At 53.4% G+C, this 262,923-nt stretch overlaps 4 protein-coding genes across 4 annotated transcripts; 1 reads left to right on the forward strand and 3 right to left on the reverse strand.

Moving 5' to 3' along the window:
- Positions 1-9,621: 9,621 nt before the first annotated feature.
- On the forward strand, positions 9,622-229,081 carry INPP5A (inositol polyphosphate-5-phosphatase A). Its single transcript, XM_063102348.1, has 16 exons — positions 9,622-9,721; positions 71,560-71,601; positions 96,858-96,958; positions 105,291-105,378; positions 146,277-146,340; positions 157,024-157,127; positions 168,641-168,693; positions 170,534-170,653; positions 180,919-181,003; positions 201,714-201,809; positions 201,934-202,008; positions 212,853-212,926; positions 223,415-223,526; positions 226,527-226,595; positions 227,475-227,562; positions 227,652-229,081. Exons 1-15 carry the CDS (start codon positions 9,647-9,649, stop codon positions 227,553-227,555), a joined length of 1,239 nt encoding a protein of 412 aa, XP_062958418.1. The 5' UTR covers positions 9,622-9,646; the 3' UTR covers positions 227,556-227,562; positions 227,652-229,081.
- A 1,450-nt stretch (positions 229,082-230,531) lies between these two features.
- On the reverse strand, positions 230,532-231,536 carry NKX6-2 (NK6 homeobox 2). Its single transcript, XM_063101624.1, has 3 exons — positions 231,131-231,536; positions 230,885-231,060; positions 230,532-230,789 (listed from the first exon to the last, which is right to left on the reverse strand). The coding sequence occupies exons 1-3, from the start codon at positions 231,534-231,536 to the stop codon at positions 230,532-230,534; spliced, it is 840 nt and encodes a 279-aa protein (XP_062957694.1).
- Positions 231,537-232,676: 1,140 nt separating this feature from the next.
- On the reverse strand, positions 232,677-233,600 carry LOC134381824 (proline-rich protein 2-like). Its single transcript, XM_063101625.1, has one exon. It carries the CDS (start codon positions 233,598-233,600, stop codon positions 232,677-232,679), a length of 924 nt encoding a protein of 307 aa, XP_062957695.1.
- A 21,996-nt stretch (positions 233,601-255,596) lies between these two features.
- On the reverse strand, positions 255,597-257,688 carry LOC134382631 (uncharacterized). Its single transcript, XM_063103345.1, has 2 exons — positions 256,532-257,688; positions 255,597-256,398 (listed from the first exon to the last, which is right to left on the reverse strand). The coding sequence occupies exons 1-2, from the start codon at positions 257,416-257,418 to the stop codon at positions 256,287-256,289; spliced, it is 999 nt and encodes a 332-aa protein (XP_062959415.1). The 5' UTR covers positions 257,419-257,688; the 3' UTR covers positions 255,597-256,286.
- Between the last annotated feature and the right edge of the window lie 5,235 nt (positions 257,689-262,923).

Raw genomic sequence — 262,923 nt, forward strand, 5'->3', positions numbered from 1 at the left:
CCGGTGACTTGGACAGAGGGATAACCCGTCCGGGACGGAGCTGGAGCTGCCGTCAGCTGCAAGTAGATGGGGCATAGTAGGAATCTATTAATTGTCCTCAAGTGAATGAAGAATTTGTTCAGAGATCGTAGTGACCAACTCTTTGTTTTTCTTTCCTTTTTAATTCAGAAAAGGTAGCCTAAAATATAGTGCTGCGACTTTAGCTCGTACGCAGGAACAAACATTTTGGACGTCACCTGTTGCTAAACGCTGTAAACACGACACCCCGTTCCCCAGAGGATTCAGTGTCGACATGTGTTGTTCCACCCTGATCCGGTATGTTCGGTATGACCCACCCGGATCCTGAAGGGAATGGGTCCCTTTGGTGAGATGACAAGTCTGCCTGCCAAGACCACGAGGGTCTCTTGTTCCCCTTGCCCCCGGGACGTGGGACTGTGGCTGCTCTGGGACTGGACCCAGCACCACGGGTCTAAATCCCTCCCTCGCTCCCTTGTGCTTACTTTCAGCTGATGGCGAGTTCGCCTGTCCCCTTGCCAGCCGCACTGTCCCTGTCCCCCACTCGACAATGCCTTCACCTCCTATTTTTCCCAAGTGATTTCCACATGTTTCTTCCTCGTATCAAATTCCAGGAATGAAGAGCCTCCAGGCGTCATCACAGCTCCTGTCCCTACTTTCTCCTTCACCCTCTCGTGTTGCTAAAACTGCTCTCAACTACAAGAGAAAGTGACCATGGGTGGCCAAAGCTGGTGTCCGAAGCTCAGTCCTGCGCGACTGGGCTTCGTCGCAGCATTGGAAGCCGTTGGCCGTGACTGGCCACTGACCACCAGAGACCGTCATTCGCACCTCTCCTTAAAGACAAGGCAGCAGCATGGCCGAGGGTGAATCGTTCACCAGGATCCGCCACAGCAGACATGTTCTCGGTTGGCAAGAACAAGTCACTGAAAAACGAATTTAACAGACAAACGTATGTAATGTGTATGCATATTACATGTCATATGTAAATATATATACATTACATATTTTATATACATCAAATACATATTAATATGTAATATATATTAAAAATATATTACGAAAATATGTAAGATGTATGTATATGTGAGATTTACTTTTGAGCAGGCCACTACTCAAAATAATATAAAGATGTGATAGAACAGCATCTTCTCATTAAAACATTCCAACTCAGTGGGATCCTTTCTTCGTGTGTTTATTTGCTTCTTCATCTTTCAAGCACTGCCAGTTGGGGCTTGAGTCGTCAGACGTGTCCCGCGTGACGCTCAGTGTTCCGTATGTGCCAACACAGAAGCCCAGCACAGCGCACCCCGCCCGGACCCCAGAGGAGGGGAGACAATGCCCACACAACCACGTGGGTCAAGGCTTAGACACTTGTGTATTTTCCCTTTTAAAATAGTGCAAAGGTATTTCCCAAGACTTCTGAAGATCTGAACAATGGACAACAGAGATGAGTCTTTATAAAGCTGATTTATTAGATACAAAGTTGCAAAATAGAAAGTACAGCTGAGAATCCTTGAAGAATGATTGACACACTAGCAATGTTGATTGTTGGAGCCAGAGTGGCAGTTCTTTAAAACCTGGTTATCGAGAGAAAATAAGAACATTCTTACTTTCTCCTAAAATTAACTGACACAACACTAGAAGCTTTGACAACTTCAAAGAGCATCGCCAACTCAGAGACAGATTTTCTTTGTACATTTTCCTGACTTTGTTTTAGTTATTGTTTAGTTATCGTTTCCTAGTGATTTGAGAACCTATTTGTCCTTTTGGCCACAAAGGTTTAGCCCTTCACTGGGGCCATGTCCCTTGCAGGGGTGACGTCACCCTGCAGGTGTACTGCAAAGAGCCGTGTTGATGTGGTGAGCACTGCCCCCCGACTCACAGTTCGCACCCACACTTTCTGCCTGTGTAATTCTATGTAAATAACTGGGTCCCGTCAACAGTCTGTTTCTGCCAAAGGATAGGGATTAACTGCTTTACTAGAAAGAGCAGGCTGCCTGTGCACTCACATGTATCTGACTGGAGACGCAACCCTAAGACCTTTGCCATGAAGAATCAAAATTCACTACTGAATTTCCTTCAAAGTCAAGGCCTCTCTCCCAAGATGGTGGGAAAATTCCAGGCTCACACCGTGCTCTGAGCTTGCGTGGTCCGGGAGGTCCAGGTGGCAAGGCAGAGCCTGGGTGGGGTCTACCCAAAACCTGCTGGGAATGATTATTGGCACCATTGATTTTATAGAGCTGATTAAAAGCCAAGAGGACAACCTATTGAAGGGCGCATGAGAGCAGAATGGGCAATCTGAGAAGCTGAGCTCTCCAAGAGCTGTACTTTCTCACCGTTGAGGGTTTTAAAAATGTGTATAGAGATGCTAAGGCCCCAAATCCTGCTGAGTAGTGATTCACTTCCATGGAAGATTCTGCTTCATTTGGCAGAGCAAGGAGGCAAGACGCAAGCTGGGTGCTGCCACCACCCCTCTGCGCGCCGACTGATTCCTGGTGCCCAGGTCTGGCCTCTTCTGGAGTTGTGCCCCAGGTGGCACCCATTCCCCGGCCCCTTCCCTCAGCAGCCGATGACGTTGCGCTGTGAGCCTGCCATGTGCCTGGCACACCCCTGCCCCCAGGTGCCTACTGCTCTGTGGGTGGGTCCAGGGATGAAGATAAAACAAACGTCTCCGTGCTGCTAGGGAACCAGGGCAGAGGAGCAGCAGCCCCTTGCTGTCATGTTTCCAGAGTGTGACACTTGGAGTGCTTCTTCTAAAGAAGAGAATGTGCGGATCTGGATGTAGTCTGCATTCTGAGATATTGCTACAATTAAAGTGCCACAATCCCTTATCTGAAGCCCTTGGGACCAGATGTAATTTAGAATTCAGATTTTCTTCCCCTGGATTTTAGAACAATAGCCTGCATATCCTATGTATGACTTCACACAAGCAGCAGCGCCCATTTCCAGATACTTTGGTGTTCCAGAAACAACACGTGTGGATATATGCACAATGTACATGCACATGCAAAGACTCCATTTTTCCTCACTTCAGTTCAGGTCATGCCAAGAAATGAATTTAAGAACAATTTTTCATGTTTAGAGGATTTGATTTTATGTTATTGCACAAACATTATTATTAATTCATTTCCGTTTTCAAATGTTTTGTGATCAACCTTACTGAGGTGTGATTTTCATACCACAGAATGCACCTGTGTTAAGCAGACAGGTCCGCGAGTTTTGGCAAGTGTATACGCCCATGTATCCACTGCCACAATCAAGAAGCGGGGTATTGTCTTCCCTCCACAAAGCTCTCGGGGATTCTTTGCCCCCGCTCCTGCGACCCCAGCCCACAGCAGCCACTGATCCGCTTTCTGTCTCCCCACAACGCAGCTGCCTCACTCAGAAGGCCACACTGCGGGGCTTGCATAGGGTGCGCTCCCTGTGTCTGACTGCTCGGCCCAGCTACTCTTCTGAGGTTCGCCCACGTGGCTTCGGTGGCTGAGTTCTATCCCACCGCACCATAAGCCACACCTCCTTTCTGCTATTTGTTTAGCGGACACTGGGGGAAAGCTGTGCAGCTCTTGGTGTGCCTTTTCATTTATGGTAAGTTTTGAAGAGCACAATTTTAAAATTTTGATGAAGTGCAGTTTATGCATTTTATCTCTTATGGTTAGTGTTTTGGGTGTCCTCTCTAAGAAATCTTTTCCTGCCCCAAGGTCTCAAAAATATTCTGAGTTTCTAGAAATTTCTTAGCTTTGTGTTTGGGACCACGATCTACTTTAGTCGATTTTGGTACGGTATGTGTTAAGGTCAAGATTTATTTTGTTCCACATGGATATCCATTTGATTCCAGCACCATTTGTTAAAAGACTATTCTTTTCCCATAGAATTGGCATCTTTGTTGAAATCAGCTGGGCCTACTTTCCGATTCTCTATTCTGTTCTGTGTGCCTATCCTATGCCAACATGGTGCTACCTTGATTACTGCAGCTTTATGACAAGTCTTGAAATCAGGTAGTGTGAGTAGCCCAGCTTTGTTCTTTTCCAAAACTCTTTGGGCTATTCTAGGTAACTTGTATTAACACATGCACGCATTTTAGACTTAACCTGTCAATTTCTTTTCTTTTTTTTTTTTTTTTTAAAAAGAAGGTTGCTGAGATTATATTAAATCTATAGATTAATGGAGGAAAATTGACATCTTAACATCACTGAGTCTTCCAACCCATGAACATAGCACATCTCTCCATTTACTTATTCTTTATTTCATTCTACCGTGTTCTATAGTCTCCACTATATAAATCTTATGCTTCTTACATTACATTTATTCCCAGATATTTCAATTTTTATGCTGTTGTAAATACAAATTGTTTAAAACTTTATTTTCACTGCCCGTTTCTGCAGTATGATTGATCTTGGCATACTCTTGTGTTTCCCATGACCTTGCTAGATTCACTTATTTAGTAGTAGTTTTTGTGGATTCCTCAGGATTTCCTATGCAGATAATTTGAAAACAGATTTACTTTTTCCCTTCTAATCTGCATGCCTTTCATGTCTTATTCTCATTTCACTGCACAGACTGGACTTTTAGTATAATGTTGAATAAAGGGACGAGAGTGGACATCCTACTAGTTTCCAACCTTAGGGGACGGACCAGTGTTCAGTCTTCCAGCACTAGGTATGATGCTAGCTGTAAATTCTTCTTAGACACATTTTATCAGATTTAGGAAATTCTCTTCAGTTTGTGGAGGTTTTTGTGGTTGTTTTTGTTGTTTAAATTGCAAAGGGATGTTTAATTTTGTCAAATGCCTTTTTTGTATCTGTTGACCTGACCATATTATTTTTCTCCTTAATCTATTACTATGGTGAATTACATTGATTTTTGGATATTAATATAATCTTATATTCCTTGGATAAAACCCACTTGGGCATAAGATTTTATTCTTTTTACATATTGATTGGATTTAGTAATATTCTGCTGAGGATTTTCATTTCTGTATTCATGAGGGGTACTGGTTTATACATTTCTCTTTTGGTTTTGTCTTTATCTAGTCTTGCTATCAGGGAAATCTAGCCTCATAAGATGAGTTAGAAAATATTCCCTCCTCTTCAGTTTTATGCAAGAGTTTGTACAGAATTGCATTATTAGTTCCTTATTTGTTTGACATAATTCACCTGTGGAGCCATCTGGGCCTGGAGTTTTCTCTGTTAGAAGATATCAAATCATGGATTCAAATTTTTTATTAGATGTAGTGCTATCAGGTCAATCATTTCTTCTTGAGTAAACTTGGATAGTTTGTGTCTTTCAAGGAATTTGTCCATCTCATCTAAATGGTTGGTTTTACTGGCATAAATTCATGCATAGTATTCCCTTATTACCTTAAAAAGTGTGTAGGGTCTGTGGTAATATCTCCTTTCTCATTTCTTATATTGATAATTTATGTGTCTGTCTCAGTCTCTCTGTATCTCCACATAATAAATATTTATCGAGCTTTTTCTATGTGGCTGGCTCCATGAGACTGAAGAGGCCCTCCCCTCGGGCTGCTGACCACGTGGCAGGTGAGGGGAGGCCATCAACAGGCCAGCAGGAAGGGAGGGCATCATTCCATGTGAGGGGTCTATGAGACGGACTGCCTATGGGAGGGGGGAGTGTGGTCAGGGAAGGACTCACCAAGGAGGGGGCATTTGAGAGGCCCAAGAGCCAGAGAAAGCCAGTCAAGCAAACCGAGAAACACAGATGCCAAGGCCTGGGATGGCCACGGCCTGGAGTGTCATTGGCAGGTGTCTTGGAGTTTGAGCCAGGGGAGGAAAGGGGTGAATTTTGACTGTATTTCCACGTTGGGTGTGGGCTGGCCCTTCACAGTGCAGCAGCTGGGGAAGATGATGACATCGGAGGTGAGGGCCAGATGAGGTTGGCCAGGAGGAAGGGCACACAGAGAAGGATGGACCACGGACGGAGTCCTGGGACCCCGGAACTTCAGTGCAGCATGATGAGGAGCCATCAAAAGGGGGTGGGACTGGTCACTGCTGGGGGGACATGGGTAGGAACTTCACGGATGCCAGGACCAATCTTGTTTGCAGGAGGGAGCCAAAGGTCAACCATATTGGAAGGTCAGCTGAGGTCAGGAGGCCAGTGACATCTACGCAAGGATGGCCCCGGTGGGCTGTGGGCATGAGAAGTGCAATTTGAAGGCTTGGAAGGGAGCGGGCCATTGGCACGTGGGGCGGAGACCCTAGCAGACTTTTAGGTGAACGTTTGCAGCAAACGAGCAGAGAGAAGGGAGGAGAACGGAGGGACACAGGGCAAGTGGCGTTTTGATAAGATCCGAGACACCGTGGCACACTTGTGAGTTGGTGGCATGACCCAGAGGCGGGGCAGCCTTGAGTGGTGGTGGGCACCTCATTCTGTGTGGCAGGGCAGAGGCAGCACAGGGCGGCTGTCAAATGCTGTTGGGCCTGTGACTTGCTGAGAAGGTCCTGACTGCAAATTCTTCTTCACTGAAGGGCAAGGACATCTGCTAGGGTGGGTTCAGAGAGAGGGGGAGGGGTGAAGCGCCATATGTGAGCAATAAGGGCACACATGCGAGAGGCCAGGAGGTCTGTACTCAGTGTGGGCACCTTGAGATCCGAGGAATGCCAAGGTGTGGGGATGGGGCATTTTCTAGTTCAGCTTTCTCTAATTTAGGTAAATGCTCAGCGTAAGCGAGTAGCTCAGGTAATCAGTCAGGGGGCCAGCTGCCTTAGTGCTGGGGGAGCAGGGAGAGGTGAGGTAGCGGAGAGAAGCAGAGTAAGGCAAGCAGCAGAGGCGTGTGCATACGTGTTTGTACGTGTGCGTATATTTGTGCGTGCATGCACGTGTGCAGGTGTGCATGTATGCAGGCAAGTGCGTGTGTGTGCATTTCTCTGTGTTTCTGCATGAGTGTGTTGGGGGGGGTGACAGCTAATGAAGGAATGGGAGCAGCCATGGGTTGGAGGTTTGCAGGAGGTCCCACAGATGTGAACTTGAAGGACAGGCAGTTGTGGGGAGGGTGAGGTGCTTGGACTTGGACGTGGTATGTTATTGGTGATGAGAGGAAGGGCACCTCAAAGAAGGGCAGAGGCCAATGGCACGGCATGGCAGGAGCCGGGTTGTGCAGAAAGGAGAAGGAAGAATGTGTTGGTGATGGCACAGTGAAGCCAGGGGACAGTGCCTCACCTTAGCCAGGGAGTGCTGGGGTGTGGGGTGGGGGAGACAGCCTGTGGCAGGTGAAGAAGAGATACCACTTCTTCAGACACAGATTCCGGGCACCCACAATGCCCCTACATTTGGTTTCTAGTAAGGGTATCCTTGGCATGCACTGATTTTGTAAAAAAGGAAAACAAGAGTCCGTATTAGTCAGCTTGGGCTGATGAACAAAACACCACAGAGTGCGTGGCTTCAGTAGCAGAAATGTATTTCTTACAGCTCTGGAGGCTGGAGGTCCAAGATCAAGACACTGGCAGGGTCCGGTTTCTGGTGAGGGTCCTCTTGGAGTGTCAGGTGGCAGTCTTGTTGCTGTGCGCTCGTTTGTTTTTGTGTGTGTGCACAAATGGGGGGCACTCAACTCTCTGGGGTCTCTTATGAGGACACTAATTGTATTGGATCAGGGCACCATTCTTACGACCTCATTTAATCTTAATTACTGTAATCAGGTAATCCTGATAGGCCCTATCTCCAAATATATTCACACTGGGGGTTAGAACTTAAACCTATGAATTTTGGGGGGACACAATCCAGCCCATAGCAAACACCTATTGAATGAAGTAGACATTGGTGTATATGTCATATGGATTTTGGTGGAGTCAGGCTAAGTGGTCACGTTTAAGTAGCAACCTTGGACATCCTAACACAAGGCGGTGGTGCCTCGAGGGACAGCGTCCCAGGTCCCGCCCAGCTGTCCTCCCACCACGCTGACAGGTGGTGTGTGTTTGAACAGAACAGAACTGGCATCCCCTGATGTTACTGGGCACGGCCATTTACCCAGGAGCTGAAGGCTGGTCCCGCCGAGCCCACTGCGAGGGTGAGGACTGGTAAAGGGCTGCCCCTTCTCCATGGACACTTTCCACCCCTTACGCTGTGCCTGCGGTGGCCACGGGCCACACGGGCCATCGAGCACTAGAAAGGGCCCGTGCAAACCAAGAGGTGCCGCGAGCATCAGGAATACACTGCAAAGCCTCGGGGTAGACAACACGTCCTAATGCTGCAGAGACCAGTCACGCGCTGGGCGACATCTGGGTCTGCCGTGTCAAATAAAATGTATAATTAAAACTGATCCTGGCTGTTCCTTGTCACCTTCTAGAAAACGTAGCCACGAGAAAATCCACCGGCACAAACCTGCTTCCTACGACACGTCTCCAGGGCTTCCTGCTCGGGTCGCAGCGGCCTCCCGCAGCAAGGCACGGCGGCCTTGCGCCCGACCCCCGTCCCCGTCCCCGTCCCCGTCCCCGAGGCCGGCCGGTGCAGCGCGCGGGGCGCTGCGGGCGCTGCACGGGGCCGCGCTGCGGGAGGGGACGCTCGCTCCTGCCTCCCCCTGGCCCGCGACAGCCGGTCCGCCGCAGGTGCGGTCGGGCCCCGGCGCGAGCGTCGGCAGGTTAGAAACCCTCCGACGTCTGCGGGGCAGGCCGGGTGAGCGCGACCCGGAGAACGATCCGGCGCCGGGCTCGGCTGCCGGGGCCACGCTCCTGCCGAACTCCCGCGGGGCCCCGGTGCCCCGGTGGGAACGGCCCGGGAGGACACGGCTCCTTTAAGAGGGGCCGTGGAGATGGTCCGTCACGTCCTTTGCGTGCGTAGGGCGGAGCCCTGCGTAACCGGTGCGCCGGGGGCTGGGCGGGCCGGGGCGCGCGATGGCCTGCCTGACTGACAGGAGCGCGACCGAGCAGAGGGCCTCCCCATGCAGGCCCCGCCCTCCAAGCCCCGCCTCCGCCTCAGGCCCCGCCCCACCCGCGGGCTCGCTCCGCAAGTAGGTCCCGCCTCGGATCCCGTCTAGGCGAAGGCCACGCCCCGGCCTCACGCAGGCCCCGCCCCAAACCCCGTTTTAGCGCTGCCGCGCCCCATCCCACGCAGATCCCGCCCTTCCCCGCCCTCCCCGCCTCAGGTGCCGCTCCGGATCCGGGCTCGCCGCAGGCCCCGCCCCGCCCCACGCAGGCCGCGCCTTCCTAGCCCAGCCTCCGCCTCAGGCCCCCCCCATCTCGCCTAAGTGCGCCCCCGCCTCACTCCACGCAGGCCCCACCCTCTCCGCCTCAGGCCCCGCCCACCGCGCAGATCCCTCCCCCTTCCCCGCCCCCCCCGCCGGCTCGCGGGGCGGGGCCTACTTTCGGCGAGGCGGCGGCGGCGGCGGCGGCTCCTCGGCGGCTGCGGGAACTTTCCCGGCGGGCTAATGGCTGCGCGCGGGCCGCGGTGAGGTGCGGCGGCGGCGGCGGCGAGCGGGTGGCGCGGGGCCGTGGAGCAGCGAGCCAGCGAGCGAGCGAGCACGAGGCCGGAGCCCCGGCCAGGCCCGGCCGACCCGCCGAGTCCGCGATGCGCCCCGGGGCCGGCCCTCGGCGCGGCTGACGCCGCGGCCCCGCCGAGACCCCGGCCCGGCTGGCCGGGAGCCCCCGCAGCGCACGTCCCGCGCAGCGCCCGCCCGCCGGGCACGATGGCGGGGAGGGCGGCCGTCCCGGGCACCGCCGTGCTGCTGGTCACGGCCAACGTGGGCTCGCTTTTCGACGACGTGAGTGCCGCGCCCCCGACCCCCAACCCCCGGCTCCCGGGCCCGCGACTCCCGAGCCCGAGCCCCCTGATCCCCGAGCCCGCGACCCCCGACCCCGAGCCCCCGGAGCCTCGAGCCCGGACCCCCGACCCCGCGACCCCCGACCCCGAGCCCGCGGATTCCCGAGCCCACGACCCCCGAGCCCGGACCCCCGACCCCGCCACCCCAGAGTCCCCGGACCCCCGAGCTCCCGGATCCCCGAGCCCGCCACCCCGGGCTTTTGCCCTTATCCCAAGTCCGGAACGGAAGGCCCAGACCCCGGACCCCGGCCTCTAAACTCTGGCGCCGAACCCTGACCCTGGAACAGGGCCCTGAACCCCTGTCCCCAGAACCTGACCGCGAAGCTCCAGTCCTCGAACCCCAGTGCTAGCCCCTGTTCACGGTCCTCGTGGAACCCAGTCCCCAGAAACCGGTCTGTGGGCACCAGTCTCAGAACCTCCCTCAGCCCTGGTTTCCAAAGCCTGATCCCAGTACCTCAGACCTGATACCTGAAACCTGATCCCCAGAACCCAGGTCCTAGGATCCCCATCCCCAGTCCTGGCCCTGAACCCCAGAGCCATGGTCACTAGAACCATCTAGATCCAGAGTCCTGACCCTGGAACCCTGGATCCCAAACCTTGAATCCTAACCACAAATCCTAGCCCTGAAACTCCTGACTCTGAATCCTAGGCCCAAACCACTGTCCCTGGTCCCCAAACCCCACCTTCAAACTTTGGTCCCTTGCCCTCCAACCCAATCCAGCCCAATCCCAAACCCTGAATCTCAACCTCAAACCCCAACTCCTGGCTCTGAACCCTTGTCCTGGGCCCTTGAACCTGGAGTCCTGGCCCCAACCTTGAATTGTGAACCCTGCCTCCTAACTCTGGTCACTTGCTCCCATCTCTTAGATCCCCTCTTCCATACTCTGACCCCTGAATCCCAAACCTTAGCCCCCAGACCCAGGCTTTGAACCCTGGGCTCCTGGACTCCGTTCGCCAAACCCAACTCCTGGCTCCTAAACCCCAACCCCTGACTCCCCCCAACTCCTGTCCTCTGGTTCCTGGCCCTCTACCCTGGCCCTTGTCCCCTGGCCCCATTTGCCTGGCTGTCTTTCATTGACTGAACAGGGCCTGAGGTGTAGGCCCTCATTTTACCCCATAGCTTAGTATCCTTTTAATTCTCAAATAAGGATAGCCTGTTGAAATCCCTGGAGGACTTTATTGCATTTCTTGTTTATTAAAGAAAAAAGATTTGAGAAGCTCTTTAAGGCAGAAAAGGGATGCTGACTGCCTTAGGCCTTCACCTTCTCTAGGGTCGCTCTTACCCAATCCACAGTCCCACTCAGGAACCCGAGGTGGCCCCAGTCTCTGGAGAGATGGGGGAGCTGAGGCCCAGGGCGCACTGGGAGCTCCCAGAGGCAGGCAGAGGCTGACCTAGTTCGGTGTTTCAGCCTCGGTGCCACCCCGCTGTTGGTACTTACACCGCCAACCCAAATAAAGCAGAATGCGGCTCCAAGTGGCACAGATGGAGCCTGCGAGCTGCGTGCTTTCCCTCCCTCCCTTCCCTAGGTGAACAATTTGGTGCAGCGCCAGACTGATGATGTCTGTGGCACCACTGATACAAGCACGATTTAGATTTCAGGAGAAACGTCTTGTCTCTTTGCCCACAGCCAGCAATGGGTGTTTCATTAAGCTAAGTTCATGCACAGACTAGGTTGGTTTTTATTAATAAAAGGTAGGCGCTTTTTGTGTGTTTTTCTTATTTTAACTTCCAGGCACCTGTGTATTGTACTTAGCTGCTGGAGATGAACTGTTTTCCCTCAGACTTTGTTATGGACAACTTTATCTAGTGTTGTGTTTGATCATTTTCTACAAGAGTGGCTGGTCTGGGTGTGTGTTTGTATATTCAGCAATCTATTCTTGGCCTTCCAGTAACATGTCACTAGAACATGGTTCTGTCCAGATGATTCAGATCCGTTAGCTGTGGCTTCAGAGCCTCAGAATGTCAGGAAAATTGAGCATGGTGGGGCATTTTAGTCTCAAAGGGAAAAGAATTTTGCTGTGCAAACATTCTTTCCAGTAATCTTTGATTCTGAGTTCTAGCATTTTTGTTGTGTTTTAACTGTACACACATTTCTCTCTGTTGATATTAAAATGAGCAACTTAATTCACTTTTGTTAAGCAACGTGTTCTCTCTGAATTTTTATTTCTCTTAAAGGCTATGTAGAATTTTGCATTGTGTTTACATCTAGAAGGAACATTTGTTTTGGTAAATAGTACATAGGTTAATTCTGCAAGCTGTCTTGTGATTTAAGGGCTGAGTGGAAAAGCATCTGTCCGTAACCAACATGTTTCTTGATGTGTGGGGCTCATGTCCCCAGGGGCAGGGGCAGGGGCAGGAGCTGTCCCCCTTCGGGAGCCTGGGTGGAGCTGGGGCCCGGACAGAAACCACTCCCTCACTCACAGTCCTAGGCCTCCTTCCTTGGGTGAGGTTTGGGTTCTGGTGTTTGTGGGACAGAAGCCTGACCCATGGAAACAGCTCGTTCTTGAGTGAAGGAAATTTCAGCTCCTTGGTTCATGCTGGCCTTCAGAGGACCTGTGTGCTGACTGCCGTTGCATGACACGTCCCCCTGCTGACAAACATGCTTCTCGGATGGTGTTCAGCTTCCTCATGTGGAGGAATTCCTTCCTGCCCTGTTTCCTTGTCTTAGAAACCACGCTCCAGTGTGGGATCAGTGCGTTAGCTGCCTCCTGGGGGCCCGAGGGGGAAGGGTGTCTGACTTTGAAACAGACATGCTGGGCTGCAGAGGGCACTTTTTCTGTCATGCGTGAGCAATAGGTGATCTGCTTTTGCTTTTATGGTTTTGAAAGTCTCCCCTCAAAAGCTCTCTCCTCCTCCCTACCCAGAGGTAACACCAAGTATGGAAACCTCAATCGTGGCTTTGTCCTGGCGCCCTGGGCCCTGCAGAGCCCTTTGTGGTGGTCTGCTCTGTCCTCATCAGTGCTCCTGGCTTCGTGGTGTCCATGACTGGCAGTGCTGCTGTTCACTTAGCTGTCCGCACTTGGGGCCTTCAGGTCGCCTCTAGCCCTTTGACGTTGTGGACAGTGTCGCAGTGAATAGTCGGTCTTCAAACTGTTATCCCTTACATTCTTAGAACGAGTAGAGGGTCCGAGGAGTCCCTGTCTGCATAGACTGTAGCCCCCCATGGGTGCTGCCCGGGAAGTTGCGCCAGGAAGGCTCCAGCCTGCACACTACACCGCACCCCGTGGGCCTGCGCGCACCGGCCTCCGAGCACTGCAGACCTCTGGGACACTCTGCCTTCACCAGGAGAGGGCGAGAATGGAGATGCGCGTCATTTCATAGCATTGTGAAAATAGTTTTGACCTAGTCAACCTCTGAAAAAGTCTGAGGACCTCTGTCCTGGTTGGCAACCCTTCCGGACCATTATGAGCATCTTCCGGGCCACACAGCTGGGGGTGCCTGTGACTTTTCTTGGTTACAGCATCTGCCAGATCCCCCTCAGGGAGTCATATGGCTGTTTTTAATTCTCAAACTGGACTCCTGCTGTCACTACCCATTTCTCTGGAAAGGGGTGGGCAGGGGTATGCACCTAATTGTTTTGCTTGAGACGGCTGCTTTTTTGACAAGTGAGGCTTCTGGCTTTTGGTTCCTTACATTTTTATTAGAAGTGAACTGAGGAGGTGAACTCTTGCAGGCTGCGGCTTGAGAGCTCGGTCCCACCCTTACATGGTCAGGCTGTTTCTCGGGAAGGAGACTTAGTCCAGCAGTAGGATCCAGTTTGCTTTGGGTGTCTGCCTGTTGGCCCTTCGTCCCGCTACTCATTCCAGGCCAAGTGTCAGTTTCAACCTGGTTTCCCTGTCTTCTTAGTCGGCTCCTGAGCAGCCTTTCCCTTTACCTAGACCTGGGATTGCAGGACTTTTGTGAGTGGGCTCAGCAGGTTGTTGTTAGCAGGGACCCGCGGGCCCTCCAGTCAGCAGGTGTTCAGGAGTCTGTGGGACAGAGCAGAGATGAGGCAGTGCTCTGCGGGGCATGGGTTGGTGGTGGGTGGCTGCCGGCGTCCTCAGTGGTCTCTCTCCCTCCTGCAGCACCAGTGCTGCCCTCTCAGCTCCTTACTGTCAGCGTCAAGGTGCTGCTGTTTCTCCCACCTTGAAATGTTGAACTTTTGTCCCTCCTCCAGCTGCTGCTGGCATCCTTACCTCTTCCCCAGCAGTGCTACATGCAAGGTAGTTTCCCCTCTGCAGCCCTCTTCCCGGGCCTCTGCCCCAACATGCATTCTCAGTGGGACTTCCATGCCATCCAGTCTCGGTGGGCAGGTCCCAGCCGGCAGGTCACCGTTGGTCCTTCTTGATGGCTCTGTTGCTCCCGCGTCTTCTTCAAGGACTCTTTGTCTGGTAATGGCTTTACTGAAATAGAGCTCTCATGCCGTTCCCTTTGCCCATTTGAAGTGTACCATTCAGTGGTTTTCAATACCTTCTAAGGGTTGTGACTATCACCACAGTCAACCTTAGAACAAAAAGAAACTCTGTGCACTAGCAGTCACTCCCACCCCCTGGAAGCCCCAGTCTACCTTTTCTCTCTGTGGGTTGCCTGTTCTGGACATTCCATATAAATGCAGTCATACAACATGGGGTCTTTTCATCTAGCGTCTTCCCCTTTGCATCGTGTTTTCAGTTCATCCATGTTGTCGTGTGTGCCTGTGCTTCATTTCTTTTATGGCTGAGCAATCAATGTTCCACTGTACGAGCGTGCCACATTTTGTCTGTGCACATGTCAGTTGGTGGAGCTGTGCGCTGTTCCCACTTCTTGGCTGTTGTGGACGGTGCTGCTGTGAAAGTCTGTGTGTGGACGTGTGTTTTCATTGTGTACCCGGTCGTGGAATTGCCGGGTCATGTGCGAACTCTGTGTCTGGCGTCTTGAGAAACTGCCAGGCTGTCTGCTTGGAGGCTGCACCATGGGCTGTTCCCACCAGCACCGTCGGGGTCCTCCCCAGCACTGGTCTTTCTCCGAGACGTTTCCCGTGCTCCTGGACGCCTGTGTTTGGTTCTCTCCGGCCACTTCCCAGGGCCCGGGCTCCGGCCACGCTCACTTTCTGGGAGCTCATCTGATGCACGCCATGAGCACTGGCTCCGCACGGGTGCTGGAGTCACAGGGACCGGGCTCTGCCATCTGCCAGAGAAGCCTGTTCTCTCTGAAGGGAGGTTGGGGCTTCCTCGTTCAGAAGTGCTGTGCCTCCCTGTGTGCCAGGCGCAGAGGGTGGGGCTGCCCGAGCCCCAGCGCCCCTGCCCCTGCGTTCTGTGGCCATAGCCCTTGGCTGGAGGTGTTTCAGCATTCTTTTCTCTCCTTTTTCATTTTGCCATTTTGCCATTACTGTCTCTGATCTGAGGTCTCAGTACACGTTCTCTGTGAGAACTAGGGTCAGTTTGCCTGAGTTAGTAAGATGGGGGTCCTCTGTCTCCCGGGGCTGTGGGGTGGAAGAAGACAGTGGTCCCAGGCCCCGGGCTGCAGATGGCAGGTGCTCCTTCCTCTGCCACGGGAAGCCACACCTGATCCTGGAACACCTCCTCTCCCTTTCACAGGTGTTGTTCCCTGTCTGCCTTTGATTGTGTTTGGAGTTTCGAAGTAAACCTGGCAATTACCTATGTCCAAGCTATGTATGGCTCCCTCGCCCTCCTGCTCTGAAACTCAACAGGCTGCGCTCTTTGTATTGTTATTGATTCAGACTTGGAGATGGGCAACGTTCTCTCTGCTCACGAACTTTCATCCTCCGTGTATTTCCTGTTTTTATCAGTCTCTAGAGTTGCTGAGGGGAGAGTTTAGGTTACTGGGGGTGTGGGTGGGACTTCTTTGATAGTAAATATCAAATATTTCTGGTATTTTGAAGTAAGCCCCAAAGATAGATCTGTTGGAAAGTCCTGTGAGAATATTTAGGAGCGTGTGTCTGTTCTGATAGCTGTCACTAAGAAGCACCCATGTACCTGGAAGTTTGGGGCCTCCGTGTCCTCATCTGTAGTGGCAGCAGCTGGAGTGAGGGAGTAGGGCCGTGCTGCTCCCGGGGATGGTCTCTGCTTGCTGAGGGACATGTTTCGGGGCAAGGCCTGTGCTGGGGTGTCCCCATGGACTTGTTGGATCTGACTTGGAAGTCACAGAAATCCAGATCTAGGCTTTCCTCCCAGTGAAGGGCCCCCTCATTTTTTTTTTTTTTTTGAAAGAAAATAATTTGTACTATATTAAAATTAAGAACTTTTGCTCTGCAAATGATGCCGTTAAGAGAGACAACTCACAGGTGGAAGAAAATATTTGCAATCACATATCTGGTAAAGGACTCGTATCCAGAACATACAAAGAATTATTAAACTCAGCAGTAAGAAAACAAGCAGTCCAATCCTAAATGGGCAAAACATCTGAACAGACGCTCACCAGAGAAGACATATAGATGGCAAATAAGCACACAAAAATATGCGCAACATAATTTGTAATTAGGGAAATGCAAATCAAAACAAAAAGAAATCCCTACCCACATACTAGAAAGTCTGAGTTGGAAAACTGGCATCACCAGTGTGGGTGCGGATGCGGAGCAGCAGCAGCTCCCGTCTGTTGCTGGTGGCACAGCCTCCTCGGCGGGCCGTCGGGCAGTTCTGCGATGTTAAGCGTAGACTTGACATGTGGCCCAGCCACTGCACTCCTAGGCACTGACCCTGCTTTTCCCTACGGGAAAGCTTAAGTTTTCACGAAAGCCTGCATGCACAGGTTTATAGCAACTTTATTTTTAATTGCCAAAACCTGAGAGCAGCCCAGACGTCCTTCAATGGATAAACTATGGTACATCCACACTATGGAGTGCTCTTCAATGTTCAGAGTGAACGAGATATTAATTAACAAAACCACATGGATGAATGTTAAATTCTTATGCTAAGTGGAAGAAGCCAGTCTGAGGAAGGCTATACGATTCGATCTGTATGACATTATGGAAAACTAGTTGAGAAGTATTACATTCCATTTTATTCCAGGATTTGATACTTTAAATTTTTGATGGCTGTAAAAGACATTTTGCTGAGGTAATGTTTTTGTAGTCCCAAATGAAGCATCAGAGCTGAGGGATTTATTTGGTTTTGTTGTGTGGTTTCAGTCTGGACACTTAGAAATTAAGCTCGGCTTCAGATCCCCTGCAGTCAGAAATGTTCAGTCTTCTGTTCCGCGCTGGAGGACTCTGCATTCAGGCAGAGAGCAGGAAAGGAAGCGAGCAGGTGCAGTGACACGCTGGTTCCTTGCAATGCCTTTCAGAGCCCTCTGTCCAAGGGCTGGGGAGGGGGCGGTTGGAAGGCTTTGGCTGGATGGGGGGGAGGAGGAAAGCAGAAGGTGGTGGTGGCTGCTAAGGGGGAGGGAACAGGTGTCCCTGAGCTGCAGGGGTCCCTAAGTGACAGCCACAAGTAAAGGCTCCTTGAATGTTGGGAGGTGGATTCCCTCCAGGAGGGGAGTCCGGCAGGTGGGGAGGGTGAGTGCTGGATGGCTGGGGTGGGGGTGCTCAGGAAGGCTGCGGACTGGGCTGAGCCCTGTGGCTGCTGGGCGCCTATCTGTCCTTCCTGTGTGTCCACGTGCCTCCGAATGCAGCCCTGTGCCCGCTGGTATTTCCCCGCTGTTTACTGGGCTTGCCCTTCTGATGTGAATGCGCTCAAGTGAGATAATAACTGGGGGCCCTGGGGGAGGAGAGCTGGCAGAGATAAGGCAGGCCTGTCCCAAGGCGAACATGACAGTGACTTTTGAGTGCCTTCGGTTGCTCACTTCAGTTACTTGGGTCACTTGGGAATCTCTTGCAGTGTTGGGTGTTCCAGAGACCGGTGGGAACCAAGAGCAGAGCTCCGAGGCCGACTGCCGGCTGTGGCCAGGCCCCGGGGGGTGCTGCCAGTGGCACTGGGGAAGAGTGTCCACTTAGATCCTACTCGCAGTACCCTCATGGGAACAGGTGGGCGGGTGGGCCATCTGGAGGTCCCCTGTCTGCAGGACATTCAGGAATTGGCAGTACTGTCTATGGAAGCTGTGCTGTCAGGTGTGGCTGTGTGATGTGCTTACGTGACCTGGGATGATGTGGACAGGGGTTTGCGATGGGCGCCGGTTCTGGAGCAGCTTGGGGAGTGATGCACCCCAGCCCCCTGGCTGGTCTTGGCACTTGCACAGAAGGGGTTTCCCAGGTTGCTGATGTGCCCTGACTGTTGGGAAGGCTCACCCCAGGCTCAAAAAATGCTTCCTCTGGTCTTGTTTTTCTCTTTAGGGAATAAATTGTCCCCATCTCCAGAAGCCTGGCCTTGGAGCCAGTATGTTCTTTGAATCCTGACCTTGGGCCCGTTGCCTTCTTGGTCCTTCTCTCTGATGAGGACGTGAGACCCCTCTTCAAGGGTTGCCATGGTTGCAGGCTGCATGCCCTCCCCTCTTTCTCAGCAGGTGGGTGGTCGTTCAGCAGAGCTGCCATTGGGTGTGGGGGGTGGTTTCCCCAGCTGCTACCCTGACTTCCCCTCCCAGTACCCCTGGAGGTCTCTGAACTGTCCAGGAGGGCTCTGTGGGGGGGTTCCTGGCACAGCAGAGTCTGCACGGGCCCCGTCTCTTCATCTCCACTGGACCTTCCCACCAATGTCCTCCTGCCTTCTTCCTCTTGTGTTTCCACCTGAGCCTTCCTGGCTCCCCTTGCCTGACCCATCCTTTTGATCCTGCAAGCACCAGGACTGCACTCTGGATGGGTCAGGTGCCACTCGGCGGGGCAGCCTTGAGTCAGGCTCCCTGTCTCCTGCTTGACAGTCTTGTGCTTGACAGTCTCCTGCTTGGCAGTCTGAGCCAGCCCTCCTTTTTCATGTCCCTTCGTCTCAGTCCTCTGAATGACTGTCATTACAGGAACCAAAGGAGATTTAAAAGCAGAAGACATGGCTTTGGCCCCAATTTCGATAGAAGAGAATTCCACCTTCAGTGCCCAGTGTGAACCATGCTCCAGGTCCATGTGGACGCTGGTCGACTCTGCCTCTTATGACATGTGTGACCTTGGGCAGTATTTAGCCTGCTTGTGCATCAGCAAGTAGGAATCACACCTTGAAAGTGGCCAGGGAGGGTCTCAGAGGCATTGGGCAGTGGAGGTGTGCGTGTAGTCAGATATTTGTTCATGAAGGGTCCCACCTTCGTCCTCTTGCTCCCGGCACGGAGAGGTGGCTGCAGGCCTCTATGGGGCAGCAGCCTTTCCTGCACTTCTGTGCTCGGGGTGCCTGGTCCAGGGCTGGGCAGCGCACTTGGGCTGCTGGTTGATCACTGAACTGTTAATGAGCCTGTGCTCACGCGCCTGTGGGTAACCAGTCCTGCTGCGTGGCTTGATTGGTGTCACCGTGGAGAGGAGCCTCCTCCTCGCAGTGTGGCCGTCATGTCACTTCCTGCCAGCTTCCAGCTTGCTCTGCGCCCAGGGCTCCCGGAAAACTTGACGCCTGCACCTTCATAGTCATTGGGGCTTGTCTTCCTGAGTGCCTGTGGCCTGGACAGGAGAAGGGCTTCCACCTTGCCACCTTGCTCATCGTTCATGGCACAGCTCATGTGTCCCAGCTTTGAAGGCCTCTGCAAACCTCCTTGTCCCTTCCCCACCCGGTGCTGATGCCAAGCTCTGAGCTGTTGCTGCGTCATGCCCTGCTGATCACGGAGCACTTGTCACATGGTGTTACGTTCAGGGGTGCTGGCCTCTGACCAGCTATGGCTGGGGGTGAGGCCGCTGGGTCTTTGGGTTCTACTGGAGTGTTATAGGACGGGAGTGGATGTAGCTGGATGGGACTCATTGGAGCTGATGGTGGCTCCTGAGCCCTCGCTGTTTTCAGGGCCACAGACATCCTACCCTCGCACAGGTAACATTGGTGTTGGCCTGCCTGCACCTAGTGGGTGCCCTGGGGACAAGCACAGTCAGAGATGCTCTTAGTGGTTGGTGGGAAGGTCTGTGGTTCCTGGCCTCTTGTTTTTTTCTTTTCACTTTCAGCCATTTCATTGACATACAGTTTGCATGTCATGCAGCTCAAGCTGTGTGAGTGTGTTCTCCAGGGACTGGAACATGCTTACCGCTGTGCAGCTCTCACCACAATGTAGCTTTGAGACACTTCCTTCCGGGTCCCGGCCTCCCGCTGGTCTGCTTTCTGTCTCTAGAATTTTATCTCTACTGAGGATTCCATATTGTGGAATCACACGGTGTGTGGTTTTCGGGTGCTTGGGTTCTTTCCCTTGGCATGATACAGTGTCTTCAAGGCTCTTCTGCTTTTCCATGGTGTGAGCTGTGTCCTGTCGTGTGGACACACAGCTACTTCATCCGTGCGCCGGCCGGCGGACGCTGGGGCTGTTGTGTTTAGTGCCTCTGCGTGGTCCTCCATGATGGTGTGCATGTCTTTGTGTGTGCGTGTCTGTGTGCACGTGGTGCTCACTTCTCCTGGGCTGCTCCTGTGGTCAGTGTGAGGTTTTTTTTCGGGGAGCTGCCCAGTGCTTTCCACAGTAGCTGCACCATTTCACATCCCCCCCCCAGAAGCATGTAGGGTGTCCAGCTACTGTGTCCTGACAGCCCTTGGTGATGTCTTTATTTTTGATTGTCGTGGCACCCCCTTGTGGTTTTGATTTGCATCTCTTGCCTCTACTTTTAAATAACAGGCATCCCACAAAGTCGGTTACTTTGCCATACTGGAGAGTGCTTTTGGCAGACAGATGACAATGTGGACGGGGCAGCTTCATGGGACTGTGTCCTTTTGCTTGCCCCCTCCAGGACGGGCCGACAGGGGCAGGAGAAGCCCCCACTGGGAGGCTCCCCTTTGCCTGGACAGTGGGAAGGTGTGGTTGTGTCACATCTTAGAGCACAGTACAGTGGGGCAGGAACAAGGGCGGGTAAGTGTCCTGGAGCTCTGCATCTGGAGGAGCTTCCGAGAGGCGCTGGGGCCTGTGACCAGGCAGCCCAGGCCGTGCCTGGCTCCAGCTGCTTGATCTTCCTGGGGATGGAGTGTCTCTGTTATAGGAGCGGCGTGACTACTGAGTCACCATGCATCAGAGTGTGCGGGCAACTTTGAGGTATTAGCATTTATGGGGTAGGCCCAGAGAGAACGCAGGAGTCCATAGCGGCCTTGTCCTGCTGCTGTGGGTGTGGAACAACGGCAGGGTGGTCTGAGGTTAGCTCACTTCTCCCAGCCTCCGGGGTTGGGTGGGACCACTTCCAGGGACTGTCTTGGGATGTTGGCCTGTTGTCTCTGGCCTCTCCCATTCACCTCTCTCTCCTGGGTATCCAGGTGGTTGCATTTGTAAGTCCAGGTGCAGGTCCTGGAGGCACCTTTGGTGGTTCTGCGGACACATCTCCAGCGCCACAGACAGGACTGGTATTGTGTGGCATGCTTCACCCAGTGCAGCCTCTGCCGCAGGAGGGATGTGAGGCGCGCAGGCTGAGAATTCCCATGAAGCAGTAGCTGTGTTCCTTGATGCTGCATTGACAGCACCTGGCCGTAAGCCAGGAGGCTCACACCTTCCTCTCAGGCAAGTGGGCTGTCCTGGTCTGGGCTCACTGGCCGCAGGATGCCCACTGCAGGACAGCTGGGGGTGTTAGATGCCAGCGGCAGGGGGTGAGGGGGGTGGGCGCTGTCTAGCCCTTTCAGTATTAGAAGAACAAGAGGAGACACTGATTTGGTCCTCATCCTCCATTTAGGGGAAACTCTAGGCCTTGTCGGAGTTGATGGTGGTCAGGCGTCTCAGAGCTGGCTTGCTGGCCTCGCCTCCTGTTGTCTGCCAGACCCTCGCCACTGCAGGAGCTGTTGTCGTCAGACCTGATTGTGTCTCTCTGCCCACCCCCGTGGCAGCCAGCCTTCAGAGAGGTCTTTAGGTGTGTGGCCCTCCAGGCCGGGCCTGGCCATTCTTGGGTGAGGGTGGGCCATGTACTCGAGGACCCTGTAGCCCACCTGGGAGGGGCTACACTGGGGTCCTTTGGGGCCAGTGGCTTCCTAGCCACGTGCTGATTAGTCCCCAGGCCCTGTGTGGGATCCATAGAGCAGACGAGGGAGGACGGGCCCTGGGAACGAGCCTGGTGGCAGCTGCCCCTCCCCAGCCCCAGTCCCCTCCCTCTCTTGCCTTTTGGGCATTCGGGTGACTGTCCGCTGCCACCTGCTGGCTCCATGAGTTGTTAGAAGGGGAGTGGGGCCAGGGGCAGCACCCTCCCGGGGCCCGGGCGCTCTGACCCTGTGGGCGAGCCTGCATGCGTGAAGCTGAGAACCAGGGTGCATGGCTGTTGCTTTGAAAACCACCATGAGGTCTCCCCTGAAGGGCCTGGGAGCCACTGTGCTGAGGGACACTGAATGGATTAGTCAGTGGACAGACTCTCGTCTGCCCAAAGATTACCTCTTGGTGGAATCGAGCCGTGTGCAGATTTTGGGGGCATTGGCAGCACTGCTGGTGTCCACCCACCTCCTGAGCGCAGAGCTCACAGTTCCTGCGTGTAGCGGAAAGGTTGGGGCGGATGTCCGGAGAGGCTCGTTATGTCGAGAAGGCAATCCGTCTGAGCAGCAGCCAGTGTGCAGGACATGTGCTTTGTCTGCATCCCTTCTGTGGCCTCCCTGCCTGTGGCTCCCTCTTTGCGGTGATGGCCCTGGCGGGGCTACAGTCAGGCAGTGCAGGCTGTGTGCACTGTCCAGGTGCGGGTGCAGGCACTGGAAACTGGCCACCTAGGGAGACAGCGGCACTGCCCCAGGGTGACAGACCCGTGACCGTCTGTGCCCATCACCAGGGCTTCACGGGGTTTCCTCTGAATATGCGGCCCCAGAAGGAAACCTGGGTGCTCTTGGGGGGAGTTCTGGGGGCAGGAGCTCTGTGCTCCACTCAGCCAGCCCAGTGGTCACCCCCTTTCAGTGGTTCCAGGCTTCATGAGGTTTTGCTGTGTTCGAGTCTGCAGGTGCAGGGGTAAGGCCTGGGGACAGAGGAGCTTATGTCTGAGGACCGTGTCCCCTGCGGCCTTGGCTTTCCACTCACTGGGAAGTAGTTTGTGTCTCCTCAGAGCCAGACCCCCATGTAAGCCCCAGGTTCCCAGCAGCGCCCTGCCATGCTGGCCACAGCTTCCTGGGGCTTTCTCTGGGTGTGTGGCACAGTGGCTGGCAATGCTGGGGGTAGCCTCCACAAGGACCTAGGCACCCACGCTGGCCCCTTGGGCAGGTGAGGTCATGGGGTCCAGAGACTGAGAACTCAGGATCCTTGGGCTGAGGCTGTGAGAGTTGAGGAGGGTGAGGAGGGTCCTGGGCGGGGTGTGCTTGGGATGTGAAGAGAGGGGCTGTAGTGGCCCAGTGACGTCACCTCAGGTGTTCTGCATGTCCTCCCTTTCTTATCCTCATAGCTGTGCGGGGCCCGTCCTCTCACTAACAGGGCCTCACAGGGCCTCACCGGGCAGAGGGGTGCATGCACCTGGCAGCCTGGCTCCAGGCTCTGTTGCCTGAGCTGCCCCAGCCTCTGAGCACAAAGGATCGGCATGGTGACCTGAGGGCGGCTTAGGATATGCAGGGATGTTTTGGCCATGGTGGCTGGAGCTGGGTCCCAAATGCTTTGGAGCATCAGAGAAGTAAGGGAGGGGTGGCTGTTGTGGCCACTGAGAGGCAGGAGCATGGGCAGGAAACGGGGGACCTGAGCCTGCCTGGGGGCTGCATGACCCTTCTCGGCTGGTGGGTGTGGCCAGCAGCAGGACCCGACATTGTGGCCAAGAGGCGCATTTAGCTGACTATGCGTGCCCCCACCCCCCATTCCTTGACCCCCAGGGGTGCAGTGAGGGGCCGGGTGCTACAGCCTGCCTGCCCTGTTGTGGCCCTGGGCCGGGGCCTCCAGTCCAGCCCACAGCCATGCTGGGCTGGGGGCGTTGCCTGTGGCCAGTCCGGCTTTTTCCACCGCTGATAAGCGGCAGGTCTGGAAGGGAAGCAGGGGGGCTCGGGCTGTGGGGGGGCTGTGCTGGGAGGGCAAGGAGCTTCCAGTGACTCTGGACTCCTGCACTGTTGGTGGCTGACTGAGGAGCAGAGCCTCTGGATGATGGGATCATTATGGCACAGCTGTGAGAACCAGGATGACAAACTCAAAAATACCTATGCTGGGTGTTTCCATTTTATTTTGTAAATATAATAAAACTTCACTCAGGGAGAGTGTTTAAATTTATTCTGCTTCCTCGGAGAAAATTGATGCCTGTGAGCTTTGGCAACCTTGATCATTTTAGCTTTCTGTATGAAATGCAATGCAGACTTGCCCCAAAAGGCGCAGAACTGGATTGCTCAGTGGTGCTCTGCCTGGCACGTGAGTTGCCGTAGATATGCGTGTGTGGTGCGGACAGATGCGTGTGCAGTGCAGACAGACTGTGGAGTGATTCTGGCATCTTGTGATAACTGTTGCGTTGGGACTCTGTATGATGGATGATGAAAACAAACTTGTAACCTTTTCATAAGGGAATAGACACCCATTACCTACCAGAATCTAACTCGACCCCAGCAGCTTGATGCTTTTCGTGGACAGAGTTCCATGAAAACTTTGGGGGGAGCCCACTTGGAGTCTGCTGTGGAGGGCAGGGACCCCCAGCCAGCCCTTCCTGTTACAGACTCTGGACTGGCCCCTGCTGAAGTTGCAGAACACGTGGCCCTCCACACACGTGCCACGCCTGTGGCCTGCCGGCCTGCTTTCCCTGTAGCCACCATGAGGCCATGCGATGTTTTGACTGCATGGAATTCATTCTGCCCAGCAAACACACCAAAGTGTGCCATGGCTCCCCCCCCCCCACCCCGACACTACAACAGCTTCTCATTTCCGGCTGTCACGTGCACTGATGCGGCAAGCCCTCCCCACGTGCCTTCTCAGGCACCAGGCCAGAATTCCTGGGTACCTGTGGGGCTGTTGTGAGCTGCTGCCCAGCGTGCCTGGATAGGGTTTCTGTACACACGTGCACACAACATGCTCCCACGTGATACTGCACATCCCCTACAGCTCTTTGCATAGGCAGACTTCAAAATGTGGCTGGTCAGATGTGTACCTGTTACAATTTAATTTGCATTTCCCTGGTTTCTTGTAGTATTGAGTATCATTTTTGAGACTTTTTTCTTTTTTTTGGATTTTCTAGGATTTTAAGTTTAGAATGACGTAGCCCTTGCAAATCTTGTATTTAAATTAGTGATAAGTAATTTTGATAAGGAGGTGGTGGTAGGAGGTTACTTGTTCCTGATGCGGAGTTACTTAGGGTCATGTGATTTCTCAGGACTGTTTACAGATGTGGATGGAGAGGTCTGTCTGGATAGGACTCTTGAATTGAAATGTTCTTTTTTGTGTCTCATTTTGTGACTTTCTTGTTTCTTTTTCTTTCATTTGCTGTGATGCCCATTTGGAAGTCACTACACAGAGATCTGGTCGGTCTTCCCACCTAACAGCAGATTAACAGCCTAGATTTCCAGGATGGTGGTGTTCTCTTGCCCTCCCTGCTGGAATCAAAGGAGCGTTGTTCTGACTGAGCTTCTCACCTGATCGTCAACCTGCCTTGCAGACAGGTGTGCAGACTTGGGCAGCCGATGTGGTTGTGACTTGCCGATTAAGCCCGTGTCTGTGATTCTGGTTAGGTAGCTGGTTGATGTGCTTGGAGCTGGGGAAATTTTGGGACAGAGAGTGACTCCTGAGAGCAAACCCCTGCTTGCAGTGTGCTGTGAGGCTGGCCCTACCTGCCTCCAGCAGCCGCTTCTGGCAGCTCTGCTGCGCCATGGAGGGGAGGATTCCACTTTGCAAAGCAGAGTCGGAGAGCTTTCCATGATCTCCTTAATTCGAGTGAGAGACCTACACAGTAATTGGAAGAAAGCAGCCATTTCTGTCTTTGTGGACTAGCTACTCACTTTGCGCAGGGTCAAGGAGATTTTTTCTCTTGCCTCTTTTCTGAGTTGAGGTTGACACCTGAGAGCACAAGGGCCATCAAGTGCTGGCTCCACACCCTGCATGTGTCTCAGATGTAGTGACCACAGGTCACTTTGGTGGGTCAGACACGTTTAGATTAAGCAGGGAGCCCGCAGTGGGTCTGGTGGCAGGGTGGGTGAGGCCTCACTCCTCTGTCTGATATGTGTGAGCGTGTACAAGATCAGAGATAAATCATGCTTTTTACTCTGGGTCTCTGTCCAAAGTGTGGGAGTGGCTGTCTACAGCAGGAAAGACACTGAACTGGACAGAGCCTTGCCGGGGTGTCTGCTCTTCCTTGTAGTCCGTTACCCACGAGCCCACCTCCTACTTTGGAGAATTTTAGTCTCTGTCTTCCCAGTGAAACTGGGAGCCTGGCTGTTGTCATTATCACTGTTGAGAGTGAGCATGTCCTCACCCATGACAAGTTAGAAATGAAACTGTGATTGAACGTAAGTGTGGTGACTAAGACTTTACTTAGCTTATTGGGAAAGCAGTCTGACCGCCAGCTGTGGAGTTCCTGCAGGGCAGGCAAGAGAATTTGGAGGCACCTGGCGGGGAAGGAGCGCTCAGGGTCCCTGGGTAGCCTTCCCACCAGCCGCACGTGTGACAGGGTGGTGCCAGGGGCCACAGCAGAGCCTGTGCCTTCCTGAGACCACCCCCAGGAGAATTCTGGGACCACCAACTGAGCACATGTGGACACATGCTTACTGACACACATGGCTTTCCTGAGAGGCTGCTCACTCCAGGGCTAATCGGGGCTAACCCTTCATGATCTCCACTGGACTCTCGGATTTCCCTCCCCAGAGCCCGATGATCTGGACAGCATACACTTTGGCATTTCTGCCTTCTCAAGCCATGTCTTCACTGGGCTCCTTTGCAGTAAAGACTGGTGCCCCATTGGGCTTCCTCTCTGGAGAGTAGGGGGCTGTGTGTTGGAGCCTGCTCATCCCTCTGCTGTTGCATCTTGGGCGTGGGACAGAGCACTGCAGCTCCACAGTGAGGACCGCCATGCGAGGAACCCTTTTTTCTTTTTCTCTAAGGCTGGAGAAGGGACCCCCGTGGAGGGAAGGGAAGATTGTTGTGTGCACAGTGTTCACGTTGGTGCACTGTGTCTCAGTGCCTTTTCACAGGCTTTCGTTGCATTGGATACTCGGTTGACTGGCTTCTTGACCTCCTTTGCCCGAGCTCTTCAGAGTTGGCATGGGACCAAAATATCCCAGGTGGCCCTTGGAGCTGGAGTTGCCTTATGGTGGTGATTTCCAGGCAGACCTCCGAGGCCTGCCCAGTGCCTCCTGTATGCTCCGGGCTCCCCGACTTCCTGGATGCCCCGCAGGCCACAGACGTGTCGCTTGTGGGAACTGCGGTCCCCCAGTGTCGCTGAGTGGAACCCTCTGCTCTCTGTGTCCAGCCCTGGCCTAGCAGAGCCAAACCAAGTGTCCCTTCCTGGACCCACTCAGTGTGTTCTCCTCTGGGACCTCCTGAGCCCCGCCTGTAGCCCTTGCCCACTGAGTCTCACCTCTTGCTTGGCCTGGCTGGCTGCTCGAGGGTCCCTGAGGTCATTACACTGAACACTCACCATCTGGTGGTCATAACTGTGGAGATGTGCCGTGCTGGAGGGAAGTGTCGGCGCCTCTGGAGGAAGGACTGCTCACCATGCTGGCCGTCGGTAGTTTCAGAGCAGTGTGTTCTCGCCTGTGTACACACACATGTGGTCAGAACGGGCAGCTCCCCTAGGACCAGGGTTCTGCCTGGTCCTGGCCCTCCTGACTGAGACACACATGTTGTAAAAGTGACCCAGCAGTGGATGTTTCATTTGGGAAAGTCTATATTGGTTGCATTTATTGTTGTTATTATTACCTTTAAACTAAGACAGAGTCCAGATACCATAGAATTCACCCGTTTAGTATATACAGTTCAGCGTTTTAGTACAGTCACAGAGCTGTGAGCCATCACCACTAATTCCAGAATGTTTTCACGACCCTGAAAGAAACCCGGTACCCTTTTGCAGTCATTACATCTCCCCTCCCTGGCAGCCACTAATTTACTTTCTGTCTCTATGGATTCACCTATTCTGGAAGTTTCGTATAAATGGAGATAAACAATCTGTGCCCTTTTCTGTCTACTTTGACTCAGTGTAATGTTTTCATGGTTCATCCAAGTTGTAGCCTGTCAGCGCTTCGTTCCTTTTCATGACTGAACACTACTTCATCGCGTAGTTATACTGCATTTTACGTATCATTCATCTGCTGGTGCCATTTGAGTGTTACACATAATGCTGCTGTGAACATTCGTGTACAAGTTTCTCTTTGAGCATGTTTTCCATTTTTTTAGGTATGTGCCTAGTTGTGGATTTGCCAGGTTGTGCAATAACTGACTTTTTGAGCCAGACTTTTCTACAGAGGCTGCTCATTTTGCATTAGCATCATACGAGGGTTCCTGTTTTTCACACGCAATCCAGAACTTGTTATTACCCATCATTTAATTGTAACCATCCTGGTGGGGGTAAAGTGGTATCTCATTGTGGTTTCAATTTTCACTTTCATGTGCTTATTGGGTATTTGTATATCTGCTTTGAAGAAATGTTTATTCGAATCCATGGCACATTTTAAAATCTTTTGTTGTTGTTGTTGAGTTGTAGGAGTTCTTTATGTATTCTGGATTCTATTTTTTTTTTTAAAGGTGATCGGTAAGGGGATCTTAACTCTTGACTTGGTGTTGTCAGCACCACGCTCTCCCAAGTGAGCTAACCGGCCATCCCTATATGGGATCCGAACCCGGGGCCTTGGTGTTATCAGCACCACACTCTCCTGAGTGAGTCCTGGGCTGGCCCTGTATTCTGGATTCTAGACCCTTTTCAGACACATGGTTTGCAGGTATTTTCTCCCATTCTGTGTGTTGTGTTCACTTTCTTGAAACACAAGTGTTTTAGTTTTGATGAAGTCCAATTTATTTTTTCTTTGGTTGCTTGTGTTTCAGGTATCGTATTTGAGAAAACATTGCCTGATGCAAGGTCACAAAGGTTTGCATATGTTTTCTACTAAGACTTCTATAGTTTTAGCTCTCACATGCAGGTCTTTGATGCATTCTGAGTTCACTTTTGTACGTGGTGTGAGGGGTGGTCTCACCTCATCCCAGCACCGTTTGTAGGAAACACTGTTACTCTCCACTGAATCGTCTTGGCATCCGTGCTGAAAAGTGGTTGGCCATAAATACGTAGATTTATTTCTGGGCTCTCAGCTCTCCTTCGTTAGCGTATGTGACTGTCCGTATGCCAACACCACGCTGTCTCGATTACTGCAGCTTCATAGTGAGTTTTGAAATTGGGAAGTGTGAGTCTTCCAACTTGGTTGTCTTTTTTCTGATATTGTTTTGGCTATTCGGGGTCTCTTCCATTTCTATATGAATTTTAGGATTAGCTTGTCAATTTCCACAAAAAAAGCCCAGCTGGAATTTTGATAGGGACTGGACTGGCACTGAATCTTCAGGTCCTTTGGGGAGTATTGCCATCGCAACAGTGTTGTGTCCCAGACCACGGACGCGGATATCCTTCCTCAGGTCACCCTCTTCAATTTCTTGCAGTGATGTTTTGTAGTTTTCAGTAGGAGTCTTGTACTTTTTTTGTAAAATTTATTCCGAGTCCTTTTACTTGTTATAGGTCTGTTCAGATTTTCCATTTCTTCTGAGTCAGTTTTGGTGGCTTGTGTCTCTCTAGGAATCTGTCACTTCAGGTTGGCTGCTTTGTTGTTACACAGTTCTTCATGGTGTTGCCTTATAATCTTTTTCATTTCTATGAGGTTGGTGGTAGCGTCCTAGCTTTTATTCCTGATTTCAGTAATTTGAGTCTTCTGTCTTTTTCTTTGTTTGTCCAGCCATAGGTGTGTCAGTTGTGTTGGTTTTTCTCTGCTGTTTTTCTGCTCTCTGTGTTGGCTGCACTGCAAATGGGATCACACAGAGCCCGTCTGGAGAACCCGCATGCCGTGGGGCCTCCTTGTGAGAGGATTTTGTTGCTCTGCCTCGCCCCATCTTTCCTTGTCTTTGGCAGACACCAAACCATTCACCTGCTTGTTCCTGAGCAGGGAGGCTGAGTTTCCTGCTGCAAGCCGACATGGCCTGCCCTGTGGTAGGTGTCCTGGGCCCATGAGGTGTGGCTCTTTGATTCCTCCCTGCTGTATGAATGAGCTTTGGGGCCATTTTTCTCTGCGCACCCTGTGCACCTAGTGAGTTGGGTCCCTACTGGAGATTTGTCGACTTTGTTGATTGAATCAGTGGAAAACAGGCATGGTCAGTCTCCAACAAATGTTCCTCTGAGTGCCCTGGCGTCATCTGAGCTGAACTTCCTGCAGCAGTGTGCCAGCAGCTTCAGCTCCAAGAACGAGGGGATATGGTGGCCAGCACCCCAGAGCCTGGGGTGCCTATCATGGACTTTGCACACTCAAGTGGGCTCTCTTCTCTCTGTTGACCACTTGGGGCTGACGAGGAAAACAGCAGCAGGTACTTGAAATAGTCTTCAAAAGTAGAGCTGGAAGAAATGCCCTTTCCAACCTTTTTATTCAGCCACTGTTTGCTGAGCTGCCTCCTCATGGCCTCGAGCGCCCAGTGGTCACCTCGGTCCTCTAGCCACTGCCTGTTGGTTCGGAGGATCTGGAAACCTGGACTCAGCTCACAGCTTGAGCTGCGGTTTGTTCACCTGTACTGCTCTGGAGACTGACCCTGCAGTTGGCCCCAGTCCTTAGGGAACATGGACATTGACTGACTTGGGGCAGTTCACCACAGCCCTCTTAGCAAAGGGAGCCGCCGTCAGCCCTGGCCCCTGCTTCGTGTGCATGTGCTCCTGCGGTGCTGCCTTTACCGCCTGCACTGCCTGCGTCAGTGACCAAGGCAGGAACATTGCCAGCAGCGTGGCAGGTCTCGCACCTGCTTTTCCTGACCAGTTGTGAGTAAGAGCGTGACTTGAACTCAGCTGAAAATGCAGTGTTTTGTGGAAGACACTGGCCCAACAGTGTCCCCGAACTCTTTTTCCTATTAACACTGCTGGTCTGATGCGGGCTTGTTGGTGGCTCACAGTTGCCAACAGTTGGAGACCCTGAAGGTCAAGGTCATAGTTCCCAGGTGTGGAATACGTTTTGGGAGTGACTCGGGGCAGCCTCATCTCTGAGCTGACAGCTGTACCAGATGCAGCTGCTCCCACTGGTTCTTGGGGCTTGGCTGGAGGCAAGGGCTTGCTTTTTGCCTGCTCAACCCTGGCCTGGGCCCTGCCAATTTGTCAGGCTGGTCTCACGCTCATCACATTGAAGAATGTTTAGAAAAAGGCACATCTCATTCTTGTGGTTGGCACCTTGACTTCTTCCATGCTGTCTGCATGGCCAGTGGTTCCTTGTGAGCCTGTCCTGTGTGGTTCGATCCCACTATAGCGGCTGTCTCTGAAGTGGGAGCTATGGCTGTGGCCCTGCCTCAGGTGCCTTAGGAGATGTGCTCCCTTGAGTAGGAGGTTCTCACTTGATCGAGGTCCTTGTCGGGGAGCAGCTGGGCTTAGCCCTGACCGCAGAAGATAAAAGCATATCCGTATCATAACCCCCCCTAACGTGCTTGTCAGCCTGGGGGCTAGTGATGGTTGATGGAACTCACTCCTGCAGTTTAAGAAGGAATAGTTTAAAAACAAAACACCTCAGGGGGCTCCCAGGAAGGGCCGAGAGCCAGGCCGGGGCCCCAAGGAAGAAGTGGCCAAGTTCTCCGTTGCTGCCCCTGCTGCTGCAAGGACCTGCTTGGTGGCTTCTGAAAGCCAGCATCCCTCCACGTGCTCTGCTGCCCTTGCCCAGGTGTGGCCCCACACGACACTGGTGTCCAGGGCTGGGCTCTGGAGGAGGTGGGGGGTTGAGGCTGGAGCCTAGGAACTCGGGAGAGCACCCCGGCTCCTGCCTGGGGAGGTGCAGAGTCACAGCTGTCAGGAGGACAGGTGTCCTGCAGCTGTGAGCTCAGAGCTGTGCCAGTTCTTAAATCTTTGGTGCTCAGGGCGCTAGGATTTAGAGCACCTGGGGCTGGGAATGGTGGCTGGGGCTGGTCTGGGGGCCACGGTGCCATCCTCTGTGTTAGAACTGTCAATGCCACAGCGTTGGTCAGTGTTCCGGCTTTAGGAACTTGAGTATGACTCTTGGTCATGCTGGCTGGTTTTTATTAAAAGAGCAAATTGCAGATTTTATGTATTGTGACTCAGTTTCTCAGTTCAGTCTGCCAGAGTGTGTCCCTCGCTGGGTGTTCTTGTGAGAGCCATGCTGGCTCTGGCCAGTGGATGGTCTCCTCTTACCGGCCCTTGTGCCCGTGTGCACCGTCTCCCCTTCTGTGGAGCTGCTTCCCCTCCGACCCGTCTCCTGCTGCTCTTGTCTCTTCTGAAAGTGGGGGACAGACCGGGCAGTACAGTGGGGAGGTGGCGGACAGGCTCCCAGAGCAGGGCCTCGGGGTAGCCCCCATGAGGCGTGAGGGGTTCCTGTGGAGAACTCACTCCGGACAGCTGTGGGCTCTCAGTGAGGTGCGCACGTCTGTAGTGTAGGTTTCTGTGAAGGGCAGAGACCCCTTTGAGGATGTTGCTGCGAACGTGCTGGCTCCACAGCGCCTGAATGCTTGCGTGTTGCAGGTGTCAGTGCCTCCCTAGAATAGACTGGAATAGACGGAGCTGGTTTTCTCAATGGTGGAGATGAGCTCTCAGCTGGCTCTGCTGTCCCTCAGAGCCCACAAGGTCCTGAGTGGCAGCAAGGTGCTTCCAGGTAGTGTCTGCAGGGGGAGGCTGGGTGTGATTGGAAAGTCACCTTCCAGCTCACAGCTCTGACCCAGCAGTGCCTGCAGGGGTGGGCAGCTACAGCAGAATATGGAGCTCACCTGTGCTGTGCCCCTCGCGGGACAGCGCCCCATGAGATTGGCCTCTGTGAAGTCCCAGGCTTAGGGCGATGCTGCTGCCTTTCCCTGTTCAGACACCTCTGGGTTCCTGTCCTTTGTCCTCCTGTTGCTACCACTGGGGTGCTCAGCCCTGGCCGTGCTGGCCACTCTGGAGAACAGAACACGTCTCCAGTATCATCCACTGTGAGCTGGGTGTGGCCGGGAGCAAGATTTCCTCTGGGAGTCGATGCTCGAAGCGCTGCTTCCTGTCATCGACCCTGTCTGGCCACTGTCTGTAGTCCTTCTGCAGCCAGAGCTCTCGGTCCTGGAGCATGTTAGGTGCAGGTTTCTTCCCCAGCCTCACTCTCTGCTCTCCCCTGAACCTCTTTGGAGGAGTAGGTGGCTGGGACCCCCACATGCTGACCCCAGGTGGTTCTCAGCAGTGTGGGCACCTCCCAGAGCACTTCCTTCTGGCTGTGGGGCACTTGGCCCTGGCTTCTCCCCTGGCTGTCCAGCCCTCCTCCTCTTCCTGCTGACCTGTGGTGCCAGAGTGCACAGGGTATGTCCTACCAGGGCCACTTTTCTCTCTTTTACTCCTCAGGAGATCTGCGTTTCTTCGTGGCTTTAGATCCTGCCTGTGTCCCCATTAAGACATCTTCCCATGCTCTAGTTGAGCTTTCTGAGGGCCGGCTGGCAGCATGTCTGCACAGGGTGGTGTTTCCACAGTTCCCACCCGGTGGTCCCTGAGTGTGGGTCCCACGGCTGGCTCCGCGCAGGTCTTCAGGAGCCTCATTCCTGCCTACACTCCCAAGCCCTGTCCCGCCTCTCTGCTTCCTACTATAGCCTGGGCTGCCCTCTTCCTCACCTGTACCCACTCTGCGCATTGATCCCCTCCCCCAAGCATGAGGTGGAACCTTCTGGAAAGTTTTCATGAGGAGCAGTCCTCAGACTTGAACACTATGCTGTGCTTCAGGTTGTCTTTTGGTGGTATTGGCCAGCGCTGAACTGAGGCCTCTTCCAAGTGGGGATCGGGATAGTCCCCTGCCTTGCTGAGCATAGGCAGATGGGACTCAGTGACAGAGTTGCAGAGAGTGGCCAGAGCCCTGGAGGGAGGGCTGTAGGTATGAGGGTGCTGCTGGAAGGGGGCACCCTCTAAGCCAGACGCAGAAACAGGTAGCAAGAGGAGGTGCAGGAGGCAGGTGGAGGAGGGGCGGGGGGGGCAGGCCGTCGGTCAGGGCCTTGGGCCCTGTAGGGTGTAGGGAGAGCTTGGGGTGTGTTTAGCATGTGAGGGAGGTAGAGGAAGGACATAGGGGACTGGAAGATTTGGAGCAGGCCCATGAGGCTGGCCACTCCTGTTCACACCCTGTGGTGGGGAGGGGCTTCTCCAAGTTGGAGTCTTGCTGGCCCTGCCTTGATTGACTTGGGCCCTGTGGCCAGAGGGAGCAGCACATGACAGAGGCGTCACCGTCCTCGTCCTCCTCCTTCTCCTCCTCCCGGAGACCCGTGCTCCAGCTGCCCTGGGGGTAGGGCGGCATTCTTCCAGGCCAGGATGTCATGAGAAGGGGAGTGGATGCACACGCCCACTGGACCCTTTTCTTCTTGATAACCTGTTTTGATCACATGACCTATTTTCTTTTTGATGTATATGCCTTTCTTTTCTCTGAAATGTTTGCTAGAACCCGCTCTGGGTAAGAGAGTAGACCAGCAACAATGTAAATGGTCTGAACTTGGGAGTTGAGCAAGACTAGGAGGCTGATGTTTTGTTTGACCTGGGACTGTGAGGCCGGGGGGGCCCCAGGAGCACCCACACCTGGCACCTCCCGAGCCGACCACAGGGCCTGCCTAGTGCCAGGGTCGCCTCATGGCCCTCACAGCCTGCAGGGTATGGCTCTGGCATTGCTGTGGGCCCTGGACCATGTGCAAAGGGAGCCGAGTCACCCTGGGACACAGCCCTTCTTTGAGGGTGTGAGTAGCTCTGTGTCTGCTCTGTGCCGTGTGGGTCTTTTCCTTAATGGTTAGGTGTCTCAGCAGGTGCATGTTAGCTGTATATTTACACCAAGGAAGTTAAACACAAGCATATTCACAGTCATGGGTTTTACAAAAATGGTGATGTTTTACGTTTCATTGAGTGAAGGTCGTATGTACACGGGGTAGGAAAGCAAAAGGAAATAGCAGATGCGTTTCAAAAGATTGTAATTACGGGCTGCTGTACTGAGTGACTTTGAAATCAAAAGAAATTCTCTTTCCAGGACTGCTATTGAAAAATGAAGTGTGAGTGAGTGTCCCATAGAAAAGTTAATCCAGAAAAAAGAAAGAAAAGAAAGGAAAACAAACCCTAAATTCACCCCCAGCACGTGTGGTCACTGTCATTGGTTTTCGTATGGTGGCCGGCCAGGCAGGCCTGGTGGGGAATTTGAGTAACTGGTATTTGCCACTGTTGTAGTGGTGTACGCCCTGTGGTTCTGGCCAGTTGCCATGGAGGTGGGTTCACTTGCTAGGGTGGCTCCGTGTCCACTCTGCACTGAGTGGTGTGCACCTGGAGGTCAGGGCGGAGCCCAGCTGGTGGCTGAGGTCAGGGCGGGGGACGGAAAGTTGCCTTGGTTCATAATTGATCCAAGAGGCTGGACTGAGACCATGGTCTGCCAACTCACTGAGCTATTCCTGCCTCCAGCCATGGCTTGGACTGGACGAGACCTTTGTCAGTTAGGATGCTTCCAGCCACGAGTTCACGTGGCTCTGCTGTGATGTGGGTGCCGCAGGGCTTGGCTTTCTGGGGCACATCAGCTCCTCCTGGCATGGCTGCTGTTTTCTCTGCTCTTGGCTTCTTGCTTTGTGACTTTTCTTCCCATTTGTCACCACTGGCTCAGCATGTTTGGGGATATGTGGAGGCTCCTGGGTCTCTGGTGTGGCCGCCATCTTCAGCAGGAAGACCACGGCTGGCCCTGGAGTGGGGGACGATCATTGGGACCCTTACTAATCTTGTGAAAGAGCGGGCCTTTCTCGTCCATCCTAGTTCAGGCACTGCAGGTCTTGAAGAGTGTTTTGAACGAATCTTGATAGGCTTCGAGGCCCTGACCTGCTTGCATGGATGTGTGAACAACCATTTTCCAGGGTAGCCAGCATCCTCTTCTGCTCCTGCTGTTACTCACCCATTCAGTCCTCACACTCGTCCCTGGGGCCATGTGACCGAGAGTTGTTTCTGACAGCTCTAGTTTACCTGGAGTAGAAGTGTGTGTATCAAGAGTGCTCATGTGGTCTGACAGCTCTGGACATTTAGATGGCTACGTCTGGGGATCATTATTCATGTAGCTGATGTTTCTTGAGCTCTGCTGTACGCCTGACCCAATGCTGGATGTGGGATGTGGGCTGTGAGCTTTGCTTGCGGAGGCCACTTGGATATACCTAGTACGAGCCACTCAGCCGGGCCCCCCACGGGAGCAGTACAGATACCAGCAAGCATTATTTTACACCTCCTGTGCTGAGTAGAGAGTTTGAAATGTTGCTGCATATTTTATAGAGCTAAGGGGTGCATATTTGAAGAAACATTTTAATTTCAAACCTAAAATCTTAAGGAATAAGACTGAGACTCCTTCGAGGCACTTTTCATCCCATCACTTCTAGCCCTACAGCTTGTGGAAACGTATTTTCTGACGTGAGATACTTGGACATTTACAGGTCCATCTGAACACAGTCTTCCCAGATAGCTTTGCATTTGTGTGTAGACAGTGGAACAGATCCAGGCCGACATCTGAAATCAGCAGGACAGCAGCTTTCTCACTTGTGTGCGTATAGATGTCTCTTTCCTCCTGATTCAGAGTTGCTTCAAATTTGGGGCTTTCGTCATGGAGAGGATTTCAGCGGGGTCTTACAGGAAGGAAGGCACGTTTGCTCGATTTTGTAACGTGGAGCAGTAGTAGTGCTGCACAGCTCGGGAGGCAGGTGGCCCCGCCGTCCCTACTGTGGCCTTCACACAGGCTATGCAGAGCCAGTTGCTGGGCATGTCCTCTGGGTGTAACTCTTGCCTGGATACCTGCAGTGTTGTCCTTGGCTCTCCAAGGACACCTGACAAAATTAAAACAGTTTTAAGACATTAATTTGCTCATCTATGTTCAAATAGTTTTGAAAAAATTGACAAATGGATAATTTTATGGCAAAGTATAATGATCAAACTCACCCCAGAGAGAGAGAAGAACTCAATTGGCCACTTAGGGTTAGGGTTAGGGAAAAAAGAGATTGATTTGTCAAAGCCACGGCCCCACAGAAGCTCCAGGGGTACATGCTTTCTGGAGTGGATTCTCCCAGACTGAAAAGGAACACCCGACTCCAGTGTGTTTAAACCATCCCAAGTTAAGAGAAAGCAGGAAAATGTGGCGACACCAAAGCCACACTGAGGGAGCACCCGCAACAGCTGCAGGGCAGTCTTGCTTTTGCATGTTAGTGAGACGTTCTCAAATGCGACCCTAAGTAGGGTTCAACAGCAGGTAAAATAGATCAAATGTGCTTGACCTAGAAATGTAAGGGTGGTTGCGTATTTGGAAAGGCTGGGCAATATAATTGTATGTTTTCATAAGTTAGTAATTTATCAATGTAAATTATTTGATCACCTCTATTGATCACCTCTATTGATACTGAAAATGTTTGATAAAATCAATATCTCCTCTTGATTAAAAAATGATTATTTTTAACAGAATTGAGACAAGTAGATATTTCTGTAATATGACTTTAAAACACGGGAATCAAACATTTCTGTTAGATTTAGGGATGGGACAGAGATACATGATTGCTTGATATAGTTCCAGAGGCTCTAGCTAGTGCCATTAGCAATTAAACAAGAGAAAGAAGAGTATAAATATTGGAATATTAGAATGAAGACACAAAGTTATTTGCAGATATTACTGTGTATCTGGAAGACACAAGAGAATCTACTGAAAACCTATAATATACGATAAAAGAATTTAGTAATTACTAAAATTTAATTAGATTACATAATTTAATAATTAAATTACATAAAAGCCAATAGCATTCCTATATATCCAAACAGTAAACAGAAGGGATTCAATTTGTGAAAACAAGATATGTAGGTATAACCTTAAGAAATATGATCTCTACACGAAGATGATTTGATTTTAGTTCAGTGAGAGAGGACTTGAGAGAGAACTGGAATAAATGTAAGTAACGTACCTGTTTATGAGTGGAAAGACTCAAGAATTTATAGAGAAACAGTAACTGTTGCTAATCTTTAAATCTAATCTTCTAATCTCCCAAGAAACACACCTTATTTTTGTTATTTTTTTTGGCGCGGGGGGGGGGGGGGGGGGGGGTGGTGGTTTGGCGGGCAGCTGGCTGGGAAGGGGATCTGAACCTGTGACCTTGGTGTTACCAGCCCCACGCTGTCCCAAGTGAGCTAACCAGCCAACCCAGGCAACACACCTTGTCGGTCAGGATGCTATTGGTTGCAAGTAACAGAATCCCTTATGGGCATTGGCTTAAATAGCTGATGATCCTTTGTGCTGGCAGGTTCAGAGGAGGGGCTGCTGGGTGGCTGAGCAGCTCCCATCTTTGCGCTCTGCCACCCTCCATGTGTGGGTCACACCAGATTCTCACAATGCACTCTGCAAAAGCAGGAAGGAAACACATGGTGCGAGAGGGTATAGAAGACCCCAAATAATCCAAACAAAAGAACTGCGTCTCCGTTGGGCAGCTTTTAATACACTTTCTATTTCTGAATAATTTTAGGTTTGGTTCCTGTTTCCCCTAATATGAACATCTTAGATAACCGTGGTACGTTTGTCAAGGCTAAGACACTAACATTGGCACACTCCTGTTGACCAAACCACAGACTTTATTTCCTTTTCACCAGTTTTTCCACTAACGTCCCTTTCCTGCCCCAGGCTTCCGTCATGCACCATGCTGCATGTGGCTGCTGGTCTGTGGCAGTTTTTCATGTCCTTGACACTTGAGGAAGACTGGCCAGGTGTTTTGCGGTACATCCCTCAATTTGGGCTTACCTCGTGTCTTCCATGACTAGACTGGGGTCCCCCAGAGGGGAGGTGCTGGCTCAAATGTGATGGTGATCCCTGTGCTTGGTTAGGGTGGTGTCTGCCAGGCTCGCCACCGTCCAGTCACTGAGTCCATCCCCCACTCGGGAGGGTGTTAAGCTCCACCTCCGGGAGGAGCAGGATCTGTCTCCCCTTCCCCACTGATTTCCTCATGCAGCACTTGCTCCTGTCAGTGTGGATTTGTGGATGTCGTTTTATTCCTCAGACCACAGGATGTCATTTTATTCCTTGGTGACTGTTTTGGTGCCCAGTTGTCCTGGCCTCTGCCACTGCAGGCTTTCAGGTGGTGCTGTGGACCGTGCATCCTGCTCTTTTGCATACCACTTGCTTTCGGATGCCACAAGATTCTTCAGGCTCATCTGGTGTCTTCCCTACTCCAGCCCCGGAATTAGCCAGTCTCCAAGGAGCCTGGTTATTCTTGTTGGAGAATGAGATTGGAAGTGAGGCTCTGTGCACTGGGCATGCTCACTGCCCTGGGTTGTCATGTGCAGCTTTCATGCCAGGGAATGTCTTCCCAGGAGGTACTGCAGATTTCCTGAGTCTGGTCCCATGCTGAGTCTCCTGCCACCCCAAGTCAGACACGGGCTCAGATGACCTCAGTTCATCTCCTGGGCCAGGCACATCTGCATCTGCAGACATCTGGGCCCTGTCCCCCTGGGCCACCAGCAGTACTGTTTCCAAACTCAACAAGATCATGTTGGAACTTGACAGACGAATTTTAAAGTTTCCATGGGAAAACGAACAGGCAAGCAGCAGCCAGGCAGATTTGGGAAGGAGGGATCCTGAGCAGGGATGTCTGCAGCAGGCATTAAATTGCATTGTGAAGACATGGGGTCGGAGCAGCCGGACAGATGCACAGAGAGGGGGTCAGGGGACGCGTGGGACCTGGAAAGAGGCCTGGAAGCACATGGGAACTGAGCAGGGGTGAAGGCAGCACTTCCAGTTGGAGAAGATGGGTTGTTCAGCAAGTGTTTTTGGAACAGTTGGGTAGACCTGGTAAAATCAAAGCTGAATCCCCTCTTAGTCCTTACCGCAATGACTTCTAAATGGGTCACAGATTTACTGAATTTTATCAAATCTAGGAGATTGTCAGTTGTAAGACATACTATTATTTTCTGTGTTTCTCAGAAAGGAAAAGTAAAACCTCTGCCAAAATATAATTAAGAGGCCGTCTTTCGTAGGGCATATCTTGATTTCAGAAATATGGCAAATTTGCGTCTGAAATATGCAAACATAGTAAATGTAAAAAAGAAAAAATAAACTGAAAAAGTACCAAAAGGATTTAGAGAAAAATTTTGGCATAGAGAAGACCTTTCCTAGTAGGGCACACACACACAGCCCGTACGCACACACATGCACACACATACACACACATACATAGCATCCAAAGTTGTAACAGATCTATATATTCATCCTACAGATATTTGTGTGTCTGCTTTATCCCAGTCACCATTCTGGGCTCTGGGGAGATGCTGGTTAATAGGACAGAAAGAGTCTTTGCCTTCGAGCCACTAATACTCCAGCCAAATTTCTAAAGATGTCATTTTCAAGATGTTATAAGTTCTCCCATCTGCAAGTGTCAGTGGCGAAGACTCACAGTGCTGAGCAAGGCTTGGTGTGGTTTCCAGAGCTGCTTTTGCACTCCTGGCCAGAAATCCAATTGATTCCAGCTTTTCATTTCAATACCCAATTATTTAAAACATTATTTAACTCTCTCTAAATTCAAAATTTATTCAGAAAAGATTTAGCATGAATTATACACCTCCCTTTTTGAATGATCATATAACTTAGTGCTCAATTATCACATCTGGCAAACATTAGAAAAAAAATTGGCTGAAACATCAGACATTGTTCCTAATACTCATGTGGTACCATCTGTGCAAAATCCAGTTAAAGTTTCATGAGTGCTGATAGTAGAGTCTGCTGTAATATTTCAGAAGTTGTTCTAGCAGCTCCGTGAGATCAACGGAAGTACTAACCTGCCTTTAATTAAATCCTCAAGTTTTCTATTTCAAGTAAATTATTAAGAATTTTTGTGAAACAATTGAAGCTTAGTTAATAAGGACTGAAATTTTATTGCCAAAACCACATAGGTTCATTGCATATGTTTGCAGTGAGGCAGTAAATGTAGGTTGCAATGATATGATCTTATTGGTATTCTCTTTTTGAAATTCTTTTAAATATCGGACATCTGCCAATACCTGATTAATTCTAACCACACAGTAGATAGTGTTAACTTTCCATACTTTCTACCTTTTTTTTTTTGGATTCTCTTTGATTAAAAATAATAACAAAAATCACATCTCATGTGGTTTGTTCTGGGAGTTGGTATGATCTTATAAACATCTCCTCATTGGTGACTGTATGTTCTCTTTGAATGTGAACTTTTGCAGAACTCGTTGGCCATTTGGACTCACTGGGCACCTGTACTACCACTTTGAGGGTGTACCTGCGGGCATTTCTGTGTCCATCACTTTCAGCACTGGCCATGGTAAGGGCCAGAGTTCTGGTTGAGGTGGAGGGTTTTCTTTCCAGATGCTGTTCGTAGAGTCTTTCTGTTGTCCTGCTGTGGGAAGGGGAGAAGCGGGTAGGGGCAGGGGAGATGCTCTGGGTGTCACTGGGTCTCGTGCTGTTCCTGGTGGTTTCTGGAACCCCTGTTGACCTGGTGCCGATGCTGGTGCTTAGTCACATGTGAACTCATGAGGAACAGTTGGCGTCTTGGTCACTGTCTCTTCTTTTTGGGTGTTGCTTTTAATATTTCATTATAAATTCTTGTGTTTCTAAGTACCAACATACTTGCATATTTTTCCAAGAATTCCAGTGTACCAACAATAAAACCAAGGAACCAGCTAAACCATTTGACACAGTTATCACTTTGTGGTTTGGTGACTGCAGAACAGCAGGAGGTGGACATCCAATGATAGTGAGCTTGGCCTTGTTGATGTGAACAGAGGGTCGCTGTCCTGTGTGCTGTCGCTGCTGCAGGCTGGCTCACACTGGCGAGGCAGCGGATCAGTTTGCCGGATGCCTGTGCAGTTGTCCTGGTGAGGAGGGGTGGAGGAATGAATTGAGACCACCCTCCCCGCCACAGCCCACCAGGAGGGGTTCAGACCATTCTCCAATCTCCTGGCTGCCTGGTGAGGCCCAGCTCGGCGCAGTGCATGCCCGCCTGCTTGGCCCGCCTCTCCCTGCTATGAGCTCAGGCTTCTGGCCAGGCCTTGGGCCCTTCAGCACCTTCCCTGGTAAAATGGCAGGAGGCAGGCATGTTGGGGCTGGGGAGGTGAAGCACAAGAGGATAGCGGGGAGGCTGCACAGCACAGCATAGGCGGCGCAGCTCCTGCTGGAAAGAGTGGAAACCTGTGTGGAGGCGTGCAGGGGGCATGCTGTCTCTCACCATGCCTCCCCGGCCTGCCCACGGCCTCTGCCCACTCTTGGCCTTCTTGGTTCCCAATATCTGAGCACTGAGACCCAGGCCCTGGGGATGGCCCAGTGGCTCTGCCTCCCAACCAGTGCTGTGCATGTGGCTCTGAGAGCAGGATCGTCCGGGTTGTGTAGGACCATCTGTCATCAAAACCGCCAACTTTGGCCTAAACAGAGCTATAAAGGAGCTTAGCTAATTCGAGAAAGAATACAGCTGGCATTTAGCGTGTACTCTGTGGTGGGTACTGTTGTAGGACTTTGCGTATGTGAGGGTATCTACCTTTCCAGCAGCCCTGGGTGAATGCACTGCGGTCCCACTGTACAGATGAGAACATGGGCCCAGAGAGCCGATGGGCATCCGCAGTGCCAGAGATGGAGCAGCCCAGGTTCAAACCTGGCCCCTGGGGCTCCAGGGTCCCTGCTTCCCGATGGCCGGCTGAGGGCTGCAGGAAGAGCAGGGCTGCGCCCCGACCACCAGCCTCAGTCCTCCCTGTCACTGTGCCAGTGCTGACTTTGCTGGGATCCCCGGGGAGTGGTGCGATGGCCAGCCGCAGGGCTGATTTGCAGGGTCTTTTGGCACACTCTTTCCTCTCTCCCCCTGTGAGAAGAGCGCAAGAGCCTGGTGAACACAGTGTGGCGTCTGGGCAGTCGTCTGTGGACTCGCACTACGGATTTGAAGTCTCCCATTGGTGCCACAAATACAGTTGCGGAAAGACGTAACTCGCCCAATGAGCCAGGGCTGGGAGAGCCTGGGCCTGACCCAGTGCAGGGGCTGGGGGAGGAGGGCTGGCCCCGGCTCCTGGACCCCGAGGGGCTGTTCTGATGCGAGGTTGGAGGCTGAACCGGAGGCAGTTATGGTAGGGAACAGGCTCTCGGCCCAAGGACAGTTCCTTCAGAGGACTAATCAAAGTGGCTTTCTCTTGCTGGTAAGGTGTGCTTGGTGTGGGGTCGAAGGCTTTGTGAGGGTCCGCTGGCTTCTGGCTGGGCACTTTCCCTGAGGTCCTTTGGCAAAGACGAGTGGTCGGCATTGCTAGCCTCCCCGGAGGGACTGGGTCTCCGGGTGCTGTGGCTGGGCATGCGGCCCACTGCGGGGCATGCTGGTGCTGTCCCGGCCACTCCATTGTTGGGAGGTGGGTGCCAAGGGATGCAGGAGACTGTTTCTCACTTAAGTCTGTGGGCTTAAGAGACGTACAGGTTTGTGGGCCAGTCCTTGGCAGGCCACACTTGTGCGCTCACTTTGAGGTGTCTGGCTCTTAGGAAGTGTTCTTAATGCTGCTCGTTATTGTGCGCTGATCCTGTTAACAGGCTCAAGTGCCCGTTCTAGCCTTTCTTTGTAGCTTTTGTCACCTTGGACAAAACCCAGAGTGAGCACTGCCTGGGGTTTGTCACACAGGTTCCTTCTTGGCTCCGTCCTTGCCCCGGATGTTTGCGGGGCCTTGGAATGTTTCCTGTGCTGTGCTAACCACTGAGATGGCGAGACCCGGATCTCTCCAGAATTGGAACAAAAGCACCTTTTTAAAGTTTATTTCCAACGCGGCTCCTTTGTGCAGATATTGAGATTTTGTTGAAATGTTGTGGTGCATGTCTTGCGGGAGATCCTCTAGGGCAGGCCTCGTTTCTGTGTACTGACATCTCCTGCACAGGCATGGCGAACAAGGTCCTTGAGATGGTGCTTTTCATTTTAAAGGGTCTAGAATGGTGGTTTCTTTGAAGTCCTTCCTGCAGTTCTGGTGAGAGGGGCGTGGGACAGCTGGAGGCTGTGGCTTTCCAGTGGTGAGGAGCTGTCCCGGCTGGAAGCCCTACATCTTATGGACGATAGAAGTGCAGAGTGCCTCCCTAGTGGAGTGGGTGTCCAGGGTGTGGTGGAAATCAGCAATGCTAAGTCTAAGGCATGGCAGGTAGAGCATCTCTGGGGCATGTACCTGGTGATATTTCTGGTTCTTGGGATCTTAAAAGCATGTTAAGCAGTTTTAATGTTAACTTTAGGGCCAAAAAGTAGAGCTGGCATTCCAGGCTCATTGTCAGGCTGTCTGGACTTCGGCGTGTTATTTGGACGCTGTCCTTCCTCCCTCACAGTCTGGTGCTGGCAATCCCTGCAGGATCACCCCTTCCTGCCTGCCTGTGGCCTGGGGAAGGCTCCTGCTTTCTGCTGAGGGCGTTGGTCCGTTTTGCCTGACACGTGGCCCACCTGGACAGGCCTGCAGATGGCTGTCACGGAGAGGGCTGTGTGCCAGGCTCATCCCAGGGTTCCCACTGTCAAAGTGGTTGGAAGAAGGGGAGATGGGCCAAGGCACTGGCAGAGCCTGTACATCACTGTCACTGTCAATCTGGTTAAAAATCATAAAATCAGTAACTGAGCCGATGTAACCACATTCACGATCATTTGGAAACTAGTGAAAGGGAAAAGCCGAGGGCCGTCCCACTTCCCCAACCAGACCACAGGCATCATGTGTTTACTTCTGGGCTTTTCCCCCGTTGAAATCTATTTATTTGAAATTCTGTGAGCAGTGTTTATGTTGGCGCAGAGGAATCAAGCATGAACTTAAATAGCTAGCTTAGGGCACCTCCGTTGCCAGCTCTCGGAGCAGCCTGTGTGGCCATGCCGCCCGGAGCCTGGCTGGGAGCACAGGGAGGGCCCTGTGGTGCTGCCTGCCCTTTGTCGTGCGATTGCCTGCTTCCGACATGTGCTGCCAGAGGGCTTGTTTGGCACAATCCCCACGTGGCTCTTGTGAGGCGCTGAGCCATGTCTCCCGGCATTCCAGCACCATGCACCCTTTCCGGGGAAGGGTTTCAGCCATGCCTGCCACCCCACCGCCTCCCTCTTGGTGCGGCCTTTGGACTGCTGCACGCTCTTGCCGGCAGCGATTCTGCCCATCTTGCCCGGCAGGCTTTCGTGCTCAGGCTTTGAGCACCTGCCGCAGGTCAGGCCGACGAGAGCTTGGGGCTGTGCCGCATGTTCTCTGCTGTCCTCTCGCCAGAGGCTGCTGCCGCTGGGGGTGCAGCCCCCCCCCCCCCCCCCACTGCAGGACTGGCCCTTCCCTGTCAGCCCTCCCGAGGATCACAGCACAGCTCTGGTTTGTGGAGTTTTGGTTTTGCCTGCAGGGAGAAGGTTGGGTTCAGAACAAGACCATATACAGGTGCTGGTTTTCTTTTCTGGTGTGTGGCCACAGGCTGCAGGGGCTCTCAGCCCAGCCCTGGCCCTGGATGGAACAGGGAGAGAGTGCCCTGCCCCCTGTGTAGCGACTTCCGAGGCTGCCTCCCCACCCCCACCCTGCACGCGCCCTCTTTGGGGCCCAAATTGCACAGGAGGTCACTATTTACCTGTGTCATTCAACCTTCCAGCAGGATGCATGTGGCGTATTCTGGATTGCCTTGGAACACAGCCCGTGTGCTTTGTGTTAAGCATCCTCTGTCCTCTTGGGTGGATAGTCCTCACCTCACTTTACCGTCCAGACTGCACAGGTGCTGCCGGGTGCTCAGCGTCCTGCCTGTGGTGACTGAGCACAAGCTCTCAGGCAGTCCAGGTCACATCCGGAGAGCTAAGATGGAATGAGACCTGGCCGCTGGCTCTCCCAGCCACACCACCACCCTGAACCTGAGTTTCAGAACAAAGCCTGTTTCTCAAACATGACTCTCTTACCCCAGAATGCTGGCCACAACCCGCTGCATTGGCGTGAGCTGTGATGGGCTGACAGCTGCAGTTGGGAGCCCCGTTCTGAGTGACTTGGACACTTGATGTAGAGGATGTTGCTGTGGACTCTGGAAAACTTTGAGAGACCTTGGAAAGGTGGCAGGGGTGTGGGGCAAAGGTCTTGGCTGAGGCCCGGCAGGAGCAAAGGGACAGGCAGGGCCACCATGCCTGGAGAGAAGCTCAAAAGGCAGCACCACAGCTGCTGCTGTGACATAGCCTCAGGTGCCAGGTGTGGCGGTCTCGGTTCTGCACGCAGTGTGTACTGCCCCTGCACAGGTCTCTCAAGTGTCCCAAACAGCTTGGAACAGGACTGTTTGTCCTGACAGCTGGCTTGCATTGTTCCAGTCTGCATCTCTTGTGTTTGAGAGGTGTTGGTCTGGGGGCGGAGAGCCCCACGTACCCCTGGTGTCCTTTCCATGTTTGTGGTTTTGCTTGTCACATGTTCATCCCGGCTACCACACACCTGGCGCCGAGGCAGGGTGTGGGATGCGGCCAGGAGAGCACGCCAGCCCGCACTCTCCTGAGGTGCATGTGGTGGGGGGCCATGCCAGGGGGCTGACCCTGCTTGGGTGCAAGTGGGAAGTGGCACCTCCTGGAAGTGACATTTGAGCCAAGGAAGGGCGTGGGGGGGCCCAGGGGGCAGGGCTGGGGCAGAGGCCGGGGACAGCCACACGTGCCATCATTTCTGTCCCAGGCACTCAGTGTTGGCGGCAGGGCGGCTCGTGGTCTCCTGATGCCCTTCTCCTGCACACTGGACGGTGGCCTCTGTCCCCATGGGCACTGCTCTCTTTCGTCTCAGCCAAGTTTGTTCCTTGGCAGTGATCACACTCCCGATTTGAGGGAAAACGTGGGCTTCCTGTCTTTGAGGAACTTAGCTGCTGCTGTTTAGTGGTGTGCTCCCAGAAGCTGGCCGCCCAGCAGCTCTGACATTGACATTTCTCAGGTTACTTTAGTTGTGGGTGTGTTTGCTAAATGTCAGCAAATTGGCATCACTCAAAATTTGTTTTGAGACTAGGCTCAATATTGAACTCGCATTGGAAGAGGATAACCATGATTCTAAAAGTAAAATGTTAGAAAAAGAGTTGTTTAATCCTTGTAAATTATAATGCCCCCTATAAAAACTTGGATGCAACGCTGGTAAAAAAAAGAACCTACACTTTTTTGTGTCTGTTTTAAATCCTGTGCAACATAAACCTGGGCATGGAAGGAGACAAACCAAGGTCCTCTGCTCCCTCCCCATCGCTGTGTGGCCGCAGAGCGGTCTTTACATTTCTGTGGTGGATTCTGTAGCACGAATGGAACCCTCATAAAAGACCCACAAACGTGGAGCCCTTCAGCAGGTGGACCTGAGCCCAGGGCCTGTGTTTGGGGTGGGGGAGGATGGGTGGGAAGGAGAAGATGCAGAGGAGCCATCCTGCCCATGGGTGGGGCGGGGCAGGGGGGCTTCCCAGGATGGCCTGTCTGGCAGGTGGGAAGTGGTCGGGAAGCAGGCAGAGGGGCCTCGGCCGTGGCTGAGCAAGGGTCTGGTACGTGCTGCTGAGGAGCTGTGACCCGCCTCCCGCTGCAACACGGTGGCAAACTTGGGCCCAGTTTCCTCACCTGCATGGCGGGCTGGGCGCGGGGCCTGCCCACAGGTGGTGTGGAGCTGCACACCTGTGCAAGGGAGCGGGCCTTGGGAGTGGGCAGTGACGCAGATTCGTGTTGTCGAGGGGCTGCCTGCGAGACAGGCCAGGCCGGAGAGGGAGGAAGACCTGGAGCAGTGTGCGCAACGTGGGCGCGAAGCCCTGTAGTCTTGGGTCCTGAGGTTGCACGGGCCAGGAGGAGCGGTCTGCGTGGACGGCATGGACTGAGCCTGGCTGTGTGTCCTCGTGTGGCCCGTGTTATCTCTGCGGTGGGGCTGTTTAAACCAGGGAGCTGGACCAGAGGGTGTTGCGGCTCTGACCCCAGGGTCAGGACTTGCTGAGTTCTCTGTGTTCTGGGGTGGGGAAGACAGTGTTTGTGATTTTCATTGGTGTCTCTGTCCTTTAACCATTTGCCCCCAAGAGGTTTTGTTTATTCTTTTAAACCCACTGTTGTACCTGGTCCCACCAGCAGCTCTGAGTGTCGTCTCTGAGGTCTTCTGAACAGACCCAGTGCATCTGCGTGCGTGGGCGCGAGGTCGTCTGAGGTTTGTTTTGTTTTCTGGAAGTCCTTGTGTAGGTACTCAGAGTGTTTTGAAAATGTTTCATCGGGCTGTCAAAATCTTCTTGCTGGTTTCCTTCTGGTTCCTGTCTGTTTTGCTTAGATTCCAGTGGCGAGCACCTTACAGATGAACCTGAGACCCACACGCTGGGGAGAAGTGGGGGCCTTGCTGGAAGAGGAGGGCCAGGATCCATAAACTCAAAATTAGGGACGGTCCAGGTGAGGACGTGAGCGTTGGGTGTGGGAGCCATGTGGTCCGACTCAGGCCTCCAGACGGTCCAGCTGGCTGTGGGGTGGACAGGGTTACTTGAGGTCAGGAAGAAGCAGGGAGTCAGACGGGGTGAGACAGTGGCCTCACCAGCCAGTGGCCTGGGAGATGGTGGGCAAGTGGCAGATTCTGAGAGAGGGGGGTGTGAGCCAGCATGGGCCACCGTAACAGACATCATGGGCTGGGGCCAGGGCTTGAACTGCACCCACGTCGCACTGTCAGCTCTGGAGGCTGGACGTCTGAGGTCCAGGTGCTGGCAGGTTGGTTTCTCCTGAGGCCCCTCTCCCTGGCCTGCAGACAGGCACCTTCTTGCTGTGCCCTCACGTGGCCTTCCTGGTGTCTCTCCCTTCTCTTATAAGGACAGGAATCCTATAGCATTAGGACCTCACCTGTAGGACCTCATTTAACCTTAATTTCTTCCCTCATGGCCTTGTCCTTAAATAGTCACATTGGGGGCTAGGGCTTCAGCATAGGAATTTTGGGGCCCACAATTCAATCCTCAGCAGGAGGGAGTCTATAAAGGTGAGTGGTGAGGCTTTGGGCATGAGTGTCTGGAAGGAGGGTCTACTGCTCGCAGAGCCCGGGATGGTAGGGGAGAATGCAGTTTGGATGGGTTCAGTGTCTCTTGGGCATCTGGGGAGTGGTTGACAGGCATTTAGGGTCACCAGGGTATGGCACGGGCACAGGCCTTGCTGCAGGCAAGCTGGCTGCAGGTGCTGCCCCTCGCTACAGCGTGATGCCTGCATCCAGCCTGTGGGCCATGTCAGAATTGGAAGTGTACACAGGCACTCCTGCTGGGCCAGACCCTCCTTCTTACCTGCCCCTTGGCCTCGCAGGTGCCCATACAACGCAGAAGCATGTTTGCAACAGTTGTTGACATTCAGCATTTCTCTTGTTTACAAACGCCCCATCCTGCGTGGGCCTCTGCCTTCTCTGGGGAGGCCCTGGGGTGCCCTTTGCACTTAGGCTGATGCAGGTGCATATTCATAGACAGCATCTCTTCCCTCCTTCGCAGGGCACGTGATCAGGACTTGGGGTCTGCACTCGGCCCTGGGTCTCTTGGTCTCCCTCCTGCCTGCCCTGCCAAGGCATGCTGCTCAGTCCTGAAGCTGACAGCATTCATTTGTTGCCGTTGTTAGTGGCCCGCCCTTCGAGGAAGGGTTGGAGAGTTAGGCTTTTGAGCTGGGGCGACAGTCTCTGTGCTTGTATGCCACTGTCTGCGTGGGGAGGGCTTTGCACAGAGCTGCGCTGTCTCCCTCTGGTATCCCAGCCTCAGGTTCCCACTGCTTCACTGTCCCTTCCCCCTTTGTTTCCACTCCTGCATGTCAGCATCTTTGCTTGTGACACCCTACCCTTGGTGCCATGTTCTAGCTCAGCCGGAGCTTTGGGTGAGGTGGCAGAAGCTCTGACTCAAGCTCAAGGTGCAGTGTGTCGGCTGGGCCTCAGGCTGACATTCTTCACTGCGCTGTCACCATATCACCCAGGGTGGGGTGGGGGAGGTGGAGGCAGGGAGTTCTTGGCCGCAGAATTTCAGGGAAGGTGCTAAGTGCCATGTGATTGGGTGGCTTAGAGCCAGCCTGTGAGAGCCAATCACAGGGCCCAGGGTGGATGCCCCCAGCCAGGTTGGGAGGGAGGACTTGGGACAGCACCCTTGTCTCTGTGCCTGAGGTCCTCCAGCCCCTGGGGCAGCAAGAGCCCTGAGCTTGCACCCTCCTCTGCTGTCTCAGAATGTCGTCGAGGAGCTCCTCTTCCTTCCTGAATAGTTGTTGTGTGCCCCCTGTTCTGGGGCCAGGACTGTGCCTCATGTGTTCTGTGTATCCTCGTGGCAGGTGGGAGGGATGCAGGTGGCGTGTGGAGTTGACACAGGCTCTGTGCCGCGCTGCCTCACTGGCCCTGGCCCTGGTGGGCAGAGGTCTGCGGCTGATGCGGCCCCGCTTGCAGGAGGTGGCTCACATGGCACTCCTGCTTGTTCCCCTCGTCCGGGTCCTGGTGGCCAGCTGTCCAGGGTGTTGACTCCTTCTGAGCCTAATGTTGGACATCTATCACTCTGTGGGGCCTGCAAGCCTAGGCCCCGCAGCAGGCTCTGGGCTCCACATCTGCTCCTGGTGCTTGCCAGTTGTGCAATGGGGCTGTGCGGGCTACTCTGAGCATAGTGACATGGGCAGTCGTCCTTATCCCCGACCAGAAATGCCATGCAGATCAGGCAGCAGATGCACACGGAGGCTTGAGCGTGCCCTTTATGGCCTGAGGGGGGCCAGGTGTGCCGTTGCTTCATGAGTTTTACTGCATGCGCGCATCATAGGCCCCAAGAAGATTTGGGTAAAAAAGAGACAGGGCCTGTGGGGCATTTGGTGCGGAGCCTGCATGGAGTGAGCCTCAGCCGGTGCCAGGACCCACCAAAGATGGCTGTCTCCACTCCTGCCTTGCTGGGCCACTCCCTCGGCATGTATGTTGGCACTCCTTCCCAGCCATGTGCACACGTGCGCACCAGCTCCATGCACAGATGTGACGCCGTTCCCCTGCACTTTGTCAGCTGGTAGCTGGGCCCGCCGGAGACTGTTGGGTCGGGTGGGTGGGTGGTCCCTGGCTCCAGCTGTGAGTGGGTGGGTGGACAGGCTGTGTGGGGAGTGCTGGGTCTTGGGGAAGAGGAGACTGGCTCCCTGTGGGAGGAGGGCAGGTGGGGGACAGAGAGGGGTGGGGACAGTACTGGCTGGCTGCTTGGCCTCAGCCTTTGGGCAGCTGCACTCAGTGGAGCTGTGTTCTCCTCTCAGCCCACCTAGAGGACAGCAGGGGGTCTGCACTGCTGTAGTGCAAGGATCCCGTGGGAGGGGGACTCTGGGCACCCTGAATGGCCCTGGGTGAGGATTAAGTGGGCTGGTGCTGGCATTGGGCCTGAAGGCTGGGAGCTGAGTTTTGTCCTCGGGGGTGACACCAGCTATGTGCGAGGTGCTTTTGTGTTTGGTTCCAGCCTCTCCCCGCAGCTGTGGAGTCTTTGTCCCCAGCCGTTCTTTCCCGTCCCTCTCTTGTGGGGTGGGGGTGCCATGAGGCTTGGAGATGGTGACATGTCCGCCTCGTGCTGCTCAGGGCCTGGCTCCCGTGGAAGTAACGGTGTCAGGGAGAGGAGAGCTGGGAGGATTTAACAAGTGTTTGTTTTACAGGGGCCCTATTTTTAGACTGAAGTTATTCTAGACAGAATTCTAAGATTGTTGCAAGTCTTATGAGACTTACAGTTAGTCTGCCAGGTTGTCGCAGAGAGGGCCCTTGGGCCCTTGCAGCTCCTCCACCTGACTCTGGCTTCTCCCCCTTTCACAACCTGCAGCTGCCCAGGGCAGCCCAGAGGCTGCTCCTTCCACTCCTCAAGCGCCTGGAGAGACCCTGGGGCTGTCTCCACGCCATCCCTGCCTTGCTGCTGGTGGGAGTGATCTAGTTAGTTTGAGAACAGAATTCTGCAGCAGCTTGCAGGGGATTCTGTTTAAGGAGAAGAAAAGCAAAATCTGTTGTCTCCTGGAACTGGCCACACTTAGTGGAAAGTCATAGAAAGGGCTTGGAGACCATCAGCTTCAACCTTTTTAAAGTCTCCTCCAACATCCTTGTATTAGTCTGTTTCTGTCGCTTATAACAAAATACTTGAAACTGGGTGATTTATAAAGAAAATGAAATTTATTGCTCACAGTTTTTGAGGCTTGGAAATCTACAGTCCAAGGAACACATCTGTTGGTGGTGGCAGTGACTGCTCACATTGCAAGACGGTGGAAGCAGAGAGAGCAGAAAGAGAGAAAGACAGACTCTCCTCTCCTTTTAAAGCCCTCAGAACCACGCCCCTGACCACCATTTGTAATCCATTCACTCCTGCACGGTCCTACAATCCAGTCACCTCTTCAAAGCTCCACCTTTCAATGACCATAATAGGATTTCCCACCCTTTTAACAGTCACAGTGGGGGCCAAGTTTCTAATACATAAAACTTGGGGGACACAATTCAAGCTTTAATGAATTTGGGGGGACATTGAGTCTACTACAATCTTATTATAAAAATTTCAATATATGATGAGGTTGAAAGAATTTTATAATTAACATTTGTAGGAGGGGTCTTCAAAAAGTTCATGGAAAGATTAATGTTTTCTTTAATTCTGTTTTCCGTGAAGTTTTTGAAGTACCCACGAGTATCTGCCGCCTAAATTTTGTTGCTAATCTTTTACTACATCGCTTTAGCACACTGTGCTAAAAAATCTTTTAAGGAATAATTTGTCTATTTGATCAAAATCATCAAATTTGTTGGTATAATGTTAATGTATTCTCATACTGTTCTTTTAATGTCTGTAGTGATAACCCCTCTTTGATTCCTGATATTGGTAATTTGTGTCGTTTTACTCAATCACTTGACTTAGCAGTTTGTCTGTCTTACTGGTCTGTTTAAGAACCAGTTTTTGGTATTGTTAATTTTCTTTACTGCTATCTTTTTTCTCTTTTCCTGGTTGGTGGTGATGACGATTGCTTGGGGTGTGGCACATGGAGCAGGTGGTGGCTTCATCCTGCACTTGGGTTCTCAACCTGGATGGGGCTGAAGGTCACAAGTGCTGTTTCTGCTACAGGCAGAAATGGAGGGTCCCATTTTTAACTGGTTTCCAGTATAAAAGTCTGCTTGTTTAAAACAAAGTGAGCCAAGGCCCTGCAGCCGGGCATCTGCTGCCTACCCTGTGCATCGTTCCTGGGGCCCTTGGGCCTGAGCTGACCCTGCTTTCCGCCCGTGGGTGGCTCTCCTATAGGAAGATTGATGCTGTGTCCTCCTCCAGATGCTGTCTGTGCTTCTGCCCCAGTGTTGGCATCTGACTCCACTCTGTCCACGGGTACAGGGTAGGCAGGGAGGTGGCTCCACCCTCGTGTGTCCTGGGTGCTTGCCTGGGTTGTGTCTCTGACATGCCTGGGGTGAGTCTCTCCTTTGGTCCCTTTTTCAAGACCTTCACACAACTATGCTGCTCTCCACGACTCTGCATTTATGTAGTTTTCCCTGCTTGGAATTCTCTTCTCCTGCCGTGTAGTTGGTCATCTTCCACCAACACCCAGCTTCAGTTTTGCCCATTCTCTGAGACATCTTTTCCCAGTCCGTGAGGCGGAAGCAGCACTGCCAGTGCTAGGGCTTCCCTTTGGGTCACAGTAGGGCAGGCTGACCTGCCTGGAACCCCAGAAGGACTGCCTAGGGACCTCACCACATGTCCCTGACACCCAGATGGCGCTGTCCCTGGATGAGCGATTGTCTGATATTATGGACAGACCTGTCCTGCAAGGAATGCACGTGCCACTTAAGGCACAGGCACAGGCTGGCCTCGCCAGGGCAAGGTGGACACACCCTGTGTATCCCAGTGTGGTCACCTCCTGCAACTTCGGGGGGTGGCCCTCCATCAGGGGAAGCAGGATTTCTGTTCCTGGCCCTCCCAGCCTCTGCCATCTCAGCTGAATGGAAGCACGCACCCTCCAGGAGGGGAGACTGGGCAGGTGTCTGGCTTCTTACAAGGAGAGCTGGGGTTCTCGGGGTCCCTGGCAGGGCTACCTCCTGAGGGACACAGTGTGGTGGGTGCAGCCTCCTGGTGAGCTTGTCTCCTTTGCTCACACAGCACTGTGGGGGTGGGGAGTGGGCGGGCCAGATGCTGTTCCCCAGAAATCCACTTGACTTGAAACAGCAGTGTGCCCAGCTCTGCAGTGTCCCTTGTCACCAGGGGGTCAGAGGCCACCTGACTCCAGCCACCATAGACGGCCTGTAGGAAGGGTAGCCGGTGGGTGGTGGGCTACTGTGTGTTCATTAACGGGGGAGGGGGTGGGGTATGGCGACGATGTAGCTTCATAACCTGGAGTGAAACGGGTGGATGACAGAGACTCAAGCCAGAGCCTCAGGGCCATGGCATTGTCAGCAGCTCTGATTTTCTTTCTGTGCTTCCCTTTTGCTGAGTTTCCCAAAATTCCTGACATGAGTATGACTCACTTTTGGGAAGCGATCTCCTTTCAAATTGGAGAGAGAAGTGTGAGCATACGCGGAAGGTGGTGGCACCCAGTGCACGTGAGAAGCGTTGGGCCCCCAGACTGTTCACACTTCTGGGTGGCTCTTCCAGGGTCACCTGTTTGCTTCTAAATAACAAACCTGTGTTTCGGATTTTCAGCGAATTTTTCATCGTCTGCTAACTTTTTAGAGTATCGTGATTTAACCATCCTTCATACATTCTGCACGCGCCTTCCTCTGGTGGCATCACGTTGTGCATCCCAAGACTATGTGTGCATCCTGCACTGCTGAGCCAGGTCCTGTGCTGTGGCTTCATTTCTTTGCAGTCTCTCTTTTTTCTTTTTCTTTTGGTATAAATACATTTAGAGATCAAAAAGGGTAAGGTCTTCATAGCCGATGTGCAACGTGAACAGAATCTGGAAGACGGAAAGGAGATGGACCAGGTGGCTCAGGGGTCCGTCCCTCCCCCGCTCGTCACCTGCGGTGTGACAGGCAGCAGAAGTGAGCTGGTGGGCGCTCGTCGCCTGAGGTCTGCACAGATGGCGCTGGAGAGTGTGCGTGAGGAGTGGTTCCACGACCCCTTGCCTCCACCGTGCACAGTTGGACGGGGGACCCCGACACGGCCGGTGTGATTTCACAGTCAGAAATTGTTATTGAGAAGTAGTGCAGCCGTGTCAGATTTCCTCTGTCCAGGGGTCTCAGCTCTGCACCTGTGGACATGCTGAGATCAGAGGATGACATGCTGCTGTGTAAAACTGCTTCCAGTTCCAAACCGTTACTCTGCATTGTTTTGTGTCTGGTACTCAGAATCTAGCTAGGTGGGTTTCCATTAAAAATGGGGCTCTCATTTGGCCTCAGCCCTTGGTGGCCTTTACTGTGCCCTCGAGGTGGATAATTTCATCTTCATATGCCATTATTACAAAGTTAAACTTGCTTTATTCCTCAGAATTTGATCTTCTGTAATGATAAGTTGTCATTTTAAATGTATTATGTTCTAGGGCACACTTTTTAGGGGACGTACTAATTTTTTTATAAAATTCCCCCAGCTCGCCTTCCCAGTGGATTAAGTTTCTTAGAGTGTACATGTTTTGAGAAGTTTGGCATAATTTGTAGAGATGTAAGCTGATTTTATGTCTTTAATTAAAGAGGAGGATATTTCTGAATTTTACTTCATAGGAAGATATCTGTTCCTCTTCTTTTTCCATTTTCTTTCTAATTCCGTTGCTCTGGTCAGATTTAGCTGAAAGGAATAATATCGAAAGAGAAGAAATTAAATTTGAAGAGGGCTCTCTCTTCCGTGTGGCGCCGCCGCCCACAGACTGGGTTCCTTCTTATGGGCGGGCGCCTCCCGAATCGCAGGGGACCCCTGGACCGTCTAGTTGAGACACAGTCGGGCTTGTCATTTGGTGGAAGGCCCAGTTGTTACTTCCTGTCACAGAACTATTTTTAGCTTCAATGTATTTATGACTGCACAGACAAGATTACTTTTCTCATGGGAGGAAACGGTTTTCCGTAGGGATAAGCACGTGGCGTGGGGCAGGATTTCCTGAGGAATCCAGCAGCGCAGCTCTGGGCTCCTGCCGCCCACCGGGTGCCCACCGCAGTGCCCCCTGGAGGCTTCGGCCGTGCTGCATCCACGGGGTTCAGGCACTCATGGTGCTCGTTTATTTTTAAATGACTTGTATTCGGAAGTTTTGAGGAAGTGTTTGGGAAAAAGTGAGTTTGTGGTCTGGTATATGTTGTCATCGGTTGTTACTGTTTTCTTGGAGCATGGGATGCGGTCTGACCACAGCCAGCCACTTGGACTTTCCAGTGGGCTGGGGAGCTGCCCTGCACCCTCGGGGCGTTGTGGATTTGAGTCCATGTCCACATAAGTCCAGGTTCCAGCCCAGTCTTCTGAAGCCAGCTTGTGCTTTCCTGGTGAGGCGATGGCTGTGCTGGCCTGCTGAAGGAGGCTGTGCACGTGCGGGCCGGCAGGCAGCTGCGGGGACAGCTCCTACTGCACGTGTTGCTGCTGCGGGGCCTTGAGACCATGGGATCGTGGAGGTTGCAGAAGGTGCCAGATGGTGGGGAGGGGGTCAGAATGTGGGGCTCCTGGTCCCCCAGCCCTGAGAGTTGCAGGAGGGTATGAGGCAAGGTTCTAATGTGCACGGGGGTGCTGTGGGTGTGGTCACCTGTGGACAGTCCTCCTTCGGGGGCCGGTGCTCCTGCCTGATGGGCTCTCCTCAGCTGGATCTGTGTGCTCCCCTATGCCCTCCTGGTCTCTGCCAACTCTGACCCTGCGAGGGGCTCCTGCAGGGGCCAGGGTCCTGAGCCGAGGCTTCTGCCTCGCGTCCTTCCTCACCTCACAGTGGGGGTGGGGGTGGGGGGTACGACCTCTGCTGCTTCCAGCGTTCCCTTCATGGTGGGGTGGAATTGCACTGGCCTGGAACTGGTGTCTGCTCACTTAGGAGTCACCTTCCAGAGGTTTCTTACAGGCGTGAGCTGCACACTTTTAAGTCAGGCAGTGTGCGTTTGAGCACCTGCTGTCTTCCCTGTCTACAAGGGCCCAGGCAGTAGGAGACGAGTGCACGAGAGAGATGGCCTCTTTGTCCTTTCGTCCCAAACTGTGCTGTCTCACAGCCTTGGGAAGACAGGCTGGAGGTGGCCTGGGATTCCAGGAGGTGCTCCGTGGCCTGTGTAGACCGGGTATGCAGGCGGGCAGGGCTGGGAGGTGACACAGGCTTATCCGATGCCGGAAGCAATGGCCACGCCTGGAGCCTGCCTGGGAGAAGTCGTGGGGAGCACGGAGCAGGCATTGGAGGACGGGCTGGGCGGGTGTGGGGGGCAGCGCCAGTCTTCCTGGTGCCCCTCACAGACCTTCTAACATGATGCGTTTTCAGTGTTAGCACCCGTGAAAAGGAACGGGCCTTGGAAGTTCAAAGCTCTCGAGGTGGTTGACAGTCACGGCATCTTGTTTCAGAGAAATGTGGTCATAACAATTGGTCACGGTGTGCTGTGGGTGAGAGGCCCTGGTACTCGTCCCATCCTCTGTGGTCTGATGCTTTCCCACGTGGAGAGGGCCCTGTCACCTCTGTGCCAAGTGGCCCCAGGGCCCGGGAGCAGTGCCTTTTTTGGGACCCTACAGGCAAGATTGTGATTTGATTCTAGGCCTACCTGGCTGTCAAGTCTTATGGTTTCTGCCTCTGCTGTCTGGCCTTTGTCCTTCTCTGTAAAACAGGGCCCCAGACCTCATGGTGCAGGGCCACGTGGGGTCCAGGGCACGTGGCACAGGCTCAGGGAGGGAGGCTCCCACCCCATCATGTGGGGCAGGCAGATGAGACACCCCGACTGACCCCTGAGGGGTTGGGGTGGGAGTGAGTCCTGGAGCCTGGAGAGGGGTGGATGGAGCAGGGACCTGTGGCCTTCATGAGGAGTGCAGCTGCTGTCCAGCAGCAAGGCGAGGCAGGTACACCTTGGCCATGTCCTGCCAGAGCCTCGGCTAGTGAGAATGTCAGCCACAGGCCCACCTCCCCAGCACAGAAGAGTGGAGAGGGGACCCCGTCTAAAAGAAAGTTGCAAATGTCCAGGCACTTGTAAAGATGTCAGCAGCATCCCCTGCAGCATGTGGACAGTGTCCTGTCTAACTCGTGCAGCTCTCACTGTCAGGTGAGGTATCCTGGGCACGGTGATCAAGGATGCTGGCAGGCCTCACACACCTGGTTCCTCCAGTCCTCCTTATAGCGCTTACTCCTCCTCTCTTCTAGGGGCACGCGGGGTCACACGTGGTATTTGGAGGCCATATTTATTTTTCTTGTAGTCGAGACTTCCCACCCTTGCTCTTTCTGACACTGACATCTTGACGAGTCAGATTGCTTGTCTGGCAGGATGTGATTAGTTTCCAGTTAGACGTTCTGGGCAAGAGCACTACCAAGGCGAGCCTGGGTGCTTGGCACCACCAGCTCGGGGCCTGGGCTGCCATCCCCGGGGGAGCTGCTTCTCTGCACTCTTACGTGGATGGGAGGGAGCATCTCACGTACACAAAGTTGTTCACAGATCTTTTTCTGTGACTCTTCCGTTTGGGTCTTTTGCCTATTTTCTATCAGGGTTTTTTTGTGTGTGTGTGTTTTTTCTTTGACTTTTAAACGTTCTTCAGGTATTAGGAGGATTAACTGTTTATCTGTCATACATATTGCAAGTATCTTCAACCAGCTTGACATTTGTCTTGTAATTTTGCCGTGGTTTTTTTTTGGCTGTGCAAAAGTTTTAATTTTTTTTTTTCTTTTTTTTTTGAATTGTAGTTGAACTTATTTTTGAAAAAAGTTGTATTTGGATTCTGAGTCATAGTTTATTTTTCCATGTGAACTTTAGAATCAACTTACCTAGTCCGGGCTGGCTGGGAGCGGGTCACTGGTGGTGGCAGGTGCATTGTTGATGCTGACTTGGAGAGAACTGACGCTGTGGTGCTGTCATCCTCCCTGAGACGAGAGGGGTCTTTCCACGGACTCAGTCTATTTTTTGTCTCTTTCAGGAATGTCTTAAAGTTTTTCTCTTACAAAATTTTCACATATTTAAAAATGTATTTCTAACTTTATACTTTTCTATTTTGCCATTGTAAATGGGGGCTTCTTTTCCAACATATCTTCTGTGTATATGGTGGCTGTTGATGTTTGCATGTTAACCATATAACCTGCTATTTTTCCTCAATTTTGTTGTTTGTTTTAGTTTTATCATTGATTCTCCGGGTTTCCTACATATTCTATCATATCATCTGCAGATTTAGGAAGTTGAATTCTTCCTTTTCAACTGTCGTCCTCCAATGGTTTTCTCTCCGTGATTTCCTTCCCCGTTCCCTTGGATACACAGTTAAGTAGTACTGGAAATAACAGGCATCCTTGTGTTCCTGACCTTAGTGGCAGTGGCCAGTGCTTCTCTGTGAAGATGGGGACTGACTTCAGGATGAGGCATAAATGTGCCATGTATGGTGTGTAATATTCTAATACATACGTCATATGGTATTCAAAGTCATTGCTGTTAAACAAGAGTAATAAAGATCAAGAGAAAGAGCATTTGACTCGGAAACTGAGATAATAGAACTGTGCCATAAACTGAAGGACTGTAGGGAGGATAAATGTAAATCCAGATGTTACTGAATAAGAAAACAAGACAGCTGGAAAACAGTAAATTAAGGAAATGTCGAGAGTTTATTTACAAACATAAATGAAGTAAATATTTGATAAAGCTAACAGAGAGGGAGGGACAGGCAGACAGATTGCACAGTAGCACTAGAAACAAGAGTGACCCATGTTGTCAGATAGTTGGTTAACTATTAGGGTACAGTTTTAAATTAGATCCTTACCACTATGGTACACCAAAACGAAATCTGAATAGGGCAAAAATATTTAAAATAGTATTTATTTCATTATACACATCTGTGCTTATAATATTGAGGACAGGTATTAGTTTTCTGTGCTGTGTAACAAATCACCACAAGCTTAATGGTGTGGAGCAAGCACCAGTTTGTTGTCTCATGTTCCTGTAGGATAGAAGTCTGGCACAGCCTGTCTGGGCCCCCTGCCAAGGGACTCCCAGGGCTGCAGTCAGGTTGTTGGCAGGGCTGCATTCTTGCCCAGAGGCTCAGCGGGGCCCGCGTCTACTTTCAGGCTACCTCAGGTTGTGGGCAGATACTGTGTCCACGCGGCCGTAGGACTCACAGCCACTTGCTGCTTCAGGGCCAGCAGAACAGTCTGCTCTTTCCGTCTCCGACTTGTAGATCCTCTTTGAAACGGTCTGACGAGGAATTTAATTACATCTTCAGCATGCTTTCACCTCTGCCCTAGCTGTGGGAGGCCGTCTTGTGCTCACAGGTGTCACCTGCGCTGGGGGCAGGGGGCAGGCGGCTGTCCTGGTGTGAAGGCCAGGGCGTGGGGACTTCTGCGGCTTGTTGGAGTTCTGCCCGCTACAGGAAGTGCCTGGCAACTCCTGGGTCACTGCGTTTGTATCACAAAGGGTCACTGACTTCTTGGAGGGCTTTCCAGTTCACTTTTATTTATTGACCATTTGTCCCTTCTCCATCAGTCTTTCTTCTTTATGTAAATCCAGACTCTTGACGTGTGTCATTTTCCTCCTCTGAAGAGCTTTTTAAATGTTCCTTGTGGGCAGTTCTACTTATGTGAGAAAGTCCTTTCTTGCGTTTCTCTTTGCAGGATAATTTTGCTGCACACACAGTTCCAGGGGGTGGGTGGTTGTTCTGTTACCAACTGGAATATTTCACTCTGCTCTCTTCTTGCTTGCCTGGTTTCTGCTGACTAGTTCACCATAATTCTTGAGCTGGATCCTGTGTAGCTAAGGCTAAGGGGTATTTTTTTTTTTTTTTCTTGCTTCTTTGAAGATTTTCTCTTTGTGTTTGGTTTTCTGCAGTTTTAATATGACATTCCGAGGGGTAGATTTTCTGGTATTTATTCTGCCTGGTGTTCTCTGAGCTCCATGGAACTCTGGTTTGGTGTGTGTCATTAAGTTTGGAAAATTCTCAGCTGTTATTTCTTCAGACATTTCTTCTCTCTCCTCCCTTCCTTCTGGTATTCCCATTATGTGTATGTTACATCTTTTGCATTGTCCCACGATTCTTGAATGTTCTGTTCAGTCTCTCTTTTTTTCTTTTCTCGTTTTAGTGTAGGAAGTTTCTGTTGATGTGTGTTCGTGCACTGATCCTTTCCTCGGCCACATCAGTCTGCTGAGGAGCCCATCAAAAGCATTTTTCATTTCCATCACAGTGCTTTTGATGTATAGCATCAGTTCTTAGAATTTCCATTGCTTTGCTTTTGTTACCTGTCTCTTCTTGCATGTTATCTGCTTGTTTCATTAGAGCCCTTAGTGTGTTAGTCGCATCTATTTTAAATTCCTGTCTGACAATTCCAACATCTCTTTCATATCTGACTCTGATGCGTGCTTTATGTTGTTAGCCTATTCTTTTCTTGCTTTTCGGCATGCCTTGTAATTTTTGTTGAAAACCAGACGTGCCGTGTCTGGTAATGGGAACTGAGGTAGATGGGCCTTCAGTGTGGGGTTTCTGTGCACATCTGTGTTTGGTGTCTGCTGCAGCTGCAGGTGCCAGAGGCCTCCCCTTCCTCTGGGTCCTTGTTTTGTCACCCTGTTTTCTTTGGTTCCCTGAGTCCTTTTCCTCCCAGAGCCTGTGTCCCACAGCTCTTTGGGCTGGGATCACCTATCATTATACTGGAGCCCTGCTGGTGTGGTGGTGAGGTCGGGGAGGGAGCATTCTGCAGTCTTGCAGTTAAACGTCAGACTCTTAGTGTGTCTGCACCCTGGGCTGTGTCCTTCATAGGATGTCCTAGCTCTCCTCCTCCCTTAGTAAGATAGGATGTCTTCCACAAGGAGGGCTTGTGGAAGGTGGGCTAAGACTACTATAAAATCTTTCCCCCTGCGGAGAAGGCCTTTCTTACAGAGACCACCCTGGGTGAATTACACAGCAGTGGTCTTTCTTGTCTCCCTGCCATGGCCAGGAGAAGAACTTTACAAGGTATCTTTCTTGGCTCTTCACTGTGAGTACCTGGTGGGGTTCCCAGAGGTAAAACCCACGAAAGTGCAGAAACCCTGTTAAAATTGTGGTCCCAGGATTTCCTCATTCTCACATTAGTCTGCACTCAGCTTGTCCAGCACTTTATAAAAATTGCCATCTAAGTTTTCCTACCAGTTTGTGGCTCCAGCAGCTTCTCTTCCCGATGAGCAGATCTTGGCTGTGACTCTCTGGATGTGCTCACAGGTTGGGAGGTGGTGTTCTGCCCAGGCACTGCAGTCTTCTTATGGGTTGCTGGTTTTCAGTGTGTTTGGCTCTTTTCTTGTTGTAAGGTCTTTATATGTTTGTTGACCTGAAAGAAACTGAAGCCAGGCACCGAAAGCATAGGATTTATTGAGCTAATATGACAAATGCAACTGTGGAAACACAGAGGTCAGGTCACCCTTAGAAATGCGCTCCAAAGGCTTCAGCGTTTTATCATCTCAAGGAGGGGGAGGGCCAAGGGAGCGAGAGGGGACGTCCCCTAAGCACGTCATCAGCTGTGCTACTGGTCAACGGGACTTGTAGGTTGGATTGTTCCTAGGTTACATCCTATATGCAGGGATCTAGGGTAAAGGTCACAAGAAACATTCTAGGTTATTTTATGGCTTTTTGGTGCCATCAATTCTGTTCCTAAGTAAAAACGGTCTTAAAATCACGTTTTCCAGAACAAGAGGACGTGACTGCTGACTTATCCCTGATCTTCCAAGGTACTACAACTTAGCTGACCTGGTCAGAGCAGATTTTTTTGTTATCGTGCTGGAGCTGCAAATGGAAGTCTTCAGTTATCTTTTCAGTGAACTATGAGGACCATCATTTGATTTTTCTCAGATTTGTTGATGTGGCCAGTTGTGTTAGCAGCATTCCAAATACTGAATCATCCGTGTATTCATGGAATAGTGTGCTTGTTTATGATGTGTGAAGTTTTTAATGTGCTGCAGGATATTGTGGACATTTGCATCAATAGCTATAAATGACGTTTGAGTTTTCCCTTTTTTGTGTGTGCCGTCTTTATCGTGTTTATATGTCACTGTTATGTTTGTTTCATAATAGAAGCTTAGAGTTTTCCTTCTTTCTCTGTGATCTAGAGCCGTGCTATCTAATAATATAAACACTAACCACATGTGACTATTTAAACTTAATTGAATTTTTATTTTATGTAATTTTATTTATTTAGCCATATTTCAAGTACAAATTTGGCTAGTGCAGTTCTAGAACATTTCCAACATCGCAGAAAGCTCTGTTGGACTGTGCCGACCCAAAGTCAGAGAGACATCCCGTCATCTGCAGTAGCCAGTCCTGTAGCCACTAGCCACAGGTGGCTTTTGAGCAGGTGTGCATGTGCATGTGCCTGTGTGTATGTGTGTTGTGTGTGCACACTGTGCATGTGGTGTGTGCGTGGTGTGGTGTGTGTGCGCCCATGCATGTGCGTAGTGTGTAGGTTTGCATTCTTGGCCTTTTTCTGTCTTATTCACCGCGGATTTTATGTAACAGGGAAATCAGCCTTGTGGATGTCATATGAGCTGCATGTGCTTTTTCTGCTTGTCATTTGCTTTTTATTGCTGTTTGCAGTGACGAGCGGGTATTTAAAATGTCAGCTACAGTGTCCCCAATGCTTTCATTGTTTTTCTTTTCCTCAAGCCTTTAAAATTAAGGTTAAAAAATTTGAAAGTAATGCAGGTAATTATAGGTACATTAAAAATAAAGAAAAGAAATAAATAATCATTGCCTCAAATAAACCACTTCAAAATTTTGGTGTTTCTTTTTCATTTTCTTTCCTATTAATAGTGCTGTCAATAGGGTTCAAAGTGGTCACCTTTAGGGAGCTCCCAAGACCCCAAGATGTGCTGGGCACTGTGTCTCACACCTTCCAGGCTCTTCCACGGAGTCCCCAAGGACCTGCGTGGTCCGTCCTGCGCTGGTATTGGCCCCTGGCGAGAGAACACGGGCTCAGGGGCATTTTCCACAGGGTCTCTCTCTGCAGAGGGATATGCTGGCTGGTTGTGGCTGTTGGGAACTTGTGCAGGGTCATGATTTATTTTTGTTCTGTTCATTTCCTTTAAGGTATAAGCTTCTACCATATGAATATGTGTGCATCATGACTTTTTTATTTTGGTGAAATACACCAGCATCATAGTTACCACTTTAACCCTCTGTAAGTGCATGGCTCGCGGGCTCACCTAGCATGTTCTGTAAACACCACCCTATGTGTCCCAGACGTTCCTGTCATCCTGCTGCCTCCCTCTCAGCTCCTTCTGTGGGCTTCCTACATCACTTTCCTCACTGATGAGCCTTCTGAGTACTCTTCTGAAGGACTCTTCTGAAGTATCGTAATTGCTATTCTTCTGTAAATGATGTCATTATGAACTTGATGAGTACAGAGCATTTTTTGCTATTTAGAATTACTTTTTTTCAGGAATGACTACCTAAAATAGAATTCCACATTGGGAAGGAATGAGTCTTTTTAACATTTTCACAACCATATTTTGATAGTGTTTGTATTATTCTGCAAGATCATGAGAAGAATTCTAGGGTGTTTAAGAGAAAAAGGAGGCATGTGCTTTCCACACGTTGGCGGCTGAACTCGCACAGAGCTGGGCTGGTACCGTGGGCTGAAATGGAGTGTTTCTTTAAGACCTACTTCATGTGTTTATCTTTTGTTCTTTCTTTAGTGGCTTTAAAAATAACTCCGCACTGACCAAGCATGGGCTGTGACGTTGAGGTGGCCCTGCCCGGGCTGCTCCTTGGCAGGAGCCCAGTCCGCCTCATTTCACCCTCACCCAGAAGGACAGTGGACGTGGCAGGATGTGTGGCCTCAATTAGGGGTGTCGTGGTAGGCAGGGTCTCATTTTACAGAAGCTTCTGTCATGTGTACATTTAAAGAAATTATTTTTGTCCTTGGTCTTGGCAGGAGAGCGTGCCTAGGAGTGTTCGTGTATCTGCATGCGTGCGGGTGTGTGTGCATGTGTGTACGTGTGTGCATGTGTGTGTGTGTGTGTGTGTGCTTGTGTGCTTGTGCACTCGCTTGTTTTGATGTTTGAAGGTTGATTTGTTAGAAACTTGGAACTATAGCTGACAAAACTTTTTTATGTGTTTCTCATTGTTTCTGCTGTTGTCTTATTTCCCCCTTTCTCCCAGCAAGTCTTGGGAGGCATGTTCAGCTGAGTTCAGATGTGCTCTTAGGCACAACAGGGACTCAGGGTCATCCACCCGCTTCCTTTCACTGAGGATGTTGTGGCTTGTTGTTAAAGTCCTTACATTCAGTGGGGTAAAAACACGGTTGTGCTGCTGGAGTGGAGCTGCCAGCTAGTTTAGACAGCCCCCAGCAAAGTGGTAAAATGCATACTGTATAACAAAATTTACCTCCTTAGCCATTTGAGGTGGACAGGTCTGTGGCATTAAATGTATTCGTAATGTGCAGCCGTCACCACTGTCCATCTCCAGAACTCTTTTCATCTTATCCGTACATGTACCCTTGATTACTTCTACCTTTTGGCTAATTGTCAACTGCTGCTGTGAACATAGGTGTATGGATATCTATTTAAAACCCTGCTTTCAACTCTTTGGGGAATATACTCAGAATTGTAATTGCATGGCTATGTAATGAATCTATTTTTAGTTTTGAGGAACTGCCATACCACTTTCCACAGCAGCTGCACCATTTCACCTGCCGCCACCGTGCACAAGGGTCCAATTTCTCCACATGTTCGCCTGCACTTGTTTTTTTGTTTTTTTTTTTTAAATTTAAATTTAAATTTTTTATTTTGTGTAAAAGCTATCCTAATGGGTGTAAAGTAAGGGTTCAGCTTCGTCCTCTTGCTTGTGGATATCCAGTTCCCCAGCACCACTTGTTGAGAAGACTTTCCGCCACTGAGTGGCCTGGCACCCTTGTCAAACACCGTTGACTGTGTATGTGAAGGTTTATTTCTGGGCTCCCTATTTTCTTCCATCTGTCTACATGTCTGTCTTTATGGTAGCACTGCACTCTTGACTACTTACTGTAGGTTTGTCGTGAATTTGATATCATCAAGTGTGAGACCTCCAAGTTCTTTGTCAAGAATGTTTTGACTGTTTGGGGTCCCTTCAGATTCCATATGAATTTTAGGATGGATTTTTCTATTTCTGCAGAAAAGTCACTAGGATTTTTGATACAAATTAAGTCAAATCTGTAGATCTCTTTGGGTAGTATTGACATCCTAACAATATTAAGTCCTCCAGTCCGTGAACACAATATGTCTTTCCATTTATTGGCGTCTTAATTAATTTCTTTCAGCAACATCTTGTTCTCAGCATACAAGTCTTTTGCCTCCTTGTTTAGGGTTATTCCTGTGTTTTATTCTTTTTCATGCTACTGCAAATGGAATTGCCTTCTTTATTTTGGGTTGTTCATTGTTAATGTATATATAGAAACGCCACTGGTTCTTGTGTGTTGATGTATATCCTGCTACTTTGCTGAATTCGTCTGTTAGTTCTAAGAGGTTTTTTTTTTTTTGGTGGAGTTTTCAAGGTTTTTGTACATAAAAGATCATGTCATGTATGAACAGAGATCATCTTACTTCTTCCTTTCAATTTGGATGCCTTTTATCTCTTTTTCTTGCCTCATTGCTCTGTCTAGGACTTCCACGGCAGTGTGGAATAGAAGTGGTGGGGACAGGCATCCGTGCCTCGTTCTTGACACCACTTAGTGTGACGTCACTGAGTGTGATTTAGATGTCAAGTGTTAGAGTCTGTGGGCATTTCCCACCTTCAGATCTTTCTTTGCTTTTCTATCTAGAGAGGGAGGGCCTTTTCCTACCACGAGAGCAGCTATTTGCTTATATTTTTTTTCTGATTCTTTTGTGGTTTCAAGTTTTATGTTTATTTCCTGAATTCATTCGGAATTTATTCTGTTTGTGGAATAAAGATCTAATATAGCATTTTTAAAAAAGGTGTTTCACCGTCCCAGTCTTGCTCGTCGGTGCCATTTTTTACCAGTGCTGTTGCTTCCGCGCCGTCCAGGGCTTCGGCGAGAGGAGCCAGGTACTCCGGCGACGGCTGCGCATTAGGCTGCCTTTGACACCTCTGCCTTTCCCTGATTTGGATGTTTTCTGTTAGGGTGTTTAACGAACATGCTAAGAAATCAGTCTCAGTTCTTTCATTCTTCCCACTAAAATGGAATTATGTTATAAAGGTCTTTTTTCCCTTTCCCTAAAGAATAAGCATTGCAGAGGAGTAAAAATCACCCCAGATCCCACCGCCCAGAAAGAACCATCGTTCACATGGATAACCATCATCTCAGACAGGGCTTTTGTCCAGAGCCCCGGGGAGAAGGGGCTTGTGTGACAGCGTCTGCCATCTCAGTCCTAAATGGTTAAATTCAGTTCTGCTCCAGTTGTCAGGAGAGAAAGATCCTCAGCTGACACTGAAGGGACTTCTGAATTTGAGATAAATGTTTACTGGTGCAAGAGAAAAATTTTTTAAAATCTCAAAAATGTACAGTTTGAAAATACATTTTAATTTTAGGCCATGTCTGCGAATGCCCTACCTTGGAGACATGTCTAATCCCACGCAGCCTCTCACCTCCCTGACCCTGCCTCCTGGTCTTGCAGGTTTATTATGAGCATGTGTCAGAGTTTGTAACAGGTGCACTCCACCACATTGTCACATCCCTCTGCTCCAGCCTGTAGCTCTGTATTGATGGGGACATGGTGCAGTCCATTGCAGCCTCTCTGTTCTGCGTGCCGTGTGCTCTGCCTGGCTGCTGGATTTCTTTGTTCTTCATGCTCACATTTGCTGCTGCTGGTCTCTTTGCACAGTTTCTTTGGGAATATGTTCACTTTCCAGGCTTGGGCAGTGAGTGTGTGAGAAAGGGACAGAGAGAGGGTCCTGAAGGGGAGTGGGACTGTGCAAGGCCTGTGGGGTGTGAGGGGCTGTCAGATGTGCACTTGGGGCCGTCCACGCTCCAGTCGGCGTCTGGAGGTCGTGGCGCTGTCCCCACTAGACCTACCGCTTAGAACCCCTAGTGTGCGGAGGGTTTCCAGAGGTGGGCTGGGGTCGTGGATGGAGGTCTGTGGACCTGGCAGAGGACGCTTGCGTGTAGACTCGGAAGTGAGGACCCAGCAGCAGAGACCAGAGAGGGAAGCTGGAGGGCGGGGCCAGGAGGGGCCGGGGACCTTCTAGAGGAGCTGGCGGTCAGCCAGGCGGACACCGCCAAGCATTGGTGAGATGCCAGCCAGGAAATGGCCCCTGGACGGGGCCTCACGTTGGTTACTGGGGTGGTCACAGTGACCCGGGGGTGGGGTGGGGTGGGGTGCCAAACAGAAGAACCTCGTCCTTTCCCATGTGTTTCTTCTTTTCCTTCCTCGGAGTAAATGGTGCTTCAGTCGTTTGTGTAGACTTGCAGTCTGATTATTACGCAGCCTTCGAGTGACTCTTTATAAATAAAGAGCAAATGTGCTGCGTCTTTGTTTAAAGCCTTTACTAGGACTGTCTGGTTTTTAATTTCAGTAGATCCACAATCAAAGTGGGATAAAAGTCATATTAGTGATTTAAATGAGGAGCTGAGTCCTGAAGCCCCCCTCCCACTCTGAGTGGTGTGTCTTAGCGTGTATGGTCACTTTTGTGATTTTGGTGACATTTAGGGTGTTTGCTGGGCAGGGGGCTGCCATCTAGGGATTGAGAAGTGCTGGCCTCAAGGAGCGCTGACCAGGCCCTGGTCACAGGCGCTGTGCACAGGATCCCTGGCAATGTTGTCCCTGAGTCTGACCCATTTCACAGGTGGGGGTGGGGGCTGCAATTACTCCCAGCAGCTGAGCTTGGCTGAGGACCCCTTGAGCAGGTGGACCTCCTGCTACAAGCTGGAGCCCAGGGAAGCTCTGGTCAGTGTAGGCTCCTGGGTGATCCATGGCAGCTGAGCCGGGCGGCGACCAGAGCCTGGCTTGATCACCTCCCTCCCTCCTGGGTGGGTGTGTGGGCCACATGAGGAGGCCTGCACCGTGGTGGTGGCCGGTGAGCAGAGAGTGAGCTGAGGCCTGTGAGGCGCTGCAGGGGGCTCTCTCCTTTCCTCCAAGGCTGGAGGGTGGGTGGTGGTGGTGGCATATGTGCATGTGTGTGTGAGTGTGTGCGTGTATGTCATCAAAGACAAGACTTGGAGTTCTGCTTGCTGAACGGAGGACAGCAGGAGCCAGATGCAGAGGCGTTCACTCAGGTCCGGTGGAGGCCGGCAAGCGTATGTCATGACGGGGGGAAGAGTTTGAAGGGGACTCGGCACTGCAGGACACGGAAGGAATACCAGCGGTTTCTGTCATCAAGGAGCCGGGTCTGGCAGGACACAGTCATCTGTCACCATGGCCTGTTACCACGCACTTGAGGATCCCTGGTCATCACAGCCCAAGGTCTAATGGGGGAAGTCAGCATTGTCCCTGCATCCGTGTGTTCGCTGGGGACTGGCTGCTTTGGGGCTGGTGTCCTCTCAGCCCAAATGAGATGCAGGCATCGCTGTGCAGGTCCAAGAAGTGAACTGGGCCACGGGCCCTGCACACAGCTTGGCTGGGGAAAGGACTCCCCCAGATCCCATTGGTGCTTCGTGTAGTTTTCCTTCTTGGAGTTAGTGTAGAACTGTCAGCATAACCTGTGTTTCATTTAAATATAGGAGAGGATCAAAGTCCCTAACCCATACTTCCCTTGCTCTGGGAGCACACACGAGCACACTTAGCGCTACCGAGCCACAGGGCCTGGGATGTCGTGGTTGCGCCTTGCCTGCAGCTGCGTCGGGTGTGGTTACGGGGCTCGCCACTGCAGCAGTTTGTTTCACAAAGTCCTGCCTTCAGTTGCTGAAGGACATCTGGGTGAGGATCCAGCTGAGGTGGAGGTTCTCTGGTTGAGTAGGAAAAGAGTCTCCTGCAGGTCAAAGCACGTGGATCTTGCTAGAGCCCCATGGACGTGAGTTTGGTGGCTCCTCAGAGCAGCGACGGCCTGCCAGCATTCCCAGACACTGGCCGGCTCTCATGGACTCGACTGGGCTCAGAGGGTCGGGCAGCGGCTGCCTCTCCCATGGACCAGCTTCTTACTGATGGGCATCTGCAGGGCACTTGTACTTGCATTGCGGTTGGCCTTTCTGGTGGGTCCCTGAGGTCCCTGCTCCATTCCCTACCATGGCACAGGTGTGGACCCTGGGGTTCCATGGCAGAATCGGGGAGAGGGAGCGTGCTGACTGAAACTGGAGGAGCAGCGAGGCCCGAGGGCCAGACCTGCCAAGGAACACCTCCAGGTGGATGTGCCCCGTTCTGTTTCTCCGTTCACCCGTCCACACACACGGGACTGCTTCTGTCCTCTGGCCATCGTGACCAGCACCACTCTCACCCCGGAGAGCAGGTTTCCCTGCGGACGCGCATCTTCGGCTCTCTGTCTGCATACCGAGGAGTGAAATGTGGGGCCCAGCACCAACCGTGGGCTTGGCTTCTCCAGGACCTGCTGGGCTCTTACTGCTGCAGCCATGCCCACCAGCAGCGGGCCCGCTTTTCTGCACCCTCCTTGATGTCAGGACCTAGTCTCTGGGGTTCTGGACCTGCATTCCCTGATGGCTGGTGGTGTGGAGCATCGTTTTGTATGTGTGTTGGCCGTTCTGTTTGGACCCGTTGCCAGCTTTGAGTTTGTCTTTTGTGATGCTCTTCTGCTGTCATTTGTATGGTGACAAGGAGGCAGGTTGCACCTTCCCTGTGTGGGAAGAGGGGCTGGGAGCCCCGCTGCAGGTGGGGCCGTGTGACACTCAGGGTGTGCCCTCCTCCTGTGGTCTGTAAGCACTTGCTCCTTGGCTGGCATTTTTTTCTTCATTAATTATCTAAAGTTCGGTCTTCCTGCTTTCCAGGACACTTAGAAGCATCAGCCGGCAAAAGGAAGGAAGGCCTGGCATGTGACCAGCCTTGTGATGCTGTTGTGTCTTGGGCTGTGTGTGCCGCGTTTGGGCCTGGCCATGACTGGTCAGCGTGGACCCCTTCGTTGTGGTCACTCAGAGCTTGGGTGGGGGTTATTCCTGGCGGGAGGGGGTGGGCCCTGATTTTTGTTTTTCTTAATTGTGGTAAGAAAACTTAACGTTAAATTCTCCATCTTAACCACTTTTAAGTGTGCGGTTCAGTAATGCTAAGCATGTTCACGTCATTGTTCAGCAGATCTCTAGAGCTTTTTCATATTGCAGAATTGAGACTCTGCCAATTACGACTGATCCCCTCAGTAGCTGGCCTTGCCTCAGCCACACGCTTTCCGAGCACAGTCCCACGTGCACCCCAGGTGGAGTGTTTGCACCCAGCGCCCTGTCCCAAGCAGCCTCTGCAGGTTTGGGTGGTCTGCGCTACCCTCCGATGAAGTGGGCTCAGAGTTGAGGGGCGATCCTGGTGCCCTGGGGCTCAATGGAGCCATTAGGGCAGAGGAGGGGCCTCAACTTGTCCCTTCCTCTTAAAGCAATGGTGTTTTCAAAGCTTGGACTTGGCTCCTCTGACCCTGACCGGGAGCTTCCTGGGGCCTGGGTTTCCGTGTGTGTGTGTGTGTGTGTGTGTGTGTACGCGTATGTGAGCGTGTGTGTGTGTGTGTGTGTATACGCGTATGTGAGCGCGTGTGTGTGTGTGTGTGTATACGCGTATGTGAGCGTGTGTGTGTGTGTGTGTGTGGTTTAGGGTTTTGTTGGTGTCTGTATGAGCAGGGTCGCTCATATAGAGCTGGGGTCCCCCATGCAGAGTGGGGTCCCCCATGCACGTGCTTCCACTGCCCACTGTGAGGCCATCCCATGGGTGTCTTCACAGAGGCTTCTGCTCGTAGCTCTGTCTGGGTCTGTGTCAGTGGTCTGACTGTCTTTTCTTTTTTCTTCTTAATTTACAGCCAGAAAACCTGCAGAAGAATTGGCTTCGGGAATTTTACCAGGTAAGAAGTACTAAGAGCACGCTCTTTCAGATTAGTTACGTATATAATAAGTATTTCTTTTTACTTCGGTGTTTCTATGTGAAGGTTACATTTTGTCTCTGTGGGGTACAGGCATGTGCTGTTAGCCGCGGGTCCCGGCAGTGCTGACTGTGACGGGGCTTTGTATTTCTGATTCAGATTCAGTTGATGTCACCATCCCTGGTGACCAAAGTCCAAGTCCTCCTTAGAGGTCGCTTTTCACATTCCAGCTCCCTCCTGGCCTGGAATTGCAAGGACTCAGGCAGGGGTCACACCTCCCCATGGTTGGTCTCTGCTGCATCATGCGTGGAGGCCACCGAGCGCTTGTGGAGAGGTCAGATGTGCGTATCAGGAGGGTCCTGTGGTCATGATGTAAGGACTGGACGGAGGCCCAGACAGGCAGCCTGGCCATCTCAATGGGCCGTGTGAGTCCAGGCAGAAAACGGGGTCGGGAGGAGGTGGGCAAGTTCACAGGCCCTCGGGGTAGTGCTGTTGGCTCTGTCTTCTATTGAACAGAAACATTCATGGAGCACCTGCGCTATGCTGGGTCCTGTGTCAGGCAGACGGAGTTTGCTGCCTTCCCATGGGCGTGCTCTAATGGAAGGGGCGGGTGATCACACAGGAGCCACGTGGGTCCTGTGGTGGAGCATGCTGGGGACCCTCGGTGGGAGGATGAGAGGCTGCTCTGAGGAGGGGCGCAGGGGAGAGGAGGGTGGTGGGTGGTGTTGGGCACAGCTGGGGTGGATGGATGGGCCCATGGGCCCATGAGGAGGCCAGTGTGACTGCAGCCCCAGGGCAACGATGAGGATGGAGTGCCCATGTAGATGGACAGAGGCGCCTGCATGATAGGGCTGGGCCAGGGACTGAGGGCACTTCATGTTTTCCAGGTTTCTTTGGTGCTTGGGTGGAGACAGGCTGGGGTACAGCCATGGTGGAGGCCCAGAGCCCTGTGGAGGCTGAGGTGAGGTGCTCAGCCTGGCCCTGGGCTTCCCAGCAGCTAGGGTGCAGTGGGGGGCAGTCGTGCTTGCCACCCCCGTGGGTTTTGCTGGGCGGATGAGCAGTTGGATGAAGATGGAACCTGGTGAGTGGCTGGACCAGAAGCTATGACCAGGAGGACAACCAGAAGGCACGAAGCGTCCCTCTGCCCTTTCGAGGGTCTGTATCCTGCCTGTCAGTGTTCCCATGCGCTGATGCCCCCAGGACAGAAGTGGATGCTGCTGCAGCCTTCACGGCACCCTAGAGGGAGTGTCATGTATGCACATGCACCTGCGTGTATGCCCAACAGCCACATGACGTGAGTGCCCTTTTCCTAAAGGGACCCCACACCTCCTCGTGTGGAATCTTTGGTCAGATGTGCAAATGAGAGAAATTTTTCTCCTTTTAAACACAAGATATTTATAAATGAAAAGAATAGATATAATGTATTAGAGGGTTGATTACAGCACATTGACCATCACCTGCTGGGCACCTGGCTGAAGGAAGAGACACTCCTGGTAGTTAAAGCTGCTCCAGCCACCCCTGTCCAGTGCGCTTGTGGCTTCCTTGTTCATTGTGCTTACATGTGTGTGTCCCTACTGGCAGTCCGCATCCCCAGACACACTTACCACATGCGGTGTGCCCCTACCAGTCGTCTGCGTCCCCAGACATGCTTACTACACGTGTGTGCCCCTACCAGCCATTCACGTTCCCAAACACACTTACCACACTTGTGTGCCACTATTGGCCATCTGTGTCCCCAGACAGGAGAGCGTTGGTGGGAGCGGGTTGCCTTGGTGGGGGTGGGTCTTGCTACATGTACCCTCAGGGAGACCACGTCCGTGCAGAGCGTTGGCCTCCCACACGACTTGTCAGCCTGTTGAGGGACTTCCTGGTGTTTGCTCATGGAGTGCTTTTTGTGTGTGACAGACCAGGAGCAAGACTTACCACATTTGTAGCTGAGGTTAGGATGGGCCCTAGTATTTTGGTATTTTCCCTTTGGCCTCTTTAAAAACTGCTGCTTTTTTCCTGGTTTTATTTTATCCTTATCATGCTTAACTGGGTCCTAGTAAAGCTGGGTGCTTCCCAGAAGGTGCACTATTTCAGGAGACACTTGGAGCGCCCTGGGGCTGAGCCCTACTCCCTGAGGGTGTGCCACAGCTGTGGACGGACACTATGGCGTCAGCGAGGCTCTCTCCAAATGCTTGGCCTCCCACACCAGGCGGACACTGAGCTGGTGAGCTAGAAAGGCCGCTTCTCCTGCTTTGTGGAGGGGCTGCTTAGCCCACCTGTGAACCACAGGAAAGGTGCCTGTGGAGGAAGCTCCTGTCCCCACCCTCCCGCCCCCTTCCCGTCAATGTCGTTCTCTGCAGCCTGGTGTCTTTCTGACACACGCATCATTTCCTGACCTCGCTCTTCAGAGGCAGGGACTCATACTCTGCTTCGAGGTCTGGGATCTCCCCAGGGCACACCCTGGGTCGAGGATTCCACCGAAAGCAGTTCATCTGGGAGCTGCAGGGAAAGCTGGTCGGAGCGGGCAGGGGAGGCTGCAAGCGTTGCAGCTCTGGCGCCCGTTCTCCCCTAGAGGACGTCTGGGTGACCTCCAGGTTTGCCTCGTAGGGACAGTGCTGCTGTGGACATGTATGTTCAGGGCTCTCTGTGGACACACACTTTCTTCGTCTTGGATCCATTCCCAGGGGAGAATGTGGGGCCGTAGAGTGGACATGTGTTGAAGGTTTTAAGGAACCGCCCAAGCAAGGGTGCCATGTCACACCGTGGTGGTGGTATTTCCATGGCACGTTTGGCGCTGCTGGCTGTTTATGCCTGAGCTCCCTGAAGTTGCTCAGTGCCCCGCAGCAGCACGCAGTTGAGGGAGCAGGCGTGTTGGAAGTTGTTAGCCCTTGTGCAGTTTGTTCTCTTTAACTGAGCTCTCGTTGGTGTGCACAGAGCCCTCTGTGCGCATCCACAAGCTGATTTTGGTATTTATATGAGCCAGCATTTTAGATTGTGACAGACAGATGGCCCAAGCTTGCCATAGATGCAGACGTTGGTGGTCTTTGCTGCGCCCTGCGGACAACCTATCCTCACAGGAGTGCTAGCAATGCCTCGGTGGCTCTGGGAAGACCTCCCTGGGGATGTTCTATCCGAGTCCTCATTGCTCCTGCACAGCTGCCGCACTTAGTACAGGTGGTGGGGGTGGGTGCTTCGGATTGAATGTGCCCTCCAGATCCACATGTTAGGAGGTGGGGCCTTGGGAGGTGGTGAGGACAGATGAGATCATGAGAGGGGGGCCCGTGATAGGACTGCTGCCCTTGTAAGAAGACAGACCAGGGAGCTCTCCCTCTCTGCCATGTGAGGACACAGCACAAGGGCAGCCCTCTGCAAAACGGTAAGTGGGCCCTCACCAGGAACCAAGCTGTCTGGCTCCCTGATCCTGGACTTCCGTCCTCCAGAACTGTGAGAAATAAATGTTGGTTGTTTAAGCTGCCCAGCCTGTGGTACTTGCTGTGGCAGCCTGAGCTGACCAAGACACGTGGATGTGTGAAGGCAGAGGGGCAGTCTTCACCCCAGGAGGCCCAGAGGCTCTACCCCTGTCTGAGAGTCACCCCCAGCTGCTGGCATGTGACCTTGGAGCCGGGCACTGTCCAGGTGTACCTGGAGGTCAGTGGAGTTGGCAGTGAGGGGTGCAGCTCCCCTGAGGCCTGTACCACCCTATATTAGTCCATTTCTGTTGCTTATAACAGAAATACCTGGAACACTGGGTAATTTATAAGAAAATTAAATTTTTTCCTTACAGTTTTGGAGGCTGGGATGTCCAAAGTCCAGGGAACATATCTGGTGAGGGTCTTGGTGGTGGTGACAGTGACCCAGGGGTCTCACAAGACAGAAAATGGTGGAGCAGTGGGAGAGAGACTCTCACGTGTTGTCCTTTTAAAGTCCTCAGAGCCACGCCCCTGACCACCGTTATTAATCCATTCACTACTGCAGGATCCTACAGTCCAATCACCTCTTCAAGGCCCCACCTTTCAATTACTGTAACAGGATTTGCCACCTTCAGCAGTTACAGTGGGAGCCAGGCTTCTAATACATGAACTGTGGGGACACGATCCAGTGACTCTGCAGCACGCCCCTGCTGGGGGGCGCCCTGAGACCCACTCCGTCCTCCTCCACTCACACCCCTAGTGCCAGCGCATGGCTCAGCCAGTTTGTTCAATAATTGTGAAAGGAGTGAGAGAGTGAAAGCTGAACAGAAGTGTCTTTCAGGAGGGTTATAGCAACAGAGGTAAGTCCAGTATGGCTTTGTGGGATGGTTGGGGTGCTGCGAGACTTGAGACAGGAGGCGCGGGCTGGGGCAGGTCTTGTGGGGCCTGCTGCACCTGTGAAGAGCTTTGCGTCTGTCCTCAAGGCAACAGCAGTCGCTGGCGCAGCACTGTGGGGGACACGGTCAGATGCTCGAAGACCTTCGGTTGGAATATGGAAAACAGTCAGAGACAGAGCCCCTGGGCCAGAGAGAAATTGGAGATAATGGATATTATCTTTATTGTTGATGTTTATTTAATTCAGTTGCCATTGTTGAAGAGTATGTTTAGGGTCCACTGTTCTAATTAGCAATCTTAATTATGCCCTTGGTGAAGGGAAATATAGTTAGCCTGAATTCTTTTCTGGAAATTAATCTCAAGCAGAGGACCTGGAAGCATGTCTGCTGTGACTGTGTCTTAGCTTCTGTGTAAGGTGGTGAATCCTTAGCTGCTTCCTGGTGCTTTGTTTCTTTTTTAAACAAAGCCCGTTGACATAAACTGAAGCTTAGACCCTTTCTTACCTGGTGGCGGCAGCATAGCTGAGAGCCCATCGTGGGCCCTGGGCACTGACGGGGTGGGCTCACGTGCTTGTGCCACCCCTCCTTGCTCTGTGCCTCTGCTTCCTGATGGTAATGGCGCATCTGGAGAATTCTGTAGGGGTGACAGAGTCACTGAGGGAAGAGGCTGTGAGACACCTGGCACTGGTGCTATGTGGGAAGCGCCCAGTCCCTGTGGACAGGGGACTGTTCCAGGTGCTCGCTGCACCATGGTGACCGGCAGCCGCCACCCTGTGGCTCCTCATGCACCCAGTCACGCGTGTTGGGGTGTGGGGAGCGCACAGAAGGAAGCGTAGCTGACGTTTATTTCCTTTCTCAATGGAGAAGCTTTTCTAAGCTCTGAACAGTGGATGGAGTCATAGAGGAAAGACTGATAGATTTGACTAAATACAGCTGACAGAGTTTTTTTTTAGGCTCTTAAAGTTTAAATGTTATTAAGGGCCGGCCCCGTGGCGCACTCGGGAGAGTGCGGCCCTTGGGAGCATAGCGGTGCTCCCGCCGTGAGTTCGGATCCTATATAGGGCTGGCCGGTGTGCTCACTGGCTGAGCGTGGTGTGGGCAACACCAAACCAAGGGTTGCCATCCCCTTACCGGTCACAAAAAAGACAAAAGAAAAAAAATGTTATTAAAAGACAGAGTACGTTTAAAAAAAATGACAACAGGCTAGTTTTAAAAAATCTCACAAAGAGCTCTTATGAATCATAGAAAAAGGTCAAAGTCCTGTCTTCTAGAACCTCACTGAGCACCTTCTGGCAGAAATATCATGTGAGGAGCCACGATGGCGTGGCATGTCTCATGCCGCTGCTGGGGAGTCCCCTCTGAAAATGCTTGGCTGTCACCAAGAGCCTCAAACTTGCTTGTGCCCTCTGCTTGTGCACTCCACTCCTGAGCAGACCTGCTGACCCTCATTTACACGCACAGAAGCCCAAGCCTGCTCTGTCCTGCTGAGAGTGCTGGTGGCTGCCGCTCGGCTCCAGACTGGTGGTGGCTGATTTTGTGCCCGTGAGAACCAGTATCATGCAGCGTTCAGTCGTGTGTCATGAACTTTTAATGATTTGGGAAAACAGCTTAGGATAAGATCTTCTCTCGGTACTTGAGGACAGCTGTGTTACATCCACACACATAGGCAAGATGGGTTGTGGGACAAGAGGCGATCTGTGTTCCCTGCTTCTTTACGTCCCTCTGTTCCCTCAATCCTGCCATGTGCTTTCCAGCGTCAGCACAGCTGCTGTGTAGGGGCGCATGCTGCTGCTGGGCCCTGTGCTAAGTCTCATGCCTGCCACCGTGCTGCGGCCACTCGCAGTGCTCCACTTGCAGATGAGAGCATCAAGGTTTATAGCGTGACGAGGGGTGCCAAGGCTGCGCAACTGAGTGGTCTGGTCCCAGGGTGTGAGCCCGCGCGCTGCGCTGAGGGGGCCCATGTTGCAGCCGGGCACAGTGCGGGAGGGAGCAGCGGCTCTCTCCAGGCATGCTGGTGCGGGAGGGCCACAGGGGTCCCCATGAGTCCAGGTGGAAAAGAGGGGTCGAGCCGTGCAGGGCCGCTGGCGCAGGGAGGGCTGAGACGCCCACAAGTGGTGAGGGTCGCAGAAGCGTTGCCTGTGGGGGGGCTCTGCATGGCCACACTGGCCGCAAGGCAGAGAAGAGTGGGGCAGACAGGGAGACTGTGAGGCGGGGTTGGACGCCCCCCTCCAGGAAGGAAGAGAGGAGTGGGCCACATTGGGGCACTTCAGGCAGGAGTGAGGCATGAAGACCCCAGGAGGGGAATGTGTCCTCCAGAGTTCCGGGCGCACAGCTGGCACTCTCTCAGGAAAGCTCCAGAGAGCTTGTGGTTGAGAACTGCCAGGCAACTCTTCAGAGCCCAGGAAGGGAAAGAGGAGGCAGACCTGTGCGGGGGTGGTGAGCTGCAGACTGAGGTTCTGGAAGATGCTGATTTGGGGTCAGGTGGACCCGATGGCATGGAGGTCCGCGGAAGAGGTAGAGAACTAGACTGCCGTGGTGGGGAAGAGACCATCCTTAGGGCAGGGTGGGAGGCCTTTGAGACTTGGGATCCCAGGAGTGCTATTCCCAGATTGGCCGAGGGGTGAGGGGCTCCCTTGCAGACCTTGCGGGTGTGCTCCCTGTGAGCTCGAGTGGCCCCGAGTGAGAAGGTGCCATAGTGAAACTCTGCTTGGTGGGCTGCTTTGGGAAGAAGGGTTCTGGAAGGTGCTCCAAGGCACCCTGTGCTGTGACCGTGAGGCTGTGGCCACCTGCCGGCCTCTGTGGTCCCTGTGGGAAGTGGGCAGGAGGTCTTACCCATGGCCCTCTGTTTAATCTGTTAGATCGGTTAGTGTCTGCCACGGCCCTCAATTCCATTTTGCCCCCACTGTAGCTGCGGGAAGTTCTGCTTAGATTAAAATTGATCGGTTCACGTGGGGCTCTGGTGTGCCAGAGGTTTTGCTCAGATAGAAACAAGTGCCATATTTCTGCCTCTTCCTGCCACTCCTTTAAAGAAAGCTTTAAAGAAAGCTTTTTTGCTTAGCTGCCCAGGTTAGTTGAGGACCAGGCTCCCCTGTGTTTGGGGGAAAGGCTGCCTCTCGCAGTCAGCAGAGGAGGCTGGCCATGGGTGGCCGGCTGTACCCATCCCACAGCTGTCCTGCCCACGCGGGGCCAGGCAGAGGCAGCTCGCTGACCAGGTAGGCCATGGACACTTGTAGCATCCACGTGCAGGGCAGCAAGGAGGACGTGCCTGCTGCCCACACAGCTGGCTCACTGCACCCTCGTCAGTTCTGTTGGTGTGTGCTGGGCTGGGACTTGCAGAGAAGGCCTCTGAGCAGGGGCACACAGCCCTGCACCCTGCAGATCACACACAGAGGCTTCCTGCTAGGCTCCCAGCTCCCAAGCATGCAGGCCTCACCCACCCCTTGTCACAGTCACAGCCCACCCTGAAGGGGACCTGGAAAGGGGAAGCGCCCCCAAGGCCAAGGAGGGCAGGGGTGTTGAAGAACAAGGGGCTCTCCAGACGCACTTGGTGAGTAGCCGTCGTCTTTTCCTTAGAAGAAATTCCCCTGCTCTGTCTGCGCCTTGTGCTGGCTATCTACTGGAATATTACTGGTTTGGATTGCAGGATGTAATTCCTTTTTTGGTCACTCCGATACTCGTCTTTGGAGGAAGCCTAACAAGGCCTGGCCGTTGCTATTTTTAGCGCCCACTCTTGGCAGTGCAGAGAGAGGGATGTGGCCAGGTCTGCTCTTCTTGCTTCCTGGGAACCGAGGCTGGCCTTCTCCCTGGGCACCTGCTCAGCTGCAGGAGAGGGGACATCGCTTGTTTGGCTGGCTGTACACCAGCCGGGTCATGTGTTCTGTTAACTCCCTGTGCTCTTTCTTGCCAAAATTTCTAATTTTCTTTTCCAAGATATTTTACTTGAGCCTTCCTATGAAGAATATAGTTCAAGGACACTGTAATAAAGAACCCATGTATTTTTATCAGCTGCCTCTTTTTTGTTAAGTTAGAAGCAGCTAATTTTTTTCTGTAGAAGAGTTTAGGTTGAGAAAATGTACAGCTCTGGGTGGTGACTTTCATCATTGTCCTGAGATAGAGACACGCAAGCTTCCTGGTCACACAAGTATAAAGTATTGAACAAAAGCTCAGACCCATGGGTGGAGGCGTGACTGTCCACAGACCCGCCTGGTCATTCGGACACTCTTCCCCAGTCGTGCTTTACAGAGGTGTGTTTCCACCCAGACATGACATGAATGCGCTGTCAGTCACCTTGGGCTGGCTTTTCCTATCCATCCTCAAGATGCCCCTGCTGCCAGTCTTGTTGTTTTGTCAAAGGGATCTTTACCCAGGATTGTTCAGGTTCCAGAGCTCCTTCCCGGCTGGGTAAGGCCAGCCTGGGAGCTGTCTAGCCATCCTGCAGCTGCTTAGAGTGCTCTGCCTGTAGCCTCCGTCCTCGCGGTTCTGCAGTGGGAACGAGTGCCAGGCCCAGCAGCCCCGTGTGTTCCCCACAACTTCGGCACACGTGGTGACGTCGAATGCCTGCTGCCTCCCAAGGCCTCATCTCCCCATGCCTCAGCGATGGGCAAGGAAGGCGTGCGTGGAGTGGTGTTCAGAGGGGCGAGGGCCCCGGGTGCGGGGTGCCTGCCAGGACAGCAGGACAGGGCAAGGCGGGAATCCCAGCCGGGTGGGCTTCTGTCCGCTGCTGACCCACCCCCATTCAGTGGTGAGCCGCAGCTAGCTCATACCGCTTGCCAGGGAGCCTGTTAAACGCAGCCATTATTGAAAATCAAATTATATAAAACTGTAATAAAGTAAATTAGTAACAAATGCCCCAGACTCATCACTTCCTAATTTCTTCACTACATTTTACTATTGTCTGTGGTCTTGGTTTATTTCTGTTGCATCTTCACGAGGGGGGTGCTACTTAATGGTGTGTTCCTGAGCATGCCCCAGCTCCACGTTCAGTGATGTCACATCCGTCTGTAGCGTGGCACTGGCCACGCCTGGGGGGTCCACACCACAGAAACGGGTGAGTCAATGCTGTGCACCGGACTTCCCCCGAGACTGGCTGTTAGACACTTACCAGCACGCCACTATGTGTGAGTGGGTTGAACAATTCTGTCTCCCTTGACCGTTGTGGAGACATCTGTCACCCAAGGCAGCAATTCCCGGGACGTTGCAGACACGAGCATGGGTCGCTAACTTGCTTTGTCAAGTAAGGCTGTTGCAATAGAAGTGTCACCGTCCTGAGGCTGCCTTTTGTAAGAGTGTGCTGGCTGCATTTAGAATCCTGTTTCTGAATCGTCGTCATCAGTAGTGAGCCCCAGCCTCCTCCACGTCTGTCCCTCTGTCTTCCCATGGTGGGTGGTGGTGCTTTTGTTCCCATGCCACTGGTACTCATGGCTCCGTCAGTGAAGTGTTTACATTTACCCTATAAATTTTTCCACAGCTTTACTCACTTTCAAAGGAAATATTGTCTTCCCGTTAACCAAAAATTTACAACAGCATGTCATTAAAAATTATCATCTTCTAATGGTATTTTGAATTTCTCATCTTGTGCAGTAATTAAATCTGTTTCAAATGGAATCTGATTTGTGCATCCAGCTCTGGTGATGTGGCCACAGACACCTGAGCCTGCCACCTTGTTCCCACTGGAGCTGAGAACAGACGTGTTTTCAAGCTGAGTGCCAGAGCAGGGTGCTCATGAGAAACATCAGTGCCTCTTTCCTCCCTTGCCTTGCCATCGAGAAACCGGGAACCATCAGGGACTTGAGAGAAAGCCGTTGTTTTTCCACCATTCATATGTACTCACTGTGGACCGTCTGGTGGTGGTTTCTGGCTCCGATCCAGGGCTCTGACGGGGACCATCGTTGCTGGCCAGTGTGACCTGTTTTTTGGGTTTCCAGTTTTGTTCCCATTGAGTTAAACAATGAGCATGTTCAGCACGATTTTTTAATGATGAATTTGAAACCTATGTAAAAGTAGAGAGCATAGCGGAGTGCGTCCCCAGTGCCCCTCTCCCAGGTTCAGCAGGTAAGCTCCGGGCCCTTCGTGTTTCAGGTAAGCCTCCGCCTGCTCCTCCCACCTCTAATCTTTTTTAAGCAGGAATATTTCAGTAGTTACCTGCAGAAGAATTAAAAAACCCCATACAACAGTATCATTATTACATCTAAATAGATGGAGAATAATTCCGTCCTGTTCCATATCCAGTCAGTATTCAGATGTTCTCAATTGTCTCATAAGGTTTTTTTTACAGTTTATATGTTAAAATTGATTGATATTTTGGTAGAAATTAAAATTTTTTGTACCGAGGTATAACAGACATACAGTAAACTTTGCTTATTTGAAGCGTACAGCTTGAAGAGTTCTGATGTAGGTCTGTACCCTTGAAACTGTCACCATGCTCAAGACAGTGACGGTCGCCTCCCCCTCAGAAGGTTGCTGGTGCTGCCGGGGAGCCCCTGGCCACTGCCGTCGGGGAGCCCCTGGCCACTGCCGTCAGGCAGCCTCTGGCTTGCTTCCCGTCACTCACGATCATGAGTTTGCATTTCCTACAACTTTTTGTAACTAGGATCAGATGATTTGTTTTCTTTTTCTTGTCTGGCTGCTTTCACTCAGCCTGACTTTGGTTCCCTTTGGTCAGAGAACAGCCTCTGCGATTCAGCCTTTTGAAATTCATTAAGGCTTGTTTCGTGGCCCAGCGCACAATCTTTCTTGGTGAGTGCACCATGGAAAGGAACATGTGTCTGTAGTCGTTGCATGTGTTGCTCTGAAACGTCCCAGATGGAGGTGCATAGTGTGTGTGTGTGTGTGTGTGTGTGTGTGTGTGGGTGTGTGGGTGTGTGGGTGTGTGGGTGTGTGGGTGTGTGGCGGGGGGGGGTCTAGAGCTCTCAGGTGCTGAGAGGACATTAGAGTCTCTTGCGGTGGCTGTGGGATTGTCTGTTTCTCCCTCGTCCTGGTGTGTTTTGTGTTGTCAGCCACATCTCGTGTGGTTGTGCTGTCTTCCCAAGAATTGCCTCTGATCATCGTGAGATGTTTGCTTCGTCTCCTGAAGTCTTTGGTCTCTCACGAATGTAGCCACCTGGACTTTACAGGCCTGCTGTCTACACTGTGCAGTCGGCCTTCCACGTCCATGGATTCCACATTGTGGATTGGAAATTTTCAAGGAAAAAAAAACACAGTATAACAATGAAAAATACAAATAAAAACAATACAGGATAACAGCTGTTTACATGGAATTTACATTGTATGAGGTGTTATAAGTAATCTAGAGATGTTTTAGAGTAGGGTGGATGTACACATCAGGGACGTGAGCGTCGTGGATTTTCGTATCCACTGGGGAAGGGGGTGCTGTCCTGAAGCCAACCCCTTGCAGATACGGAGGGGCAACTGTGTATCTTTTTCTATACGTTGACTTTCAGTCTGTGTCTTTATGTTGGAAGTGTCTCTTATAGGCAGCATGCACTGTAATCTTGTTCTTTATCTACCCTGCGATGCCCTGACTTTTAACTGGAATGTCCAGTCCAGCACTGTGTAGCAGAACTTTGTGATGGTAGAAATAAATGTTCCTTTCTGTGCTGTCCAGTGTGACGGCCACTGGCCACGTGTTGATGCTTGAAATGCATTCAGTGGCACCGAGGAGCTGAGTCTTTAAGCATTTATTTAACTTTAGTCTGTGCGGCATGTGTGCCTGGTGGTCACACTGCACTGTGTGCTGCAGGCCATTGACATTTCGTGTAGCTGCTGATGTGGTTGACGGGCTCTGCTGTTCTATTGTTAGTGTTCTGTTCGTATACTCTGGCTTTTGATCCTTTGTTTCTCTATTTCTCCTTTCATTTGGATTACCTGAATTTTTTTTTTTTGCATTCTATTTTATCTATTGGCTGCTTGCCTTTTCAAAAATATTTTTAAATGGTTACTTTAGGTTTACGACATGTTTCACGATCTACTAAAGTGAATATCATACTACTAGATGTGCAGTGTTGAAATCTTGAAATCATGCAGGTTTGTGCATGTCTTATATGTTATATCTATGTGCACTGAAAACCCAATAGGCAATGTTATATTATAACTGTCGCTTTAAACTAGGGGTCAGTAAACTATACCCCCTCCCCCACCCCCAGCCACATCCAGCCTGCTGCCTGTTTTCATAAATAAAGTTTTATTGGTGCACAGCCCTGCCCAGTCTTTTCTGCATTGTCTGTGGCGGCTTTCGTGCTGCAGTGGCAGAGACTGTGTGGCCTGCAGAGCTATTTATGGAAAAGAACCTGTCCTGCTTGAGTAGATTCCTCAAAAAAAGGCTGATGGGGACAGAACTTCCTCAGTCTTTGTATGTTGAAAACTGCTTTTCCATAGCTTTGATATCTGAAGGACACTTGGCTGGGTACCAAGTATAAATCCTTGGTTTATACTTTATTTCATGAGATTTTTAAGAAGACTTTGAAAACGATATTCTATCGCTGCCTTAGTTTGTATGTTGGTTTTGAAAGCTCGGTGCCTGTCTAATTCTTTTGACTTCATTGTTAATTGATCTTTTTACCTGGAGGCTTGGAGATTTTATCTTTATCTTTGAAATCTAATAGTTTTCCTAGGATGTGTTTTGGAATTGATTGTTTGGGGTTAATTTTCTCAGGTACTCAGTAGGCTTTTCAGTGTGTATGCTCGGGTCTTTTTCTTTTCCTTTCCTTTGGCAGCTGGCTGGTACAGGGATTGGACCCGCTCATTGAAAACCCTCCTTGGATCACATTTCAAGCGTCGGTTCTGTCCCGCTGTTCTGCCTTCTTTGGGGTAGCGTGCCCGTGCTTCCCCGCTTGCCTGTCTCCCATTCTCACTTTCTCGGTTGATTTTTCTGGCTTTATGCCCCTGTTGAATTTTCCTTTCACTTGGTTCTCCCTGGTGTGCTGTGCGGTTAGTTCTTCCTCTCTGTGGCTGTTGAGCCTTTTTCTTCCATCTCTGTCTTGAGGTTGGTCAGTGCTTTCTTTGTCTCTCTGTCTGTCTGTCTGTCTGTCTCTCTCTCTGTCTCTCTGTCTCTCTGTCTCTCTCTCTGTCTCTCTGCCTCTCTGTCTCTCTCTCTCTGTCTCTCTGTCTCTCTCTGCCTCTCTCTGTCTCTCTCTGCCTCTCTCTGTCTCTCTCTCTCTGTCTGTCTCTGCCTCTCTCTGCCTCTCTCTGTCTCTCTCTCTGTCTCTCTGTCTCTCTCTCTGCCTCTCTCTCTGTCTCTCTCTGTCTCTCTCTCTGCCTCTCTCTGCCTCTCTCTGCCTCTCTCTCTCTGCCTCTCTCTCTGTCTCTCTGCCTCTCTCTCTGTCTCTCTGTCTCTCTCTCTCTCTGTCTCTCTGCCTCTCTCTCTGTCTGTCTCTGCCTCTCTCTGTCTCTCTCTCTGTCTCTCTCTGTCTCTCTCTCTGCCTCTCTCTGCCTCTCTCTGCCTCTCTCTCTCTGCCTCTCTCTCTGTCTCTCTGCCTCTCTCTCTGTCTCTCTGTCTCTCTCTCTCTCTGTCTCTCTGCCTCTCTGTCTCTCTCTCTCTCTGTCTCTCTGCCTCTCTCTCTGTCTGTCTCTGCCTCTCTCTGTCTCTCTCTCTGTCTCTCTCTGTCTCTCTCTGCCTCTCTCTGCCTCTCTGTCTCTCTGCCTCTCTCTGCCTCTCTGTCTCTCTGCCTCTCTCTGTCTCTCTGTCTCTCTGCCTCTCTATCTCTGTCTCTGTCTCTCTCTGTCTCTCTGTCTGTCTCTGTCTCTGTCTCTGTCTCTGTCTCTCTCTGTCTCTGTCTCTCTGCCTCTCTGTCTCTGTCTCTGTCTCTCTGTCTCTGTCTCTCACTGTCTCTCTCTCTCTGTCTCTCTGCCTCTTTCTGTCTCTCTCTCTGTCTCTCTGTCTCTCTCTCTATCTCTGTCTCTGTCTCTCTGTCTCTCTGTCTATCTCTCTGTCTCTGTCTGTCTCTCTCTCTGTCTGTCTCTCTCTCATCCGTTTCTACTTCAGGTTTGCGTGTCTGATTCCAGGTGGTTTTTCTTATTCTCAGATGCTTCTTTTGAGTACATTTAACTCTGTGTGCAGAGTAGACTTTAATTTTACTCTCCGTGGTGGTTTTTCTGGGGTGGAGGCGTTTTCTCCAGAGCGTGTGTGTGTGAAATTTTGTTTCCTTGTTTTCCTACGTTGGCTTTGTAGGGACTTTCTGAGCATTGGTTCACTTTCAGTGGTACTGCAGGGTGTTTTACGAGATTCCAGTTCAATAGCACCCTCTTCTGTCCGGCTCGCAAGCCCCGGTGCCTCGGCTGCTGTGAGTTTGCTTTCTGATGATGGGCAGAGGGCTGGCTGTCCGTTCTCTGGTCTGATGATTGTCTTTTTGACTTCCACCCGTTTCCTCTCTCTCCTTTACCACTTAGTTGCCCAGGCTGCTTCTCCCTCTTTTTTATCTTTTTGTCTTCTCTGGAAGCAGCGCTCCACATGTGCCTCCTGGCCGTATCCTAGTCTGCCACCAGCGCCTCCATCCTGTGTCCCCAGCTTCGTGGTCCGCCTTCATGCATCGCACAGCCTCGTGCCGGGGACAGGAGCGGAGGACGCGAGCATACATCCCTCACGGTTATTTTGTGGTTTCCACGTCTCTTTGAGCTGTACAAGGCTGTCGTTTAGGTGATTCTCTCTATATCAGTATAATTACATATTATCTAGTTTATGTGGTTTATACATTATATACATAATATGTATTTAAATAGATGCATATATATAAAATGTGAGTATGTTTTACTATATGTAAAATTGGGGGAGCAAGTATTTGGGGGGTAGGCTGTCTTCAGCTTCCCTGGAAGGTCCTTGTACATCTTTTAAAGAAGCTAAGAAGAAGAAAATAACCTTCTCCATTTACCCAGATACTTCCCATGTTTGCTGCTTTTCCTTCATTCTTGAAGGTCCAGGTTGCCCCAGGCATCTCTTCCCTTCGCTCTTAAGAGCAGTCTTTAGTGTGGAGCTGCTCTGCTGGCGAAAGATTCTGTTGGTTTTGTTGTGTATGAAAATATTCTTACTTTGCTTTCATTCCTGAAGGATGTTTTCACTGGACATTGGCTTCTGGGTTGACTTTTTTCTTCTGTTCTTTCAGTGCTTTAGAGACGTTTCACTGTCTTTTGGCCTCCAAATGCTCTTATGGGGAATTCATGATAATTTGAGTTCTTATGCTCCTGTATGTATTGTGGCTGGTTTTATGATCTTTATTTTTGGTTTTTATCAGTTTGACTATGATGTGACTGGATATGATTTTCTTTGCGTTTATCTTGCTAGGCATTCACTGACGATCTAGAACCTTCAAGTTTATGTCTTTCACCAAATTAGGGAACACTTTGGCTGTTATTCTATCAAAACTTTTTTCCTGCCCTAATCCCTTTTTTCCCATCCTTCTGCGATTCCGATTCCAATTAAGCATATGTTAGACCTTCTGGCATTTTCCCACAGGCCCCTGAGGCTCTGTTTGCTTTGGCTAAACCTTTTTTCTTTCTGTTCTTTGGTTTTAGTATTTCTGTTGATTTATCTTCAAATCCACTGATTTTTTTTTCTCTGTCATCTTCATTTCTCCTTCAGTCCTTTCAATAATTTATTTTCCAATATTGTATATATTTTTTAGTTTTTAAAATTTCCATTCATTTCTCTTTTGTAGTTTCTGTTTCCCTATTGAGGTTTTCTATCTTTCATTTCAAGAGCGTCTACTTTTATCTCCTGGACCTAGTTACAGTAGCTGCTTTAAAGTCTTTCTCTGATATGGCCAGCACCATGTCAGGTTAGTGTTGACATGTGTTCATCATCTTTTCCGTTGATGGTGGGTCATATTTTCCATATCCTGAGCAGTTTGGGTCGTGTCCTAGTCATTGTGAATGCAGTGCTGTGTAGACTCTGGGTTTCTGATCGTCTCTGTTAGCGGAAGTTCACCCTGATGGGTTCAGACCACAAGCTCTGTCCTGCCCTCTGTGGGGGGTGGGCAGATCTCACCTCGGTTCTCAAAGCCTTCACTCTGCTGCTAAGTCTGCCCCACACCTGCATGGTTCAGGGTCACACTGAGACATGAGTGGGTTTAGGCACAGACTTGGAGGTCCCTTTTCTAGCTCTCTGCCCTCCGGGATTCCCTCTGTACTCTCCAGCCTGCTTTGGCTTTTTTCGTTGTTCTTTTGGCCAGGAAGATGGTGGGCTTCCTTCTGGAGTTTGTGGGGTCTGCACTCTGCTGCTTCCCCCAGTGTGGCTCCACCGCAGGCAAAGCTGTTGGAAGGAAGGAACTGTGTGGGTCACTCTCCAGGTTTGGTCCCCTCCACGGTCTGCCTGCTTGCCACTTCTCAGAGCCCTCGGGGGGAATCTGCTTTGTTTTCAGTGTGTAGTCGTCCTCAGTGGGAGGGTTTGGCTCGGGGCTCATGCTTACCTGCAGAAGCGAGCTCCTGCTGATGGCTTTGTGAGCCACGCAGGCTGGTATGTCCCTGCACATCTTCATTCCTCTCGGCTCCTTCTGTCGTTCCTTGTCCCTGCAGCAGTTGACCTGCTGAAGAAGCCCAGGTGTTTCCCCACAGTGTTTCTCATGGTCTTGCTGCTGTGGCGCCCTGTGGTGGTGCATAATGCGTCTGACTCCCCGCATCCTGCGAGTGGTGTCCTCCAGAGCAGACCTGGGCTCACCTTGCTCACCAGAACGCTTCGTCTGTGGTGCCGCGCGCGCCCAGCAGGAGGCACTCTCTCCCTTTCTCTGTCCGCCTGTGTCTCTCCTGTGAAATCAGCAGCCGTTGATGGTCACTGTGTGGGTTTGTTTTCTCATTCAGATTGTAAAGGGCTGTGTTCTAATGCCACTGTTCCTTCTCGTTAGTCGATGTTCGGGATGTGTCCGGGAAGAAGGCTTGCCCGCCTCTGTTCGTCTTCCAGAGATACACATTGTCTAAGAAAGGCAGGATGAATTCCTGCTTCTTTCTCTTTACTCACCAGAGTTCCAAAGAAAGTCCTAATTCAGAGTAATGTCCTGATTTCAATAGGTGGGAGTCTTTAGTGTCATTACATATTCACGTATTTTTTGTTTTGGTCCATTCTAGACTGTAATAGCTTACCCTAGATGGAGCTTATAATGTCAGGTGAGGGTACAGTTCTCATATGCAATAGTTAATCTGGCTTCCTGGTAGACATAGTCAGACGTCTCCCTTCGCCCGCACCTGCTGGGCGTGATTACCTGCTGCCAAAGGACAGAGTTTTCTTTCTTCTTTTCTTTTTTTTTAAGATGACTGGTAAGGGGATCTTAACCCTTGGCTTGGTGTTGTCAGCACCACGCTCACCCAGTGAGCAAACCGGCCATCCCTATATGGGATCTGAACCCGTGGCCTTGGTGTTATCAGCACCGCACTCTCCCAAGTGAGCCACGGGCCGGCCCCGAAAGGACAGAGTTTTCTGAACTTGGTCTTTGACCCCAAGCCAGTCTATTTAATAAAAGCTTCAAATGGAGCCTTTTGTTGTAGGTGAAACGTGTGTGTGGAGATTGTTTGGTTTGTGGGTGCAGAGGAGCGATAGCGTCATTTCTGTCATTCAGCGCTGTGGTCTCTCCGTAAGCATTCTTTCCTTTTCTTCTGAAATTTTTCATGATATAGATCTTGTCATTTTGATAACTTTGTTTTCAAAGGAAATGTAACAGTATTCCTGTTTAGGTTACATTTCTGCATAACCTTTTTTAAATGTAGGGAAACATTATGCTTTTTCTTGTATGTCATTTTTTGTGTTTGAAATGTCCTCTTACTTCAGCTTTGTGTGAGAGGTGGCACCTAAGGGTTTTGTCACCTCTAGTGAGTTGTCAGAGTGGTCCAGGGGGTGTCTAGGATGTGGTGAGCACCAGCAGGATCCCCCAACGTAGACAGGTTTTGGCGCATGCAGGTTTTGGGGCTCACAGTCCAATGGGAGGAGGGCATGGGGAGCGTCCAGTGGCCACAGAGGGGACGGAGGTTAACGGTCAACAGGATGGTTGTGGGTAGCCTTCCTGGGTGACATCATGGAGCCCACCTGCCAGGGGGCGGGGTCAGCAGATGTGGGGAACTGCTAGGGGTTGGGCACTTCAGGCAGAGGGACAGAAGCCTCCGTGTGAAGCTGGACAAGTGTGCGGCGCTTTCCTGGGGCCTCCAGCTGCCTGCGGGGTGACTTCTTAGAGGTTCTGGTGTCCTGGAATCGTCTTGATGCAGCTCACTGATCAGTCCCTGTTCACGTCAGTGCTGTGTTTCTTGTTGCACCTTTGGTTTTCTGTGGACCCTGATGTGCTGGCTACTTGAGCACACGGTGTGTAGCTGTGAGTTAGCTCAGCTGCAGCTCCTTTACCACTTCGTTCCTTTGAAGTGACACCCTACGTCATACCAGTGGAAGCTAGTCATCGACAAAGTCATTGAACTCCAAGCACACCTCCTTTCGTGTGATGGTGCTTGTTTAGGAGCTGCGAGGCGTTGTGACTGTCTCTCCTGCCCCAGCATGTCCAGGCGGAGGCTCCCTTCCATCTGCTGAGCTCTGGCCTCCGCTGGTGGAGGCTCAGCCACTGTGTGCCCATTTAATGTACACATGCTTTCAAGTGCAGCTGAGCTGTTCTGGTGTAAATTAGCGGGACCCTTCCATGTGGATGGAGTTCAGTGGTAATTTTATCACGTTATAACTATTCACAATCCTCATCTTCATAGTCATGTCCCTGAAATCTTCTCAGCTTGGGAAACTTTGAATAAGTGCGTGTTTTGTTGATACCACTGAAGTCATGCCCAGTCCAGTAGAAAGGGAGTGTTGTTGGGTCACTGTGTGCAACATGGAGACACATCCAGTGCAGTGGTGACCTGCTTGGCCCTGCCTCACAGCAGCTCACGAATGGATACCTCCTCCTGTCTGTGGATTCAGATCTTGTCCTGAGTTCATGGACGAAGCTCAAACAGGTCAGGAGGCTTTGCTGAAGGATGCGTCGTGGTCTCCAGACTTCCCGTAGCTCGGGCAAGACCTCGTCATCACGGAGAACCTCCTCAAGTGGCCTCTGGTGTGAGAGAGGCACGTGTGCACACAGGGGGCTCTCCAGGCGGGCCAGCCCTCGGCCCACATCTCCCGCCCCTTTGCTCCTCATTCCCTGTGGCTGTATGAGAAGACGTGGCCAAGTTGGTGGTGCAGAGGCCGCACTCAGTTCCTGGTTTTCAGACAAAGGTAGAAATCGATTCCACATGTACCGAGGCAAGACAGAGAGCTAGGTTTAAAAAGAAGACGTTTACAGCAAAGGTTTGGTTAGCTGGAACCTGGTTAACCCTCTTGCCACGCCCCCCAAGCTCCTGCCTGAAAGTTTCCTGTGTCCCTGTTCTTTTAAAAACATTTCACTGTTATTACACAAGTAATGCACAAATGTACTCTTTTGCTAAAAATATTAAAACTTGACTGAGAAGTCTGAAGAGTCCTTTGACCCCTGCCCAACCCTAACCCTTCCAACTCAGCAGAGCGATGGATGCCTATGTTTCCAGACCTTCTCTGTGTCCTCGTGGGCGGGACTGGGCCTGTACCCTGCCTGGGTGGGCAGTGAACTCCCCTGTTTCCCGGGACCTTGTGACAATCAGCGTTGTTTCTGAGAGGTTTTTTTTCGGTGGCTGGCCAGTGTGGGGAACTGAACCCTTGAACCTGGTGTCACAAGGCCTGCTCTAACCAACCGAGCTAACTGGCCAGCCCTCTCTGAGAGGTTTTTAGTTACAGACCCAGCTTCTGCAATAAAAAGAGGACTCACTGGGATGTTCTCTTTGCTCAGTTCTGGCAGATTGTGTCTGTCTGTTTCATCTGAATTGTCAAATATGTTGCCACAAAGTTATGCGCAGAGTCCTCGCATCTTCTAAGGTCTGCCGGGTCCTCGGCGCTCTCTCTCTCTCTCTCTCTCTCTCTCTCTCTCCCTCCCAGTGCTTGCGTTGGTCGTGGGGGCTGCTGCTCCTCCAGGTTCTCCAGCCAGGGCCGTTGCGTCTGCAGCCTCTCTGAGGAAGGATGCTGGCTTCACGGGCGCCTCTGTCGCGGATTCCCCTGCCTTCTGCTGTACGTTGTCTCCATCCTTTATGTGCCCTGGCCACGGTTTGCTGCAGCTTGTCAGGCGGGCACACAGGCCAGGTGGGGTGGTCTGCAGTGGATTGGCGACTTGCCCATTGGGTACGGGGCAAGCCCTCACCCTGTGTTTGAGAACGATGCTGGTCTTGGTCTGCTGTGTCTGGTGTGCGGAGCCCAGCGCCTTGCTCTTTGAGTCCCCCCCTGCCAAGTGGAGTAGGAGCCGCCATGGCTGCACCTGCAGGGCCCGGGCTCTGTGCCCTCCTGAGGCATCAGCAGCCAGTCTCTAGGCCCTGGGGCCTCACCCAGCACAACTGCCCCCAAGGTTGCCTGTCTATCACAAGCAGGTCTGGCGGCTGTGTTTAGCTGGGTTGGTTGCCGCTTCTTTGTGCTTTCACTCTCCTGAAAATCTGCTGGCTTCTCATACTCCGGCTTGCTTGCCTCCTCTGGGCTTGAACCATCTCTCTCCTGTGCTCTTACTTCTGTGAAGTCTGGCAGCGAGCAGCGAGACCTGCACGTGCCGTGTGTCTTGTTTGACCTGAATCCCGAGGGTGCTTCCTACGTGTGAGCTCTTTTTCGACTACAGCAGCTGCTCTGACCTCTTAGCAGAATCCCCTCTTGCCTGTTCTGCCTGCTCTGTCCCACTGAGGTGTTTGCCAGGGATCCACTGCCTTGTCTGCCCATTGGGGGTTATCCCCGCCCCGTTTGCTTTGGAGGCGAGCGCTGCTGAAATGTGGCTTTCTTAGGAACGAGCTTGTGTCCGAGGCACCAAGGCCTGCCCGGGGAGATTGGTGTGGTTCAGTCTATCTGGGACCCACAGTTGGGACCAACAGCTGACTCATTATGTAGTTGTTAGGTTTAGATCCCTCCACTTTTTTGGAAATATACAGGATCAGAGTTAAACCATTGAAGAGTTTTATGTGATGTAAATATTGAATTTTGTGCCATAAAAGGCTATTTCTGTTTAAACAACAAAAAAAATCATGTTGAGAGGGAAGGCATTACTTGGAATTTAGATTGAAGTGGACAGTCAAAGATCTGCAAAGGACGGCTGTGTGCCGCAGAGGGAGTGCATGAGGATGGTTACATCCTGCAGATGTGCATAAGGACAGTCACATACTGCAGATGTGCATGAGGACAGTTACGTAATGCAGATGTGCATGAGGATGGTTGTGTGTCGCAGAGGACGTACATGAGGACAGTTATGTACTACAGATGTGCATGAGGATGGCTGCGCGCCACAGAGGAGGTGCACGAGGGCAGTTATGTACTACAGATGTGCATGAGGATGGCTGCGCACAACAGAGGAAGTGCATGAGGACAGTTACGTACTGCAGATGTGCATGAGGATGGCTGCGCACCACAGAGGAAGTGCATGAGGACAGTTATGTACTACAGATGTGCATGAGGACGGCTGTGCGCCACAGAGGAAGTGCATGAGGACAGTCACGTACTGCAGATGTGCATGAGGACGGCTGCGCGCCACAGAGGAAGTGCATGAGGACAGTTACGTACTGCAGATGTGCATGAGGACGGCTGCGCGCCACAGAGGAAGTGCATGAGGACAGTTATGTACTGCAGATGTGCATGAGGATGGCTGCGCGCTACAGAGGAAGTGCACGAGGACAGTGATGTACTGCAGATGTGCATGAGGACGGCTACTTGTCACAGACTACATGCTTCAGTCTACGTGCTGTGGGGTCAACGCCTTCCTCAGCTGGAGTCGGCTTTAGTCCACAGCCCAGAATGTGGAGGCATCCCCGGGCTATCCTTTTAGTGGGAAGCTGTGCAAACGTGGCTTCCCTTGGCTCATCTGGGGGCCGTCTGATTGTTGTCACAGTTATGATTTCCATGACAACTAGCCTTACTGTCACTTCTTTCTTTAGTAGAAGACAAAGTGCAGGAGAGCCTCTCGATACTGATGCCCTGGTCTCAGCCCCAGGCACTGCTACACTTTGCATCTTACCCTCCCCTCTAGTGGAACTGGGTGAGTGAACATTTGGCAGAATTCTTGGAAACTGGACAGAGCACAGGATTAAGCATTCACTCAAGTCACGAAAGAGATGATGGCCCTCATAACTATCTGCATGTGCCGAGGAATCTTATGCGGTTTGTGTTAAGTTTCTCATGGAACATGGCAGTGTCAGGAGTGCGATGAAAAGATAACGTGGTGGAAGAGAATTCCAGGTAGGAAGCTTCTCACTGTGGAATTCGGAGCCCCCTCCATGACGGTCCTCGTTTTTGCCATTAAAAGCAGGGAGTCATGGAGGGACCATGGTGTGGTGTGCTGTGTCAGGAAGCTGCAGAGGGCTGGGGGAAGAGCCCTTATGCACCATGGAGCCAGTGGTGACTCTTGTGATGAGAACCTTGCATCCCTCAGCAGGGCTGCTGTGTGACATGGGCTCCTTGGGCTCTGAAGCCTGTTTAGTGACCCCAGGGCTGGCCCTGAGCATCTTTTGACTGAGGTCATTTGTATGATTTGCAAATCATGCCATAGGCGAGGAAACTATCCCAAAATATTTCCTGGTTGGTAAATGTTACTTGATACAAAGGCTATCCTGCAACTGGTTAGTGTCGTTGTTCCATTTTAGTGATGGATGTACCATCTGTAGAGATGTCTGTGAAGTGTTAGTGGCCGGGGCACCTGGCAGGTGTGGGACAGGTGGAGTCCAGATCGTCTCGGGCACTCTCTTTTCCGGGCCTGTGCTAGGCTAGGGTTCTGCTCAGTGTCCTGTGAATGTGAGGCACACCCTAGCTCCCGGTCCCCTAGGCACTGGGCTGTGTTCCAGAGTGGTAGGGAGCTGAGGCTTGTGTTTAATGGGAAATGAAAATCACTCGTGAATTTTCAATAAACTCATTTTTAAGAGAAGAAGAAAGAGCAAGCCAGGAAAATCTACAACTTAACCAGCTGGCATCAAATATTGATGCTTTTGCCATGCGGGGCTTACACAGTTTGTCTCATCAGAATCCCCTCTCTCCCTTTGCAAAACCATGTCCCGTGTTGCAGGTCATGCCCGTAAGCTGCTAAGGTGCAATCCCTGTCAGCAGTGCTGGACCGCGTGGTGGTGGCCTTCATCCAGATGTGTCTTGAGCAGGACAACCGCTGTGGGTGCTGCTGCCACGCTGCAGGGCTGGTTGTGGCATTTGTAGGTGGAGGTGACACTGTGCCAGGCCTGACCACTCCTGCTGCGTGTCAGCGCCCTTGCGTCCCCATGCCCCAGGGCTGCCTGTGCCCCAGCCTGGCCAGGTCCTGCGTGCAGCCTCTCTTCTGTCTCGTCGGCATAGCCATTATTTCCAGAACAGCCCAGCTCTGGCATGAAATGATGACCGAGGCTGGGTTTCGCGTGCTCGCATTCAGGGTGGGGTGCATTTCGGGGGTCATTAGGTAGGTCACCTTGTGCAGGTAGGCTCTGCCTCTGGGGTGGTATGTTTGGGGTGGGTGATGGTCTATGGGGTTTTGGCAATGCTCAGAGCCAGCCAGTGGGGAAGAGACACCCAGAACCAGATAGCCATTTTCAGTGCACAGAAGGAGCGGAGCGGGTGGCTTCGACAAAGCCAGGACACTCATTGTGCTTGGGTAACTTCTAAATCGCTTGGCTCTAAGTGCCCTTGTGGCCCAGGCCCTGGGGTTCTCTACCACCCTCCAGCCTCAGCCTTGTGGAGGCAGTGACGCCACTGGCTCCTTCTCCACCTCTGCCTTCCCTCCCTCACCCAGGCCAGGCTGCACACCTTCCATCTGGGCCACGCCCCTTGGTGGCCTTTGGGGCACTGCTAGCCCCATGAGGCACTGCACCCCCCCATGCTCCAGGAGAGCAGGGCCAGCAAGTGCCTCGTGCTGTTCAGGGGACCCCCAGCTGCTTGGCCTCTTGCCCACCCAGGGCTTGTTGTGGCCGAGCGGACGTCCTTGTGTGGTGGAGGGTGGGTGCAGAGTGCAGCTGGCTGAAGCTCCCGGAAGACTGTGCTGCCGTCACAGTCCTCATGGAATTTCCTGACCACCACAAAGTTGCATTGCTAGGGACGTTCACTATGCTGCTCTTTAATTATAACGGTTCAGGACAAATTCATTGTGCTGCAGTGGGGATTAGTGAAGTCAGAATCTTTGCTGGTGACCTCAGAAACGTGTACTGTCCAGGGCCTGGGAACCTGGATGGCGGCAGCGTGGTGTTGGGGTGGGTCTGCGAGCGGGTGGACCTGTGGCCATGATTCCAGGCTCAGGTGTGAGTCCTGGCTCTGCTGCTGTGGCCTTGTGGCCTCGGGTGAGTTACTACCATGAGGCGGTGGAACCCTGCCTCACAGTTCCTGGAGGATGCAGGATGTGGGTGTGTGGCGCTTCTGACATTGAACTCTGCTGCATGCTTAGGGGAAGTTAGCCTTGAGGGTTCCAGATATGTTAAAAGTTTATGTGCCCGAGTTTGCACACAGACATGCACATGCTCACACGTGCACACACACTTACGTGTGCCTGCACATGCTCACACACACCAGTGAGCATACTTCACAAGCAGGCTGACGCGTGCTTGCTCACACGCGTGTGTGCCCCTTGTAGGGCATGCCCAAGGATCTGGGGAGATGGCGCCTTGATTATTTGCTCTTGGGAGCTCTCTAGATGTTCCACAGTGAGCACGTGCTGCTCTTTTATGGTTGGAAGAAATGTCCCTGGATGACTGAAGAAGGTTCTGAGAAATTCCGAACCTTGTATAAGGAAGTGATAGGAATGGAGGACACTGGAAATAAAATAACTGGGAGTGTGAAAGTGGCGTGATTCCTAGAATTTGCTCCAGAGAGGCCACAGTTGCACGTGTATGGCCTCCGTCCTGCCAGCCCCTGTGGTGCTCGGGGACACGCGGGTGGCTGCGCCATCGTGCAGCCCTGCAGATGGCTCTAGCAACCCTGACCATGTGTGCTTCTCTCCTTGTCCAGATCGTGCACACACACAAGCCGCACTTCATGGCCCTGCACTGTCAGGAGTTTGGAGGGAAGAACTACGAGGCCTCCATGTCCCACGTGGACAAGTTTGTCAAGTAAGTCTGGGGCTGGGTCCGATGCTCTCTGCTTACCCCAAGGGTGCGGGGTGCTGGTGAGGGTCTTCTGATGGTAGTGTGATCCCCACCTTCAGGACTCACCTTTACCTGCGTGTCACCTGGGTGAGTCACAATTTTCCATTGAGGAAGGTGTGGCCAGATGCATGGCAGTGTGGCTTCTCAGACTCCGGGCAGGTACACAAACTGCAGAGTGACAGCCACTGTTTGAAGAAGTGGTGTGCGTCTGCACTTTTCAGGCTGGGGGCCAGACAGAGCGGTCCCTGTTAGTGTGTGCCCAAGGCCCCACATTGCGGGCTCTGGTGCTGGTGTGGTGGACGGTGGAGGACTGGTGTCCATGTAGCACTTGGCAGTGTCTGTTGTGGTGGGAGGTGACATCTCCATCATTTAGGAGGGAGGAGCCATGTGTGCAGTTGCATCTGCCACATGCATGCCTGCATGCCCTGTGGCCCCTTACAGGACAGATCTCCGGGTCCCCCTGGGGAAGAAGAGGTACCAAGGTGCCTGGGTGATCTGGGAAATGAAGGCTGTGATGTCTGAGAGCAGGAAGGAGCTGACGCTCAGCCCCCCACACTCCCAGCTCACAAGTGGGCGTCCCGTCCAGCTGCCAGGGCATCCCTTTTCCTCTTGCTCTGCATTCCCGGGGCCTGGGAGCCCTGTCTGCGCTCAGGCTGTTTCCTGCCATTCTGCCTCCTGTGAGTCTTACTTCTGTAAGCTTCCTGCTCGTGACTAAATTCATTCACCAGGGGGTGGTGACAATAGAGCATGCACATTTCTGCGAGAGGAGTGCAAACTCTGAGTGTGGTTTTCAGCGGGTACGAGCACCGAGATTCCGGAAGGCTGGAGGAACTGGAGGAACTGTGTCGGGATGGCCCGGGGTCTTGTTTGCTGTCCTCAGGGCATGGCGTTGAAGGAAATAGCTTAGAAGGTCACAGCTTTGACCATCTCCTATTTCTCAGAAGTTCTTGAAGATACGTCTATGCTGACCTGCTTGGAGCTGCCCTTGACTGGCGGTGATTCCTCTGGAGGGCACAGCCTGGGGCAAGCCTGGCTCCCTGCCGTGCTGTGGGGCGCTGTCTCCAGCATCTCCCTAGCCCCGTGGCTGCTGCCTCTCTCCTGTCTGTTAGCTCCTGTCTGCAGCTGGCGAGGCCCCTCCTGCTGCTGACTAGGTGAAATCTGTGAGGCCCATGATGTCTACAGAGAACACTGGGGCCAACCTGGTCATACCTGCGAGCTTCTCTCAGAACAGTGCTGTCTGATGGAAAGACATAGAATACTCATGCAAAACACTGGTAGGTGATGCTTCTTGAGAGGATGGCCGTCGCTGCCCTCCCAGCCCCGTCCACCTGCCCCTTGTCAGTGCTCCAGCCACAGGTGCTCAGCAGATTCCTGGAGACACTGCCTAGGCCGTGGGGTCACCTGGTGCAGCAGCCAGGGGAAGCTCTTGCCCGACAGAGGCATTTGGCTCCCTGCGGATTTCTCTCATGCCTGGACTGCCTCCCCACTACTCCTGCCACCTTGCGCCCTCTTTTTGTGGGCCGGCCTGACCACAGCAAGCGTGTAGCCCTCGGGGAAGGGGCAGTGTCAGCCACAGTGCCTTCATGAGTCTCTGGTTGACCTGCTACAGGGACATTGGCAGCTGGTCTCGTCCAGGGTCTGAGGCACATGGGCCACTTCTAGGTTTTGGTTGGACCAGTCCTCATGCAGCTGAAGAGCTGGGGGATGCTGCATCAGCTGCAGATGTGAGATCACCTGTTCCCACGTGGAAGCCCAACACTGACCATCTCAGGCTCTCATGTGTCCTGAAGCACTCTCCGTGTAGAGTGGGAGATGGCTCACACTGGGGCCTGAGGCACCCTGCATGTTGCCTCTGGGAGGGGTGGGGGTGGTTATCAGCCTGGCTGTGGGTGGGCAGTGCCTCAGAGCAGGGCCAGTGGCCCAGGTGGCACCCACACCTGCAAGGACAGTGCTGCGGAGCTCTGCACCTGTGCTGTCTGAGTGCAGGGAGCTGTAGCTGCCTTCTTAGATTCTTAGGTTCAGAAGACACAGTTCTGCAGATGGAAAGCCCAGCTGTGAGGCCTTTGTGCTGTTCCATTTCAGGTCTTCATTTATCGTGAGGTTGCCTGTACCTAAACTCTGAGTCTTCTCCTGTCGCTGTGCATTTCTGGTACCAAGTTAAAATAAGACTACATAGGATCCAGAAAGCAATCGGTGTCCTTTGCATTACAAGGTTTGCTGCCATGGGTGTGTGTTTTGTAAAGTATGTTTTCAGAATAGATGGTACCATTGTTTTGGGTGACGGAGACGTGGGGAGAAGAACCTTTAGCAGATGAGGGCACATCAGTTAGAACTCCTGCCCCATGAATACACAGAAATCCTGTTGGTGATGACGGCAGAAACCTAGAGTTATGATTAATAAATACAGTAAAAGATATGTTTATTATTTTATTATTATTCTGTGATATTAATTACAGAATTAGTTACTATAGCATAAGACTTTACAGGGTGTTGTTAAAGACCAATGTGGTGGGTGGTATTTTTCCAAGGGGGCATGACAATAAAGGCCATCCTCTGTGTCCTCTAAAGTGTGGCCTTGGCCACCAGCTGTGGGGGGAGTTTTGGCCTCCTGGACTCTGGGCATCCCATGACTGTTTCTACTGGTGGAGTGTAATGAAAGTGATGCTTCCTGCTGGGCCACACATGGGGGGCCTCCTGTGGATGTTTGGATGGTGTATGGAGTCACTGAGCCCTGCCAGCCAAGTGCCCAGCGTTGAAGTGGATGGGCCTTTAGCTGACTACAGCTGCCGCCGCCCAGCCTCTGAGTCCTTGCTGTCCAGGTGCCCGGTGTGGGAGTGGACGGGCCTTTGGACAACCCCAGCCGCTGCTGCCCAGTCTCTGGGTCCTTGCTGTCCAGGTGCCCGGCGTGGGAGTGGATGGGCCATTTATGCTGAATTCCCAGCACAGAAGATCCTTGAGCATAACAAACGGTAATTTTTAGCTGCTACAAAAAAAAAAACCCCTTATTTTCACAAAATCATCTATAATTTTAAGGCAATTTTAATCAAAATCTTAATGGCATTTTCCCTAGCATTCAACAAACTAAAACTGAAATTACCATAGAAAAGCAGAGGGTCGAGAGTAGCTGAAATGATTCTGAAGAAAAGCAAGGTGGGGAATAGACGGTCAAGATGGTGGAATAGACAGTCCCCAGCATCATTCTCTCCCACAGATCAACCAATTTACCACTTTAAAAATGCAACATCACCCAAGCAGGGGCCACTGGCACTCAGAGGAAGAGGAGGAGAGACCTTTGGAGTTCATGAAGGCAGGGGAAGCCACAATGAGAGAAAGAAAAAACTGCTCTGAGCATTTCGGGCCACAGCTGCTTTAAGGCTGGAGCTGCAGAGCACATGGAGTAGGAGCTGGCAGAAGCCACAGCTGTGCCCTTCAGATGGGGTTGCTTGGAGGCGGCAGGGGAGAAGAAGGCCTTGGTGGCCCCCAGGACAGCAAGACCACTAATATAGGGTTCCCATGGACCCACGCAGGAGCGAGGAGCCAGAACAGCTGAAAAAGGGAGCCATTCAGAGGCCAGAGAGTCAACGCAAGGGACTGGTGCAGGGCCCATCCCATGGGAAGTGTTTGGAGCACTGGCAGTGGGAGAGACAGGCCCTCCAGGAGAATGCTGGAACACAGCAAGGACAGCCGATCCAACCCCCAATCAGCGCAGGACCACTCAGAGGAGACTGGTTGGGAATGCAGAACTGCATGGGGTGCAGTTTGATGAAAAAACTCAGGCCCAGATCAGAGATTCTACACAACACAGGTGCACCAAGTCTTTGGAGAGCTGGAAGTACCTATAAGGTCAACCATTAAACCCTGAGCTGCACAAAAAGCCTTCCCCAGGGAACCAGCAGCAAAGCCGCAGTTTAGCTCAACAACACAAACATAGCTCAAGTACTCATTCCCACAGGAAGTTCTCCTGTGTTAGAAGTAAGCAAAAGACAAAAAATTAGTTCTGGCCCAGGCACACCACCAGCACCTTGGGGCCCACCAGGGGACTTGAGGCATGGAGCCAGGGACCAGACACCCCACCCACAACCAGGCACATTGTGCCAGCACCTTGGGGCCTGCTTGGGGACCCAAGGTATGGAGCCAGGGACCAGACATTCCCCACAACCAGGCACACCGCCAGCACCAAGGAGCATGCCAAAAACATCACCTCCATGTGAGTGGCCCACCACAGGCACGATGATAACCATAGCTGCCACGAAAACGGCTAGACTCCAGAACAACCACGCAGATGGCCTGCCAGCCACTGGAGTGCGTTGACACAAAGAGAGTCACCAGCAGAGACCAAAGAAAAGAAGAGGATGTTTTTCTCCACAAAGCCCATTTCAGAGTGACAGAAGAAGCATCTGCTCTATGATAATATCGGGGGACCTGATCACACCTCTCAGCATTGGACAGACCATCTAGGCAACAAATCAACAGAGTAATTGTTCTTTCAGAGGGAGAGAAGAAATCTAGGGTAATTAGAGGGGGGAGGGGGATAGAGAGGGATGAGGTGAGATTGGACAAGGGGCATAAAGAATAATTACAATTTATAACAATATATATGCTAGTAATATTGGTTTGATCAACATATCTCAATGTTGAACCCCCAAAATATGTATAATCAATTTTGTTTCAATAAAAATTTTTAAAAAAGAAAAAAAAGAAAAGCAAGGTGGTGTTCTTACTCAACTAGACCACAAGGCTGGTTATGACGCAGTGAAAATGGCCATAGAGCATGGGGCCTGGCCAGGAACTCTCACCTGCAGTGTCTGGACATGAACCATGGTGACGTGGGTCAGGCCTGGACTGGGATCATCTGTCTCCTGTGCTGGGAAATTAAATTGGGTCCCTGCTTCAGGTCTCACCCACCCTACTTAAGAACGAATTTCAGTGGTATTAACTATGCAAATGTAAAGGCAGAATTAAATATTTGAGAATAAAGTGTAGGAGAATATCTTTATAGCTTTGGGACAGGCAGAGATTTCTTCAAAAAAGGTGCAAAAAGTACAGCCTGCAAAGGGTAAGACTGATAAATTTGACAATGTTAAAATGAAAGACTTTGTTTATGGAAAGGCGCTCTAAAACCAGAAGTTGAGCCACAAGGGGAAGAGAGATCTGCAGTGCACATTGCTGACAAAAACTGGTGTTTAAATGTATAAAGAGCTCCCCGAAGTCAGTAAGAAGAAGAAAGTGACAGATGTTGGCCAAGCTGGGCGTCCCACACAGAGGACAAGGCCAGAGCGACGCTGCGCGGGCAGCTACCCCTGCACGGTGCCTGTGAGCACAGCCGGGCCGCGCCGCAGCCCGTGTAGCTTGGAGCGCTGCGCCGGGATGTCCTGCCTGCATCCTGCGCCGCGGTCACACGTGCACTCTGTCGCAGCATGTGTCATGCCTGATGCACTGCGGTGTTCATCTTCTGGAAGATTAGGAGCAAAGAGGGAAGGCATTTGTTTTTCTGGCTCGTTTGTTTCCTTGTGTGACGCCCTTCGTCTCCTGCGTGGATTCCGGCTTTTATCTGGGATCACTTTCCTCCGGCCCGAGGACCTTTCTCTAACGTTGATTGTAGCCCGAGTCAGCTGCTGATGAATCTCCTCGGTTTTTGTTGGTCTGAGAAAGGTCTTTGTCTTCATTTTTGAAAGATGCTTCTGTTGGAATAGAATCCAGGCCATCGTTTGTTCTCTCACTGCTTGAAGGGTGTCGCTCCATTGTCATCCGTGTCCATCGTTTCTGACGAGAATCCAGCCCTTGTTCCCGTCTCAATTTTCTTGTGTATGATGTGCCTTTCCCCGACTGCTGTATCCTGTCTTCACGGATTGTTTGCGGTGGTTGATTGTGTCGCGCTTTGATTTCGTTTTCCTTAGTTTGTCCTGCTGGGGTTCCCTGAGCTTTTTCAATCTTCAGGTTTATGGTGTAATCAGATCTGGAAAAAGTTTGTCCATTGCTTCTTTAAACATTGTTTATCTTTTCCTTCCTTTCCCTTTCGTTCTCAGACTCCAGTTTCCTGGTGCTAGACTGCTCGATGTTGTCCCCAGCCCAGGCAGCTCTTCTAGCTTTGTTAGCTTGTGTTTCCTGTGCGCTTCGGTCTGGGTGGTTTCTGACGTTGTGTCTTAAAGTCACCGGATCTTCGCCGTTGCGGGCTCTGACCTGCTCTCAAGGCCGGAGCACCTACCTCTCTCTAATGTTGCATCTGTCAGCTCTGGAAGCTTCATTTGTTTTCTTGTCTTCTGGCTTCCTGCGTTACAGGCATGTTTTCCTCTGAATCTTTGTTCATATTCATAATCGCTCTTTTAAGATTCTGTCTGCTAATTCCATCAGTTTTGTCCTTTCTGGGTTGGTTTGTTTGTTTCTTTTTTTTTGGAGCTTTTCAAAGAATTTATTTGCTGTGGAATTGCTTGAGTCCACCAGTTGCTGTGTTTGGAAGGGTTTTGCTCACTGCTTTATTTTTACAAGTGCTGTGATTTTCAGAAAGCAGTTCTTTTGCCAGCATTTGGCATGTCTAGAGGAGTTTACAAAAAAATAGAATCTATAGAATTAAATTAGAAAAATAAAATCAAACCACGAATATTTAAAAATTCATTTGGACAGGTCCCGAGTAGAAGTCACATTCCTTGCAAAAACAGCTGTTTTAGGTCAGAAATTTCATATTTTATAACTGCAAGTCCTGACCTTGTTCTTGACTGGTGAAGATTTCCAGGCACTGTATGAATGACAGGACAGATGGCATCCAATTGGCCAGTTCTGGCATGTGTCCTACCTGGCTTGTGAAACTTCCTAAAATATTTTTTAAACCCAAACCTCCTGGTTCTCTGAAACCAGTTGTCTTTATCTGATTGCCAGTACTTTTTTCAACAAACAAAAATCTTCCCTGCAAGATAACGCATTTAAATATTTGTTGCGTATGGATAGACAGAAACCAAGTCTGGATGTGAATGAACAAGTCTGCAGTGTAGCTGTGGATCTCTGGAGGCTGCGTCAGCTTCAAGGACTTCCCTCACTGGCTGTGTATCTGCTGTGCCCCAGAGGTGGCCCATCGGGCAGCTTCAGCCTGAAGAGGGTGTGGACCTCAGCAGCTACTCAACAGGCCTCCGGCTCTTCTGCCAAGCCAGCTGGTTTTTCCATGCAAGCAACTTCCTGATCATGTTTTACCTGTTTAAGCATGGATGCCACTTGAGGGCTGGAAACAGGTCCACAGAGGACTCTCAGAGCCGCAGTCCCTCATAGTCCTACCCCAGGCCAGTGGGCGGCCATGCCCCGCAGCAACAGGCCTGAGTCTGTTTCCACTGGCAGCTTCCCTAGTGATTATAGGTCACGTGCTGTTGCTTCCTTGCATGTCAAACAATTTTTGATGTGGTGCCAGATGTGATGGATATTGTGTTGTTTAGTGTTTGAACCTTGTTTTCTTCCTTTAAAGCGTTTTGGAGTTGTGTTTGCTGCGGTTAAGCTCCTCATGGGTCAGCCTGAGCTGCCATGGCTTGTCTTTCCTGGCCTTTCCTAATTCATTTTTATTTCTGGGATCTGCAACCCCCTTGGTCCGGGCCATGTGATGCTCTGTCCTCCTTTCTTCCCTGCTGTCTTAAAGCTGAAGAGGGGTGGGTGGCCTTAGTGGGAGGCCCCTGCCCATTCTGGCCTCTTGGGTGCATGGTGGCTCCCTTTCCAGCTGTGCTTTCCAGAGATGATGGAGAGGCGGCCGCTTAAGGCTTTCCTGATTAAACTCTGTGCTGGTAAGATGGATGGTAAAGGGTAGAGCCTGAGTAAGGGTGGGATGTTCAGGGATTCCTTCCTTGTTCTATGGTCGTGAGCCCTTGGCACCTTGGCCACAGTCCTCTGCTTTGCTTCTGTGAGGAGCCGACGAGGGTGGGAGTGCCCAGGTGCGTGTGACTGGTGGCCCCCACCTGTGCAGGTGGCTGCTGGGGATGTCATTTCGCCCGTAGGACCAAGCATGAGCAGCTGGGAGACCCCTCACACCTTGGAGCCACGTTCTCTTGGCCTGTGGCCTTGGGCCAGTCCTCAGGGTCTCTGCTCCTGGGAGGCCCTGGGCTCCGAGAACGTGCGCTGGCTCTCGGTTCCTGCTGCGTGGCCGCTGTCCACACGGAAGCTCACTTGTCCTCCCTCCTTGCTCCCTCTCCCGTCCTCTATTCCTCGGTTGGCGGCGGTGGTTTCAGGGTGACGTTTTCAAGTGGTGTTTGCCCCTGAGCATGCCTGTGGCGTGGGACAGCGTCTGTGCGGCCTGTGCTGAAGGAACTTGCTCTTTTCCTTCCAGAGAACTGCTGTCCAGCGAGGCGATGAAGGAGTATAACAGGGCTCGCGTCTACCTGGACGAGAACTACAGATCCCAGGAGCACTTTACGGTGAGTCCTCTGCCCTTCTGAGGGTGTCTGTGACGGAAGAGAGTGGTCCGCCTGCTCTGTCCCCACCGCCTGCCCAGTGTCTGCATCCACGGCCAGCGAGCAGCAAGGGGGCATGGCACACACACTGTCTCAGGCACCCGGGCTGACTCCTCGTCAACTAATATGAGTGGACTGTGCAAGTGGACAGTCAAGAAAGGGGGCCCAAGGCCTTGGCATGTGTGCAGGTGACAGGGAGAATTGGGGGCTCCAGGGCTCACAGGACAAGCGACTCCATCTAAGCCTGGATCTGTTCTGCAGAGCCATCACACAGCCAGCCCTGCCCCGTGCCCCGCCCGGCCCTTTGTGTGCCCTGAGCAGACCTTGAAGGGCCGGTCTACTGAGGAGAGGTGCAGTCCCACAGGGGTCCACACGGGGAGCAGGACAGAGCTTCCGCAGAGCTGGGAAAGGCCTGGCCCTCATCTGCGAGAGTCTTTGGTCTGGTGGGATGGTGGACATGTGGGAGGGGCCCCAGTGAGGTTCCATGGCCCTGGGAGGGCCGAGGCGCTGGGTGCGTGGGAAGGGGGTTGGCAAGTTTGTTGGAGGAGGAGGTGTTTGGTAGGTTTTGAATAAGTGGTTGTTGGTTGGAGACAAACGGCAAAGGTGCCATCTTCAGGGATGCTTAGGGCCCTTGGACAGGTCAGCTTTCGCCACTCTCTCCCCAGTGTCCTTCCCCTGCTCTCATCACAGCGACGTGTGTACAGCACTTTACCTGTTTACCTATCTCCTCCCAAGGCGGGCGTTCCCTGCAGGCAACAGTGGCGGGGGTCTCCTTCCTCAACACATCCCCTGCCCTGGAGAGCTGGGCGAGAGCAGGTGCTCAGTCACATGTGCCAGCTGTGTGCTGTCACATGTGAGACAGCACGTGTGCACCCAGGGCAGGTGGGACAAAGACGTGTCCCCACCTGCCCTGGGGCTGTGACTTCAAGATCATCCTTTAGGTTGGAAAACCATCTGTTAAGTATTTAGTCTTGAGACTTGTGGTATCTAATGCCAGTTAAGTGGTGTCCTCTCATCACTGAGATAGTCACGTGGCTCCAGAGTCATGGTCTCCAGCTCTCGCTGAGTCTGCAGACTCCTGTGTCCTCTCCTTCCCTGCTCTCTGCAGCAACTCCTGCAGACCCTTCTCCACATCCACCCTCCACCCAGTCAGGGGTGGCCTTACCTCCACCTCTGCCAGGTACACTGAGGCTATAGGTCCCAACTTGCTCAAGAGCCAAGGCCCTTGCCCCTCTGGTGCTCAGGACATGTCCCCTCCCTGTTAGACCCACCTCCCCTGGCTCCTTGCTCTCAGCTCTGGACTTGCTGTCCTTCGCATGAAAAGGCAGCTTCCCTTGACCTTCTCGCCTTCCTCTGCTGTGACCCAACTTCCTGTCTTTCCCAAGTGAGACTTACTCAGATTAAAAAGAACAGCAGAATAGACACTGCAGAAGAAAAGAAGAGATGATTGAACTTGAAGACGTAGCAATAGAAACTATTCAAAATGAAACACATGGAGAAAAAAGGACTGAAGAGAGTGGAGGGACATCACCGTGAAATACTATCAAGTGGTCCAGCACACGTGTAACTGGATCCGGAAACGAGAGGGACAAAGAAGCAGGACAAGAACATACTTGAAGGAGGACTGATCAGAAAACTTACAGACCCACTGATCAGTTATCGCAGCACGCTGCAGGCAGAACAAATGTAAAGAAAACCACACCACGGCACGTCCTGCTCAGGCTGCTGGAAACACGTTCTGTAAAAAGTCCTTCCCTGCCACTGTCACCCTCAGAGGGGCCAGTCTCTGCTCACTGCCCCTACTTTCTGCCTGCTGCTGACATCCCCCTCTTCCTGGGAGCGTCCCTGAGCTCTTCACAGGCTTCTCTGGATGTGAAGGCACAGGCATTGCTGGAGTGGAAGGTGGAGGAACACCAGCGGGGTAGACTCCAGAGCAGGAACAGCACCTGGGGTGGAGCAGTTCATCCCATCATGACGAAGAGGACGTCGCAGTCCTAAATGTGTGTACCCCTAATATCAGAGCTGACATAGACATCAAAATTGGCAGATCTGAACAGGGTAATAGACAGGTCTACACCGTAGGAGATTTCGACACTTCCTTCTTGTTGATTGATGTACAGGTGGACAAAGGTTGCTGTCCACCAGCCTGAGCTCACAGGCGTCGGTGGGGACTCCCGCTAGCGCAGCAGCATTTGCAATGGTGGAGAAAGGCACACCCTGAGGCACAGGCAGGAAGGAGCAGACCTCTCGTTGGGTCTGTGGCAGGAGGTGGCGCAGCATGCACACAGCACTGAAGGTGAGGGGGACTATCAGGCTTTAATTCTCTTTGCACACATGCATCTTTCAGAATGAGAGTGGAAGTTGTTTTTACAGATGGGTCCAGAGCAGCCTGGGTGGGTCCTGACTGATGTGTGTGTTCTGGGACACTTCCCCTCTGGCTGCTGGGACCCAGGCTGCTCCCAGTCCCTGCGAGTTCCAGGTCCTGGTTGTCATCCCTTCTTCCCAGGAGTCTCCCTCGGCCTTGGGTGGTAGTTCACAGGGAGTATTTGCTGCAGTGCTCTGGGATTGGGGCCATAAAACAAACCCCAGCATCTATGAGAGACTGAAGTTATACAGAATACCTTCTCTGACCAAAAGGAACTGAATGAGAAGGAAATGAAAAAGATAATGGAAAATTCTCAAATATTGGGAAGTAAATCAACTTGTAAATAACCTCATGAGTTAAAGAGAATGTCACAAAGGAAATTAGAAAATATTTTTAATTTCATGAAAAACAAACTAAAAACCTTTAAAATTTGTGAGATGCCAGCAAAGCGTGCACCCGCTGCGGAGTCTGCAGCAGGATGTGGGGTGAAGGGCGGCGCATCCCGGTGCTGTAAGAGGACGCTGCGCGCGGCTCCGGTGTCAGGAGCGCACGAGGTGGGAGCCGGGCACACCCCTCCTCCGAGAAGCTTGCTGTCCACTCGCGTCTTAAAGTAGTACTTAATGATAATGCCCCGTTGATCTGTTCTTCAACGCGCATTATTTTCAAGTTTAAAATCTCTGAAATCTCTAAAACCAGGGTGCAGGGCACAGGGCGGCTGCATAAGGTGCCCAGAGGCAGCTGCAGGGGTCTAAGGTTCCGAGGTGTCTCCCTGTTTGCCCATGTAACTGTCAGTTTCTAGAAGGCTTGGAACAGAACGTGTCTTAGACCCCCTCCCTGGAGGCGGGGCGTGGCATCTGCCGCGCTCTCCTTGAGCTCATCAGGCACCGTGGCCTGGCCTTCTTTCTGGGTGCTGTCCTCCTGGTTTCTCCACAGCCAGGGTGCTGTGTGAGGTGCCTTCATGGCTGCTCTCATGACGGTGTGGCCGCCTTGTTTGGCAGGTGGTAAATGGTTGGGGATGCCCACACTCCTTCCAGAGCTGGCACAGAGGAATATGCATTTGTCACCTGTCTTGTAGCTAAGACTGCAGCCGTTGCCCATGGGTCCCCCAGGCGCTGTCCCCTGGTGCCCTCAGCATGTCCTGGTCTTTGCTGGGGGCCCTCTAGGTATCCTGGGAGGGGACTTCACACCCCTGGGGGCCTGGGCAAAGCTGGGCAGCAACTGCCAGTCAGGCAGGCACACTTCTGCCCCAGCCTGATGCCCTCTGGCTGTCAGAGGAAGGAAATTTTAATTTTTTAAGATTGATGGTATCAGAGCAATATTTTTAGCTTAGTCTGGTTCAAATAATAGGCCATTAATTGAAAAAGGAAATTGAAATGAATTTATCTTGTACATAAATGCTGTCATGGATATTAATAGGGATCAGAAAATAGTGGCCTGTTCCCAGAAAGCAGTTGCTGCACCTGGCGCGTGAGCATGTGAGTGGGGGTTGCTGCTCCTGCCCATGGGGACCAGGCCTGGAGGGGCCTCCAGCAGGGGCAGGCGACTTGCAGATGCCCGTTGTCACCAGGAGGTGGCGCCAATGCAGCGCCTCACAGCCCAAGAGTTTCCTGCAGGAGATGAGATGCTCAGGAGGCGGCTGTGCACTTAGAAGGACAGCGCTTTCTTTCTAAAAAAAAGAGTGATACCTTGCCCGGTTTGCGTGTGGCTGTAACGTAACCGGGAGGCTTCTCTGGTTGCCTCCCACTCTCTGTCTTCCCTGCTGGCTGGTCATTTTCTGCCTGCATCTCCTCTTGGAAAGTCGAGCACTGGAAGTCTGTTGCTTCAGAGACACTGCCGTCTTGGGTCTTTTGGTGTTGGCACCGAAGGCTCGGGTCCCTGTCCTGTTCATGGGAACTAGCTTGAGATGTCATCGCCGTGTAGACTGAGGGTGCTGACCGAGGGCGCTGGTGTGGTCGAACATGAGCTGGATGAGCCGGCAAGAGCTGGCATGCTGCGTCCCAGGGCCCCAGACGGCCCAGACAACTCCTCCCACAGGTCCCAGCCTGCACATGCTCAGAATTTGTTTCCTGTCTGCTGTCTTCTTCCCCCAGACTCAAGCTCCCCAAGAGCAGCAGCCTTGACTTTCCCTCTGTAGCCCTGGAGCCTGGTTTGCATGTGCCGTGAGGGGATCAATGAGTGGGAGTCTCAGTGGCCGAGCAGCACTGAGGTGGCAGGGTCCTTGGGCTTAGTTTGCGGGTTAGAGGTGGGCATTGACCCAAGGTGGAAGGTACAGGAAGTGGATGCTCCTGGGTGAGGCCACAGAAGGGCGCAGGCCTGGTGACAAAGTGAGGTCGTTGTGGTCTCTGTGTGTGAGACCGTGGGTCGCATGAGGTTCCCAGGGCTGCCCGTAGACCACACTTGTCATGTTGGGGGCCCTGGAGCTTCCAGGTGGAGAAGCCAGTGGCGATCGGCTGCATGCACCTGGCTGGCTTCTCATTGTCTGTGGAGTTCCTTGCAGGACATTTGGAAAATACAGAAAAGCAAAACAGAGCAGAAGCATCCTCCTTACTTGTGGGCTGGGATTGTGGCTGGGCCACGCTCCAGACTCCTTCGTCCCTCCCACTCCTCCCTGCACCTGCACCTCCTTCCAGCCCCAGGGCCTTTTCATGAGCCCTCCCTGCCTGCACATATCCTCCCTCCCCTCCTGGGAGAGCCCTGCTGCCCTCCCTCCTCCCGGACCTCCTCTTCCTTTTTCTGAGGACCTCTGGCTTCCCAGCTTCTGGGAATTTCTGCCGACATTGTGTTCCTTACTCGGGGCCTGTCTCCCTGCTGCAGTCAGATCCGCTCCGTGAGCACAGCAGTCTCCGCCTCTTGTCCAGCAATATACCCTAGGAGTCCAGAACGATGTCAGGCGAGATCAACCCTCTGTTAATCACTTGAGTTGGTGATTGAATCTATATGTAAGATCCATACGTTAATAACTTGGTATGGGACATGAACATGAAAACAGTTAAGAGAAACTTTCTCAGTTACAAGGATGGGCTTCAAGGCAAGGTTGGGATTTCCCTCAGATGGTGCCAGGGCCCAAGGCACAGAGAGGCATAGGGTGGCCTGCCGACCCGGAGCCCTCGGGATCAGTGTGCATGGGGCTGCCACGCTGGCCTCGCCTGGCAAAATGGGCTAGGCTCAGGAGGAGGGTCCCCGAGGATGTGCCTGAGCTGAAACCGGAGCTCAGTGCCTGCATGGATGATAGAAAAGTGACCGGACACACCTGTCTGGATGACACCTGCGCGTCGGACGATCAGAGGAGAGGTCACGCCACCTTATCCCTGAAGTGCCTTCTCCACAGTCCCTCCTGGCTTCATTCAGCCTATCCTCCCTGTCCTGGAACACGCTCCCCACTTACAGTGCTGGAGATGTCGTGGAAGCTTCCCCAGGGAGGTCATGGTGCCACCTCATTACCCAGTAGTCCACAGCAGCCCCGTGTAGCCGCCAGTCAGCCTTGACACGAGGAAGTGCCTCGGTGACGTTTCCCAAGGCCGTCCACTTTCTATCAATCAGACGCTCCAGCAGCACCGCAGTCGTGTGTCTAGTTTAACCAGCCACGCAGAGGAACATAGAAAACACATCACTTACCGCTCAAACAGCTCCAACATCGATAAGAGGACGTAAAGGTAACGGCTTTCCTATACTCTGGCTTCAAAAATGGCTCAATGAGGAAGAGATCGCAAATTTATTTCCATATAATTCCACTGTTGTCTTGTTTCACACGGGAGCGAGGCAGCATGAGCTGTCTGTCACTGCCCTGGGAGGCCCAGAGTGAGCGGGAGTGGGCCGTGTTTGTGTGGTGACTTAGGCATTGCCTGGGGACTGGTGTGGAGTCCCACGGCTGCCATCCCCTCCCACCTCATTCTGGGGACTTGGTGTCCAATGCGCTGGCTTTCCTGTCACCAGGCCCCACCTGGGTTCCCAGAGGGCTGCGTGGGCTATGGGTGTGGGATCCAGATCCCAAGTCCAGGCTTTAATCCCTTCTGCGGCCACACAGTCAGCTCTGAGCTGGCCCCACACAGGCTGGTGGGAGGGGAGGCTGGTGGGGCGGCCACAGCCAGGGTCATGCTAGGTTGGGCCTCTAGCAGGTTCCACGCAACCTCCGAAGACCGACGGTGGCCTCTGTGACCTCAGCCAGCTCAGGAATGTTGCTGCTGGGAACAGGAGGCCTGCATGGATCTGTGAGTGCTGGGCAGGGGCTGCGTCCTGGGACTGGTTTCTGGAGCAAGATTAAGACACAAGAGGGGAAAGCTTCTTGTCCCGTGTGATCTTCTTTATTTAACTAGAGGAGGTCTGGAGAAACCATGCCTTAAAAGTGGCTTGAAGTTGGAGCAGAAGGAGTTTATCTGCTCACACAATTAAGATAGCTGCTGAGAGGGCTTAGACAGCGTGACCAGTGGGAGCACAGGCTCTAGGAACATCCCTGTTCTAGCCAGTCCCATGCCTGCTGCTGGGGCTCCTGCAGCCTGGGGGACAGGAGGCACATCTGCTGGCACCCCATCCCCATCCCTGCCTCTGCCTGAGCCTCTCCTTGGCTGTACCTGGAGGCAGTCAGTGGTGCTGCTGACAAGGTGGAGCATGCCCTGGAAGGCACAGTGTGGCGCCCTGATGATAAAATCAGAACAGCAAGGCTGACACAGGGCCATACCCCTCAGGGATGACCGGTGATGCTCACCCAGTGATTGTCGCCTGCAGCAAGGTGGGAAGGTCATTGGACAGGCCTGGTGCTGGTAGCTTACTCCCAGACCCCCACACAGTGCAGCCCACTCCTTCTAGAGCTGCTTTATAATGGCCTGAAAGCATGTGCCGACATCACTGGGCCGTGGCTCTCAGCGTCCTGGTCACCTGGCATGGAGATATCTGTGGTTTGGTGGGACCCCTGTCACATTTGCTTCCCCTGGAGTCTATAGATACGCAGCAGGGACAGGGTTGCCCTGGGGGCTTGGGCAGGCTCGAGACTGGGCTGATCTAGATGGTTCTAGGTAGCAGCAAGCCCAGGTGTGAGCAGGGAGAACCCCAGTGCACTTTCCCCAGGGAGTCCCCAGGTCCTGGGTGCCCACCAGGCTCAGCAGTGGAGCTGACAGTGTGGAGTGACTCTAGCGGGCAAGACCCAGGCCTGCCTCTCCATCCACATGGTAAGCCGTGTCAGCCCCACCCGAAGCTCTTGGGCCTGCGAGGCCTGCCAGGAAGCTGGTCCCCAACAAACAGCTTGTCCACGCCACCGGCCTGTGCTGGGAGCTTGTCCCCATCCCCCCGCTCCCCTGAGCCTTTTGTGCCGCCCAGAGGAGGTCCTCACCAGAGGTGCACCAGCCTAGACGCCGGTGCCCACCACTTTGCTGGCACCTGGGCAGCTTGCTGGTTTTCCAGGAGGGCTTGGGTGAGCTGCTGAGGGCTGGGGTGCCAGATGCTTCTCTTCTAGTAGAAGCATTTGCCCACATATTGGGGTTCATGGCAGCCCCTGGCACCTGGAGCCTGCTCAGAAGCTCTGGCCTCGGCCCCCGGCAGGTGCTCTGACCCCAGGGCGGGGGGGCTTGCTCCTTCGTGGGTTCCTGCTTCTCCTGTCCCCTCTCCCGCCATGCTGGGCCCCTCACCCCCCCCCCCCGTTCTCTAAGTAAGATTTTAGGGGAAATTTATGGAACATTAATGGAGTTGACTGGTGTTCTTTGATCCAAGGAGGGGAAGGGAAAAACAAATGCAGTTACGACGAGTGACTGACCTGCTTTGGGCACAGCCCCCGCCCCTGCCCGACTGTCCCCCGCCTCCTCGCCTGCCCGCGGTCGAGACAGGCCTGATAAAGTGAGAGCGGCAAGATTGGTTTTCCGAGGGCACCGGGCCCTTCGTGCTCAGCTAAATCACAGGCTGTCTGCTGTGCTGGCGGGTAATGACCTGCTCCCCAGCCTCAGCACCTGCCGCCCCGCGGGACGCGATGATGTGCGGCCGGGCAGCGGCCGGGGCTGCAGCGAAGGTGAAACTGTCGTATCGATCTTTTTAGCACTAAAATATGAGCCACTTTACTCCGCTCCCCGCTGCTGTGATGTGAAAAATAATAACTCGGATCCAAATTAAAAATATTGATCTCTGGAAGGTGTTGAAAGTAAATAAACACCTTGCGAAGTTTTCGGGTCAGCCGAGAAATGGTATTCAGCAGTAAATGTGTCGGCATGTCAGAGCCCAGGGTTCTTGATCTGTTTTTTCTTTGAATTGATTTTTCATTATTTACTTCCTAAAAGTGCTGGAATTTGGTCCTCCAATGTTAAATCCCAGTGTTTGGGCAAATTATTTCTTTGGGGCTGATGAGGTGGTCCTAATCCACTCCTTCATTGATTGATTGATTTTTGACTCAATGAGCTTGCAGTCCCCTGCTTTATTCAGGACTTTCATCATAATTTTTTATACATTTAGGCTTGACTTTTTTATTTCCCTCTAACAGATGAGCTGACACTGGGCTCTCTAACAGGCGGGAAAACAATTGCACGAGGTTAATTGTATCGCAGGCTCTGTGCGTTCTGAGGAAACGCAAGGTGCTTCCCGGCTGCAGGTGGGGCCTTCCTGGCCCCTGCGAGTCTGTTTGCCCATAGGGCTGAGTCCAGTGCCCCTGGGTGCCCCCAGCACTGTGCAGGTGCCGGGTCCTGGGTGTGCTGTTTCCCTGAGCCGAGGAGAGGCTTAATAGTGTGTCTCTGGAGTTTTCCCTTCAGAAGCAGCTAGGACCCACAGCTGTACCACGTGGCTCCTGGAGGCTGCCATGGCCTGGAGGAAAGTGGAAGGTGCCAGGGCCAGGGACAGTCAGGAAGGACAGAAGAGTGGCGTGCTGGCCAGTCGTATGTGATTTCCGGGTGGTTAAGAAGTCGCCTGAGAAGACGTGAAAATGTGGCTCGTCCTGCTGTCCTGGAAGTTGGGGTTCCCACTCCCTGCATCTGGAATGGGGGGCTGCCTGCCATCAAGGCTCCCGAGCTGCACCCCAGGGCAAGCAGACCCCAGAGGGGAAAGTGGGATGGGGCTAGGACCCTGGCAGCTTTAGCAGGTGGCCAGCACTCGCCACTCTGCAGGTGCTTCTCCAGCCTCTTGTTCTGCATGCAGGGCAGACCCAGGTGTGGGGCATTTGGGGCTGGGTGGATCCAGCTGCACACCTGCTGTTGGGCTGCTTGGGAGCCATGAGAGGCAAGGGCAGTGCTCTTGGTGGGTGCATCCCCGTTCTTGAGGTAGGGCAGGGGTGAGGAGGGTCGTGGTAACACGGCAGACACGTGTGCAGAGCTCTTGGCACCGGCTGTTCCCAGTGATTTGCAAAAGTCATCTCACAGAGTCCTTACATGGTTGGACTGGAAGAGGAGACTGAGGCCTGGGGAGGTCTGTTAGCTTCTCTGGGGTCACTTGGATTTGGACCCCAGGCAATGAGGATGCACCAATGCTTTGCACGAGAGCCTGGGACATTGGAGCGACTGAGGTCAGGACTGGGCAGGGAGGCCAACAGGTGCTTTTGAGAGGGGTCGCTGTGTTGGCAGGAGGGAAGAGGCCACCCAGCAGGGGGTTGGATCTCCCTGAGAGTCCAGGTCCTCTTCCAGTTCTGGGTGGACGTGTCCAGCCCGTGCCGCCTGTCTGGGAAGTATGCAGGTCCTGGACGGGGAGCAGGGATTGCTTGAGGGGGAGATGGAAGAGACCAGCAGCGCCCACATGGTGTGGTGCCCCCACGCCTCCCACATCCCCTGCCCTACCCTCCTCCATTCTCCCCTGCATCCCAGGAGTGGCACTGGCCCTGTAGGGAACGTCACCCTGTTACAAGGTTTTCGGTGAGGGGTGGGAGGAGCCCAAATCCTCCTGGACGCATGACCAGCTCTCCTGGGACTCCGATGACTGCCCCCCGCAGAGAGATCATCTCTGAGTGCCGGACACCGTGCACGCCCAGTGTTGTCCTGTTTCCAGACCATATGCCCTTTGCTGGGCAGTGGGGCCCATCTCTGCTTTTGTAGCCCTTTCTACCTCTAGCAGCAACGTCTCAGATGTGAAGATGTGTCTCAGAAGGGAATGTGTGCCCTGTCAATGCACATGGGGCATTTGCTGACTGCCCACAGGAAGGAGTTCTGGAATGCAGCAGTGCTGTTCCTCCCAGAGGACAGCTGAGTCCTCATCAGAGCCTGCCTTTCTGGAGGGCTCCCCAGCGCGGGATGCTGGGCCCTAGGGCAGGATGCAGAGCGTTGAGACCACACATGTTAGCTTCCTTCTTCCGAGCTGAGGTCTGCTGGGTCCAGCTTCCCAGGTGCCGGAGTGAGTTGAATCCTTTGCAGTGGGTTCCAGGAGTGCTGGTGTGTGCTCCTCTGTGCTGGGCCCTCTGCTGGGTACCAGGGTGCAGGGACAGGTGGTCACTTTTGACTTCTGACCACGTTCCAGGCTGACAGGCACAGGGAGGGTACAGACTGAGGCCTGGGGCTGAGGGTGCTGGAATTCCCACAGGACAAGGAGGCTCTGAGAAAGGCATCTCAGGCTACCCCGGAAGAATCCAGAACTGGAAAAGCTGCTGTTGGCCTGCAGCTTGGGGAATAGTCCTGGTTGTGGGGCTGAGGACTATGTGCAGAAGGATTCTTTCCTCAGGGTGAAGGCCGGTGGGTGGTTGGTGGTGTTGGCTGTTGGGTCTGTAGGGAGCAGCTCTGTCAACACCAGCCCCAAGGGCACCTAAGCCTAGACTGCATGCTGGAGGATAACCGCGTTCAGTTGCAGCTGGGATCCCACTTCCATTGATTCATCCACTCAGCAATCCGTGCTTTGGTTCCTGTCTCGTGCACATGTGTTCTGCACTGGATGCTGTGGCTGTGCTCAGGGTTTCTTGGGAGAAGATGTCAGCGTGCAGACGCAAGGCTAGAGCCACGTGGGGAGAGCCACACCACAAGCAGCCCGCGGCCACACCTGTGCTGACCGAGGACCCCTCTGTGACCAGTGCTCTCCCACATGGGACCTCACAGCCTCTGTGGGCTAGCTTGCCCCTAGCACAGAGAAGTGCAGTGATTCACAAAGCCAGGACACAGTGTAGCAGGACCCTAGCTGGCAGCTGGGCCCAGAACCTGACTAAATGCAACATGCAACATACAATACAACATGCAGCACACAGCACATGGCACACTGTGTGTGACATGGCACAGTTGCACTCTCTGCTCTTCTGACACTTACAGACCCGAGGGAAGAAGCACTCATGTGAGCATGCAGTTAGGGAGTGTGGGAAGATCCTGGGGGGAGGTGTGGGCTGCAAGCAGGGGTGCCCCAGGGCCTGATGGAGACAAGGAGCTGCGCACAGGCCTCTCTGAGGAAGGGAGGTTTAGTCGGAAACGTGAGGAAAAAGCATGAGTGAGCCATGGGAGCAGCAAGGGTGAGAGCATTCGGGTGGCGTATGGAGTGTGCACAGACGCCCTGCCATGGACACGGGTGTGCCTCCTGGACCCCCTGAGGGAAGAACCTGCTGCCGAGCTGTGACGGGCCACTTTGCTGATGTCACGCCCTCCCCAGGCAACCCACACCCTGGGGCTGAGCAAGGTGAGGTACAAAGACCCAGGCTTTGAGGCCCCACATGACAACTCTGAGGGAAGAGGGGAAAGAGCAAGTTGTAGCCACAGGAACAGGGACCCAAGTGGCATCAACTTCCCGGTGCTACACTAGAAGGCAGAAGACAGTGGAGCCATGTCCTCAACCACTGGCATACTAGAAATTCCCGTGAGAATTCCCTGCGAGCCAGTCTATAAATTGAGAGGGCAGAGAAAAATTAAGGTAATATTTCAGATGTGTGAGGTCTTAAAAAAGTTTATGTCCCATGTCCCTTTTCTCAGGAAGCTTCTGTTAGGAAGTACTATACCAAAACAGTGGGTGCGGGACCCCGGAGACACAGGAAACAGGTTTGAACATACCAGCTCCCTCGAGGGTGGGTGACAGAGAGTGCAGACTGAGAGTGTGGATTACCTCCTCTGAGCCGGGCTCTGTTAACACCTTGGCAGAGGGCTTTGTCTGGCTTCCTGGGCATTAGGAGTTGACACCCTTTTCCATTCACCTGTAGAAGCACTGATATGTACAAGGCCTGATTCCTAGCTCTCAAGAGAATCCCTGTTAAAGGACTTATTTAACAAAAAAAAGAAGGCAGTGACAAACTCCAGGGGAAACAAAAAGCTGTTCAAGAAAAGAAAAGCAGTCGTAACATAGTAAGTAGTTTTGCTGTAAAGAGCATTTTTAAGTTATAATGACATAAATACTGATTATATAAGAGGATGGTGTCAGGGATGGGAGTGTTTGTGACGTGAGTGAGGGGAAAGACAGTATAAAGAGTTAAATTCTCATCTTCTGCTGTGGGAAAATCAATAGTTAATGTTGAAAATGGGAAAATCAGGAAGCAGCAATGCAAGCTTTAGAGATGTGGAGGTAAATCCAGAGAAAACAGTGGAAAGAAAGCAACTGGCTCTCGCAAGTAGAAGACTGGGGTGGCTGGAGCTGCTGTTTCTCATAGTCAGCCTTGCAGAACTGTGTGTGTTTACATTTACTGAATTTTAAAAGAAAAAGGTGAGGAAACTTCTTAGGGGAAGAGACTCCTCCTCTTGATGGTGACATCAGACAGACCTGCAGGAAGGGCATGTGAGCTCATGCTCTGCGCAGCTGTGAGCAGCAGCTGGGAGCAGTTCCAGTCATCTGCGCTCAGGCTCTCTGAAAGTGGGTGGCAGTGGCAGAGGGGGCTAGAATCAAGACCATACCACGAGCATCAGGCGAAGGAATTTGAGTGTGGTTAGGTGGTCAGCTGGGACCATAGCAGCGTTTGGGGAAAGAGGTGAGGCGATTGGAGCCAGGAGAGATGGAGAAGGGATGGGTGAGCTGTTCCAAATTTAAAGGCCTATCAGATGTAGCTGTTAAGTTCTTGCTGAAGTAAATGCACAGAGAGGACCACAGAAGCAACGATCCAGTTGGGTTTATTTTTATTTTCTTGATTCTGGTTCCTTCTCTTTTAGTCCAAACCATCCAGGTAGGAGCCCCTCCTGAATCCTGAAGAGAAGTAGGGACTGACCCAGGAGGGAGCCAGCTGGGGTGTGACCAGTGCTGGAACAGAGCTCGCATTTCTTTGGCTCCCCGCGCACATGCCTGTTCTGTTCCACCTGGATCACACCATGCCCAGGTGTGCACCCCACCCCTTTGTGCTGCAGCTTTGACAACACAGTTTAGAGCCAAGCAAAAATTTTTTGAGCCTTAAGATCAGCTCTACTAAGCTGGCTCCATTGAAAGTAGCGAGGACAGCACCTCCTTGGGGGAAAAAGCAAAATGAAGTTCTTTCAGAGCAGTCAGGACGAATCTGCTTGATGGAGTTTGGATGTGTTGTCCCCGCCAAAACTCCTGTGGAAATTTGATCCCCAATGTGGCAGTGTTGGAAACTGATTGAGTCATGGGGACGGATCCCTCATGAATGGATTAATGCTCTCCCTGGGGGAAGGGGGTTAATGAGTGAGTTCTCGCTCGATTAGTTCCCATGGGAGCTTGTTGCTTAAAAAGACCTACCACCTTTTCTCTCTCTCTTACTTCCTCTTGCCACGTGATCTGCTTGTACCCACCGGCTCCCTGCCACTTTCCGCCATGAGTAGAAGCAGCCTGAGGCCCATGCCAGATGCAGCTGTCCCAGAATCGTAAGCCAAATAAACGTCTGTTCTTTATAAATTACCCAGTCTCAGGTAATTCTGTTATAGCAACACAAAACGGACTAAAACACTGTTTATGTCTGTGTATTTTGTTCACATCTTTGAAATCTCATCACGTGATTAGTGGCTTGTAAGCTGTCAACTTGTAAATGATTCAGTTAGAAATTGAAAAATAATACTACCACTTGTAATAGCACCTAAAATATGAAGTATTTAGGAATAATGTAGGTCAAAGATATGTAAGACCAGTATGCTGAGAACTACAGCATATTGCTGAGAGAGATTAAGATTTAAACAGATAGAGAGATGCACCATGTTCATGGATTGGAAGACTCCGTACTGCTAAGATATCACTTCTCCCCAAACTGATGAAAAGATTCAGTGCAATACTAGTCAAAATCTGAGTAGCCCTCTTTTTTTTCTTATAGAAATTGATAAGCTGGTTCTAAAATTTATATGGAAATGAGAAGGACCTAGAGTCAGCCAAAAAGACTGACAGTGAGCAAAGGTGAAGGACTTGTACTACCTGCTCAAGACTTACTCTAACTTTGTCGTGACTGTGGCAGCGCAGCACTGACGTAGAACCAGGTGGGCAGATCACAGAGCAGAATGGAGAGTTTAGAAACAGGCTCACCATTGACTTTTGGCAAAGGTAATTCAATGGGGGGAGAGTGATGTTTTCAACAAATGGAGCTATAACAATGAGATGACCACATTCAGGAAGGACCTCAGCGCTTACTTGAGCCCTGTAAAAATTTAACTTGAAATGGACCATAGACCTAGTGCAAGAGCTAAAACTGTACAGATTCTGCAAGAACAGGAGAAAGTCGTAGTGACCTTGGGTTTGTCAAAGATATATTAAGACCCAGAATATGACATAGAAGCACAGATTATTATAAAAATAATCAATAGGACTTTATCAAAATGAGAAACATTTGTTCTTTGAAAGATACTGTTAACAAAAATAAAGAGGCAGTTCATGGTCCAAGAGAAAATATTTGCAGAACATATCTGACAAAGAACTTTTTAAAAAAACAATCTTAAGGATTTTATTGTATCTTTACTGAATTGGACGTTTTATGATTTTAAAAATATTTCACTAATACAGCAGAAAACAAAGGCATCTTTCTGTCATTCGTTTTGTATTAGTCCGTTTCTGTTGCTTATAACAGAATACACGAAACTGGGTAATTTATAACAAAATTAGATTTATTGCTTAAAGTTTCAGAGGCTTAGAAGTCCAAAGTCCAGGGAACACATCTGGTGAGGGCTTTCTTTGGTGACTTCAGTGATGGCAGGGTATCACATTGCAAAAATGACAGAGCAGAGAAAGCGAGACTAACCTGCTCATTCACTTTCCTTTTAAAACCCTCCAAACCATGCCATGACCACCATTATTAATCCATTCACTACTTTACGGTTCTACAATCTAATCACCTCTTCATGGCTCCACCTTTCATTTACCATAATATGATTTCCCGCCCTCTTAGCAGTCACAGTAGTGGCCAAGTTTCTAGTACATAAAACTTAGGGGACACAATTCAAGCTCTAGTGAGTTTTGGGGGGACACAATTCAATGCAATACACAGTTTGTGCATCAGTGTCCTTTCTCAATACTCTAAAACTAGAAAGCAGACACTGCAATTTTAGGAAGATAAAATAATAGTTTCTTAATAGGCTAGCAGTTTTTAATAAAACTTCCCCCAAACTCCTACTAAAATATCTATGATACAGAGAAAACGGTGAAAACTCACAGTTGATCTCAAGTTTTCTAGAAGCACGATTGGTGGCCAAGCCTGTACCCAACAAAAACTTTTATTTGGAGTACTATGTATAAACAGTTCTTACAACTCCGTAATAAAGGACAAACAACCCAATTTTTAAAACAGGGGAAAGGTCTGAATAGACATTTTTGCCAGGTAAGATACAGAGATGGCAAATTAGCCTGCGAAAAGATACTCAGTCATTAGTCAGTAGGGCAATGCAAATTAAGACCACAATTATTCGTTAAAGATCACTAAGCTTCCACTAATGGCTGAGATTAGAAAGACTGTGTCAAGTCTGGGGGAGGGTGTGGAGGAACTGGAGCTCTCATAGGTCACATAGCCACTTGGGAAAACACTTAAGTTCTTAGAAAAAACTGGAAAGACACCTGCCGTATGATCCAGCAATTCCCTCTGACGTGTTCACCTAAGAGGAGGAAAAGCACCTCCACACAAAGACTAGTGCTCAGTGTCCATAGCGGCTTCGTCCAGAACAGCCGAAAGCTGCCAGCAGCTACCCTTCCACCAGCAGTGGACGGGCCGCTGCAGATGCTCGGGCCTGAAGAGGCGTGAACTGCCGGTGCTGCGGCAGTGTGGGCGGACCTTGGGGTCGCTACGCGGAGCCAAGGAAGCCTGGTGAGAGGGAGCGGTTCCGAGTGCTTTAATCTACATGGCGTTCTCAGAAACGCAAACTGATCTGCAATGGTACAAGCAGGCAGGTAGTGGTTTCCTGAGGATGGAGGTGGGGTGGGGGCTAGAGGGGTCATCAAGGGACACAGGGAAGCTTTGGGAGTGTGTGTTTGTTGTTGCGGTTGTGGTGATTGTTTCATTGGTGTAAAGATGCGTCAGAACTCATCTAATTACATACTTTAAATCTTGGCAGTTTTGTGGATGTCAGTTTTACATCATAAGTATAAAAAAAAGTCAAGTCATGTGGTTAGTGGCTTGTAAGAGGTCAAATTTTAGTGATTTGATTGAAAGGGAAATATTTCTGTTACACGCTGACTCCATGCACAAGCTATACAGGTCGCTCTGTATGTCTCACGACTAAGGAACCTCAACATTCCTGAGAAATAATGGCAGAGTACGAATAACTTTCGATTTTACATTAACACATAACAGACATTATCGATATAAAATTGAAAAGATGTTCTTTAGATTAAGTGAGGCCTTATTGATGTTGAACGTAACGTTCCCACTCAGCAAAAGCAACTTTGGTTGCATCGGGCCACGTCTCCGCTGCACTTGGGCAGGCAGGTGCTGTGGTCTGGCTGCAGATGAGCTGGAGCCCGTGGAGGCCCTGCTCGCATGACGACTCGGCACAGCATTTTGCATCACACCCTGGCTGGGTCTGCATCTCAGATCTCAGCACAGCAGAGCTTCTTCTCTTTGCTGTTCACATCCATAAAGGCAGCACAGTTCTGCTCTGTGTCTGTCCCACTTCTGAGCTACGTGCTGCGAGCTCGGAGCGCCTGTCCTACAATGGTCTCTCCTGGCCGAGCCGGCATGCAGCGTGTGTCCATGTCTGCAGCCATGCCCTACATCCTGGGCTAGCCGTGTGGTACCGCCTGGCCACTGCTGGCCATCTTGCCCATGTCCCCATGTGTCTGAGAGCCCACCCCATCAGACCTACAGCCTGGCCTTACTGATACTGAGAACCAGCCCAATTGTATGCCGTCCAGACCGTGTCAGCACCTGGGTGGAGGACCTAGGCACAGGGCGGGCCGACGACAGGCTGTGGGGCAGTGGGTCCATTCTCCCCGTGTCGGAATCTGGACTTTGCCCTGGCCAGGCGCTCAAGTGTGAGGGTGGACCTGCTCTGTCATGGAAGGTGGGTTGCATATCACCCGTGAGAGAGTTGTGACCAGCCTCAGCTTCACTGCTTAGACAGCATTTGCCCCTTCACACCCGTACCTGCATCAGGTGCCAGAGGGTTTGGCTGTGAGGAAAGGGACAGGGAAGAAGCCCCTGTCAGCCAGCGAGGAGCGTGGCCCTGCTGACGCCATGCAGCAGCTGCATGGCCTAGGGAATCGCGGCTCTGCCCACCCACTGCAGGCTAATCGTCACACCCGTCCCCCTGGCTGCCCCCCCGTCAGGACACGCACGTCTGCACATGACCCCCAGAGACATTAGGACAGGTCACTTGTTCTATTTGTCCATAGCCCTGCTTGTAGCCGTGTTTCTGATCGTGGCAGGTGATGTATCTTTCCTTCCACTCCCACAGGCTGCTCGCAGCTAGGCAGGGCTGGGTGCGTATGTGGATGGGGTGGCCCCGCATGGCAGCCCATGCATCGGTGGCTGTCCTCTACCACACGTCTCCACCCTTCCAGGGAGGGAAATCTGTAACGGGTCTTTGGCAGAGGCCAAGCTGAGACTCCCAGTGGCGGCTGATCCATCAGGCGCAGACAGGCGTGATCGAGTGCTGTGTCACACACAGCCCAGGAAACAAATACGCAGCACAAACCGTGCTGGTGAGCAAACTGAAAGATTGTAAAGCTCTTAAGGACTTTCATGCTTGTTAGCATTTTTTGACAGAAAATCACTGAAGCAGTGAACATAAAAAAATAGTCATGGTTGATTCACGGTTCAGCTGGTCGTTCTATCCATTTGGCCTCAAGTGACGTCTCACTTCCGGAGTTCCCCTGTAAGCTGCTTCTGACTCACCGAGGCTCTTGCCTGGATGACATTGTCCGCCGGGAATTCTCATGAGCCCCTGGGTGCTGCTTCCCCAGGTCATGGTCTCCCTGGAGACGGGTTTTCATGCTGCTGAAGGAGACCGAGGGAAACTTGCTGGACAGTGCTTGCTCCAAAGCCCAACCAGGTTTGACTTCAGAGGCCTTGAACGGTATGTGGCCCTGGCTTGTCATGTGAACTTTAGGAAGTGGTCATGAGGATGTTGAAAGGGACCCGTTGAGGAGGAGGGGCCTTGGCTAACCTGCTCAGAGGGCTTTGTGCCTGGGGCCATCCTGAGTTGCTTTGGGGGGCTTTAATGCAAGATGTCCCTTTATTATCTTTTCTCACCAGTTCTTCCTGTTGATGATTCGTGCATGTTCTGTGCTGCATCAGGGTGGCGGCAAAGTGCCTGGTGTGTGTGGGCATGACCCCTGATGTCAGGCCTCTGACTCATTGCTGGAGCCCCTCAGGCTCCCTGCAAGCCACCCCAAGCCCATGAGCCCAGCTCAGAGGTTCGGGTGATTTGCAAAAGAAAGCCTTGGCATTTGGCTTGACACCAATTAAGATTGCCATGTGCTCCTTTGAAAGCCATCTGTAATTTCATGCAGAGGAGAGGAGGGGTGTGACATTTTCCTAAGAGGAGGTGGCTACCTGTCAAGGGCCACTTTTAGGGCTGTCAGGACTGTTTGGCATGCCCTAATTGCATATGCAGAATTGTGCCCTCCTCTCTTTAAGTATGGATGTTGTTGACCCTGGAACCAATGAGGTGGTGGCTGGCGGTCATTTTTATTGAGCAGTGTCTGGTTGACCTTCTGATTAGTATCTGGTGCCCCCATGTGCAGACATGTGGGCTCTGGTGGCAGTGTGGTGTCCTGTTCCTCCCTTGTGGGTTTCCAGGTGCCAGGCAGTGTGGTCATCGGTCCTTCTATTTGGTCATCATCCTTTTTGGGTTTACGTCTGTTATGCTTTCTCTCATTCAAGTCATGTGTTTCCTGTGCTGCAGTTTTGAGGAGTCGTGTTGTGTGAAGAAGATGAAGACACTGGCTCTGGAGCAAACAGTGTGTGGCTGTGGTCCCCAGTGGCTGCGGCCTTGTTCTGTGGGCCGGTGCTGCTCAACGGTCCTCTGCAGGGGCAGTTTCCATGTTCTCCCATTGCAGCTGAGGAACTCAGAGGTCAGAGGCCATCCCCTGCCCAGCTGTCCCTGAGCAGTGGCCGGGCCAGCCCGCCTTTCAGGGCTGTGTCTGCGTCAGGCTCTCCTCACCTCTGCAGATACCCAGTGCTTTCAAGGAAGGCTACCGCCGCTGGCCACAGCCCCAGAGCCAGGAAAGCCACCTAGAAGTAAACCGATGCCATGTTTTTCCCTTGGACTTGTGTCTGTTGCCTTTTGCAAGAAGATCAGGTTTTTAACTATATGGTGGGAAGTGGCATTGAGGTTTTGGGGACTTCTCTCACATGTGACTCCCCTGGTGAAGAGGGGAGTGTCATGCATGTCCTTCCCTCATCACGCTTGCCATAACGTTGGGTGATCACATGCCTAGCTTTCACTCGCTGCCTTTCCTGTGCTGTGGCATCTTAAATGCTTTGTGATGTCCTCTCTGGTTTGTCATCTGTGAACTTAGGATTAAAATTTATACTCAGGGCTATTCATGTGGAGACTTCCAGAAAAGGAGAGCCATTGAGCACGTTATTCCACGTTTTTACTGGTTTTAAATCTGATTTGTGCTGGGTGGGGTGAAACTTGAGTAGCTACAAAGTTGTTATGTGAGATCAAGAGGCCACAGCTAAGGTCCTTTCAACCCTCAGGTGACTTGGTGAGGAAACGCCAACTGTAGGCCTTGCGCATCCACAGAAAACTTGAAATTCAGACCATCAGAGTGGACACCACCAGGCTTGAGAACAGCCAACTGAACTATCAGATCACCCAAAGCCAGCCGTGCAGGGAGCGTGATCCAGAGGCTGTGCCTTCGTGGCAGGGGCCCCTTTCCTTCTGGCTGCCTTCTGGAGTAGAACAGTCTGGAATGGTCTGAGAAAACCCTGAAAGATTGGCCATACAGCACTTCAACGTCTCAGACGGAAATTGTTACACTCTGCTCTTCATCTTGAAATTAATGTTTAGTTGTCAATTTTTATTGCTGATCTAATGGATGAAGTCCAGCAATTGCACCTGTCCCCTTAAAGTGGTCCCCAGCGTATGCTGTGCAGACCTTCTCCTGTGCCCCTGTCATCCCCGTTTATGGGCAGACCCAGGGGAGAGTGGCGCCTGCGCACAGAGAGTACCTCGGGGAGGGTTTGACTCACAAGATATCTTCAGTGCTCTGAGAATTGTACAAGTGCAAAGATGATTTTTTTCTTTAATTTTCTTTTTTATTAATCTCCCCACCCTCTGCTGCCTCCCAGAAAAAAAAAATAAAATGGCTGGATGCTGCTTTCTGAGCTGGGGCAAGACCAGCCAGCACTGGACACGACTGAGGTTTCATCTGAGGTTGGCGAGTTTTATGTATCTATTTATGAGATCCAATAATGTAATGATTCAGTCGTGCCTGTCTAATGAATGCTGCTGTGCAAGCCCAGAACAGCAAGCATGTCCACTGTGACCCGGATCATCTAAGCTGCAGCCCCTTTTGGGTTAGAGCTGGGCTATTTAATAAATGTTGGCTATTCTTCCAGCCATCATAATTATTTAAAGGGTTTTCAGAAGAGAGAGGACAAATCAAATCAAACCATTACTGTTGTATCTCATTCTGGAGTTAAGTGTGTTTTTAAAAACGTGGGCCTGATTGAGCGTCTCCTCCCAGTTTTCATCTATTATCACAATAATCGAGTTTGTCACTGGAATTAAATTTATCAAATTGCGTTATCCTCTTTAGAAATTGGATAGGCATGCTGGCAGGGGGAGGCAGAAGTTAATCCGCTTTGCTAAAGCCTCCAGTGGCACCACGCAGCAGGGCCGAGGAGGCTCAGACATCCTCCTGTCACCCTGGACACGATGTAATTTCTCCTCAATCCCTTGTGCAAATAATGACATTTGAATCGAGCATTAACAGGCTTAATTACTTTAAAATTGTCATTTTAATTTACACTGATATAGTATTGATCATACAAGCAGAGATTAAGCTGTTCAGTGGAGCGGATGATGGGGAATTAAACATTGAAGGGTCCTCGCGGGGCCGCGTGCACTGCCCAGCGCGATCCGGAAGACGGATGATATTTCTCGGTAATGAACTGGAGGCATGCGGGGACATGAATCTGGGGCTCTTGGAGAAGGGGAAATAATGGGGTTTGGGAAGCATTTGCCGGTTACTCATTCGCTGCCATGCACCAATTCTCCAGCGATTCACCTGCCGCACCAACATTTATTTATCCAGCCAACTCCGGAGCTTTGACCTTTTTGCTAAGTACATTGAACGTAAGTTGGAGTGGAGATGTTTCAGGTGTAACTTTTACAAGTATTTGTTATTTTTTTCTTATTTCTAGGTAACATGAAACAAAATTACTCGGTTTTTCAAATGTGCTTGTGTCCACAGGCCCTAGCGGCGTGTGACTTGTGGTGAGGGCCCAGGAGTCTAGGGCGCGCTGGGGGCACCTCCTGACACAGTTCCTGTGACCACACCTCACACTTTATTTTTGAAAATTCCAAACCCAAGTCCCAGGTTTAAGTATCACTGTCCCTTTCTTAGACAAGATGACGTGAGCGTCTCACATTTCCGCCATGGAGCAGTAGCCCTCTGCCTCTCTTTTCAGTTTGTTTCCTGTGATCATCCTGCACGGTCACACCCTGCAGCTGTGTAGGTGCTGCTAGACGGAAAAAAAGTGGGAACCAAACAGAATGCTTCTTTTTCAGAAGCCAGCACTTTGACAGACTTTTGCCAAGGTTGGAGTGCATCTCAACCTGGAAGCATCTCGCTTTTCAGAGGTTATGTAATAAAAACTTAAGTGATTGATTTTATAGCTCAGCAGGGAGTGATGCATTCTTCATCATCATCCATAGTGGCTTTATTTTAAACAGTGGGATAGAAATTTAATTAAAGCATGATCAGGGGAATGAAAACATGTTGGTATTCCAACTCAAGTTAAACATGAATTTGCACAGGGAGGATTAGGAAGGCTTATCACTCTTCCCGATGTTTTCATTCTCTTCAGCGGGATTTAAAAGCTTGATGCTCATTTTACTTATTCTTTGATTTGCTCAGCAATCTCCAGCCCTTTCACAGCACTTCCGGTTCCGTTGATTTCCGTGGCCTTCTTTAAAAGCCACTGTTGTGCGTGCGGACTTGACTGCCGTCTTCCCGTGCTACAGCTGGGTGTCCAGAGACACAGAAAGGTTAGGAAACAGCGTATCGGTGGCACTGGCCCCTCAGTAGCTGCCATGCAGCACAGCGGGACCAGCGCGGCCTGTGCCCCCACCGTGCAGCTGCGCTCCGGCTGCTGCCCTTGCAGGTGGTACTGTTGGGCGCTGTGGGCACGTCTGAGTCTGAACCTCACCAGCACGTCTTCCCCGGGAATGAGAGGGGTTGTACAAAGGAAGCAGCAGGCTCCAGAGGCCCGTGAGCTCTAGGGGCGGGGGCTGCACTTCGGCGGGGCTCAGCCTTCTCCCTGAAAGCAGTGGAGATTGCGCTGGCTCCTCTCTTGCACGCTCGCAGAGCACCCAAGTGTGTCATGAATATGGTGGCGAGTTGGTACACCTTCAGAGACACAGGATGGAGCCAGTGTAGGCTGACAAGCAGCTCGCTCTGATCGCCTGCTTACATGTGCTTTGTGGCAGATAGCCGGGAGCCTGGTCCACGTCAACACTTCTGACGCCAGTGGTGAGATTTGGGTGGACGTAGTTAGGATTTCAGGACTTGAGTTTTGACTTTGATTCCTAGGGTGGCTTTGTTCCACTGCATTCTCTCTCTCCAGTTTTTACACACTGGCATTTTGTCATTTCGTGTAGACCCCGGTGTCTTCGTCAGCTGTAGCTGACACTCTGGCTCCTCATGTGCTGGACCACTTGTCCGGTTAGTTGCATGTCATACACTGACTTAGCAGCTCCCATCACACTCCGGTCAGACGCACTGGTCTCTGCAGGTGGTCTGCTCTCCACCCCTGTGGGCTTCTTGCTCCCAGCACATGTGCTGCCCTGTCATCTGTCCCTGTCCATGCCAGTCACTACAAGGAGTCCGGGACTCACCCGTGACCCACATCCCTCTGTCCCTCTGTGCAGTGCAGCCCGCATGCCCCTTCCGGTCCTTCTTAGCTCTTTTCTCCACTGTCCAGCCCCTGTGTCCTTCTCTGGGTCCTCTGGAAATGCTCAGCAAGTCCCCTGGGTCACAACCCCCTGGACCTGCACACCCCCCCCCCCCCGCCCCACAGCTTCTCTGCCTCAGATGCCCTCGCGCCCCTGGCCTACAGCCCTGGCCCTGGCTGGTGTCACGCTCTCCACCAGGACCCTGGCCAGGAAGCAGGAAATGCTGTCTGTCCCTCGTCACCAAGGGAAGGGTGCAGTAGGAGGGCTGCTCTATCACGCATGCTCCTGACCCACCACACAGCGCTAACCCTCCCTGCACCTGGTGCCCCATCCCCATCTACCTTCCAGGGTTTCCCTGTGGGCCCAGCACCCCATTAGTGAGCAGGCATGCTGTCACCTCCCTCTTCTTGAGGGAGAAACCTCTCCTGCCCTGTGCCCCCCAGCTGCTTGTTCTGGGGACACCGGTTTCTGAGCAGGGTCTTCTCTTCTGAGGGCGACGATAGATGCTTACGGGGTTGGGACGGTAGCACCAGGCAGAGAGTGTGCAGGCAATGGGCGCTGGGCGTTGTCCCTGGCCTTGTCCTGTATGCGAGGTCTGACTTATCCCATGGCCACTATGGGAGGCAGCTTTCTTTGGATATCTTTTCCCACAAGGGAAAAGACGTGCCATTAGAAAAGAGGTAAGGAAGAAAAGTCCCCCTTCAGGTCATTGGAAGCATTGAGTGGCAGCCAGCACAGGCTGTGACGTGAGATGCGGCATGAGCAGCGCCCTCCCTCTGGCTCCGCTCTCTGGCAAAGGCAGGCATCCTCCTGGTGGCCTGGGGCCACTGAGGGCTCTTGGCGCAGGGGCCTCTGCCGGCCCCAGGGGAGGTGCACGAGGCCATGTGTGTGAGCATTTAAAAGCGGCCTCTGGGGAGACCCCACCTCTCTGCTTCAGAAGCGGAGACCCTTTCTTGGCTGGCGTAGTCCCCCTACTGGGCCTTTTTATTCTAGCACCAGCCAGGGACCCAGCTAAGCCCTGTTCTGCTGCTCCAGCCTGGAAAGGGCACTGAGGGGTGAGAGACAATGACCCAGCTGATTGGAATTGTAGTTAGCATTTAGCTGCTGCAGTATGTCCTGTTCGCCCCACATGCATTGCCCAGGACTCAAAACTGCCTCCACACGGTACAGACAGGGAAGGAGAGGCTTGGAGGGGTGCAGTGACTTGACGGGGTCTCGGAACCCACGGGAGGCGGTACAGGGTGTGAGCTTGGGTTTTGGCTCCAGTCCTGTGTCATTGCCGCTCTGCTCACTCCAGGAGAGGCTGGTGTCGGCTGGCGGCAGTGTTGATCCAGAGGCAGCTGCTGTCTCGTGTTCAGGTAACTATCATATGTTAAAGCCTGAAGACGTGTTTGTTCCTGGAAGTTGAGATTTAATCACACCTTAATTTGAGGAAACTATGTTTTATTGAGTGACTCTCAAGGGTGTTTCAAAAAGTTCATGGAAAAATTGAATTAAAAGGTGCTGTGAGTCCCTCCGTGAGCTTCGTGAAGACCTCTCATACTGAACAAACAGCGTGTTGTGTGTGTGTTGTCTCGTGCATACCTTTACCCAGGGAGAGTTGCACAATAGTGGCCCCATTTTTTAAAAGTGGAACATAGGCTTTACTGATGTATATGTCTGCCCACATTACATAGCCTGAAACTGAAGAGGTAGAAACACAATTAACAAACTCCAGAGGCTGGAAGAAAATATTAAAGTGAAGCATGGAGAGACGAAAGGACGGGCGGGAAGGTGACAGACATGGAAAAGGTGCGTCCAACACACGCACAGCTAGAGCTGGAGAGAGGAAACAGAGAGCGAGGACTGCGGGTCGTTTCTGAAGAGAGAATAAATCAGTTTTCCAAATATATGAAAGACCTCTCGGTACACATGGTCAGGAGTCTGTGAGTCCCTGGCAGGATTAAAAAATAAAAAGCCGTACCCCAACAAATCATAATAAAACTGAAGAAAACCACAGACGAAGAGATTTTAAAAGCTGACATGTGGGTTAAAAAAAAAAAGCAACAATTAAACTGGCAGCTCATGTTGCAACAGAAACAGTGGAACGCAGTGTTCAAGTCAGTGTCCCTGAAGAGAGGGTCAGCATAGGATTCTATACCCAGCACAAGTATCTTTTAAGAATGAAGGTAGAATAGACACTTTTACCCAAATGAAACCAGAAAGAATTTGTCACCAGCAGACCCACACAAAAGAATAAATGCTGACGGGCTTTCTTCAGGCAGGCGGAAAACAATCCCAGGTACACTCAGGGGCGCAGGAAGGAATGGACGGCAGCGATGGGGTGCAGAAGCGGCACACACGTTGAGTGTGGGCACGTGACATGGACCGTCTCCTGCAGTTCAGAGCGTAGAGGGGGCTGAGGTTCGTCAGTGTCACAGCACGCGAAGCAGGTGTAATTGTGAAGTGTGGACGAAACGGCACCCTTAGACCTGGAGGGGCCTTGTCAGGATGTGGAGCAGGCGCGGGCCCTCGGAAGAACACTGCTGGTGTAGCATTCCTGAGGAACAGGGACTCAGTTAAATTATCTGAAACAGAAGTGGATGGCAGCTTCCCAATATAATTGAAATTTAAAAATCAATTAAAGCGTCTTAGTAGTGTTTTACATGCCCTGAGCTCTTCTAATGGCATAGGTATTTTGTAAACATCTTGTGTCCAGGGCTGGCCATGTCTTAAAGTGCATTTTACTTTAATTATCCTGTATCCATAATGCACACGACCTATTTCTCCAGAACATTTATAAGAATGAAATTGTAATTGAAAAGCTAATGAGTTTTAGAAGGGAAAGATAAAAGTCAGAGCTGTTTTAATTATGATGCAGAAACTCTTCACATAATTTAATTGGCATAAAAGTTTATTGATTTACTTTTGTAATCACTTAGACATAGAAAAATATAACTTAATAAATATCATAATTAAAACTGGTCGTTATTTTAAGATTAATATTTTTCTTTGCTCATTATTGAATCTTTCAATTTGTAAAATATGTATTATCGAAAAATAGCATGCATGTTGCAAATGTATCTCATTTTGAGAGAAAAACACCTAGGCAATGCAAATTAAAAAATGACCTGGGGGTGCCTGCCTGTGAGCCCAGTTCCTTGCATGGCTTTGTGTTTCATTAGCTGTGCAGAAAGACTCCAGGCCTGCACCGTTTCTTCCTGCAGCCAAGCTGTAGCAGGCGCACTGCATGAATTCTGGAGCTGGCATTCCTCTGCTTGCCTGACACCCTCCCGCATAGAACGAACACAAGGAGGTCACCCACTTCCCTGCCTGCTGTCAGCTTGTGAAATGTGGTGAGTCCAGCAAAAGGCCGGGTTCAAGGTGGTGCATTGAACGAGGGCGGGCACCTGTGTGCATGGAAAAGTAACCTGTAGGACCGCGTGCTGCTGTGGCCTTGAGTTATTCCTCATGCTCTGTTCCTCCCCAAGAAGGTGCCTCTGAGTGTCCTTGGCACGAGACGGGCAGGGCCACGGAGGCATGGGCTTCAGTCCTGTCTGCCCCCTGCTTGTTTGTTTGTGTCTGTGCTGCATCCTCCATCATTCTCTGCACCTTGTACTCTGTTATGTATGTGCACTTCTTCAGGGGTCAGGGTGGGAGCTGCCCGGCCTCTACCCCTAACTGTGAAGACAGCCAGCTGCTCATGTCACCATTGGCCTCTGTACTGTGAAATCCGGGGGTCAGTTCTCTGTCCTTGGTCCCCCAAGCCCCCGACGTGGCAGCAGCAGTGGGAACCTGTGGCCTCTGCCTCCTCCTGGCTCACCTGCCAGATGCTGCTGCCCTCGGTTATGTTTTCCCTGACTGCTCCTTATCTCCATGACCTCTGTCTCTTTCACCTAATCTGAGCCGCTCCTTAATGGTGGACAGGGCTGGGCCCTCCTTGGCAAGCTCAGCATTCCATGGCTTTGAGGACTGTCCGCATGCTGACTCCCCCAGGGTCATCCAGGTCTCTGTCTTGAACTGCAGACATGTAGGTCCAGTGGCCTTCAGTGTCTCCCTGGGGGGTCTTAGCCATTTCAGCCTCTGCTGGTGCAAAGCTGGACACCTCCTTCCCAGAGCCCTCCCCACCTCAGGCGTGGCAGCACCTGCTGTCCAGTGGCCTGGGCAACAGCACTGGCATTGTCCTCGAGTGTCCTCCCCCACGTCCACATCCATCTGTGGCAAGTCCTGTGGACACTACCCTGTGTGCAGAGTGGACCCTCCTTAAGAGGCAGTTCCCATCATGGTCCTCACACCATGCCGCCATCTCTGTCTCTGGCTGTTTGGTCACTGATATGTCTCAGAAGCCCGAGACGACACACAGCACACAGAATGTTCCCGGTGAATATTTGTGGGGTGGGAGAGTGAGTGGTTGAGTGAATTCTTTCAGGAAGGAGGTGTGTTTCTCATGCCAGCTCGATGACTTCACCCCAGGTGAGGGCCAGTGCACGGTGTCAGGCACAGCTGAGTACCTGGCGTGGCCCCTTGCTGCACTGTCAGCCCTCACGACACACGCCCCTTGCTGGATGCCCATCTGCAGGCCTGTCTCAAAGGCCGACTCGGTGCATTTTAGTTGCTCTTCACTGTGCTGATGTGAAACGTTAACAGGCGTACTCATCTGGTGGGATTTATTGGGGTCCAACACGAGGTATTAAGTGACTGTCATGTGGAGTGTTTACCCTCCCTGTCAGAGTGATGCTTTGCTCTGGCAGACGGAGCCCTGGCCCTTTCTGGGCCGCCTAATTGGGGACACTACAACCAGGAGCCATGACAGGGTACAGCACCCCGTGTATAGCATGCCATCGTCCAGGATGCATGCTTTATAAAATGCTCTTTAATTCAGGAACAGAATATCATTAACTTTGTAAGTGGATGAATACAATGGACAAGCAATTTAATTAACTCCTAACATCGGCTGTTGGACGGGAGACAGAATGAAATTATATGTGCATCTCTCGAGCAGGCTGCTTGCCCAGAGAGGGGCTTGGTGGAGAGGGTCAGACAGGTGGACACCTTTGTGCCGTCATCTTGTATTTGGCCCCAGAAGCTGAAATTGGAAAGTCAGTACTTTGTGAATAAGTCAGCTCTCATTTTGAGATGGTTGCAAAGCTTCTTTGAGGGAGCGCACGGCCCTTGTGATGCTGACACACTACACGGCACCTTCCCCGCACACTGCCCTCCCGAGTGACGCGGGCGGGAAGGGGTGGCGGTGCTGCTCGAGCGCCCAGTGAGCTTGGCCGTCAGCGAGTTTACTACACAGGAGATGATCACTAAAGCTCTACACTGATTTAAACAAGAGCTTTGTTTCATTTGTTATTGTTTATAATCTAATGGGTGTTATAGTAACTTTGTTTTGATTTATTACTCAATCTGTTAAATTGTTTCAAAACCAGAAGTCCTGGGGCTTTCCTTTGTGGTATGGTCAAAAATGTCATTTTTTTGCAGACACGTTCAGCTTCTCAGAAGCACCATGAAGCTGTGCGTCAGGCTGTCCCTTGAAACCTGAGTGAACAGGTCTGCGCAGTGGGTGCTGAGCCACTGAGCAAGTTGCTCTGTGAGGGCACTGCACGCCTCCTCCCTTCAGCCAGGAGTTTTTTAATTCCTGCTGTGAACCAAGCATGTGCTGGGGATTCAGGTGACCAGGGCACATTCCTGCTTTCAAGGAGCTTCCCTCCCCATGGAGGAGACAGATGAGGAACCCAGCAGGCAGCTGGAGTATGTAACACCTTGAAAGCAGTGGTGGTGGGGCGGGGGCTAGGCTGGGGCTGCAGAGCATCTGGGGAGAGCAGTCAGGAGGGCTGCTTGGAGGAGATAGTGTTTCCATGGAAACCTGAAGCAGCAGGGGATTCTTGTGAGAAGAAGCTGGGAGAGGGGAAGGTGCAACACGTAACTGCCCTAAAGACAGAAGTGCCTGGCTGGCTCAGGGGCCCCAGCAGCCAGTGTGGCTGGAGCTTTCTGATCTGTAAGGGTAAGAGCAGCTGGGGAGGCCAGGGCACGAGAAATCGCTGGAGAGCAGAGCAGTGGCAGGGTCTGATGTATGTTTTCAAAAGGCCACCCTGGCAGCTGGGCGGAGGAAGCAGGGGTCCAGCTGGAGATGCTGGAGGCCTAGCCTGGCATGGGGCAGTACAGAGAAGCGGAAGGTCAGAGAGACCTAACTCGTACTATGACCAAAGAGTTTGTAGATGGAATAGATGTTTGGAGGAGGGGCAGGTGGAGAGGATGCTGAGGAATCTGGAGAGATCTGTGGCTTCCAGCCGGAGAAGGACGGTGAGGCATGGAGTAAGTTCTGAGTCGGGAAAGATCGGACTTCTCATGGGAGATGCAGGTGGGGACTGCCCGGCCTCCTGGACCTGTGAGGCTGGCCTCAAGGGAGCCCAGCACCGAGCACCTGAGAGCTGTCAGCTGGAAGTTGGGATGGGCAGGGCTGCCCCAAGGAGGGAAAGGGGCTTTGTAGGGTACCCTAAGCAGATCTAGTGTGACATCGTCACCTGGAAGGGGAGGAGGAGATTCCAGAGAGGGAGAGTGTGGTTTCCTTAAAGCCAGATAAAGATGCATGAAGCAGAGGGGAAGGGCAAGTGTCCTGTGCTGCTGAGAAGACAAGTGTCATGAAAAGTCTATGTTTAATTCATCACCTGAACATCACCGAAGACTTGGTGTAGAATAATTTCTTTAGGGTGGTGAGAACAGAAACAAGATTGGAAACAGTACAGAAATCCCAAACACAGTATTAGTACGTGGAATTCAGCAACGTGTAAAAACATGCATCATGATTAAGTTAGGTTTATGCCAAGAATGCAGGGCTGGCTTAACGTTTTTAAGCCTCTTAGTGCAATTCACTACCTTAACCAGCTAAGAATCAGAAACGCACTGTGGTCATCTGTCCCGTCACAGTGTGGGCTAGCCCTGCTCTGTGTCTGTGCCATGCTCCCCCTGACCTCTGACCAGCACTGGCCCAGGTGTGGCCCTCAGCATTCTCACAGCATCACATAACAAACTTCACAGACAAACCTGTCCCTTTTCACCCAGACATTGTCCCTGAACTCCAGACTCAACCCAACCACATGGTTTCCCCATGTGAATGTCTAATAGGCATCTCAACATAACAGGTCTGTCCCAGATTTCTCATTGTCCCCCGAATCCCTGCAGTCTCTTCCACATCAGAAATGGCAGCTGCCCTGCCCCCCAGCTCCGCTGACCACAGCCTTTGGAGCATCTTTGATCCCTCTCTTTCTTGCATACCTGCTTTCAATTTATCAGCAAATCCCACATTCAGACACGTTCCCAATCCAACCCCTCTTGCCTCCTCCTCTGCTGGCATTCTGGTCTGGGTCCTCCTCGCCCCTCCTCTGGGTGGGTCAGTGGCTGCCTCACTGGCCCCCACACCCCACCACAGACAGTCTGTCCCTGTGCAAAGCCAGACTCTGCCGTGCACCCTGGAAGCAGAGCTCCTTTGGCTGAGCTATAAGACAAAAAGCAAGAAGGAGGATGAGGAGTAGGGATTGTGAAGAAGAGAAAACCAGGACAAGTAGTCCTTGCTCACTGATGATCTGAGAGGATCTGCAGTCACTACAAGGAAAAGGAGGCTGAGCAGGCTGCAGAATACAAGAGTGATGTGCAGAGACTAGCAGTGTCCTGCTCACTGCAACAGACAGCTGTGAGCACCGTCATTTTAAAAGTCTATGGTTTCCAATAGCAGCAGAAAGCAAAAGATGCCTAAGAATAAATCTAACAAAAAGATTTTCAGGACCTTTATGAAGAAAACTATAAAGCTTCATTAAAAGACATCCTAAAAGACCTCATTATCTGGTTAAAGATGGACTGTGTTTATGGGAAAGAAGTCTCAATATCATAAAGATGCCGGCTCTTCCCAAGTCCCTGTGCAGCGTCAGTGTTCATAATCCTCACCCCAGCAGAAGTTTTATATGAAAACGAAAAGGGCCAAATGTAGCAAACGTTGTGAGGACAAGCAGAATGGGCGCTCGCCCTGCTACGTACCCGATTCACTGTCGTGCCGACGAGTGGAACAGGACTGGGAGCCCAGAAGCAGGCCCTTGAACAAGTGGAGTGTGGTGTGTGCGAGGGCGTGAGCGACGGGGGCCCTGCACAGTCAGTCACCGCGTGCAGTGTACTGGCGCCATACCCACGAGTAAGTCTTGTCGCAGTGACAACTGAAGTGAGAAAAACACGATCTTAGAACTTTAAAAAAGGAGTATGGAGAATATCACGTGGGGCCAGATTGGAGAGAGATTCGAAATAAGACAGAGAGTATACCGACTCATTTGACTGCTTTAAACACGCAAAATCTCATTTGAGGAAAGACAGCATGAAAATATCCATGAGACAAGCCCAGGATTGGGAGAAGTTCTTCGTGATGCAGATAATAGACAAAGAAATCATTCTAGATTATATTGAAAAATAAAACCTACAAAATGAGAAAAAGATTAACAGGAGACTGGACAACGGATATGAACAAACAGTTCACAGAAGAAACCTAAACTGCCAGTAATTTTAAAAGAGATGCGCTGGACAGATAGACTAACGGGGTAGAATGGAGAGCCCAGAAATAAACCCTGCGTGTATGGGCAGCTCGTTCTCAACAAGGGAACCAAGACATTCAGTGTGGAAAGGACAGTCTTCAACAAATGGTGCTGGAAAAACTGGATATCTACATGCAGAAGAATGAAGTTGGACCCTTACCTTACACCACATACAAAAATTAACTCAAAATGAATCAGACCGAAATAGAAGACCCAAACCTATAAAACTCTTAGAGAAAACATTAGGCAAACCTTCACAATATTAGATTTGTCAATGATTTCTTGGATACAACACCAAAGGCACAGGCAAAAAAAGAAAAAATAGACGAATTGAGCTTCATGAACATTTAAGAATTTTGTGCATCAAAACACGCTATCAAAAAAGTACAAAGGTAGCCTGCGGAATGGGAGAAGATATTTGCAAATCCTAAATCTGATGAGGAATTAGTATCCAGAATGTATGGAGAACTCCTGAAACTAAACAGTACAAAAAAACCTGGTTCAGAAATGAGCAAGGGACTTGAATAGACATTTCTCAGAGATGATATAGAGATAGCCAGTAGGCACATGAAAAGGTGCTCAACATCGCCGACCCTCTAGGGCAATGCAAATCAAAACCACAATGAGCTACAGTTTTTATTTGTCATTTTAAAAATTAAGAAAACCACAGAGAGCTGGCCCTCATACCCACCAGGACGGCTGCTGTCCAAGACTTGAAGTGTGACAAGTGTTGGTGAGGACGTGAAGTTGAAGCCATGTGCACTGTAAAGTGCGATAGCCAATGTGGAAGACAGTGTGGTGCTTCCCCAAAGAAAAAACAAAACAAACAAAAACCAAAAAACCCCACAATTACCATATGATCCCGCAATTCTACTCTGGGTGCAGATCCAAAAGAATCGAAAGCAGGGTCTCGAAGAGATACTTGTACACCCATGTTCACAGCAACCGCAGTCACAATAGCTAAAATATGAAAGCAGCCCAAGTGTCCACTCGTGGGTGAATGGACAAGCAGAATTTATATACGCACAGCGGAAGATGACAGCCTTGAGAAGGAAGGAAATCCCGACACATGCTACGACGTGAATGAACCTTGAGGACATTATGCTAAACGGAATAAGCCCGTCACAAAGGGACAAAAAGTGTGTGATTCCACTTACACGAGGTTCCCAGAGTTGTCAAATTCAGAGACAGAAGAATGGGGGCCGCCAGGGGCTCAGGAGGGAGTAAGCGTTTAGCATGTACAGAGCATATGTCGGGGAAGGTGAGAGAGCTCTGGAGTGGATGGTGCTGAAGGCTGTACCGCACTGAACTGGACACTTAAAAATGCTTACAGTGGTCAGTTTTATGTTATGTGTATCTGACAACAATGAGAAGGTTTGGAGGAAAAAAAGAGACACTCAAGTGTGCTAGTATAAGGAAAATGCAAACTAAAACAGCAAGGTATGGTTTCATACCTGTCCCACTGCAAAATCGAGAGTCTGCTGGCCCCAGTCTTGGCAAGCGTGCCTAGCAGTGGGCGCTGCCCTCCGTGCTGGTACAGTGGGGGTCATCCCGGTGGCCTGATGGGGCAGCAGGGTGACACCTGTGCTAAGGATGCACTCCATCTGCATATAATATACACGAGCATATGTTTGGTACATATATACGTATGTGTATTCTCACACACTCGCTCAGGGATACTGTGCAGAGATGTTATTGTAGCACTGATTGTAATAGTCAGAAAAGTGGAAACAGACTTCATGCCCAACGGAAGAATAGATAAATAAGTTGAAGTATTTTTATATAGTGGATTATAACATAACACTGAAAATAAGCTAAAGTATAACCCAAGTTTCAAAGGCGAGGTAGATATGATGGCATTGAAGGAGCTTAGGCGCCAGAGCCGCTCTGTGTGTGGCCTGTGACACTTTTGTCAGCATTCAGGATGGTGGCTGCCCCTGGGGAGAGGGTACAGGGGCCTCGGGGGTGCAGAGCCCATTCCCCATGCACCTGCCATCGCTCGACTGCAGGCTGGGGAGGTGTTCCATTTCCAGTCCTCATTGCCTTCTCTACCTCCAGACCATCACTCCTCATTCGTGCCCCAGTGTCTTCTGTGGCCCAGGCACAGCCTCTTTTGTTATTTTTTAGTATAATACAGTGAACACCTCTGGAGTCCTCATGCAATGTAAGATCTTCCAGAACAATGACTCACATCTTCGTGCATGCACCTGCCCTGGCCCATCTCCTGCGGGTGAACACCATTTTGAAGTTTGTGTTCATTCTTTCACTGCTTTATAAATGTCACCTTAACATGCATTTGCTTTTTCTTTTTAGCTCTTCCGACATTTTTGTAATCTTGATATCATGCCTTATGGAGTTTTAGGAACTTTTCTTTTTCTCCACGATGTTTATGAAGTCCACCTGTGTTTGAGGTGTAGCTCCGACGTGTTCATTTCCTCACTGTGCAGCATTCCATTGCGGGAGTATTTCAGGAGGAGCATTCTGGTTGCTCTTAGTGTGTCAGTATCTTCAGAGGGCTGCTGTTGCACTCGCGGGCACGTCTGCTGAGAGCCCCAGCTCCTCTGAGGGAGACATCAACATACGCGGTATGTGTGCGTATATGTACAGTACATATGTATGTGTGAGCATACATACACACATGTACGTGTTACATGTGTGTGTATGTGTGTGTGTGTGTGTGTGTGCAGGAGTTCCTCTTGGGTGTAAGCCAGCTGTGGAATTGTGGGGTTACAGGTGCAGGAACACCCCATGTCCCTGAGCTCTTATCCAAGGTGCTCATCAGTGGCCATGAGTCTGAACATCTTGCCATTTCTCCTGTGTCACATGGAAGACAGATGTGCGAAAGACCAGCCTCGAAACCTGTGTGGTCGGGCATCTTCTCCTCGTACAAGGAAGCCTGCCACACTTGGCCTCTCTTCTCAGAGACCAGAGATGTTTGCATCTGTTCCTAAGAGAATGTGGGACCTGAGGTGGGCGTGACTAGATGTGGCTACGACCCACGTGTTCCGGCGTGAGGCCACGTCCTCTGCTTGTGGAGTCCTGTGGAGTCCTGTGTCCTCGCAGCCTGTGGGCTCACATTGGGGAAGGAGTGGGTCAAGCATGAGAGAATTCATCACACTCCCCAGATTGAGGGACTTTACCAGCTGCAGTTCATTCAGTAGTCAATTGCTTCTGATTTAAAACATGGAAGTTGTCTATTTTGTTGCAGACTTGAAGATTTTTTAAATATTTTTTTATTCTTTTAAAAGCTGACCAGTAAGGGGATCTTAACCCTTGACTTGGTGTTGTCAGCACCACGCTCTCCCAGTGAGCCACGGGCCGGCCCTGAAGATTTTAAGATTGTCAACAGTATCTTCAAGTTTTTTTTCCCTGTTCATAGATTTATTTATTTCATTTAAAAAAATAAGTTGAAAACGCTTTAACCTTAGAAACACAATGATGTTTGCCATCATGGAGTGAGAAGCAAATCCCCATGTTCTGTGTCACTCTTGATGAATACAGCTGGCCCGATGGAGGGTCCCTGGCCCTCGTGCCGTGGTCTCCCCTCCCATACCTCTCCTGTCCCAGCAGAAGAATGCATCCCTGCCCGCATGGGCCCTGCCCATGGTGCTGCTATGGGTCAGCAGCTGGCGCTTTCACAGGGACGCGGGCTGCTCAGGCAGAGGCCTGTTGCCACCTTGGGGTCACACGCAAGAAGCACTTTGGTTTCCTTTTCCGTCATACCTGGAGAAGAAAGCTGTTCCTATGTGTCCCTCGCTGCTATGTCTGTTTGACTTGAGTTTTAGGAATTTGCTCTGTTTCATGGAAAAGGGAGCTGGACACAGAGGCCCAGGTTAATGGTATGTACTTTGGCTGCTAACCTGACTCTGGGAATGACAAATTACTGACCATCTGATTTGTTTGCAGGTAACAAGTGATGGAGGCGTTTCTAGTGATTAGCCCTGTGTTCCTTCCTCGTTGGCTTCTGCCCTGGCCTGAGTCATCTCCTGAGCCCCTGCTTAGGTGGCTCCGCCAGGGAAGCAGCCCTGCTCAACACCTGTGTGCCCTGTCCGCAGGTATGAGAAGTGGTCTGCCCCTGTTGTTCTGAGCTGACTGTGTTTGCAAAGTGGGTCTGTTGCTATCAGAATTCAACTCCAGAATCAAACTAAGTGACAGGGTGTGGCCATTTATCACATTCCCAGACTCCAGTCAAGGCTGAGAACATGTTTTAATAGCATTTGCAAACACTTCATTTTCTGCAGCTTGGATAGAGCTACTGAGCGGCCGCTGATAAGCAAGTTTTGTTCTGCTGTGGTCGCCCATGGGTGCGGAAGCTGAGTGGGTGGTGACCTGGAGTGTAGTTGTCCCACTAGGTCATAGCCTGTCTTTAGGGGCACACCGGTCCTACCAGCACAGGTTAACAGGGAGTTTGGATCTCCTGGGTGGACCACACCCAGCCCAGTCCTTAGGGCCCCGGAGGCTTAGCTGTGTGCAGCGAGCTCTGTTTTCTGGGCTTTGTGGCTGCCTCCAGGGGGACCGAGAGCTGCATCTGCAGAAGCACAGCAGTGACCAGATCACGCTGCACCAACAGTGAGCTGGTAGCCCTCCTGACGTCCAGTTTATACATACAAAGTACAAAGTGTTCCAATTGCTTTTAGCCAAAGAGGCGAGGAGTCAGCATTCTCGACATGACAGACACACTGTTGACATACAGTGTGGTCAGAGGCTCCGGTGAGCTGGGAACTTCCTTTTGGCAAGCCCTGGGCACGCTCCTGTCAGATGCCCGGCATCCTGTGACAAATGGGTGCCCTTGAGCCGTTTCGATAGAGCAGGGCCAGCACTGAAAAAGTTGGGTTGAACTTTGACTTTGAATGTTCATTAGTGCTAATTATAGACTTTCTGACTCTGAATTAGTCCCTGGGCCTGCACTGGGAGTCTGTCTCCATCTATTTGTTGTGGATTTCGTGGCGTTACATTAGCTGTGTCCTGTCCAGTCGGCAGTAGTCTGCAGCACGTGAGGTGAGATGAGGCGCTCCTGCACTTCTCCGACGTTTTCTCCACCACTCTAGTGGGGAGGCACCCTTTGTTAGGGCTGTCGATGGAGTGGAGGTGAACTCCCACTTGCGGGGTGCAGGCCTCCAGTTGCTTTCTTAGATTCCAGGAGAAAGCGGGATGACTCCGTGCTGCCTATGTCCCACTGTCCCTCTCTCTGAGAGGTGGCTTGAACTCTCCATTGCCAAGGAAAGAAAGCCAAACACTGGCTGTTTTCAGGGTCTACTGGAAGGTGGCTCAGTCCTCGTCTGGTGAGGTGGAGGGTCAGGCAGGCAGCATTCTCACCCCAGCAGAGTCGGCGTGCTGCCTGTGTGTTCTGTGCCTGCTCAGTGTGAGCCTCCCTGGGTGTATGAATGTGTGCCTGTTGGCACGAGAACATGCCAAGTTCCAGTCCACATAGCTTTTAGGACCTGACGGCAGCTCACCATGGCATGTGGCCTGCGCCAGGAACCTTAGAGGGCCTGAGGGCAAAGATGAGCCCCGGTAAGGCCTGAAGTCTGGTGTCAGCTACGTATGACATGTGGACTTTCCTACCTCCTGGCTTTCCCATGAGGGCAGAGACCCCGCCTGCCCCATCCCAGACCCACCTGCAAGAGGAGAGGAGGTGCTTGTGGAATAATGGAGCCTCACATCCACAGCCAGCCTGTGTCGTGTCCCTCTTGGGGCCTCTCGTCCCCTGTCCCCCGGACAGAAGGTCCTGTCATGTCAGCTGGCCTGAGCTGCTAGTGTCTAGGTGGTGGCCAGGATATGGGGCTGGAGGCCCACCGGGTGCCCCGAGACTTCAGGGCTCTCCTGCCTTCCTCAGGCATGAGCGTGCACAGGCGTGTGTGCGCATTCAGGTGCCCACGTGTGCCCTGGCTGACTAGGTTGGAGACAGAGTGTGTCTCTGCTCCTCAGCTGTTGTTGCTTCCCCTTTCCCCGCCCAGCACAGCACAGGTGGCAGTCAGAGCGTCATGCCCCTGTCCAGGGCAGACACAGACCCTGTTCTCTCTTTAGTAAGTTCTGTTAGACTGCAGGCCTCAGCTGTGTTGTCCCCAGGGTCAGCGCAGTATTTTCTGGCAAGTGTGCTGTGAGCAGCTGCACACACTGACCTTAACCAAACCTGTCCTCCTGAGGCCTGGTCACAGTGGGGGCCTGGCTGCCGCCATGGGCACGAACCAGCAGGAAGCCCTGGAATCTGTCCAGAGGTCACGGCGGCGGCAGTGAGGGGCACGTGTGTGAGGGGGCTGTGGATGTGGGGGGGAGCTGACGGCGACCCCACTGCTGTGACGGTAGAGACTGGGTGCTGGATTCACGGTGGGGAGGTGAACTCACTGGCGGGCTGAGGGAGGGGGCGTGGGGAAGGGGTGGCGTGGCAAAGGGGAAGGGACGCAGCCAGTCACCTGTACCCCGGGGTTGGCTGGCATGCAGCCGGTGCAGCAGGTGGTAGCAGGGCTCCGCGAGCAGCCAGGGGGCCACGGAAGCGGGGCCCGGCCTCAGGAAGATGCCTCGGCACACGCTCCCTGCCCAGAGACCCGGCTCCCGGTGCGAGGGGAGGAGCCCGGCCCCTGCGTTGTGTATCAGGGTTTTTGCAGAGCTCATCACCTAGAAAAGAAATGTTAAAACCAAGCAGTATTCCAGCAAAACTTGAGTTTCAGCTTTTGAAAGGTGACTGAGTTTGTGCTGTCATCAAATGTGGGGCCCAGCAAGGGTCTTCGTCTGTGCTGTCGTTGGGCGTGGCCTGTGTGTCCTCCACGACCGTCAGAACTGTACGTGGGAAAGTGGGGACCTGCACCAGGCCGTGGGTGGAAATGACTGGGCGTTTTCTGAGGCAAGAGTTGATTGATTCTAATACTGTGTTTTTTTATCCGTGATTATTAAAATAAGTTTATTTCCCATCTAAATTTTGCATGGTAGTAAATTTTAGCTTTGCCTACATGATGAATTATTTATATTAAAACACAGAATCAGGGAGGTGAGTTACCAGAAAGATGGAAGTCGACTCCTTTGGAGAATGCGCGGCCTGGCCTGTGTGCTTCTGAAAGGGACGTGCGCGGGCGTGCAGGGCGGGGAGGAATGCCAGCGGTGAAACCCTGTCACCCGTCCTTCCCCTCCTCCTCAGGGCTGGGATCCCAGGATGTGAAATATTTTCTTCTAGTTGTGTTGCTAGATCACCTTTTCAGTGAAGGCGCTTGAGGAAGTAGACACTGCAGGTGGTCACGTACCTAGCACATCGGGGGTGAAACTTGTGCTTCAAGGAGGCCCGTGAGCCATGCCCTCATCCGCGGGCCTTGCCTGCCCCTCCTCCCACCCCGCTTGGTCCTGACACCCGTAGCCACCTGCATAGCATGCTGGTGTCTTCCTGCTGGAGGGTGAATTCCACGAGAGTGGGGCTTGTTCATTTAAGTCAGGTTTATAGAGGTATAATTTATAGATGGCACAATTTACCCTTTTTAGGGTGCAGTTCAGTGGGTTTTGAGAAATGTATACAGTTTTGTAACTACCACAACAAATCCAGTGTAGAGTATTTATCACCCGAAATTCCCCCAGGCCCCTTGTTGCGGTTGCCAGATTTAGCAAAAGAAAAAAATAATATAATTACAGGCTTACACACACATATAGAAACATGTATGTACATGAATTCATACACACACAGTCACGTGTTGCTTAACGATGGGATATGTTCTGAGCGTCATTAGGTGATTTCATTGTTTGAGCATCACGGACTGCACGTGTACAGACCTAAACGGTACAGCCTGCCATACCCTAGGCTACGTGGCATGGCCCATGGCTCCTAGTCCACAAGCCCGTGCGGTGTGTTACTGTGCTGAATGCTGTGGGCAATTGTAACAGTGGTATTTGTATCTAAACATAGAAAAGGCACAGTAAAAACATGGTAGGAGTTGTCATATGGGACCAACACCATACGTGCGGTTCATGGTTGACTGAAAGGTCGTGATGTAGCACATGACTGTATATATAAAATACCACAGTAAATTTGAATCTCAGACCAACAAGAAGTAACATTTGGTGGAGGGTCCCCCCGACCAGCCTCTGTGGCCATCCCTTCCCCAGCCCTGCCCCTGGACTTCCGCCTTTTCCTCGGGGACCCCTGTGCCCAGAGCGGTGCTGGGCATGCAGCACATGCCTGTGGCTGTTGGTTTAGTTAATCCATGACTGGGAGAGGGCCCGGTGGCTTTTGGGGACGTGGCATTGCAGCTCAGTCCTGAAGGATGAGGAGATGGAGAGGGAAGGGCAGGGCCAGCAGAGATCATCCTGGGGCCTGGGGGCCGTGCCCAGGGTGCGCGTGAGAGCATGGGGACAGCGCTGCTCCACCAGGATGGCAGCCGCTGCAGTGCACAGTTCTGCTGGGAGAAATGCCGCTGCCACAGTGTACTGCGCGGGCTGGAGCTCCTGGTGTTGGGCATTTGTAGGTTTCCTGTGTTTCATGTCTCTGTCTCGGTGACTATGATGAAGTCACAACCAGTCAAGCTCTCGCTGGAGTCTGAAGGAGCTCCTTTTACTCGTCATTCACACTTGACTTTACAAACATTTCCAGCTGCGCTCTCTCACTGTATTTCTCTTTTTGCTCTACAGGCACTAGGAAGCTTTTATTTTCTTCATGAATCCTTAAAAAACATCTACCAGTTTGACTTTAAAGGTAAGACTCCATGCCATCGTCTGAAATTCTGCCCCCGACTGGTCTGGCTTCTTCTGGTCCCTTCTGCCCTGTGTCCTCCCGAGATGCCCCTGTGGTCTGGGTTTTATGAGTCACTTACCGTCAGGCATGGACCAGGGACCGCATGTGAAAACCTGCCTTTCTGGCTTTTCTAACATCCGTCCACCTGCCTGGTGGCCCCCCTGTCTGACCCTGGCCCACACTGCTAGGCAGCCCTTTCACCACCCCTGTGCCCGGCGAGGCACAGGCATGGCAGTCTGGCTTCCTATAACAGAGTTAAGAGGAAAAGGGGGTAGTTTTGTATTGAATATAAGAAAAAATGAAAAACAGAATGAAATGAGGGGATTGCATATTTCAAGAACAAAAATGGACCAGAACGTGTTTGTGGCTGTGGACAACGTTGCCCCTTGTTTAGTGGGCAGACACTGTGTGTCTGTATTGGAAAGATTTGCCCTGAGATGCTCCTGCCGACAGGATCCTGTCCTGCCTCGTTCATGTCTGTGTCTCAGGGGCATCTGCGTGCATTGCCCCAGATGTGAGGGGTTTCAGTGTGTGCCCTGTTCAGTCTGTGGGATATCTGTGCCTTTAACTTCCATTCAAGATGATCTTTTCCTACTGTTTGTAAATCCTTCTTAACTCCATCTAGGCTCTAGAGCCAGATTGCATCAATTTGAAATGTCACTGAAGTTGTGCTGGCTGTGGAGAGCAGCTAAGTGTGTTAGATTTGTTATTTTTGCTCACTCAGGAGACAGAGTGCCTCTGATGAAATTGAGAAGCAGGGTCTCCTCCAAATCACTTGAATAGTGATTTCATCAATGTTGAGAGCAGGATTCTAGCCAGCAGAATGATATTTCACCTGTCCTATTGCCTAAGAACTCTTCATATACTTGTAAGTACTAGCATCTGATTTTCCTACTGAGCAATGGGGCAGGAATAGCTAAGCAGACTTGGCAGGAGGCAGGGGTCAGAGGCTGCTCTTCCCACGATTTTAGTAGACACCGGACGTCAGCGTGTCATGTTCTTGAGCTGCAGAGCCATGAGCAACAGTGAGAAGAGGTAACATTCAGACACGCCTGTCCCAGGGAAGCTGGGAGCAGTACAAGGACTTAGGGGTCAAGTTCAAGTGTATTCCAGATCTGTAGAACTTTTTCTGTTTTTAAGCAATAATTGACGTATAAATTTTACTACCAAATCTTGTCAATCATAGAGTACCGGGCTGACCCACAGTTTATTTAAGACTGTGCATTAGAGATATGTTTAACTCTAACAAAATCTGCAGGGGCCTCCATGTTGTCAAGAGTGACAAGACAGGATGGTGTGAACAATGCACGTGACTGAGCACTGGGTGTGTCAGGGATATGTGTGAATTCTGAGAGTGCGTGATGGCCTGGCCTGCTGGGGTCTCAGCAGGGGCAGGCGTGCTTGTCAGCAAAAGCAATCAGAATTTGTGAAAAGTTTGAATAAAGTTTTTGAAAGTAATAGCCTGAATTTAAAAAAATAAAACCTAGTTAGAAATTTAAGAAGTGCCAAAAGGTATAGATAAAAAGGGATTAAGGGGACTCAGTTCCCAGTCCAATGTGTAAAGAGTCTGGAAGTCATCACTCCATTCCCATGAGAAAAAAGCTACACAAGCTGAAAATAGATGACTCTTCTGAGATCTGTCAGAGAATGAAGGTAACAGGGCAAATTGCTGCCCTAAAAACTGGAGAGACAGACAGGTGGACACAAATATCATAACTTGCCAGGGGCAGGAGCTGCCTCTGCAGCAGCAGCAGCAGCAGATGGCAACACTTTAATGGGAATGGACCGGATGCTGGAGGCTGACTAGCCAGAGAGAACACTTCCTTTGTTGTTATCACCAGGGGCAAAAGGAACCATTCTGAAATACACTGGGGCACTCTGTTCTTAACAAGACCTGCCCTCAGGGAACTGATTCACTGGATCGCAATCTGCTGGGATCTTACCAGAGACTGACTACCTGGAGAACAGGAAATACCAGACTCTAGCTGCCTTTAGCCTCCCTGTCTCACCTAAGGAGTGTGTGGGGGAGGGGGGCATTGGTGTGACTGTCACAGGCTAGGGGTTCAGGCTAGGTAGAAGACTGAGACCCCAAACCACACTGCCTTATCATAATAGGGCATTACAACTAAATGACCTACAATGCTCAGACTCTTTAAGAAGAGGTCTCACTGGAAATCCAAAGGCAACAGAGGAGACAAAAACAAGGACAGTCAAGGAATTTTAATCTCTGGCATCTACAACTACAGCAAACAGTAAACACAGCCTAGTCCTTTGCCAAATAAGTCTAAAACCTCACACTAAAGGGCTACCTACTCTAGTTCCTTTTACCCAATTATTCATGTTCTGCTTTCAACAAAAAATTACAAGCCATGCTAAAAAGTAAAAAGTACAGTCTGAAGAGAAAAAGTAAACATCAGAACCAGAGTCAGGTATGACAGAGATTTGGAATTATCAGACTGGGGATTTAAAATAACTGTGGTTAATATGCTAAGGATTCCAGGGGCTTAGGCAGGAGCCAAGGGCAGGCAGCCCCCTCCACCCAGAAGCAAGCAAGGAGCATTTTGAAAACACCTCTTCCATGTGGGTGGCCTGCCACTACCACTGCCACAGCTGCTGCAAAAGTGGCTTGATGCCACAGCAGTATCCACAGCCACTGTGCAGGTGACCCACCAGAGGCTTGACTACATTGACACAAAAAGAGTCACCAGCAGAGACCAGAAAAAGAAGAGAATGACTGTCTCCTTAAACTCCACTCCAGAGTAATAGAGAAAGCAACTGCTCTCCAGGTGACCACACATCAACACAGAGATACTAGACATACAAAAAGCCAAGAAAATATGGCACCACCAAAAGAATACAGTAATTCTCAAATACCAGACCCCATAGAGCAGGAAACCCTTGAAATGAATGAAAAGGAATTCTGAGCAACAATCTTAAGGAAAACCACTGAGATATGAGAAAACTCAGACAACATAATGAAACAAGAAAAAAAAATCAGGATATGAAGGAAGAAATTTATAAAGAGGTTAATACCTTGAAAATGAATGTAGCAGAACTCATGGGATGGAAAGATTCATTCAACAAAATAAGAAACACAACTGAGAGCTTAAGCAGCAGGCTAGAACAAGCAGAAGAAAGTATTTCAAATCTTGAAGATAGTCTTTTTGAAATATCCGAGCAAGACAAAAAAAAAAAAAAAAAAAAAGGAAAAAAGAATTTTAAAAAATGAAGACAATCTAAGAGAGCTAGCAGACAACCTACAGTACACAAACATTAAATCATAGGTGTTTCAGAAGGGAAGGAGAAAGGAAAAGGCATGGAAATCCTATTCAATGAAATAACACTGGAAAACTTCCCAGGTATTGGGAAAGGCATGGACCTTCAAATCCAGGAGGCTCATAGATCCCCAAACAGACTCAACCCAAAAATATCCTCTCCAAGACACGTTATAGTCAGACTGTCAAAGCTCAAAGACAGAGAGAATCTTAAAAGAAGGAAGAGAAAAGCAACAAGTCACCTACAAGGAACCCCTAATCAAACTAACAGCAGACTTCTCAACAGAAACTCTACAGGCCAGAACGAAATGGGATGACACATTCAAAATACTAAAAGAAAAAAACTGCCAGCCAAGAACACTACACCCAGCAAGGCTATCCTTCAGAAATGAGGGGAGAATAGTGTATTTTACAGACAAAAAACTGCCGGAGTTCACCACAGCCCTACAAGAAATCCTCAAGACGTCTTACATCTGGAATCTAAAAATGATAATCACTGCCACAAATACACAAGAAAGAACAAACCCCACTAGGAGAACAAAATCCAAATGAGAAAGAGAAAGAAACTAAATCTTATCACCACAAAAAACCATAATTACAATGTAATGATGCCCCTGCTTTATTTCTGCTTTTAGTAACTTCAGTCTTCTGTCTTTTTTTCTTGGTCAATCTAGATAAAGGTTTGCAAATTTTGTTGATTTTTTAAAGAATCAACTTTTGGTTTTGTTGATTTTCTCTATTTTTAAATTTGCTATTTCATATATTTCTGTTGTAATCTTTGTTATTTCCTTCTTATTTTTGCTTTTGGTTTAGTTTGCTCTTCTTTTTTATTAACATAGAAGTTTACATTACTGATTTGAGATTTTTCTTATTTCTAATATAGATGTTTACAAGTATGAATTTTTCACTAAACACAGAGTGAGCACTGCATCCTATAAATTTTGATATGTTGTGCTTTGATTTTTATCTGAATGTACTCTCTAATTTCCCCATGATTTTTCTTTTTATCTTTTTTTAGGAGGGTGTTGCTTAATTTCCACACATTTTTGAATTTTCTAAATTTCCTTCTGTTATTGTGGTCAGAGAACATATTTTCTATGATCTTAGCATTTTTAAATGTATTAAGACTTGTTAAGTGGCAAAAAAAAGTTGTATTTTACATTTTGTGATAATGAATATGCCAGCTATTCGGATTTGATCATACAGTGTGGTACACAAGTACTGATAGTCAACTCTGTACCCCACAAGTACATATAATCAATTATGTTTCAATAAAAAATTTTTTTAAAAAGAGAAAAAATATGCTAAGGCCTCTGATGGATAAATTAGACAGCATGAAAGAAAAGATAGGTAATGTAAGCAGAGAGGTGGAAATGCAAAGAAAGAATCAAAAGGAAATGTTAGAAATCAAAAACACTGTAACAAAAACGAAGAATACCTTTTATAGCCTTATCAGTAGACCTGACGTGGCTGAGGAAGAAATCAACGAACTGGAAGATTTGTCTTCAAAAATCAAAAACTGAAAAGGAAAGGGAAATAAGAATGAATAATGAAAACCAGAATAAAATGTCTGGGAACTATGGGACAGCTGTAAAAAGTATAGTTTACCCATAATGAGAATGCCAATAGGAGAAGGAAGGAAAAAAACAGAGGAGATATTTGAGGTAATAATGGCTGAGAATTTTCCAAAATAATAAGAGACACCAAACCACAGATCTGGAAAGCTCACAGAACACCACCAACAAGCAGAGTAAGTGCCCAAAAGTAGGCACGTCATATTCAAACTGCAGAAAATCAAGAAAGAAAATCTTCAAAGAAACCTGTGTTGGGGCATATGGAGGAAACATCTTACCCATTAGGGAAAAAGGATAAGAATATCATAGGACTTCTCCTCAGCAACTATGTAAGAAAGAATAGCGTGGTATGAAATATTTAAAGCATTAAAAGGAAACACCATCAACCTGTACTTCTGTATTCAGTGAAATTACCCATCAAAAATGAAGGATAAATAATGATTTTGTCACAAACAAAAATTGAGGGAATTTGTGGCTAGTAGACCTGCCTTGCAAGAAATGCTAAAAGAAATTCTTTGTCAGAAGGAAGGAGAATGATACAGACCAGAAGCTCTGATTTACATAAAGAAAGAGTGTTCAAGGAGGAATAAATGAAGGTAATTTTAAATACATTTTTTTCTGACTCTTAATTCATCTAAAAGATAACTTTTGTTCAAGTAATCACAGCAGTCATTTACTGAGGGGTGGTAGCTTATGGATAACTGAAATGAATAATAGAAATGTTATAAAAGATGGAAGGGAGGAATTAGGAATACTCTAAAGAACCTGCACTATCTGTGAAGGAATATAGTGTTATTTGAAAGGTGTATATTGCAAACTCTGCAGCAATCACTAAAAATTTATTTTAAAAAAGTGTAATTGATGCATTTACAGGAGAGAAAATGGAGCCATAGAAAAGTCTTAATAAAAACTCGAGAAGGCAGAAAGAGAGTGGAAGACAAAAAGAAACAGAACAAAGGCAATGAATAGAAAAGTTACAAATATATTAGATTTTACTTCAATTATATCAAAGATCACTTTAAATGTGAGTGGTCTAAATACACCAATTAAAAGACTAAGACTGTCAGAATGAATAAAAAACACCCAACTATGTGTTATCTGCCAGAAACCCACTTAAAATATATAGACACATAAAGATTAAAAGTAAAGGAATAGAGAAAGACATACCATGCTAACACTAATCGAAAGAAAGCTGGAGTAGCTATATTAATTTTGGACAAAGCAGACTTCAGAGCAAAGAAAGTTACCAGCAGTAAAGAGGGACATTACATAATGATAAAAAGCATTTCCTCAAGTAGACATAACAATCTTTAACATGTATGTGCCTAAGAATAAAGCATTAAAATACATGAGGCAAAACTGGTAGAAGTGCAAGAAGTAGATGAATCCACTATCATATGTGGAGACTTCAACACTCCTCTATTGTAAATGGACAGATAAATCAGTAAGGACATAGTTGAATTCAACAGCACCATCAAGCAACTGAGTCTACTTGACATTTATAAAATACTTCATCCAATAATAGCAGAACATGCATTCTTCTCCAGCTTACAAGGAGCATTTACTAAGATAGACCAGATTCTGGGTCATAAAACACACCTTTACAAATTTAGAAGTATAGAAATCATACAAAATACACTCACAGATCACAATGAGATTTAGTTAGAAATCAATAACAGAAAGAGATCTGGAAAATCCTCAAATGCTTGGATATTAACACATTTCTAAATAACACATGGGTCAAAGAAAACGTCTCAAGAGAAATTAAAAAAAATATTTTGAACTAAATGAAAATGAAAGTACAAGTCATGAAAATGTGCGTGGTGTTACCAAAATTAATGCTTACAGAGAAATTTGTAGCTTTGAATGCATGTATTAGGAAAGAAGAAAGATCTGATCTATCACATAAGCTTCTACCTTAGGAAACTAGAAGAAGAAAAGAAAATTACCTCTAAAATAAGCAGAAGAAAAGAAATCATAAAAATTAGAGCAGAGATCAACAGAATTGAAAGCAGGAGATCAATAGAGAAAATTAACAAAAGCAAAAGGCTGGTTCATTGAAAAGATCAATAAAATTGATAAACCTCTAGCCAGACTAACCAAGAAAAAAAAGGGAGAAAATACAAATCATTAACATCAGGAATGAGAGCGAGGTAGTTGCTCCTGACCCCCTGGAGGTAAAAGGGTAATAAAGGAGTATTATGAACCAGTCTGTGCCTGTGAGTTTAACAGCTTAAACGCATCGATTCCTTGAAAGACTCAATCTCTGAAAACTCGTACAAGGAGGACTGTGTAGTCCAAATAGCCCTGCAGCTGAAATTGAATTGATAATTGATAACCTTCTAAGAAAAGAAAGCACCAGGCCCAGATGGCTTCACTGGTGAGTTCTACAAACATTTAAGGAAGAAGTTAAGCTAATCCTCCAGTCTTTTCCAGAAAAGAGAAGCAGAGGGGAAACTTCCTAACTCATTCTATGAGGCCAGCATCACCGTAATACGAAATCCAGATAAAGACATTACAAAGGAGGAACACTACAGGCTAAAATCTCTCATGAACTAAAATGCAGAAATTCTGAACAAAATATTAGCAAGTAGAATCCAACAACGTACAAGAAGAATTATACACTGTGACCGATAGGGATTTATTCCAGGTGTGCAAGGCTAGTTCAGCATTTGAAAATCAGTTAGTATAATCTATCACATAGCAGGCTAATGAAGGAGGATCATATGGTAATATTGATAGATGCAGAAAAAGCATTTGACAAAACCTAACTCCTGTCATGATAAAACCTCTCAGCAAACTAGGAACAGAGGGGACTTAGCTTGATAAAAACACATGCCAAAACTCCTACAGCTAACGTCAAACAATGAGAAACCAGATGCTTTTCCCCTGTGGTTAGGAACGAGGATATCGCCTTTTACCAGGTCTCTCAGCATCTCACTGGAGATCTTAGCTCACGCAGTGGAGTGAGAAAAAGAGTGAAAAGGCATACTGACAGGGCAGGAGTGGGGAGGAACCGTTTTTGTTCTTAGGTGGTAGAACTGCCTGTGTAGGAAATCCCAAAGAGTCACAACAACAGGAAAACCAGGCTGGCTCTGATCAGCAGTTAGAGCGCAGTGGCGGGCGCAAGGTCGACGTACAAAAGTCATTTGCTTTCCCAGGTACCAGCCCCTGATGGGTGGAATTTGAAATTAAAAACATGAGCACACAAAAAGGGAGTACTAAAGAACAAATGTCATGAAATATGTACACAAGTCTTCTGAGGAAAACTACAAAACTGAAGAGAGAAGCCAAAGACTAGGTAGGGCCGGGCCCACCTTCATGGCAGCGCTGCGGCTGGAGCGCGTGTGCCCCGGAATTCACATTTTGAAGCCCTAACCCATAAGGGGATGGCATTAGGAGGTGTGGCCTTTGGGAGTGATTAGGTCATGAGGGCAGAGCCATCCTAATGGGATTAGTGCCCTCAGAAGGGGGCTGAGGAGGGTGGGTTGCCCTCTTCCACCGCATGAGGACACACAGCAGGCGCACGTGTAAGGAGCAGGCCCTCACAGGCTGACTGTGAAGGTCGTGTAGAGCCAGCACGGCACTGACGAAGGAGCACAGCCATCTGCGCGGTCTGCCCGGCCTGTGCTCCTGGGAGGTCCAGACCGTGTCCTGCATTGGTGTCTCTTCTCCGTGTCCTGTCTCCTAAATCCATGTCTACGTCCTGTACCTGTGTCCTGTGTCTGGGACCTGTGTCCCGTGTTCACACCCCTCAAAGGTCAAGGCTGTGTCTTCTCCATGTCCTCAGCTTCTGGCCCAGGCCCCACGGGGCTCAGTGGATGTTCCCATACGGGAGAGCCCACGGCCATGGAGTGACGTTTGAACTGGGCCTTTGCAGAGACTTGCTGGCTGGGAGGGGAGCTGGAGAAGGTGGTGGGTGGTGCATGGAAGGGAGCGTGCTGCTGTGAGGGGAGCCTACACTCATGCTGGCTCCACCCTGTGGGCCCCCACATGGCGATTTGCTCCGGGACGCCCTCCGGCGCCCATGTGTGGTGAGTTATGCCCGTCCCTGCATTTTTGTCAGGATGTGCCTGCTGTAGACAGGTGTGCTGGTGGCTTTCTCAGACGGTGGCCCTCACTTCCGCTGCACCAGCCTGACTGACAGCTGCACAGGGGTGACGTGTGGTAGACACTGTTCTGCAGAGATGGGTGGAGGTCCACATAAGCACCTCCTGTGATTAAACACATGTGCACTCCCTTTCTGACTGCAGATGGGTGGTACTGAACGGAGTGAAGCCCCGTGGTGGTCACTCGTTTATTTAAACAGACTGTGCTTGGTCCATCTGACCCTGTGCCTGTCCGTCCCAGGGCGCGGCCTGCATTTCCCTGAGCGGGAGGGACCTGTGGCTGTCCTGCGCAGTGCTGGCGGTGGAGGGGGGGGCCTGGGGAGCAGCTTCAGAACCACACACTCCCAGGCCCTCGCGGATTCGTCTCTGCGTTTGGGGATAAGGTCAACGGAGATGTGGGCACATTTGGCGTGCAGCTCTGGATTTGGGGACTGTTCTCCATGCCATGTCTGTTCCGTATTCCATCAGTCCTCTGACCCGTCCTCTGTCCCCCCCACCAGTGCTCCCAGACACCAGCACTGTACACGGCAGGGCAGGGCAGGGCAGGTCACAGGCCCTGGGTGGGCCAGTGGGCTCCATGCTTGTCTCCTTGCGAGTCGTCACCGCTAGCGCTCTGTTGTTGTCTGGGGTCTGTGCTCTGCTCGTGATGCTGCCCCCCTCCGTGTGCCCCACTAACCCTCCCCATTGGGGAGGACAACTCCAGGAGCTACAGGTTCCAGCTGCTTACAGGACCCCAGGCGTCTTATCGTGAAATTCTGGCAGCAGAGGTGTCATTTGTTCCCAAGAACCTGCTCAACACCCCAGGAGCTCAACCCTGATAACAGTTGTTCTCGGCCCAGGAGTGGGGGAACGTGGGGTGCCGGGGCTGGCAGCTGGCAGGAGCGGGTCGAGGGCCATCTGGATGGGCCCCTGCACCCACGGCAGTCTCGGGAGGCTCGTGTGCAGCCTGTGTTCCTCACGTGGTGTCCTGTGGAGAGACCAGCAGCCATCCACCCATCGGGCCCAGCAAGACTTTGAGGAACGGATTAATGCGTTTATATATCACACAGCACCGTGGGCACAGGAATCCCATCTCTAAAAACAAAGGACCCTGGGCCTAGATGTGAAAGATAACTAAGACCAACCCCTGTCTGTAGGGGTGTCTGCACCACAAGGGGTGGGGGAGGTGGTAGTGGGTGTCTGCAGGGAGGTGCTGGGCGCAGCTGGCAGCGCGGGTCCAGCCAGCTGCCACCCCACTCCCTTTCTCTCCCCCTCACGGGAAACTCTTCCCTGGAAGATGAGTGATGTTGGCTGGATGTGAGGAGGAAATCGATGTTATTAAATAAATTCACGTGAAGGTCTGAGTGAATGGTGATTCCACAACCCTCTTAAATATATTCATGGTTTTAAAAGAGGATGCCAATTAGCCCCTGTAAATCTGCAGGCTGGGAGCTCTTAGGGGATAATGAAGTGCCGTGTCAGATTCCAGGCCATGGAACAGAATTTACGAGCCACGGGCGTCCAGGAGCAGCTGGCCTGCTGGGGGCTGCCTCAGGGGGGCCCCTCTGTGGTCCTCCTCTTGGAGTCCTCCCTTGCTCCCTGTGGGCTGCATGGGTGGGACCCAGGACCCGGGACTTCCTCATGCTTGCCTGGTTGGACAGGGCACAGCGATGAAGTTATTCACCTCATCCTTCTGGTCTTTTCCAGCTAAGAAGTATAAAAAAGTCACTGGCAAAGAGATCTACTCGGACACGTTAGAGAGCACGGCCATGCTGGAGAAAGAGAAGTTTCCGCAGGACTATTTCCCCGAGGTACGTGTGGAGGGGCGCGTCTGTCGGCTTCCTCAGGGATGCGCTTGCTGCTCAGAGTGAGCAGGTCATGGGTAAGACACAGGGCACGTCACTCCCTGGCTGTCACCGCACTGTGGCATTGTCTTCCTGGGAGGCTCAGAACTCGTGGGGGTTGATGTGGGTTCTCCTAGGTTAGGGCAGACAGGTCTCAGGTGTTCAACATTACATCAATCAGGAAATCCTCTATCATCATTTCCAGGCAAAAGAACCTTCCCCAAAAGAGGAGAAAGTTCTTATTCAGCTCACCTGGTGTGCACCTGGGTCTCCCAGCACACTCAGGTGTGAGTGGGTCGGTCTAGCTGGTAGTCAGAGCCCATGCTGCAGGTGGCGGTCACTGCAGGCCTGGGGTGCTGGAGGGGCCTCACTAGGCAGCCTCTTTCACCATCCCTGGGTGCGTGGGGGTGGGGCATGGTCCTGTCTCACAGATGTAGCACAGGGGTGGTGACAGCCAGCAGGCGGTTCAGCCCCACGTCCCAGTGGCTGTGCCTGCTTCATACGGAGAGTTTGGAGAATTAAAAAGTGGAGGGATCATTCATTGTCTCACTAATCGGACATCAGTCATAAAGCGTTGGCACACTTACTCTGGGTTTTAGTTCGTTTTTAAATTTTATATGAGTGTTTTAGAATTTTTATGCCACTGTTACACTGTACATGTTGGGAAAATATAGGAAAATGGTCAGGGCCCCTCAGATGTTCAGAATCTTGCCGAGCATTTGCTGTAAATATGCATGTGCACCCAGGTGTTCCTTGGTTATTGTCTAATGTAATTGCGCATGTGCATCCAAGTGTCCTGGGTTATAGAGTTAAGTATAAAGGACAAGTGGCTCTGATGCACGGGCCCCCCATCCCCGGGATGCCCCTGGGGGGGCCATGGGGAGGCTGCTGCTGCTGGATGCTGTTGCTGCTGTGGCCGCCGGGGCCCCCAGGACCCTCCAAGAGTCCACCGCCACCACCAGACCTGTAAGCTGCTGCTGCCGTTGCCGAGGACTGAGCTTGTGTCATCTGCCAACAGCTCCCAGGATCTTTCCCAATTACCTAGTGTGGACCTGCATGAGAGGGGTCTGGTGGCCCAGTCTGGACAATGGGTTTGAAAGGTCTGGGCCCTAGCTCTGACAATACAAATAGAAACTTAGTATAACTAAAATAACGAAATGTTTTGGCTTTGGTTATGATTTGTCTATGCAACAACTGGCGTAGTTGTGTAGCTTTGCAGTACATGTTATTTTGCATCCTGTTATTTCTTAGTAAACCTTACAACCAGTGTTCTAGGAGTCTTCCAAGCCTGTGTTAACACGTTGATCCATGTATATTTCCTTGCCCTTTTATCACTGTTAAATCATAAAAGGGTTTGGACGCTTGAGCAGAGGCATTTGGGGAGCTGGATTGAAGAGCTGAGGCCGCCTCCCGTCAGCGGTTCCCTGTGCGTCCACCCCGCCTGCACAGTGATGTAGGGGACTGTGTCCAGCTCACCTGCTCAGTCAGCCCCAGGAAGGGTTACTCAGAGAGTCCTTTCTCCATGGGTCGCTCCACAATGAGGCTGCACCTGCATGCAGGGCTAGTCTCCAGCAAGGCGACACCTTTACTAACTTGCTTAGGACCCACGTCTGGAGTGAAAGGACTGGCCGCCTCCTGTCCCCACCACGGCTCAACTTCCTCGTTCATCATCCAGGGCCAAGGACGCAGTGTCAACAGGCCCCCTCCCTCTGCCCTGCATGTCCTCACCTTGGAGGATTTGCTCTGACACCGTCTGTGTGCTCAGTGAGGCTGGTGTGTCCTGGTGATGCTCCCTGAACATTGCCACTGTGGTGGCATTCCCGTTAGAAAGACTGAATGGGGGCTGCGGTTCCCTTGGAGAAGCCATGGGCTGAGTAGTCAGCTTCAGAGTCCTGGTATAGTTGAGCTCCGGCCTCTGGGCTGTCATCTCAGAGTGACCAAAGACTTTAGGGACCCATGTGAATGTGGGGGTGCTGGGGAGAGACACAGGTGGGGTGGGGGGGCCGCAGCACCTCCAGCCTGACAGCCTCGCCTCTGCCCAGATGCTGGCAGCTTTGTGGCATGAAGAGAGCAGAGTGAAAATGGGGCAGCAGGGCCACTCCAGACTGTCAAAGGAAGGGGTGCAGTAGCCTGGCATCTTCCCTCAGTGGGTCCCGTGATGACTGTGGTGCTCTCCGGGGCCCTGGCCGAGCTCACCCCGTGGTTGTTTGGCCTCTGGAGACTGGGACACGGGGACACCACTCCTTGGAGCCCAGGCCGGTGACCCCACATCCCACCAGGCGAGAAGCCCCCAGCTCCTCCCACACAGGCATCCTTGCTCTGGGCCTTGCACCTGCCCCTGCCCTGTTTTGGTTGAGGGCGCTATTGGCCTCGTGGTGACGGGGCTGGACGCCTGGGTCCTCCCCGTTCATCCCTCCTACCCTGAGATCCAGTTGCTGGCCATGTCTCATCCATCTTGGAGGCAATGGTGCCAGAGGGACCCAGGGCTGGCAGAGGTCGGCTGGGGGGAGGGGACAGGAGGTAGGTCCTGCCAGGAACAGGTGAGTGGATGGCGGATGACAGGGGCCCTGCTCTGTGGTTGATGGCAGGCGGGGCCTGGATGCAGGACCCGTGCGGTGGCGCATGTGACATTGGAGGGGGGGCAGCATGCGAGTCATCCCCCCCAAGGAACTCACCTGTCTTTATGTGTGACTTTTCTCCTTCAAATACTATGAGATGTACTGTCTCAAACGTTGGGGAAGGTGTGGACAATGAGCCGCGGGCACCAGGGCGCTATGGCTGAGCGCAGGAGCTACAAGCCACCGCCGGCCCATGTTCAGAGTTCCCCCGAGCGCCACTGTGTTGCACGTCTCCCTAGTGTGTGTTTTGCACACCACCTTCCATGCAGCTTGTCCTGGTATGCACATCACATTGTTCCCACTGACACATGAGCTCCCGAGACACCGGCCTGGAGGGCCCTGCATGCGCTTCTTCCCTAGGAGCACACGCTGCCTCCTGGCCACCCTCATCCCCACTTCCCTTGTTGGGTGAGCAGAGCCTCTCCCCACCTCTTGGTCTTCACAGCTGGGGGTGTCACTGAGTGTTGGTCCATGGCCCTGTTCCTGCTTCTGCAGTGATCTGCTAGTGTGGCTCAGAAAAGTGTCACTGCGTCCTTGTGGGTGGGCAGGACAAGGGACGAGGCTGAGGCAGCAGGCACCCCATATGGGATGCCACCACGTGCTTCCTCCGGGGAAGCCTCATGCGTCCCTGACTCCTCCGTGCCTCGGCAGCCCTCTGGCCTTGACACCTCCTTCCGAAGCCGCCTTGCTCCCACTCTCACCCTCGGGCTCTCCTCCAGGCCAGCCCTGCTCCTGGCTCTTTCCCCTCTGCTGGCTGCAGCTGTGTGGAGAGCCGAGGCTGAAAGCCCAGGCGGAGGCTGGGCAAGGTCTGGGGCCTTTGCTGTGGCTGTGCCACCCTGTGGAGGGGAGCGCCCTGGGAAGGGTCTGGAGCATGGCCTTGGCCTTGGTCCCTGTGGCCTATGCGCTGGGCCCTCTGCAGTGCTAGCACAGAGCTGGCATCGTTCGGGAGGGGGGGGCAGGGTGGAGCATGAGGGGCCGTCCCCTTCCCATGGGAGAAGCTCCCCAGTGAGTTCTTGCAGGATCCAAGCCCCTGCCTGGGTCCAGGCCCTCCCTGCACTCTGCAGACCCAGCTCCAGTGGCCACGTTGTCACATCCACAGGCAGAAGACAAGATGCATTTCTGGAAAAAAAAAAATGGGAAGGAAAAGGCCTTGGGGCGTCTTTGCGTAGACTCCGATCTCTTGGCTTAGAGAGCAAGTGGATTGCTGTCCACAGTCTGGTGGTCCCTGATCAACAGGCCTGTGACTGGAACGGAGGGGCAGCCCTGCCAGGCCCTCAGACTCCTGGGGTCAGTGTTGCCGTCGCTGCCTTGGGGTCTGCGGCATTTGGTCTGATGGCGCTGTACGCAGGCAAATTCACTTGCTTGTTCTTTCATCCTGGGAAATTAAGGAAAATCCTGTTTTAAAAACTGTAAACTTAGAACATCCTATCGGGAGTGTGGCATTTTTAGAATGTACAGAACTGCTCTCTGTGTGTCTCTACGAGAAGGAGGCTCCAGGAGCAGCCTCCACCCCGCCCTCAGGTGTCGCTCAGGAACGCTGTGGCGGGGGCCGTGGCATCCCCCCTTCTCCCCTGTGTGCTTTCATACCAGACCTTTTGCGGTATTTGAACACACTTTGGGGAGGGAATTAGTTTAAGACTGATTTCTCTTTCTTTTATTACCGTCACTTAAGGATAATCTAAATGTAATCACCATGATGGAGCTATAATGCAATTCCAAATAATTACAACCCACTGCATGTAAAACTAACAAAACTTTCTCTGTTGATTTATGGGTGCTTTTGGCTCCGTATGAATTTCAAATGATGCCTCTGGGAGCAACACTCCAGATAATGTGAGGCCATTTTTAAAAAGCAGATTTGTGTAGTCGATCAGGGCAAGTCATTTTTTTCCTTTTGCCCGTAGTGAGAAATTGGTTGTTACCATAGATCATAGGTCCTGCTGCAAGCTCTTACGGAAGAAGAATTAATTCCACTAATGCTCTAAAGCGGGCTTTCCCAGAGAGGGCTGTGTGGTGATAACCTCCCGGCGGCCTCTCTTTTCTCCGTGGCGATTTATGCTGTCTTTTAGTAGATGAAACTGCCTGTATTCGCAATCCATCTGCTGGCTAAAGGAATCCTATTAACAGGGGCCCGAGCAGAGACTTCATAGGGGAAGGTGAAGGATGTGGCCCTGACGTGGTTTTCATTTCTGTGGTGATAATCTCTCTGAGAATAGAGAAGCCCACGTGAGAGCTGGAGGCAGCTGCCCCAGGGGTGTGGAGCCCCCACGGTCCCTGTCTGATCTCCTGTGGCATCCACAAGTGAAGGATCAGGAGGCAGTCAGTGACCAGAAAGTCTCAAGACTTGGGCTGATGTGGAAGAGACCACTCAAGACATTTGGCTGTTCACACATTCTGCTTCCATTTGCAACAGCCAAGCAGCGAGCGTCTGCATCTAGAAACTTCTTGGGTCCTTCCTTAGATCCCAAGCCCATGGGTTTGTGACGGAGGCCCCAGGATTCCTGTCTCTGACCCTCCCAGGTGCAGGCATGTCCCAGTCGTGCAAGTTGAGGATGGCTATGCATGTGCACATGTTTGCACGTGCATGCATTTGCACATGTGTTCATGTGCCTGCATATGTGTGTCTGCATATTTTTTGTGTGTGTGCACGTGTATATGTTTCCGTGCGTTTACATGTGCATGTGTGTGCATGTATGCTCGTGCCTGCGTGTGTTTTTGCATGTGCATGTGTTTCAAGCAGGGGGCTATGGGGGGCGTGACCTTGTCAGAGAGGCACTTATGCCTTCTGATAACTTGGGGATAGTGTTCCTTCTGGCCACCCCTCCTAGCACTGGCCTGAGTCTCAAGGCTCGTCCACTGGCTCCCCTCTGCTGGCTTTGGGTCCAGGAATTAGGGAAGTGGGTTTTATAGTTCTCATTCTCTCTCCAAGAAGTGGTGGTCTCGACGCTGAAGGGTGCACGGGACCCTGCATGAGAGGGTCTCCTGCATGGCATTGTCCAGCCTGAGCCCGGGGATGCATGGTCGAACCTCGGAGCCGTGGCCAGGATCGTGGCACAGTGTCTTGGGTTCCAGCTTCATGTTCTCTTGCTGCAGAGCTCCTTGGAAACAGTCTCTACACACTCATAATTGTAAATATGAGCTTATCTTGAGAGGAATGTATTTTCTGCAAATGTCCTGTGGAGATATTTGGTTATATTATGTCATACTGTTAAATTTTATGGGATTCATTTGGAATTTAGTAAAAAATCTTGTTAGAATCCTAAAATTACTGTTATCATCAATCTGTATTATGCAAAAATTAACACATTATCTCCTGTTTTATTTTCTGTTCCATTATTATGGAAAACTTAAAAATCTTTAAAAAAAAGACGTACACACATGCACATATATTCAAAATACATACGCACATACATGCACACCTTAATTAGCACAAATAATGGACAGCTGAGGGGAGTGATAATTAATTTCTGGTACAGAATTCACGAATGCCTTCCATTTTTGAAGGAAGCAAAGCTGTTGATGGTTGTACTAGATCCCAGGTAAAACCTGGCTGTGTTCAGCTTGGGGTCTCAGCTGAGCCGTGGGAACTTTGAGGAGCACCTGTGGTAGCTCCGTGTTCCTGAGTCCTCCTGCCTGCTGTGTCTCTGGACTGGGCGGGTGGTGGCCCAGGGACAGCTGTTCCTCATATGGCACACATGCTGCCTCTGCAGTGGTGGACCACCTCTCTTGGCTCTTCCAGCAAAATGTACACTGGGGGCTCTGGATCCAGCAGGACAGATGAGACCCCAGCCTCATGGCACCATGTCCTGGCAGGAGCAGTGGACGATGCATGGACTTGAGAAGTGGGTTACAGATGTGCTGGGGTGGGGTGGGCATGTGTCCACCTGGGCTGACGCTGGAGTTCAGGGGATGTGGAGGAGTTGGCCAGGGGGCTGCTGGGGCCGATGGAAGTGTCCGTGGAGATTCTATGTCAGACATTGCGGTCTAACGTGGTGGTGCGTGGTGTGCTGGGGGAGGCGCATGTGGTGGAGGGAGGGAACGGAGTGGACAGAACCCCTTCCTCCAGTGACTTGTCCAGAGGAAGGGGTTATGGTCTGGTGCAGCCTTGACGGCCATGGGGTTCAGGACCCAGGAGGAGCATCTGGGGCAAGGCCTGTGCCAGGGAGCCCTAGAGGCCAGAGTGAGAGTCCAGCCAGCGGTACATGGTGGGGGGAGGACAGAAGAGGAGGGGGAGGGGAGGGGGGAGGGGAGTAGTCATATGGACCCCTGGGTAGCCGGGTGCTGGCGGAGGGCTTTGTGTTGGTGCATGTCCCTGGGGGCTAGGGAGTCCTTTGGTTCCTCCTGCTGGGCACCTCCTGTCCTCCAGACACGCCTTTCTTCTGGAGGGCCTCACAAGACTGCCCTCCCCTGCAGTCACTCTGCGTCCTTGTGCACTTGGGCACTCCGTGGCCAGGTGGCTCTTTAATGGGATCGGTGAGGAGATGGATGAGGGCTCTCATGGTCCTCATCAACCACGTCTCATGTGCGGTCCTGTCACCATGGATGAGGGCTCTCATGGTCCTCATCAACCGCGTCTCATGTGCGGTCCTGTCACCTATGGTGAAGTCTGGCATGGGCCCTTCCACCCGTCTTAGGGTTAGAGTGGACTCCAGGTCTCTCCCATGGATCGGAGGTGGTTTCTAGGGAACCGACCCCTGTGATTGTATTCACACACTCAGCGTCATCCTGCACCATTACCAAAGGCTCACCCTTAACACGTTAGGCCGCTCTGTGCTACAGATTCTAGTTCCGCAGGCAACCAGTGAAGATTAGCAAGAATGATCCTCCCAACCAATTCCCACCTTCAATCAGGAAGCGTCACATGGGACAGGAGAGACCAAGGATGCACCCAGGTTGGTGCCTGTGGTGATGCCCTGATGGGACATTGTCAGGTGGGAGTGTGCCTTCTCTCCTGGAGAGATGTCACCACCTTCTGCTCCAGCACTGGTGGAAGAGAGGCCCGCATCTGCTGACCACAGTTTGTCACCAGGCATGTTAGCCTATCCCACAGTGGCCTCTGTGTGCTGAGAGCTCAGGACTGGGGTCCTGCAACCACAACCCAAATCTTCTGTGTGACCTTAGGCGTGCTCTTCACCTTGAAGCCTCAGTGTCCCACCCTGTACAATGGGGCGATGGCACACTCTCCCCACCCCCGCCACAGGGTGGACATGAGGATTGCGGCTGTGGCTGCTGCTGGAGCCCCTTCTTGCAGCACCCAGCGATGTGGGCTCTGCCCTCCCTCACTGTGCCCACCACCCCGCAGCTGGGACTGGAGCCCAGGCAGTCCCACTGCCACCATTGCCACTTCAGAGGGTGGGCCGTGCCTGGCAGGCTTGGATGCAGATGGCGTGAGGAGGCATACAGATGGTGGACGCCTGACCGGGTCCATGGGAAAGGAGGTGCTCTGGCTGCTTCCAGGTGGGCAGACTTTCTGGGAGCGCAGGATGGACTTGGACATGTGGAAAGCGGAGGAAAGGCTTTGCAGACAGAGGCGGCAGGTGATCTCTCTTGAGTGCAGGGTGCAAGAAGAGCGGGAATCCTGCCATGGGGACTTTCTGAGCATCGAGTAGTGTCCTGGCCAGCAGGGCGCCCTTGCCGGGAGGACAGAGCCCCTCCTCACAGCCAGCTTCTGTTTGCTCGTTTTCATCACTGACACAGTTACTTACGCTAAACAGACACAAACGCTCCTAGGGAGAGCTGCCGCGGTGCCGGAGGTCACATTTTGGAGTAAGAGGTATATATCCAACACCGCCAATGGATGAGCCCGCCATACCCTCCCACAGCCACAGGTCGTTGAGGCAGTGACACCTGGAAGCTGTCACACCACTTATTTGGGGAAACCGTGACCCATGTCTGGGGGCTTTTGCATGGGCCCTGTTGTCCAGTGGGCAGTATGGCCTGATGCTGGCCACCTCGATCTGCAGAGCAGGAGCAAAGTGTCCAGCCATGTGTGTGTCATGCGGGAGGAGTGCATGGGAACTACCTGTCGCTTCTGCTCAATTCCTCCCTAAACTGAAAAGTGCTCTGGAAAATAAAGTTTGTTATTTTTTTTAAAAAGTCTACTCACCTAGGGCCTGGGACTGTAGAAGTAAGAGGAGAAAGACTACCCCTGGAAGGGGAAAGGCCAGATCTACCTGCAGACCCCTTGAGTGCACCTATGTCACCTCCACATCCCAGAGAGTAGGGACTCCTGACTTGGCTCTAGGCATGGCACCCGCAGAACTGCAGAAGACAGAGGGCGAGGGGCCGAATGCTCAGTGGAGACTGCACACCAGGACAGACACCAGATGTGGATCTATTCCAAATAGAATTGGTTTTGTGGAACTAGCTGGCCAAGACTTTGGGCACCTACTTAGGAGCAAGGTGTTGTGGAGAAGAGCCTGTGGGCAACAACTGCGAAGGTAGCTCAGCAAGTCCTGCACGGGTGCGTTCCGAGCGCGGGTCCAAGATCAGGTGTGCAAGGAGTTCTTCTGGACCTAGCCAAGGGAGGCACGGGGGGTGTGTGGGTGGTGGTATGTTTTTAATTTTTATAGGAAAGAGCAGAGAAAAGACATGAAGGCCCCTTGAGAGGCTGAAATATTCATTTGAAAGAAATTCCAGGAACTGGGGAGCAATATTGGAAAAAAGAGACAGTTTTCCTAAATTAACTGAGGCACGAGTTCTCAGACTGAATACTAAACTCGGTGAAGCTTCAGAACGTTGACAAAGAGAAGGCCTTGGAAACTGCCAGAGAGGGGAACGACAGCCGGAGGACCGACAGTGCGATGTGCACAAGGGCCTCAGTGTGGAGGTGGGGGTGTCCCCATCTGCGGCGTGGAGGGCAGGAGGACACGCCCCAGTGCCCGCGGTGGCGAACTCCTGAGCGGGGGAGGCGGGAGGTCAGCCACTGTGGAGAGGCGTCTGCAGGAGTTTGACATGGAGGTCATGGTGACCTTGAAGGGGGCATTTGGGGCAGAATGTTGGAATTTGCAACCACACTGCTGTTAAGGGTTGAATAGGAGTGGAAGAGGTGGGTACTGTGTTTGGACGGCTCTTGTCCCAAGAAGTGTGGTTATCAGGGAGAGTAAAAACAGACACGGACACGGCTCACAGGGTGTGCTGTCAAGGGGCACCTTCTTTTTCTAACCTCCAGAGCCGTCTCTCTGGAGCCTTCCTTCATGCGGGCAGCACGTGTTTCCCAGCACTCAGCTGCAGTGCCGTGCGGCTCCACCTGCACCGCAGGCCCGTGCTCAGTGGAGGGGATGGGCCTCCAAGCCCTTGCGCTCTGTGGTGTCTCCACGGCTCAGTGTCCCCCAGGTGCTGGGCTCCTGCAGGGAACTCACTGGCCGGTACCTGACCTGGTGGGCTGACGTTCCTGCAGCTTCTGTTTTTCTTCACTTGGTATTTATGAATTGGGATTGAGGAGGGTCTCCTCCCAGGGCCTCCCACCATTTGCAGGGGATGCTGGGCAGGAGTCCCCCCCAAAGCTGCTGAGGCTGTGAAGCTACCCTGTTCCATGTGGCTGTTTTAATTAAAATTAAGATACAATAGGATTTGAAATTCAGCTCTTCAGTCACACAGGGTAGTGCCCGGTAGCCCTGAGTGGCCAGTGGCTGCACAGGCACAGAACCTCTCGCCCACATGCCCCGTGTGAGTGTGAGCAGCACTTGGGTTAGTGATGCTGGGGAAGGAAGCACGGGAAGCCTCGGTGCCCACGTGCAGGGCCCTGCCCCACGCCCCCCACCACCACTCTCACCCTGTCACCCTCTCAGCCCTACTCCCTCACTTCAGGCCCAACAAGAGGATAATGTGGGAAACGGGGCCCGTCTTTGAGATTCTAGAGCAAAGTGATGTTTAGGAAGGTAGAGAAAACGTGGCAGAAGCGAGCATTGCCTTCTGTTCGTCGGCCTCCCGCCTTTGTCAGCAGCTGTCCCAGTCCACCTGTGCTGCCATGAATACCGTTAGGCTGGGCGCTCTGTGAACGGTAGGAGCTCACTCCTCACCGGTCTGCATCTGGGCAGTCTGGGGTCCAGACACCAGCAGGTCCGACGTCTGCTGTGGGCTGCTCGCTGCTTCCAGGATGGCACCTTATGGCATACGAGCGGAGGAGCAGGAGGAACAGGAGGCCCGGACGCTGCGCGAAGCCCGTTTCCTACGGGCCTTCGTCCTGTTCACAAGGGAGGAGCCCCATGACCTAATCGCCTCCTAAGGACCTTTCCGTACCGTCACGTTGGCTGTTAAATTTCAGCATGAGGATTTGGGGGACATGTTCAGACTGCAGCACAGGCTCTGCACTGGAGCTGGTCCTAGAGCTGTGCAGAGGCCCCGTGCCCTGTGGCAGTGCTGGGTGGGTGGCCACGTTCCCCTGCCCCAGCATCACACTTCTCATGGTTACCTTCATGGTCAGGTGGCCTTGCCAGTTGACCAGGAGCTTTGGTGGGAGCGGCTGCGCAGGTGCTGTGGCTCAGCAGGGGCCTTGCACCTCCGTCTGGATGCTCACACAGCCACATCCTCACCCAGTGCCCGGGCGACACGTGGCTTCCCAGCAGTGTACCCCAAGTCTGGAGGCACGGGGGCTCCAAAGATAGTGGGTGGTCATTTTCCTTGTACCTTTTCCTCCCCTGGGCTGAGCAGGAACCGCCCAAGCAAGCATTCACTGGAAAAGCTACACCTGTACAGTGAGTGCACGCGTCAGCTCTTAGTAGAGCAGCCTGAACGCTGAAAAGTCGAACCGCTGTTCTCTGTCTGGAGCAGCATCTCGCACGTCCCTCCGGGCGTGTGTGAGCTACCCGTCGCTCTCTGCTCTTTCTCCGCTCTCACCTGGGTAACCTGTCTGTCTTTCAGTGCAAGTGGTCGAGAAAAGGCTTCATCCGGACGCGATGGTGTGTTGCTGACTGGTGAGTCACGCTGTGTTCTTGTCTCTGCTTCATCTATTTTCAGAATGTTTTTACCCTTCTTTTGTATTTTGCACAAATGGTTGGTTACAAATGTCTCATCAAAGGCTCTGCTGATTTTTAAGAGACCCCTGGCTGTCCGACCCCCACTCTGTCCTTCTTTGACCTTTTTTGTTTCGGGTGATGCCATAGGTTGCAGAGCATTGTCCCCTGTTCCCTGTAAGGTAGAGGTCCTGGCACTCAGCACAAGTGCAGGACACAGCCAAGGCCTTCTGGTCCCTCCCCTGAGCCTGAGACTTGCATTGGCCAGAGCGCCATGCCAAGTGAAGGCCAGAGCCGGGCGTCCTTTTGTGGGTCCCACAGCTGCCGAGTTAGATTGTGTAAACATGGCCTGGTGGCCTGTTTTATCAGGCGTTTGAGCACAGATAAAGTAGAACCATCTCCGACTTGGTTAGCTCAGGCCTGGACTTCCCATGGGTGCATGTGGTCTCAGTGGTGGGGCCCGCCTTTTCTACAGGGTAAGAAGCATGTCCAAGTGCCCCCCCCACCTGCCCACTTGGATGCTGTGTTTTCATTGTCCTCCCATGGGTTTTCTGAAGCTCTGCTGCAGGAGTTAACAGATCACCCTAACTTAGCCCCTTTATTAGGTCATGGTTTCCATGGCTCAGGTTCCAGGAGTGGTTTAGCAGGTGGTTCTGGCCCAGGTCACCATAGGGCTCTATCCTCTGAGGCATTAAAGGTGCAGAGTATCCACTTCTGAGCTCACTCACAGGGCTGGGCTGTGGATTGGGGGCCTCGGCTGTACACCACACAGGCCTCTCCCTGGGGCTGCTTGGGGTGAGGATCCCAGAGAGTGAGAGGGGCGAGGAGCGGAGGAGGCAGCCCAGACAGAGCCACAGCCTCCGGGACCCAACGCAGGAAGCAGTGGCCACCCTGCTCCCCTTTGCCCTTGGCCACAGGGACCACCCTGTGCATGTGGGAGGGGCCTCACAGGGACACTGGGAGGCAGGGTCATCGGGTCGTCCAGGGCTGGTGACCATGCGCTGGAGGAGGGCGCATACCCAGGCTCTCATTCATTGTCGTTACTGCTGAGGAGGAGGGGTGTGGGGCCCAGCGTGCATGTCCCATTGGGGCTTGGGGCTTGGGGCCTGTGAGGACGTGATGGGAAGCAAGAGCCATGGGATAGATCCAGAATCGTGCTGGAGCCACCCTGCTGACCTCGCCTGGTGCTCACTGGAGGTGCTGAAGGGCTCTCCAGGGTATGGGACAGCTGACCCTGGCCAGATTCTGGCCTCGCCAAGTCCCCGTGTGTGGAGGGACGTGGAGGCCGACACGGAGCACACAGGGTTTCTGAGGGTCTTCCTCGGGGCTGTAAGCTCAGAGGCTTCTTTTGGGGAGCGGAATGAAGCAGCCTGCTTGCCTGCCCCCACGCCCCCCTGCCCCTTGCTTGGTGCTGTGGACCCCGACAGGGTGCCCTGGCAGGAGCCAGGCAGCTGGGGCCCCTGCTCCTCTGTTCTCCCTGCAGCTTGAGGAAAGTTTCTGTAACCAGGTTTAAGTCTTTTTCTTGGAAGTAAAATCACTTGCTTTTCACTTGGCCTGAGTAACTGCATTTGTAGAGATGTATTAAGAACTTAACTGAAGGTCTCATGTCCTCCGGCCGGGAAGGAACACACTCTGGGTCAGCCTGGAGCAGCCAAGGACAGCGTGGGCAGAGCCGGGCTCAGGCTGCCCCTCAGGAGCCAGCTGCTCATCTGAGTTCTCCTGGGGTGCAGCCAGGGGCTCCTTGGGAGTGTGGCTGCGGCGTCCACAGTGGTCACTGTGTCCTTTTCTCTTCTGCTTGCAGTGCCTTTGACCTGGTGAACGTCCATCTTTTCCATGATGCTTCCAATTTAGTTGCTTGGGAAACGAGTCCCTCTGTGTACTCAGGCATCCGGCACAAGGCCCTGGGCTACGTGCTCGACAGGTAGGTGCCGGGTCTGTCTGCTCTTCCCCACCCCAACCACTTCCAAAAGTAATTACAACTTACTCTTTTGGGCCACTTTGCTGGTTTGCCAGTGGCACCTGCGAATGCTGACCCGTCGAGGTGGTGATGTTCCTATGCCCCGCCCATGGGCTGCGTAGCACCCTCCGCAGTTGCGCCAGCGTGGACTGCTCCCGTCTTTCTCTTGCCTTTTGTGGGGAGATGTGGTGGGGTGTGAGTGGCGATGCTGGTGTGTCTCAGAACCCTGATGGTCACACTTGGCTCTGGGCTCAAACACGCACTCTCCCGGGGTTTCTGCAGGCCATGGGCTGTCTTCCACACAGCTCCAGCCATGCTGTGCAACACCTAGAGCTGCTGGGATCTGGGTTTGGGCACCATAGACCGACCCCCGCCTGTGTGGGGTGGGCTCAGTGAGCTGCCTGCCCAGCACAGCAGTACCTCCCTACCAGCTCTGTCCCCTCCACCGGCCAGGTGGCCTCAGTGACCATCAGAACTCAAGGGCCTGTCCCTGCCTACTGCCTGTGCTCTAGTGGCCCTGGCTTCTCCTCCCTGTGTCTGTGACACCTCATGTGACCTTTGGCAGGGTCAGAGCTGATGGGCTGTGGTCTGGGAGAGAAGGAACCTGACCACCCGGGTATGTCCATCTTGACCGTCTTGCCTGCTGCTGAGGCTAAGTCCAGGCAGCGTGTTGTCTGGATTTCCCCTCTGCCCGTTCTCCTTAGTCCCCACACTGAAGCCCTCCCCCAGCACCCCTGTGGCTGTGTGGCAGTGAGCCATCACCTTGGCCTTGAGACAGTGTTTTCCACAGGCCCGAGATGCATGTTTCTACCCCAGGGTGGCACCTGATCACCCCCTGAGCCCCAGACTGTTTCCTAAGGGGCTCCGCCCACCCCCTGCGTGAGGAGCATCCCGTGTGCTTCTGGGTACACGTGCAAGGGCCTCACACTCCTCTTCTTCATGGCCACATTTCGGCAGCCAGCCTCCAGCTGCCTTGTCAGACCCTTACCTTTCTGCCTGGGGCCGTCTCCCTCCTCCCTGCGCCTGTGGCCGTCTCCCTCCTCCCTGCGCCTGTGGCACACAGCCGTCACCCAGCACTTTTAGCCAACTCTCCTGGAGGAGCCTAAGCCTTTGCCAAGTAGAAGGGCTGAGCCGCCCCGGAGCCACCACCCATCTCTGGGGCGGTCACCTGGCTGCCTGTGGCCATGTGGGCAGAGGCAGCAGTCAGGTATGGCACAGGCTGGACCCCCAGAGGAGGAAAAGCCGGGGCAGGTGCCTGGTGCTCCCTGAGCCTTTGGGAGGCTGCCTTGGAGGAGGTTTCTGGCCAAAAGAGAAGTCCACGGGAAGGGGCTGGTGGTGGGGCCCCTGCCCCGAGTCATATGTGGCACCATCAGGTTCTGGAGGGCTGGGTGGGCCAGTCCTGGCAAAGGCTATCCCTGGGGACTGCAGGGGACACATTTCTGCCCCAGCAAGACTTGGGACCTGATGGGGTGCCCTTGGGGAGGGTCCCTGGAGTCAGGTGGCATCACAAAGGAGAACAGCCACCCTGGGAGGTCCCTGAATGAGCATCTGGTTGCAGAGATTCACAGCATCTCATGAAAATAATGTGTGTGTGTGTGCGTGTGTGTGTGTGTATGTGTGTGTGTGATGGGGAGCATGTGTGTGAGCACATGTGCATGTGTACGAATGTGCATGCGTGTGTGCGCATACACTCATGTTCATGTGTGAGCATGTGTGTGATTGTGTTTGTTGTGTGAGCATGTGTGCATATGCTGTGCATTAGTGTGCATGTTTCTCTGTGTGTGTGTGTGCATGCGTGTGAGCATGTGCAGGCATGTGTGTATGTGTGCATTTGTGTGTGTGAGCATGTGTGTGTGTCAAAGCTCCGTGCTGTGTGCTGGGGAGGAGTTGGACGGCTGGGTTCTGTCCATGGGTGCCGCTCCAGGATGGAGCTGGTGCCCGCTGGGTCTCTCCTTTATCACCTGTGTCTGTAATGAGCTGGGCCTGGTGTGGCCCTCATGAGCCCCTCACCCACTGCCTTCACGTTCCTCCTGGATTCCTCCTGGGGCTCATGGGAGGGCGCTCTGCGCAGGGAGTCGGAAGGCGGGCTTCCATCCTTGTGCTGCTCTTAGCCAGGCATGTGGCCAGCAGATCACCCCCGGAGACCAAACCTCCCCACTTGGTAGGAGAGGGGTGAGCCTGAGGCCATCCTGAGGTCCGTCCAACCTCTCCCTGCCTTGTCTCTAGCATGAGGGAGTGCCCTGGTGCCTGCTACCACCTGTGGCATCCTCGCAGGGAGCCGAGCACATGGGACACAGGCCTCGTGCTTCTGCTGTCACTGCTGTGCACTGAGGGCCTGGCCCTCACCCCACACATGGCCATGCGCTCCTTGGGGGGCCTTTCCAGCCCCCTTGCTTGAGCAGAGCTGGCACTGACACCCAAGTGTAGGTGACCCAGCCTGAAGTCTGAGGTCTTGGCCACTGCTGGAGGACACAGCAGGTGGCTATGGGCTCAGGTGCTTTGTCACCAACAGTATGACTAATGACAGCCTGTGACTATGGACCCGGCATTGCCACATTGGTAGCGAGGCCCCACAGCAGCCTTGCTGCCCTCCTGCTCGTGGAGTAGAAAATTGGCTAACACTACCCCGAGCAAGCTTAAGCCCCGAGGATGGCACTGAGTTGACAGGGCCTCCCCTCAAACATCTTGTCTCACTTTAGCAAGGAGCCGCAGAAATGTTGGACCCGGGCACAGGGCCCTGAGTTCTGCCGCCAGCCTTCCTGGGAGCAGCCCATGGATAAGGCCCATCCACAGCACAGCCGGGGGCGGTTCTCCGGCCTGATTGGTCCTTTGCTTTGTAGCACCAAGTTTCTTGGGGACCTCCCACAGAGCCCAGGGCCAAGACGGTTCCACTGTACCATTCAGTCTTGGTGACTGTGGTTAGGATGTCAGTGTGGTGTGGCATTAAAATGTGTCATTGCCCTACACCGCCATGCCTCCATGGCCGCCAGGAAAACCGCATTTGGGTTCTTGGGCCACTTTTCTGTGTCTTTGCGTTCCCATGAATGCCTCTGTGGCGAGCTCAGCCAGCCGCAGATCCGGACCTCCACCGTGCAGGGCTGGGCTGCCTGCACAAAGGGGAGCACTGCAGGAGCGTGAATAATGGGCCGTCCTTTCATTGGGACTGCTAACCTTTTGGCAGCCACCAGCAGACTGCATTCTGCCGTGCTGATTGGGGAGGACAATGCTGTGCTGGCCCTTTGAATGGATGCTGCCACCAACAGTGCCTCATTCACAGCGTTGGGAACCACCACGGGCATTGTCTGCCGGGTGCGCTGAGACGCAGGAGACAGCGAGAAGGCTCCTGAGGGGGAGCCTGCGTTTTCCTGGCTTAATCTCCCCATAAAGCTCCGTGGGTTTCCTCCCCATCCGAGCAGTAGGGGCATGTGGCATCAGACCCAGGAGGGGGCAGCTGGCCCCTGTCCCCAAGAACACCTGGTACTGTCTTTGCAACTCTTCTCTAAGTCTAGGATTATTACAAGATAAAAAGGTTTTTTAGGAAAAAAACAGAGGGAAACTCCGAATTAAATTTTTAGAAGCACCTGCCCACCCTGCGCCCCAGCTTGCGTGTGGAGCGCCTGCTCGTGGGTTGTCCCACTCAGGACACAGCGCCGGGATGCCACACACAGGGCACACTCCTTCCCAGCACCCAGGAACCCTGCCGCAACTTGAGTGTAACTTTTTCGATTGAAAAGGCGTTATAAAATACCACTTTTGACGTTAATGATGTGTAGCCAGTCATCTGGATTTCTTATCACAAATCTTTATTTTTCGTGCTAGTCGTGACATTTTGTTTCAAATCTTTTGTTACAAAGGGTTGAGGAAGAAGACAAATCCCTAATTAATGAAGAGTGCCAGGCTCAGAGAAGTCTCAAGGCCCTGACCCAGGGCCTGAGGGTCCCCTTCTACCCGACAGGTGCCGGCTCACAGCCTCTGTCTGGCTCTGGGAGGCACCTGACACCAGGCCCCGGCAGTAGGGCAGGCTCAACCCCTCTCACAGACATGCAGTCCAGCTCTTCCGGGGCTCTGGAGGGATTAAACCAGAGCTCCACGCTGGCCTTCCTGAGGCGCCAATCGCTGAGATGTCCTGGAATCTTCCTGAGCTTTCACCCCGTGAAATGAGATTTTTTCCCCAAGTGACAGGGCTCTCTGTCTCCCTTTGAAATGTGCCTGGCCTAGTTCAACAGAACATTTTTACATTACAACTGTGAAGTCCTGGCATGAAGCGCCCCTTTGTCCCCCATTATTTTCTCACAAATACAGTCCATTGTCACAGCGCTGAAGTTAATTTGATCAACATTGGGACATTTAACTTTTATGTCCAGTCAAAAGAGTTGTTTCATGCTCATTTTGGGCATTCAAAGGAGATGATTGCCAGAAAAATAATGTTCCTTGGGACAATTCAGAGCAATTAGTTTCCCAGGGAGAGGTGGTGTGGTGCCCGCACCACACAGTCCCCTTTGTGGCTTTATAGATGGTCATCACTCAGCTGTCAGCCTGCTCAAAGACCCTCCAACCTAAATGTTCCTCTTCAGGCCGTTCCCAGAACTCGCCTGGCTGTCCAGCAAGCAAAAGAAAAGCCACCGCGTCTCTAGGCAAAGGCAGACTTGGTGCTAAGGATCCAGGTCATCTGGACCGCGCCAGGCCCTGGCTGGTGCTTGTGCTGGTTTGCTGCCATGGCTGCCCTTGGAGGGCCAGCTGCAGGCACCTTTGTCAGTGCACGCATCCGCATCAGGCATCCTCAAGCCTGGACGTGAACGGTGGCTTGCCACGGGTCTGTTTGGAACCCACCTGGTGCAGCATGGAGTCCCAGCAGCAAACCCAGAGCCTTGCAAGCTGCCCAGCTAGTGCTCACTGCCGTTTCTGCAGCTGCCCAGCCTGAAGCCCCCAGGCCTGTGCCCACGCCTCCACGGCACCCAAGAGAAGCATGCCCAGTGAAGCCTGTGTAGCCTGGCGCAGTCCTGACAGAACGAGTTCTTCATGCCTTGGGTCTCAGGTGGCCGATGACATCAGCAACACTCGTGTATCCTTTGTCTTATTGAAAACAGTTTTGAGCACCCAGGCAACTGTACACGGCTCTGGTAATGAGCCGTCTACACCAAGCCATGTCTGTCCTTTGGTTGAGAAGTAACACACGTGGACCCGCCACTGCCCCTGAGCTCCCCATCCCTAGCCTTTCTCACTCCCCGCAGCGGCCGCGGACGTGGTGCCTTTGCTTCTGTGTGTGCTTCTGTTGTGCGGTTGAAAGTGCATGCACACTTTTGTGCTTTTGTTATACACTGACACGGAGGCAGGTGTGTGTGTGTTACACGTGCGATTTTTTTTGCTCGTGTGCATGTCTACAGGTGATATTTTGAGCGCTGCATGAGGGGCATGCTGTGTACCCCTCGACCTACAGCCACAGCTCTGGCTTTGCAGGGCTGACGCAGCTCTGGGGGCTGCACCTCAGCTGTGGCACCGTCACAAGATCTGCCACCTGAGCTTCCCTACAGTCCTGTTGAGGTGGGGTGGTTCCGGATTTGCTGACAGGCAGGACATCCTCGCCAACCCTCGCCCTCACCCATCTGCACCCAGCCAGTTGGTGCGGCTGGGCGTTGCTCATGCGTTCATGGGTACCAAGGTCACGCAGGCACGGTCTGCTCCCTGGGTCCGGCTGCTGTGTTTCCTGCCGGGGGCCTGAGGCACAAGGCAGCTATGACAGGTCGAGGAGCTTCTGTGCCACACGTGGTGTTGGCATCTAAGTGGAGTCTGAAGACATGGTTCTCCGTGAGAAAGGAGCACACTCAGGTGGTGATGCTGTTTAGAACACGGCGACTGCCAGAAGGAGGCCTGGCACCACCCCCTGCTGCGGGTGGACAGGTGGGCTCCCACTCAGCTCCGCCTGTGTGTGGGTGCTGGGCTGTGTATCAGAAGGAGCCTGTGTCTTAGGTTGACAAGCATTGGGAAGCCACCCTGACAGCTTGGGCTCACGACGAAGTGCCGAGGACACAAGCCGCAGGTGTTCATCCCTCACGGCTCTGGAGGCTGCGCGTCCAAGGTCAGGGCTCTCGCAGGGCTTGGTCCTGGTGAGGCCCTTGCTGGCCTGCAGATGGCCACTGTCTTGCTGGGTCCTTGGCAGGTGGAGGGTGGGGCGAGCTCTTGGCCTCATTTAACCTTAAGGACCTTATCAAGAGCCCTGCTTCCAGTAGAGGGACCTCGGGGTGTCGGACTCCAGCGTATGAATTAAGGGCATGGTTCAGCCCATAGCCGGGCATCTGGGTGTCATTCTGACAGCTATGCACTGCATTCAGGCCACGAGCCAGCTGAGATGGGAGGTGGCATCATAGAAGCGTGAGCAGTGTTGGCGTGGATGAAGGTTGGGAGGTGGTGGGTGTTGTAATCAGCACCTCACTGACTAAAGTCTCACTCGGCCTGAATGCTCTCTCCATGTTCTGCCACATCGAGGCAGTAACGTCATGTCACTTTGCGTCATGGTCTCAGCCTCAGTGGCTGTGCCAGGCCATTTTCCTCACAGGTGGCTGTATAGTTTGCTTCCCCCACTGCAGTTGAGATACTCTGGGGCTCGGCACTGGCACCACCTGGACTGCCTGGCCTGGGTCTGGGGGATGAAGGACAAGAGGCCCCTGCCCTGCTGCAGGAGCTGTGTGCTGGGGCCTAGGGCAGCCTGGCTGTGCTGGTGTCGAGGACCGGGTGGAAGTCAGTGGCCTCAGAATGACCCTGGCTTGAAGGCGGCTTGCAGGAAGGTGCTGGGTGGAAGTCAGGGAATTTTTGGGGTGCTAGGAAGGAGAGACATTCATGCAGGGAGTGTGCTTCATGGGAGTCAGTTGGCCAGTCAAGGAGGCCCCTCAAGCACACTGGTTGCTGAGACTGTACCTGATGTCCAGCTGGGTGGCTGCAGGGGCTCCCAGACTTATACTGCTCCCAGTGACGATGCACGTCATATTGCTGCTACAGCTGATGCACCCCCTCGGTCTCTGCTTCAGCTGTGTCTCAGACCCTCTACTGCCCGTCCTGTGGTGCCAGAGGCCAGCCCTGGGGGCTTCAGACAGAGCCTGTGCCCAGCACAGGGCAGGGTAGAGTGAATAGCGAGGTCGTGGAAAGGTGACAGCACACGGGCCATGTACTTACTGGGGGGTGGGGGTAATTAAAATGGCTTAGAGACATCACAGTGGACCCTTCAATGAGATGTTTTAAAGTTAAGAGAAACTTGTCATTGGTTAGATAATTCTAAAAGACATGTTTGCTTTTGGTTTTTGTTTTTGCTTTGTATTAAAGCTTAACTGATTATACATATTGGGGGGGTACAGAGTGAACTGTCAGTACTTGTGTACGATATGTAGTGATCGAATCAGGATAATTAGCATATTCATCATTATAAAACGTAATCATTCTTTGTGTCCATTAACCAGGTGTTGATGCTTTTGCTGTTTAAAATTGAGCAGAGAAACAAACCGACTTTAGTCAGTTCCTAATTGTACAAACTATCCCTTTAAAAGTGCAGTGCCAAAGATTTTAGCATCACATTCAGTGGTTAAAAAATAAAAAAAGGGAAAACGCAGCTTCTTGGTGTGTTAGAGTTGCTGGAGGAGATATGACTGACGTCTCGTGGCTAAGTTTGCTTTCTAAACTGTGCCAGCTCCTGTGGCATAAAGAATGCAGGTCTGTTATTTTTGTGGCTCCAGCAGGACCGTGTGGGGATGCGCTCCTGCAGCCTGCTCTGCGGCGCTGAGACCCTCACGGGGTGTTGGGTAGCCCACTCCCGGTTCCCATTCCGTTAGAGAATGACCGCAGTTGGCATGTTGAAATTTGCGAGCATGTCATCTGCGGCTCTCTTCTGGAGGCCTTTAATCTGCCGTGCCGTCGTGGGACCACATTGTTGCTCGATGCACCGTCGGCAGGCCACTCCTGGCCCAGCACCTCCTCCCAGCCTGGTGCTGTCACACAGTGAAATCACCTGTCAAAACAGAAAGAGACACCATTTTCAAGGCATAAAAAATTGATTTTTATGGCACTTCTTGTAATTCTCTTTTTGAATTAGGCAGATGATATTGATGTGGACCTACTTTTTAATCATAATAGCTCCTGACAAGGTAATTAATTTTAAAACAACTTTTTTTTTTCCTGGTCCAAATGGCACTATATCGAAATTAAAAGTGAGTGTAGTGAGGGCAGCCGGCTGGGCACTCAGGTGATTGCCTGGCCCGTGACAGCCCTTCATCTTGCCGCGTGACCTTCAGAGATGTTGTTGGTTATTAATTGGCTGGGGCTATTATATCAAAAAGAGCAGGGCCAGGAAGGGTGGCAAAGTTTAGGTTTCTAATGATGGTCTCAGAGGATTCTAGACATGCGGAAGCAGTTGGGTCCCCGGGTCGATGTGGGACTGCCTGTGGGACGACGTGGGAAGGAGGGGCCCAGGGCACAGCATCTTCTCTCCCTCTCTGAACACTCAGAACTTTTCAAAGTTTATTCAGTCAGATGTTAAATCTGAGATTTGTTAGTTTTTTTAAAGAATTTGCCTTGAAATGAGTTCTGTTTATTAGCCAAGCTGTCATTTGCTTGTGTAATGAACGCTTGGCGTGGTGTGTACTTCTGCTGGTCAGTTAAGCTCGATACCGCTCCTGGTAAACAATCAGGACGCTCCCAGCTTGGACACACATCCATGTCTGACTGCACGGGGGCCGCCGTGGGGCCTTGCACGCACTTTTTGTCGTGGCATTCTTGCTTGCCCTTGAACGTGGGTCCTGTGGGCCACAGCCGCCCTCCGCAGCAGCGTTGGTGTAACCCCCAGGCCCGCATCCCGCAGGGGACTGAGCGTGGTGGCAGCGATGTCCAGTGGCTTTGCCCACCCTCTGAATGTTCGTTGATTGTGGAAAACAGGAGGAACTTTCTTTTTCCAGCTCAGAGGTTGGGAGTTGTTTTCAGCATATCGTACTAGAGTAGGCTGAACTCTTCAGAGCTGAGGTTGAATCCAAATGTATTTGGCTCAGGAAGTAACTGAGAAGTGCTGGGCCCGTGTTCACTCTTGTCTGCTTTGTGTACGGATCCCTCAGCGGCCGTCCACTCTGTAGTTAGTGTGCTAGTGCTCATGTGAGTAGAGGAAGAATTCATGCTGAGAAGTCAGCTTTCCATAGATGTGACACAGGTACGTACCACACGCACACATATGTAAGACACTGCACTTGAAACGTGTCCTCACTTCCACAATCGTGCATTAAATGTTTACGTCAACCTTAGTAGGCACCAGTGCCAAGTGCAGCCCAAGGGTGGGAAGAGGGAAACAGAGAGCAAGCTCTGGTCTGTTAACACAAACGTTTTCATCATTTTCTACACTGAATTTGTCAGGGATGTGTGTGCTCCTGTGCTTTTTAATAGGCAGATACTGACCAATTATAACAAGATGAATGTCTTGACATTCAAAGTGCTTCTTTCTAGGAAGTGTTCAGTCCTCCTGTCTGCAGTCGGTACTTCAGCAAAATCACTCTGGAGCTTGGCCTTGCTTTGGTTTTTCTCTGAATCCCCTTTGAGGAGGAGGTGCCTGCACACGGGGTCCCAGAAGCAAGCCATGTTCACCGGGCGCGGGGTGAGCGGAGTGTCTGGGCTCGAGTGCGTCAGTGGGTGTTGGCTTTCCCGAAGGCTCATGTCTGCGCAGGACAGCAGATGTTTGCCGTGTCTGTGTCTTTCAGTGGAAAGATCTCTGTTACTTTATAAGTTTGCAATGTCCAACACTTTCAGAAGAGGCTTGAGCACACGTTCCTGCCGGGAGGAGCCGCCCAAAGGCCCTGCGGAAGCACCACTGGGCAGTGCTTGCCTGCGGTCCTGGACGTTCCTCTTGCAGGAATCTTTGCAGCCCGTGCACTTGCACGGACCCCCCCGAGTCAAGCACGCAGCCCTGTTCTCGTGTTGCCCTGGCCCCGCCCGTGAGGACACCATGTGAGAGTTGCCTGTCCTCTTCCTGGACGTCATGGCAGCACACGCGTGTCTGTGTGGGACGGCACTGAGTGCTCTTTGGTGGACGTGTGCTGGTTGGTGATCTCTGTGCTGAGTTTGGGGGTGCAAAGAGTGACCGCCGGGGTTTCCCTGCAGCAGGAGACAGGAGGACGTGCGCGGTGGGGAGTGAGGTGGAGGTGCTGCTGGTGGGTGAGCGGTGTGGGCGTCAGCGCATCAGTAACCACGTCTCCCTTCCTCCCCAGAATCGTTGATCAGCGATTCGAGAAAGTCTCCTACTTTGTCTTTGGCGATTTCAACTTCCGACTGGATTCCAAGTCCGTCGTAGAGGTAGGCACTGCACTTCCACCTCGTCAGATGTTATGCTTTTGAATTGTTCTAAGAAAAATAACGGAAGGACATTGTTCCCACAGATGATTGCAGTGTCGTCGTCAGTGTCACTGGTTACCATTTTTATTTTCAAAAAGGGATCTTTCTTGGAATTAGAGTAAAGTGGAGTCACTCAGAACTTTATAGAAGTAGTTGCTAGCCACAGTGTACAGGTTCTGTCGTCAGCCCCTAAGCAAGAAAACAGCTCAGGAGGAACGGCTGAAGGGCTGTTCCCTCAGTGTCTGCAGGCTGAGCTTGTCAAGCTCCTGATTGACTATTTCCGGCTGTATTTCAGACAGTTTTTTCTCATCGCACACGTAAAAACTACAGAAGCTCATTTTAAATTTGTCCTTATCAGTCTGCAAACTAGTTATTCTGCTTGATTTAATGAATTGTTAACATCTCTTGGTTTTTATGGACCCAGAGGCCATGGTGGCTCCTGGATGTGCTCATGGGGCTGGGGTCCAGGGCTCTTGGGGGTCCTGGGGTGACAGTGTGGCCAGAAAACCTTGGCCCAGGGCCAGCAGCGTGGCGCTGAGGTTGAGAGCTGTGTGACTGGGTGTCACCGAGTGGGAGGCAAGACCCGTGGCTTCGGCACAAGAGTGGGCTTCTCTCCAAGGTGAGGTCTGTAGCAGGTGGGTGCTGGCATTGGCTTCTGGTTTCTGGGATGGGGGCTGAGAGCTCTTGCTGCTCCCAGGCATGTTCTCCCGGTTCGGGGTTCTCCTGTGACCTTGGGATTTGTCAACTTCCACATGCACAGGAGGTACGCAGCAGGCAAGGCCACCCACTAGCCCCATGCCAGGGAGGGTCCACATGTGATAGCCACGATAAGGACAGAATGAAGGCACAGCAGCCCTGAGGTCACTGTCTTCCCGTTAGCGGTCTCGCTCCCAGACACTGCCACATATTAATCTTCACCCTCGGGAGGAAATCATTCCTTAAAGACAGAACCGAGTAGGCTTTTGATCACCCTGTGTCTCCCTTTGATAGGCAGAGATGAGTTATGTGCTGTTGAAACCCCATTTTTGCTTTAATTAAGCTGATGGAGCTCACCACGTGAGGCCGCACAGCGTGCGTGTGTGTGAATATTTGGCTGCAGGGGGTCTTCCTCAGTGCTCAGAGTCTCCCGGTAGTGACAGCTTCACCTGACTAGAGGAGGGGCTGTGGCCCGCATGTCGCTGTTAAAAGCAGGCATTCCAATGGGGACTGTAGCATCCTTTATTTCATTCTGCTGGGGTCTTTCTTCACTTGGAGGTTGCAGAGCTAAGCAGTCTGATATCAGGGTCCTGTGCGCCCTGCACCCCTCTGAAGGGCGGGAGGTGTGCCGTCCTTGCTGAGGTCTCTGTCCCTGCGTCCACCGCTCTCCGGGATATTCACACAGCCCAGGAACCGCAGAAGCTGGAGGACACTCCCCCATTCCTGCTAAGCCACCGGGGGTTGAAAAGCCTCCTTTTTCCTGCTCACGCAGAGGCCTCCGCTCTGACGGGGAGTGGCCAGCAGGAGGGTGAAGAAAGGCCCTTGAAGACCAGAGCCGATCGATCCAGAGCCGCCCAGCGGTTAGGAAAAGGTCAGAGGAGCCGCGGACGTGGCCTTTCCTCCCTGGTAGAACAAATATCACAAAAAAGGGCACCCGTCCGGACTCAGGTCAGAACTGTCACCAGGCGTGCGCTCTGAATTTACCCCTTCGGCTGAGGACACTGAGCTGCTGGACTGGGTGGGTTGGCCGTGGTGAGGCATGAAGCACGCAGGGCCACTGGGGGCATCTGGGGACGCCAGCATCTCAGTCTGAGGGGAATGTGCTGGGTTGAGGTGGAAGATGACTCATTTGAAGGATTATAGGGTTTGCTGTTTCTTATCAAAGGGAGGAAGCGTCCCATTTGGGCCTGACTGTGGCTGTGGCTGTAGGAGGCCAGGTGCCTCAGGGCATGCGTGTCTGGAGGGGACTTGGCAGCCAACTAGGTCTGCCGATGGACATGCAGCATCTCTGCATTGACCACATGCTCGTGCCTCTGCCACCCAGAATGCTTTGCACACACCTTCAAACTGGCCCATCACCCTCAGCAGCTCTGCCTGATCTCCGAGACTGGCCTTGTTTCTTAAAGAAAGAGGCTCCTGCCCCGCAGGTGGTCACAATGCCCTCAGGGGGCACCTGATCCCGCTGTCTTCAGGTCCAGGACCTGCCCAGGTTTCACCCTGAACAGAAAGCAAGATAGGGCCCCACGCACACCTGCCCTGGGTGTCGGGGTTGTGGGTAAAGGGGGAGTGCGAGGATAGATGGAGGTGGCTGCACATGAAGGTGGGACAGGACTGGGGAAGAGGCCATAGTCAGAAATTTCCTCCGACAAGTAGACCTTTTTCTGAAGCAGCCTTCATGCCAGACTTGTAAAGTCAGACAGCCAGCGACTGTGAGTGCTAATGGCCGTGTGCCTGAGGGGCTGTTTGTTTTGTGGGTTGGTGATAGGTTCTCCTGGGAATTGCTGCATTCTCTGGAAAGTCACTAGAGAGCATCAAGACCCTCAGAGCCAGCGACGTGGCCCGGAAGCTCCAGGGTAAACAGGTATCAGTCTCGAATCCGACAGGTAATAAGCCCTCAGCTCTGCCTCCTCCCGGAAAGTAAAGGAGGTCTTCATCCTTTATCACATTCCCATGGAAGTCCATCAGAATAGCCAAGGAATTATTCAAAGTGCCTTTTTAAGTAGATAATCCCCCCAAGTGGCAGATGTTTAGATGGAGCACAACAGAGCACGATCGTCTGGCCTCTTCTTGACCCCTGTGGGACACCTACAGCCCCTGGCGTCCCTCAGCCTTTCTGCTTTGGATCTGCTGGCCTCATCCTGGTCCCTCTGGCTGGTCTGCTGGGCTCCGAGGGGTACACGGACTCCATGTCTGTCTCTGCCCCCAGCACTGGCGTCCTGCCTGCCACGGCTACGTAGGTCATCAGGGAGACCAGCCTGGTGCTGGCCAGGGAGACACAGCATGTGACGTGGGACAGAGCAGGCTGCTCAGCAGCGCCACCATCTGCTCCACCTCCTGTGGTGCCTGTGCCACATCAGGTGGCAAAGCATCAGTTTTAACTACTTGTAAAAATTGTAAGTGTTGTGCATTATGTGGTCCCCCCCAAGGAGGTCAGTTAATACACAGTAAACTACCCGCATACCCTATGTTAGGCATTTTATGTGAGTCTTTAGCTAAGGCCGTGTTGGCTGCTTTCCTAGGAAACCCTCAGTGAGTGGTGTTGGGAGCCCCAGGGACCGACGAGGCAGATGTGAGTCCTGGGGTGTGAGGACCACTCCAGGCAGGGTAGTGGGACATGGCTGTGGCACGGTGTTGTGCAGTGCAGTGCATGGGCCATGGGGACATTGGAAAGAGCAGATGTGGCATGTAGATCTCCTGTGGCTTCATGAGCACTCGGGGGCCTGTTGGAGCACAAGCAGTTTGAGCCTCTCGTGAGGACATTCAAGGTTCTGAGAGCCCAACATAACTTAAGTGAGGACAGGGCCACTCCCAGGTTCCTGGGGAATTGTTTGAAATTACAGTGTCCCATCCAGTGGCAGGATCCATCCGGGATGTGTCATTCACCTCTGGTCACTGGCTCACCAGCAGATCCGCCTCGCGGAGGGTAAGGCTGAGCAGCTGGTGGCTCCTTAGCATGTGGCATCTTATGGCAGGACGCTCAGGTCCCCGCATCCTCCCTGTGTGCTGCATCCCCCAACCCCGGGCTCCACTGCCGCTCACTGAAACTGTGGTGGGTCGGCTTTGCTTGGAAGAGGGCTTCTCTGGGTATGGAGAGAGGTGGCTTCTGAGAGCACACTGTTTAAAACAACTAACGTGAAACTTGCGTTGTAATCGACGTGTCTTGGAAGATCAAGTTAATGAAAGAACAGGAGAACAGTCATCTCCAGAACTCTGTGCACAACTGCCGCCAGGAGACCACTTCTCTGCCGGCTCTGTGGCCAGCGTTCCTCCACAGAGCCACAAAGGCAATCCTGGTCCCGGCAGAACCACCACAGGCACAGCCAGCCTGGACATTGCCCGTGGTCCTGACCACGCTGCCTGTCCATCGGGTGTATCCCTTCACCTTCGTTCTGTGCGAGGGCTTGTGTCTACTTTGGCCACTCTACCCACACCACAGCCACCAGGACACAGACCAGTGGGCACCCAGGGCAGCAGGGACAAGATTCTACATTTCATTCCACTCTAACCCAAGTTTTGTACAGCAGCAGTGCTAGTGGCTCGGTGCTGGGCAGAGCAGGTGTGCATCGTTTCTAGCAGCAATGCAGATGCTGCCATGCTGGAGGGAGTGTCCTACGTGGACCTGCTGTGCATCAGCCTGGCGTTTGGCACATGCTCACCGTGTCCTCTGTCTGCTCACAGCCACAGCTCAGAGACATGCCCAGCTGCCTTTCTGTGGCCCCGACATGTCAGCTGCTCCCCTCGGGGCAGCAGAAGAGCTGGGCCCATTCTTCCCGGGCAAGAGGAGAGTACTCACAGGTCTGGAAGGGTCTTGGGAGAGCGGTCAGGTTCCATCCCCCATCAGGTGCAGCAAGTTCCAGCAGCAGCTGTCCCTCGGTGTCTCCTCTGTGAGGTGATGGGACGGAGCAGGGCCACTGTGGAGGCGCTGTCACTTACAAGCACATTATGCTCACCTGGTAGCAGTGGAGGGGACTTGTGTGGCTTGGCCACCAAGCCGGCCTCCCTGTCTGCAGAAGTCCTCTCCAGAGTCATCTGCAATTGGACATGACTTAAGTGGATATAGATTCCACCAAGGAGAGCCCCGCCCTGCTTCCTGGGAAGGGGCCCTGCAGCTCTCCCGGAGTGGGGCCTCTCCACAACAGGCACCCATGCTGGCACCCGCCCTCCCCAGCCTCCGCCTGGCCCGGCCGTTCACGCAGTAGTTACACTCTGGTTTATGGCCCCTCGCCCTCGAGAAACCAGGGATTTGTTATTCGGTGCTATTAATGTGGCAGTTGAGAAGGAGTGGAAGGAAAGTCAATAGTTTTTAACTGGATTGTTTGTCCAATAGATAACAGATATGTCTAAGACACATGCTATAATTTCCAGCGTTTTCATGCCACATGGCTCTTTAAAACCTTTAGATAGGCAGCTGTTGATTTGACAAATAAAAATCCTTAATTCCAAAGGTGTAGCCTCTTCTTGACTAAATGGTCCTAACAAAACTCTGTGCTAAAAATCGTAATTCATATTTTCCACTAGGTTTGCTTTACTTACAACTGGGTGCAGAATGTATCTAAAAACTGTTTTCCCCTCATGGCTACATCAACAGTCATCTACTGTTGATGAGGATTCCAGGGCACACGGGGAGCTGAGGACCTGGTCTCACCTGAACAGGGATGTAATTGGGGAAGGCAGCTAGCAGGAGTCCTAACTTTTTCCAAAGTAAGGTCCAACCTTTCCTGGAAGTCCTGGAACTGACCCTGGGAGGAAATTGATGACCAGTAGAGAGCGTGGCACCCCCCGTGCCCACCCGTGAGGGAGACACTCTCTGGCCACTCCCCTGATACCACCTCTTCACGTCCCTGTGGGCCTCAGACCCATGCAGCCCTTTGAGAAAGTTACAGCTCATTGCCTGTTTGCTTTCAAGTGGATGGTGAGCACACAGGCCAGGTGGAGTCCTTTCCTACACTGTGTCGATGTCACCATGCACACTGGATCCCCAGGGCCGCTGTAACAAAGCTCCACAGACCGAGTGGCTTAAACAGCACACAATTACTCTCTCACAGTTCCAGAAGTCCAGAGTCAAGGTGTGGCAAGCCGAGCTCCCTCCGGAGGCTCCGAGGGAGGACCCTTCCCGCCACTTCCAGCCTCAGGTGGCCCAGGTGGCCCTTGGCTGTGTGGCACATTGCCGCTGTCTCTGCCAGCGTCCTCACTTGGCATCTTCCTTGCTTCTTTGTCCCCTCCTTGTGAGGACCCAGTCGTTGGATTCAGGGCCCAACCTACTCCAGGGTGATCACATCTTGAGATCCTTAACTAACTACCTCACCGGGACTCTATTTCTGGATAAGGTCACATTCTTTTGCTAGTGATCAATTCAGCAGCATTAGTTAAGCTGCCTAACTTAACTAACTTAGGTTATTGAATCTTTTTTTTTTTTTTTTTCGTGACCGGCACTCAGCCAGTGAGTGCACCGGTCATTCCTATATAGGATCTGAACCCGCGGCGGGAGCGTTGCTGCGCTCCCAGCGCAGCACTCTACCGAGTGCGCCACGGGCTCGGCCCAGGTTATTGAATCTTAAAACGCCATGTAAGCACCCCTTCTGGAAAATAAAAATCTGCTAGTTGGCATGCCATGGCTTTTTAAAAGAGTTTCTAATATTAAAAACATTTTATAGAAATTTTGTGGAAACCAGAGGAAGTTCAGCAAGGTGCTCCTGGGAGGCTGGCGTAGAACAGGTCCTCGTGCAGAGAGACATTGAGGGGGGTTGTCAAGGAGTCCGCTCTGCCGGCAGCAGTGGGGCCTTGTTAGATGTGCTGCCAGCCTCTGCCCCTGAGCAGAGCCGTGCAGTCCCAGGCCCTCCCAACTTGCTCCTCCGTTCTGCTCCAGCTCCCTGGGAATCTAAAGGCCACCTTAGAAACTACTTTCTGCTAAAGTGTCTATGATGTATTTTGATACCCTTCTTAGAAGTGTTTGCATTTTAAAGGAGAGGCAGTGTTTGGACTCAAAGGCAGCCATTTCTGTGCAATTTGAGTATTAGCTAAAGGCCAGCTGGGGGCACATCGTGGGCTGGGTCTTCTTGTGGGCAAGGCCTGGCTGGAAGTCGTAGGTGTCCCATAGGGTCCTCAAATGGTGTTTGGGGGGCTGGGTGGGGTGGGGCAGTCCCTAAAATCGATAGTGCTTCCCCTCTTGGCAGAACTGTCTGTGTGGTGAATAGAGAAAGGTCCGGTGGACCTGAGAGGCGCAGTCTCAGTGGCTCCTCGAAGGAGGTGGCCCAGAGGACTTGGAAGTGCTATGAGGAAGGGGGGCAGCCTGAGCACGCTCTTCCGTCCCTGAGCCTTTCTTTCAAAGAGTCCCGGGGTCAGACCTCCCCGCCACTGCCTGGACCTGGCTCTGAGCACTGGCCCTGTTTCCTCCCCACCCACAGTAGCCTCGTGTCTTGGGTTGCCATGTTTAGACACCCACGTTAGCACCTGCAGACGTCTGCTTGGAACAAGAGGGCCACACACTGGCCTCCACCCTCGTGTTTTCAGGGCCATCTGTGCAGCCTTCATCCTGGGTGGGTCACCTATGTGGTGGGTTTTCAGGTTGCCCAAGGTCAGAGTAAAGGTGAGAAGAGCGTGACATGGACTCTGAGTGTTCACGGACAGTGGCACAATTGCTTGTGGTGGAAGGTGTCAAGAAGGCATGTTGACCAATGTGCGTGACAGCCTGCCGACGGTATGTTCCCAAAGTGCAGGGTGGTGCTGACCAAGTGGGCAGGTGCTCGGTGGCATGGGCACCCTCGCTGTGTGAGGGTTTCTCGTGGAGGTGGCGGAGGACCTCCGCCTTGAGAATAAGAGTGTAAGTTGGCTCTTCAGTGGTCTGTTAGAAGCCAGGGCTCTGCTTTGGTTGCTTGTAGAGGCCCCGTCCCCAGCAGTGCCATGTCCCATCCTCCCTGCTTCTGGCTGGTGGGAGGTCCTGCTCACTTGACGGGGAGTGGCATCCTGTGCCTGTGCTCCTGGGCTGCTCCCGGCACCTTGCAGGCACGTACGGTGCCCTTGCCTTCAGGCTTGCTGGCAAGATTCCCGGGAGGTGAATTAAATCCATCCCCAAAACAGTGAGAGGCCAGTGAGCTGGGGCGGGGCCATGGAAACTCAAACGGCCCTGGAGACATCTGAGCACAGTGGAGACCTGCTTGTGATTTGCAGCAGAGGGAAGATGGGGATGGGACCAGCCCTAGTCTTGCCCGGCACCAGCCTGTGACAGAGGCTCTGTGCACGGACTGAAGAGACTGTCCCCCAGGAACCAGCGGCTTCTTGCTTTTCAATGCAAATTAATGCAGATGTGCTTGCAGAGCAGAACTGAAAAGATGGTCCTGTGATCAAACTTGGCGCTGCTTAAGCTGTAATTAAAGCATACAAATTAAACACGGTTATCGTGTGCCGTCTAATGGGCCGTGCGTCACTGCACTGATTAATAATGCAGCCCAGCTCAGCCTGCCTCTGGGTTGTTCAGAGGGTGTGTTTCATGCCTCGCGTGGTGGCGACTGGCAGCTGGAGTGCTCAGCTGGCCGCGGTGACAAACAGTGACGGCAGTGCCAGGCGCACCCGTCTCCGCATGGCCCGGCCTCGCGCCACACCTGCCGTCCATCACCTCCAACAGTGACGGTGATGGATTCATTTTTGGAGGCTGGCAGTTGTAAAAACCAGTTGCCAGTTACTGACAGGTACATGTGCCAGTGCCAGCTGGGCCTGTGAGGAGCAAGCCCTGTGGGGGCGCTGACGTCTCAGCGGGAGCCGCCTAAGAGAGGCTGAGGACACAAGGAGGCCCCAGAGCCGGGCTTCCCGAGCCGCATCTTTCACATTGGCACCAAAGGGGGGGTCCCAATGCTGACTGTGCCAGATAGGATCTCAGTGTAGGCCCACATGTCACATCCGACTGGCAAAAGACCAGCGAGAGTGGCCGAGGCCAGGCTGCTTGGCAGCACAAGCCCTTGTGCCTGGACCACAGACCTTCCTGGCATCTGGCTTCCCTTCCCTCTGGGGTGTTGCCATGTCTAGGAGGCAGCATTGCACCAGGTCATTACCCTCGACAGCCCCACGGAAGGCCGCTCTGAAGACTGCCGGCCTCTTTGGCTCCTACTCCATAGGCCACTGCGGCTGGGCCCCAGGAGAATGCTGGCTTGCGCCTGGTTACTTTATTTAACTCAACAGCCCACTGAGCCCCTCTGCACACAAGACCCTCAGCCCCCGAGACAGTGGACACAGGTGAAGCCGTGGATGGGAGAGGCTGGGGCCCGCATGTCCATGGGGAGTTCCCATCAGGGGCACAGTGGGCGGGGCAGCTGTGGCAGCTGGGGTGGCTGTGGCAAGCCCTGAGCATGTGCACAGATCTGTGAACTCCCAGAAATTAAAGGTGCCGTAGCTCAACTACTTGTCCTGGGCCTGGCCCAGCCCTCAGCGTCCCTGTGTGGTGTTGCTGGGCTGTAGCTATGAGCAGTGGGTGTCAGGAACCCAGGACTCAGTGGGTCCTGTAGGTGCAGTGTGTGTTCAGGAGGTGGGTGGGAGGGGCCTTCCGATCCAACTCCGTGGAGCCCCGCAGGAAGCCGCACTCACATGGATGCTGCTGCAGGCCTTCAGCAGAAGTTCTGGAATGCGCAGATTAAGATGTGTGTGCAGCCCTGTCCTCTTCTGGCGTTGTTGGCAAATGTTAGTAGTCAAGTTTTTCATCATAAATTGGGAGCCAGATGTATACAGACCCTGCACAGACCCAGCCCGTGTGGCCTCACCAGCTGCCCGTGGCACCCAGAGTGCTGGGTGGGTGGGCCAGCTGCAGCAGCATGTTGCCGGATGGCTGCCCTTCCTCTCTGTGTGCCAGCACCCTCAGCCGCGTGGATGTCCCGTTCCGCTTGTCCCCACGTGAGGCTCTATTACTCTGGTGGATGGAGGTCAGTGTCGCTGGGGCGCTCGTGTAGGGCGTGGGAGCCAAGCTGTGCTGCTCAGCTTGGCTGTTTTGCTGAGGAGTCTTGGTTTAAAATAGCAATGCCAATCACTAAATTATTAATGTAAATCACTAAACTTTTTAGTTATTAGCTTAAAAAAAGAGACCTCTATTTGGCTTATTTTTATATAGGGAGTGTGACATGAACTGAAAACAGTGTGTGATATTATCCTTGATTATAGTGATTGTCTTGGGTTTTATATTTAGGGGATTTTCATACAGGAAGTTCACTTTGCAAACATTACCAGTATTTCCAACTGGTAGACTAATGTCAAAAATAATTATTCCCATTTCACAGAAACAGAAGACACAGAGTCTGTGGCTCCCTCCATCTGTTCTAGACGTTTCTTATTCACTACTGATGATTCATAATCACCTCTGAATTCACTGTCCTTAACGCATTTTTCTGCATCTTTTATGAGCTCATGCCTTATTTAAAAACTGCTTTCTTTCTGTCCTCACGGTTAGCAAAACTCCATGGAAAATTCAGGGCACAGAGTGGGTCTTCCAGGCCAGGCCTGGGGTGAGACCCCTGCCTGCCATGCAGCCTGCCTCGCCCACCTGGCTGCACTGGTCACATTTGCACAGCTCTGAGGAGTGGGCTGGGGACCATGGTGAGGGTGGGGTCTGTGCTCTGGTCCCGTCCCTCTTCCCCTGCCCAGACAGATCTGAGCATAGGAGTGTGTGTGGAAGGCTGGGATGTCCTGCAGGAGCCAGATCACGATGTGCCGGGCCTGCAGAGCCCACCGTGGGCTGTGGCGGAGGGCACCCAGACACTGTGCTGGACCTGCACCTGAGGAAGAGCCTGCCAAGCTTTCCTGCAGAGACACTGGTGAACTCTCCCTGACATGAGAGGGAGCGGGTGCCACTCCCTTCCCCTCTGTCAGGCCACGTTCCGCCTGCTGAGTGCCTGCCAGGAGTTCAGGATCAGTCCTGGGAGAGGAGGCGAAAGGGTCCCTGTGCCATGTTGTTGTGCATGAACAGCTGACAGCACAGGACAGAGGGGAGGCGGGGCTGCCTGGGCGCTACAAACACGCGGAGGCATAAGGGTGCCTTTCCACTGACTGTGTTGGTGCCCCGTGCACATGGCACAGTGGCCCCCGCCCAATGTGGCCTAGCGAGGTCGGTGCTGCAGGCCTCTCAGGCAGGTGTTTGCTCAACAGTCATTGATAGGTTTCCCTCCTCTGGGGGCTTGGATTCTCCAGGAACATCTTTGAAAAGATGTAGTTCACCAGATGTACCTTTTGGGAAGTCTGAGTGAGGGAACTCGGGAGGGATGTCTGCACAGCACCGGATGGAAGCAGGGGTGGCTTTCTGTAGCGAGGACAGGAATGCCCGTGGCCCTGCAGCAGACCCCGCACACCGTCCAGTGAAAACTCTGCAGCGGTCAGCCCCCTGAGCGGCTTCTAGGTCCTCAGAACCCCTGTAGGATGGTCCTTCTCTGCGTCAGACAGACCACCCTGATCCTAAAAACCAAGGAAATCGTCCTCACAGAAACACTTCCCTTCAAGGTGCCCACCCTAGTTTTGCTGCAGGGTGAGTGTGTGCAGCCGCCCCCTCCTCTGAGGACGGGCTGCTCCGCCGCCACCCTGTCCCCTAGCCCCCCGATGCCGTGCTGGTGCTGGAGGCACCACTGTGCACACAGGAGTGGGTGGGGGTGCACCTCCTGTGTTCTTCCACCTGGGCGCCGGCTGCAGGCTCCACTCTGTCAATTTGAGAGGACACAGATGTTGCGCTGTGGCTCGGATTCTCACGGGCCCAAGTACTTACCGTGCGCTTAGGGACAGCAGCTGTGGCACCGGTGGCCTGACTGCAGACCGCTCACCCGCTGTGGACATGGTGCTCCCTGGCCACACTCCTGCCTTGCCCACTCGCACCATGAGGGACAGTGGGGTTTGCCAGGGCTGGGCGAGTGCTCTCATGCTGAGAAGCTGTGCATGTGCACGTGTGTATGCATGTGTGCATGTGTCTGCATGCATGTGTGCACACAAGTGTGCATGTGTGCATGCATGTGTGCATGCATGCATATGTGTCTGTCATAGGAAAGGGGGTGAAACCTCCACCAGAGTTAATTCAGGATTATTTGTACCTGTCAGTCATGCCATTTCTATCAGAAATAGCTGGACTGGAGTTTGGCGCTAGTGTTCTCCATGCTGTTTTAAGTGCTAGCTTGTACCTCTGGAGGGCCCAGTGGGCTCTTGGGAATGGTGGCTCCTGGGCCTGGGGGCCCTTTGTCTGCACTGCACATGACCTTTGGCACAGGACAGCTGTGTGCCTGATGAACGCCTACTCTTAGGGGCGTAGCAGGAGTCCACCCCCTGCGGATGGACAGGCAGAGGATCTACTGAGACGCTGTTTCCAGGTGCGTGGGTGTGGCTCTGCAGCTTCTGGTCTCCACCTAGAGCCTCATCTGAGCGACTGCTGGCCGTTCTCTTTTTTCATTCCCTGAGTGTGTGAAAGACTTGAATAACATCTGCAGATGTTGGTTTCCGTAGCTGATCACTTGGGACCAAAGGTGCATATTCCCAGGAGGTCTGTTTGCTAGAGTTTGATGTTTGACTTTTTGTACCTACCTCGCAGTGACCCAGTTCTTGATGCAGGACTTTCGGGTGCTCACTTATTGGTGGGACTCAGGAGTTTCTGAGGCGTAACTTGTACTCCCTTGGTTCCGAGTGGGGGTCTGGGCAGTCTGGTCCATGAGACCGTAGCATCCAGGCACATTCGAGGCAGCAGTATGGGGCCTTTTCAGTTAATTCTTTTCTCAAAGCAAAAGCATGATGTTGATTTAATAGTGTTCTGCCTAGTGGAGCACAAATTTACGTTAACATTCAACATTACTGGGAGAAACGTGTAGCATAAAAAATGTTTATTTTCTAGAGTCTGTTCTGTTTTCTAGAGTCATTCAAAAAATTTAAACTTAAGAGGTGTAATGATGTTCCATTAACTTCTTTTAAAGAAAAGCTGTGTAAGCACTCAGGACTTTCTTTATAAACTGTGTTTTAGAAAACCATTCCTATTCCTTTCTTGAATCAGTGCTGCTTGAGAGCTGGACTTCTGTCTGTAGCCTTTTTTATTTCTAGACATTTTTATTGCTAGAATTTCACCAAAAAGAATAGGAAGAAGGAAGGGATGGTGAAGGGTTCCTCGCTGCTGTGCCTCTGGTCAGTTTCCTGGCGGATGGCCCTCAGCGCAATTACAGAGCTTACCTGACAGCATCCAGGTCCCAGGGTCGGGTCTCTGCCTCACAGTGATTTCCTGGGGAGATGGGGAGAAAAGGGAAATCCCACAGTTCAGTTACAGAGAAAGGAGACACAGACTGTCTCGGGGGTGTGAGCTGGTCAGCCAGATCACCTGCAGCCCAGGTGGGGACAGCTCTGCACCTGCCACATACTCAGGGCAGCTCTGCACCTGCAGGGCCTGCCGCATGCTAGTTGTTGGTCAGGCCGGTTCCTGCGGGACAAACACCACGCGGTTCCTACCACAGAAGCTTTTCACCTTCTGAGCCAAAAAGAGTGTCCTCATCTGAGGGACCCCAGCACCCATCACATGCAGAAGTGGGGTGCCCGAATCTAAGGCAGAGTCTGGTTTCCGCAGGTGCTTGTTTGTTTAGTAGCTGACGCAGACCGTAGCTGGCTACAGCACTGTGGACGGCTTCCGTTCCAAGATGTGGACAGCCCTGCAGAGAGGGTGTGAAATCAAGAAGTAGTCTCCTGTACCAGCTGAAGGTGGAGCAAGTGAAAGCTGGGACAGGAGGTCTCCTCAGCACATCTTCTGAGTCTCCAGGTTTTGGTGGAGAAGCCCCTGCTCCCAGAAGGTGATCAGCACGGGGGCCTGAGCCCACGACTGCAGCTGTGAGCAGTGTTCTGTGCATTCTCTACTTAGAGCTTGTGGGCCGGGCGCTCTCGGACAGGGCAGAAGAAACAGTGCCCATCTCGGTGGCCCATCCTGTTACTGATGGATGGGTCCAGACGGCGTCCCGTGTGAGTGTGCAGAACTGGGGAGCCCACCCCAGAAGGTGAGCGCTTGCTCCTCTGGGCTCCCCAGTGTATCCAGCCCAGCCCCACAGAAGCAGAGCCTTAACACACACAGCACCTCTCTCAGAGACCGGCTCCTTGCAGGGTTCTGAGCAGAGCAGTCCCTCCGGGAATCAGCGCCAGGCGTTTCCCAGCCTCGCTCCGTCAGTCTGAAATGCTGCTGTCAACAGCCAGGAACTTGGCTTCATTCAGCCAGCTGTGGCCTCAGACCCGAGCTGCCAAGGCACGGCGATGCTGTCGTCCGCCTTAGCTGTTTTTCAGGGAAGTCCTGGAGGCCGAGGCACAGATCTCAGGAAATTACAGCCTTGCAAGCAAAAAGTGCTGCAGATGGGCCGTAGAGAGGCCAAGCACGCGCTCGGGTGTTTTCCTCCGTGCAGCTGGAGTCGGGGATGAACCTGAGAGCTCCGCGGCAGAGGAAGGCGTGTCACTGGAACTCATGGTGCCGATCCGGCTCCTCCGCTGAGCTGCCTCTCTGGCCTTCACCGTGGCTGTTGAAGACATTGTTTTTAAGGTCCATTTCTCTTACAAGCACCTCCTTTCAGATGCTCTGCGCACGTCTGCTTGTGGCTGGGTCCGGCTGGCTCCTCACCCTTTGTCACTCGGCCTTTGTTTCCGATTTCATGCTGTCAGAGGGTCTGCGTGTTCTCCTGCGTGAACTTGTCAGAGGGATAAAGGCTCGGAAGCAGGGTCACATTTAGAGGGATGGGCGTGAAAAATTGGTAAAATGTATCTTCAAGCCCACCCACCCATCACCTACTGCGTCCACAGGGCAGGCCTGCACGTGGGCCTCTGCGCTGCTGCCTGGGGCGTGAGGACGCAGGCTGTTTCCTCCCTCCGCTCCTGCCCTCTGCGGTGTTAACTGGGTGCCTGCAAAGTGCCGCTCGGGCAGTTTGGTTAGTAACCAGCCACCTTCTTCAAAACCAGGCTTACTCTCCCCCTCGGTGTGAGAGGAAGACTGCTGAGGAGTTACAGTCAGTGGCTTAATTCACACCACAGTCCCTGGAACTCTGGCGTGACCACGTCAGGGGACTTTAGATGAGGACGGGGCAGCCCATACGAGTTGAGGACACCCCCAAGGCAGGCCTGAGGGTCCTGCAGACGGGTGCCATGCTGCCTCGGGCACTTTGGGGCCTTCGGTCCCGTCTGAGCTGCCCGGTTTAGTGTGTTTCCACTTCGTGGCGCAGACTGCAGCTGAGTGGTGATGAAGAGATGGGCCTGCATCCTGCCCTTAACACAGTAGTCGCTGCTAAGACAGCTCCAACAGCGGCAGAAGTTGTGTCTGCTGGTCCAAGCCTCATGTCACTGGGCTGGGCTGGACAGACCACCGTGGAGGTGGAGGCACCCGTGCGGCCAGGCCCTGGGAGGCCGCTGTGAAGCGAGGTACACCCCCAGGGTTCTGCATGGTGCCTGCTGCGGGGCTGGGGGTTTCCTCAAGAAACCGGCTATGTTTTGCCACTTTCAATTTTAAGGATTTATTTTGAATTCAATGAGAAGAATTAATCAAGTCCCCCAGAGATTTGCTCAGGCATGGAATGTGTTCTGTGCAGGGCCGTGTTTAAGAACAGGACTGGTTCTGGGGTGGGGTCTGCATGACATCTTGCCACCCTTTACAGGAACCTCCCTCAAACTGCAAAGTGGCCACTGTCACCAGAGAGGTGGCCACTTCAGGAATTCCAAAAACCGCTGGTGGGGTTGGTGGTCGCAGCTCTGCCTGTTCGGCACTTTGTGGACACACACGGATGCAGATGTTCTTGTGTGTGCATCAGCAGACACAAGAGATACAGGCTTGTTTCTTCCGCGGGTCTTAGTTTGGGGGAAAATGTCTCTTTCTCTCCATGATCATTTAATTCCTTAAGAAAGCAGTAGGATATTTCCCTCGATAGCTGCCTGGAACATGACGGAATTGGGAGCAACGCTGGCTTTGTGGTCTGTGTGATTTTTTGTTAACGCTCTTGTGCGCCCCTCAGTGAGGGGAAGGAGGAGGAGACGGCCCTCGAGGAGATGAAGACGTGGTGGCTGCCTCCAGCCTTAACAAGGTCCCCATGCCCATGCGTTAAACAGTCTGCAGACATCTGGCCCTACTGGTTTTCATCTGCTGACAAAAGTCAGGCTTAAACCTTGCCCTCACCTCTTTGTGCAGCCACCCCAGACAATGGTGCTGTCACGCTCCTGAAAGCACCGCTCTGAGCCAGATAGTGCAGCTCTGGTGGCCTCTCGGGGTCCAGGCTGTGTGTGCCAGGGACCCCCGCCAGGCCGCCCCCTCCCTCAGTGCAGATTTAGGATAAGGTGTGCCAGAGCCAGTGGCTTGGTCAGGAGGCCAAAGTGAGGAACGTCACTGCCTCCTCTCCTTGGGTGCTCTGGACAGCTGCGGGAGAGCCGAGTTGTCTGGTGCCCTGTGGCCTATAGGGACATGTGGCTTTGCCCACCCATCACAGAGGAACAGGGGCCTCCACACTCTCACAGAGCCCCTTGAATGCCCCTGGATGGCAGAGACATTCAGCCATCTGCCTTGGGCACCTGCCTTGGAGGGGGTGCCAGCCCTGTGGCTCTTGGTGCAGACCCGGGCTGCCCCTGGCAGACTCTCATCCTGGGAAGGGCTCGTGGTGCCACAGCTGATAGCCTGCCTGGCCTGCTTCAAACACATGTGAACAGAATGTAGCCATCAGCTGGGAATAATCCGGGAATTAACTACATCGTTGTAGCAGAAAGGGGTATTTCCCAGCCGGTTGCGGTTGCTTCTGACGACTTTTTCCTGCGACTCTGAGCTGCCTCCCAAGCCCAGCCTTCCCTCCTTGCCCGAGGCGGGTTCGGCTGTGCACGCTCCCAAATGAAGTCCTGTGAGTCCACCGAGCTCGTGTGCTCACTCCCTGCCCCGTGTGTTCTGGGCCGGAGGAACAAAGGCGAAACAGAAACGCGTTCTGATTTTCTCTGCCTCTGAGGAGCAGAGCCCCTGGGTGCCGGGCGGGGCTTGCGCGAGGGGCCGCTGGCTCTGCGGGGCGCACCCCACCTCTTCCGACGGCTCCCCCCGCTTCTCAGGGGCTCTGAGAGGCAGGCCTGCATCCACTCCATCCCTCCTCCACCTCCACAGCCCCCGTGGTTCCACCGACCCTGCCCCCAGTAGGGCCCTGATCACCTGCTTCTCTGTACCTTGTCTAGGTCCCCTCCCGCCACTCCCCCATCCCCCGGACTGAGGACAGTAGTTCTCTCACACCTGCCTCTCCCCTGCTCATGGCCCCCTGCCCTTATGGGCTCCCCTCGGCCCCCTCCCTGCTCCCAGACCTTTCAGCCTTTGTCCAGGCCGGGGTTTCTACCTGGAACCCCCCAACTGCTCCGGTCTGATCCCACCTGTTCTTCCTCCAAGAAGCCACACTAGTTACCTGTCCCAAGGGACACAGGGACATGTCCACCTGGCTCTCGACAAAACCTGGCACAGTGCCTGGCATGGAGGCCCCATGCTGCACCCATAGGGTGGTCGCTGAATGTGGAACATGGCGCTGCCCGCCCAGCCCTGGCCCGTGGTGACCGAAAGACAGTGCTGACCACTGACCTGTCTCGGCTTGACCTGAGGAATCCCTGTCTGTCTGGTCCTGGGCTGCATGATCCTCTGGAGAGTGGCTGGTCCCTCTGATGGCTCTCAGAGTGCCGCATGCACTGATGAGCTCCGCCCTGTGCTCCGTCTGACTGTCAGAGGCTGTGGTGCGCTGAGAGTGATCCTGGAACGAAGGGAAGCTGTGCTCAAAACCAGAGCACAGATGGATGCCACGCCTCACATGCTACTGGAGAGTGTGAGTTGAGGTTCTTTTTAAAAAATTCCTCCTAATTCTTGCTGCGGATACAGAGGAGATGGCATGTAGTTCTCATTTGCTGTTTAGAAAGTTAGCAATTAAAGTGAGAAAGCTTTACAAAGTTTTGTGCCTCTACTCTGTGTTTAAGGCTACCTAAATTTTAAAAATCTGTTTTTATAAAAAACAAACATAAATCTATATTTATGTATTTTTGCCTGATATGCCTCTTACCACCATAGACTGGAAATGATTGCACAGAACTTGGAAACTTTCTAAAAGACTTTCTAAAAGACACATCTTGTTCTAAACTCTGAAGCCCACCATGTCCCCCAAATCAGACTCTACTTAGTGAGGACACAGGACGTGCCAACTAGGGTCATTGCCAGGCTGGGTCTGGAGCTGGAGGCTCAGCCAGTGGCTGGCGCTCAGTCATGCATCCCCAAGTGTGTCCACATGCTCAGCTCATATATATTGGAGAGCACAGGACATTTTTCATTGAACAGGCCCTTTAAGAATGCTCGGGCTGTTAGGGTCCCAGAGGCTGCGTTTGCCTCTTCTGAACACTGTGGAGGAGCGTTTGTGGCAGTTTTGTGACGGATAGCGGGATGCGTTGGGCCAGTGGTGCATGTGCACATCAGACATCTCTGACCACTCATCAGGTGAACTGTAAAAACTGCACTGTCTGATTGCATGGAAAAGGCCCCTTCCTGGGCTGTCGCCAGGATCCTGGGCCTGTGGACACTGTGCTGTTACAGGCAACATGCTCCTTAGCCATCCAAAGAAGGAGAAATGCAGGAATTTTGTTATCCACACAACAGGTGGGCTTCTCTCCACACAGCAGTCCTGTAAATTCCAAGAGAAAAACCCAGCATTCCAATTGCCAATGAGACGGCGTGCTGGGACCACCCTTTCTAGCGCCCTTTCGTGCAGCTACTAGTGTGAAACAAATCTCAGATAGCTTTTTAAAAATATACTTGGAGCATTTTTTTTTTTTTTCTGTTTTCAAAAGAGAAAATTCCCTCGTATAAGTAGGTGAGCCAGAAAGGCCGGGCCCTGGTATTTTTCTGCATGAGTGGTCACGGCTTTGCTGGATTGAAAGGCCCTCTGGCCTGTGCACTTCTTTAAAACCTGTGAATGAGGCAGCCACAGGAGGTGTGTGGGAGAAAGGGAGCGGGACTGGAGGCAGTGGCCCTTTATTTGGCCCTGAGTTCATCAGATGTTTATCCTTTGGGAGCCGCCTGAAGTGCTGAGATAAAGCAGTTTTTTAAAAGTTTCCAGCAAATGCCTTTGGGAGACAGAACCATGAATTTCCTGAACCGCGTCCTGCGGTGGCTACAATGGCCGTCTGCCTATGCAGCCTTCTGCCATTGAAAGCCGCTTAAGCCACTTAGCACATTAGCATCTGGATGGGCCCGGACCTCCTTAGGATGAAGGGATGGGCAGGGTGGCCGGCAGTCTGCTCTGGGTTGTGTGGGTGCTTGTTCTAATCCTCATGCTGTTTGAAGGCACCAGACTGATTTGTGACACATGAGTCCAAAAGCCACTTTGGGGGGCTTGACCCGATTAGCTGGTATGTGCTCTGAATGTCAATGGCCTATCCTGGAGTGTGCTTTGGGAACTGCGGGCAGCCACTTCCTGAGCCCACGCTGGGACACCCCACATACAGCTGGCTCTGCTAGCTCTTGTCCCCAGCTATGTCCCTGCAGGAGGTAGGCAGGGCCACCTGAGACTTGCAGGGTTCCTACCCAGTGGGTCCCCACTCAATGCCTGCTGGTAGCCTGCCGTGGGAGGGGTGCAGGCAGCAGAGGGAAGGGTGGGCTCCCAGCTTGGGGTTGAGGGGTGGGGCTCTGCCTGAGCCAAGACCTGCTGAACCCCAGGCCACTCTCCTGAGTGTCCTCGCGTCCTCAGCAGCACGGGCTTCCAGGGCTCCTTCAGTGGAGTTTGTTGCAGTTGTCTTTCTTAAAAACAAAAATTATATGTTCTTTAAAAAAAAAAAAAAAAAAGCTTTATTGAGGTGTAATTTACATGCAAACCATAGTCCAGTTGTAGACTGTCACCCCTAAAGCTCTCTTCAGCCCCGCTGCGGTCAGTATCCTTGTCACCCTAGCCCCCAACAGCCTCGGGTCTGCCTTCTCTCTCTGACTTGGCCATCTCTGTGCATTTTGTATCACTGGAACACACACCTTGTATAAGGAAGTGGCTGCATCTCCTCCACCCCTACAGTGGCCATGGCGGGGCCCGTGTCTGAAGAGCTTTAGTTTCTCCTGGGGGTGCTTGGTTATTGTCAGCTCAGGGTCTTATGCCTCCTTTTCAAGCATATCCCTAAGTACTCCTGCATTTCATAGCTTCTGCCAAACTTATAGCACACGTGTTCCTGCACCTCCGCTGCCTGCCAGTGGGTCTGCAGCTTTGTCCTGCCTTTGGGGAGTGACCCTTGCAGACCTCTCCCTGCGCTGTGCCAAGGTTAAGACAAGAAGAATGTTCTAAACAGGCTTGAACTTATTAACCAGCCAGATGACTTGTACAGTGCCTTGTGGGACAGCGCAGCTGTGAGGGGGGGTGGCTGCCTCTTCCCTCCGCTGGCCCTGCCCGTCCCTCTCCTTGGCTCCCCTGGTGGGTGCCCCAGCATCTTGTTGCTGTTCTCGGGGTCCTGTCCACCTGCCGCCAGCCCCTGCCAGCTCGAGCCTGCCCTGTGGGAACAAGAATGGTGTGTGCAGGTGGAGGGTGACACCCTGTCTCTCCCTGCCCCCGCATTAGTGATAGTGAGCTGTGCAGATGTCCCTAGTCAAGTCTGCTGTGGGCCTCTCTGGCCCGGAGGCTGAGGCAGTGGAGGGAAGCTCGGGGGCACAGGAGGGTGGCAGCCCCCTGCTCGCGCTGGGCTCGGGGCTGCAGGGCTGCACAGCGTGCAGCTGCTCTCTGTCATGAGTGGCAGCCTCAGGCCAGGCAGGGACTGTGCAGAGCCAGCCTCCCACTTGTGCCAGGGGCAGCTGTCGGGGAGGGGCTCCTTGGCACGAGGAGCAGAAACCGGAGGCAAAGCTCCACAGAGCCACCTTCCTGGTGGCCGTGTCTGGAAACAGGTGTTCCATCCAGTCACAGTGGGTGGAAAACCCTGATCTCAGCTTGGGTGATATTGGCCCAGGGCAGCTAGGCAGGCAGACCTCCTCCTGGGGCTGAGTTCCTCCCTTGTCTTTCCCCAGACACTCTGCACAAAGGCCACCATGCAGACAGTCCGGGCTGCTGACACAAACGAAGTTGTGAAGTTGATATTTCGTGAGTCAGACAATGACCGGAAGGTAAGCAAGCCAGTCACTGCCGGTCAGTGACACATGTGGCCACCACAGCCGTGGCTGAGCTGGGCAGCCACGTGGGGCCACGATCCCTCCCACTGAGGCACTGACAGCCACCTGGACTCCACAGGTTATGCTGCAGTTGGAGAAGAAGCTCTTCGACTACTTTGACCAGGAAGTGTTCCGAGACAACAACGGCACCGCGGTGAGTGTTGTCGCCAGGCATGTGGCAGGGTCCTAGGAGCTCCGCTCCTTGAGACCTGAGGCCACAGGGTCCCTCCCATTTCCCCGCTTGCCCGGGCCCACCCTTCCTCGATACCCCCCGCCCCCCACTCAAGTGTCAGCTATCAAGCCGGGAATGGCTTGTGGGTTGGGTCCTGCCACTGGGCTGGGCTGTGGCTAGCGTGTCGCTGTCCCTGCTTATGGACAGCATGATGCTCCCTTGGCCCATCAGCATTGAGTGCCCTACATGCGAGAGGTAAGATATTGGGTGCCTTGGAGGGGGCAATGAGATGCCCTGGACTCCAGGCGGGCCAACAGGGGCTTGGGCTTTCTCTCAAATGGGAGAAGCCCCATGTGCACACTTGATGGGTGTGTGCAAGCTCTTCACATCCTTGTTGCCCGACTTGCTGAGTGCATGGCATTGTATGTGGCATCTGTGCGAGTGCGTGTGTGACATGGGTGCTTGTATGGGTACGTGTGTCTACATGCATGTGCACGAGTTGTGCAGATGTGCATGTGAGTGTGCATGTTTGTATGGGGGTGGATGTGCGTGAGTGTGCATGGGTGCATGTGTGTAAGTTGAAGTGCTTGTGAATGGGAATGTGCAGCTCAGATCACCACACAGAGCCTCAGTCCCTGCAGAAACAGCCGCTGCAGGCTCTGCCCACTGTCATGAGTGCTGGAGACAGACAATGAGCATCTGCACATGCTCGCTTTCATTTTGGTTTTACTGCGGTGAGGTCCTGCCTTGTCGTGGATGTGTTTACTCTACAGACATTTATTGGATACCTGCTGTGTGTGAGTAGCAGCGTTCTGGTAAATGTGTGACACCTGGCTGGGGTGGGGCCCTGCTTGTGGCACCTGCCAGTTTCTGTGGTGTAAATGTCCCCAGCTGCAGCGTGATGTGACCACTGTGCTTAATAACAGCTCCCAGGATTCCCAAACACTTAAAATCACTTCTTGAAGCTAGCACAAGCCAGCTGTGGCCCCAATGGGGCTGCCGTGGTGCAGGGGCCGTTCCCGCCCTCAGGGAGCTGCCCAGGGCAGCAGGTGTGCAGGAAGCGAGGGAACTGAGTGGTGCGGACACCTGGCAGTGGACCCTTGGTCTGTGAATAAGGCACCCATCAGGCGTGTGCACGTGTCCACTCACACGAGGGCTCGTCCAGACCAGCTAGGTTTTTGGGTGCTTTGTGTCTGTGCCTCAGTTTCCCCCTCATAAGGTGTGGCGGACTCATGGTCTGTGTGTGCTAAGTGCTCAGAAGAAAGCTGGGCTCGTCCAGGTGCCAGGTAAAAGGGCAGGGTATGTTGCCTTAACCTGCAGCTCTGACCCCTCCTCTCCCTGTGTCCTCGTCCCCTGTCTAGGAAAATGGCAATGCATCTTGCCACTCATTGGCCCTGAGCCCTGGGGCTCCTGTGACCCCTGCCCTCTCACCCTGGCTCCTGGCCGTGCCTGGGTCTGTCTTCCTCCTCCGGGGCCCGGCTCCTGCCGCGGGAGCCCAACGTTGCATCCTCACACGTCCACCAGCCTCTTCTTGTCCTCTCCACCCAGGCACACAGGGCGTAGTTTTGCTCCTCGTGTGAGAACGCGTGTGCGTCCTCCCACTGTTGCCACAGCCGTCCCTGCTGGACCTTCCCCTTGCCCTTCACCACCTCGAGGCCTCAGGAGGAGCCTGCCCTCCTTAGCTTGGCACACATAGACGCTCTGGGTAGGCGGGAGCCACGTCCTGCCCGCCTGCTCACTGTGGGGACAGCGCGGCATCCCCGTCACTTCCACGGGGTAGAGGGGAGCTGAGGAGGGGCGAGTGTGCATGTGCAGGTGACGGCCCTAGAGACTCACGATGCTCCCCATGCACTATGTGACCAACCAAGCTTGTGGAGGGTCGGGGAGGGCACATTGAGGACTTCGTGCAGGGCAGGGAGAAAGCAGGAAATATTTGGGGAGGATGCAGGGGCGTCAAGGAACAGAATATTCTGGAAGTAGCAAGGAGACTGGTGATAGGAGGCCCCAGCGGCCACAAGAGAAATTGTGCCACAGAGTTGGCAACATCCGGAAACTTCTGGGGGATGAATGTCTTAGGTGTGGATCTAGAATCCTTTCCTTCTTCTCTTAGTGTTTAAACAAAGAATACACTTTTACTTCTGCGTTTTCCACGTGACAGTGTTTCACACCTCTTTTAGAAATAGGAAAAAATTAGTTTGAATGTTCAGGAGAACCTTTGGATTTGATTCTAAGATGGAAAACACAGTTGGCTGAAGTAGAGAACAGATGTCCGTGAGATGATTTAGGGAAGGCTGAAGTACCCTCTTGCCCACGGCAGGAAGCTTGTGCCTACCTGGGGGCCTTGCTCCCTCTCAGGCTGCTCCGTGTGGATCCTGCAAAGAGCCAGGCCCGAGCGGGAGCTGTCAGCCGCAATAGGGCTGTCCTCCGGTTCAGTTCCGTCTGATCAGCGCCTGAGACAGCTCAGGAGCAGCTCAGGAGCAGCTCGTGGGCTCACATGGATGTGCGTGGCCAGGCACCTGCCCAGGTGCACGAACGCTGAGCAATCCACTGCCATGTCAGTTATACCCAGAGATTGGGGCATTGCCCCCGTCAGCCATGAAGGACAAGACAGATGGCCTGATGAGCCACTGAGAAAATCTCATCTTCATGGTCTGGTTAAACACGCTGCACCACGGCCACGGAAAACAAACTGCCTCTGCGCAGGATGGATGTGCCTGCGCCGGACTCGGCCCCAAAATCCATCGTACCCTTCATCAACCACCGGTCTTGTACCCGTCTGACAGAAATTTAATTCAAGCTGGCTCCTGAAAATAATTATTGTATTTTAAGAGTAGTAATCATTGGCGGGGACATGATTGAATGTGTCCATGCCTATTGACTTTTTCTATGATTTATAGCTTTGTTTAGTCGATATTCCCATCGAAATTGTATAATTAATTATAAGTGTGGCTGTCAGGGCTGCAGGATGGAGTGCTCTGGTGAGGATTTGGAGAGATTAAATTTTCCTTGGCTGTCCCAGGGCAGGGCTTGGGAATTTCCGCAGCGCTTGGCCTGTTGGAGAGATGTTTTCTGTGTGTTTAGCAACCACTCTAGCCCCAGGCGCATTGATTTTCCAGGCTTTCTTCCTTTATCAGCACAGTGTCTCTGCAGTGACGGTGGAATTTGTGCTGCTGGGACAGCTCCTGACAGGTATGTATGACCAGCCAGCTGCTTTATCATTGTCCGCACACGGCTGCGCTGTTTCTCACTCTGTAATCAAGAAGAATGTTTAAGATACATGTGAAATTGGTTATCATGTTTGTGAAAAATCTCAGAGAGATACAGATCATCAATTCAACAGAAATGCAGTGTAATTTCTAACCAGAACATCTTGCACCTGGTACTTTGTATCATCAGTGGCTTTTGCTGTGTCACTTTGTTTTGACATGGTGGGTGAGCAGCTTCTCCAGCCCCGGAGCTCTGGGCAGTCTGCACACACACAGGGACACGTTGTGCCCACACCTACCTCCCACCACGCAGGGCCGCTGCGGTCGGCTCCTCCTGCACCTACCTGGTGGCCATTGTGTGCACCTCTGCCTTGCCCACAAGTGCACCGGCCAGGAGGGCAGAGCCCGTACCTGGTTTTGCTCCCACGCAGGAGTGCCCAGCGGAGCAGCCAGCAGAGCTCCACAGGCATCTGTGCAGTGAGGAGCTGTGTGCTCACTTTGAGGACTTCTCTCTGTGCAGACACAGGCCGGCAAGCGAACAGTGGTGACTTTGAGCAGTGCCCCAGAGGGTCTCTCCAGCCTGGGGGCTGGGGTTGGCCTAGGTGTGGGTATGGGTTGCAGGCTGCACAGAGGACAACACAGGGGTCTTTACCTGCCCCTCCCACCCCTCCCCCCACATGGCTTCATTACTGTTGAGCAGCTCAGAGGTTCAAATCTATCTGCACCAGGTGGGCATTTCCTTCTGTGTTTGCTTCACACCCTCAAAAGTGGGAGCCTGCAAAGCGGGATGTGGTAGGCAGTGGTCTCAGTCTGCTGAGCAGTCCCCAAATGCCACCACCCAGAGAGGATGGCACAGCTGACCAGTCTCACCTAGTCGCAATGAGAAAGCGTAAGCATGCAGCATGTGTGCGGGGACCACACACGGGGGCCTCAGACAGCTCTGTCTTCCCTGAGTTTCCAGCTTCTCCATACCTTGCCATGAGGCTGTGTTCAGTGTGTGCGTGTGCACAGTAGTGGTTTCCCTAGTAGTTAGAAACCCCTCACTGCACGTGGGGACAATGCCCACGTTGATGGCTCTGGGCAGAGGCCTGAGGGAGGCCTTTGGGAATAGGTGGCTGACCACGGAGGAGGCTCTGCAGGTCTCTTTGAGACTGATTAAAATTGGTGACTGGGGAGTGTTTGGTGGATGACAGTGAAAGCCACATCTCCACATGCAGGCCCATGTGCACACAGCAAATGCTGGTGTGGTCACCTCGTCCTTTAGTACCCAGGAGGTGTTCCCAGAGCCGGTTGTAGGGACCTCACCAACAACAGACAGCCGTCTCACCATCTGGTGGTCCCAAACACAGCACAGAAGTAAAGATAATTAACACATAATTAGATTCCTTAGCCCAGGCAGAAATTTTAAAGCAAATCAAATGTGTATGTACGTGTGTAGATGTGTATATACATGTGTGTGTGAGCATGCTTATGTGTATGTGTGTATATGTCGTGTGGTGTGTGCATGTGTGCATATAGAGGTATATACATGTGTATGTGCATGTGTGGTGTCTGTGTGCATGTATGGTGTGATGTGTACGTGCGTGTGAATATACAAGTATATATGTGTATGTGCACATATATGTGTGTGCATTGTGGTGTGCATGTGTGCATGCGTGTGTGGTTTGCGTGCATGTGTGATGTGTGTGTACACACGTGTGTATACAAAACACTGGCCAAAGAGCTGAAGTGGAGAGTGTGCCATGATTATTGGGAACTGGGCTTGGTAGAGCAGAAAGCCTGGACAGCTGAGCCTTGCAGGGCCAGTGCAATGGTGCAGGTGACTACTCATCTGTTTTCATGTCCAGCGTGGTCCTGTCTGGCAGGCAGGTGCAGAGGAAGAGCCTAAGATTTTCATGTCCAGCGTGGTCCTGTCTGGCAGGCAGGTGCAGAGGAAGAGCCTAAGAGGTGCGTGGAAGCCAAGGGTATGTGGCTACTGCACCAGGGCTGGGCGGAGAGGCACAGCCATCCTTCGTCTCCCTCCTAACTAGAGAACTCTGTGCCCATTACATACCAGAAAAACAGGCCAGGAAGCACTGCCCATGGGGTGGGACCCACAGTGTTGGGGGCCTGTCTTCCCAGGGTCAGGTTCTATAACTAGGACTCAGATCACAGTTACTACTGGAGAGGGTCACAAGTTTTGGTTTTTGATTTCCCCTCTCCGTGCAGATCATTTGTTCAGCCAATGAAATTATTGAAATGTTGTTTACTTTTAGGGAAGAAGTATGTTTGAAAAGCAGGCTCTGTTGTTTTCTCCCCGAAGGAGGAGTTCTAACTTACACATGTAATACAGAGAGTGAGCCTCTGGCCGAGGCTTCTGAGACTGCAGACTGGCCAGCCATAGTGCAGGTCCGCCTGGTCGCCGTAGACAGGGGTGAAACTCAGAGCCACAGTACCTTGTGCGCAAGGGGACAGGAAGCCCTTCAGAGGAGTGAGAGAGAGAAGCATGGCCACTTGGCGTCCCCACCAGGTGGGAGATACAGACAGGTCTGCTCTAGAGGAACTTGGGGTGGGGTGCTCAAGCCTGCACTTCCCTGGCCACAAGCCTGGAGTTGTTCAGAAGCGTCTGAGCCTTGGGTCTTCACGTTCCGGAACCTCAGTCTACAGACTCGAGGTGGCGGCTGGGGATTCTGCCTGCCACTGTGCCCCAGTGACAAAATGGGCCCAAACTCAGACATTCTGCTCGGTCCCCAGGATCCTAACAGGGGATGTGCCCTTGGCCTCCTGCAGCCGCCCGTGTCCTGGGCTGCTGCAGTGAGCAGGCCCTTCTGCACCCAGCACCCACCCTCCTGGCGCCACAGCCCCCTCCTCGGCCCCGGCTCCCCATGCCCTCACCTGCTCACTGAGGCAGCTATATCTTCATGCAGTGAAACCTGGCCCTGCTTAAAGCCCTTCCTCATGAACCCCTGGACATGCAGTCCCACATCCACTATGTGCCTGCATATGCACCTGGCCACTGGCCTCACTTTGTACTTCAGCCTTGTGCCTCAACTGCTCTGCGCCATGCTCACAAACCCCACCCTGAAGACCAGCAGCCAGAGGCAGGGACGCCAGTCCGTGAGCCGCAGCTGCAGCTCGCAGGAAAACCAGCCCTTTGTTCTCCGAGGCTAAATAAGCTAATGCTGGCCACAAACTGCTCTCTGCACATTCCCTGTCTGATCATCCTGGCTTTGCAGCATGTTGCTTCTAGAAAGTTCTTTCCAGCAGAGCAAAGGTGGAAGACAGAAAGGGCCCAGGGCCCACTAAGGCCTAAGCTGGGAGGTGCAGCCGCATGTACCCTGTGTGTGCTCTGTCAGTCTTTTGGCAGCCACGTGGGCACTGGGTAGTACTGTGGGTCAGCGTGCTGGGGCCAGAGCTGGATTGGACATCATGCTGCACCCCCTCTGTGGAATGGGCCCTCCTGGCTCCAGAGTTCTCCAGATGCTCCACGAGAAGCCATGAGCCCAGTTGTGGGCAGAAGCCTTTGCTCGAGGAGGCCGTCTCTGCCCCCCACTTTGGTGCTGTCCCCCAGACGTAAATGCTCTGGAGTTGCTGCAGATGGCATCACAGATGCCACAGCTCACGTAGGAGGAGGCTTGGTTTCTTTGAGTATTTCCAAGCAGTCCCCTTTCGTCTGTACACCACCTCTGGCATGGGGCAGCTGCAGTGAGCGTGTGCACAGCCCACGGCTGCCCCCTGAGGCCCAAGCACTTCTCTCCTGCACCCACTGCCCAGGTCTAGGCAGGAGGCTGCTGGCTGTTTCCTATTGCACAGCCAGGCCTGTCATTCCCGGATGGCTCTTCATTCAGTGTCTTCTTGCAGAGAGTTTGAAGGGGAGCTAAGGGACCAGCCCACACTGGCAGGTGGCAGTAACTCATTTAGGTCAGGCTGTGGCCAGGGCTTCTGCCTGTACCCTTCTCTGCAGGTGAGGCCAGGTTGGCATCCACGGTTCCTGGAGTTTCTTCCAAAGTATAAAGAAGAGAATTAGGTATCGTCCCAATACCTCGTTACTTGTGAGGGGAAGTTCTGATATGTCTGTTTTCAGAGCCCCTTTTCTGCTGTTTCCTGTCCTCTTGGAGAGCAGGCTGCACATTCAATATCACAGCTATAAAACTCTCCTCAAATCAAGACCCTCCAGGACAAGCTTATAGTCCCAAAATGCAAAATGCCCGAAGAAGGATTCTGCCGTAGCAAGAGTTTAGAGCTATAACAAAAGGCAGGAAAGACTCTCCAGAATGCCAATAATTGGATAATTGATAAAAATTATAAAATAAAAATACTTTAAGTTTTTTAAAATGGGAAGAATTAGAAACATAAGTACCACGCTATGAAAGAAAGAATGAGCAGATTAAAAAATACATAGAACTTCTAGAAGTATAGTCATTGAAGTTAAAATCTCAGTGGATGAACTAAGTGTCAGAGTAGACACAGCTGAAGGCAGGTTTATGAACTGGACAGCAGGCCTGGGGAAGCACAGGGTGCAGGATGGAAACGCACAGGGCATGGCAGAAAGTGAACAGGAGAGTCAGGCAAGAGGCAGGACAGAGTCCAGACATAAAGAGCACACCTGAGGAGTTAGTGACTGAATTATCCTAGAACTATCCCAGACAGATCCTCAGGAAGCATAGAGGGATGAAAATAAATTCATATACAGACATGTCAGAGTGAAATAGCAGAACATCAGACACACAGACAAGGGTTTTTTGTGCTTTGGTGGCTGACCAGGACAGGGATCCAAACCCTTGACCTTGGTGTTACCAGCACCACGTTCTCCCAAGTGAGCTAACCAGCCAGCCTTTAAAATCAATCTGAGAAAAATGTAGGATAGTCGCCCTACAAGGATGAAACTGTATTTGATCAAAGAGCTGAGGGAAAACACTGCTAACAGAATTTCATAAGCAGCCAACTCATCCTTGAAGAACACTGGCCAGAATAAACACGCTGCCCTGGAATTGAGAGCCACAGCCCCACTGGGCCGATCCTCAGAGACCAGGGTCAACTGCGCTTCAGGAGTGGGGCAGAGACAAGCAGGAGTGAGAACACCTGCGTGCGGCTTAAAAACATGCGGGGTGGAGTGGGCTGTTCTTTGCAGGCGTGCATGTTCAGCAGCAGTGCAGAGACACACTTGGGATTCATAAAACATCTGTCCAAGGTGCAGGCACCTCTGGGGGGGTGGGGGTGGGGAGGTCTCGCACAGACTCACTGTATCCGTGGGGCTTCCCTTCTTAAAAGGTCTCGGTGAATGATGTGGCAGGATGAGAAGATTTGACAGCTCTGGGGGTGGTGAAGGCTGGCACTCTGGCCATCTTGACTTTGTGTCATGAGAGTCAGGGAAGCTGCCGTTGGTCCTTTTTGTCAAATGTACCCATCGGCCATGGCCTTCTGACTCAGCAGTTCCCCTTAGATACTTGTAATGCCTGGTTCCCAATCTCATGCAGGCCAGCAGCTGCAGGGCCAAGCACCCTGTGAGCGCCTCTTATCGATCGCAGCGGCCAAAACCACGTCAATACCCACTGAAGTACCCCACTAGTGCACAGCCCACCCCACATCAGCACAAGGGCCCTGCCCCCGCCTGGCACCCCATACCCCTTCCCCTCCTCATCTCTCCACCAAGATACCAGCGGGACCCACGCTGGGATCAGGACTATTCTGTCACTGATGTGGGAAGGCCATGAATTCAAGCTCCAGATGATCCAGATGTGACACGGTTAATAGGCCTCCATGTGTAAATGTAAGTGTATCTATAGGTATACGCATACATGCAGACACACGGGTACGCTCATAGTGCACGCTAAAGTGCACTTGTACATGCAGACACACGGGTACGCTCATAGTGCACGCTAAAGTGCACTCATACATGCAGATACACGGGTACGCTCATAGTGCATACACACAAGTGCACTCGTACGTGCAGACACATGGGTACACTCATAGTGCATGCTAAAGTGCACTCATACATGCAGATACACGGGTACACTCAGTGCATGCTAAAGTGCACTCGTACATGCAGATACACGGGTACACTCATAGTGCATACACACAAGTGCACTCATACAGACACGTGCACTCATGCACAGCAGACACACATATACACTCAGTGCACACGCACAAGTAGATTCATACATGCTGACACACGTGTAAGTGCAGGATTGGTGCAGAGCCACATACGTGCTTTGCCCTTGAAGGTGGGATGTCTCTTCCAAGGCTTCTGCTCCATCCTGCCCCATTGAGGAGCTGACTTGGGGCTTGTTCCTGAAGAGGCTGGCCCTGGAGTGAGTCTCTCCCTTGAGGTGGACCTCGAGCCTCATCTTGGTGTGGAGGCAGCAGGGCTGTTGGGTGTCATGAAAATCGAGCTGCCTGTGCCTCCCCTGTGGGGTTCCCCCAGTCTGGTGGCCATGAGGGGCAGCACTGAAGGGGGTGAGGTTTGCCTTTGGAGTCTTTCCCCCCATGGGCTCCAGGCCCCAGCCTCTGTGTCTGAGCCTCACCAGGTAGAGTCTGAGGCTTGCTGTGACTCAAGTGTGAGTGTCCAGGGTGTCCCAGGTGTCAGACTGGAGCAAGACAGCTGGGTCTGAAGTTGCCCCATGTGTGCAGAAGGTGGCTGTGGTTTGTCCCTACCGTCCTGTTGTGCAGTCACTTGCCAACATCATAAACATGACAATTTCCGGTGGAGATTTTGGCTGTTTCCCTGTGACCTGACCCCGATCTGGCCCTGGTCACACCAAGTGCTGGCCTGGTAAGGAACAGTCAGGGGGCCTGGTACAGGAGGTGCAGGTAGCAGCCTGATACATGGGTAATTACTGCGTACACGAGGCTGCTAATTGCAAGTTTCAGGAATGATGGATGAGCTGGCAGCACGGAATGAGGACATGGTGTGCTTTTGAGGGGAGCCCCTGTGCAGTGCCATGCTCCCGCGCCGCTGTGGGATGGAACATGATTAATGAAGGCATATCCCGCAGGGTGCACATGGTGGCCACTCAGAGTTGTGGCCTGTGGGCTGGGGCACGATGCCCTCTTGGGGCTTGTCTCCGGAGAGTCCTCAGGGCTGAGGCCGTTGCTGCCTCTTTCCTGCCCACACTGCTGCCAGAGTCTCACCTGTGTGTACACTTGGGCCACTTCTTTGACCTACTCATGCAAAGTCAACATTACTTGCTCTGTGAGTAACTTTAGGCTGTGGGCACAGCAGGTGCTGTGTCCCTTCTGCTAAGAAGGCATGCCCCCTCGCTAGAGAGGAGAGGCTCTGAGAGGACTGCCGAGGCAATGGTGTCCTATGTCCACAGTCTGCTGTGTCCACAGCAGTGCGGCCTGAGGGTGTGGGTGCGTATCAGGTCATCACCAGAGAAGGGGCCCCCTGCATGTGTCTCCAGGTGAGCAGAGCTTGTCAATGCAGGTTCCACTGCCAGAAGCACCACAGCTGGACACTGGAGCCTGGTGGGCACCCACCGGTCTTTCTGGTGACTTGGTGGTCTGGGTAGGGCAGATGCCACACCGAATGCTTGAGCTGTGCGTGTTTCCAGGAAGTTATGAGTGGCCCAGCTGCATACAGACCTCTGTGCCCTGGTGAGGAAACATGAAGTGACCGTGTTTTCTTCTTCCTTTCTTTAGCTCCTGGAATTTGACAAAGAGTTATCTGTCTTTAAGGACAGGCTGTGTGAACTGGACATCTCGTTCCCCCCAAGGTAAGGAATACTCTGTTAGCTGGATAAACCAGGTAATGTTTCCAATGTCCTCACCTCCATTGCATCGGCACGTCTCTGTGTGTGTGCCTGTATGTGCCTCTGTGTGTTGTGCACCTGTGTACACTTGTGTGTGTGCTGTGTGCCTGTGTGTACGTGTGTGCCTGTATGTGCCTCTCTTTTGTGCCTCTGTGTACACGTATGTCTGTGTGTGCATTTGTGCACATGTACGCCTTGTGTGTTTCTGTGTGCACGCGAGTGTGTGCATGTGTGGATGCATGTGTGTTGATGTGTGTGTTGTGTGTGTGTGTGTTGTGTGTCTGCATATGTGGACATGTGTGTGTGTGCATGTGTGGACATGTGTGTGTGTTGTGTGTTTTGCATGTTGTGCATCTGTGTGCTCCCTGTGCAAACTGCCCCGCCTCCTGCCCTTTCTGTGGTTAGAAGAAAGCAACCAGCTGAGAGTGATAATTCTGTCCTCATCTTTTCTCCACCTGTGGGTGAGAGTCTCAACCCCAAGCTTCCGGGGTTATTGCTCTCCCACTGCACAGGACACACCCAGTGCCCTTCCTCCATTTGGTTCTACTGTATTTTAAGAACTGAGTTCGTGGGGCCATCAAGTAGAGCTCCCAGCCTCCCAATGGGCTCCCCTTGGGGTTTGGAGAGTCATTCCAAACCGGAAATGACACAGGCAGAAGTGTAGGCTGGGGAAGAGCAATGGCACTAGAAATGGTGGTTGTGTGATTTGCCCAGATATGTGCTCTGACTGCACCAAAATAGATGATCTGGTGCATATATGTGCATGCAGGATGTGTGCACGTCTCTGTGGGTGTGTGCATTCTGCATGTGCATGGGCATGTGAATGGGTGTGCTCACTTGTGTGCATGTGTGTCCATGTGTGCATTGAATGGGTTTGAGTGTATGCAGGATGTGAGTGGATTATGGGCTACTTGTGCACATACATGTGTAGTGCATGGGTTTACATACATGTTTGCCGTGTGTCCACATATGCATTTGTGTGTGTGTGCATATGTCATGTGGGTGTACATGTTATATATGCAGAACTGGTGCAACCATGCATGGTTATGTGTACACATGTAGACATGTGTGCACATGTGCATGGGTATGTGCACTGTGGTGTGTAAGCATTGCATGGATGTGTGCATGAGTATGCAAGTGGCATCACACAGGTGTGGGTACATGTGTGCACAAGGTGTATGTGTGTATGTATACGTGGGTATGCACACACGAGTAGGTGTGTGCACACATATGCATGTGCATCAGTGGGGGAGCACTTTTGTGCACTTTACATAGCTGCCAGCATAGAGCTCTCTCTCACTGTTGGAAGTGGTTGGGGACTTCAACCTGCAGGCGGAATTTGCCCCTCACACTGAGCAGGGTGCAGACGCTGCCTGAGAGAGCTTGGTGACGGGCTTTCCCGCAGCCCTGCTCTGTGTGCTGAGAGGTGGCACCATGGGCTGAGACTAGAAAGTGACAGAGCACTTCGGTGTCCAGGGGAGGTTTTCAAATGAGTCAGGAGGAGCCTCCTGGGAGGCGGCAGTGACTCGAGGCACTCTGGCCTCTATGAACTCCTTCCTGTCCTGTGCTGCTGCCGGTGACCCCTCACCCGGAGTGTGCCATCTGCCTGTGGGGAGGCTGGCTGGAACTCCATCGCTGCACGCCACGGCTGGTGCAGAAAGCCCCAGGACAACCTCAGGGCCTGCACTGCGTGGGTCTGAGGTCTGACTGTTGGATGTGTGGGCTGCCCTGGTGCACCCCAGAGAACCATCATGCCCCAGTGGCCAAGCGGCCTTCATCTCCAGGGCTGGCCCCCCATGTTTTGGTCAGGTGCCCTACAGCTCTCAGAAGACAAGCTTTGCACAAGGGTTCTGGGCTGAAGTGTTCTGCAGAAGACAGTGTCCCCACACTCATTCCCTTTAGAAGAGGTCAAGGTGGCAGAGCCTCTGCCTGGGCTTTGTTCTTACAGGTGCCACCAGAAACCAAGTGTGAGGCCTCCTGGCCTAGCCAGGGAGTGGCTGGCAGCCCCCACTCAGAACAAGGCTGTTTCCTGGGCACCTGTCCACACGTCAGAGTGTGACTCCATATTCCACGTGCACTGGGGGCCGGCCTCTGTGTAGTCTGGAGGACACAGCCCTGCGCTGGCTGGGGAGGTCCCTCTGCTGGAGTGGTGCCCCTGTCCGGGATGACTGCTCAATGTGAGTGCCTGGAGGGGATCTGACGCTGGCTGCCAGGGCATCCTCAGGGCAGTGCCCTCTATACTGGCTGCTTCCTCAGTCCTGAGACTGGGGCTCATCAGGCATGTTTTCGTTCTGTGAAAACGGCCCTCCACTACCCGGGCTGTTTCCCTCCCAGCCAAGAGTTCTGGACAGAATGTCCCTGTCTCATGAGTGGTCCTCTCTCACACTCTGGCCACTCTGGGGCTTTCCGAAAGGCATGTCCCCTCCAAGGCCGGGCCCGCGGCCCACGTGTGCCTCAGTGTGGTGCAGGCAGGGCACCATGCCAGCCTGTTTGCTCCTTCCAGCAGGTCTTGCGGGGCAGGCAGGGTGCAGGGACGCCTTGGGCCTCTCTTCTTTTGCTCCTGGTTTTCAGAATCTGTCTGTATTTTTGATCATGAGGGAGAAGTGCAAAGTGCCCGAGCAGTGGCTGCTTGTGCCTCTGCAGGCCCCATGGTGGGGCCGAGCGCACGTCCCGATGGAGTGGCTTGAGTGGGCAGTGCGCACTCCAGGGCAGAGTCCCGGGGGTCCGTATCCACCACATCTCCGCAGTGGCAGCCCCTGGAGACACTGCTTTAGCTGACAGGTCTCGTGATGGGAGTGGCCGGGGTTTTCTTCAGCACAGCTGTTTGTCTCTGTTCTCCGTGGACTCAGAGAACCTCACTCCTGGTGGGTGTGACTTCATCCACCTGTCGTCTTGCTGGAAAAGATGCTGATATTTCCGACATTCACGGAACCTTCAATTCTTGTTCTCAACTACAGGCAGTTGTTTGTAGTCCTCCCTAGGGACAGCACAAAAGTGACCTGTTTCCAGGGCAGTTGTTTGGGGAGCGGAGCGGATGGGAGGGTGGCTGGACAGACCCCTGGCTGCTGCTGCCTCCACCACAAAGACCCTCCAGACCCCGCCCCTGCATTCCGAGAGGGCACCTGCCGACCCCACGAGGCCAGGGACAGCACCTGGGGCTCAGGCTGAGTGGGGGCCGCTGGTGCTATCTGGCATTTGCACATCCTTGTAAGTGTGTGAAAGCTCCAAGTGCTGCTCAGCAGCATCGGTGGACAGAGGGCTTGATGGGGGCATGGGCCCTGCCCATGTGGCTTCTCTGTGGAAACTAGCAGCTGTGGGTAAGGCAGGCACACGGCACCTAGAGTCTGAAGTGCACGAGGTGGGCATAAGCCCCTCACCTTGTCCTAGTGCCCCACTCCCCAGGCCCAGGGCCCTTGGGTCAGGGACAGGTGGTCCTGTACACCAGCCCTCAACAGCAGCCCCAACAGCTCCCGCTTGTCAACGCAGATGTGAGCTGTTCCGCTAGGATAGCAGCCACAACGGGGGGCGATCCAGAACACCCCGAAGGTGACCACGGAAGCCTCTGTCTTTCTGTGCCCCCAGCTAGAAGTGAGTTTCTGACTGTTATGTTGAGAGCTGCCATCAGTGTTACAGTGCAGAGGTGGAGTGCAGATCGGGCCGTAGCGCTGCCTTGGCACCGTCGTGAGGCAGCAGCTGCTCCCTGCGTCCCCCCAGGCAACAAAGGTGCAGCGAGGAGGTGTGTTTCAGAACCAGCGTCTAGGTCCCGTGTGCCTGTTGCCTGCCCCTCGTGGCCTGTCGCCCCCTGCAGAATGTCACCGTTTCCTCTGGGTGCCTGAGCCTTCACGCCCAAACCCCACCGTCTCCCCAGGACCCCCTCTGAAACCTTACATGACCGAAGTCAGAGAACTCAACATTCCCAGCGGGTCACGCCGGCTGTGGAGACACAGCCTCTCCACGCCATACACCGGCTTCTGTAGTGGTAGAGGTCGAGCAGCTCCTGCATCTGTACGTGCCGTGTGTCCTCTGCCCAGGTGTCCTTGGGCCCCGTTCGTGGCTCATCTCACTGTGTGAACTCTTCACAGGTTGAAAATGACGCCTGTCTCCCTTGTCTCATCTAGGCTCACTTTAAATAATAGCAAAGTGTCTGTGAACAGCTTTAAGTAGTGAGGTGACTGAGCCTTTCCATTTTTTAAGGACAAAAACCTTAGTAATTAATATCCAACCATCACACAGCTGACATTTAACGTCTTGGGGACAGTCATGGGAGTTGTGGCTTGGGCCTATTTGGGCTCAGCAGCCCTTTACCCTCTTAAAAGTATCAAGGGCCCCAAAGAGCTTTCATTTTTGTGGGTCATATTGATAGTTACCATAAATTTTAAAATATTTATTCTTTTAAAAAAAATAATAAAGCCGTTACAAGTTAACATAAATAACGTTTTTATGAAAAAATATTTTCCAAACAAAAAACACTTTGTGAGAAGAGTGGCAAGTTTAGCTTCACAGATGACGTGGGGTCTGGTCCCCTGCCACCATGGCTTAGTTGAAGTGGCAGAGCCACGCTGGCCTCACGCACAGATGTGTGCTGGGAAGGGGCGTTGTAGCTGCTTCTCTGCAGGTCGTGGCAGCCCCACTCCACACCAGCTTGCAGCGTGGACTCTGAAACCATGTCCGTGACCATCAGTTCCTAACGCTGGGAGCACAATTTCAGCCCCCAGAGTGGGCTGGTGGCAGTGCTTTGGAAATTCTGGGCCACTGTGCAGGCAGGGTCTGGTGTTGGCACATCCCACTCCTGGCGCAGACAGCACCTTTGTCAGGACACCCCGATCTCAGCAGAGGAGTCTATGGGTGGGGTGTTGTCAGGCTCATGGAGCGAATACATTTTCCAAACTTGTAGCTTTTTCTTGAAAGCTTAAATTTTGTTGCCAGCAGCAAATACTGCCAGTTGTTTACCCGAAGAGACAGGCCCATCCGTCCCTCAGGAGAAAGTGCCGGTCAGCTACCACATCTGAGTAACCATGGTTTTGCCTGTCAGTCTTTCTACCAAAAACTGCTGTGGGTGAGCATGAGCGGCCGCGTTGCTGACAGCTGGAATGCAGAGGCCGTGCCGCCCCTCGGGGTAGGGCAAGATGCTTCCTGGATGCCCCTGCTCATCCCACCGAATCCTAAAAATCTTACTTCCCAGGCTCAAGCTTCAATATAGGTAACACTTGTACTGCTCACCGGGGGCACTTGTGGTGGATCCGGCTTCCTTTGGCTATGAGCACGAAGCTGCCTGGCCCCACCAGGCCACTGCCCAGGCCCTGCTCAGGTGCTGCAGCCTCACTGCCATGACTGTCACCCATCAGCACAGTGTCCACACCATGAAGATGGCAGATAATATCTTAGTGTTGTTGTGAATGTAGTTTTACCTTACAGACCCTCCTGAAAATGTCCAAGATGCCCCCAGGAGTCCACATACTACACTCCAAGAACTAGCCCCGAACTGGAAATAACCAAAATGCCCACAAGTGGTGGAAAGGGCACCCAGCGTGGGAACGGAATGCCGCACAGCAGTGAACAGCAGCCAGTTCAGCCTATTCAGAGCACACGGCTCTGAGTCGATCTGGAGTCTCAGTGCACGAGAGCGGCGCAGACACAAAGAGCAGAGCCTGCGCTCCATTCCGCGCAGGTCATGGCAGGCCAGGCCGGCCAGTCGCGGGTTTGGAACCACCACCGCAGCCTTCGCAGATGGGGCTTCCTGCTGGGGCCAGCCACGTGGGTGCGGTCACTCGGCAGGCAGCCCTTCCACGTGTGCACTCTGCCTGTGTGTGTCGCACTGACCTATGAAGTTTACTGATAAAATAGAAAGATGTAGAAGCCCTGTATCGACCCATGAAAACTTGCCCAAGTATCTGACTTACTCAGAGGAAGTCAAGTGGGGAGAACTGCTCCTTCCCAAGGACGGGCTGGCTCTGAGCTTGGGAAAGGAGTGTGACTATTGAGCAAATTAACTACAGAACGAGATCACGTCTTAGCTTTGGAAAAAGACAAAAACACAAATAACACTGGGATGAACTGCCCTGGACAAGTCCAGCAAGAGAGGTTGTTTCTCTGTACGGGGCACGTCTGTGATCACGCACCACACGGTGGATGTGTCGGTCAACTGCAGACACGTGTATGATGGTGGCCCCTGAGATGATGCCATGTGTGCTGTGCAGCCTGGCCGTGTGGTCGGCTGCACCCTCCAGGTTTGTGCAGGTGCGCTCGCGATGCTCGCACAGGATGGGGTCACCTAGCGACACATTTCTCAGAATGTGTCAAGTGACGCATGCCTGTGTTTTAAAATTAAGGATTAGGAGGGCCTTTTCAACCTTTTTGTGGGCCATACTTTAAAGTTCTCCTGCGTGTAGACTTGTATCTAAAATGTAATAATAATTATATATGTAAAATTAGCTCGAGAAGGATGAGATCTCTGTTTGCCAAGCTTGGGTGCTCAGGCAGGGTGCGAGGGTGTCGTCTGGCTGGGCACAGCCCATGCACACCCCAGGGCAGGCGCTACAGATGAGCAGTCAGGAACCGCCAGCCTTGGTCACCCCAGGGCAAGTGGGGTGCTGTCGGCAGCCCCTAGGACGCACTGGGAGGACGTTCCCACTGCCGTGTTCTTGCCGTCCAGCTCTTCTTCTGTGGTTGCAGTTTTCCCTTTCTCGGGAATTTCAGTAGCAGCCTGTGTCTTTGAGACCAGGTGTTGAAGCCACTGTTGTCTGCTGTGACATCGGCCCTCATGTGAGCGTAGAAATGTTTTCAATGATACGCTTTTGAGGGGGCTCAGGTCAAGACCGTTATTCTCTGCGACATACTCCATGCTGGGTGTGTCTGCAGTGGCCATGTCACTGTCACAATGCAGCATGGTAATTGGGAACAGCTAGTGTTTTGCCAGGTAAGAGTGCCGGAGGGGCTTCCTGCCCTTGTGCCACGGGAGGGGTGGGATGGACACTCTGCTGTTTCTCCTGTCCTCCGAGAACAGCACTTGGGGGGGCTCATGTAAATGTGCTTGCCTGGGGTTCAGGAAGGGCCAAGAAACACAGTAAAGACCCACCCACCCCATTTCCTCTGGGCCTTTCCCGAGCCCGGGATCCCAGGCTGCTCAGGGATCCCCACCTGCCCAGCCCTGCCCTCCGCAGACTCACACAGCATGGCTTTGTGCTCTGTGCTGAGTCGGCTGCGCTGTGTGCGGCCTGGCCGCCGGATCCTAAGCCTTGTCAGCCGGGCAGTCAGCTGGGCCAGGCCACGGGCAAACAGTTGGCCAGAGAGACTGGCAGAGGGCCGCTGCCCACATCCTGAGGGAGGTGGCGAGGCATGAGCTCAGGTGGCAACTGCTACTGTTATCACCACTGCCGCGATTGTGCTGTCACTCCCTGGGCTGCACAGGGCAGAGGCCTGCCTGTCCGGGACCCCACCCTGCCCGGTACCCCACCCTGCCCAGGTTTGCTTTCAGATAAGTCTGCGTGCACAGCAGTCTGCATCAATCATTGTAGACAGCACTGCCTTGTCCTGTGGGCAGAGGAGGGAGCAGGACTGAGGGTGTCTACCCTGACCCGTCTGAAACCTCATGTGCTTTCTGTTCGTTAGGGGCCACGGGGAGCACCCCCAGGCTGCAGAGGTGAGGGCACTGCCCCCGACAGGCCCCACCGTCCACCCTGTGGACACTGCATGACAGCCAGGATCTGTCCTGAGCCCGGAGGCACCAAGGGCACGCAGAGCCCGGACTCCCTTCTCAGTGCAGACTGGGGCCAAAGGGCTGCTCTGGAAGCCACAGCCACGCTGGCTGTCCCTGTTCCTGCCTGTTACTCATCACTGGAGCCCAGTCTGTCTGCGCAGCAACAGATCCTGTCCCCGTGGGCAGAGGGCGGTGCTCTTGCCCCACTGTGCTGCCGGCCTCTCTGGGTGCCGTGAGGGCATTGGGCAGTGCAGGCCCTCACACTGTGAGGTCGCGTGCAGAGTGAGAGCCCGTTGTTCATGGGCTTATCTCAGAGCTACCCTTCCTGTGCTGTTGCAAAGCAGAACCCGGCGTTCACGTGAACTCTGGCCCTGGGTGCATCCCGTGGGGGTCTGTGGAGTCATGGTGCAGCCTCAGGAGACTCTGACAAGCGGGTGCTCGGGATGGGAGGATTCTGACGTAGGTCTGAAATGGTGGTTTCTAGAAGCATGTAGATTCAACCCTGTTTCCTTCCTACGTGGCATCTCGAGTGATGATTTTAAAGCCAGGCCTTGTACAGCCCTATGGGGCCGTGTGTTAGCCACACACGAGCTTCGTCTGAATATAGCACCAGGCCCAGGGAACAGCGGCAGGGACAGAGTCATTCGAGTGACGTGACCTCACCAGCCGCAGGTGGGATGCTCCCTCCCAGCTTACACATTCGGCCCAGAAAAGCCAGCCGGAGGGCGCTCTAAAGTACAGCAAGTAGCTGCTGCTTGGCGGCTGTGAGAAGCAGGCAGCGGGCGCGAGCGGTTTTCACGGAGATGCCCTGCCGCACTTGAGCTGAGCTGGTGAGAGGTCACAGATTGCTCTGAGTAAACGTGTCCTGCACCTGACCATAGCCAAGAACATCCTTCAACACAGCCACTCAGAGAAACACAGAAAATCACACCATGCAAACCGCCCGGCCCAGTGCCTGGCGACAGCCCTGCAGCTGCGGCCACCCCCACCCCAGCCTCCAGCCCACCTGGCTCCCTGGCCCTGTCACTCCCGCCAAGTGTGACTCAGCATGTCTCATCCTTTGGAAGTGTGGGGTGGGCGTGTGTGGGCCCCGAACCCACAGCTGGCATGGGTCCCACTGCAGGTCCCATCCCTCGATTTCCTTACTGGAATGTGTCCACGGCAGGGCTGGTCCCAGCCGGGGCCATTCGCTGCCTTCATAAGCCACTGATGGGATGGGTGAGCCACGCTGTGTGGAAATAGGGTAGGACACTGGCTTAACACTTTCCCTGAAAAAAATGTGCAGGGTATTTAGTTTTCCGTACTCTTTAAAAATATAATGTTGTTACAAGTGGGAGCTACAGAGATTTTGTTTTTAACCATACTTGAGTGTCTAATCGGGGGAAGCAGTGAGACCCTCTGCAAGGCTAGGGTCAGAGTCAGCGTTTCTGGAGGACAGAGAGGACTGGGAACCTCCCAGTCAGGCAGAAAACATGTGCTGCGTGTCACCGCCATTTTTAGACATTAGGCCTCACCCTGGGCCTGAGAGCAGAGGGAGAGGGGCCCCTCCCAGAGGCCCCTAGAGTCACACCCGACAGGTGCTGATGACGGGATCGTCCTGAAAAAGCAGTGGCAGTCCTCGTTCCCGCGAGTAGCAATACCTAGCAGGGAATAGGTGCTGGTCACAACATGTGCTTGGTGGTGTCCTGTAGTTAACCTAAAAACACAGTAGACTTTTACAAGGAAAACTCTTGGACTCTGCTGAAGACCAGTGTGTGGATCAGCAGATACTCCGCACTGGGAACGCCGCCCAGTCGAAGGGCTCATCTGGGGGTGGGCCCTTCAGTCTTAACCAGGATGGCGGGTCAGGGTTGGCCCATGGGGAAGTGTGCTCCAGACATGGGAGGGGGTGGGTGACTGCGGCTGGGAGGCTGGAGGGGTCAGGAGGAGCCAGATCAGGCCCATTTACTGTGGCCTGACCTGCTGTGTGCGATAGGAGAGCCAGGGGCGGCACTGCAGGTACAGCGAGGCCAGTGCAGGGCAGTGTGGTCACCCGGGGCTGGGACAACAGCCCCCCAGGACGATGCAGGAGGCTGGCACATCCCCACCTGTTTCTGCTTATGTGGTCTCGCTGGCTGGTCAAGGCTGGGTGGCTAGAGCTCTGTTTCATGGACCCACAGAGGAAATGGGCAGGGTCTGGAGGGCAGTGAGCCAGGGACAGTCACCCACAGGACCCCATAGTCACGGACTGAGCACCTGGACACACTTCCCAAAATAGGAACTGCATTTGGAGCGGGTTGAGGGGGAGACACAGCCTGAGCTGTCTGTAGACCACACTGAATTCACCTGCATCTACAGGCATTTCAAGCAATGAGCGGGCTGAGTCACGGGGCTGTGGGAAGAGCAGAGGGAACAGCTGAGCTGGGCGCGTGAGCATCGCAGGGGCCACTTCTTTCCATGCGGGTTTCCATTGTACTTTAAACCACGTTGAGAAAACAAAGCTTAATAGATGATCACATTTTTTAAAGGAATGGTTTATCTGAAGATACTGTGCTAAAACTAAAACTTAGTTTCACATAAAAACTAAGTGTGAATGTGAAGACTTAAATTGTGCATTTGGTTTTATGCTCTAGAAACTTCTGTGCCAGTGTTCTTTCCCTGGGTAGCACTGACCATGCTGAGGTGCATCAGGAGAGAGTCCACACAGCCTTCCCAGGGGAGCGCAGAGGACGGTTGGGCGTGGTGCTGGCTGACCCTTTGCCCTCGTGTCTCTGCAGCTACCCATACAGCGAGGACTCCAGCCAGGGTGAGCAGTACATGAACACCCGGTGCCCCGCCTGGTGTGACCGCATCCTCATGTCCCCATCTGCCAAGGAGCTGGTGCTGAGGGTAAGTGTGAGCCACTGGGACCAGCCACTCGGAGGGACGCAGGGTCCCAGGTCAGCATCCAGCCTGGTCCCTGGGGGACCGGGCTGCCCAGTTGAGGGGTGCTCCCAGGTGAAGCCCTGACCTCACTTGTGGAGAGCTGAACCTACATGCCCGGTCACGTCCCAGCTGTGCTCAGGCCCGAGGGGCTCCCATGAGTCCCGTGTCTTTCTCAGTTTGAGACACTGGTCATCAGGTAGTGTTTAAAAGTCATAGTTTATTGGATCCTGGGAATTAAATGTGCTCTTGTCCATAAAAGAGCTCGTAGGCTCTCACGCGTGGGAGAAATATCTGTAGTTATTTTCTTAAGTTGTAAACCAGAGCCAGGTTCATACTTGGGCTTGGTGAGTTAAAAATGAATGGGCAACACTTTCAGGAGATAATGTGGTGCACTGGGTGTTAGGAAATGTTCAGATTTCATGTGATTTTCCAGGGTTTTTCATTTTTTCACACTTTAACATAAACGTGTTTTCAAAAGAATCAGTATCTAAATTGATTTTTGTCAACCCTGTCAGTGAAAAAATATAATAATGGAACGTGAGTTTATGCCAATGCTGTGTCACAGCCACGGGTCTCTGATCTTGCTGTGGGTTGGTGGCTGAGGAGGGAGTAGACCCTGGCAGCGCACGGTGGGCCTGGGGCCTTGTGGGCTGTGCCCCGAGTCCCCACTGCCCAGGCCCAGATCAGTGGCTGGAGGCCCTCCACCCAGCCCCCAACCTCACTGTGGTGCTGTTAGGGTGACCCTGGCTGCCCCCATCGGTGTTCCTGTGCCTGGGCCCCTCAGAAAGCCCTGAACTGCCACATCATCCCTGGGGACAGTCAGAGGGATCCCAGTCAGGAAGGGTGGAGCCCCAAAAGAGCTCCCCGGGTGTCACACCACCCCAAACCCCCCATGCCCCGATGGTCTGTGAGGTGCCTCCCCTGCTCAGTGGGTGCCCCTGCCGCCTCTTCAGCGCAGGCTGTCTCCCTGGGCCCGGGCTCCTTGCTGCCTTTCCCCATGCCCTTGAGCACCCTGGGCACAGTGCTGCTTGGTGCCTGGCCATGGGGGAGGAACCTGCCAGGCAGGGTCCTGGGCTGGAAAAGGGGGCCCCTTGGCCAGAAGCCCCTGGGGTCTGCAGCAAGCTTGGCTCTGGCGCTGCCGGGATGGGGGCAGTCTTGGCAGCCCTACCTTCTGGCCTCGTTGGCAGACACCCTGTCACCCCTGGCCCATCACTAAGGAAGGCCACTTGGGGCCACTTCCTCACTGAGGCCTCCTTGAACAGAGCCATGTCTGGACACTGGAACCTGAGCCAGCCCTGGGCACCTGTCTGGCCTGGGCTTGCTCATGGGCTCCAAGGAGATAACAGTGTAGACGTGAGGCAGACGGTGGAGTCACCAGAGCTCACAGCTGCTGGCTCTGAGCACAGGGCATGCAGAGGGACATGGAGTAGGGCTGCTGGCCAGAGCAGGAGCTTCCAGGGATAGAGAAGAGACAGACATCAGCCACTGGGATATGTCTCGTCACAAAAACTGCATTTTGCAGTGAACTCCCAGAGACAGCATACGGCTTAGAATGTCAGGTAGAAGCTGGCAGGATCCAAGCGCCCCCCCTGCACCGCACTGCCGTGCTGGGGGCATTAGCAGGGACGGTGGCATTTTCACCTGCTCTGTGCTCGCTCGTGTCTTCTCGGCTACTTTGCATCCACAGTGGGAGACAGCTCTGCTTTCATTGAAGCTGACGACCAAGCACACCTGGTGCCGGCCACTGAACGGGGGCTGCCCAGCAGGGTGGGCACCACGGGCCCAGCAGACGGGCCCTGAGCAGCTTCCGCAGCCTCATCCATCACGCCACACACCGCCACCTCACCATCACGCTCCGTTCTGCTTCCCCAGCTCTAAAACACGAGAGGTGGCTGGGGCGCAGTGGAGCACTGCTCAGAGCCTTGGTGACGAATGCTCAGCGAGCTGTGCCTGCGTCCTGCTGCGCCCGCTGTCATCTGTTTATCTGTCCAAAGATTATGCAGTTGGAAATCCACAATTTTATGCTGCCTTTGTAAATTGCCACGCTGCATTTGATGAATGTTTCACCACTTTGTGGAGGCGGCGACATGCTCGTGGAAGATTGGAAAGTGCTCATGCATACAGTGCCGAGGGTTGTGTTTTTATACTTTCTGGCAGGCGAACATGCTGGAAAGTAAATCTGACCTTAAGCTTCCTACTGCATTAAAGATAATTCAGTTGTAACTTTATAGTCTCGGATACCTCAGCTGCAGATGTAAAATCCAGCCCAGTCAGGGCTGACTGATGACCAGAAACAAACCCTTTGTGCTTGCGCCCAAAATAAAGGCATCTCCGGAGCCCGCGCGGCTGCGGGCAGTGAGGAAGTGTGTGCACGTGGGGCTCATTAATATGCGCAGATTGCTTTGTGTAGTGGCGTGGAATTCAGTGTCGTCTGTTCTCCTTTGAACAGAGTTCTGGGTTACAAGAACAAGCTGTCGGAAACACATGTGCACAGGGAAGAAGGGAAATAGATGAGCTACTTCGATCAGGGGCACACTTGAAGAAAAACTTCTAAGTTGTACTAACTGTGGAGACGAGGGAGGCCCCAAACCCTCCCCTCCCAGGTCCAGAGCACGTGCAGTCAGGGACCTGTCACCCCAGCCCCCAGGGAGCCTTGGTCTTTCTAGAAGCACGATCCCTCTCAGCCAGAAGATCCGGCCAAGGTGCTGAGCTGCTGCCAGGATCACAGAACCTTCCCCGTGGGCTGGCCACGCTCTCTGAGGGGTGGCAGTGCATGGACAGCTCTGCACCAGCCAGAGCCCCACGGGGAGTGGGTGGGGTGGGCAACGGTGGTTCATTCACAGGGATGTCCCCACCCACCTCTGCTCCCCAGGAAACCCCCAAGTCCTGCCTGTCACCTCCCAAGCAGGACCCTTGGGGTGCCCCCAGCCTCTCTACACCGGCCCCTCTGTTTGCTTTTTCCAGTCGGAGAGCGAGGAGAAGGTTGTCACCTACGACCACATCGGGCCCAACGTCTGCATGGGAGACCACAAGGTGACGTACTCTGCGTCGTGTGCAGGGCCAGGCCAGAGTGCTGGACGGCCATTGGGTGGGCAGTGAGTGGCACTTTCTGCATCCTCTGCCCCGTCTCCCTAGTCCAGCTTCACAGAGTTAAGCCAAGTTGGTCTGTTTTTATTTAATTTTAGTAAAATACCAAAAGAAAGCTAGGCAGGAAGAAGGCAGAAATGACCAGTCACAATAGAATAAGATACATAATTTTACTCTTTGTAAAAAAAAAAATGGTTCCTCTGTACCTGATTTTTTCTGGAGGCCGTTTCTGAGTATGCATTTGAAGTATTTTAGTGGCCTTCTCCTGCCAGGCTTGTGCAGGCTTGTGGAAGGTGAACACTACGGACCCCGCGTGTCAGGGGAAGGCACGGTGACTTACACTGACTGCATCTCAAGTGCGGCAGCCAGGTGTTCTCAAGGAAGGGTTAGGCCAGCTGACAGATCACGTCTCATTTTCAGCCAAATTAAGTGAATTCAGTTCCTCACATTCGAGGCCTCTGACCGTGAATGACCACTGCCGTGCTGCTGGGGGTGGACCTGAGGGCAGGTGCCCCTCCCTTCCCACTTGGGGCTTATTTAGCCGTTCTTCACATCAGTTTTTGCATCAGGTGTATCTGGAAACAGAGCCTTCCTCACCGAGCATGAGGGCTCAGTCCCGAGCCTCCACGGCTGCCAGTCCCAGCCACGCTAGCAAGCGTGCATGGGACTGTGCAAGCATTGCCTCTGTTGGCCACCGACTCCCTGGACAAGGCTTGAGGCTGCCCTTGTGACATGTGGGAGTCTGGGGGTCCCAGCGGAGGTGGCGGGTGCAGGGCTGTGTCCCCTGCGTGCGTGGGGCTGACCCCTCCTCTTCTCCCGCTGCAGCCCGTGTTCCTGGCCTTCCGAATCGCGCCTGGGGCAGGTAAACCTCATGCACATGTGCACAAGTGTTGTGTCGTGCAGTGACGTGGTGGTAAATATGACTCCTTCCCTTCAGCTCACCTTTTCTGCAGCTTTTCCTGGTGTGTTTGTTCCTTTAACAAATTGCTAATTCCATGGCAGGGAAGCGGTGCCAGCGAAGCGAGAGGATCCTTCGCCAGACCGCCCTGTAGCAGTTATTGAAACACGTACCCTTGACAGCTGCGTCGGAAACCCACCTGCTAGACGGCCGGCCCCACACTTCGCTTCAGCCTCCGGACCACTCCGGAAAAGCCTCACATACCTCACTGTCTTGTCTGTTCATGTGACATTAAGTAGAACTATTGGGTTTTTTCAAATAAGTCACAGTCCTGTTGCCAAAACTCTAATAGACAGCAAAGAGATTCTGCATTTTAGATTCCACGGTTTTCGGTTTTTGATGATTGTCAGTGCAGGAGCTTCTCCAGCATAGAAACCCCACAGGTGGCCACTGTTCTCCTGCCAGGCGGAAGGGGCTGGGGGCCAAGGTGGGGGCTCCCTTGGCCGTGCCAACAGGCAGCGTGGCCAGCCCAGCGTGGCGAGGACGCCGTTCACTCTGATGCTCCCCACCCCCTCCATTTACTCTACTGCCATGTTACATGGTTTTTGAATCACACGCAGCTGCTTTCCATTTTTATATATATAAATATATATAAATATATACTTTTAAAAAATAATTTATAAATCTTACCAAAACTTATGTTAGATATACTTTCCAGTATGAATGCACGGGAGTGTCATAGCAGATAGAATTGGAGTCTAAGGGATTAGTTATGTGTAAGTCAGCACACACATTCATAAAACTAGTATGACCCAGTGGTGCCATCACGGGTGAAGACCGGCCTGCAGCACGTCAGTACTAGCGGTTGGCTACTCCTGTGCCTTTTCTCTGTGTGATATTAAGAATTGAATGTGAAGTTTATAGCTAGCCTGGGTGTACCTTTTAAGAATTTTGTAAACCGTTTTGTCTGTCTTTTGTTACCATTTTATGGTGCCAAGTATTCTACATTAAAACAATAATATCATGGGAGAAATAGAAATAGCCTAGTCTGCTTCCAGTAGAAATTGCTTTTAACACGGGCTGTATATAAAAAACATTAAAGAGAAGCAAAACTGTACATTTCCTGGTTGCTCTGCTACAACCTGCATAATAACCTTGTTGCAAATATTTTTCTCCTAGCACTAAGTACAGCATTAAAAGGTGATTAGAGAGTCTGTTGATGAAACACAAATGTACGTTTTATTGATTTACTTTAGAACACTACAGAGTTCCTGGACTGGGGAAAGGCATCAGATCGATCTTTGTTTTTTGTATAAATCACTACCATTGCAAGTGATTTGGTGTCCACTTGCCGAATCTCTGTTCTGACGACATGGTCGGATCTGTGCAGACGCTGTGGTCTCTGCTGTCAGCGCACCACATCGCAGTCCCCCGGGCGAGTTTGCTGAGCGGGTTTCAGCTGTGGGTCGTCCCAAAGGCCTTTAGAAGTGACTGCTCTGGTTCCTAAGCAATAAAATCGATCCTGGTGAAAACAGTTTGGAGTCCGCTTTGTTTTCCCTCCTTTCCATTTTCCTGTCACCTTTGACATGCTAAGCAGTGGGAATGTCCTCCTTTGTACCCTGTTATTTGAGATCAAGCTCATTAGAAATCCTGGGATTTCACCGTATCACATATTGTTACAAAACACCAAGCCGCTAGCTTGGTGTAGAAAAATAATCTTTTGTACTTTTTACTGTAGTAAAAAAAGATTTATCCCTCAACGTTTTTAATGGGATTATATAAACGATTTGCTTTCTTTCTTCCAAAGTTTGAAACTGGAAATTCCTTTCCTTTAAAACTGGAAATTTAACTTTAAGCTTTAAAGCTGGAAAGTCCTCTTCCTTGAGAGAATGGTTCGGTCACAGAAACAGCACTGCTCCCCTTTAGAGAAACCCCGCCAGGGCTTCAGACAGTTTCCAAGTCAGTGGTGCAGTCCCGTGGCCAAAAAACAAACAAACAAAAAACCCAAACAAATCTTGAGCCTTTTTCATTATTCTTTAACATTTGCAAAAATGACTCCAAAAGAAATCTAACATTGGTCATATAATCGTCTGCGTTTAATTTTTGAAACAGCTGTAACTCAGGAGCGCGGGCCCAGGAAGTCTGCGAGCGGAGCGGGTGGGTTTCTGTTCACTGGATCGTGGTGAGAGGGGCCGCTGGGGACAGTCCTTGCCGCTTTGGCCGTCCCCGGCTCAGGCGAGGAGCTCTGCTCTGACGTGGAGCGAGCTGGGCCCGGAGTGACCCCCGGTGACGGCCCTGCCCGCAGCGCACGGCGCGCCCCGCACTCCCGGGAAACCAGCGCGGCCGAGGAAGAGCCCTCGGGAAGCGCACGGTCGCCGTCCGTGCACACGTGCGCGCTGTCCCTGAGCGGGCACCCTTGGGTGAGTAGCACAGTGCCCTCTGACCCTGGGACGTCTCAGCGGTGGCGGCAGGGCCGCGGTGCACGCGGCCGTCAGGCCGAACCGCACTGGACATGCTCGGCCCCCGGGCCCCGCGTGCGTCCGAGTCCGCCCCGCTCGCGCCCTACCTGCTGCGCCGCCGGGCGCCGTGGGCTCCGCCTCGCGCTCCTGCTCCCGCGGCGCTCGCGGCGGCTCCGTCCCGTGCGCCCCGGGCTCGTTGGCTCCTCGCTCCGGGAGCTGCCGCTGCCGCAGCCCCGCACTGGGGCGAGCGACAACGGGAACCGGGATCCATCGCGCTCCGCCGCCGCCGCCGCCGCCGTGCCCGACCCGCACAAGGCGAAGGCTGGACGGGGACAGGGACCGCGAGGGGCCGCCCCGCCGCCCGCCCGCAGGGGCCTCGCCCCGAGTTCGATGCGGAAGAAACACGCGCTGCAGCCTCGGGAGCCTCGGCTCCGCCGGGGACGTGTCAAATAATTTATTGGTTACACACAGCGGTTCCGCCCGGTGACTTACTGTGCGACACACACACCCCGCGCCGCCGCGTCCTCACGAGGCGTCCCCCGCGCCGCCGCCGCCGCCGCACGGGCTGACCAGCGCCAGGTTCGACGGCCGGTGCCTCTTGAGCAGCCGCGAGATCTTCTCGTCGTCCGAGTTGGGGTCCAGGGGCCGGTTGTACTCGTCGTCGTCCGCGTCCGAGCCGCCCACCTTCAGCTTCTCGGCGTCCGAGTCCTGCTTCTTCTTGGCCGACGCCATCTCCGCCGCGTGCCGCTTGCGCCACTTGGTCCGGCGGTTCTGGAACCACACCTGGGGGCGGACGGGCCGTGAGGCGGCGGCCCCCGGAGGCCCCGCGCGGACCGGCACGGCCGAGGGCAGGACGCGGGGGCCGGCCGGCCGCTCACCTTGACCTGGCTCTCGGTCATGCCCAGCGAGTAGGCGAGCCGCGCGCGCTCCGGGCCCGCCAGGTACTTGGTCTGCTCGAAGGTCTTCTCCAGCGCGAAGATCTGCTGGCCCGAGAAGGTCGGCCGCGAGTGCTTCTTCTTGCCGTCCTTGTCCAGGCCGCCGCCGCCGCCGTGCGCTGCGGAGCAGGGGGTGAGCGCGCCGGCCGCCCCGCGCCGCCCGCCCCGCCGCCCCCGCGCGCCACTTACCCGGGCCGGCCAGGCGCGGGTCCCTCCAGGGCGCGCCCTGCACCACGCCGGGCCAGAAGAGGGGCGCGCGCCCGGGCATCTCGGCCAGCGGCTTGGGGTAGCCGCGCGCCACGGCGGCCGCGGGCCCGAAGTAGACGCCGGCCGACGAGGCGAGCCCGCCCAGGCGCTGCAGGCCCCCCAGGAGGCCGCCGCCCGCCGCGCCCACGGGCCGCCCCAGGATGTCGCTGATGCCGTGCGGGGTGCCGAGCGGCAGCTGTGCACCCAGGCCGCCCAGCGCGGGCGCCTTGAAGCCGGCCGGGCCCTGCAGCGCGTAGGGGAACAGCGAGGTCTTCATCTCGGCCATGCTGTGCAGTGCGGCCAGGGGCGCACTGCTCAGCACGAACGCGCCCGGGCGGTTAGCGTCCATGGGCGCCGCCGCCGCCGCCGGCCCGGGCGCCCATCCGGGCCCCGCCGCCGCCGCCCGCGCCCGCCGGCCGGGAAGTTTGCGCGCGGGCGGGCGCGGGGCTCAGCGGGGCTCGCGGGGGACGCGGGTCGCAGCGGGACGCGGGCTGCAGCGGGGCGCCGACGGCCCCGGCGGGCGGCGGGCGGGCGGCTGCGGCGGCTCCGGGGCGGTCGGAGCGGGGCCGCGGGGCACGGGCGCGCTGATAACCGCGGGCCCCGGCGCGGCGCGCGCGCTGATTGGCCGCGGAGCCGGCGGCCCGGCCATTGGCCAGCGCCCCGCCCCGCGCGCGCCCCCGCCGGCCGCGCACTCCATGAAGGGCCCATTAGCGCCGCAGGTGCCCCCCGCGCCGTAAATTTGCCCCCTGATTTATCTCCCCGGGGACGAAATAAATCCCGCCGGATGGGAGTTTAGTTAGGCAGAGGTTTTAACGGGGAATCAGGAAAAAATACGGGAACATATTTTATCGCCCGAAAGGATGCAGATGTGCGGACCGGCGCGCTCAGTGCGCCCCGTTCCGAGAAGAGCCTTCGGCGGCGGCGCGGGGGGTCGGCGACGCCGTCGGGGACGCGGCTCCGCGGCAGCCCGGCACTCGGGTCGCTGTGGGCGGGAGGCCTCGGAGCTCCCGGCCCGCACGGCCAGATCCGGACCGCGCACATCGGCCTCGTGGACGCCGCGGGGCAGGTCGCAGGGATGGAGCGCGCGGCCCCCGACTCGCGCCTTCTGCGGGGTGGTTCCCCGCTCCCTCCGCCGAGTCTCCAGGCCGGGGGGGGGGGGGGGGTACCCGGGAGGTGACCCGAGCCCGGCCCAGCTCCTCGGGCCCACGACCTCGCACACAGGCCGTGCTCCCGCGAACCCGAAACCGGGCCGGGAGAACAGGGACCTCCCGGTCTCAGGGCCCCAAAGGGTTCAGGGCCATGACACTGGCAGCGGGCAGACGTGGAGCCCGTGGGCACCTAACGTCTTTCTCCGGATACAGAGCTCCCGTCACCCCTTAGAACAGCTGTGGGGGTTCACGAGAGCGCAGTCGACTGCGAGCACCGGCGCGGGGCAGCTGCAGTGCTGGGCGTTGTCGCCTTGGTGCTCTTCGGTGGAGTCCCATACTGATTAACAAGTGACGGCCACCGCTGTTATCCGCCGTCCGCTGCTCGCGTGCCCGAGTGTGAGCACGTGGGCGGCCGTTTCTGGCTGCGGGGCTGTGCGCACAGGGCCGGCCTGTCCCGGGCCTGGCGCACTCGTTAGCAACGACGGTCCCGTTCCGCGCCGGCCGCCAGCCCTTTGGTGCCGCGGAAGAAGGCGACCCTTGTGGCCCTGTGCGGGGGCCTGGCGTCCGCTCCCGCCGCGCTTCTCCAGGGCCCGTTTTCGTTTTGTGCAGTTGGCGGCGGGGGGCTGGCGCCGCAGGTCCCTGCGGCAGGTCGCGGCTTGGAGAGCCCCCTGCGTCCCGGGCTGGGCGGGAGTTCTGCGGTCGCCCTTGCTGCGGACGGGGCTGGGCTGCTCCGGCGGCGCGTTTGGGGCTTTCTGTGTCCCCACTTCCCAGCCCGGGTCCGCACTAGCGGGACCCGATTGCGCGCGGCTGCCCCGCAGGCGGCCGGCCCGCGGGAAGGCAGGCCCAGGGGGGCCCGAGCGAGCCGGCCTGGGGATCTCCGCCCCGCCGTGGCACCTGCCCTCGGCCTCGTTCGTGCCCCGCTTCCTCGGAGAAAAAGGAGCGTCTGCGCTCATAGGGCCCCGCGACAGGGACGACCCTCCCTGGTAGGGTTCGGGCCCTTCTGGGCTCCCCAGAGGCGGCCGCGCCAGAGGCCGAGGCTGGGCAGGGCGGCCCTGGGAGCCGGCGGTTGGGGGCGGGGCCCGCTTCCCCTCCGCAGACGCCGGCGGCGGCCGTCCGTCCTCCGGGGCGGGTCGCCTGAGTAGGGGTCGGGGGGCGCAGGCGCGCGCGGTCTCCCCGCAGGGTCCCCGAGACCCGGGCTCGGAGGCGGGAGGGACGGGCGGCTCCGCGCCGCGCGCTTTGGCTCCTGTCCCCGGCGGGGGCCTCATCCGCCACGTTGTGTTTTGTTTCGAGTAAACGCAGGCGGCCGGGAAAGGTCGTTCCGTAACGGTCAGGACTACCTAAGACGTTTGAATTCGGATTATTAAAGACCCCTCGTTGGACAAATAAAATAGAAGCCTTCCGACCGCAGTCGCCGGTCGTCAGCACTGTTTCGGGGCTTTGGAAACGGACCTCGAGTCGCTGCCCTGCGCCCCAGCGACCCGGTTCTGTCTGCGCCGCCGGGTCCTCCCTGGACTGCGGCCGGAACGCGTGGGGTCGCGAGTGGGGCTGCCCTGTCGCCGGCTGCAGAGCGCGCGGCTCTCCAGGGGGCTTGGGGCGCGGGCTGGGGGCGCTGCCGCGAGGGGGGCGCGCCACACGTGCCGTAGGCGACTCGGTGCGCCCCCGGGTCCCCTGTCCCGCCTGGTCCTCCTCCCTGCGCTCCAACTCTGGACACTCCCGGGCCAGGCGTCCCCTCCAGTCCCTGCCCCAGGCCCCTGGCGCCGCCCTCCCCGTAGGATCGGAGGAAACGCCCCTCCTCCGGGCGAGGGGACAGTGGCCGCGCCGACTGCGCCGCGTGCGAGGCTCGCGAGCGCCGCCTCCCGGTGTCCAAGAGAAAGTCCCGCGGAAGAGCCCGAGGGCACGTGCGGCGCGCCCCTGCTGGTCGTCGGAGGACGGAGGGTGCGCTGTTTGCCACGGACCTTTCAACACTTTTGTCCCATTTACTCGCTGCCCCGGTGAGCACCATGAACGCAGCGAGCTCCGGCCTCCGTGGCCCCCAGCCCGGCTCGTCTGCGGGAAGGGGACAGGGGACAGGGGACGGGCGGGGCGGGCGTCTCGGAAGGTGGACCCTGGTGAGAGCCGGCCTGGGTAGGCCGTGTCCAGGCCCGGGGGCAGGTGGGGCACGGGAAGCCACGGGCGTTCGCAGAGACCTCCTCGGGGGGACGACTCGTGCCAGCACCGCGGCAGGAACCGGAGCCGCCGCCCGCCCTGAGCGCGGCCGCTGCGGGCTGGGGTCTCGGGGCAGCCCCCGCAAGGGGCCCGGCTTTGCCCTTCACGCGGGTGCGGGCGAGTGCCAGCCACGCCAGCCCGTCCGGACACCGGGAGCTTCCCCAGGGGCTGTGGCCGCCGGGACCACAGAAGTGACCCAGACGTGGTCCCCGTGGCTGCCACGCGTGGGCGGAGCGGGGTCCCCGGGGCCCGGGGCAGGGGCTCCCGAGCTGCAGCGCAGACCCGGGCGGGCGCCGGGATGTTTCTAGAACTGCGGGAGGAACCGCCGCCACCAGAATGGCCGAGAGGGGGCGGCCCCCGGGACGACCTGCCCCTCGCGCCGGCGCCCTCCGGTGGCAGCCAGACGACGGGGACCGCGCTCGTGTGGGGAGGCTGGACCCTCGCCCCGGGACCCGGCGCCCTCTGCGGCTCAGCCCAGCTCCCACGTCACGACCAGCGCGGGCCACACCAGCCGCCGCCTGCACAGGTCCCCTCGCTGCCCTCTGGTCCCCCTCCCGCCCCGGTTGTCGCGGGCGTTGCCACCCCCAGCGCGTCAGCGTCCGGACGCGGATCCCGTGCTCCGGGCGCCTCCGAAACGGAGTCAACGCTGCCGGATGCACGAGTGAGAACGCGCGACGGCCGCGGCTTCGGAGGGACGGGGACGGGCGCCGTGCACCTGAGCACCCCCCAGAAGCAGGCGCCGCTGCGGGGCCTCCGGGCTGGTGGCCTGCGGGGCCAGGCGGAGCATTTCCGAACCGAGGCCGGGCTGGTCGCCGAGGAAGCTCCGGCCCGCTGGTGCGTAAGTGACAGTCACGCCCGAGCTGGGAAGGGGCGGGTGTCAGAGCCCGGGCGACTTCGGGGTCCCGGCTCTGGGAGAGGAGTCGCTGTGCCCAGCCCGGGGCGTGGAGGGGCCCTCACGTGCGGCCTCTTTTCCGCTCTCCAGCGACGGGTCCATGAAACTGAGGCGGGACGCACGGAAGGGCCCGGTTCCTTCCCGGCCGCGGGGCAGGTGCACCCGGACAGGGAGTGCGCCGCGGAGCAGGCGGGGTGGGCACCCCGCTTTCTCCCTGGGAAGGCAGGCACGGCTCTGAGGAGGGGACCTCAGGGCTTGGGGCTCGGGGTGGGCAGGGCATCAGGGCAGCACAGAGCTCCCCCAGGAACTCTGCCATGGATCCCAGCCGGGTCGGAGCCCCTTGCTACCTGCCGGCCGGTTCACCTGCGGACAGGCACCTGAGACCTGCAGCCCGTCTGACTGTGAGGGGTGCCGGTCCCCATGGCACGGTGTGTCTCATCCTCTCTGAGCATCAAGCAGGTGGGTGGGGGGTGAGGAGCAGACCCCCAGCAGCAGGAGGGGTGTCGGGGCTGGACAGCAGGACCTCAGCTCTCCCTGTCGGATTCAACCTTGGGCCTTGGTGGGCCTGGTAGAAACAGCCCTCACGCCCTGTGATGGGGCAGGTGGCACACTGTGGCTTCCCTGCTCCCCAGGCGAGGAGCATTCAGAGGTCCCTGCCTGCCCAGGGTTGGGGTAACCACAGAGGCCAGCGAAGTGGCTGGGGAGGTGGCCCTGCCTTGCCAGGAGTCTGATGGAGGGCGACAGTGGCCCTGGGCGCATCCACAGTGCTGACAAGAGACGCGGTCCAGCCCTCCCAGGAGGGCACCAAGATGCTGGGGCGGGGACAGGCCAGGATCCATCCAGGGGCTGAGGCCAGTGTCAGAGCAGTGGGAGCCCCGTAGAGCTGGTGGGATGAGAGGCAGCTGGTGTGGAGGTTGCAGAGGACAGCGGGAGGGCTCCCCCTCAGCAGACGGCCCGGTGGGCCTGCCCGCTCCCAGCGGGGGCCTCGCATGTGGAGAAAGACGCTTCATACCAGAAGAGGCCGAAAGACCATGGCTCAGGGCCCTTCTGCTGAGGCAGCCGCGGTGGCCTTGGAGGAGGCAGACGGCCTCACAGGGTGTTCGAGGTCCGACACGAAAGTATGTAAGGGGACACTTTGTGCTCAGACTCAGCCCTGCTGTGGGCGTTTTCGTGCACACACTGCTCTCCAAGAACAATGTGGGTGTGCAGTGTCCACGCTCTGTGGGCTGCGTCTTTCGACCCTGATTGTCGTGGCTTTGGGGACCCAGGGCTCACCTGGGCTGCTGCATCGGTTGGGTGTGCCCCAGGTTTGGCTGCCTGCCCCACCGCTGTTGCTGCCCCCGGACGAGCTCTGGTTGCCGGACACAGGTGCATCTGGTCCAGCCAGCTGCTTGTCTTCCTCCCCTCCCAGGGCCCCTTCCTCAGGACCCGCCCTAGGGGTCTTCCCTTCCCGCTGACAAACGCTTCCCAGCCCTCCCTCCACGCCTGCGCCGTAGCCCTGAGCCCACTGCCCTGACCTCTCGCTCTCCATGTGAACGACCCACAGGGTAAGGCGCTTGGGTGGGCTGCTGCTGTCTGTCTTGCATGGTTCCTGGTCCAGGACAGGCACCAACCCCATGATGTGGCCAAGCTTGGAGGAATCGATGGCTGGATGAATGCCCTTTCCCAAGGACAAAGTTTGACGCTCAAGGACGGAGCATCCTACACGCGGTTGGGTTCGGTGCAGACCAAAGGCTGCCGTACACTGAGCTGCCCACCCCAGCCCCAGCCGGGCCGCCCTTCCCCAGCGTCAGGGAGCCGTTGCCAAGGTCACAGTTTGGGTCAGCTTCCCTGCCTCTGAGAGGCACCTGGCTCTCAGCTGGAGACTGTGGCCACCCGGCCCCACCCCCAGCCATGCCCAAGCAAGCCGGGCCAGGCAAGAGCTCTGGCACCCTCTGCCATGCCCAGCAAGTAGGGACACTGCTCCCTCCGCTGAGGAGGGACAGGCTGGGACATGCCACCTCCTGAGAACATCCTGAACCCACACTGGGAATCATCCTGCCACCCCTGTGCCCTGTGAAGATGGGAGCCAGGGGAGGTGGGGGCAGCGGCAAAGCCACCTAAGTCACCTGGAGGGAACTCCCCAGGAGCAGGTGGACCTGCCATCATGTCTGCAGAGGCCAGGAAGCGGGGAGGGCCTGAGACCTTCTAGGGGGATAGTCACACGTCACCTTAAAAGTGCTCTTCTCTGGGGTCCCGACAATCTTGTCTCCTTCAGGAAAGGACAAAGAGCTGTGGCTGTAAATCACCCTCAGAGCTAATTCCCCAGGGCTTCCCGGGCACAGATGTGCAATTGTGTGTAATGAGCTCTCTCCCGGGGCCTCTCCCGGGTGTCTGACCACGTGCCACACCTGCTAATTGAGTGCCGTGCTGGGTGAAAGATTTGTGTCACGGCTCCTGCTCCACCCAGCCTTGCTGTGGTCTGATGATGGGATCGGACCAGCGTCGGCCAAGGCGGGGCTTCCGGAGGGGGTCTTGGCTCCACTCCAGTCTGGACCATGGCCACTCTGTGTGGGGGCTTCCTGGTGGTGGGGGCCCCTGGGTGGGTGAGGGGTTGAGCTGGTGCCGTGGCCACAGGTCCTCAGGTGCCCCTTCCCAGCCATGTTCCAGAAAAGCCCAGCCCTGGGCCCCAGCAGCCGTCAGTGCCCGCCCGTGTGTGTGTTCTGCGCCCTCGGCTCATCGCTTCTCTGTCCGTTTTTCCCAGGTCTTTGTTAAATGGACAGAAGGGGGGCGGGCCTTGCTTGGTGCTTCCTTGTGGCGGGACATGGATGGTATCCAAAGTAATAGTCTGACACCACATACGTAGAATCACTCGCACCCATGTGCTGCTCCTGAGGGTTCTGTGTGACAGAGTGACAGGGAGGGTGGGGCTGCTTCCAAGGGCTGAGGGTCAGGGAGCCCCTCCCAGAGGACCTAAAGGTTGGGAGGAGAGAGCAGGGTGGCCCGAGGGTGGGGTCACGTCTCCCAGCAGCAGCTGCAGCCCACCCACGCGCCTTGCCCTAGGGAGGGCACGGGCAGGAGGGTCTCTGACCAGCTTGCATTTTTGAAGGGTCTCTGGATGGAAAGCCCTGGAGCAGCAAGGCCTGGACCCCAGCAAGGAGATGATTTCAGACAAGAGCGATGGGGTCTCTCCTGTGGTTCCCGGGGTGGCCAGGCGTGCAGGGGCCTGTGTCCCAGGAAAGCCTTCCCAGCTGGCGTCACGCATAGGGAGAGGGTCTGTCCTAGACTGGGTGCCTGTCCTAGAGGGTGCTGTAAGTGGGGCGCGGCCAGGCTGCAGAGGACAGCGCCTCTCACTCTGAGGGACCTGTCTGCTGCATGAGGCAAGTGTGCCCCTCACTCCTCGCTGGGGCCACCGCTCCCTGGCCCCCACCTGCCAGGTTGGACAGTCACTTCCCAGCAGCTTTGACACCAGCCAAGGTGCCTCTCCTCGGTAATGCATCCTGTCATCCTGTTCATCGAGGCAGGTCCAGGGCCTGAGGCCTGGGGGCTGCAGGAGACTCAGTGTCTCTAGGCTGTCGGGCTGGCGGGTCTGGCCCAGCGCAGTTCCTGCCACAGGATGGGAATCCCACTCTTCCTGTCCTCCTGCAGGTAGTGATCTGTGGCTGCAGGCCCCAGTGCGCCAGCCTCCATCAGACTACACGGGCCCCTCATCTGTCTGGGAATGGCTGTGTCTGAATGGGTCAAGTGAGTTAATTCACCTTCCTGGTGGGTTCCCTCCACACCAAGCCACCCATGTGCCCAACCTTGCTTCTCCGGGGAAGCCGCCCTTGCCTTCGGCTGCAAGGCCTGCAAAGCACCAGCAGGAGGGCCTGTGTCATCCAAGGGGCACCTTCAGAGCCCCAGGCTGCCTGTACCTGCTGAGACCCTCTGCCAGGCCAGGTGAGGAGGCGCTGTGGAAGGGCGGGTGCCGGGGCCACCAGCACTGCATGGGCACAAGCCACACGGGGACTCGTGGGCCCTTCCGAGCCCTGTGCGTGGTGGACATTTGTGGTCTGAAGCCTCTGGTTGGGACGGGCACGTGGGTAGCACTGGAGGGCTCCTCAGGACTTCCCTGCTGACACTTCACCTGGTGCACTCAGCACAGCACATCCTGTGCCGGGCCCTGGGACCTGAGAACCCAGCAGAGCCCCCACCCTCCATGGAGGGAACAGGCCACGGGGGCTGTGCACAGGCAGGGGCCAGAGCTGGCAGCCTGTCCCAAGGGACCTGAGGAGGTGACACCGAGGCAGGAGCTTGTTTGGGGCGAGTCTCTCCCACTTGGTGCTGTGGGGCCCGCCCTGCAGCTCCTCCAGGCCTGGTCCCCTGGGTATGTCTTCACTGTGGGGACTCCGTGAAGCCCTGGTGAGCAGCCGTGGAAACATCTCCGACTGGACGGGGAGGTGAAGCCGGAGCTGTGCTCCTGGAGATGTGGCCAGAGGAGACCTGGGCCAAGCCGTGCCGCCAACCGCCCTGAAGGCCGAGACCAGGCCCTGCAAGTGCTCCCCTGCCACCTGCGTCCTGGGGGCCACACGGCCACCCAGAGAGAGCACCCCCTTCCCAAGGAGGCTCCTGAAAACACTTTGGCCCCTGGTGAGACAAAGGAATCCACAGAAGACCAGTGCGCAGGAGGCGGGAGGGCCCAGCACCCTGAGCCGCGGATTTCAAGTCCCCCCAAGAGAGGCCGGGGCAGCCACGCGGGGAGGGGCACGGGAGGAGGTGCACAGCCCCCTCGGTGGGAACAGCCCTTCCCCGGGGTCCCGCCCTGGGGCTCTCCAGGACTACCCCTGAAGCCCCCTCCCCGCCGCCCTCACTAGGAGGCCATCCCGCACCAACCGCCACCTCTGGGCCTGGCCCTTCTGCTCGGGGGTCTGTGTCCGGCGGTCCAGGGAGGGTCTGCGCACGGGGAGGGTGTGTCCTGGTTGGGCCCCGTGGTTGCACCTCGGTGGTGGGGCACAGCTGCGGGCTCACAGAGGGGGCATCTGGACTCCCAGGGGCGTGGGGCTGGGGGCCCCCTGGGCTCCAGGGGCAGGGACCCACCGCAGAGCTTCCACCCTCTTTGTTGGCCCCTGGCTAGGGCAGCATGTGTTGGCATGTTTGGTTGAAATGGCTTGTCAGACGTTTAGGTGGAAAGCAGGTTTTGTTTTCAAATAAAACTTTTTTCACCAGTTACGAAGAGGATGGACACCAGTTGTAAAACGCGGACCCGAGTGAAGAGTGCAGACTGCTCGCCAGACCTCAGCCCCTGAGGGGCATCTGGCGGCACTGCCGTGGGCTCCTGCGGACCTCTCCATCCCTGCACACGCTCACACCTCACACGACGGCTGTTACTGAGCACCCACTGTGCCAGGCACTGCCCTGGGCCCTGGTGACAGAGGTCCCCGGGAACAGCATGAAAAAGACCCTGCGCGTGGGGATCACACTGTATCTGACTCCCCCCCACACACACACAACCCACGCACACACACAACTCACCGATTTGCCCCATTCTGTGCTGCGGGTGTCTTTATATCACCAGGACCCCCGTTTCCATAACTGTTCACAGCTAGAGGGTGTTCTGCTTTGTGGGCGCTATAATTTTTATACCCAGCACCTTAGGTCTTCCCAAATTTTCACTTTAGAAATTATAGTCTGATGACTATAGTGTCTCTTTAGGATCAATTGCTACAGCATTTTGATCCGGTCCAAGGTTCCCTTCTGTGCACTGATCCTGCTGGCAAGTGCAGGCGCAGCAGGCATTTGCGGTCTCCCTGACACTCTGCGTCCTGCCTTCCTTCCCTCCCGTGTTTTCCTAGTTCTTATCATTTGTCATCTGGTCTGCTGCGTATTTATTCTTTGGTGTGTGAAGGGGCTGGGACATTAACCCTGTGAACATCCCAGGACTGCCCCTCGGCAAAGTCCTGGAGGTCCAGGGCGAGGTCCCACTCCAAACACGTGCAGTCCGTGCGCCCCATGCCCTGCCCGTGGCGGGAGAGGTGAGGCGGGCGCCAGCTCTGCCTGGACCTGAGAGCAGTAGCCGAGTACCCGCCGCATGCCAGGCACGGCCTGAGAAAACGGTCACCACAGATGTGAACGGGTTAAACTGTTATTGAAAGGCAGATGTTACCGCACCGAATGAAACAAAGTCCAGCTGTGCTGCCTGTGAGATTCACTCAAGCAAGCCCGGAGAGATAAAACCGAGAGATGGGGAAACACGCACTACCTAAAGAGAACTGTGACAGTATCAGTCCCCCCAGAGTAGGGGCTGGGGGAGGAGGAGGGGCGTGTTCAGTTTTAAATATGATCGCAATGGTTGAAGGTGTCAGGCAAGGGGATGTCAGCTCTGGGTGCTGGGAAGAGGTGACAGAGGACGTGTGCACCTGGGGGCCATCAGTGTGATGGGCTGAATCCTGTCCTCACGAAAGGTCATGTTCAAGTGCTAACCCTGGAGCCTGTGAATGGGACCTCATCTGGAAGTGGGGTCCGTGCAGACGTGATTAAAATGAGCTCATGCTGGATGAGGGTGGGGCCTGACCCAGTGACTGGAGTCCTTAGAAGAAGAGGGAGACTTGGACGCAGGCACTCAGGGAGAAGCCACGCGAAGACAGAGGCAGACACCGGAGTGATGTGTCTACGAGCCAAGGAGTGCTGGGGGTTGCCGGCAACCCCCAGAAGCTGGAGGAGGCAGGAAGGGTTCTTCCCAGGGCCTCGGGAGGGAGCATGGCCCTGCACACCTTGGATTTGGACTTGCAGCCTCCAGAACTGGGGGACAGTGCGTTTCTGTTGTCTGAAGCCACTTGCCTGGGGCGTGTCTGATGCTGGTGGTAGCACCAGGCTGTGCTTCTCAGTGTGCCGTTCAGGGAGGGCTGCCCTTGGCTCGGGGGCTGTCTACAGGAGGCAGGGACGTCTGCGCACCCCCACCCCGAGGCACGTGAGCACCGAGAGCCGCCAGACACCCTCACGGGGCCCCAGGGCAGCGCTCACCCTCCTGAGGGCGCCACGTGCATGCTGAGGCGGGAGGACATGGGGGCAGGAGGGGACGGAGGGAGACTGGAGACCATGATTAGAGGGGCTCTGGCGAGGGGTCGTCCTCCAGAGAGAGCAGGAGAGCGGAGGATCAGGTACGAAGAGTTTGTTTCTTTAAATGGGTAAGATTAGCACATGTTCGTGGGCTGTTGAGAACGTTCCGCAAAAAGAAGGAAATCAACAGTTTAGCAGAGAGAGAGGTCCTGGGGCAGGGAGCCCTCCTCAACTGTCGAGAATAAAATAAAAACAAACCCAGCACATGATTCCCAAGAACAAAGAAAACCAGCTGCGAGGAGGCCCCTGCCGAGTGACTTGCCGCTGCCGACGGGAGGATCTCAGCCAAGAGCTCAGCTGCCATGTGACGCGCACGGCTCCCAAGTGTCCAGAGAAAATGGCAGAAAGGCACGGAGAAGCACGCGGAAACCCGGCCATGGTCACGAGCTTCGACCCAGCCCCGCCTGCCCCTGGAGTCTCAGGTCAGAGGTCAGACAGGACGGACAGCCAAGGTGCAGACCAAAAGGTACATCATGGTCTCTGTCCTGGAAACAAAAGCTGAGCAGACCACGCGTGGCATCACTGGAGTGGACACGCTGCTTGCATCCTGTGACCACAGTGCCACGTGGGGACACTTGCAAAGTGGAGAGAAACTGCCAGGATAACATGTCTGACATGGCACTTAGAAAAATACGCAATTACTGATAGAGATTCTTGTCGTCTCATCATTAGATACATGAACATCTTCTCAGAGGAAAATCCTGGAACCTGTGGGATCCAGCGGAATCCAAAATAAGCCACTGTGAGCCGCAGATCTTGCAAAGGGACTTGGGGGGTGGCGAGAGCTTCAGGAAGGAGGTGGCCATGGTAGCTGATGCGTGGCCCTGGCGGGTGCTATTTCTGGCCACATCTGTTCTCTGGCCTGGGCTGGTCTGGCTTCCATGACACTGTCAAGTTCGTCACTGTCCCACAATTCCCAGGGGTCTTATGGTGTGACCCAGCTCCACATCCCAACCAGGCATGCTGCTCAGCCAGGACGCTTGCTGTGGAGTCACCCGGTCTCCAGGCGGCAGCTGCGAGGACTGAGCCTGCTGGTGTGATGAGCACCCCACCCCCCATATGAGACAAGAGAATAAGACAGCAACAGAACACTAGGCACCCGAGGGCCTCCAGCTAGTGTAATCCCACAGGTTCTGGTCCCCAGTAAGAAAACTTTGGATCCTCCCATAAACCTAGATCCCCTGAGAGACACCCAGTCTTGCTGCTGAGATCTGCTCAGGACCTCTGGCAACCTGCAGGGACTCCAGATCAAGGCCCACCCTGCAAGGAGGAGGCAAATGCAGCAACCTTATGGTTTGCAGCTTTTCTCCCTTTGGCATCTGCTGTTCTGTTGGGGGCCAGCCCTGCTCAAGCCCACTCCCACACATGCCTTGCAGGTGCCCTCTCCTGTGATCCCACATCCCACATCTCTGAGTTTTCTTGCAGGGCTGCTCCTGGAGGTGCTGCAGGGAGCCCACCTGGGTCCTTCCGTGGGAGCCCACCGAGCCTGTAGCCTGATGCACCTTGGCCCCAGCCCAGGTGCTCTGCTCCCCGCGAGCTGGTTCAGGTTCTGGGTCTGATTCTGACTGTGCAGGGCTGAGGTGTTCACGCTGGGGCAGCCGCGTAGGAACTTGGGATTTAATTTACAGCCTGACGCATGATTTCTGCAGGGCCATGTCCCAGAAGCCCTCATCCTCCAGCTAGGGTGGAGCAGGGAACTCACACCCCAGAGACCAGCTCTGTGAAGGTTGCAGCCTCTGGAGGCACCTAGTCTTCCTCAAGGGGCCCCCAGTTTCCCGCGGACCGCCCCAGCCTCAGGACCTCCAGGCAGAGCCGGCCAGACTGAGGTCATCTGTCATCTGTCCTTACACAGGACCTGCCTTGCCTCGTGGGTTGGGGCTGAGGGGCAGGACCCAGGTCCACAGCCCTGTCCCAAGGCTCAGGTCCACCTGTGGCACACCCAGGAGGTGATGCCAGGGGAATCTGGCAGAGGAAGGCGCATCCTGAGGCTGCTCAGCCCCCACTGGGGCACACCGTGACAAATCTCTGTGCCCTCACACGTTGGGGTGGGAGTGGTGGTAGGGGCAGGGTGTGCAGTTGGGGTGAGGTGTGGGGTGGCACTTTGTTACAGGCTGTCATGGGGCTGCAGCCAGATGTGTCACCCTGCCCTGGATGGGCTGGAGGTGTGCAGGTCGCAGCCACGGGGTGGGCTCAACTGCCCCTCTAGGCCACCCCAGGCCCCTTCAAAGGACAGAAAGTTGCCCCTAGCTGCTCTGCTGAGACTTGCACGTGCCTGTCCTGCCCCTTGGCCTGGAGACCCGGCCTCAGGATGGAAGGGGCTGGCAGCAGGGTCAGGGCCCAACCGAGGAACTGCTCCAGCCCGACCAGTGGCACCTGCTTCTACCTGCAGGAAGGTCAGGCCTGCCTCATTGTGGAGGGGTTGGCTTCCCTCAGCCTGCTGGTCTTGAAGGGGATGGTCTCTTATCCCAGGAATTCCGAGTGTCCCCTGGGAAATGAAGACTTGCTCCTCTGCCCTTGGGCCTGACCTACCTCCCCTGTGGCCCACAGCCTCCCATCCTGGGGCCTTCCTGTGGCTGCCCTAAGCTGTTCTCCAGCAGCAAGCCTCTGCCCCGCTGCCCAGGCCCCAGGTCCAGATGTCCTCAGCCTTCACCCAGAGCCTCTCCCTACAGCCTGGGCCTGTCCAGTCACAGCCACGCCTCCAGAGAGGCCAGAGTCTCCCCCACTGGTAGGAGATCCCTGCAAAGTCCAGCTCCACCAGGCCTGGGCTGTCCAGCTGGGCCCCTGACACCGATCCCCTCTGCCTGATGCTGTGCACAGAAGGAGTTCTGCAGGGTTGTGAGACTTAAACAAGAAAAGTCCCGAGTAGGCTGTCTGGTTACCTGCAGGGTAAGGGGACTTCTAAGCAGGTCAGGACCCAGGAGCCCCATGAGGAGGACCCCCCACCCCCACCCTCTGTTCTGGTGGTCCAGCTGCATCCACTCGGGCGGGTGCTGGGTTGTGCCCGCCTGTCACTGTGCATGGTGACCTCCTGCTCTCCCCATTTCATGAAGGGGTAGGACACTTGCTGGAGACCCTGCAGTTGGGAGAGGCAGGTTCCACACAGTCTGGATCCAGAGCCTGCTCGCTGACCGATTGCAAGAGATGGAAAACAGGCACGTTAGATGCCAGAAAAACTGATAAACATTTGCAGGATAAAACCCGTCATGAAGAAGATCTGACAATAAATGGTTCACTGAGAAGAAAAAAGTTAATGCTCAAATTATACAGAAAACTAGCAATTGATTTTTTTAAAAGGTGAGCAGCCAACCCAGTGGAAAAAAAGAGGAAACAACGAGCGAGACGTGAGCAGAGCAGGACGCAGCAGCTGGAGCACGCGCAGGAGCTCCGCTCGCTGACCGGCGAGTCCAGCTGAACGACACACAGGCGCCGGTGCGGAAAGGGGCGTCCCACGCCCTGCTGGGCGGTGGGCTGCGTGGCCTGGGGGAGGGCTCTGTCCGTGTTTCCTGACTCAGCGGCCCTGCCGCTGGGAGCCGGTGTCGCCGAGCAGAGCCGTCCCTGCGGGCAGGTGCTGTGTTCTTCTCTGGGTTGGTCCCGAGGTCTCTCTGGGGAGCGGCCGCACCTTCTGGCCTGCCCCACTGGCTCCGGGCCTCCTGGCCGGGACGTTTGCGCTGCACCTTCTGCACCTGGCGCTGCCAAGCAGATGTCCCATGGGGTCCTCACTGGCGGGTTCAGAGCGGGCACGAGCCCAGTGATTCTGGCTGTGGCTGAGGGTCACTGAGGTGCATCTGCACAGCCCGTGGTGGCTGAGGGCTCGGTGGGACAGCCGGGCAGGCTGCATCCGCTGTCGCTGGGGCAGGTGAGGTGGTCACCAGCAGGTGGTGGCAGAAGTCAGGTGTCTGGTTGACCACCTGGAGGATCTGGGAGGAGCCCGGAGACTGCATTGAGGTGACTGAGCCCTGCTCCCAGAGTGACTTAAACCTGGGTTCAGAGCGGGTGCGAGGGGACGCGGAGCTGCAGGAGCTCCCCACCGAGGGTGTGCTGGAGCGATCGCCCGGCTGCGCTCCCCAACTGCCTCTGTGCACCGGCAGCTGTTCTGCAGTTTGAGCGAAAAGGCATGGGGCAGGGTTGCGAGCACCCCAGCCTGCCGGTCCTCCAGCACCTGCCTGTTCTGCCAGGTGAGCATGGTCTCGGTCCCCGGGCCCAGCGTTTCCGTGCACGGACAGGCGTCAGGGCTGCGGCTGCTGGGCCAGCTGTGCCTCCCTGGGAGTCGCGGCTGTGACTCTGCACTGGCTCCTGCCTTTCCACGTGCAGGGGACAGCCCTCCCCCTCTGCCTCGCGCCTGTGGACTGTCCACCGTGTTCCACATGTGGCTCGGGTGACCTCTGCCCTGTGGGTGGACGCCGGTGCTGCTTCCAGTCTCGCGCTGTCGTGTGATGCTGTGACAGATTTCTGTTTCTGCTGCATGAGTGACACCTGCACCCCAAGAGCGGGAGGGAGCCTGGCGCACCGGGAAGGGACAGACTTGCAGGCTGCGGGGCCACTTGCTCAGTGCAGTGGACCCAGGTCTTGTCCGTCACCGCCCTGTGGCTTCCTTGCGGGGAGAGCAGCATGCAGCGGCAGCCGTGGCCTTTCTCTCCGCAGCGTCTCGTCCTCTGTTCCCACCCTCGTGTCTGCTGCAGGTAATGGCCGCATCCGAATGCTGGAGATTTGGGCACTAGGACGGATCCCGTCGCGGGCCTTGCTCCTCCGCAGCCGCGCGTGGTCTCACTGGCCCTCTCCCCACCCCCTGGGCTCTCATCTGGGTCAGAATTCTGGGTGGGGCAGGACGGAAGTGGCCCTGGCTGAGTATGTCACTCATCAGTCACAGCCACCCCTAGGGGCGATTCTGGGTCAGGACCACAGACGACAGACAGCAGGAGGAGCCCAGCCGCGGGCCCCAGCTCTGCTCTCCAGACGCCACATTTGAGGAGGAGACACATTACTCGGAGCCCACCCGCCCGTCACCCACCGCATGGGTGGGACCAGGCTCTCTGGCGAGTGACTGTGCAGGTAGAACGGTGCCCCCCCCAGCAGTGCCCTGAGGTCAGCCGTCCAGGATGGGAACAGCGTCCCCAAGAGCAACCTAGACCCAGACTCCTTCTAGCTGTGGCCGCACCCCGTCAACAAGCTGCAGCCACCAGGTCCCATCCCGGCCTGCGGAGGCAGGAAGAGCGTGTGGCCCCCTTTGCAGTCCTCTCTGTTGGCCCGAACTTAGCGGGACGGCCACACCCGCAGCGACGGAGGCCGGGAAGTGGGGTCTTTGTACAGAAGGCCGCACACGCAGACACAAGTGGGGTCGTCTGTCACCAAGGGGCCCTAATTCTTTCTGATTCTCTTCACTCGGCAACGGTTGGGCCCAGCAAGGGGCACGAGATCTGGAGACGTCTCAGGTTCTGTCCCTGCTGCTGAGGCAGAGTTGGGGCCCAGTGACGGGAGAAGGGTGGGGCGCGGCCCAGCAGCCTGAAGAGCTTCTGATGGGCCCGTGCGCGCCCGCCGCCTCCTCCTCTCGTGGGGCCCGATTTGAGGGGCGGGGCATCCAGGTGGGAGGGGCGGGGCTGCCGCATCTCGTTGCAGGTTGCCCAGTGCTTAGGGGTTGGGGTCTGCAAGCTCATCACAGGTGGCAAGACTTTCAGGGCCTGGGCTCCCGGCCTAGTCTTTTTTTTTGTTGCTGATGACAGAATACCCCAAAGTGGTTAAATTATAAAGAAACAGAATTTATTTCTGTACCATGTTGGAGGCTGGGAAGTCCAGGTCCAGAGGGCGCTTCTGGCGAGGGCCTTCCTCCTGGCAGAGGATCTGCGGAGTCCAGAGGCGCTGAGGAGTGTCATGTGGCTGGGGGGCAAGAGCTTGTTAGTGTGTCCCCCATCCTTGTAAAGCTGTGAGTGTCCCTCCCGTGACAACCCACGTGTCCATTAACCCACTTGTGAAGCAGGGCCATCGCGGTCCATCTCCTCCCACAGTCCCCACCCCCAGCGCTGCCACGTTGGGGATCCAGCTTCCACACGAGCTGTGGAGGGACAAGCATTCAGGCTGCAGCAGCTCTCCAGCAAAATCCCTCCTAAAGTGACCTAAGAGGCATCCCCTGCATCACCCATAGCAGCCCGGGGCCGACCTCCTGCTGGGCCATGGCTGTGGAGGGGGCCAGTGGGCTTTACTCGGTGCCCCTCTGGGGAATGGTTGAGTCCAAACGGATGTCTCCTAGGGGCAGGGATCTAAGGCTCAGGCCCTGGTCTCTGTTCCCCCAGGCCCCTCAGTGACCCCATCCCCAGCCCGGGCCTGGCTCAGTGCAGGTGCCCAGGAAAACAGGGAGGGCCGTGGGCAGGCGCCCCAACCTCAGGGCACCAGGCAAGGACGTTTCCGCCCTGTTATCTTAGCACTGTCTCTCGCCTCTGTCACAGAATTGACATCCATAATAAGAACACTGCTGCTCTCCTTGCAATTTGGCCCAGAAGCTCCGTCCCGGCCATTAGCCTACAGCACGGGGGCATTAATCTAGTCAGCTCGCTCTGGTCTCAATGACTTGTGATAAAGGTGTCAAACAATTAGATTGTATTGGCCAACAGCACTGGTGTGATTGAGTGTTGAGCAGGGCACGTCCCTGGGGTCACCCTGACGAGGAGCTGGGGACAAATCCCCCCAGGGCTGCATGGGGTGGGGCCATAATCCATCATCCTCAGTTGGTGCAGTGAGGGGCTGTCCCCCAGGACACTTGCCCTGAGACCCTCGGAGCCTGGCTGGGGAGGCTGTTGGGGCCCGAGGGATGTGGGTGGGGAAGGGCAGGGGGCCCAGCCATTCTGGGGGTCTGCTCAGGCATGTGCTCAGCACGGAAGCTGGGCGCCCCAGGGGTGTGGATTAAAACGCTCTCATCCAGCCCTGGGTGGGTTGCGGAGGGGAGGCCACAGGAAGGCAGCTGAGCCGGCCTCAGGGCCTAGGTCCCGCCCTCTGGGCCCCACCGGCCGGTCCGGTCCGGTGCTGTGGCTCCCAAGGGCCCTGGAGCCTGGGAGGGTCTGCGGCCGAGCTCTGCCAACAGCCTGGCCCGCCCTTCCCAGGCACCACGGCTGCTTTTTCTTTTTAAGGGTGAGGACGTATTGAAAATTGATTTCCTTGTTGGAAATGGGATAATTAAACTGGTTGTTTCTATCTTCATCATCGTCATAAAAAAACGAGGGACAGCGGGTTTCACACGGCGTGAAGTCATACGCTGTGCCTCAGCACGAGGGGGCATTAACTGAATACAAATGGCCTTCCCGGCGTTGCCGAGTTATATTTCACGGATATGGGATAATGATACCATTTAATCATTTTTACAGGATAGAAAATTACTGGCTCCTCCAGGAAGATCATTAAGGAAAACAGTTGTTCACTGCGATTGAAAATAGAGTTTTAATTATTTAATACAGAAATTAAACCATTAGAGACTAGTGGTGGATGAGCCAACGTAATTGAAATTTATCCACAAGTACCTGTGAACATTTTGGTTTTATTAACCCGCCCAATTGCTTAATCCAAATCAATCTGCAAGGCCTCTTCCAGCTGTGACTGTGAATTCGCTGCTCAGAGCGGCTTGGGGAGGAGGGTCCCAGCCAGGCAGGTTGGTGGCCGACGGCGCCTGCTCTCCCAGGGAGGACGGGTTGATGGCAGCCGTGGCCTCCCGTGGGAGCACGGAGCATCCCACTTGAGGATTCCAAGGAGAGATTCTAGGAGCTCAGACAGTGCCCAGGCTGGGAGGCAGGAGCAGGTGGGGGGTGGGGCGTGGCTCGAGGGCACCCCGGTCTGGACAGACAGGGCCACGGCCTCCCACGCTGCCGAGGAGCTGGACAGAGGCTGGGAGAGGGGAGACGACCGCTGGAGAGCTGGGGAGGGCCCGCCTGCTGGCCACGTCATGGAGGGTGTGCCTGGGTCATGCTGTTCTTTGGGGATTAAATGAGGACTAAACGTAAATTGCCAGCCCCATGCCCAGCACACGTACCTTTGACTTTCCCCACGACCCTTTTTGGGTGGGAGCTTTGGTGGCCCTCCCTTATGTGTGTAACTCGCACGTGGGTGTGGGACAAAGCAAGGTCCCTCACTCACTGGCTCCTGGGTCGGGTTGGCAGGGGCACTGGGTGTGCCCACCCACCTGTGTGCCCAGGGCCCCCTGCCCACTCTGCTGCTGCCCTGCCCCCCAGGCATAACAGGGACCCCAGTCTGCCTCACCCCATGCAAAGGGCCTCCGTGTCTGTCTGTGAGGACCCTCGGTCCTGAGACCCCCAGCCCCGCTGTGGCTAGGGTCCGAGGCTGGTCCGGAGGATTCACGCCTGGTTCTCAGCGGGTTTGCAGCTGCTGGGTGCGTCTGACGGCGAGCGACGCTTTCAGCAGCCGTTTAGATTTTGAAATCCCGTTAAGCGAGGACACGGAGAATGAGTGACGGTCCCGCGGGAGCTGGCGGCCTGGGACACAGGCCGGGGGCAGGCAGGAGCGAGCCCAGCCACCGGCCGGTGTGCGCCGTGAGCAGAGCACTGCTTGTTTCCTTTTATCTACTTTTTGATGTTTTCCACATTTCCTTTAATAAAATATATTATTAAAAAGAAAACCGTTATTTTTAAAATATGGAACTTTTCAAGACAGGAATTAAGAACATAAACGGACATTATAGAAAGGTGACTGACAGCTGCTCCGAACACGTCGGATGAGAGGCTGTGACGTGCTCCCCGTGCCCGGGGGTCGGGTGCGGGGTCCGGGGGTCAGGCCCGGGTCTGCTCTCGCGTCCTCCCGGGGAAGCCGGGCTACTGGGCAGCTGCTCAGGGTGCAGGGCCGTCGAGGGGGCGGCTGCTCGGGTGGTCCCCGCTGCGTTCACGGGGTGGCACCTTCTCCCCCGGGCCCACACAGAGGCGCAGCCCTCCCAGCTTCACCCCACCCCACGCAGGCAGCTGATGTGGGGGAGTCCGAGGTCGGGCTGGGCAGTGGGGGTCACGCCTGCAACCCCGTCCCTCGGCCCAGGCCCCTCGGCGGCCGGTCGCTTCTGTAACGCACTGGCGACGCTCGGACCTGGCCGCCCTTCGGCGGAGCGGGGACGTGCACTGCTGGAATCACCTTCTGTCTCCTGTTATTGCCAATAAATTCCAAGCGGTCTCTTTCCCCCCTATAGTTTTAGGGTCACGTAAGTCTCACCCGTGCAATCCTTGCACGCTCGGATGCATCACCGAGCGCCGCTCCGCTGCAGAAGCTGATGGATGACGTGACTTGCTATGTTGCGGGGACATGACTCAGAAAGTTATTTTAAAGCCTCTGACGCGTGAACAGCGCTCCCTGTTTAATATTTCTCACCTGAGCAGACGCGGCGCGAGGTAAAAAATGTGACGCTGCGTGGATGAAATATTTCCAGAAGCTTTTATTCCTGTCGTCTGGGCGGGTGCCAACGCCTTTCTAGAAGAAAGCTCATATTTCCAGCACTGCTCTGATTGGGATTTATTCCCTGGTCATTAGTTACCTTTAAAAAAAAAAAACTGGAACAAGTATGTGTCTATATTTGAAACAAGGAAAAATCAAACAATAAAAAAAAGGAATCACGCACAATTTCTCCACATTATCAAAGATATGCATTTAAAATGTTTAATGTCAGATTAGTCACAGATTCACAGGACGTTGCGAAAGGAGCGCATGGAGCACGGCGGCCCTGTCCCCGCCTTCCCCAGCAGGGACGTGTCACACAGCGGCGGCAGCAGCAGCTCAACCCGGAGGCTGATACCGCCCCGATGCTGGTGGAGCTGTTCTAGCGCTTTCCACAGGCGCGCGCGTGCACACGTGCCACGCCGTGGCCCCTGCAGGTCCGCGTCAGCTCGCTGGGCTGCTGGCCACCCGGCCCCTGCTCCCCGGCCACTCACACCTGTTCATCTCTGTAGTTTTGCCATTTTGAGAATGTTGTGTAAGTGGAATCCCGCCTGTGACCTTCCAATACTGGCATTTTACCGTCTCAGCAAGGACCCTCAAGGCCCATCAGGCTGTTGTGTGTATCAGGAGTGAAAGACTCCCAAAGTGGGTAGTCAGTCAGTTCAGGGAGACCCTCCCAAGGAACAGCGAGACCACGAAGACGGATGCAAACAGCAAGAGGTTTATTTGAACACACGGGTACCCGGGCGACACAGTCTTTTGGAAGACTGGCGCGCCGAGTGAAGCTCCTGGGTCCTTTTTATAGCAAAAAGCGCGGGTACAGAAGCGAGAAGCGAGTTTAATTGGTCAGTTCAAATAAGCGCGGGTACAGAAGCGAGAAGCGAGTTTAATTGGTCAGTTCAAATAAGGCCTGGGGTGAGCTTCGGTTATGTGGGAGTCCTTGAAACAGCTGAGGGGCACCCTGGAAACTGGTGGGAGTCCTTGAAACAGCTGAGGGGCACCCTGGAAACTGTTGGGAGTCCTTGAAACAGCTGAGGGGCACCCTGGAAACTGTTGGGAGTCCTTGAAACAGCTGAGGGGCACCCTGGAAACTGTTGGGAGTCCTTGAAACAGCTGAGGGGCACTCTTGAAACTTTAACTGACTTGTCTATTTCTGGGAACTATCCGCCCTTTGCCTCGGGCCGGGGCCCAGGTGCATAACCACAGATATCCTGTTCGTTATCTGGTCTCAACCTCAGGCTGTACTTTTCCTATGCTAGGGACTTTTAACCAGGGTAATGTTTTGTGCCTTGCAAAATGGCGTTACTACGGCTAGCTTAAAAAGTTCTTTCTTCATTCCCCCATTTCTTTTGTGGATAGCTCTAATCTTAGAGCGGAGTTAAAAGTTATTTTCATTATCTATAGTCTGATATTTTTGTCTAAGAACCAGGACTTTAATTGTACTTATTCTATCATTGATGAATTGGACTAACCTGTTGATGACACAGGGCCCCAGAATGAGCAACAGAAGAAGGAGTACTAGGGGCCCGGCGATGGTTGATAGTAGGGTAGTGAACCAAGGGGAGCTATTGAACCAACCTTCAAACCAGTTTTGATCTTTTTGGCGCTCTAACTGTCTTTTATCTAGTCTTTGTTTGAGTTTGGCCATGGTGTCTCGTATCACACCTGAATGGTCTACATAAAAACAGCACTCCTCTCTGAGGGCCGCGCAGAGGCCTCCCTCTCTTAAAAACAGTAAGTCAAGGCCTCGCCTATTTTGGAGTACTACCTCAGATAGAGAAGTCAATGAGTCCTCTAACTTGCTGACTGAATCCTGGAGGGCCCGGAGGTCAGTGTCCATGGCAGTCTGGAGCTCGGTTAGGCCCCGCTGGAGGTCTATAGGTCCTTTAATCAGAGCAGCCGAGCCGGTACCTATACCTGCCACAATTCCCAGTAGGACAGCTAGGGTAAGTGTGAGAGGTTCTCTCTTAAACCTGGGATGAGGGTTGTCATAGGCCTGCAACAAAGTTTCTTCAGGATGATAATAGATGCGAGGAATCAGCTGAACCTGGACACAGAAATCCTTAGACTGATTAAAAACTGAGAGGGAAACGCAAGGGGTGAGACCGGTGCTGCAAGCCCACCAGCTATGGTTGGAGGGGAGAAGGTACTGATGGTCCCCGGAGGAATTGATGGATAGGGTCTGGTTGCAAAGATGTTGATGGGTAGAAGGTATTGTTCCTATACATAACCCTTGTCCTGTGACCTCTGTGAGAGTAAGCTTTCCCTGGGTCCCCCAACGGCAACTCTCGGCGCTGGTATAATTGGCCTCTCCCAAAAAGGCTATTCCTTCATAGTAGGGGGGGCTTATGGCCAGACAGAGCCAGCAATGCTCTGTGGCGTTCGGGTTGGTGGCATTTAGAGCTAGGAAGGCCCCCTGTACAAGACCAAAGAGCCTGTCACCCGTGGTGGGGGGTAGAGTGCCTGGTGATAGGAGGCTCTGTGTAGCAGTGCTCCTTTGTGCCGCGGGGGGTTGCCTGCTAGTCATTGGGAACAGCTTGTTGCTAGGAGGTCCCTGTTCTGCAAGGACGGGGTCGGGGCCCACTGCCACAGTTGGCATATTGGTGATATCTAGGCGAATGGTGAACAGTACACCTGGATCGTTTCCCGTCAAATAGAACCTTAGTCCCCAGGTTCTTCCTTGTGCCCAATCTCTGGAATTTTTTCCTTTCTCTGTGAATTTTATTTTAAGGGGGTTACACCAGCCGGTGTTGTCACAGTTTTTACTGCTATCGTTACGTTCTACAGTTATGAGGTCCCATGAGGAACTAGGTCCCCAGTAGACTGTCCCCGTGGTTTCACAACCCCATTCTTTGCAATATAGGGATTCCAGCCCTCCGCACCTTCTAGCTTCTGAAAGGGTCCGGCCATCCCGGGGGCACACGTAGAAGGGGGAAGCGGCAAGCCTGTTTCTAGCTCGGGGATAGCTGCACCCTGGGACCCCCCAGGTGATCTGATTATAAGCTTTTGTGTAGTCTGAATCAGGGGGTCTGATCTGGGCCTAGCCCGATGCTATGTATCCCGGGATATCCCAGGTCTCAATACCCGCCGCCAGGGCACATACATCAGGTTTAAGATCGGGCCACCAAGTCCAAGGCGGCTGGGTAGCCTGTTTGGTCCAGACAACTTCTCCAGTTTGGGACAGTACCTTCCAGGTGAGGATCACAGGCCGGTGGGGGTTCTTACCCGGTGGACTCATTTTTCCGCCGCCGAATACGCAGCTTAAGAGGATGATCAGTCCTTTCCAGCTCCCAGGTCTCGTTTGGTGCCGGGGGTGGTGCAGGCTTGAGATGGGAAGCATGGACCCAGGCAGCGATGCCATCAACTTTTACTGCGGTCGGGGTGGTCAGCAATACCAGATACGGGCCTTTCCACCGAGGCTCAAGGTTGCTGGGTCGATGGCGTCTGACCAGCACTCGGTCTCCGACCTGGAACGGGTGGGGGACAGCTATGGTACCGGGCTGATATGTCTCTTTGATCTGGTCCCAAATCTGGGTCTTCACAACTTCTAGAGCCTTTAAGTGGGTAAATAAGACAGGGAGAAAATTATCATCGGGACCCAGTGTTTCTCCCAACTCAAGTATGGGGGGGGGTCCCCCGTAGAGGATTTCATAGGGAGTTAGACCGAACTGGCCAGGGGTATTCCTGGCTCTGAACAGCGCTAAGGGAAGGAGGGCCACCCAGTCTTTTCCACCGGTCTCTAAGGCCAATTTAGTTAAGGTCTCTTTGATGGTTCTATTCATTCTCTCTACTTGACCTGAGCTCTGGGGCCTATACGCACAATGTAATTTCCAATTTATTCCCAGTTGTGTGGCCAGTCCCTGGCTTACCTGAGCAACAAAGGCTGGGCCATTATCTGACCCGATCACCTTAGGGATCCCGAAACGGGGCAGGATTTCTTCTAGTATCTTTTTACATACAGTCAGGGCCGTTTCAGTTTTGGTAGGGAAAGCTTCTACCCATCCAGAGAAAGTATCTACAAATACTAGCAGATACCTGTTCCCATACCGGCCAGGCTTTACCTCTGTAAAGTCTACTTCCCAGTATACGCCGGGTCGATCTCCCCGTTGTCTTTTTCCGGTCTCTCGGTAGGTGGTAGTCGCATTAGTCATGGCACAAGCCGGACACCGATTGGCGACTTCTTGAACGGTGGACCGGAGATTCGGGATGGAGAGGCTGGTGCGGCTCGTTAGTTGAAGGAGCTTTTCTGGTCCTAAGTGTGTTAGCTGATGTAACCGCTAAATGAATTCTTTTCCCTGGTCAGGAGTGAGCTCTCTTGGCTTGGTCCTAGCTTGAGCAGGCTCGATTGGCTCTTGAAGCTTTATAGTTTCTGCTAGCACCCTGACCGACAGGGCGGCTTGTTTTGCAGCCTCGTCGGCCCTCCGGTTCCCGGCCGCCACAGGGTTATTTCCTCTCTGGTGGCCCGGGCAGTGGATAATGGCGACCTGCTTAGGGAGGTGAATGGCCTCTAGCAGAGCCAGAATTTCTTCTTTGTTTTTAATGTCTTTTCCAGCCGAAGTGAGCAGTCCCCTCTGTTTATATATTGCCCCATGAATGTGAGCAGTGGCAAAAGCATACCTGCTGTCCGTGTAGATGTTGATGTTTTTTCCTTCGGCTAGGCGTAATGCCTGCGTCAAGGCGATTAGCTCGGCCTTCTGGGCTGATGTCCCTTCTGGCAGGCTGCTTGCCCATACCGTCCGTTTGCCATCTACGATGGCGGCCCCTGCTCTCCGCTTACCTTCCACAATGAAGCTGCTACCGTCTGTATACCAGGCAGGCACTCCGGGCAATGGCTGGTCCTTCAGGTCCCGTCGAGTCCCAGCTTCTTCAGCAAGGATTTCTGAGCATTGGTGTACTGGGGTGGATTCTGACTCGACTGGTAGTAGGGTAGCTGGGTTCAGGACAGCAGGGGGCGCGAAAGATATCCTTTCGTTTAGCAGCAAACTCTGGTAATGAGTCATTCTGGCATTGGTCATCCACCGATTGGGGGGCTGCCGCACAATACTTTCGAGGCTGTGGGAAGCAATCACAGTCACATTTTGCCCCAAGGTTAACTTATCAGCGTCTTTGAGGAGGAGTGCCACTGCAGCAACCGCTCTTAGGCAGGTTGGCCACCCACTGGCCACTGGATCCAGTTTTTTTGATAGATAAGCTACTGGCCGTCGCCATGGTCCTAGGGTCTGAGTAAGCACTCCTCGGGCTACACCGGCTCTTTCATCTACGTACAGAGTAAATGATTTGGTGAGGTCTGGGAGAGCCAAGGCGGGGGCAGACAGCAAGGCTTTTTTTATGTGGTCAAAAGCCTTTTGATGCTCCTCAGTCCAGGTAAAAGGAATGTTTTCCCTTGTCAGGGGGTACAAGGGTGCAGCCAGGGAAGCAAACCCAGGAATCCAGAGCCTGCAGAATCCGGCAGTACCCAGAAATTCGCGGACCTGCCTGGGGGTTGTGGGAGTAGGGATCTTCATAACTGTAGCTTTCCGGGCCGGGGTCAGCCATCTTTTTCCCCCTTTGAGCAGGTACCCCAAATAGGTGACCTCTTTCTGGCATAACTGGGCCTTTTTAGCTGATACCCGGTACCCCAACTTACTCAGTTCCTGCAAGAGCTTTTGTGTCCCTCTTTTGCAGCCTTCATATGTGGGAGCTGCCACTAGGAGGTCGTCCACATATTGGAGTAATATGACCTGGGGGTTGAGAGCCCTAAAAGGAGCTAAATCTCGGTGGAGGGCCTCGTCGAAGAGAGTGGGAGAATTTTTGAACCCCTGTGGCAGCCGTGTCCAGGTCAGCTGACCTGTGTTACCTTTTTCTGGGTCTCTCCACTCGAACGCGAACAGTGGCTGGCTGTTGGGGTGTAATCTGAGGCAAAAAAAGGCATCCTTGAGATCCAGGACTGAGTACCAAGTGTGACTAGGCGGAAGGGAACTCAGGAGGCTGTATGGATTTGGGACCGTGGGATGAATGTCTTGCACCCTTTTGTTAATTTCTCTCAAGTCTTGGACTGGCCGATAGTCATTGGTCCCTGGCTTTTTTACTGGTAGCAGAGGGGTGTTCCAGGGCGATTGGCAGGGCACTAAGACCCCTAGGTCTAAGAACCTTTGGATGTGGGGTCTGATGCCTTCCCGGGCTTCTTTAGTCATTGGATACTGTCGGACGGCCACCGGTGAGGCACCTGATTTCAGCTCTACTACTACTGGTGGGACGTTATTGGCCAGTCCCATACCTGTCTTTTCTGCCCATACGGTGGGAAAAAGTTGGAGCCAGGATGGGTCGATGGAGGGAGAGGCCGGCTTTTCATACAGCCGGTATTCTTCTTCTAGGTTTAGGACCAGGCACATGGTAGAGTGATCTCCCCATGTTACTTGTGGGCCCTCTGTGGAAAACTGGATTTGAGCCTTTAGTTTGGTCAGGATGTCCCGGCCCAACAGAGGAGCAGGGCACTCAGGTATGACCAAAAAGGAATGGGTCACTTGCCTATGTCCGACCCTTAAAAGTCTCTGAGTGGTCCAGGGGTAGACTTTGCTGCCGGTCGCTCCTACTACGACTGTCCGCCTGGACCCTACCTTCCCCATGGGTTGGGTCAGCACCGAATGTTCAGCCCCGGTATCGACCAGAAACTCGATGGGGGTCCCCTCCACTGTCAATGTTACCCTAGGTTCGGGGAGGGGGTCCGAACCCCGACTCCCCTAGTCATCTAGGGATAGAACCTTGGCTTCTCTGATGTTCTTTTTCCGGGGACATTCTCTTGCCCAGTGACCCTTCTCTTTACAGTACGCGCATTGGTCTTTGTCTAGAGGGGGTCTTCCATCCCTAGGTGTTTTCTTTGCCCGGTTGCTCAGGTTCCCTGTCTGCCTATCTCTAGACCCTCTTTCACCTACCACTGCGGCCAAAATCCTAGTTAAATTTTTTTCTTGGCGTTTATCACGCCGTCTCTCTCTCTCTTCTGTCTCTCTTTTTTCTCTTTCTTGTTTTTCCTCTTCTGTCTCTCTCTTGTGGTACACCTTTTCTGCCTCTCTCACTAAATCTTGTAAGGAATAATCTTGGAGCCCCTCTAGCCTCTGCAACTTTTTCTTGATATCTGGGGCTGCCTGTCCGATGAAGGCCATTGCAACTGCCGCCTGCTGTCCCTCAGAAGAGGGGTCAAACGGAGTGTATCTCCTATATGCCTCCATCAGGCGTTCCAAGAAAACCGAGGGGGGTTCTACCGGTCCCTGCAAGACCTCTCTTACCTTAGCCAAATTGGTGGGGCGCCGGGCTGCCCCTTTGAGACCTGCCACTAGAGTCCGGCGGTAGACCAGAAGACGCTCCCTACCTTCGGCCGTGTTGTAATCCCATTGAGGTCGATTGAGGGGGAAGGCCTCATTAATGAGGTTCTCGAGTTGTGTAGGGGCCCCGTTGTCCCCGAGAACGTTCTTGCGGGCCTCCAGAAGAATCCTTTCTCGCTCTTCAGTGGTGAAGAGGATCTGGAGTAGCTGTTGGCAATCGTCCCAAGTGGGCTGGTGAGAGAACATAAGGGACTCAAGAAGTCCCGTGAGTCCTGCTGGTTTTTCAGAAAAAGAAGGATGGTTAGATTTCCAATTATAAAGATCTGCTGAGGAAAAAGGCCAATATTGTAGAGGAACTAGGCCGTTGGGCTCGGCTGGGGGTCCTATGGCTCGGAGGGGTAAAATCACAGTGGAGTCAGGACCTGAGTCGTCTGCCGGACTGCGGGCACGGCGACTCCTGGTCCTAGCGGCTGGTCCCTCAGGATCGGAACTATCGGGCGCCTGGCCCGGCACCGGTCCGATCGCCTGAGGGGCCAGAGGAGGCGGCAGGGCCGCCGGGTAGGGCGGGGGCTCAGAGAGAAGGAGCGAGTCGTCTGGTGTCGGGAGGACGGGGGGTTGGGGAGGGGCGGAAGGCTTCCTTGTAGGTGGCCTTTGAGTATTTTCTGATCCCGAAACAACAGCGACTTTGCTGGAGGGTGGCACCCAGGGAGGGGGATTCTGGGCGAGGTCTTGCCATACCACGACACAGGCAACCTGGTCCGGGTGTCCTCCGGTCTCCTGAAAAACAATCTTTTTAACTGCAAAAATGACAGTAAGATCAAAGGTTCCCTCTGGCGGCCAACCTACGCCGAATGTGGGCCACTCAGACGAACAGAAAGTCTGCCATTTTCCTTTTTTGATCTCCATGGACAGATTGTGAGCCCTGGCTTTGACATCTTTCCAATGATCTAGAGTAAGGGAGAGGGGCGTAAGGGCACCTTGCCCCATCTCGAAAATTTCCAATAGGGGAACGACGACGCAAAGACCTATCACAACTAAGACAAAAAGAAACCAGAAACGGCGACGAGACCGAGTGCCGTAGAAATAGAAGAAAGAGTCCGATGGCAGAGCGCGCCTCCCGAGACGCGGTGAGACCAAAACACAATAATCCTCTGCCAAGGGGTCCACCAGGCGTCCCTGGTCCTCCCCTGATCCTGGGACGTCTCCCAGGATTGCCGGGTGGCGAGCCCCCGAACACGTCTGTTCGCTACCCGCACTTCGCTCCCAGAGCGACTAACCCGGAACAAACTGAAACCAAAATGCGCGCACTCAGAAAGACAGTCAGAGTCACAGGATTAGACACAGAAACGAGACACAGAAACGAGACACAGAACGACTGCTGGCCAGCTTACCTCCCGTTGGTGGGTCGGTGGTCCCTGGGTGGGGGTCTCCGATCCCGGACGAGCCCCCAAATGAAAGACTCCCAAAGTGGGTAGTCAGTCAGTTCAGGGAGACCCTCCCAAGGAACAGCGAGACCACGAAGACGGATGCAAACAGCAAGAGGTTTATTTGAACACACGGGTACCCGGGCGACACAGTCTTTTGGAAGACTGGCGCGCCGAGTGAAGCTCCTGGGTCCTTTTTATAGCAAAAAGCGCGGGTACAGAAGCGAGAAGCGAGTTTAATTGGTCAGTTCAAATAAGCGCGGGTACAGAAGCGAGAAGCGAGTTTAATTGGTCAGTTCAAATAAGGCCTGGGGTGAGCTTCGGTTATGTGGGAGTCCTTGAAACAGCTGAGGGGCACCCTGGAAACTGGTGGGAGTCCTTGAAACAGCTGAGGGGCACCCTGGAAACTGTTGGGAGTCCTTGAAACAGCTGAGGGGCACCCTGGAAACTGTTGGGAGTCCTTGAAACAGCTGAGGGGCACCCTGGAAACTGTTGGGAGTCCTTGAAACAGCTGAGGGGCACTCTTGAAACTTTAACTGACTTGTCTATTTCTGGGAACTATCCGCCCTTTGCCTCGGGCCGGGGCCCAGGTGCATAACCACAGATATCCTGTTCGTTATCTGGTCTCAACCTCAGGCTGTACTTTTCCTATGCTAGGGACTTTTAACCAGGGTAATGTTTTGTGCCTTGCAAAATGGCGTTACTACGGCTAGCTTAAAAAGTTCTTTCTTCAGGAGCTCACTTGTTTTTGTTGCTGAAAGGGTCGCACGGGACGAATGTGCCGGTCGGCGGGCATCGGGTTGCTTCCAGTGTTCTGCGACTGTGAATAAAGCTGCTGTGAACATTTGAGTTTCCATTTCTCTGGGTGACACCCACGAGGGCAGTGGCTGGGCCGTGGGTGGCTGCATGTTCAAGACCTGCTACGTTCCCCATCCCCACCGTGAGAGGTGAACACTGCCAGCGACCCCTGTGCCCTGCCCGCTGTGTCACTCCTGCGTCACTGGCCGCTGCACCGTAAGCTTAGGGAATGTAAAGGGGACCTCGGTTTCAGGGAGGGACTGATGTCTTGCAGCAGGTGGCCTCAGTGCTCTGAGCGCTCACACCACAAGACCCCGGCCGCATGCATCACAAGACACCTGGTGATGATGCAATTTCCTTGTTTTTCTTAAGATGTTTCCTTAAAGTTATTCTTAGTCGCAGGGGCTTTTGCAATGTAAAGCTTGTCTAGATGCAGGCAGAGAGCTCTCGTCAGGTGACGTCTGAGTCTTCACTAGTCTGCATGTCACCCCGATTACTAAGTACCTCTGATCACTGAGGGGACCTGCCTGCTTCCTTCGGTCTCAAAGAAGCTTCCCAATTTGGAGGGCGCGAGGCTTTGAGCCCCTCCTCGCACACCCACCAACCTTCAACGTGCGCGAGGCCCAGCTCCTCCACGTCTTCTCCAGCATTTGCTGAGGCCGCTAGTTTTTAAATTTCAGCTGTTCAAGTAGGTTCGCAGCAATATTTCATCATGGTGTTAATTTTATTAATTTGTGTTTTTCTTTGGCTGCATGTCCCCTGACACTGTGGGAGATCTGAGGGCACACGGTGGCAGCAGACAGCCATGGACCCAGCCAGGCTCACGACAGCAAGTGGTTTTTTCCGCTGACATCCCAGCTGGGGAAGCTGGCACCGCGGGCGACGGCCCAGGCCCCACAGAGTGGGCGGGGAGGGGTGTCCACAGAGGCTCCACAGGCCCGTGGCTGGGGCCCCTCATGCACAAACAACAAGCGCCACACCTGACCCACCCAGTCAAGCTGGAAGAAACGCGTTCACAAGCTCAGAGGGCCGTGCAGAAGACGCGTCTCTTCCCCAGGACCCCTTGGACGCAGTGGCCCATGGAGAGCTGAACATGAACATTTTTGCAGGAGAGAAGTGCCTGCTGGTCCCGCTACTTGCTGGTCGTCCGGGAGCCGTCCCCGTTCTGGGGAGTTCCGTCTGAGGGGCCCAGAGCCCGTGCGGGCCGCAGAGGACATGAGCCCCCTTGGGGAGATGGCCTGTTCTTTGCGGGCCAGCGTGTTCCCTTGATTCCAACGGAGTGCACTGGTGTCTGCAGTGGGTAGTCTGGCAGGAGGGGAGGACACCATGGGGCCAGAGACCCCCCTACACGCATACCTTGGGTCACAGAAACCACAGCACAGAGACCTCTTTCTGTTGTTTACTAAAACACTTAAATCAAAAACAAACTGAAGTCCTAGCAGCGTTTCCTGTCTAGGAAACAAGCACTATGGCTCTGAGAGGAGCTTCT

Source organism: Cynocephalus volans, chromosome 7, assembly GCF_027409185.1.
Source record: "Cynocephalus volans isolate mCynVol1 chromosome 7, mCynVol1.pri, whole genome shotgun sequence".
Taxonomy (NCBI): domain Eukaryota; kingdom Metazoa; phylum Chordata; class Mammalia; order Dermoptera; family Cynocephalidae; genus Cynocephalus; species Cynocephalus volans.

Excerpts from the sequence above, each read along its gene's own strand:
- INPP5A (XM_063102348.1), top strand. The coding sequence starts at position 9,647 with ATGGCGGGGAGGGCGGCCGTCCCGGGCACCGCCGTGCTGCTGGTCACG. Across the intron at positions 71,602-96,857 it reads GGCTTCGGGAATTTTACCAG|ATCGTGCACACACACAAGCC; the intron begins GTAAGAAGTACT and ends CTCCTTGTCCAG. Across the intron at positions 105,379-146,276 it reads GATCCCAGGAGCACTTTACG|GCACTAGGAAGCTTTTATTT; the intron begins GTGAGTCCTCTG and ends TTTGCTCTACAG.
- NKX6-2 (XM_063101624.1), bottom strand. The coding sequence starts at position 231,536 with ATGGACGCTAACCGCCCGGGCGCGTTCGTGCTGAGCAGTGCGCCCCTG. Across the intron at positions 231,061-231,130 it reads CCCGCGCCTGGCCGGCCCGG|CGCACGGCGGCGGCGGCGGC; the intron begins GTAAGTGGCGCG and ends CCTGCTCCGCAG. Across the intron at positions 230,790-230,884 it reads TGACCGAGAGCCAGGTCAAG|GTGTGGTTCCAGAACCGCCG; the intron begins GTGAGCGGCCGG and ends GTCCGCCCCCAG.
- LOC134381824 (XM_063101625.1), bottom strand. The coding sequence starts at position 233,600 with ATGAGGCCCCCGCCGGGGACAGGAGCCAAAGCGCGCGGCGCGGAGCCG.
- LOC134382631 (XM_063103345.1), bottom strand. The coding sequence starts at position 257,418 with ATGAAGATCCCTACTCCCACAACCCCCAGGCAGGTCCGCGAATTTCTG. Across the intron at positions 256,399-256,531 it reads AACATCTACACGGACAGCAG|GTCGCCATTATCCACTGCCC; the intron begins GTATGCTTTTGC and ends CTCCCTAAGCAG.